A 283,144-nucleotide genomic window follows, 5' to 3' on the forward strand; every position below is an offset into this window, starting at 1 on the left:
TAGTTGGCCTGGCTCACGTCCTTTCCCAGCAACAGCCCGGGCACCTTACCTGCTTCCTCTGTCTTAGGCCATTGCTGGAGAGGGGAAATGGCTGTGTAGCCTGGACTGCGCCCGCCTCACTCCCCGCCTGACAGGGCTGCAGCGGGTGTGTAGCTGCGGCTTCTCTGTGGGTCTTGTGTGAAGCCCAGAGGCAAGGCAGAGCCCTCATCCCTGCCCCCCACCGCTACGTGGCCACAGGGGCAGCGGATTGTTGATGAGGGCTCAGTAACCCGTTACTCCCCGAGCACCACGCCTGGGCTTTGAAAGGAAACAGAAACAAGCAGTAGGAAGGCCGGCAGCCCCCCGCCCCGTCCAGCAACCGGAGAGCAGGGCAGGGAGCTGGAGCACAATGCACCAGGCAGCCTGGCTGAAGCTGGCACAAGAGGCTGTAACGGAAACTCCATGCAGCTCCGAAGGGCCTGTGGGCCTGGTCTTTGGGCAGGGGCTGGCTCGTCCTCAGCAGTGCTGTGCTGAGAGGGTCGGCGCTTGGGCAGGCTCTTCCGGCCTCACCTCAATACCTGCACTCTGTGCAAAGGGCTGGGCCAGCCATGGAGCACCCATAAAGCCCCAGACTCACTTGCCCTGATCATGTCTCCCTGGGGAGGCTGGTTCTCAGACGGGCCCAGGCAAGAGGCCTGCTGTCTCTGGGGCCAATGTCTGCCTGGGCTGGCTCCAGGGTCATTTCCTCAGGCTCTTTCCTCCTCCTCCTCCAGTGAGTGGAGAGCCAGCTGCACAGCTGTCATGGCACCGGCTGGGAGGGCTTCACCTTTCTCTGGGCGCTGGGCCACACTGCGGCTGGGGCTGAGCCGCCCAGCTAGGCCCAGACAGCCGTACACACCACCAGGCTCCAGGTCTCACCCCAACGCAACAGTGCAGGTGTAAGTGCAGTGGTGGGGGCCTGGGTGAGCCACGGGCTGTCAGAGCCGCCCAGTGCCTGGGTCCCAGCGCAAGTGGCTAGTCTGAGCCTCAGTCGCTGCCTGTCCTGCCCCCCAAGCCACCCACCCTCCCACAAGACCTGCCACCTGGTGTCCTGCCCACAAGCCAACCACCTAGTGTCCCTGCCTCCATGTTCCCCAGCCAGGGCACGACACCTCATCACAGGCTTTATATTCCTATACTCCCCACAGCTGCCCGAGCTGCTCTCCTTAAGCCAGGGAGAGTCGAGGGGGAGCGACTCAGAGGTGCAGCCCTGCCATGGTAAGAGCTGACCCTTCACCTGTCCTGTCTAGCTCCACAAGTCACACACCCCCCTGGCCAGACCCCTGTGGCGCCCATCCATAGAGAGGTGCAGCAGACCTGCCACATGCCTGCAGTGTATGGGGGGGGGCAGGCTGAGAGAAGCCCTTGACCGTATCTCTGCCCCCCACCCCAGCCTCCCTGCCTAGCTGAGGCCCCGTGGAAGGGCTGCAGCTCCGGCGAGCTCCCCACAGCCGCCTGTGCTGGTATCCCTGACCCAGCTCCTGTGTGGCGGGAGGTACCCAGGAGCCCCTGTCTCGCCGCCGGTGTGGAGCCCTACAAGGATACGAATGCCAGCGGCAGATATCCGTCTCCATCTCTGCAGCTGCGGATACTCATGGGTATAAAACAAACGTCCATGGATTGGCAGGGCTCTACATATCCTCAGCCCCACACATGGAGACCCACAGCGAATGCTTGTGGGTCAGAGGCACATAGTTTTGTAGCTGCATGGGGCTCTTCCCACAAGGACTGTCTGTGCCATGAACTCACAGGGCCTCAGCCCCAGCCACATGAACTACTGCCGCACCTTGGGCTAGCAGGGCCACCCAGCTGCGTCTCAGCCTGATGATGCCTGGGCGTTGAGGCAATGGATGTCAGTCAGCGAAGGTTCCCCAGAGCTGACACATGGGTCACACAAATGCAGGCTCCCCACCCTAGTAATGGAAGGGTAGGAAACCAGGCTCCTAACCCCAGGTAATCAGCCTTTCCTTGGCAGCTGCTCACGGCTGGAGGCGAGAGGGCTGTGCGAGGAGGAAGGAAGTGGTGAGGGCCATCTAGGAACAAGAGTCCAAACAGGTTTTTTTTCCACCAGGTGCTCAGTGTCAAAACGCAGCGAGAGGAGGAAACGACGAGGCAGAACAAAGCGAGTGCAGCAGGAGCCCTGCATGCCTGGAACTCGTAAGAGGCGACATGCTGTAAACTTGGCCCTGGTGATAAACGTGCTGGAGCAGCAGCGGCAGGATGTGCTGGAAGCCTTGGCGCCATTGGCTTGGCTTTGCTGACATGTTTATTGACAACGAAGAGTGTTTTTCTGCCTGGGGTTCTGAAAGACCTTGCCCCCTTCCGCCCCCCCAGGCCTGTGGACCTGCATTGCCAGGCATGTGCCAGACCCCAGTGCTGACGAGGTGGGAGGCAGCATGAAGCAGAACAGAGGTGGTGCATTTTGACACCCCGTAGGATGGTTCTCAACTGGAGTAAGGAGACTTGGCCGTTTCCTAGTGTCGTTCGTCCAAGGACCTCAGGGCCCTTTACATTCATAAGCACCAGATCAAACCTCATGTCTCTCCTGTGAAATAATCCGAAGCTCCAGGTAGGCACCAGCAGCACTAACCAACCATGCAGAAGCAAAGGAGCCCTCAGGGAGATTTAGTAATTAGGCTCAGATCATACAGCGAGTTAATAGCAAAGCCAGGATTGGAACCTGCCCCCCCTCCTTCCCCCTTCCCCCCAGCACTGGTTGCTAGGCCACACGATCGCCTTAGACAGGCACTGCACACTCAGGGACTATGCTATGTCTAAAGCTCTGCTACTTGAAGTTTGCATACTAACTAAACAGCAAAAAAAGACCCAAGGCCAAAGATAAAGTGATCCTACAATCCAATATAAATTGCCTGGGCAAAGCCTTCCGGTTGTGGGTGGGAACCGCCAGGGAATGCAGCTGTAGGCAGGCAGGAGTTGAACGCTTACCCTTTTCCACTGACTAATGCCCAGGGGAGGGCACAAAGAGGGCACTGACCTCAACCGAGTGCCAGTAATAAATTCCAGGCTCCCTTGCCAGACGGGACACAGCTCTGTGTTTATGTAACTAGCAGATGCTGCAGAAGTAAGTGCTTTGCCTTTTTCCCTTTTTTGAGAATGGGGCGTTTAATTCCCACCAAACAATGTTCTTGTCCAACAGGCTTAAAATAAGCTTTTTTGGCTGTGGCTTCTCACGGACGCTAGCCTGTCAAGCAGCAGTTTGTGCAAATATGGACTTAAGCAAAGAGCCCCAAGGCTACGCAGGCTAGTGCCAGCTACTACCTGCTGGGGGAGGATGCTCATTCAACGCGTGGGACAGCTGAAAAGCCTCTGAATGCCCCAGGTCTTCCTCCTCCCCATCTGGCTGCACCTTTCACGGTGTGGGATTTGCCCTGGTGAATGCTGTTGTTATATTAAACATATGTGGGTTTGATGGATGGCAGATGTTGTTCATGGACCAGATGCGGGGGGCTCTCAGCTCCCACCATGCAAACTCCTCAGCTTCAACTGGTATACGTCAGAGCAGGGCTGGGCACCCAATCTGTTAGCTCTCCCCATGTCTCTTCTTGGGCACTGCGAGGTTTGAACTTTCTGCAATGTTAGGTCTTCAACTTGCAATTATAAGTTCAAAGCCCAGAGGGGACTGCCTGAAACTTGTTTGCCAGACCAGCAACGGCAGTTGCAGTTTAGTTTCTGAGGGGCTCAACAGACCCAGACTGCAAACTCTTGTCTCCTTGCTGTAGGCATGAAAGATCCCAGCACACATCTCCCAAGAGTTGGGCAGGTGGTGTGCCCTGATTGCCTGACTACCACTGGTGCACTGGCTGAGCCCTTCATCCCCAAAGAATGTGTGTTTCTGAGCACTGGGTGCCCAGCACTTTGAGCTCCTTTGGCATGAATGGCCGTTCTGACTGGGAGGTGGCTGGATTCAGGTCATCTCTCTCCAACTGCCCCCCTTCAAACAACTACCCCACAAGTCTTTCCACCAGCTGTTCTCTGCATTCCAGTTCTTCTGAGACTTCCTCCCTGCAGGTCCCACACTTTTCTCAGGAATACCCTGGCTAGTTCCTTCCCAATCAGCCTCCACAATGGTGACTTGCCTGCCGACTCCCATTTACTGAGACTTAGCGCCAGAGGCTGAGAAGGGCCTGTGTAACTATGGGATGCAGAGGCAGAGCTACATTCATTCCCATGGGTGCTTGGTTGGTGCACGTGTACACACAGCTCTCATGACCATAACACCAGGTGCAAATGCACCCAAGTGTTTTTGCCCAGGCAGTTCTGAACATCTGGGCATTCCTCTCTAATACCAGTCGTCATGCTGCCTGGCGAGCACTGGCTGGCCCCATCAACATCATCTGTCTCCTCCTGGGTTTGCCAGGTACTCCTTCACCCCATTGCACTGGGTACAGCCCCATAAAAGTACCTCTGGTTTGCAGTGGTGTCAGCACTTTCTCCTCTGCGTGAGCTGTCCCCTTGCCCCGGCTAAGACACAGAGTACCTACAGGCCAGGACATGACGCCAAAGCCACCCATTGTTCGATGGAGTCATTAGAGGTAGACAAGTAGCAGAGGGGGGTAGCCATGTCAGTCTGTAGCCGCAAAAACAACGAGAAGTCCTGTGGCACCTTATAGACTAACAGATATTTTGGAGCATAAGCTTTTGCAGGCAAAGACCCTCTTTGTCAGATGCAATGACATCTATTAGTCTATTAGAAGGTGCCACAGGACTTCTCATTTATTACAGGTAGAAGTTCCCTTTCTCAGCAGGGCCAACACTTCTGCTACTTGTGATGCTCATCCGAGGAGGTTGGGTCCAACTCACGGGAGAGATTTGGTCTTGTATGTCCCCGGCTTTATGGGATGTTCAGACCTGGGAGCCTGAGTTGGGCCCATCCCAAGCCTTGAGGGAAGGTGACTTTTACCGTTGCATTGTCACATGTCCTCTCAGGCTATCCACCTCAGCAGAGTTGCCCACAGTGTGGTCCACGACCCAGTACCAGTCCTTGGAAAAAAAAATACAACTAGTCGTTAGAAAATATACAAATTATCGCACAGGATCCTATTAATTTGGTACATTTCTTATTTTCCTGTGTAATTAAGGTAATAACAATAAGTTAGGCACTTAAGTATTTTATATCAATATTTATATTATGTACTATTATTACTGTAAATAAATAATAAACAGTGAAAATTTATTCATTTTTCATTTTTTTATATGTGTTTATATTTTTGGGCTGCAAAAAAAGGTACTGAAAAAAAACCAAAACCCAAGTTCAAACTATATAAAGTTTGGGAACCCTGCTCCTCAGAACTCACTAGCTAAGTAAAAGGAGGAGGAAGAGCCATGCTATTTTGTGCAAGAGCTGAAATGGAAACCTCCAAGTCCTAATTCCAGCTACCACACTGGCATCACATCTCCCTCATACCCTCAGCTGCACTTTCAAGTTGTTCCTCATTTCACCTAACAATGTCCATTACTGATGGAACATGGCAAGTGATTCCTGTAGACACGATTTGTGAAATGCTTTGGGATCCTGGGGGAGAAAAAGTACAATGGCTGTACGCAAAGTTATTACTTTGTCAATGACAGAACGGAAACCGATGCTTTGCCCAGACCAAGAACCCATCTCGGCATATCAGCATGGACTAGATGGAGCAACAAATAGCAGGGGGAATATAAAAATGGGGGTCTCTGATGGGAGCCACACATTTGACTGTCTTCACCTCTTCTTTCTTCATTACAAGTCTTGAGTTGGGTGCTTTGTTTTTAGAAGGTCATTTCACCTGGGCTATGTCTACACGTGCACGCTACATCGAAATAGTCTATTTCGATGAATAACGTCTACACGTCCTCCAGGGCTGGCAACGTCGACGTTCAACTTCGACATTGGGCAGCACCACATCGAAATAGGCGCTGCGAGGGAACGTCTACACGTCAAAATAGCACACATCGAAATAAGGGTGCCAGGAACAGCTGCAGACAGGGTCACAGGGCCGACTCAACAGCAAGCCACACCCTTAGAGGGCCCCCTCCCAGACACAGTTGCACTAAACAACACAAGATCCACAGAGCCGACAACTGGTTGCAGACCCTGTGCATGCAGCATGGATCCCCAGCTGCGGCAGCAGCAGCCAGAAGCCCTGGGCTAAGGGCTGCTGCACATGATGACCATAGAGCCCCGCAGGGTCTGAAGAGAGAACGTCTCTCAACCCCTCAGCTGATGGCCGCCATGGAGGACCCGGCAATTTCGATGGTGCAGGACGCAGATCGTCTACACATGCCCTACTTCGACGTTCAACTTCGAAGTAGGGCGCTATTCCCATCCCCTCATGGGGTTAGCGACTTCGACGTCTCGCCACCTAACGTCGATTTCAACTTCGAAATAGCGCCCAGCACGTGCAGCCGTGACGGGCACTATTTCAAAGTTGGCGCCGCTACTTCGAAGTAGCGTGCACGTGTAGACACGGCCCTGAGGTCCCAGGAACCCCCAAAGACCACAATAGGTTTTCCGCAGGGTGGGGTAGCACCCGGAAAGTCAATAAGAAACAGGTGGAAATGAGGAAACCACAGCAGTGGGTGATGAGGAGGACCATTTTATATAAACAAAACAAACAAGGGCTTTGTCTGGCTCTCACGGCCCCAGCTTTGGGGTGCACACTGAGCTTTAGTTACTGGGTAGAGGGCAACTTTTCACAGGGGCATGTTATCTGATAACTGCTCCCTCTAGGTTTGTTTCTCAGAAGAACCTGGTGCCAGGTGTTCTTGGAGCCAGGATGGTGGGCTAGATGGACCTCGGATCTGATCCAGTCCGGCAGTTCCTAGCAAGACAGAAAGTGATGGAGCTTGTGGCAGGACCAGGGCGGCTGAGCACAGCCAGTCTGGTGGCCAAGCCAGAATTCTGAGCGGGTACTGTCAGGTCTTAGCAGAATTGTTGACAAGCTTTATTCTCCCATCACATGCCCTCTTGGTCCAGGTCGTAGGGCTGGCAGAAGTGGCCTTCCCCTGGAAAGCAGTGATGGAGCAGACCTGGGAGCCCACCCGCCCAGCTCTGCTACACCCTCACCCATGCAAGGTCCCACGCAGTTTTAAACACCACCCTGGGGTTTCCACCCCTTGTCCCTGCAGACAGTGACACCACCCAAGTCTCATTTGCTTACTGAAGGCCCATTCCTCAACACTGCCACTCTCACTCCCTCGGGACTGAGAGCAGCAGCAGCCAGCCCTGCCCAGTCTAGCAGCACCAAAGACAACATCCTGGCAGGAAAGCAGCCTGCATAACCTCCCTCACCTGCAGAGCCAGGCTTTGGCTATGGCCCCTTTTCTTCTGAAAAGCAAGTGGGGAAGACTACCAGCCCAGCTTATCAAATTTGGCCATGTCCGAAAAGCCCTCATTTCCTTCTCACCAAAAAAGATCAAAACTGGGTAATTGGCTCCCAGCGCAGATGCCTCTGAGCCTCTCTCATGTGTAAACAGCATTTCCAAGTGTTGATACAATCCAGACCACTGCCGCTGCAAAAGCATCTCAAGTATTCCCAAGGCCCAGATGACCGCAGAGCGGCTGCAGGCTCGGCGTTGCTATAGGAACGTGCCCTGGGCAGTGGCTTGTGCCCCGATGTGATTCCAAGGCACCAGCGGCAGGACTGGCTTGGACACTGGTAGGGCCCGTTCCAACACCTCCTTCTAGAGCGGTCGGGGACAGGGGCAGTGGCAGGAGGTGGGGCTGAGATGCTGGAGCCTCTAGGGCTAGCCCCACAACCAGCTGGATGTTGGAAACAGGGTGCACTTGGAGCCATATCCCTGAGCATGCGGCAGCCCTGGGGAGCATTTCTTCCATGCTGTTCCTGCAGCATCCCTATTGGTAGCTTCCTATAGCTAACACCTGGAACCTGCCCACCAGCTCGTCAAGGGCTTGGGTTCAGGTGCCAGGCCCAGCCCATTAGAGGCAGAGAGGCCCACTGCTTTGAATGCAGACTGCAGTGTTTGATATGGGGTCCAGGACAGCACTAACAGGCCCCACTGCACTCTTGCATCTGCAGTAAGAGGGGGCTGTGCCCCAAGGCCCTGGCTGCTGCTGTGGTAGGAGAGACGCTCGAGCACCTGCCCCCAGTGCCGCGCATGGCTGGGCTGAAAAGAAAAAGAACAGCGCATGCTGCATCAGTACAGATCTCCTGACTCCCTGGGGCTGGCCAGGCAAGTCCCCCGTAGCCCAAAGGCTGCAGCCTGTGTTCGGGGACCAGGCCATCCAGCCCTGCCGTGGTGACATGGCTTGGAGCAGTGCGGGGCAGCAGGAAGTGATGGGGGCCCTGCTCTTTGCAGGGAGGCTGGGAACGCGCCGGGGTGAAGGGTGCTTGGTGCACATCAGCTCTTTCCTAGCATTAGAGGTGAAGGCGAGAGGGGCGGGTGGGAGGTAGCAGGGAAGCTGCCCAATTCCTCTCTCCAGCACCCAGGCCGGGCTGGTGATGAGCGCCAGCCGGGGCCAAACCACTGGCTTTAGGATAGCACCATCTTGTGGCAAAAGCCAGACACAACAAATCGGCTGAGAACCAGATCCCAGAGAACCTGACCACGGGCACAGAGTCAGGCCCTTGCTCCTGCCCTGGCCTGGCCTGGCCGGAGCAGCGGTGGAAGGGACTCCTGGCCAGGCTGCAGCACAGGGCATAGCGCAGAGACTGGTACAATTGTCATGAGCACACAGCCAGGCCAGTTCCTCCTGAAAGGGCAGTGAGGCTTCTCCCCGAGTCAGGTCACGCAGCCGAGGGGCGGCTCCCTCTGGCCAGCCTCAGATGTCTCTCTCTCACCAGCCAGCTCCGGGACGTACTCACCTCCCCACTTCTGCGTCGCTTGTTCCCAGCCAACAGACTGACACACCGAGCCTGCTGGGCCTTATACGCCGTAACCGTGTGGTTCGTGTGTTGCCACAGCCCAGACGGGCCAGCACACAGGGCTTCCTGCCAGCTCCAGAGCTGTGCCAGCCTCTGCTGTGAGCCGCACAGGCGGCTGCTGCTGTGCCCTGCAAACACCGGCATTTCCTTCGTCTACATTGTCTGCAAAGCCCTGGGGGAGGCTCCGGAGAAGCCACTGACAGGGGTGGTGGAAATGAGCAATAAGGCCACCTTCCTGCTTCTCTGCCTCAGCTGCTGGCTGAGCTGGCAAGGCTGAAAGGCCTGAGGCCACCTCTGTGCCTCTCCTCGGCCAGTGCAGGGGCACCACACCACGAGGCAGGAACACTGGGGCTGCTCTGGCCCAGCCATGACATGCACCGCAAGCCATCTCGCCAGGTCTGTCCCCTTACGACACCTATCGTGCCATTAGCCCTACAGCCTCCCAGGCACCAGAGACTGGCCTGTGACACTCCCCCTCACCCAGTATCTCACAGCGGCCACCATATTGCTCCCAGGAAAAAGCACCAACTACTCCTGAGCTGAATAGCCTGGAAAGGAGCCTTCTATCTGGGAAAGGGTCATGACTGCACTGAGCAGAGCCAGGATTAGAACGCAGGGCACCTGCTCCCAGTCCTGTGTTCTAGCCTGCACCCTGTCTGCAGCTCAGCTGCATGGCGCAATCTCCCCTTGCCAAAGCAAGCCCAGGGAAGTTAAGCAAACACGGCCCGTCACAAAGGCACAAGCAGGCCATGGGGAGCCCAGGTTCTGCCTGTGGCACCAGACACCTCCAGCCATTGTCCCTTCTGCTGGCACCTAGGGGATGCCCATTGTGCTGCCAGACCAGCTCCCAGGCACTGAAGAGATTAGGGGCTGGTACTTTCCTTTTTAAATCGCCTGGCTCATCCTGTCCTGTCACACTGCAGCTAGGAGTCTCCGAGTTGCCCTCAGCCATGGACTGGGCTCCATCCCTAGTAGGTGCCTTTCTCTCAACCTGGCGCTTTAGTTACACTCTGTTTATTAAGGGCTGGCTGGGTTTGTTTGCTTTGGAAACAGGCACTCTGCCTGGATGAGTTATTGCTCCCCAAGCCTGACGCAGCTGGGACAAAACAGCCACAGCACCTGCAGAGAGTCCAGTGCAAAGGGGCCAGCTCCACTGCTCCTGCCCAGAGAAAAATCTCGCTTTGTGAACTGCTTTCAGCCCCAAGGATCCCTCACACCCTGCAAGCTGAGGCATATAGAATCATGTCACCCGGTGATGAAAAGCAGCCACCTCTGGGGTGGAACATGGCAGCTGTTTAACAGGGCACAACGCATGGCAGGGAATGAAGATGACTCTTGTGTCCAATTGCAAGAGGGAACTATATATAGAACAGGGACTTTGCTGTTGGGAAGCTTGCCCTGCCCTTTATGGATGGGGTGGGCTCCTGAAGGGAGAAGTGGGAAAGCCCTTCACCGTGCCTGGACTGGAGCCAGGCAGGGAGGGAGCAGGGGGGCAAATGGGAAAGGGCAAAGCAGTGGAGAGAGAAATCTGGTTATGGACTGTGCCAGGAGAATGGCACAGGGCAGAGCAGGTAGTGTCAGTAGCGTCCTGACACTGCAAGGCAGAGTGCCGGGGAGATGGACACACAAGCGGTTACAGGGAAGGAAATTCAGGGGGTTGGCTGATGATTACACTGTTTGCTATTTCTGCTCCCATGCACCTTTCAGCCCAGTCTGCAGGCTCTATGCCTATGCAATGCAGCCCTCTCTGGGGTGGAGTGCAGACACAGCGCACCCAACAAAGCATAACACAATAAGCTAGGGAGGAGGAGGGCATTTAACTAAAGGGGAGAATGGAGCTGCTGCGAGTGTGGCTATAAGCCCTGTAAACAGCAAAGAGGGGCTGTGCTGAGGGCCTGGCACTGCTGACACGCAAAGCTGTGCACAGCTTCTTTTCTCTACCCCTGAGCACCAAGGGCTCACCCAGCCTCAGCGGGGGCTGGGGCGCTGCTGTGCCTGTCAGGCTGTGCATTAGTGACTCCCGCAGGTGGGAGCATCCCAGGTGAAGCCTCTCTTTGAGCACTCCAGCAGCACAGCTCCCGTTGCAGCGACAACACCCAGAACCCCTCAGCCTCATGCTTGCAAGGGGCCCGTGCAAGACGTCATGGGGGTGCGGGGTGCAGATGTGCAATGCACCAGCCTGTGTCAGCGCCGGCCTTAGGCACCGCTGTGCATTCAGCACTGACCATCCATGGAGGGGACACACTTCTGCAATTCACCCAGGGGAGCAGACTGGCCTCTGCTGCTCTACAGCCCTTTCCTCCCCAGGGCTCTGCCACGCCAGCCCTGCAGACAGTGGCTGAAGAAAGGCACAGAACAAAACGCTCTGGCTGTAGGGGAACACTGTGAGAAGCCCTTTCTGCCCCTTTAATAAGCCAACTCAACACAGGGGGCAGCGGGGCAGCTCATTAACCGCCCCCCCCCCCCCGCCGGGCTCTCCCTGCATCTTTTCAAGGCCCAGGGCACTTGCAACATGCTGCTATTCAGCCAGCCAAGCTCAGGTCCTGCCAGATGCGGCTCTCCCGCTGAGCAAGCCAGAAATACTGCCAGCTGCTGGTCTCTAGGAGCTAGGCTGGAGCCAGTCAGCTGCCCCATGTATCCAGCTGGCATAGCAGGTACTTCGGGTTGCCACCATGCAGGATGCGCCTACAGGAAATGCCATGCAGTCACAGGCAATCTCTTCCCAGACACAAGCAGCGTGGGACCCCCTACCCCTGCCTGGCTGAAAGCCTGGTGCAGAGCAGAGCCCCACTTCACTGACACACACAGGCTGAGTGTCTCACTCATCATCACCTGCCCAGCCCAGGGCATCCAAAGTGGAACATGGAGTCCTGCTGCCTCGGCCTGTTTTTCCCACTAGCTCCCCTACGGCCGCCCCGCAGGGACGTCCCGTCCTGGAAGGGGCGTTGATAGCACATTGCCCCGTTTCAGCATAACCTCCCCGGCTTGGGGGAGGAAACGCTGGAGAGTCACACCCTGTCCTGGCTTCCTTCTCAGCTGCCCTTCTGCGCACTCTCCACCTCCTTTGTGCGGACTGCAGCTACCACCCAATCTGAGAGCCAAAGCAAGGGAGAGAAAGGAGAGAGGAAAGGACCAGCCAGAGCTGAGACCCAGGTGCCAGAGGCACAGGCAGGTGGCCCTGAGCTTCTGCTCCAGGAGCACCCCAGGGGCTCAGCCGCAGGCAGCCCCTACAACCTGCCAGAAGATTATGAGCAGAGCATCCAGGAGCTGGTGAGTCAGCTGCAGAACAGCTCCGAGCCAGCCAAGCGCCAGGTCAACTTGAGACTCCGGAGGTCCAATCAGAGGAGCCTCTCTCCATGGGCCTACAGGTGAGACTGCAGGGCAAAGCTCCTGGGGACTGGCTCTCACCCGTGCCCCTGGGAACATGGCAGGGCTCCGCTGGCAGGGGGCCCCCACTCACTCACGTATGAACCCCAATGGACACTGCCCTGTGGATGCTGTTCCAAGGGGTGAGTTGCACACCCGAGCCTGCAGGTGTCTACTGCCCCATTGCCCTATAAGAGCCCATTAACCCCGAATGGGCTCCCCCACACCCAGGCAGAGCCTGGCGCAAGCTCAGTGCCCCAGGTGTGTTTTTGTGGCAGGGGCCGGCCCCTTTCCCTCTGCACAGGCAGTATGTCCCCAGCAGGCATTGCCACCAAGGCGCGGCCGCATGCGAGCGGCTGAGTCCCTGCTGGCTCCAGCAGCCTTGCACCCTCCCCCTTTCTCGAGGATAAACCACAACGTGACACGGATCCCAGCAGACATCCCAGAGGTGTGGTGCCTCTGCACAGGCTGCATCAACCCCTGCATGAGGGAGGAGGACCGCAGCATTGTCAGCATCCCCATCTGTGGCAAGCTGCCTGGCCGCCGGCTCCTGTTGCAGCCCTGCCACAAGAACAGAGGCCACCAGGAGGACAAGATGGTCCTGGAGACCATCGCTGTGGGCTGCACCTGCATCTTCTGAGGACAAAAGGAACCTCTCGCCTGTGCTCCCCGGGGGCAGCACCAAACCTCCAGCCTCTGTGCATGGACATCTGCTCCCATCTAACCAGCTGCGCCCCACCCCCCCAGCTGCAGCCCCTTGGCAAGGGCCCCAACCAGTGCCCACCAAGCCTCTCTCGCAAGGCGGGATGGGCAAGGGATGAGCACTGGGTGGGTGGTGCTGGGGGAGATCAGCAACAAGGAGGAGGCAGCTGCTCAGACTGGAGCTGGTTTGTCTCTTCATGGCCCCAAGCAGCGGTGGCAGAGCTCTGCTTTTTGGGATGTGCCAGCGGCCAGGCCAGCTCAGGGCCCTCCCACCCCAAGCTAGCTCCTCGGGTAGAAGAGGGAGGCGGCTGCTCTCCGGGGCCCCATTTCAGCAAGGCCTGGGAGCCCCAGCCAGCTTCTCCTGCTCCCACTCCCCAAACTCCTCCAGCCAGTGCTTCAGCCCCATTGGCTGCTGCTCACCAGCAGCCATCCTTGCTCAGCAGCCACTTGCTTAGGGGCTCCCATCTGTGCACATGCAGCGTCACACAACCGTTCAGCCCAGCAGCTCCCGAGTCCCAGGGGCCACCCACCTCACGGGCAGGCAGCGTGGCCAGAAGGGAGGCACCACTCATACACAGGTCCCAAACCACCTCAGGCAAAAGAGGCATGAGAGGACGGAAGCTGCGCCTAGTCTGATGTCCCTCTGTTACTAGGATGGGACCACCCACAAGCCACCAGCAGGGCTGGAACCGGAGAGCCACGGTGGGGCTAGGCTAGCCTTGCAGCAGGAGGGCTGTAGCTGATGGCACATGCAATGCACGCTGGCCCCAGCTCGCTCCAGCCAATTCTATGAATCTCTGGCCTCATCCCAAGCTGCTGGGGCTGCCGTGGGCCACTGCGAGCAGCTGATCCCTGGCGATGGGGCACAGCTAAGTCCACAGCAGCTGCCATTGCCTGTGAAACGCCGGCTGTGAGGAACATGCCTTATTTCAGTGCCACACTGGCAGGGCCTGGCCCCAAGTGTAACCCGCTAGCAGGGTCTGGGTTGGAGGGGGAAGCCTGGCTGGCTGCCAAGGGTCAGAGGGCTTCTGCTGCCTTTCAAGGGCAGCCGGTGGGTCCAGCCCAGAAATCAGCAATGGGGAAGGGGCAGAGCCTGAGCCCCCTGGAGAAGGCTGCCCTGTCCTCCCCTGCTGGAGGGTAGCAGCCCTCAGGAGCCGAGCAGCAGACGCCTTGGGTGCTCGAGGCACAGTGGTGGCCTCACACCGAAGTGAGCGAGGCAGCATGGGCAAGGGGCTGGTTCCTGGCTGCTCTCCGGGCACTAGACCAGGACTGGCCCTTGGCACCCTGGGACTGTCAGTCCCTCCTGGGGGCTTGATCAGAGCTACTTACCTTTACCAGCTTCTCCCAAGCCCATTGCTGCATCCCTCCCCTCCCCACCCAAAGCACCAGCCCCAGCTCCAGCTCCTGCCTTCCCCTCCCACGGCGCAGGGTCTCCTGCAGCTACCCCCGTGGCTCAGGGCGTGGACAAAACCAGGCTGGGGCCAGCTCAGAGGCTGAGTGATACTGCTTCACCTGCACCAGCCAGCTCTGGTTCTCAGTCAGTGCATGGGGACACTGACGCACAGAGGGACAAGGAGGCTTGGTCAGAGCCTCGGGCCATGCAGCCCTGGTGCAGAGTGCCGGCCCCATTTGTGAGGTAAGACTTTCTTCCCAAAGGGAGGAGTAATAGACATCACCTCACCTCAGTCATTGTACCCCCAAGGCAGCCCGGCCCAGCTGGGTACAGCCAGGATACCACCAACCCAAACAGCTTGGGAGCTTCCATGGGGAAAGTCAGAAGTGAGGCACTGCCCCTAGGGCCTTCGCCCTATGGGACTGGTGGTTGGTGAGGGGACAGGTTATTTGCTCTGCTCTGAAGTTCGGAGACTGCCCAGGCGGCTGGGCACACGGTGCATTCCTTACCCCAAGCTGCAGGCACCGCTCCTCGGCCAAACCACCACAGCTCCTCGGCATCTACTTCGCTAGTGTATCAACTCCAGGGTGTTAGACACCCCTGCAATCAACACTGCCCACCCTGGGCTCAGCGCCCATTCCTGGCTGGTGTCTCCCTATTTCCTTCCATCTTTCCCTGTCCAGGGCAGAGGAGCTGAGTTTCTGCAGACCAGCTCTGCACCAACGTACTATATCACCTACCCACTCTCTGTGGGGTCTGCCCCTCCCATTCCAACCGTCCATTAAGCTGAGTACCAGGGTCTGCCTTCTCATTTGTTGCTCATTCTGCAGATATGCCCCAACAGCTGTGACTTGCGTTGTATAATCTTCTGCAGCAGGTTCTCGTTCGGCTGTATAGTCCTATATAATTCCTCATTGGCCACCTCCTGCATCCAGCCACTGGCCGCTCCTCACGGAGCCAGAAGCGGAAGCCAACGTTTTTCTCGTCTCCCTGCCACCCACCAACTATCCCTTAGCTCTCCCCAAGGGGGGAGGCTGCTAACCAGCGCATCTCTGTTACTGCAGGGCCTGTCCAGCCGCTAACAGAGCCACAGGGCTGGCAGCTGAGGTGATGGAGGCCATGTTGCTCTAGGCCAGGGAAGCTTTCACTCATCTCCCAAGCAGCTCTGAGCCGGTGGGGGCCTCTTAAACTTTCTAGACAGCACAGCCAGGCTGCCCCCCGCCTGGCCCAGGGACACAATGCCAGTCTTGCCCAGGGGCACCTGAGCCGCACGTCAGGGCATGTTGTGACAGGGCCCACCGGGTTGCCAAAGCTGACACAGACATGCTGCTCCGAAGGCTGGGTGCATAGGAAAGTATGTGCTCTTCAAAGCTGATCTAGCCTCTGCCCAGCCACACAGCAGGACCCAGGGCTGACTTATTTCCAGCAGAATCCCCTTTATTGGAATCAATGTATTAATGGCCCCAATTCCCTCTAGGTTACATTGGACAATCCCAGACAGGGGGGCTGGCTCCATGTTACTGGCACTCTATGGGTCATAGGGCACAATTCGAGGAAGGTTGAAAGCCACCTTAGACTGAGTAGCCATCCCTCTGCTGACAGCTGCTACAGCTCCACCTGACCATGCTTTGTCCCCAAGGCCTGGGCTTGGAGGGGCTAGCAGGGCCGAGAGGGGTCACGCATGCACAGAAGGGGAGGGGAGCAGGCCTTGCAGCTGCTGCAGCACCACCCCTTCTACTTGGCAGCTCCCCCCATCCCTTCCCTGCCTGATGGAGATTGGAGGGGAACCCATGGACTTGGTTAACAAGGGAGCCACCAGCCCTATAGACACCCAGCACAGCCACGGTCACAGCCAGACAACCACACCCCAGCAGAGAACCGATTCCACTGAGCAATGGCCTTGCAAGGACTGAGGATAACCCCAGCAGCTAGTGCAGGGTATTCAACCGCACTGTCACCCTCTGGAGTGCTACACAGGAAATGCTGGGGCCAGGCAGCTTCCTAGACTCAGTGCTGCTCCATAGGATAGCTAGGTCTTTCCAGGTGGGACGTACTAAAGAACCACCTTCCACCTCTGGATCCGGGCCCAGGGTAGGTGGTCATGTATTTTTGGCCCCATCTCTGCTCTGACCTCACCAGCTCTTAGCTCCTGAAAGTTGCATGGGATCCCATGCTCAAGTCCCAACAGGTAAGTGGGTTTGCACACTCCCCCTTCAGCACTGGGTGTAAGGATGCACAGCCCTGCCAGGACCTAGGCTCTGAAATGGGGCCTGGCTGGTAATTCCCTGGTAGTGAGCTTAGGGTTCCTCCTCACCACCCCAGCAGGGTAGAGAAGCAGTCTGGGTATTGGTGTCTGTAACAGGCAATCACTCCCAGACATTCTGCAGTGTGGTGCAGGGATGGCATTACTGACAGCAACAACCTCTAAGGAGCTCATTGATCTGACCCTCCTCTCCTTGTGGCCAGAAATCCAGTGGTCTCTCCCCCCATGACAAACTCTCAGCAGGCTAGTAAATGAAGAGGCGCCTGGAAAACTCCCCAGCAGCCCCCTCAAGTGTCACAATTCAGTCTTCACCTTATGGATCAAGTCCTTCTGGTCGATTTTCTCCGAGTCCTGGTACCACCGGTTGTAGGCCAAGAGTGCCACATTCTTAGCTGCCACTGCAGCCATTTCCATGGAGCTGGCCACCCACTCCACGCCATTGAGATAGAAGAGGTTGTCATGGAGGATGATGGGCGGGAGGTTCTTGGTGGCGTCGTAGTGGGGGTAAGCCTGCCATTCCCTCACCTGGACTGAGTAGTAGGAGCGGAAGAGGGTCTTCAGCTGTTGCTTGTCCAGGGGCTGCTGTGAAAGGACCCGCCAAACAGCAGCCTCCTGGGGTTGCTTCCGCCGGAAGACGCCAGAGATGTTGACGGGGCAGATGTTTTCCATGGCATTGAAGAAGAGGTCAGGGGAGTCGGTGGTGAGGACACTTGCAAAGGGAAAGAGCTTGGGGTCAGGGAAGCCAAAGTAGGAGGAGTTGAGGTAGCCATGGACAATGGACGTGATGGTGGAGTGGAAGGAACCTGGGAAGTCAGTGATGGGCGGGTCAAAGTTCTCAAAGGTGACGTTGCTCCTGCCAGAATGCAGCGGCGTGGCAATGACCACCATGTCGTAGAACGCTGAGCCTTGGTCCTCATCATCCTCATAGTGCACTTGGTATAGGGCTTTGCCATCTGCAAAAGGGACAGCTCAAGATTCACAATACTATCAGCCTGGGACCCAGAGCACAGTTTGCCACCACTGGATTCAGTGATCAGACAAGGAGAGCACTGAGAAAACAAGCCTTGGCCAAGCAACGCCTGGAACGTTCCCTGCCTTCAACCAGACCTGTTCCCCCTCACACCTCAGTCCTGCCAATGTACCTCAGTGGTGACCTGTAGCCTTCCTGGACTCCCACCAGATCTCATACAAGACATTCCAGTTCTGGGGAGTCACCTAGCAGACCACAAAGCAGCTGGGCAACACTGGGTCACTGGAGTGTGAGGTCTGCACTGCAGCCCCCCAATTTCACCTCTCTGCCTTGCCACAGACCCACCCAGCCACAGGCGGCTTCATCTAGTTCAACAGAGAAAGCCGCTGACTAGTGATGTAGGAGGCAGTGCCAAAACTGTGCAGGAGACAGAAAAGAGTCACCAACAGACCAGGCCAGGTGGATTGTGACACAAGCAGAGCAGTCAACCTAAGTACGGCCCATAACACCTTAACAAGAGGCATTACAATGGTACCTTGACAATTCACTTGTATGTGAACTTCAGAAGAGATGGACTAAACCAGAAATCACCAACCCATTCATTTGTGGTAACAGAAGTCCAGGGTAGACACTAACTGTGTTTGTCTGAGTAACTGAGCCCTGTCAGAAGTTCAACTATGTAACCAAATTACCTTGCAGATGCCAATTCTCTTTTATATCTTAATTGCCTTGTGTGTGCAACCATGTTCAGCTAACCTTGAGATCAAAGATGTGAAACTAATAACATGATTTATGCTTTCTTCAGCTTATCTGTTTCTCTTGTAACGAATGACTGGCTTGTAACTGGATAACCTGTGTGCGCATAGATGACTAACTTCAAAGCAGTGGTCCATGAAATACCTGCATTGCCTATCCTTACACAGAGAAAAAGCCCTGCTGTGATAATTTCTGTGAGGAGACCTGTAGGCTTCCTAGAGAGCTAAAGAGAGAAACCTTGGACTGATCCTTTCATCACTTGTCTGTGGAACTCTGAACAGAGAAAATTCAAGGGGTGGGACACAGAGCTGCCAAACAGTCATTTGGAAAACCCTGAGAACGCATGGAAAGACAATTGGATTCTAACCCTCTGGGATAATTCTAGAGAGACTTTTGCAAGCCAGCAGGTAACGCATCTCTGTTATTATCCTGGTCCATGAACATTGAAAATCACTTCTATGTACAAGATACCCATTCAATCGTGCTCCTTTCTTTTGTGAATAAATCTTCAGTTGGTTTACCAAGGCTTGGCTGACAGTATAATATTTCAATCAGATCTGAGAAACACGCTGGCCTGAGGGTAAGTGTCTGAGCCTTCGGAATTGGTAAAATCTCACATATGGGGAACTGGTTATGTCAGAGGTGGTTGTCCGGCGGGGAGGGAACGCCCACGGGTGAATGTCTGTCTGCTGGTTAATCAGTGGGGTACAGCAGAGGTCCTTGTGTTACTGGTGTGGCGTAGCTAATTGCAGAATCATCCACTAGAGTTCTGAGGACTCTCTGCCAGGTTCCTTGCAGTCTGCCCTGGTTGTGGCAGTCTCAGAGTGGCCTGCCCCAGGCACCCGGTCCCACTGATCTTTTACGATACCAGGACAGCACAGGGGGAAGGCATCCACTTGAACAAACAGGAGCAAATGGGCAGAGCAGGGGGAACTGGCAAGGGCAGAAGGCAGGAAGAGAAGAAGGGAATCTAAGGCCACTTGGCCCTCTCCATCCTGCCACCAGACCTGCTATTTTCTGAGCACTTCTGTTCTCTGCTCCCGCCACTGCTCTGCTCATGCTCCTCAAACCAGAGGCAAGCGGGTCCCGCACTAAACCTAGAGACGCCCCTGCCCCACTCAGGCCCCCAGCCCTACAGCCTCAGGCTGACGGGTGGATGGCGGACATACAATCCCCAATGTCACGGTCCACCCCCAGGAGGCCCGGCTGGCTCACCTGAGCTGCGCAGAGTGACGCCTGTCACCCGGGCCTGGATCACGTTGGCTTTTGTAAGCTTCAGCAAACCAGAACACACCAGCTTGTTGCCACCTTCCACAGCCCAGGTATTGCCTTGAGCCCCTGCCAGAGACATGGCCCCTAGGGAATGGAACAGGAACCATTAGACTCATTCATGGAAGGGACAAGGTATTCCCCCAGGGGCCTGCTCCCAAGACATTTTTGGCTTCAGGTGCCCCAAAACATCTCCGGGTCCACTGAACAGCCCCAACTCTGGCTCCATGGAGCCTGAAGGCAGCACAGGCACAGCCATCCAGGCTTCACCTGCAAAGGCTGGCATGAGCACCGACTGGCCGTAGCTGGAGCGCAGGACGGCTGCGATGACGTCGTCAATGAAGCGCTGGGTGACGCCCACCTCCAGCAGGGACTCAGCCACCGAGCGCTGCGTCATGTTGATGAAGGTCTCACCACCCAGCGAGCGCAGAAGCTCCTCCAGACTGGAGAAGGCATAGCCATGTGCCTGGTACTTGTAGATCCTGCAGGACGCAAGGGGAAGGGGTCAGGAGCAACGTGCACCCCCATCCTGGCCTTGTCTGAGCCTAGACACGGAGAAGCCCTCTCTCAGCTTGGCCACCTGGTGACAGTCCCCTGGAGATCAGGCATAGCCTGCAGCCAAGGGCAGAGGGAAGGACGGCCACACCCACGCTCTCTCCTTCCCCCCTAGAAGGGCTGATGCTGCCAAGCTGCTCCATACCTCATGAACTTCTCCATCACCTCCTCCACCCACATCTGCAGGCGCAGGAAGCTGATCCCGTAGTGCCACCAGAGCCGGAAGAGGTTCAGCAGGTACCAGTCCGTCTCCTCCAGGACAAACTGCTCGCCACCGAAAATGGCGCTCTTCCCCGCCACCTCTCGGCGGTGCCTCAGGCCTGCAGAGGGCGAGAGCGAGACGCTATTGCGCCCACATCTCTGGGGTAAGCAATGCGGGGGTGGCAGGGGCAGCATCAGGACAACAAGCCTTCACCGGACGCACAGATACCACTGAGGGGCCTCCGCGCTGGCAAGGCCACAGCTGACCATCCCTATGCATGGGGCAGGAGTGACGTGCAGCTCCAGAGCTGGATTTCGTCACGGGCTCTTCTCTGCATCATGAGCCAAACCAAACCCCAGGTCCGCACCTCTCCAAACTCCAAGAACTGGAGACCTGGATGGGTCACAACTCTAATTACACGTAGGGGGAAATTCTGGGGGATCTTCAGGACGAAGGCACCTTGGACAGACACGGTGTGTGACAGAGACGTCACGAATTTGGGGCACACGCTGATTCTGGGTTGGCTGAACAGGAACAAGGTCACGACTCTGGATGCAAAATAAGTGGGGTTAACATGTCTGGGACTGAGGAGCAGGAGAATCTGTCTCTGAGGTTCAGATTATGGCTTCTCCAGTGCACCTTGATCCTGCTCACAGCCCTTTCTCCACACCCAAAGCCCACAAGGCCCCCATTGTGCTCCATGTGCCTGACCTGTGGCCCCTCTGCTATCCTAGTCCTGCAATGTCCCTCATGGTGAGGGAGTGATAGGTCTGGAGTGTAGCAAACACCGCCCACCCTCTGACCCTGGAATGCCCTGGCCCTCTAGCTCAGAAGGGACACAGCTCAGGCCAGGGCCCGCCTTGGGCTCATGGCACTGGGATGGAGCATCAGTCTGGTGGATATGGTGAGGGTGAGCTCCTATCCCCACCCCACTCGTGACTGGAGGCCAAGCTGTCCAGAGGGGAGGGGGATCTGTGCTGCAACCCCCAGGAGCAGGATCAGCACCAGGAGCTTTCTCTGCCCAAGCTCCAGGGAAGAGGCACGGCCAGAGGGGTCCCGGCTCCCTCTCCAGCGTGCAGGAGGGGGAGGGCAGCACTCACCCAGCAGCTTGACGAAGTCCTGCATGTGCAGGCTGAGCGAGTGGATCGAGGCGCCGCCACACTCATACTGCTGCTTGTTGACGGTGACAGTGGCCAACCGGCCCCCCTCACTGCCCTTCTCATACACGTCCAGCTGCACCTGGGGCCCAAAGTGCTGCTGCAGGAAATAGGCCACTGCTGAACCACCTATCCCGGCACCCACCACGGCTGCCAGGGGGGAGACAAGGGAGACAGACCCATTAGCTAGGACGCTCACACAGCAGCTTTCCCCATGGGCACAGCAGAGCCGCGCAGCAGGTGCAGGAGGCTGTTGTGGCAGGGAGAGGCAGAGCGGATGGACCCCAGCGCCAGGGGCCATCCCCACGCACCACACCACACGGAGAGCACGGTGATCAGAGTGCAGGGCCGGGAGCCTGCATGCCGCGCTCTGTGCTGACAGACCCCTGGTGAATCAGGTTTTCCATCTGTTCGCACAGCAGATTGTCCCTGCTTAGAGGGGAAGGGGGCAAAAGATAACTGGTTTGTAGAGTGATACTGTTTGTTTAATGTAACAAAAACCTCTTCGCACCCCACCTACTCTGTGAGGTCTGATGCTGTGAACGCTTCTGCTGTGCCATGACAGGCCAGACCACTGCAGAGCTGACAGGCAGGGGACCCTGGCAAAGGCCAGAGGAAGCTTGGACCAGGCCTCACAGAGTATCAGTCCACTCTCCCCCAGCCTTAGTCACAGGTGAGAACCTGGGATGGGGTTGAACTGTGGCTAGGTCTTCCCATGCAGCAAAATCAGTCACAGGCCTGGGAAGGGCAAAGGCACTTGAGTGATGGGGGTAGACGCTGGAAACTCCAGACCAGCACAGGACGGTGAGGGGACACAAGGGTGAGAAACGTCCATTACTCCGTTCCCACGGGAGAGCATCTCACACACCAGAGACGCATCAGCACAAACCCTTGGCAGCCAGGGCCTCTCCCACAGAGGCTAACTCCACTAAGCAACCAAATGAACACACGCCGCCAACCTGCCCTGACTCGGGCAGGGAGGGCTGGCTGTGGCCATGGGCAGGGGCAGACCAGCACCAGGCTCAGAGGGCCAGGTCCCATCACCTGCCTGCCGAGGACCAGTCCTGCCCAACGTGGCCCTGGGGAAGGGCTCTGAGCAAACCCGGCTCCAAGGCACGTGGCGCCACGGGCCCGGGATGCTCTGTTATTTCTCCCCACCGCAGCCCAACGCGCAGGGCCGCATGAGACAGCCGCGTGCCCGGAGCCCGGCCCGGCCCAGGCCAGAGCTCCACCAGCGCTGCCCAGTGCTGACAGCCGCAGCCCGGGGTGCGGTTTGGGGTTCGGCAGGGGGAATATCCCCCCCGCCCCCACTGCAAGCCTCGGGCAGGCGCGGAACGCCCCCCGCCCCGCCCGCTCCCCCATCCCCACGTGGGTGTCACCCGGCCCCGCGGGAGGCCCCAGCCTTGCAAGGCGTCTCCCCGCGGCTCAGGCTGCAGCACCAAGGCCCCAGCCCGGCCGCCGATCCGCCCCGGAGCGCTGCCCAGCAGCGGCCGCCGGTCCAGCCCCGGCTTCGGTGTCACGGCCGCTCCCCGCGGGGGCTCGCAGCTCCTACCGATTTTGCCGGGCGGGGCGCCCCCCGCGCCAGCCCCGGGGGGACCGGCCAGGGCCAGCCCCACGGCCATAGCGGAAAGGAGCCGCAGGGCCCGGGGCAGCGGCCGCAGCTCGGCCATGGCGGGCGGGCCGGCGGCAGAAGGCAGGACCCGGCCCGGCCCGGCCCGGCGGTGGGAGCGGAGCGGCCGCTGCAGCGCCCCTCCTTTGTGCTGCGCGGAGCTCAGGCGGCTGCGGCGCCGTCGGCTCCCGAGCACGCGGCGCTGTGTGGGCGTGTCGGGGGGGGTCTTAAAGGGACCGCGCCCCCAGAGCGACCTCCCCGCCCGCTTGTCTCGGCACACCCCCGGGCTCGCTCCTCGCTAGGCTGGGTGTCTCCGGCTGGCTGCGAGCCCCGTAGAACGGCCTGGGCCGGGCCGGGCCGAGCGGGCCCCAGCGGCAGGGAGCGGGCGGCTGGCCGCAGCAGGGCCCCGGGTCTGGCAAAGCGGCCCGGGGGCCCAGAGCCTGCGGAGGTCAGGCCAGAGCCCACCCAGCCGCCTCCAGCTCAGAGATCAGGGGCTGCTCTGGCCCCTTGGGCGCGTGCCCGCTTTCACTGCCCGATCCCCGGGCTGAGCGAGCCGGGCCTTCGACCAGCCTGCCCATCCCTCCATCACCTGGGCAGGGGAGGTGCCCATCCCGCCGTCCATCCCTCTCCCGGGCAGGCGAAGGTACCCATCCCATCCCTCCCTCCGTGCTGCAAACGGGAAAAGGCCATGAAGGAAATGCAGCATCAGTCCCGTTGTTCAATTGCCCCGGTGCCAAAGTTACCCCATCGAAGCCACAGCGCACCCACCCCGTCGCCCTCTGCTGGTGCTTACCGCCTTCCTCTCTCCAACTGCTTGGTTAGCCAGGGGTCCGGCGTGACCCGGACCCCGTGGAACGCCTCCGGGTGGGGTGTTCAGGCAGGACATGGGCCTGACTCTGCCATAAACACAATGCAGAGAAATGTGTTGAGTGCCCAGAGCATGGTGGGGTGCTCTGGAAACAGGCGCACTGGGAGCCGCCCTGCCAGCACCCTCCTAGGAGATGCTCATGAATTCACACACACATCCAGCTGCTTCCTGCTTGCATCGAATCCTGAGGTCCCTTCCAGCCCCAGGAGGTCATCTAGTCGCCCTCTGTCTAAAGCAGTGTCAACGCCAACTAAGCCATCTCAGCCAGGACTTGGGCAAGCTGGGACTTGAAAACCTCTAGGGCTGGAGATTCCACCACCTCTCTAGGTAACACCTCCTGGTGAAACAGTTTTTCCTAATATCCAACCTACACCTCTCTCTGTATCTTCAGACCATTGCTCCCTGCTCTGCCATCCATCACTACTGAGAACAGTCTCTTTCCATCCTCCTTAGAGCCCACCCTTCAGGAAGTTGAAGGCTGCTATCAAATTACCCCTCAGTCTTCTCTTCTGCAAACTAAATAAGACCAAATCCCTCAGTCTCTCTTCATAGATCATGTGCTCCAGCTCCCAAATCATTTTAGTTGCCCTCAGCTGAACCCATTCCAATACATCCGCATCCTTTCTATAGTGGAGGACCCAGAACTGGACGAGATACTCCGGATGAGGCCTCACCAGTGCTGAATAGCAGGGAACAACAACTTCTCTAGATCTGCTGGAAATGCTTCTCCTAATGCACCCAATATGCTATTAGCCTTCTTGGCTGCAAGGGCACACTGTTGACTCATATCCAGCCTCTCATCCAGTGTAATCCCTAGGCCCATTTCTGCGGCACAGCTACTTAGCCAGTGGCTCCCCAGCCTGTAACCATGCTTGAGATTCTTCTGGCCCAAGTGCAGGACTCTGCACTTGTCCTTGGTGAACCTCATCAGATTTCTTTTGGCCCAATCCTCCAATTTCTTTAGGTCATTCTGGACCCTATCCCTACCCTCCAACATTATCCACCTGTCCCCCTACCTTAGTGTCATCCTCAACTTTACTGAGGGTGTTACCCACACAAAGTTCTTGTTCCCTTCCACACTTTAGGGACACACACACACACACACACACACACACACACACACACACACACACACACACACACACACACACACACACACACACACACACACACACACACACACACACACACACACACACACACACACACACACACACACGTTACCCAATCCATAGGGCTCAAGGCATGGACCTGTTAATTTAAACTCCCACCCTCACCCAGTTCCTAAGGTTCAGGGCGTAATTCCCTGCAAGTCTGCAGGATCTGTGCCACTGAAAAAAGCCTTACACAGTAATATTCTTACTCTGTATTAATTCACAATTACCAAGAAAGCAGAATACATGCTAAACACAGAGTACTATGCTCACCAATCCTGACAAGGCAGGCAGACTTCTCCAGTTGGGACAGACAAAGTCACTCTCTGGATGCTGGCTGCCGCACCTCAGGGTCTGGCAGTGCTGTTATTGGGGGATGAGTCCTCCCAGGTTTTTTCCTTAAGGTATTCCTTCTTCCATCCTTCTTCCCTTCCTGCTCTTTCCTTCATGGACACCAGTTTAAATAGTAAAACTTGAGTCCTGCTTAGCTGTACCTTGACCAATTATTTTAGCATAATTTTACTAATCAGTCATAAGCTACTGTAACAGAATTACCTAACCAATCATAACCCACCATCTTAACTGATTTACACCTAACAAAATTAATCATACAGCAGACAGGAGCAGTTACAAACCAGACAGATTGTACAGAAAACAGTAGCAAAGTGAAAACAATCATTATAGAATGTATCAGAGTCTGTATCTTCAAAAACAACAAGAAGTCCTGTGGCAACTCATAGACTAACATATTCTGGAGCAAAAGTGGGTCTTTGCCCACAAAAGCTTATGTTCCAAAATATCTGTTAGTCTGTAGGGTGTCACTGGACTTCTCATCACAGAATGGTGATTCCACAACCTGAGCTATTGATAAGTCATTGCTTGGCAGATGAAATGCTGTTATCTAAGTTTTCTATACCCATCTTGAGATCTGCTTTCTTTATCTGGAGACACTGGGTGGCATTAGGATGTGGTCTCCCTCGTAACAGCTTGATGTGACACCACTGCACTGAAATGTAGATGGCATGCGAGGATATGGCCAGCAGTTTCACAGTTACTGGCTGCTGTTCTTTATTGTGGCTGCAGAAGAGCTCTAGGCATCTCAATATGGCTATGGAGAAACCACATTGGTTGTGCCGTTGCAAGGGTACAGTCCATCCTCTCATCCAGATCATTAATAAAGATGTTGAACAATACCAGCCCTAGAACTGATCCTTGGGGCGCTCCACTTCAAACTGATCGCCAACCTGATATTGAACCATCGGTCACTACCTTTTGGGCCCAACTGTCTAACCAGCTTCCATTACGCTCCAATTCACACCACAGCAAACATTTCATCTCTCTGCAGCTTCTGGGAGTGGTCCTGGGAGGTCAGAAGGTAGAGCCAGCATCTGCCTTTCCACAAGAGCAGTGGCAGGACAGCTAGGGAATTCAGCATGGGCAGCAATCCCCAGCATCCATCACATAGGTGGGTTGTGAGCAACATATATCCCTGTAGAGCAAGGCCCCAATACACCCACTGTTCAGGGATGGTAGGCAGTGCAGCATGGACTATTTCCCCACTTTCAGCAGTGAAATGAAGTGGGCAGGGTTGGGGGACATTCCATCCCCTGCCTCTACAGGCAAGTTTTATTTTTTTTCCCCTCCAGTCTGATTAACCATCTCTGCTCCAAGGAGGTGCAGAGTGAAGCTGACAGGGCGAGAGGAACTATGGGAACGACAATTTACTCCTCCTCTGAAGTACTGAGAGGCTCCAGTCTTTGTAATGTGGAGGTAAATTGGAGGTGTACAACTGATTAATTCAGAGCCCTTCCTCTCTGGAAGGAGGGAGAAGGTCTCTGCAGCAAGCCCCACCCTTCCTTGTAGCTGGCTGAAAGCTCCAGCTTACTTACGAGCATTCATGAAGTGCAGGCCGGCCTGCCCAGCCAGGGGAGAACATGTCCGACCAGCACGGGCAGCTGGGACTTTGTCAGGGCAGCAGTCAGGATCTGGCACCCCCTAGGGACATTCATCCTATCTGCTACCATAATACTCCAGAGCATCTTGGGATCTGCTGCCCTCTGCGGAAGGACAGCCTTGATTCACTCCTTGCCAGAGGTCACAGTGGATGACAAACTTGGACCTTGAACGTTGCTTTTCAATTTGCCACGAGTTTCCGCCTGGCACACTTGTGATTGTTTAATTTGGAGACAGCAGCCCACTGACTGCAGACATTCACACTGGTATTATTGATGTGTGTTCTCTCCTATTTACAACATCTCAACAGACACGGCAACACTGGTCAGAGCAGAGCGATGCTCATTCAGGAGTTCTCGTTTCTGGCTATTTGACAGAAGACTGGAGGAGCCATTGGCACGTTTTAAGGACAGCACTTGCTGGACTGGTTCTGTCCTCACATTGAGCCACTCTAGACCTAAGCTGCCACACTCTGCCACTCCTCGCCTCGGAGTATGGGAACAGCAGTGCACAGAATTCCTTGCTGTGGCACCCACAAGCAAGTGGTTTCTGCAAACCAAGTGCAGGTTTTATCTCTGCTGATTGCTCACCAGACTCCTTTGAACAGCAGCTACCTTACACAGTAAAGCCAGGAATTCATCCCATGTTGGCCACTTGGAATTAAACGGCAGAGGCTGCCTCAGGTAAGAAGTGCACAGGCAAGCCCATGATGAAGGGGTGGGGGCAGGAAAGGGGGCAATTTCAAAGAGTCCCAGAGTTCCTGCTGCTGCTACTTTGGCAGCAGCCAGAGCTTCAGGCCCCTTTACAGCGCCGGGAGTGGGGGCCAGTGCCACGGTTTGAGTGACACTGAGGGCTGACTGCCCTTGGCCCTAGCCCTTCCACTCTTGGCCCCTCCCCTGCTGGAGCCCAGAGCCAGCCTCACTCACCCTGGGCCTGGAGCAGCTGTTGGTGCCACCATGCAGAGGTGCTGTATGGGAAAAATCAAAGCTGCAGACAAACTTACGGAAGTGGGAACCTCCCCCCACCACCCACAGGTATCAGTGTCCTACAGTCAAAACCAGAATGGAGGGCAGACCTTGTAATGAATGAAGGCATGGAGGTGGGACAGGGGATGAGACAATAAGACAGGCATTAAGTGGGGCAGGAAGCCTGTCCTCCTCTATCCCAGATACTAGAGTGTATCTTGCAATGACTGGGAGTGCCAGCTGACAGGGGTAACAGTATACTGTACAAGAAAGCTACTGAAGAGAGTCGTGAGGACTAAACCTGCTGAAGTATGTGGTATCCTAAAGGACAAAATGCAACAGACCAAAGCAACAAGAGACCACTGTTGTACAGAGACGGGGCACTAAACATGTCAAATAAGGGCAGTGATCTGCAAAGTGAAGGATTGGGAGATACCGCAAAAGGATCCAATGCTAGTGCAAGGCATTCTTCCATGTAGATGGGCTTAGACCAGGGGTTATATTTACGGACATGGGAAGCAATCCAGGAAGCATGGGATAGTAATAATGCCATCACATCACCAAATGGCTTAGATCCTTCACAACAGACTGTGGGACTGTGAAACAGCCTGCCTGGAGATAAGCAGGTGGGCATTCTGGGAAACCAGATAAAGGGTCACTAAAATACTCTGCTGAATGCAGCTGATTCTGAAGAGCAAGAAACAGAATAGCTACAAATCTGTAACCCTACAGGGCTGCCCCATTTAAACAGCACCAACAAAAGACAATACGTTTCCATAGTCCAAAAAAAAAAAAAAATCCTGAAAAAATCCATATTTATTAGCGTGCACAGTATCCAGACATCTAGACGAAATTCTCACATTGCAACATTAATGTAAATCTCTGTCATTAATCAGCACCGCCACTCCCCATGCTTCTACATGAATTTCCCTTTCATATAGCTAGAACCTTTGGGTAAATAAGAACAGAACAAATGGAAAAAAAAAAAGGAAGGTTTCCTACCAATTAAAAGGATGCCACTTTTTGGAGATCAGCAATTCTTTGTTCATTTGACTTAGCACAAGTGATATCAAAATAGGTTGTGCTTTAAAATAAAAAAAATACTAAAATATAAACACAAACATTTTAAAAATCAGAGTGTTAATAGCAACTGACTTATCACAGCTATTTCAACAGGTCTGTTAACGAAGCATGAAAAATTTGAGGTCCAAATAGCAACATTCACATTTTGCACTGCATAGTCAAACAGGCTGTCAAACTTACACGATTGCGTCACTAGGAGCCTCATGGAAGAATTCAAACGCAAATGTGCCACACTGACAAGATCTAATGAGGTCATAACGTAAGGTGAATACGAACATAAAGAAGGGTTGTAAGAATCCAAGAGCAGAGAGCCATTTCCACTGTCCAACAGCCCATGAGAATGGCCACACTGGGTCAGACTAGTGCATCTAGCCCAGCGTCCTCTCCTCTGACAGAGGCCAATGTCAGATGCTTCAGATGGAGTAAGCAAATTTATCAAGTGATCCATCCATTTGTCTAGTCCCAGCTTAGGGCACTCAGAGGTGTAGGGGCACCCCTGCCTCCTGACCATCTTAACTCGCAGCCATTGATGGATAATCTCCTGGAGGATAGGTCCAATTCTTTTTCAAACCTAAGTCAATTCTTGGTCATAACATTCCCTGGCAACGAGTCCCACAGGTTGATGGTGCAATGTGACACCCTTGTTTGTTTTAAACTTGCTCTCAATTTCCCTGCATGCTCCTGATCAGATGTTTTTGCAAAGAACTATCCATGATGAGTCCTAGATCTCTTCCTAGACTGGTAATAGTCTCAGAGGGGTGGCCATGTCAGTCTGTAGCGTCACAAAAGACCCACTTCATGGAAGCTCATTACCTAATAAAATTGTTAGTCTTCAGGGTGCTACAGGACTGCTTGCTTTTTAAGAATGGGAATAGCCAACTTACACCCAACAATTTTGTATGTCCAGTTAGAATGTCTTCTGTGCGTGTTACTTTACACTTATCATTTAATTTCAGATGACACTTTGTTGCCCAGTCACCAGCTTTGTAAGATCTCTTTGTAACGCTTCATAGTCAGCTTTGGACTCAATCTTGAATAACTGTTTTGTTTGCAAACTTTGCCACTTCTCTGTTTACATTTTTCCAGACCATTTATAAATATGTTGTACAATGCTACTCCCAGTATGGATCCTTGGGGGACCCCACTATTAACCTCTCTACTGTGAAAATTGATTTCTACTCTTTTTGCTATCTTATCGCATGACTCCAGCTGAATGCACATTTGTTATCCAGTCATCTACATTAACTAATCATGTTCCAAGATCCATGCGTATATTAATGTGGAAATGACTAGTGTTTATGCCACATTTTCCCTTCTTGGCCAAGCCTTCCCCTTCTAACACACCTCTGTGTGCAAGTCAGGCCATCATAAAGTGACTGGGAAGAAAAAGCCAAAGGGCCCAATTCCTCCATGGTATTAATTGCCTGAAGTGCAAAAGAGTTAAACCAAAGAGAAATCCAGGCTCCTTTGTTTCGCATGAAAGCTTTATACAAACTGGGGAAGACAGCAAGGGCACTGGAACCTCCATGGAAGCCATTCAACCTACCTCAGACAACCTCTGCAACAGGAGGGAGATGTGTGTATGATCCAGTTGCCTTTCAGACACAAAGTAAGCCTAAGATATCTAACTCCTGCTAGGGAATTTGGTCCATTGAGATTTGCTTAGTAGCAGTTACATTGTGAGATTCAAAGAGAAGCAGAAAACCAGGAACAACAATCGTGATACCTCGCCTCAAACCAGCAACTTTAGTCGAAGTCATTCAGAGCACTTTATATACCTTAAATTAATCCTCACAACCACTCTGTAAGGTATGCAAGTATTGTAGACATTATATAGGCAAAGAAACCTAAATTGAAGCTTGTCAGATTTCAAGAACTTTCCTCAACACCCACCTCAACATCCTAAAGGGGTCTCTCTCTCACACTCACACACAGAGTCCTGTAGCACTTTAAAGATGAACAAAATACACACTAAGTGTTTTGTAATTAAGAATCAGGACTCTGAATCACCCCAAGGGAGTTATGTACAATGTTGTCAGTAAGAGGCAGTTTTGTACTACTCATGTGAGAAGAGTCATGACTGTCTTTGAAAGAAGCTCACTTGGTTGAATATATTCTATGTTTATGCAATCTGCCCAGAACCTCTTAATTCGTAGCTGCTAATGGAGGGAGGGTGTAATCTTGAGATCTGCAAAAGCCTGGGAAAGGAACACTGGGCTGAGCTACAGCTGGTACCTCCAGTAGACAGAGTCCAAACCCCTGACAGACCATAGGCTTGATAGCAAGTGAGAGGGCAAGAATTCCATCTTTAGCAGGAAGCTCCCTGTGAGTACAGCTGTTCTCCCTCCAAGCCTTTCATAGTGCGGCAGATGGCTTGGAGTCTTCTCCCCCACTATTCCTTGCGCTGGTCATTAAATAAGGCTTGGATTCCAATTTAGTTCACAATACACATTAGCTTCTATTTAGTAATGCCGCCAATGAGGCGTTTACCACACCTTTTGTAGTTTAGCTGAAGGCATCATACAAGCAGTGTTTGGCATAGATACACATGCCCCATGATTCTTCACCATCCAGACCAGCTCCTGCTCTCAGCTAGCACTTGAATTCCTGCTTCTCCTCACTTGCTCATAATTGTTGCTGCAACTGATCTAAGGACACTTGGAGCTTTTGCAAAGCTTCTTTCTCCTTCCATCAAAAGAAATGAACTAACACCTAAATGTGGTGGCTCTCCAGAGCCAACCAGAAACAGGTGCTGAACTATGGTTGGGAAAGTCATCGATGTTAACTGTGTATCAATTAGACAGTGGCTTGAAAAAATAAGAGCCGACACTTCCCTTTTCAGGGCCAGTGAAGACTAAACCATTTCTGGTGCGTGGAAATTGCCACACATGATCGAGGGATGGAGATTTCCCTGCTTTTACAGATACTTCTTGTTTGGAAAACAGGCCTACCCTTTTGCTCTGCGTCTGCGGCTTGAGAATAGTTCCTGTCCCACTTCCTGATGTCACCCCCACTGTTAACTGCAGTGATAAGCAAACAGGCCTGAAGTCTTAGCTGAAAAGCAAAAATTGACCAAGTTTCACTTGAACCTCATTCATACTGAAATACAAGACACTTAAGGCTTTGTTAATCCCAAAGTACTTTTTGAAGAGAGGCGAGAAAAATCTGTCTGAAAACAACAGATCTTTCACAGCTCCCTCTGCCTAAGGGAAACAGAAAAGAAGGACCACAACGAGTCTCATAATAACATTTAGCACTTAGATTTCTTCAACTCTAAAGTGCACCTCGAATATTAATCTTCACATTGACCCTGCAAGGTGGTTAGCAAGTATACTTATGCCCCTATTTTACATAGAGGAAAACTGAGGCAGGGTAGCTAAGTGACTTGGCACAGCCACAGGAAGAGTATGTGACAGCTGAGATCAGAAGGCAGAAATTTCTGGCTCTCAGATACTCTCTCCAAGTCCCTCTTCCACAGTGCAAGTTTTAACAGAAACCTGAATCAAACAGAGAAGGGGGCCAGCAGTGTCACATGCATCTGACAAATAGGACTCCCAGAATGACTCCACACACACTCAGAAAAATAACATTAAATAATTGGGCCTCTTGGAAGTAAAGCCCAGATTACTGCACCTTGTGAAGAAGCCAATGCACAATACAAACCTAACTTAATAAATAAAGATATGCAGCTGCTATCGCCACTGTGTGCCAGAGTCCTCAGCTCATTAAGGTCCCAGATCCTAATGGGTGCACCAACATCACTCCTGTGACTCTACTGCCACACCAACATGTGCGTGTCTGATAGTACGGCCGTGGAGTTTATAACCATCCTGAGTCACTAGTGCCACTGTGCCCGGCTGCATTCCCTCAGCTGGCACATGGCAGACTATTTCGTGGTCATATGGATCATATTTGCCACCAATGGGGCTCATCTTCTGAAGGCCATGCTTGGCAAACACACTTTGCAACTTGGCCTCCGTGAGGGACAGGCCTTCACAGATCTTCGTGAGCGCTGGTTTCGGATCACTGGGCTCTGCGTCTCTTTCAGCGCTCTCGGTGGTCTTCTCCAAGATATCTGCTACCTCCACCAGGTCCTTGCAAAAACTCTGGATGCCTGCGGCCACACATACAAATAGGCAAGAGGTTAAGCAATGTCAGCTCAGTGTTAGATAGTGCAAGGTTATCATCAGCCCAAACCATATTCCCACACCATTCTGGAAGGGTCTGATCCCAAGAGATGACAGCCTGCAGGTCAAAGGTAACTGGGGGTCTTCAGCATCTCCTGTGACTTGAGCCTCAGGGCTGTATAAAGAGAGCTTAAGAGTTTGATATAGGCTCCCAGAGACCTTAGTGATGCGAGAATTAGCTACGAAATATATGTTCAATAAATTAGAGCTACGTATCAGAGTCTCATTACTGTTTCATGATGCTCCTCTGACCTAGGAGATTAAAAGGAGAATTTGGGTGAACCTTGGTAACACAGATAACAGTCTAGAATCCAAAGCTTAGGAAACCTGGCTGTGTGTGTATACATTTTGGACACCTGTATATTTCTGGTTGTAGGGAATCTGACATGAAGATTAACAAAATCCCTCCCTCTCTCTGGTGGCAGGGTCAAGCTCATTGACTAACACAGCAGAAAGGGAGCTGAGATAGATGGGAAAGGAAAGAGGAAGCCATCGGCAACAATTAAACACTGCATACTCCTCCACAAATAGGCTCAGACAGTTATGTAGATGACCAATCTGAAGGAGGAAGAGAAAGAAGAAACCATAGCAGACTAGATACTGGTCTACCTGATCTTGCATCTGTGCCTGTTCCACTGCCTTGACTTCCCAGCTGACCAATTTCTAAGCCAGACTCTTTATTATTTCCTCCAAATCTAAAACACGCACTATAAAAGGTCTCAAGAAATTTAACAGCACTGATAATGTAGATGGATCTTGTACGCAACAGCCATTTCAAAGCAGATCACGTAGACACAAAGCAAAGAAAATACAGGTGTTCTAGCATCATATAAGCTCTAGCAGCATTCAGATGAGTGTTAGCTAATGAGACAAAAGGAAACGCGCAGGATTGATATGAGCTCCTGAGCTTGTTCAGGTTTGAATCAAAGTCACATCAGCAGCACCCTAGAATTTCCATCTGATGACTGGCTGGCAGGCCATGTGAGAGGAAGTGGTGGATTCAGCCCCTTTCCAAGCTGACAGGTGCCCACATCCTATAAAACCACCACTAGTATTTTTGATGGCCATGTAAGCAGAGATGCCTGGGACTGGATTCTCCATGGGGACTGAACTGAAAGTACATTGATAGGGCAGAGTGTGGAATGCTTGCTCTGCTGTTTCTCATGTTGCATGTGCTCTGCGAATAATCAAAGATATCAGTCCCCAGCCCATTTCACCAATCCTAAATTTACTAAAAATATTTTATGATGAATACATTAATTGAGAAAGCGATAGCCTCTAGCCCAGCATGTACCATACTGGAGATGAAAGGAAGAGGAGGATATCAGTACGACAAAAGAGAGGACAGCTTGATGACTTGACACAGGCCATAGAATAAACTCTCAATGCCAGTTCTCAGCTGGTGTAAATCATAACTTTAATGAAGTCAACGATGCCATGCTGACTTACACCAGCTCAGCATAAGCATGTCAAAAATGCATGTCCGAAATCCAGAGTGGCATCGTTCATTAGCATAGATGAGGATCAGCAAACTTTCCGAGTTGGAGTGCCGAAATTTGACCTTTTGACCTCTGTGTATGGTCCAAGTGCCACTGATACTTTTTTAAAGTCACGAAGAGTGTGTCTACAGTAGCTCCCTGCTTTGGAGGGAGCATGGTAAGTAGGGTGTTGGGAGATTATTAATGAAGTGCTATGGTGCATATGCAGCACTTCATTAAGCTAACTCTCCCCTGTGGCAGCTTCCAAGTATTAAATTTCAAAGTTGCCTAGGCACTTTGAAGAACAGGCAGGTTAGCCACAGCTACACGCGAGCCGGCACTTTGAAGTTTAACACTTTGAAGTTGCTGCAGGGGAGAATTAGCTTAATGAAGTGCTGCATATGCACCACAGCACTTCACTAATAATCTCCCGACACCCTACTTACCACGCTCCTTTCAAAGCGGGGAGCTAGTGTAGACACAGCCTAATAGTTCTACTCACAACAGCTTCATTAATAAATAAATAAAGATGCAGAGCTTTACCACCTAGGTGGTGGTTGGTAGCATTAGCTGGTCTTTTGTTAATCCACAGGCAGCATGGCTTCAAGCAAGCTGATGGCTGCGTGGAGGAGGAGGGCTGGGGTTTAGCTCCCGCCTCGTGTGCAGATGAAAATTGGCTCATGGCGCACTCTTAGCATCCCTGCTGGGGGTTGCTGATCCCTGGTATAGATCATCCTTATAAAATGGACCTTGGCAAAAAGAAGCCATCCCTAGCACTATCACCAAGCTAAGCCTCCAGAATTTGGTTGAACATTCAGACACAAAAGCTAGCTAGCCCAGCCCGTCACTTCAGGCCAAATACTACAACAGGCTTTAGAAAGAACAAGAGGAGAGGGATGGGGAAGGGAAGCTGCTTGTTTACACTATCTGCAGTGTGCCAGGCCAAGCCACAGGCAGCAAACAGCTCCTGCACAGTGGCAGCAACACTTCACTTACCAAACAGCTTGGCATCTTCCACAAACTTCTGTGTTCTCCTCCGGACATTTTCAGAATCCGCCAAGGCTTTCTGGTATCGTTCCTGCACACACAGCAACAAGCAGACATCAGCCAAGGCAACCCATCACACGGGCACACCTAACGCTGTAGAAGCCTGCATCACTCTACAAAGAGTTTATTTCAACAGCTGCCCCCATGCAAACTGTGATGCTGTATGGAATTTGGGGGACACTTTAGGACATTATGATTATCAAGATTGTAGAATGGCAGAGAAATTACACCAGACATCAGATAAGATATCTGCAAAATGGTTACAATCTTCCAACCCTGCTAATCTCACATATGTGTTTGTATCAACTTTGTATTTTGGGTTACGGATACATATGTACGTCTGCATTACAAACTTGTGCTATGCTCCTGAGGGTATGTCTTCACTATAGGGCAGATCACCCTGCCGCAATCGATGATCCGGAGTTCAATTTAGCATGCCAAGTAGGGACGCATTAAATTGAACTTACCAGGCACCAACACTGGGACTGGTACTCCTGCCCCTCGTTAGGAGTAACAGAAGTCAAATGGGAACAAATGCTCCCCTTGACCTCCCGGAGCGGAGATGGTATGGAAGTCCGAATTAAGGTATGCCGACACCAGCTGCTTCCATGACCTTCCACTGTAGTGTAGTCACTCCAACAGACCATTTGGTAATGCACTGCCTAGCCTGCTTCATGGCCCATCAAAACCATCCCCTATTCAACTGACACACTGAGAAAAGGCAAGGGCTATGCCTTGACTCAGCATGGGATGAAGGGACATGCCTATGGACACAACTCTGAGCCTTTTGGGTTATGTGCTTGACAGCCTGTGTTTGGGACAAAGGAAGTAGAAGCCAGTGGCAGAAGGAATATGAAAGTCAGCTGCATCCTCTCATTTTTGTCTTAATTTCTGCTTCTTATTTCTGGAGTAAGCTTCCTACAGACGAAGGTATGAAAAAAGGACCAAGTGACCAACCCAAGACAGTAAGCTCAGCAGTAGTTCTAGGAACCTGACGGACGTTGTCACTGGTTTGCCTTTTAACATATTTTTTGGCTCTTTTTTTTTTTTTTTTTTATAACAAACATGTGGTTATAGACACTAAAGGATTGGGAGGCAGTGTGGTATGTTGGGTAAGATCCAAACCCTGGCAATGTGGCTGACCCTAAGGGGTCAGAAGAACATTTTACGTAGGAGAGCAGTTTTTAAAAATAACTTCTCACTGTACTGGACATAGGTGCTGAATGGGAACCGGAGACCTGGAGTGCAGTAAAAGGGACTGCGTGATTTCTTGTTTGGCTTCTTGACAACCAATGTGGGAGATCAGAAGCACCTTTTGCAACTGGCTGGGGAGTCTAACTTCCACGTTACCCCCCCGACTGGGCAACTGCTCCCCCTTTGCAGTTTGCTCTGCCCTAGGCATTCCCAGTCACACAAGTTACCAGGTGGGAAGAACATGTTCACCCACAGGCCTTGCTCGTTGCCCGAGTCAGAAAAACGAGGAGCTGATTAACAGCACTCCAGTCACTGACCAGGAGGATTCTGGACAAGGCTGAGCAGACCACACCGCATCTTCTGATCAGTCTGCTGCTTTTGGCTCATTCAAGTTGCAACTCTTGACTAATTCGTTCCTGTAGCAACTGAGTGGGAGGTCTTAGCAATGAATCAGCATCAACTGATACTTTGCTGGTGCAGGGGGGTAAGCTGCTATCAGGATGATAATCACCAGCAAGACCCTGCAGCTCGCCATCTTCTTTAGCCTTTCCTACTCAAGGGCGTAGCTACAATAAGTCTAACCAGTGCAGCTGGACCTGTGTTACCAGAGGTGACAGCCCAAGTGAAGATTAGCTTTTCGGCACCATGTCAATTAACCTTGCTTGGAACAACTGTAATGAAAAAAGTGCTCAGAACAGTTGCTGAAGAGAGCTGCAATAGAGAGCTGCCAACCTTGCGCACACTAAAGTAGCTGAACTGATGTTAGCCAGCGTGGCACATGTGTAAAGATTCTCTAGCACAGACAGCCACAGAAAGCTAACTAACACTCTCCCCAATGGGCAGCAGTGGCACTGTGATAACACAGATCTGGTGACCCAGGACACACATGCACCAGTGTGTCCGTGTCTGTGTTTGGGTGAAGAGTAACATTTCCTCAGAACCTGCCAGGGCAGAGATGGAGCCTTTTGCAACAGACAAGTTCTATTTTCACTTGACACAGTGGTGCGTTTGTTGCCACTCTCTTGTTCTTGTTTGCACGCAGTTTTTGCTGGGAAGATGTAGAGACAATAGAGTTGCTCAATAAAACACATTTGTTTATAGCACCTGTCACAGGGTCAGGATACTCCAGGTGATTTCAAGAGAAGGCTCTCAACTCTGTTGTTTGCCTGCCTCATTAGTCTGTCAGACCAGAGTTGGTTGCCTTTCAGGCACAGCATGTCCATGAAGGAGCACAAAGCCATCTAGGGGAGAAAGTCCATGTAGTTAATACACGGGTGGTGTGCTCCTACTCTGTTTGCTCAGGCTGTTGTAGCTGAATGGATGAGCCCATTATAAATGTAAACAATACAGAACCATAAATGAGAAAAGAGCATCAGCTACTAATGGGGTCTACAAATTAACCCTTGCTGAGAACTCAACTGTAAGGAAGAACTCCATAAAATGGCACAATCTATTATACAGTAAACCCCCAGTTAGCCAATATAACTGGGACCCACAGATGGTCAGACAGCTGAAAATATTAGATAATTAGGAGCGGGGGTTGGGGGGAAGGATGCACAGAGGCTGGCATGGCATAGCATGGCATGCCATGGGGCTAGCAGCCCTAGGTGTGGAGCCCCTGCCAGCCGGGGCTGCTAGGAGCCACTTCCTGGTGGCCAGAGAGTTGAGGGGAGATTTTCCAACCCCTAGTTATGCAACACTGCTGGGGGGGCGGGGGCGGTGTCAGATAATTGGGGTTTTACTGTAATAAAAGTTGATGGCAGAACATGTAAAAGGGAGACAAAGAGTCTGAATTAATCCAAACAAAAAGGCCTACTGATGTAACTCAAGCACTGTGTTAAATCACGCCTGATAAACAAGAAAAGTGCAGGACTGAGAAGCAATGAACCATAGGCGGGATGCTAGAAATTAAGTCCATACCAAGAGGATGGGCTATTCCTCCCATCATTCCCTTTTGGGATCCTTAAAAGGAAAGACTTTTGGAGAAGGAAACAATAACAAGCAGCAGCATCTGTTTGCCAGTAACTGATGAGTCTTACTATCTTGGCTGCCACGCCTGCAATCTTCTGGTATCCCAAAACCTATTGCAACACTGTCAGGCCTTTGTCATCCTGATCCTGAGACATGCCCTGACCAGCCACCTCCACCTACTTTTGCAAAATCCCAACCATGACCAGGGATGTGACAGTCAGATACCCTCATATACCCCATATCTCCTTTTCTCCTCCTGTTAGTTTGTCTCTCTCCTTCCCTTATCCTTTTTCCTTCTGATAAGAGTCTGGCTTAGCTGTCCAAGACTATCTGCAACATGGCTGTAAATCAGAAGCAGATAAAAATGATCCTCTGAACAGCCCCTATGCTGGTACAAGTTTGCCAGATCTCAGAGTGGCTAATAAGATTGTACATGATGCCTCTGATTCTACAATAGTGAGAGTGCAAGTCAATTCTTGAGATGGGAGTTGCATTTTCTGTCTTTGCTGTTCCCACCTCTCTCTTGTCTCTCTCTCATTTTGTCTTCTGGAAAATGAGACAAGATAGTGACAAAGAGCAGCAGCTCCAGTCCATTTCAGTTAAACCCTCTTTTCCCTAAGGAGCAGTTATTAGGATCTTTAATACCATCTGAAAAACTATCAGACAGTGTATTTTCCCCTCTAAACACTATATGGCAAAAAGAAAAGGGAATAAAGCAAGTTGTTAAAATGAAAACTTCACATAATACCTGTTTTCCCTTCTTTTCTGTAAAAAAAGATCATCCACTGGGTGGTTGCCATGATACCAAGCAGGTGGAGAGCTGCAACACACCGGATGATGACAAGGACATATCATCATCTTTGACTCTTTAGGCCCTTTAATTCCACTGAAATTAATACAGCGTGGGAGGTTTACAGAACAGATGCAACTCATTGCTTTGAGGTGGAAGTAGGAAGGCATTCCAGTTAAGATGACACAGCACAACATACGAAACAGATGTCTCTGTCAACTGCGGAGAGTCACAAGGAAAGGACAGGGAGGAGACCAAGTCCAGAAATGCCGAAGGCGTGGGTTAGCCCAGCAGTGACTACAACTTCAGAGATGGGGATGAGTGACTCCGTTCTAAAAACTCAAGAGCGAGCCTCTGATAAGATGAAGGAACTGAAAGTGAAATGGGAGAATAGAGGAAATGGAACATTTCTCTGCTACCTAAAGCAAGAGTAAGTTGTCCACCACACAGTGTACCTAGAATTCAGAGAGCAGGATTTCAGAAAAGAGGCCGGTCTGGAAAACCCTAGAAAGCAATCCACTCAGTTAAAAACAGCAGACATCAAGAGCTAATGATTTGGAGGAGGACAAAGCATTTTGCTAATTGGGCACTGGCTTCTCCTGTTATGCAGTGGGTAGCAGGTTTCCACTCTGTATCCATAGATGGGTACCTTTGTGTGGTGGTGTGGGCACAGTATGGAGTTGATGAAAAGCTTTGTGATTAAAGGCATCTATAATGTACTCAGACAGGTGGCTTAACAGTGAAATGGATGATCCCTCCCACTTTGAAGGGGCTGAATCCTGAGAACATGCAGATACTTTGGATATATCCACACAACACTAGAGATCGATGCTGCTGTAACAGATCCATTGGCTATTGATTTATCACACAATACATCAAACTCCCAGCACCTTCTGGTCAATGCCAGTACGCCACCAAAATGAAAAGAGTCGCTCACGTTGACTGGAGAGCAGCCCCCATTGATCTTACCATGTAGAAGACACCAGGGGGGAAGTATGTTGACTTCAGCTATGCAAATAGCATAGCTAAAGTAGACTGACAGTGTGGGATAGTGTAGACCAGGCCCGAGTCCAAGTTGCTGCTAATGGTAGACTCACAGTTAAGTCACGGACTTGTTCTTCCAGTTTGCTGGCTTTCAGCTGCAGGGTTCGCTCGGAAAGGGGATGCCTTGGCTCATCACAGGGATCCTCTGGACCACACTCATCTCCTGTACTTCTCTGCTGGGCCGCAGTACTGAAGACACACAGGCAATCTCTGAAATACAAAAGTCAAGGGAAAGAAGGAAGAGGAACATAACCCAGAGCTCAGAAGGATGTTGCTTTGCATCACGATACATGTTCAAAGCACATTCTCTTTGAAGACACATAGGTAGGATCTTGTATAAAATAAGCAGCTATGGAAGGCAGACACTACACTTCAGTTCTTAGATAATACAGTGCCTGACATCTTTCGGACACTAAGTTATTTGAGATATGTACACAGAGTTCAAATGCAGAGTGCTGCATAGGCTCTGTAGGAAAAAAAAGCAGATATAGCTCAGGTGGACAACAAACAACTTGGCATATTAATTGAATTGTGTATACTTCAGAATTCTTTCCCTGACTATGTAACATATGGCTGAGGGGAAGATGATACACCCTACTTAATGCATCCAGCCAAGGGATGGGAGAACAGACGTGCACATTCCCGCTGAACAAATCATACGCTAAATGTGGGGATCTTGTCTGTGGGCACGAAATTTTGCGTGCATGTGAAATCCCAACAGAGGCAGGACTAACAGGAACATGGAGATGTTGTACAGGACAAATTTCTTTGAAAGCCTCAGTTCCTTTCGTTTTTAACAGTACATCACAGGTCAATCACATATCACAGAGTACGGCATCCCTCTTCACAGCTATGCTGAATTCACATGCTATGGGCAAGTCAGCTTTTTTTTTTTCTTAAATACATACAAATAACCACTGGTGTCTTCTCTAACAGCCCCCCCGCAGCACCAGTGTGTGAGCTGAGTTTGTGCCTGGGATGGTAAATTCTAAAAGCAGTTTTGCAAGGCAAATCTATCACTGGCCTTTTCAAAGCTATCTTTATGGTGGCTTCAGCGCACTAACATTTCTTAACTGTCCATGTTAGATCTGCAAACTTATAGCAGCTTCTGATAACATCCAGGTACAGCAAGGCCTAACACTGTAGGCATGTGGGTCTTCTAACAGACAACTACACACCAGGACAAATCCAGGCCACCTGATCCTTCCAACTGTAGGTTTCAGCTGCTGGATTCGGCAACCAGAGTGGAAGCGTATATGCACCGTGTCATGTCCCAGAAGAGTTCTGCTGCCTCTGACAGAAGGGCCAATGCACTGACTTGCTGTCTTCTTATCCATGCACATGGCTGCTGTTTAGTCCTATCAGTGCTCTCTGGGGCCACTTTACTGCTCAATGAGCCTGATTTTTTTTTTGTTTTTGCCACAAGGCAGAACAGAGCTTGTTCTCCAAAGCAGTAAATGCCGGATGGTTGCAATTCCATTGTGCAAAGATCTGTTAAGATTCACCTCCACTGGGTAACTGAACACGCAGCCAAGTAGCACGTTAAAGACTAACAAAAATAATTTAGTAGGTGATGAGCTGTTGTGGGACAGATCCACTTCTTCACACCTGGGAATTCCGATGAAAGTAAACTGGCACGATGAAAATATAACAGAGAAAAATGAAATGAAAACTGACAAATCAGCTACATAGGACAGAAGGGGGGAAAAGAGGGGGAAGAAAATTAATTGTGGCAAGTGTCTGTTAAGTGCAGTGCCTTGCCTGAGATCACCGCTGCTTCACTTAGTAGACACCTGCAGTAAGTCATTTTCTCCCTCCTTTTCCCTACCCTTTGCCTCCCCTTCTGCCCTAGGTAGCTGATTTGTCAGTTTTCATTTAAGTTTTTTCTGTTATATTTTCGTCACGCCAGTTTACTTTCATCAGAATTCCCAGACGTGATGAAGTGGGTCTGTCCCATGAAAGCCCATCACCTAATAAATTATTATTTTATTAGTCTTTAAAGTGCTACATGATTGTGGTTTAGTTTCGCGAAGGTACAGACTAACAGCTCTCTCTGCATGACTCAACATACCATGTGTGCATTCTGTATATTAACAGTTTCAGAGCCTTCTACCAAATCCTTCACAGGCCACGAAAGGAGCTGAAACGTATCTCAGCAGAAAGCTGCCCCTTAGCCCTTTTACATTTGTCCTTGTCCAAGCTGATTTTATTCAGAGGGGCAAAAGCCAGAACCTTGAAGGCGCAAACAGAGCAAGAACAGAGCTTTGAGCCCCTGCGTCCCAGTTGCTTCACTCATTGAAAAGTATGTGGACCTAAAAAGCCAACAGACGAAGCTACGGTGATTCACGCTGCAAGAGCCAGGTGATGGATTCTAGCCCAAGCTCGCGGCTACATTGGCTGCTAAAGTTACAAAAACACCAGTCAGTAAACTGGACTATGCTGCATACAAACTACGTATTCCTCAAGTTCACAGGAATTAAGTAAAATTAAAAAAAAAAAAATCAACCAATCAGATCCGAGATGTTTCAGTCAATACTAGAAAAGCAGGCAAAGCAGTCAAAACTTTTAGCGATTACATGTAGTCTGACTTTGGCCAGCACTAAACATAATGTTGCCCTACAAGATAAGTCACTATTTAACATCCCCAGTCTCTAGATGGGACACTGAGGCAGAGAAGCAACGTCTTTCAAGTCACCAAGAGAGTTCATGTCAGAACCAGGCCTGATCAACGCCACAGGTTGAACCGCTCTAATCCAGCGCACTCATTTGGCAACTTTCATAATCCAGCATGATTTTAGTTGGCTGGCCAACCACTTATGGGTGTGGCCACGTTCTCCATGGTCCCATAAAGTTTCCTTACAGCCACTAGTCCTGGCTCTTTGTGTTCTATGCTGTTACTTAGCTGTAATTTACCCCAAATTTCTCCTAAGAGCCCAGTAAGCAGTGGAAGTATTGGTAATGCTGCTAGACAATACTAACCTCCCCCGGCTGTGCCTGCTAGAGCTGTGGTGATTGTGGAGAGATAGTCCTCTCTCCCTGGGGCATCACATGCACAACGGTGCATAACAAAATTCGTTCCACGCAGAAGAGGGAAAAATTAGGGGGAAAACACTGTTCAGGGTATTTTTTAAATGAAAAATATTAACCTTGCGCCAGAAACAATGTACTATTAATGCTACCCTCATGCCTTGCATTCCTTGCAGCTGAAATCTTGTCTGTCAACACATCCTCCACACCGGGACAGAGACTTTACCAGATTAGAAGGTGGAAAGAATTTGGGAGGGTTATGTTTAATGAGTTAATGTGCACTGCTAAGAGTAACAAGAAAGAGCTCAGGGCAGGAGAATTACCCTCTCCATGAACATGGACAAGGACAGAAGAATAATCAGGGAACAAGTGCATAAGATGCAAAAAGAGATGCTGTTGATTATGAAGGAGCAACCAGACATGTTATTTGACAGTACAGCTCAGAAAGTGACTTGGGCAGTGTTAGAGTCATATAGAGTAGACAGCAGACTGATACGGCTGTTGAAGGTTATCAGTGACAATGAGAAGGCAGTGGTGAGAACACGTGGAGAGATGGGAAGTTGGTTTAGAGCGAGTAGAGGTACAAGACAAGGAGATCCGATATTGCTAAGCATCTTCATCATGCATCTAAAGAGGCAGAAGGGATATCTGTGCACAGGATAAGAATGAATAACTTGAGGTTCGTGGATGACATAGTCATCATTGAGGAAGATGAGGAGAAGCTAGTGAAAATGGTTCAGGTGCTGAACGAGGAAGGGAAGTGGTACGAACCGATTATGAACATTGATAAAACAAAAAACGGTATTCGGAGATAAGGAAATAGGAAGAAAGATCAGTGTAGGTGGGACTGAACTACAGAACATGGAGAAGTTCACGTATCTGGGGAGCAACAAAGTATGCTCTAGACTAAAATGGAACAGCAACTAGAATAGCAAAAGCAAGAGTAAGTTTGAAAGTGATGGATAAGATCTGAAAAAGCAAAGCGATTAGCTTAGGAATGAAACTGAGCATCTTGAAATGTGTGTATTCAACATGTTGTACAGACGTGCGACATGGGTGATAACAAAAGATTTGAAGAGAAGAATATTAGTGTTCGTGGGCAGTTGTTATAGAAAGATCCTGAGAATAGGATGGATGCAGAAGGTCACCAACAAGAAATTAGATCGAAAAATACAGCTGAAAGAGAACCTACTGCAGAAGGTTATACAACGCAAGTTACAGCTGTTCGGGCACATTTGCAGAATGAACGATGAACGAAAAACCAAAGACCTTGGTATTTGGCATAATGGACGGTTCTAATAGAGAGGCAGACCTCACAGAGAATGGGTAGATCATATAGTAGACTGATGCAGAGCTAGTCTACAGAACCTAAGCTGCTCCGCACTGGGCAGGGAAAGATGGAAGGAAATAGTGACAGAGGCATCAGACACCAGTGGGCGCTGAGCCCATGGTGGTTGATTATGATGATTATGAATCAGATATGCTGAGCCATCTAGTTGAGGTTCAAGAAAGGCACCTTATGCTAGAGTCCCTCTGAAGCCTATGCTGAACCTGCTGCCATCACCACACACTTCTATATCCTCTCCACCTAAACTTATGAAGAGATTGTGGTGGATCTCAGTCCCTCACAGTCAACATAAGGGAAAGTACAATGACCAGAAGCAGTGTTCCCTGTAAGTTGAGCACTTGGGCGGCCACCTAGAAGAGATTCAGGTGTCACCCAGATGACTAGCAGAGTGCGCACAATGGGCAGCGTGTGTTTCTATTGGTGGTGCACATAAAGTGTTGTCTGTCCAGGGATGGAAAAAAATAGCAGGAATGCTAACTAGAAGGAGCTCATTCCCAACCCTTTGATTGTTATTGCAGTGCATCTGTAAGCAAGGTTTCCTTGTTTCACTCCTCCGTGTTATCCCCCTTTGTCCCAAGTTATCTTACTTCTATTTGCTGTCTCTGCATGCATAAACAAACTGAACAGATTGAGGAGAAAAAGCTGTTCATTCATTCCACACAGGGTGGTTGGTGAGAGCCGAGGTTACAGGGTTGGGATGAGCAGAATCCAATGAAGTGGACAGCTTGGTAAGGAACATTACAGAACACCACATTACTCCGGCTTAATGCTGAAACTGCTTTGCAATGTCTTATGGAGATCCAAAGCCCCTCAAAATGCTCTCATCACCCAGGTATCTAGATGCTAAACTTTGGCCTCAACCCTCCACCCCGACAGAAAACGTTCTCCCTTCGTATCACAGATATTATGGAGGATGCAGCAGGCAGCAATAACAATGGATACATTGGTTTCACTGAGGTCTAAGTTGGTAAGCAGCTTTCCACCACCATTCTGCACTTGTTCAGCCTATACTTGAACTGCTCATTATCACTGTCCAGGCTGCTGGTATACAGCTTCATGACAGGATTAAGGGTGTTTCTCCCAGGGTCACAAATGGCATTTCAACATCAATAGTTATTCTGCAGTCTGGAAAGACCTGTATTCCTAAAGATGTGCGTGTCAAGCCATCCCAAGTTGATGTCAGGGAAACAGCTCACCAGCACTTGAGTACTACTACTACCCCTTTCAGTTTATGTACTCTTTTGTATTGAATGTGTAAAAACTATAGGAAAGGGTAAGCATGTTGGCAATGCTCAAAACAATAGTATATAGCTAAACCCTGGCTTACCAAACTACAAAAAAAGCATGAAAATGTTGTTGGCCATTGATTTCAGGGAGGGAGGCAGATAAGTGCACTATGGGAGGCTAACTGCATTATAAGTACAACAAGAAGTCCTGTGGCACCTTATAGACTAACAGATATTTTGGAGCATAAGCTTTCGTGGGCAAAGACCCGCTTCATCAGAGGCACAAGTGTGGGGCTGGTTTCAGAGGGGTATTTAAAGAGTAGGGTCCCAGTAAAAGGGAGGGCCAGAGCTGACAAGTCTATAAGGTGCCACAGGACTTCTTGTTGTTCTCAAAGCTACAGACTAACACAGCTACCTCTCCAATACTTGCATTATACGTAGCTACTCCACCGTGCACATGGCTGAGTGGAATTTTCGGGTTGGACTTGCAAAGCCTTACGGGCGGTTAGGGGAACATATAGCTCTGCACACATCAACACATGCCTTGCTAGCAATAATGCATTCTGCCAACACAATAAGCACAATGTGGACACTCGAGATCAACTTACTTAAATCGGAGGCTCAATGCTGACTTACATGAAGTCGACTTAACTTTGTTGTGTAGACACAGCCTGACACTCAACAATTCACTGTCTCCAAGTCCCATGCTCGCCCCAAGCCTGCCCAGCATTCTCTCAAGCGCCACACCAGACTTGGGATTCCATTCTTATTTTGGGAAACTGTCCTTCCAAGAAATCTCCATTCAAAAAGCACATTGGCATCTACTGAACAAAAAGCTTTGAAATTCTTGAGTGTGCCTGTTGAGCTCTCCCCCAGCAAAGGTTTTCAATTTTTGTGTTAAAAAGGCTTGTTGACATGGTAACCAAAAGCTTTTCGCCAAGCCATGACCCTCAAGCCTAACTATTCGTTAGCACAGGGGTGGGCCATAATTTTTGATGGGGGAGGGGTAAGTGAGCAAGTGATCACCCGCTTTTCTCTGGAGGGGGTGCGGGATGGAGGTTGGATGCAGAAAGGAGCTTGGGGTAGGAGGCTGGGGTGCCAGAAAGGGTGTTTGAGTGAAGCAGGGGTCTAGGAGGGAGTTGTCACCTGCAGCAGGAAAATGGTTTATGGGAGAGGGTGGCATGCCAAAGGACGGTGCTGGGTAAGAATGCTTCCCTAGGCAGCTCCAAGCTGGCAGGCTTCCTGCCTGCTGCAACCCCAAGCTGCTCAAAGCCACTATCTGCTCCATGCTTTGCATGCTGTCCCCAGCATAATCTAAGCTCACATTGGCTAGTTCACATTGTGCCAGTGACATGGGGCAATCCCCAATGGGAATTAGCCACTGAGAACTGAAAAACTGTGCTGGGGACAGGGGGATGCCCCCAATTACTCAGTCTGCATTGGCTAATTTCTGTCGGAGGCTGCCCCCAACACAATATCCCATTGGCCTGTTCCCACTGGCTGCCTCCACTTCCAGCACAATCTCTCAGCTCCCCTTGGCTGGAGGTGGAGGCAGCACATGAAGTGGCCACCCCATTGCATGCGGTGCTGAGTTACATGGAGCAGCCAGCTGCTTTGAGCAGTTTAGGGCCACTCCCCGCCTGAGAATCCTGGCAGGCTGAGCCAGGGCCAGTTTCAAAGGCCTGGGGCTACTGGAGCCTGCCTGGAGTTAGCAGCTACTAGAGTTACTATGCTCCACTCAGCAGGCCACCTCCTCCTCTTTTGTATTTGAACAGAGGCTGTCCAATGTCCTACAGGACCGACAGAAATCCAGAAACTTCCTAATCCCATTCAAACCACATCTACATATAAATATTTGCTAATTAGGTCCTTAGTGCACCATCTGAATGGCAAACATCCTCTTTTAGCATGCAGCAAACCAGGGTGTGACTCTACAGCACATTAGTTTGCTGTATGAACCCCGGTATCCTGATGCAGCTTTCCTTGCAGTAGGCCAGGAGTGAGCAAACTTTTTTTGTGTGCGCCCCACTTTCCATCCCTGAAATTAGCAGCCCCTGCTAACCGTTCTAATTGTAATCCAAGCCAAATGGAAACCTTGGTTATGTTCATATGGAACCCCACCCAGCCCCCTTATGGCATGAGTAAGCAAACAAATATGTAGAATGTAAAAACTTTGTGAATCGGTGTATAAATGTGAATACACTTACCTAAAAACAGTAACATAGTTCAACATTTTTAATGAGCTGGACAAGCCTGAGAAATTTCATGCCCCACAGAGGGGGCCCACCCCCCGCCCTTTGCAAACCCCTGCACTAGGCAATCCTTACAACCCAGGAGCGGGGAATTTATGGAACAGGCTTGCTTCGATCCAGCCTGCAAGGCTTCTTCTCCCCCTCCGCTCTCCAGTGGCATGAGCTGGTGCCGGTGCTCCAGACATGCAGAACGATGGTGGGAGCCAGGAGCCTTGCAAGCCCAATCAAGGAAAGCCAGACCGCATTTGGCCTACGGGCTCTGCCTGGCACAGGGAAGGAAGTGGCTCTGCATGCTGCAGTGAAATGCTCCAGGTGAGTACCATCCCTGGTAGCTTCCATTGGTCGATCCCCAGCCCCCTCATGCCCCCTTGCTCATGCACAGACCCCATTTTTTTTCCCTCAAAGATATGTTCTAGGAAACAGAAATATTTTGGGAGAAGTTCTGTGAGCTGTGCGACACAGCAGACCAGGCTAGGTGACCATCAGTGCTCCTCTCATTTCTCCCACCCGAGTGGAATGAATTTTGCTATGTGAACCAATTTGGAGGTGATGTGCCTGAACAGACTGGAGCCAAGCAGTTCTGAGTGTGGACAGGTGCTCAGGCTTGGGGCAGAGGGTTGGGATTCAGGAGTGTGAGGGCACAGGCTCTGGGGTGGGGCTGGGGATGAGAGGTTTAGGGTGCAGGTGCTGGGGGGTGGGGAGTACTGGCCCTGAACTGGGAGTGTAGGCTTCAGGGTTAGACTGAGGATGAGGCGTTTAGAGTGCAGGAGATTCATAGCTGGGCAGCAGCACTAAGACAGGCTGCCTGGTGCCTGCTTGTCCCAGGGCACCGACCTGCACCCCAGAAGCAGTTAGCAGGTATTCTGGGGGCGGCTGATGAGATACTGAAGCACGCTGCAAGCACTGTTCTCACACCTGGTGGTCAGAGACAGTTCACGGAGTGGACCTGTTACGCTGGCCACTTCTGTGCCAGCTACGGCAAAAAGGACAGCTGAGGTGGGGCTAGGGACAGCAAGAGGGGGCTTTGAATGGGTAGCTGCATGGCTATGCAGCTTAGCAAGAACTTTGATGACCACATTGGTCCCTCCTGGCCTCTGAAACTGTGAATGAAATTTTGCCTCTCAGTGGAGACTATCCCATTGAGACAGAGATTAAAAAAAAATGCAATTGTCTAGACCGTCATGCCACAAAAATGCAGTTCATTATCACAAGACAGAGAGGAAGAGATTAAAATAACTAAGGTGGTGGGTTTTTAGAACTGAAAGTTGCAGATGGCAAGCAGTTAATGACAAGCTGATCTTGAGAAAGAAGATAACAATTAGGGCTGTCAATTAATGCCCGTTAATGCCCGCCATTAATGAAGGGCAGACTGAAGGCATTAAAAATTAAAGCACTTTAATCACAGACCTTAACATGTGTTAACTGACAGCCCTACTTTACAATTTGCATGTCAGCAGGGCTCCATGTCCCAGCCAGCTCCCCACCATGGGGCTGCCCCACGGCCAGCGGACTCTGGCAGCACCGCAATTAATCACACGCTTAATCACGATTAATTTTTATAATCCCTAGACAGCCCTAATGGCAACATTAGCAGATCAGCAAATGCAAAAACTGTGGGGGAAAATGTTAGCTAGGGTTTCAAAACAGATCACCCAAGTTTGAAAAATGAAGTGTATACATCTCTCGTGTTGCATTCACATTAACTTCAGCAACTGAAGTTAATAAACGTGACAGATGAATCATTCAGTCAAAACAGCCTTGAAATAAATCCAATTGGCAGCCCAAACACCTACAGTTCTAAAATCCACAGATCAAGGCAAATTTTGCTTTAAAATCCTAGATGGATATCTGACTATTCATTCACTTCCAAGAAACGGAAGTTTAATGAGCTGTTTGCATGTGACTCGTGGGTGTGGAGGGGGTGTGTACGCACGCAATAGAGGAATAAATGAGCTAGTGCTTCAGCCAGAGAAACCTGCCTACGTGAAGCAGAGAACTGCCTCCATGGACTCCCTTTCCCAGCCAGTGAAACCAGATCCAAGCCCTAAAACACACCCTTGCGCTCTCGAAAGTCCCAATTTCCACATGTTGTTTGGATTAGCCTGCTTCTTGCTGCAGGCATGGAACAAGAGATCTCTCAGAGCCATGCTTAAAAGAGGTGTACTCAGAACCACTGTATGGAATAGAATATAGTGAAAAAGCTGCACAGTTTGCTACTTCCTAAGAGCTATGAGGCACATGCCAAACACAAAAGTGTTTCAACTGCAGCTAGTGTAATACAATCCCAGCTTCCAGATACAGTTTTAACCTCATTTTTACTAGGGGTAGAGGAGGGTGGACGAAATATTAGCTTTTATTAGAGCTCGTCTTCAGAGAAGTTAATCCATGCAGCTTAAAAGCTTGTCTCTTCCACTCAAAGGAGTAGATCCAAAAAACAAAAACAAAAAAAATCTATCACCTCATCCACCTTGTGTCTCTAATACCCTGTGACTAACATAGCCACATCATCACTGCAACAATGAATAGATAGTAATTACACATGAGGAACTTAGAACAGTAACAGAGAGGAAGCCGTGCTAGTCTATACACTATCAAAACAAAAAGCAGTCAAGTAGCACTTTAAAGACGAGCAAAATGGTTTATTAGGTGAGCTATGGTCTGAAGAAGTGGGTCTGTCACACGAAAGCTCACCTAATAAACCATTTTGCTCGTCTTTAAAGTGCTACTTGACTGATTTTTGTTTTGATGAGGAAGTTAGAAAATTATGACATGACAGTGACAGTGTTGAGGAAATCCCCAAAGGAATGAGCAGATTATTGAGCTGGGGATGAAAGACAAACTCAAACCAATGGCAAAGAAGGGCAGATCAATGTGGGTAGAAGGGGATTTAGGGTTCGAAACCAGACTCTATCCGTATATTTTAAGCCGATTACCCTTAAACCTCAGATGTTAAACGATGAGAAGGGTGGGTCTGTGAGGAGATGCGTAGCACCATTGCTCCTTGCACCATACAGGATGTCCTAGAACACTCTGGCCCACTTCCTGAACACCCAGCTTGTCTCATATTTTTTTCTCTGCTCCCAGTTCAGGTTTCTCTCTGTGTCCCCTTTGGATGTGAGGTAGGCATACCCCAGGTTCACATCTCAAAGACCCAGGAAAGACAATCCAACATGAATGTCACTGTGCAATGTGATCATCTACCTAAGAGTCACTTTATTAGCCGGATGGAGAACACAGCTGTGCGATACATTTTACATCTGTGGAGTGGTTTCACAATCCTGATGGTGCTTGACTGTCAGTCATGAATATCCCACTGAAACCATTGACAGATCAGGGGGCCACACCGATTTCAAGCTGACAGAACATTTTCAAGGATAATTATACCCAATACACAAAAAAGTGCATGAAGGGGAGGATATCCAGACATATTTTACTACAAATGCCAAATCCAGCAGTTCCCAAACCACAAATGGGAACTTTCCATTTTATTCTGTTGACATTTTCTTCTAATTCCCCTTTAGACAGTGACAAATCTAGAATAAACCTGTGAGTCCTTTGTCTTTCCTCTTCTCTGCTACCTGCATTTGCATCAAGGAACTAGTTGTCCTTCAACACAAAGCCTGAAATGGGGCTTATGTAGAACATACACTTCAGATTAAGCATCCGTCTTCCTTGACCACCCAAAACATCAGTCAACTGCCCCAATCAAAGACACAGTACAACTGCATTCAAACTTTGCTAAACTAAGCCCAAGAAACACTTCAAGAATATGAAATATTATGCAACATACCTAATGAGCAAAGCAGCAACACTACACTAATTAACAAATTTAAATATATTCTCAAAGTTCTAATGGAGGCACAGAACTGTATTCATGCTACTTGTCTGCTTTTCTAACACTGAGATATTGCATATACAGTTGGTGGGAGGCAAAGACAGAAATTGGCCTACTGCATTTACCATTCAACCACTTCCTTTCAGAAGCAACCTCAACTATCCCCAGAAAGAACCAGTTTTTGAAAATACATCTTGCTTCCACTTTCTGTACTGCGTTATTTGTGATTATTGTTTGCAGTGCTGTTGTAGCCATGTTGATGGTTGGATATTGGGGATGTGAGGTTGGTCTCTTTTATTGGACCAGCTGAGAGGTACTACGCACCTGCATGAAGGGCTCTGCGTAAGCTTGAAAGCATCCTTTTCCACCAGCAGAAGTTGGTTCAATAAAACGTATTCCTGCTCCACTTTGTCTCTCTTATTTCTAATTAGTCAAGTCCATTAAGATAGTGCTACCTAAACATGGCGTGCTTCACCAATGTTTTCCAAAGGTTCATTGCACCAGTGAGAGCTCCTGTGTAAGGCAGTCTCCTGGGGCCAGACCCACTTTTAAAACATTTTTGTTAACACTTGTGCAAGCACGTGTACTTGGAAGGTTTTATAACAGATTCAGACACAGGGAGTCTTGTCTCCACTAGCCCTCCCCACTGCAACAGTGCAGCATACCAACACACATAATGGGCCCCAGCTTGAGGGCCTGATCCTGCTCCCCCCAGGAAAGACCACGGGAGTGGCAGGTGTGGGGGTCTGAAAGCCAGGCCCCAAGCAGGCACCCAACGTGGAGCAGCTGGGACCAGTGGCCACATTTTAACATGTTGAGCAGGCTGCGGTCCAGTGCCTTTCCCCTCCCCGAGCCACCTCCACAGCAGTGCGGCTTGCAACAGGCAGACCCACCGTCCCGTCCAACTGGGCAGGGCCCCAGAGACCCCGGCAGAGACACCCCGCACCCACGCTAAGCACAGTACCGCAGCTACACCCAAGCCGTACTCCCCCTGCTCGGCCTGGGCAAGGGACCAGGGACCCCGGCCGCACGCATCTTCGTGCACAGCGTACTAGGACTGCACCCAAGCCACAATCCTCCGGCACCCGCTTCAGCCCGGGCTGCACCCCACCGCGCCCCCCAGCCAGGCCAGGTAACCGGGCCAGGTAGACGGGCCGCAGCCCCAGCCCGGGGCCTGCCTTACCGGCCGGGCCGCCGGGCGCCGAGCGACAGCAGCGCGCCGAAGCGTTGCTGCGCCTCCCGCAGGGACCTGCCAGCCATGCTCCCGCCGTCCTCGGACTGAGCCACTAGCACGAGCGCACACCCCCGGCGGCCTCCGCGCCGCGGCATCAGGGACTACAAATCCCGTCAGACCTTGCGTCTTCGGGCCAGGGCCCTGTTACACCCCGCCGGCGGCACGCGGGGAGGGGGGAGGAGACTACAACTCCCATCAGCCACCGCAAAAGAGGCGGTGCCTCTACTCCCGGGAGTGTCTCCCTGGGCTGCAGCGTGGTCCAGGCAGGAGGAATATCTCCGTCTCCCGGGTCCTACTGCCGCCCTCACCAATGCCAGTCGCCTACGCTCCAGGGCGGGGGCGGGAACCTTTTTCTCTTGGGGCCGTTGACCCACAGAACAATCCGTTGTGGGTCACACACCGATGTGGGGTGGGGCGGGGCGGGGCGGGGCGGGGCGGGGGCGGACTCGGGGCTGGGGCAGGTCTGGATGGAGGGGCGGGCTCTGGAATGGGGCTGGGGGCGGGCCTGGTGGGAGGGTGTGGGGCTGGAGGGGGCTGGAAGCAGGCCTGCTTGGAGGGCAGGGGTGCTGGCTGGAGCTCCAGGCCACTCTGAAGTGCTATCAGAGCAGGGTGGCCATCTGGCCCGTTTTCACCAGCACAGTCCCTTATTCAGCTCTCTCATGGACTACATACTTTAAGAAAAGGAGCAAATTGTCCTATTGTGCAGGGCTCCTGTTCCCTGGCATTCAGGGGTCATGGGGCGACACTTTACACTGCCGGGGAGCTCTGCTGCAGGGCAGCTGCACAAGTCCCTGGTGCCTGTGCCTCGGGGTAGCAGTCCCCACTGGCAGGAAACTCCTGTGTGGGGCAAATGCCATTTGCTGGCATGGTTGCTGCATTCCCTGGTCTCCCCTGCAGGGAAGCTGCACAGCCCCCATCCACAGTGCCGCACAGTGGGGCAGCAGCCCCCGTGGCTGAAGAGCCCTGATATGAGACTGCAGATCCCCCATCCCTGGAGGTTGGTGTCCCATATTTGCCATAGGGCAGTGTGATCACCCTACATCAGAGCTCAGCAGCCTCTGGCCTTGGGCTCTGCTGGCTGGAGGTGAGAAGTTTGGAGGGCAGGAGGGCTCTCTGGGGAAGGGGTGCAGGTGCCAAAGCTGGAAGGGAGCTATGCAACAGGAGCAGATGGTGGGGTGGGGGGGTAGGATGGGGCAGTCCAACCTGGGGCAGAGGGGAGAGTAGATATAGGGTTTCAAAGGCAGTTTGGGTGTACGAAGGGGTTAGACCTAGTTCAGTGGGTGGGCTGCAGGTGCATGGTCTGAGAGGTAGTTCTGACCTGGGGTACACGCTCTTGCCAGGCAGCACTCACCTCTGGCAGCTGCCAGTCAATGGCACAGTGGGACTAAGGTAAGCTCCTTGCTTGTCCTGGTTTTGAGATGCTCCCGGAAGCAGCCACCATATCCAGCCCCTAGGTAGATGGGCCAGGTGGCTCCGTAGGGTGTGTCCTCTACCCCAGCAACTCCCATTTGCTAGTTCCTGGCCAGTGGTTGCTGCAGAACCAGTGCTAAGAGCCAGGAGCAGCATGCAGAGCTTCCCTGATCTCCCCTGCACCTCAGGCCTGCAGGGTCATTCCATGGCTTCCAGCACATGGCCCAGCTTTGCTGCGGGCTGGGTGAAATTGTTAAGGTGGCTCTTACCTGCAGGAGCGGTTCCACATTCCTGCAGCCCCAGGGACCCTTAAAGCAATGCTCCATCCTTCTTTACCTGGCTGCGTCCACCCACACCACCTTGTGTGGCATGGGCAGGGCAGCAGAATGTGAAATGGGGGACAGAGGGGTCCTGTCCCAATCTGCCCCATCTGGAGGAGATATGAGGTAGGCATGGCCTGCCTGGCACAGTCGGTTGGTTTTGCCCTCCTGAATTTCTGGTGGTAGGTGGCCTGCACCCATCACACTGAACTAGATCTATACTGAGGTCCATTCCAGTCCTACATTTCTGATATTTATGAGACCTCCATTACTTCAGTCCTCTTTGGGCTTGAAAAAAAAATTAAAGTGGGGAATGTAGGAAAATGAGGAATCTGTGACTCCCTGGCAAATATTGCGGCCACGTTATGTGGGTGTGTAGTATGGCCACTCGGGCTGTAGAGGGAACGGTTTCTTTATTCATGCCCTGGAGTGTCACAATACCTCATTTAAATCCACACTGATACATGGGCTAACCCACCGGAGAGTTTTGAATCATAGAATGTCAACTGAAAAAGAACTGCCATTTTGACCCTAACAGGGAGGTTAGCCTAACTGCCACCCAGGAAAGACAGTAAATATTCATGACAGCTTATGAATATGTATGCATGTTGGTGCCATATATGGAGGGATAGTCAGAAAGTATTGGAAGGTTCTGGAGACCTCAGGGGATGATGCAGGGCCAGGCTATACATTTCAGAAAAGCGTGCCATATGAGGAAGGATCTCCCGGCTCTTTGGACAGGGCAGAACCGGACCAGATGATCTCCTGAATCCTTGGAGGATGATGGACCCCTGCTCGCCTCAGCAGCCTGATCAACTCCTGAAGCTCCTTGCCCTGATCTGAATCTTTGGTCAGGCGGCAAATAGTTAGGAAAGGACTGGTACCATGTATACATATCCAGCTAGCTAGTCAGTAAGGAGAAAAGTAGGAGTTAGTAGTTAATGTTTTATAGTGTAGTATCTAGAGAGGACACGTTTATTATTTTCCTCTCCATGTACATAGTTCCTCAAGTTGTCAGTATTTAGTGTTATATTATCATTGCAACTGCTAGTGCAACAGTTAAATTCATTTTCACAATCACCAGAATTAAATCGTTTAGTTTTTGATTAAACCTATTTGTCCATGGTTTTCACTTCTCTCAGGGTACGCCCGTCTCCGCCTGTGCAAAAGAATTGTGGGGAAGCATTCTGCCATGGCAGAGGCTTCACTGAGAAGGAACACACCTGAATGTTACATTTTAAAAATGTTCAGCTGTGTCAAGGCCCAATGATTAATAGCTGTTGGGAAAGGACTCCTGCAATCTCAAAGACCACTTTACTTGTGAATAGAAGTGTTCACACAGGTGCTTATGGTGCCGTAACTTACGGGCATCAACTTCACAGCTTTGCCTGGCTGGCCTCCGGGATAGGCCATCTTGACAACCTTCCAGGACCGCCATAGTTAGAGAGGTGCTGTGCACAGGAGGTGTATGGATGACGCAGGAAATGCCACAAAATGCACAGGGACGGAGGAGTCAAGATTTCTCCCTCTCTCTTACCTCTTGAGAAGGGGGCAGGAAAGTGACGATACACAGTACTGCCCCCCTCAGCTGTTGCTCCTCACCTCCTTAGGGCGCTCTGTGCAGGGACGGAGTCCCAGCATCTCCTTCAATACAAATTAAGTCGTGGTGAGAGGCAGTGGGAGCCCAGGAGAGTAGGGAGTCCAGCCCTGCAATGGACAGAACCCCAGGCCTATGGAAGCCATGGGCATCAATACAAGTTCACCCAGGGTGTAATTTTCCCTAAGACTGGGCCTGAGCATCACACCATCTGCCTAGGTGAGCCTGGGTACGGCCACAGTGTCAGACCACATTTAGGGTGCCACACCAGGCCCTCATGGGGAGGGGACAGCTCAGGAAACAGACACAGCCTGGCTTCTGTACAGTAGTCTCTTTATTAGGGGAAAAGACACAGCTCCATAAAGTGCAGATGGTGCTTACAGAGGAAGCATGGGACACAGCATGCTGAGCCAGGTGCCTTCCACCCCTCACCCCCAAAGCAGAGCACCCCAAGAGGTTCAGGTAGCACATTCCCACTGGTGCTTCTGTCTCCATGTTCCTGCTAGTTTCCCTACCCCTCTGGCAGTTTCTGCTAAGACAACAGGCCTGAGAAACAGAGTCCAAGCCCACCCCCAGAAATCACAGGGTGGTGGGTAGGCACCGCACTGTGCCAGCCTTTGTTTCTTTATGGGAAGTAGCAGCATGGTGTCCGGGTTAATTAGCAAGTGAGTGCACATGCCTGCCTGAATGAGAAGAGAAAAGCTCAACTGCAGTACAGCACAGCGGTTGGGTTTCATTCTTCAGGCTTGTCACCAACAGCTGGTTTGTGCTCTGTACACCTACTGTATTACAGCGCAGAGCCCAGGGCATGAGGCCTCTGCCCCTGGAGCCTGAGAAGCCATTACAGGCACGTGGGCAGCAGATCAGCACATATAAACAAACTGCTAGCTCTGTCTGGCCTGCAGGAAGGGATGTGGTTTGAGGAAAAAGCAGCAGGATTTTGAGACGTTCAGCTTTCAGGCAGTTCTAGCTGCTGGCCAGAATTAGACTGGAAACCTGTGGGAGCACAGAGGGATGAGGGAGCAGCCCTGGCCCAGCTGGAAAGCCTAAGGGTCTGAGAAATGCCTAGCTTGAGCTAGGGCAGGAGAAGGAATTGTTCTAACAGGCAATGGGCGAGTCTGACCCTTGGCAGCTTGAGTGCAAACTGTACAGTTCCCGCAGGGATGCCTTTGGCCAAAGGTGTTGGACTGCAGCCTACCCCCAGGTAACTTGAATCACCTGGTGGGCATCTATGCCTGAGAACTAACTTCAAGTATCTGCCAGCACAGGTTTGGGACACTTCAGGCCTCATCTCAGCAGCTAGCACTAGACCACTGCCACGCCCTATGGGATGTCTGCCTTCTGTCAGGAAGGCTGCACAGGGAGCAGTTTACAAGTCAGGGACCTGCTGAGAGAAGTTCTGGGAGGGTGACAGTGTTTCAAGGAACATAACTTCTTCTTCCTACACCTTCGGAGCCAAGGCCCAGCCTTCAACCAAACTGGAGCCAACAAACCTGCTCCCCTCCCAGGGGAGTCTGGGGACATGGCAGAGAGGTACCACTAATCCACCTTGGCAACCTCAGCATTCCACAGTGGCTTGGAGACTTCCAAGGGGCCAGGCTAAGGTTCGGACCTGGGGTGGGTCTGGGTGTTTGTGAAGAAGTATAAGGGGTTAGCCACCTGCACCCTCCTCTTCTGGTCACTGAGGCTGACCACATGCGAAGTGGTGCGTACTCTGTTTTGACGGTAAGAGGCCTGAGGATAGCACCAGGGATGCTGAGTCAAGGTTAACTGTGCTACAGCATAACCTACTCGGAACATTACTGAGCCTGACTGGAAACCAGCTTGCGCACTAGTGGAGGGAGCTGCAGGGTGCATTAAAACTGGGCGAAGAAGAGCCACTGATGCTGCTTCCCACCTCCACGTTTCTTTAGTTGTGACAGGAGCTGTGCAGAATGACTCACCCTTAAACAGCTGAGTGCCTGCTGCTGCGGGAAGGAACAGAACAGGGCTTTTACGCCTGGCTTGTCTACCTGCAACTACTATGCTTCTTCTTAATGACGAACTTAGCTTCTGATCATGCACATACGCCCAGGCAATGAGTGCCACGGGTTCCGTGGCACTGAGAGGACTGGCACACTGCTGCAGTTCAGGATCAAAGGGTAAAGAGGCACACGTGGTGCTTTCCCGCTGGCCTCCAGCTGCCCGGCTCTGCTTTCTCTTCTCCTCCCTACAGTAGCTGAAATTGCTTCCTCGCGCCGGCCTTGCCCCCGTCCCCAGCCTGTCTCCATCTCAGTGAAGGAGGCAAGGATTAGACTAAACAGTGGAGCCTGTCTGCCCCGCACCTGCTCAGAGTTGCTGAGCACGCAGGTGCCAGTGCAACCAGGAGAAAGGGGGTGAGCCACAACTCTGAGCATTACCCTCGGGGTGGAACACGAGCCCCAGCACCGAAACATCCAAAAAAAAGAGTCAGTGGCCACTTCAAACTTTTAGCCTCATCGCTCTAGGAACTCCACAGCCTTCCCCTCCCCCCGTTGTGCTGAATTTACCAGACGCATCAAAAACACAAGCGGACGAGTATGACACCGAAGAAACTGTGCACCAGGGCAGAGTGCGCGGACTCAGTCAGAGACACAACAACGGACAGGAAAGCGCCAGGGGGCAGAGGTCTTCTTCCAGAGCCCAGCTGCTGCCGAGGGAGGAGACCAGGCTGCTCCTCCCAACCTCCGCTCTGGTGGGGGATAGTGGACTAATTATGCCAATGCCTGATCCAGTAAGACAGGCTGTAAACGGCACCGGTTCCTGGTAATGCCTAAACGAAAGCCCCCTGGAGGGGAGACCACAGTGACCCGTATCTGACGGCTGGGGAAACAGTAAACAGGAGGTAAAGCCCCACTGAATGTCAGACCACCTGTGGCATGATCAAGCTGAGACCCCAGGAGCTCTGACTCGGAGGTACCCGCCCTAGCCCCAGCTCAAGGCTCCCCCAGGTTTCTGTTGTTTTGTTACCAAGAGCAAAATACAGAGGGAGGGCTGACATTCCAGTCCTGCGGGACGCTCCTCCCCAGAGCTGGGCATGCCAGCTGCATCGGAGCCTTACCCTCGAAACATCCCCCCCTCCCTCATTCCCAAGTAGCCCTCCCCTCTCCCCCACACCCGCCTTGTCTGCTTGCCAAATGGCCCCACCCTTAGAAAGTGGGTGCTTTCCCCATCCCCCCTGCTGGAGACCCACGCTCCCCAGAATCTTCTTCCACTCCGCCAGGGGATAAGGGGCTCACAGCTCTTCAGTGTGTCCCAGGGCCCGAGTCTGTCCACTGCAGGCGAGGCCAGGCTGCCCCAGTTAGGTTTGCTTCATCTCCCATTCCTGCAGTGGAGGGAAAATACAATTAAAAGAGGCTCTGGGCACATTGGGCTGGAGAACAAGTCAGGCCCAACAGCCTGAGCCTAGAGTGGTGCATCTACCCAGCCCCTGAATGCCCGTGGCCAGCCCACAGCAACGGGCTGCAGCTCACGGGGCTCAGGCTGTACAACTGCAGCATGGATGTGACCCCAAACGTCAACGTGGCAGTTCCATAGCACCGCAGTTTGAGCCCCAGGAGGCCATTTCAGAGGACTTGGGCCACCCGTGGGCGTTCCATTGCAGCCCAGATGGTGGTCCAGGGTTTAGCTCGGAGCAGCTTCTGCTTGTGAGAGACCGTGTAGGAATTCGAGATGGTGAAAGCCTGATGAGACCCTCGAGCTCAGCCATTCAGGGGCCAGGCCAGATCCGCACACTATGGCCTGTTACAGAGCTTTGCCCACTCCAGATCCTGCTGCCAGTGACTGAACCACCTCCCCTGCCCACAAGTCAGGATCATGACTTCCCACTTTCATGAGCTCCCCCAGCCAGCCTGGTACCCTGCTCACCCCTGCCCCCCCAAGACTTCCCAACCCTCAGCAGGCAGAGCGTGGGCAGTGGCCAGTGGCCCTGCAGGGCCTGGCACTGCTGCTGATGCATTAGAATGTGGTATTAAGGCAAGGGTGACCAGTTTCCCCAGCCTTGCGACTTAGGGACAGTGCAGCACCCAAAGATCTGGTGGCGAGGCCGAGGAGAGGGCTGTCAGGCTGGGACAGCAGACCTGTACCTTGGCCTTCTGCAGCACATTCCCCTTGTTGGCAGGGATGATGGACGGGCTCCTCTTCCTCATTTCCGCTGCACAGTTCACAGGGACCAAGTGCTCCGTAGGATTCCCATTTGGCTTATTTCCAATCTCCTAGGAGGGAAAGAACAGACCTTTAGCGACCCAGGACAGTCACAGCAAACATGGGAGGCAGCCAGAGGCCCCAGATTAAAGCATGCTCTGAATGTGGCGCAGTATTTGCCATCCGCTGCTGGGGACAGGCTGAAGAGCGAGGGCCCCAACAGAGCTGGTGAGAGCCTAGAACTGGTCTAGCAGAGAGACTGAGGGGGGGGTCACAGCCCAACTGGGGAAAAATCCTAGCACTGGAATGGCCAAATAGCAAGACAGCCTGAGGCTGCAGAGCAGGGCTGCTTCAGGGGGAGTGAGGTGAGCACAGCAGAGAGGAGGCTCGGGGGTCTGAAGACTGAAGTGCATTGGCCCTTCACCTGTCGCCAACAGAAAAAGAGTCCCGGCTGCTCCCCGGCGGGGAAGACCAGGGCAGCAGATGAGAAGAAAGTGGCTTCATACCCCATTTTCAGCTTTGCTGGTCACTGCGAGCCCCAGAGCCGGCCCTCCAGCTAGCGACTGTTTCAGCCGGTCCTTCACCTCTGTCAGCTTGAGCTCCAGGTCCACACGCTGCTCCTCTTTCCCTCTGCACTGCTCCTCCAGGGCTGCCACCTGCTCCTCCAGCTCTTTCAGCTTCCTCCCTGACCCAAAGACACAGGAACGAGGCCGGTCAGGCCCCAGCAGCTCAGCACTGAGCCACGGAGAAGGGCGGGGGTTGGAAAGGCCCAGTTACCCTCCTGCCGTGAGCGTGTGTATGTGGGTGGGCAGTGATGTGCTAGCGGCTGGGAGATCTATCAGCCCTTCTGGCAAGGGCCTGCCTAGTGTGGGACACCGATTCCAACTGCACTGGGCTGCACCTTCTCCTTTGCTAGGGATTCATAGTTCATTAGCACCTCAGAGCTACAAACTGACCAGTGAGTCACACAGTTGGGCAGCCGCAGAGACAAAACCCCAAATACAATAGAGCGGAGTATGAAACGGGAACGACTAACATGACCGAGGGAAAAGCACTCTCAGGTTATTTGTCATCCACACAGTAAAGTCTCAAAGAGGTAATAAGTCAATGAGCCACTGCAAACTTTTGGAAGAGCCACCTCAGGCTTTGCTCTGAGTTGCAAACACGCGCCGTTCCCGAGGTGTTTGTAACACTGAGCTCCTACCGCCGTACCAGTACGTTTCCTGCTCCGGCTTTTCAAGCTCAGAAGCCAAAAGGAAACAAAATCCAATCCAATCACCCGGACCTCTCAAAGAACCGACATTTTAACCGGAAGTACATTTTAGTTACGTTTTCCGGAAGTACAGTGTAGTGCAAGTAAAACAACTGAATCCAGTGTAAGTCTACAGCATACAATACGACAGTTGTAGGTAAATAACGTACTCTGCCTGCATTTGTTTGTTTCTTGATAGTAATCTTGTTTTTCTTCAGTGTTATGCACTGCTAGGTGTGCCTCTGTTATACAGCGTATTTGAATATCCAGCAACCTCCTGGTCCCAGGGCTGCAGGATAGGAGTTTAGGGTACGTGCCCTTTGTACTGGAGAGACACATATTTGGCCACAAGGTGGTGCTGTTGGACACCGTTTGAGGTAGCTGCAGCAGAGCTTCACTGACTCAGCACTACAGCTGGGAACCAATGCTCTGCCCGGCAGAATGGAAAGCAATAGCTAGCTTGGCAGAGAGCTGCAAGAGCAGCCCCAGCCGGCCTGCAAGCGGGTGCCTGGAACAAGGAACAAAGGAGCACAGCGGCGCCAGTGGAGAGCGTCCTTCTGTATTCACGCTGGGGCTGGGCCAGCGGCACCAGGGAAGGAGAGCAGATGGTACCCCCACGTGATGCACCCATGGGGGAGCTGGGTGGGAGCAGGACATTTGCTGCTCAGAAATAGCTGGCGACTGCACTCCTGGCCAGCAAAGGAGGCGAGGTCTGTCTGCACAGTTGCGGGAGGTTGGGGGGGAGCAGGTGGGCGCGGCTCTCAGGTTCAGGATGCTGTACCGTCATGCTCAGAAGCCTGGAAAACTGGACGAGCAGGAGCCTTACCAGTGCACGGCCAGAGCTGGGATCAGAGCTGGAAGGAGGAATCCTGCACCTTTTCCTAGCTTCTAGCTACCCTGATTCACCCCCACTTTGCTGGGCATAAAAATCTACCAGCCACATTTCAGAGGTGGCAACGGTCATCAGACCAGGGACATGACCATACTGGGGGGCTGGGCTCAGATTGGTCAGGGGTATTTCCTCTCCAGCAGGCTCCACACCTGTGCTGCTTTTCATGGCCTCCCGGAGCTCCCTCTTTTCCTTCCGTAGGGTGACCAGCTCATTCCGGATAGAGGCTTTCTCCTTCTCCAGCTTCTCCTTCTCCGTCAGGAACATCCTGGCGTCCTCCTCGGCCCGGTTCTTCCCATACTTGTATTGGTTGGCATCTGCAGAGACAAGGATGTGGATGGTCAAGTGGGAAGCTTGCGGGCTGGCCCCTGCCTCTGTGGTGTGAATGCAGACTCGGTTCCGGACTCGCGGCCACAGTGCCTCAGTTCCCATGTGGGCACCACAGATGGGCCAGGTCAGCTCCCAGGGGCTGCAGTAGGCGGCCATGCAGGGAGAAGGGGCATCATACCAGTAGCCCTGAGAGGCCTGTGGAGACCCACTGAAGGCCATGAAGGATCAGCCTAAAGCTGGCACCTTGTTCCCCCTCCCCTGCGTGGTGTCGCTTTTCTCTAGTGAGTTCAGGGCGGCTGAACAGTGCCTGGGCAGCAGCAGAGCCACCGTGTCCTTAAGTTCACCTTTCCCGCTCCTCACAATGGCCAACCTACCAGAGCCCTGGCTGGGAAGGAGAAGCTCCAGGTCCCTCACAGCAGCCCACCAACTACTTCAGCTCTACGGTCACTACTAGCCCGGGTGGGACTAAGACCCCACCAGCTCACAGCCAGAGGCTAGGAATGGCTCCTGCCATTAGCGACGTGTGGCTCAGCAGGACGAGGTGAGCAGCCATGAGAGGCCCCAGTCCTTGAGCCAGTGCGCACATGACCCCCGCCCACCCCCCGAGGGGGAGATTTGTGCTACGGGGCCATCTGTGGAACCTACTTGATGCGTGTCTCTTCACTTTGACTTGGGGGTCCACACGGCGCGACGACTCGCTGCAGGACGAAGCGTGGCGCTTCACCTGGGCCCCCGACGGCCGCGGCGGCTCCTCTGCCTGCACAGATGGCCACCATGAAGACGGATTCCCAGCAGAGAGGCTGCGCAGCCTCCGTGCTAGGCCAGAGCAGAAATCCGCACCCAGGGTGGGGGTGGGGGGTAGCTGCCCAAGAAACCATGGGCCCCATGTGCTGCTGAGGGGAAGGGGCACCCTTCTCCCCAGCATTCAGTTACTTGGGGTTGCAAGAGGTTGGGTGGGAGCAGGACCATGGCCTTTCCAGGGGTGCACAGTAGGAAACAAGCCATCCTTGTACCTGCACCTTCTCGTAGGGGACGTCGTCGTACACCACCCGGGTGGAGTCAGCCTGGCTCTCATGGGAGGTGCTGGCCCACCTACGGAGGAAGGGACAGGGAGATGCTGTGCCTCTGCAAAATGCATCCCTTCCTGCAGAACATGCTGCCCTTCCCTAGCTCCTCCCACCCAAAAGGTCTCAAAGCACTTTGCAAACTGACGCCTTAGACCTGCCCGCCCACCCCCAGGCAGCCCCAGACTGCAGAGAGCACAGCTCTGCCACAAGACAACAACACCAGGCAGGCCCTGCCCCTACCCAGCCACCTGCCATGTGCTGGTAAAAGCCTCCCCAGCTGCATTGTTGGTGTACTTCAGCTCCCTGCCCCAAGTCTGCCTTTTGGGCACCCTCCTTTGGGGCCATACACTTTTGGGAACACAGTAGCAAAGACTGTTCCATTGCAGGGGCAGATGAGGCACAGGGAGATGCAGTGACGTGACCAGGTCCATGTGGCACACCCAGAGCTCCCTGGACTGCTGTTAGAAGACACATACAGCTCAGGGCTCCACAAACCATAACCCCCCTGCTGCTTGCCCTGTCACATGTCCCCAGCGCCTGCCTTCTCCCCGCCTCACTGCTATGGCTTGGGGGGTTTTGCTATCACCAGGATCTGGAGGCACATGGTGTAGGTGCTGCTGGCTGACATGGCCTCGCAGGGAGCTTTGCTCCAGAGATGGGGTGGACATCAGGGAGCCTCGTGCCAGAGCTGGATCTCCCACACACAGCATGGCCCTGTTGCCTTAATAAATGCTCTGGAGCCGGGAGGAGAGCCCTTACAGGTAGGAGTGTCGCACAGCCGTGACTATGCTGGCTATTGTCTCCACATCCACGTAGTCATAGTGCAAGGCCTCTGGGGTTTTCTGGGAGCCGGTCTCAACCAGCAGGAGGCCAAGCCAGCGGCCCAGATCTTCAGAGCAGTTTGCCTAGGGGATGAGAAAGCATCATCATGGAGCACCTCGCCCTGGAGATGCATCTCCTGTGCACCTCTCTCCAGGAAGATCCATATCCCTCAGAGCACTGGCAGGGAAACAGAGCAGTATTTCCTTGCACCCCCAAAACCTCATTGTGGGGAAGGCCAAAGCAACCCCACACAAGAACACCCAGGCCTCTGCTCATACGCAACACATGCGGAGAGGTGTAGTAGATCGTCAGCTCTGGGCGGGAGCGGGTGGGTGGAGTTTCCGGAAGAAGGAGTTACCCTCCCTGCCAAAAGAGGCTGCTCTGGCCAAATGGCACCAACCCACATTCCACCAGCCCGACCACCTGCCCAGCACTGCTCCTGTGTACAGCAGCCATTGGCTTGAAGCTCAGAGTCAAAGGAGTTCGTTCTAACCCTGCCACTGTTCAGCAGATTCTCTGGGCTGATACTGTAAGCACCAGGGCAGCTGCTACACAGTCATTCAGACCAAGGTGAAATTAGTATGTTTCAATCACTTGCATGAAGCCAATTAACAGAGCACCTCACTTATGCATGCTTTAGTCAACCAGGGAATAGGATCTTTGCATAGCCTAAGGGATCTGCCAAGATGAAGATTAGCTTTAAAAGTGCCCACGTCCCTTGCTTGTGTAAGTAGGTTCACAACAGCAGCTTAACAGAGCGCTCAGCTGCTCAGCATGGTTTGCAGGGTCACCTGCATTTGGCTGGGTTCCACAGTGAAACGGGACTTTGCTTTTCAGTTCTAACCGACGGCCAACCTCACAAGGCGAGACATAAGTTGGAACCCACAAGGAAGAAGGGAAAGAGTGCACCCAAGAAACACCTGGCCCTGAGACCAGAGGGCAGACACTGCAAAGATGGGATACACCTGCACAGAAGCGGAAAACAATCACTCAGGCCAGGGGATGTTGGTGAAGCATCATTACTGGTCTAAGACCCAAGTTGTAGGGACAGAAGAGGCTTACTACTACTACTGTCACAGACCAGCCCGCCTGGCCAAGTCTGAGGTCTCAGGGAAGAGGAAGGGGAAATTCAAATGTCCAGCTGGATTTCTGTTTGGAAGCTATTCTGCATCACTGGGGGTTCTGTTCGCCCCTTAAGGAAATAATGGCTTGTCTGTGTGTTGCAAGGCGAGGCAGGAGGAACGGAAGCGGCCTGCATGCCTCGCCTGGAACAGCTGACAATGGAACACTCACCTCCAAGGCGGAGACCTCCTGCCCATTGCGAAGGATGCGGAAAGCAAGTGGGTGTTTAGGGCCCAGGCCTGGCACCACCTCACAGCCACGCAGGACGATGGCATTCACATGCGTCCGCAGGTCAGAGCGGTCCTTGTGGAAATAGAGCGTGTTGCCCTTCAAGCGACACCAGCGCTCCTTCCAGCACTGGTTAACCAGGACGTTCAGGTAACCTGCAGGGAGAACCAGTTCCCAAAAGGGAAGTCTTAGCACACAGACAGGCCTAAAGAGCCAACATGCAAGATGCTGAGGGGGAAGGTGGAACGTGAGAGTCAACTGGGACCATGGTCATGACTTGCTATACTTCTGTCAGTGGGTCTGTCCATGCGGCTGTTGGACGCTCGCAGCTGGCCCGTCCCAGCTGACACAGGCTTGTAGGGCCTGGACTATGGGGTGGCCGAGATGCAGTGAAGATGTTTGGGTTCACATTGCAGCTTGAGCTCTCGGACCTCCCATCTCACAGGCTCTTGAGCTCAGACTCCAGCCCAAGCCCAGGCCAGCCATGGGTGTCTAAGTGCAGTGTAGACAGACCCAGAATCTGGAACGCTGCTCTGCCTATCATCTCCCTACCTCTGGGTAGTTCTTGGTCTCCCACTTCATGCTGGTGGTGGAAACACCCTTCCCCTCCCCCAAAGGGCTGCCCAGCTCAGGGCCCTCTCTCTGGGCACCTGCAGATCTGCCACTTAGAACCACGGACTCAAAAATCAAAGGCCTAAGTCCGGTTTGGTCTTTAGTCAGCGCATAGTCCGCAAAAATCTCTGCTGAAGTCAACAGCATGTCGACCCCAGTAAGGACATTCGGGACACAGAAGTCCTATAAGGTCACTGTGCTCATCTCCTCCACTGAGGGGCAGGAGTCGTGCGGTAAATGGCCCAGTGGCGATAGGGCACTGGCCGGGAACTCAGCAGACTGGCAGTCCATTTCCAGCAACACCACAGCCAGCCTGTGTGACTGATCACTTGGTCTTTGTGCTTTGCTTCCCAGGGGGACAGCAGCACTTTCCCATCTCCTGTGGGTAGCTACGTCCGAAGTTGTGATGCACCTGGTATTACGGGAGCGGGGGGGGGTGAGGGGAGGGCAGTAGGACTAACGCAGGTGTGTGTGGAGCTTCATGAATTCTCTGTAGCAGCATCACATCTCAGGGTGCTTTGAGCACAGCCCCGACATACAGGCAGGGTCTATTAAATCTCCATCATCCCCAACAGGCGCCTCCAACCTATGCTTGAAAGCTTCCAACAACAGGGATTCCCCAGCCTCCCTGGAAAGCCTATTCCAGGCTTTCTTGCTCCAGTCTCCCAGAGCCCTAGGTACGAACCACAGCAGGGGATATCTTCCTCCGTGGAGGATGTCTGGGTGTCCTCAGGCGATGGCTTCTTTTTGGAGAAGCTGATGATCCTGGTGATTTTCCTCCCAGCTGCCCGGCTCACCGAGCCCTTCAGCTCAGCCAAGCCACTCTTCTTGCCTTTCCCTGGCACAGGGAGAAGAACTCAGGTCAGGTGCAAACTGACTCTTTGCTCCCAAGGCTGGCCAAAGTGGCAAGGTCACTGTGGTGCAACCTCACTCGGGCTGGACGTGCCATGACAGAAGCCGGGGGTGCAGGGGGCTGGTGTCAGACACTGGCAAGGAGGGCAGGGGCAGAGAGACGGACTGACAGGGAAGGAGCAGAACATCTGCAGCCTCCAGCTGCTGCTGCACTTCAGATGACTGGAGCATGGGGCAGACTCAAAAGGGCTGCAAACATTCCTCTGTGGCTGGGGGGCCCGACAGACTTGCTGGGCCCCTGAGCAAAGGGGAGAGGCCTCAGGCAAAAGGGGAGGGGAGGGGGGCAGCTAACCCTCAACTCTGCCATGCCAGCCCCATCCCCCCTGCCTCCCGCCCCTGCTCCATTGCATCCCTAAGACACACTCAGAGTGGGCCATGTGAGTCTGGGGCATTGACTGAGGAGCAGTGGCTGGGAGCCCTGGATGCCCTTTTGAATGGCTGGGTCCCAGGGCAAGTCCCATCCCACTCCCCTCAGCGAGCCTATCTGTGGAAGGGGCCTCAGCTCCTCTGCCACATGCAGCAGGGCCAGTCACTAGCAGGGAAGCCCCCTTCCCTCCTCCCTGCAGCAGGCTGCTCCCAGATACCATTGGGCGAGCACAGGGCCGGGGTTCTCACCATGCTCCCGGGCTTCCCTGCGGCTCATGGGGGTGCAGTTCTCTCCCGCTGCCACGCTGTCCGAGTCGGACGTCTGTTTGTCTTGCGATAACCTCTGTGGGGAGGGGACCAGCGTCCATTTCAGTGCAGTGCCCCTCCCCTCCCCTCCCCGCCCCTGCCCCCACGGCTTTTAACTGCTTCAGTGCTGCATCAAGTTTTGAGTCCAGCAAAGACAATGGCCAACGTAGCTCCTGACAGCCCCACCCCAGGCAGGGGACAAGAAAGGGCACACACCCCACCCTCTTCAAGGAACCTCCACCTCCATTCCTGGGCTGCCTGGGGAGGCTTCTGGCTCTTGTCACCCATCTTAGGGGCCATGCAAACATAGGGGGCGAGGCTGGTCTTATAGCCCCCCCAGGACCCAGCCTTCAGCTGCCTCATTCCCAGAAGCTCAATCACTAACGCCCAGCCAACCCCACTGGCACCATCATTGTGGAGAGCAGGGGGAAAAAGAGAGAGAGACAGAACAGGACACCTTGTCAAGGTCCATCTTGCAATGCAGCACAGGGGATGTAGGAGCTTCAGTCCCACCTGCTCCTCCTCCATTGGCACTGCTGGCTTCCTTTATCACCTGTGGAGACAGGCCACCTAGTACCGGCATCACAGGGCTCACCGGGAGCAACTGAGCCCCTGTCGTCACCTGAGTAACAGGAGCTCTGACCAGGCAGCTTCACCCGATCACAGCAAACAGCATTTTGCCTTCGCTGTTTGTGAACTAGCCCTTCCCACCGGGATTGATCCACCTCCCTGCAGCTGCCAGGGGACAACACAGCATGTTCTTCCCTGAAAAGCTCCCTTTGAAACAGGGCCTTCTTAAAAGGCCTCCAGGTGGGGTGCATTGACAGGAGCGTGGAGAGCAAGGAACAAGAAGTCATTCTGCTCTACTCAGCGCTCCTTAGGCCTCAGTTGGGAGTATTGTGGTGCCCAGAACTGGATACATTTAAAAGGAAGATGTGAGACAGACATCTCAGGGGGGATGGTCTAGATGGTGCTTGGTCCTGCCACGAGGGCAGGGAACTGGATTCGATGACCTCTCGAGCTTCCTTCCAGTTCCAGTGTTCTATGAGTATGAAAACTCCCTCCACAAAATCCCCTTAGAGATAATAAATGGTTTGGCAGTTACAATGCTTTAATGGCTTGGAGGTACCTATACAACCCTGTCACCACAGACAGCATCTGTGACCTCACAGTCTTCCGTGGGCGTCAGTACAGAAAGGCTATAGCAGAACAGGGAACTGAGCCTCATCTTAGGGCTCTGTCCGGTCTTTCTGTGAGGCTGTGGTGACCCTGGACTCCCTGGGGAAATGCCCAGCAGGATGAGCATAGACTGAAAACAGTCCACCCTGCACTTCTCTGGCTTCCGGTGTCCGATCCCTGCCAGCAAGCGAGAAGAGATGGGTAATGAAAAGCTGTTAGAATGTGGGCAATGAGGTGACCAGCCATTCTCCCATCTTATCCTAACCCTCTTCCCCCCCCACAGTCCCCTGGACCTTCACCAAGGCACCTGTGGAAGCAGGCTGGGTGGGCTAGTTTTGACAGCATTAAGAGCCCTGGAGTGCAGTGAAATGGGGCAGGGCTGGTAGGACAGTCTTTCCACAGAGAAACACCCCACAGCGACAGGTTTGGGGTGGACAGGGGCTCACGCCCCCCAGGAGCAAGGGTGTGCTATTTAAACCTGCTCCTGTTTCAGGCCTTTACGTGCCACCAGCTGAGAGGCAGAGCCAGTGACCTCACCAAACAGCTTCCAAGCTGCACAGCCTCCCACTGGCAGAACAAAGGCAGGAAAAAGGAGGCGGGAGGATACACAAACAGCCCCTCCTCCCTTAGCCTGTGGGACTCAGGGCTATCGCACAGGGAGCGGAAAGGAGCCGGGGTTCCCTGGGCCTGCACACCAGCTGAACGACTCATGCCACAGCTGGCATCCCGGCCTGGCAGGAGCGATAAAAGATAGGAGGAAGGTCCCCTTCCCCCCAGAGATAAGGCAGCATGGGAAGCCAGGCCTTTCCCGTGAAGGCAGCTACCCCCTTATTTCAGGCAGAGCTCACAGGAGCTGGGCCATGAAGGGAGGCCCAGGAGGACAGACAAGGGGGATGGGGGAAGGAAGCCGCCCAGCCAGCGACATGGGCGAGGGAACACGGCGTAGGCCGGCCCTGAGCAAGCGGTACCTTCAGCCACTCCTCAGCCTGCTCTTTGCTCTGCACTGCCAGCACCAGGGTCTCGGCCCCCGGTGGAGCGAAGCGCAGCTCATGCTTCTTGCGGCGCCCATCCTTGGGCACGTAGGTGACAGTGCAGGTGCTCAGGGGTACCTCCAAGTGGGGCTGCCGGTCCTTGGAGCTCTTATAGCACTGAAAGAAGCAGAGACAAGCGTTTTCCAAGGGGCTGAGCCCTGCTTGTGTCTCCTGCCATGCTAGACAAACAGGGAATATCCCAGCAGCAGCTCTGTGGGCCCCTTACACAGAGCTTAGTCCAGTGACCTCGTAGCCTGCCAGCCCTGTGAATCGCTATCGTCAGCCTCACTTCACAGAGGAGGAAGCTACAGGGAAGTGGTTCAGCCAAAGTCACAGAGGGCAGCAGGACCAGAATCCAGACGTCCCTGCTCTCACCATTGGGCAACGCTCCCTTCCCAGAGCCAGGGACAGACCTGCGCAATACTGTTCCCTGCTCTCAGGGCCACGCCGACTCCCAGAGAACGGACCAGCAGGGCGACTTGACCCAGGACGCTTTGCGTTTGTTTCTCTGGTGAGAAATATACAGGGTGAACCCTGATGGTTTCTGGTGGAGACCCGGACCGTGGGCCTTGCGATATAGCTCCTCCCGGGCTGCTGGCACTCTGCATTGCGGGTGTGGATTAGGTACATGACACTGCCACAGGCGGCCAGTCGCAGCCCCACTCACACCCCCATGGAAGACCCAACCTCTCACGGACTCCAGCAATTCACCCAACAGGGATGGTTAGTCCGCCCAAAAGCAGCTGCAGCAGCTTTGCCAGTCCCTGCACGTCCTTCGGCGAGCGGGAGAGATCTCCCGGCTCACCCGCCCCCAATACACAGGATGTTCCCCGTTCTGCAGCCCAGATCTCTCAGACCCTAGTGCCCCAGGAAGATATCCTGTGCCCTAGTCCCCCTCGACTCGGCAAGCTGCAGTCTCACCAGGAGTTTGTTGTCCTTGATGACCGTCAGCTGCTTGGCCCACTGCCCGAAGCGCTTCTTACGCAACAGGAAGGCGCAGATCCTGCAGTCCTTTACCAGCTTCATAGAAGCTTCCTCTGATGGCCATTGGTGTGTCAGCCGCTGGCCCTTCCCATCCTCCTCCTCCTCATCGTAGGACTCATAGGAGCTGCTCATCACATCAGAGTCATTGTCTGGAAGAAAGCAGAGACCCTCCCAGTCACCCCAGGATGTGGCTGACATGCCGCGGGATTTCAGCCAGGAGAAGCCTCTTCTCCTAGCAGCATCTGGGGAGAGAGAGCCTTGGTGCAGGGGAAACTGAGGGCCAAACTCTCAGCAGTTCAACTCAATTTCCATTTTCCTGCAGCACTTCTCCAGGTTGCACTGGCACTTCCCTTTATTAATCACGCAAAGCCGGGAGGGCTCTAAGCAACCTCTTGCACGTGACAAACCTTCTGCTTTAGATGCAGAGAAGCTCCTGGAGAAGTCAGTGGATGGGACATGCAAAAGAGCTGTTTGCAGAGCAGCCCCTTGTCAGACTAGGGTATGTGTCTGAATCACTCAGGGACTGCTGACCTCCGAGGGACGCGCCGGGATGCAGCTCTTTGCCCCGGCACCTGAAGAAGCTGGATGAGGAGAGGGTCACCTCTTGGCCTGTGCTAGAGCTTTCCTGCTGTTGTTGCTAGCTTGGTTTTCATCGCATTGTTATTTTAATGAAAGTCAAGGCCTCCCAGAGCAGCAGGCGAGCGGTTATATGCTGCCAGAAGCAAACAGAACCTGGCTGGCTCTCTCACAAAACCAACAGTGATTCTGGCCTTGAAGGCCACTGAGTTACCACTGATTGTTACCACGGAGATTCCTAGGTACTCTTCAGTTCTGCGTAGGATTCCCCACCCTATCCCCATCCATCAAGCCAATGGGTTGTCCCCTTCGGCTCTCCCTCTGGTGAGATACCCGTCCTTGCCCTGGTACTTACAGGAGTTTTTCTGCTCCCCATTCATCCTGGTAACAGGGTAATTGCTGTCTGCATCCTCATAGTAGCCATCCTCAATTGAGTTGGGGGGACTGGAGCTATCTACAGAGAGAGCAGAGGGGGTGAAATCTGTGCTGAGGGAGATCCCTGCACAGAGGCTGGGATATTAATCAGGGCACATCACAAGACTGCCCTGAAGCAAGTTATACCACAGCTTGGAGCGCTCACCAGCTGCCTACACCAGCCAGGCCAGGTCTGAAGGATTAGACACAGGTGCAGTTATTGGGGGAAGCACACAGGGGTGGGAGAAGGGGAGGGACTTTGCCCACAGGAGGCAGATGACTGGCTGCCAAGTGACACGGTTTGGGAGAAAGCAGCTGGCTCCTTTCCTGTCACTTCTCCACAGTGACAACCACCCTGGAAGGCTCAGCACAGAAAGCCTGGGAGCGCTCGGTCCTCCACCCCTCAGGCTGCCCTTCACACAGGCAGAGCTCGGCAGCCAGCAGAGGCAGGAGCATCTAAGGGGCTGAATCCTACACCTGAGAAGATGTAAAGCAAATCCTGCCACCTTGGGGAAAACTCTTGGCCTCTTCCTTCCCTTGGAGGCAGGGTGGGGGGAGCACATAGGAGCTGCCACCCAGGGCGCGCTCAGGGCCTGATATGCCTGGAGCACAATCTCCAGGGAAGCCAAGTAACAATCTCTCGCAAAGGGGCTGAAAGGTGCTGCTGCTGGATGCCAGCCACCCCAGTGACCGACCCCCTCGACTCTCTTGGCAAACTTCAGGGGCCAGGGCTAGGCCTTGGCTCATTCCAAAGGTGCCAGAGACCAGGCTTTGACGCAGCTCAAAGCCAGCTCCCGCTCAGCCCTGTGTCCCTTACCCAGCCTCTCCCCGCTCTCAGCCGCTAGGCCAGCTGTGGGACAGGCTGTCGGCATCAGGCTCTCGACCCTGGTCTCTCAGCCCTGGGAACCATTGGCCCAGGGGGATAGGAAGGCAGCAGGGACGGGAATCCCCCTGACCCCAGCCCAGGTTGCTGCTCCAAGACAAGCTGGGGAGGGTCGGCTCCTGTGGGACTCATGGACACAGCAAGGAGCTGCAGCGCCTCAGACACACCAGGGGCCAGCCCAGTGGGACTTCTCTAGTCCCCCTCCCCCAGGTGCCCCAGTTCACCAGGATCGGACTCACTGCGGGAGGTGATGTACTCAGGCGCCTTGCCGGGGCCCAGAGGCAGGGCCTCCTCATAGTAGTCTTCAGGCGGGGGGGTTGTGGGAAGCGGTGGAGGAGGGTCCCTGGGAGCCTGCAAAGGAGAGACGAGTTTGTGTTAGACAGAGGGAACGAGGGGGTAGGGCTGAGTTACAGGGCGTCTCAGGGGCCATCATTGCTCAAAAAAGTCGGCCCATCCTCTTCCAGCCTGCCAGGTCTGTGTGCGCCCCCTCATCCAAGTGGCTATTGGCCCCAGAGCCCAGACCCTCCCGCCTGCCGCCTGCCTCCACCTCCCCAGAGCAGACAGGGCCTGTGGCTTGAGCAGCCCAGCCCAGCTCCCTGGGGGCCCAAATGGCTCAGGTAACTGCCCTAGTCTCCTTCCAATCCAGCTGCTCCAGTCTGCCAGTTCACAGTCATGTGACTGACAGGACTTAGGCTCTGGGTAGGACCTGGGGGGAGGGAGATCTGGGGGCTGCTGGACTCACATTTGTGCACGGATGGCTCCTTGTGAGCTCCAAGCCAACGCCGTCGCTGGCGTCCCCATCGTCCTCCTGCATGGCCTGGAGATCCCGCAGGTCACAGTCTGGAGGGGGTTACAGAAGGGATCCTCAGCAAAGCAGGAAGCCAGGGACAGGGCCCCCCCAGACTGACCTTCAGGGAAGGCCTCTCTCTCCCTCCACCCTCTCTCTCACACACCCCCCCCCCCCCCCCCCGCCAGAACTGGCCTGTTGTCGTAAGAATGCCATTTATATTCCACACTACACCAACTTTCCCTGAGTGAACAAGCTTTGGGGTTTCTCTAGATCGTGTCGTATCTGGTACCCCAAAGGGAGGGAGGTGCAGGAGATGAAGGAACTGCATAGGCCTGTGACAGCAATGGGTCACCCCTCACTTTGGGCAGAGGGGCTGGTTTCATTGGCGCAGTGAATGTTTCCGCTACACACAGGTTACAGCCTGCTTTTCCAATAGCCAGCCTGGGAGCTAACTGTCACCTGGGCAGCCAGCAAGGAGGGCTGTGCCCTTGGAGTAACAGCTCATCCAGAGGACAGGGCTTCACTACCAGTGCTGAGGGAGCAGACGCTCTGCCTGTGGTTGTGGGCCTTCATCTCTCAGCCTCCCAGGCCAATCACAGCAACTCAGCTGCACAGCCAGGGAGGGGTCTCCAGACTGGTGGTTAGCTCTACATACCAAACTCCTCAAAGAGGGACTCCACGAAGCTGGTGCCATTGTGCAGGGTCCCTGTGTTCACGTACATGTAGTCCAGATCCTTCCCTGGGAGGGAAGAAGGACATTATCACAGCTGGGGAGGAACAAAGTCTGTCTGCAGGGGCAGGGCAGCACGACCAGCACACAGATCTCTCGTCGTTGAGTCTCTCATACTAGATGAGCCCAAGAGGCCACTGAAGCCATCAGGGCAGGCAGCAAAGCTAGTCAGACCACACACACACTCATCTGCAGCTCTGCTCCCAACAGCACCTGTTGCCTCAGGGAGGAGGCCAGGAAGCGCCCAGAAGGACACAGAGCAAGTAAGGAAGAGAGGGGAAATCTCCAGAGAAGGGGTTATTTCAGAGGGTCCAATGGGGACATGTCCATGCTTCAGGGGGACACAGGCAGGCGGTGGCCCTCCAGGTGTGAAGCCTGATCTCTCTTCCCTGGAAATCCCCTCTCAGCAGAAATGGCCAGCAGGAAGGCTGGGGGAAGGAGTGTTTCCCACAGGAAATGCAGAGCAACTCCAGCCCAGTTGCAGCCATTCCCTTCCCTGGGCTGGGCCTGTTTGCACAGGATCGCGCCCATCAGCCTGACGTGCGCAGGCTGTGCAGCTCTGATGTCCGCCAGCTGGAGAGAGGGGAAGAGAGGTCTCGCGGGGGTCCTGCTGTGGCGGGGAGCAGCCAGGGTTCGCCACGGAGCACTGCCAAAGGACACCATGCACCAGCCCTTCAGCCGAGGATATGGAAACAGGCAGCAGGGAAAGTTTCCATCCCAGAGGGCCTGCAGCTCCCATCCCTGGCGGGGGCAACAGGGCTAAGTACAAAGAGTTTGACGGCATCCCAGGGGCTTGAGTCAAAAGGGTAGAGCAGCGGGTTCTTGCCAGCTGTTGGTTCATGCTCCTCTCACCACTACTCAAGGTCAACTGGCGGACTTGTTCTTTGCATGAAAGAGCCACCAGAGGGAGCGAGGTGCCTCCTCAATAAAGGGGCCTGGCACGCAGCCAAGCAATAGGTTATTCTGGAGGGAGAGATGGGAGGGCTGGGCGCACGCCTTCATGGCTGGAGGGCTCATCCCCAGGCTCATCAGGCAGAGCCGTGGGAGGTCATGGACACCTCAGCCCTGTCTCCTGGGCCCCCATTTCATAGTCCCAGCACTGAAGGAAGGAAGAGGCGGTCTCGACAGCTGGACGCTGCCATGATAAATGGTCTCGGGGGACAGCTGCCTTAGTCTGCATCTTCGCAAAACAAAAGCAAGTTGTCCTGTAGCACCTTAAAGGCTAACCGGTTTGTTTATTAGGCCATGAGCTTTCCTGGGTAAGACCCTGTCTCATGGCCTAAGAAACAAACTGGTTAGCCTTTAAGGTGCTGCAGGACGGCTTGCTGCCAGGGCACTTACTCCAAAATCCCTGCTTGCTGTAGAAGAGTTGAAGTGACTGGACAATGCCTGTTAGCCACTGACACTCCTTGGCTGAGAGGCCCTGACAAGCTCTTCTCCCTTCTCGCCCACAGACAGGCCAGTGGAACCCCAGAAGAGGGGCTGGGAGCTGCCCAGAGGCTGGCTTTACCCCAGAGCGCCGCAAGGATCTCGGGCATCCATCCTAGGTTAGAATCAGGCGGCTCCATCCTGCAGAACAAGACCACCACGCAGGCTGCACAGACTGGAGGTACAACGCTGCCAGGGCCAGGGCACAGGCCTCCTGCGTGAAGTCAGTCAGGCCGCAGGGCCATTCTGGAGAGACAACGCTGAGCAAGGGGGTGTAGCAACGCGGCACAGAGAGTTTACTGACCTGCTGGGGGCTGCAGCTTCTGCAGGATAGTGGAGACGGCCAGTTTCTTCTCCAGGGTGGTGGCACTCAAGTACTCGTGATCCAGCAGCTTGAGCAGCACAATGAGCTCTGGGAGGAGCTGGTCCAGCACTGGGGAAAGCAGCAGAGAAAACAGGAGTCAGGGACCCAGACTGGGAAGAGCTGGGGCAGGAGAGAATGAAGCCATCAGGGTTGCTCAAGAGTTTGGGTTACTGCAAAGTCTGGCAGCACACTCAGAAAACAGAGTGTGGGGCAGAGGCTGTGCCTATGTTCATACTCGTACAGCCCCTTGCACAAGGGAACCCCGATCATGGGCCAGGCTGCAAGGTGCTGTGGTAATACAAATAGCAAAACCACCTGCCGAGCACTTGGAGGGAAACCCATCAGAACCCAGGAGGGGGCTGGAGAGACAAGAACTCCGTTTACATTTCCTGCAGAGAAGCACCCCTTCCCCCACCGTCAGACCACCCGGCTCACTGCTTTTGGATGCCCTCTGTAAAAAAGAAATCCCTCTCGCAGGTCTCATTCACATCCTGGTTTGCAGCCAGGGTCTGTTTTTCAGGCCCTTGGAGGTTAGGCACCAAAAGGGACATTAGATAAATAGCATGAGATGAACTAAACAGACTCAGCCCAGAACAAAACCACCCTGTTCGGGCACATAAAAGCAGAGGCAACTGCAGGCAGCGAGCGGAGGGGCAGAGAGGTGAGCAGTGACGCCAAGCCTCTGGGCTGAGCAGGTCTCCCCCTGACTCCCAGCTGCTACTAAGGAGGGGGTCCAGGATGTTATTTCCCCTATTCCTTGGCCTGCGCCTCAGTTCCTCATGGTGTTTGAAATAACCCCCCGCCCTGTAAGGCTGGGAGCTACAGGCCTCAGTTCTTCTCCCCTCTGTTGGGCAGGGGCCTGGCACTGCTGTTGCCGGGTAGCTGCTGGCAGCCAGTTTTAGGGGAAGAGCCCGAGCAAGCGCACGTGGGAAGGAGGAGAGAGGCCCCCGGACCTTACAGGCCTGGCTTTCTGTGCCTGCCTGCTTTGCGCAGAGGGGAGCCGCTTCCACGGGTTACGTGTGGTTGGGGTCATTTCAAACCAGTACAAGAGCCCCTCTTGCTTCACTACTTCACCAGCCAAAGGCCAGACATCTGCCCCCCCCCACCCCCCCGCACCTGCCTGCGGGCTCCTGCAGCTTTTTGCACCCGTGTGGAACACAGCGAAGGCGGCTGGTACTGACAGAGGTGCTTTAAAAAAATCAGGCGGCTGCTACAGAGCAGGGAGGGGGCGAGATAAGAGGGGCCGAAGAGTGGGACTGACATTGTGCAGAGCCTGGTCTGTCCGGACACCTCTCAGATAGCCTTGCCGTGCAATGCGCGCACACGCGCAGGAGACCCTGCCTCACAGGCAGCTGGCCACCTGCTGAGCCCACTGGCCTATCAGATCAGATTCAAAGGCTCGGCAGGACATTCCTCAACTGCTGAGCAGCCTAGAATACACCGCCCTGGTCAATCATTTATCACCCCAATTACCGTAGAGCCTAATGGGTCCAGCCAGGCCGGCCCGTTGTGCGGACAGATGGCCCCTGCCTCAAAGGGCTCAGGGTTATTGAATAGCCACAGGAGGCCACCAGGACAATCCAGCAAGGGCACAGGTGGCAGCAGCCTGCAGGAGCAGTGCCCAGCTCCACAGCCCCTTGGCGCCAGCTGGAAGCTGCACCATGGCCCGCAAAATTTTCCTCCATGCCTGACCCACGTCAGCAGCTGGGCGAAGAGCTGGCTAACGCGGAGCCTAGGCAACGCTGGGGCAGTACTAGCAAACAAGAACACCAGGAACAGCTCCAGAGGATTTGCTTCCACTCTAGTACCACGGTCAGTTTATGCTGGCCCCTGGCCTTTAGGTGTCTGGGTACGTTTGCACAGAAAGGGAAGGTGGGGCTAGTGCGGGGAAAAAACTACAGCACAGCACAGGCTCAGTGGGGACTCTGGGTAAATCCCGAGGGTCCACAATGGACTTGCAACCTGTGCCACCGCATCAACACAACTAGCGTTGGTTGTAGTGCAGGTAGGTGGCAGCTGGAACAATTGCCCCTTCACTTGTGGCACTGACGTGCCTGTCGAGTCGCTGGCAGGGCGCTGACCTTACATCCTACTCCCAGCAACCCTAGACTTGCCCTTCTGTTGAGGCTCTGCCCTCAGACTGATAAGCCACTCGCTACACAGGCAGGAGTCTTTGAGGAGTTCTCAGTGCTACCGGAGGCCCAAATACCTTGTGGGAGAAACGCGCCCACTTCTGTCTGCGTCCAAAGACAAGAGGGCACCCCTGCCATGAGGCACAGGCCTCGCTACCTAGATCTATGGCAGGCATTCATAGCATCCCAGCTTGATTATTGCAACTCACACCAGGAACAAAGCAAAAAGCCCTGTAACAAAACATGACCGCCTGCTTACATTGGTGTGCTTTGGATTGACATAACCAGACCCAGCACTGGCTCCCCACTGGCTACGGAGCCCAGTTCCAGGAGTCTGTTCTCTTATCCAAAGCTCTCCATTGAATTGGCCCAACTACCTGAGAGCTCACCCCTCTGCCCGTGACCTCCGCCACCACTGCTAGTTGTGGTCTGCTGGAACAATGCGGGTCATCGGGTTCAGATTAGCCCAGCAGGCAGAGCTGGAGGGTGACTGTGTGGCCCTGAGCTCCAAAGCACATGCACAGCTGAACGCAAGACTCATTTCCCCAGCCTAGCTTTCCTATTCCCTCTCCCCCCAGCCAGCTGGGAAAGAGACATCGCTGTCATTATTTCTGGTCGGAGGGACTTGGGGGGTGCTCAGCTCAGGTGTGGAAGTACGTGGGGGTGTAGTGGGGGAAGGGGATACTTAGCACTACAGGACTGCTTGTTATTCGTGAACCTTCAGACCAGCACAGCTACCCCCGAGGCCAATATGCAGGTGGGTGCCACAAAGCTATTAACTTCATCAATTCCTTATTCAAGCTCTCACCTCCATACACCCCAAGGCAGCAGACCCTAACAGCCCTATAAACGACAGCGTTCACGGCAAATGCCCTGCAGCTTTCACAGCACCCCTCTAGCCTCGCTGGGCTGCGCTGCTCTCCGAGTGACCCTCAGGCAGAGCCAACTGGCTGCTCCCACACCAGCCAGAGCTGCTGGCAACGGGCTTTTGGCAGGCTTAGGCTTGGATGGTTGCGGATGCAAGAGCTGGAGCGAGTAAGACCCAGACAGGGCCCAAACATCAAGGCCAGCCTGAACTGAGCTGCGGAGAGTTAGTTTTCCCTTCTGCTTCGTTCTAGTGTTTTTCCATTTTCACATTGGTCCAGGTCCCGGCAGGACCAAGTGCAGAAGTGCTGTGGGAGTGGGCCATCCTTGCGGCACTTCCGGCCCAAAGAAAAGTAGCACCTCCACCATCTCCAGCCCAACTCTACAGACTCGGGGGCTCTTGAAGTTCTCTGGAGATGCATCTGAACTTCTTGGGCTAGCTTGGATCTCAATGGAGCTTTGCCCATGGCTAGTGATGGCAGAGCAGAGGCTTCGACACTTTCAAGAAAAGGCAGATCTCCGAGCAGCAGGCAACTCAGATGCAGAGAACATCAGGACAGGAAAAACCTGCTGTTGGAGAACAGCAAAGCAAACAAACATCAGAAGCCAGAGCCAGTCTTTCCTTAGGCACTTCTCCACAACCACCTGTTGCCAGCAAATCTGCGAGGATGGGAAAGCACTGGCTGAGGATGGGAAAGGCTGAGGATGCAGCAGGTGGAACTGCGGTTGAGGCACCCACGCATTCTGGGTAGACATCAGGGTAAGTCATAGGACCTCCTTGCACCAGGTACCCAGAGGGTAAAGAGCAGAGCAGGCACTGAAAAGAAAAACAACCAGGCCCAGCATGAGCTGAAAATCCCCAGCCTGCAGAAAGCACATAGGAGGAAGGGAAAGGATGTGCACTACCCCGTCCCTACAGCTTGCTCTCAGGTGGAGAGCTGCAGTCCCAGGTCCATCCCAGGAGAAGGCCCACAAGAGCTGCCTACTCATTCCATACAGCTCCATAAACCTCCAGCTGGGACCCTGCCCCACTGTGGGAACCTCCTCTCCCTGGGGGAAGGGCTGGGCTGAAGGTTGTGAGGAAGGAGAAGGGAATCAGTAGGTCATTCACGCAGGGGGCTTTTTCCTGTGCTAATCTGCTAGTGGTGGGAGGAGCTTCTCACTCTTCCCTGACACCCCCTAGTTCTGGTCTTGCTTATTGGAAATCAGGAGACGGAATAGGACAAGAATAAACAACACCCAAACCCGAAGCTCTCCTCTGATTTCATCAGGTGCCCCGGGGAAAGCAGAGCTTTGTGAACCCCAGCTCAGGGGGAATAACCAGTGAACCCCGTTGCTTCAGAGGTTGCCAAATAAATGATGCATCGGTACAAACACCAGCCAGCTCCTGTTCTGAGACATGCATGTACTGTGAGTCAGCAAGATCTGAGCAGGGCAGGGTGCACAGCCGGCTCCAGGTCTCCGCAGCCAGAGCAGTGGGAGGAGAGTTCCTGGGGCTGTCCACAGAGGGATGCTGGTGCGCTGAAGAAGGGAGACAGGCAGCAGGTTGAGACATATGGCACACGGGTCCACAAACCTCCTCAGAACAAACTCTCAGTTCTCGTCAGAGTGGAGCACATGGGAGATGAGCAATCTGGCACCCAAGGGGGTATGGGCCACCCGCCAGATAGAGTCTGCTGAGCAGCATCCCAAAGCCACACAGGCCTCTCCTTGCCATTTGTAATGGAAGCCTGGGGAGCCACCCAGCTCAGGGATTTGGGGTTGTTTTCAAAGTGGCTGCCACGCAGCCAGGCATCACCCCATCTGCCTCGAGGTGGTGCTGAGAAGAGCAGGCAGCTCCAAGCAGAGCTCAGGGGGTTTCTCCACTGGAGGTGCTGCACTGCTGGTGTCGGAAAAGAAAGGACCTGATCACTAAAGACGCTGTGGGAACCTTGTAATAGCTGGGGGGGAGGAGAGCGTGGAAGGGGCAAGCCAGGTCCTGTCCAATTGAGAGAAATTCCCACATTCTCCCAAGTCCACAGAAGATGGCTTTACAGCAGCTTCAAGACAAGATTCTCCTTCGTTTTGTGCACTGTTGCTTCATGGCTGATGGCACCTGCCACTTCTCATCCCTGAGGAACTACATTTTAACAGAGCTAAAAGGGAAGCTGGCGCAGAAGTGCTCATGGACAGAGACTAAGCTGGCTTCTCAGGAGTTCAGCCTATGCGAGGCAGGGCGGAGGCGGCTGTAGGTCGCCCTAATCAGCTGGAGCTCCAGGCTCACCTGAGAGCCTGTGTGGCCTCCAAGGCTACCGTGAGAGTAGCCCTATCCAGCCGGCTCCAGCCATTGCCAGGGCTGGAGAGATGGTACAGGCAGCTCTGCATGTGGCTGGAGGAAATTCCCACAGGCCTTTTGTACCCCAGGCGGTGCAGACTGGTCTGTTCAGCTGCTGGGTGAAGCTGTCTCCAGCTCATGCTCTGGCAGGTTGTCTCCCCTCTGGAGGGGCGATAAGAAATAAACATTGGGCGGTGCTGGGCCAGCTCATGTGGGAGGGAGAATATCCTGCTGCCACTCTCCCACAAGACATGGCGAGACACACTGGCTCCCTCCAGGGTTATTTCCAAAGATGCTCTGGTCTTGTGTCAGATGGTTTCACCAGTCAGGGCACACAATGGCCTTGACCAATGGGCAGGCAGGCAGAAGCCATCTAGTTCCATGGTCAGATGTGGGGCCTTTGCAGGAGCAGGTAGTCTCAGGCAGCCGCCTCCTGCTGCCCCACATTAGGGCTGGCACTGAGCTAGGTCCGTCCTTGGCTGTGGGGAGCAGCAGCACTAAGCCAGCAGCCCAGGCCAAGCCAGAGAGAACATACAAGTGAGGTCCAGCATTGTCAACTCTTACAATAGGATCTCTGTGCCTGGGGGCTCTCAGAGCCCCAGCTCTTGGTGCCAGAGGACTGTGCGAGAACTTGGGCTCTCTTTTTAAAGTGAGCATGCATGGCCTCAGGACTGCAGGGAACCACTGGAAAACATGAGCGCTAGCGGCAATGAACCAAGGACAAGGATCCAACCTTTCCAAGGTTCGTTTTAGGGGCCCAACCTGTGATCAGTGCAGGCCTGGAGCTGATTTGATTGATGCTGGTAGAGATGGGCCCAGCCGCACCCAGGTCCCCCTATTCTCCTCTGGCAGGACCTGAAACCCCACCAGCTCTGGTTTCTGGGGACAGGTTTCCAGCCCAGGTCATTGCCTGTCCAGGATGTAGGCAGGATATGGCCCTCACAAGCCTCTTCCTGCCTTCTCAGCTGATGCACCTCTATCTCCGCAAGCCTTCTGTTTCCTCCTCCCTCACCAGAGCCAAGCTAAACATTAACCCCTTAGCACCCTGGGAGAGATGGCTTGGTCAGCGCCGCTCTGCGAGCCCCCCGCACGTAGGCTGGTGGAGAGAGACCACCCCACCCAGAGCACGGTCTGAGATCAGACCTCCATTCCTCTGCGGAAAACTTCAGCGAGGCCTCACCCAGGCGGTCTGTGATGGGAGAAGGAGGGGTGAGCACCAGGCCTCCTATGTGCTATCCAACTGGGAAGAAGAGACAGACCCAGGGCCAGCCCGTGTCTGGAGAACCCCGCCACTAGCGGCTCCAGAGCGTATGGCCCAGCGGGTTTTGGCTGGACGTATTCCTAGCACCGGTCACATGACGTTCGTCTTTAACTCCAGGAGCCCTGACAACCCCACCCGGGCCCCAAACGTCAGAGCACGTGGCATTCCTTCCACCGCACAGCCGCAGCCCCGGTGGTGCGGGACGGGGGTGGTCAGAAAGTGCGAGGGGCCGGGAGAGTGCTCAGCTCCCACCGCCCTGTCATTGTCCCTGCTCCAGGAACTGCGGACGATGTGGAGGTGTGGGAGGGTCGTGCCTCCCTGCCTGGCAGAGCCCACTGGAACATCCCCTCAGGGGACACACACACACACACACACACACACACACACACACGGCCCGGGGGGCGTAAGTGCACCCCCCACGCCCGTGGGTGAGGCAGTCCTCTACAGCTCAGGAACGGGGACGGCAGGTGAGGCCCAAGGACTGAATGGAGTCTCTGGGCTCCCCTGTCCAGCCTGCCTATGTCAGGCTCTGGAGGCAGCCATGTGCCAGAAGACCAATCAACAAGGCCCCCAGGTCAGCGAGGGAGCAGCAGGGGACATCCAGTCCAGCCAGCATAGGGGCGGGTCATCCACCCCACTTCCCCCAGAGGGGATGTTTGCTGTCAAGAGCCCAGCGGCCTGACAGCCCCGGCTGCTGTCTTCTGCCGTCCACTTCCACCCTTCCCCAGCTACTAACCCTTCGCCTCCCGCTGTGAGCTAACACAGCCACGGAGAGGGGTGGTCAGGTCCAGGCACAGCTGCAAAATGCCTCTGTGCTCAACCTCCTTCCCCTGTTAGCAGCTCACTCAGCTGAAGAAAGTTAAGATCACCTAGAGACATGAAATTCATTGCTCACCCGAATGGGTCCCTGGCACCCCCTGTCCCACCACCAGCTGGGGGCAAATCAGACTTAGGGAGCCAGAGGAACAATGAAGTCCAGGGGCATCAAGCCCTCTGAGCTCCCCCCTGCAGAGCAGCTGGTCCATCCCGACAGCCATATTTCTAAAGCTGCCCTTGGGGGGTTAAGAGAAAACCAACACCCACAAGCACTGCAGACAGTGCTCCTGTGCAGAGAGGCCCCTGCAATGGGGCCTTGCCTCTCCTCACCCCCAGTGCCCAGCCTGGCCACACATGCCAGGTACTGGCCTCAGTCTGGGACACCGGTTAGGCCCTGTCCTCTTGGCAGGCTGAGTCACAGCCACCAGCTCCTGCCAGAGGGTCTCACCAGACTGGCCAAGGGCAAAGGGGCAAGTAGCTCATCTATTAATAGTCACAAAGCTGGCGCGATGTGGTGCTAGAGGGGGACGGGGAGGGGGTCAAGGGACCCAGGCGCATGCACCAGCTACTCTGCAGAAGAGACGAAAGCCCAGATAAGCGAGGCTTGTAACGCAGCATTGCAAGCCAGTGAGCTCATCCAGAGCCGCCTGGACAGACTTGGGGTGCAGGAAGCAAATGATCCAGCCAGGCACTGAGGGCTCCTTTGTTTTCCCCTCGCCAAGCCAGCCCCTCCTGTCTCCCTTGTTAAACACACACCAACATACAAATTGAAGGGGAAGAAAAAAAAAAAAAACAAAAAAAAAAAAAACACTCCCATCAAAGAGGCCTGTGATGCAAACTGGGGGCACAACTCGCTCAGCTGAGCCTGCTCTGGGGAGCAGAGGAGGGGAAGGAATTAATTTCCGACCTCATTATGCTCCCAGCCCAGATAAGGTTAATGTAGTGGCCGCAGGAAATGAGCCAGGAGATTGTCTGAGCCTTGGCATCTCAGGACGATTCCCACCCCACACTTCCCTGCAACCCCATTTTGTCAGATGCCGTTGCTTGAGTTTGGGGTACAATGCAAGTAGCCAGGCTCCATCAATAGTGGGAGTCCCAGCTTCACTCCACCTTTCCAGGGCACATGGCAGCAGGGAAATCCCAGGCCGTATCTTTAGCCTGGACAGTTCTGCTCCTTACGAGGGCAAAGCCATGGGATGGGGAAGGAAGTGGGTGGGATATGGCACACGCCTAAAGGGAAGGCGCATCAAGGGTGGCCCCAGTTAAGACAAGGAAAGTGCAGATGCTTGCGGAGCAGGGGGAAGTGTCTCACATCTCCCCTGCCAGCAGTGTAGGATTGCTCCCCGCGTGGCTGGTCAATCCGAAATGGCTCAAGAGAAGCAGCTTCTCCCACATGCCCTGGCTGAGCCTTCCAGCAAGCACTCAGATGCTTTCCTTGCTGCTGCTGGAAGTCACCAGCCCAGTCCCACACCGTTCCTATCAATGCTAAGGAAACCCAGGCAACCAGTTTTTTTAAGGGACCTCAGGAGGCCATCAAGTCCAGGCCCCTGACCTCTTGGCAGGACCAAGCACCATCTATTTGCGCCTGATCCCTAAATGGCCCCCTCAAGGGCTGAACTCACAACCCTGGGTTTATTCAGCCCACATACCTGCAGGCCCTGTTCCCTCCAAAGGGTTCCCAGCTGCTCCTTGTTGCTCAGAAGTTTTTAGCTGATCATAGCATAAATCCCAGCTGAGGACCCCACCCCCCAACAGAACTACCGGGGGGGGGGGCACTCTCTCTGTACCTGTGCTCTGTGCACCCCACAGACAAGCGCTCTTCAGCCCACACCACCTCCAGCGCTGCAAGGAGGAGAGGGAAGACGAAAGGACTGTGCATTAGCACAGATGAGTCCTACCTCTCAGCATTGGTCACCTGGAGGCAAAATTACTCAATGGCAGATTCCAGTCAAATACTATCACTTTGCAATAGTTTCCTCTTCTCTTGCACCATCCATCAGAGAAGTCAAAGCTCTGTCCACACGTTAATCAACCCTTTTACAACTCTATCAAAGTAGGCAAGTATTTTTACACCTATTTCGCAGATGGGGAAACTGAGGTACAGAGCCCTTACAAGTTGCTCAGTCACACCCAGGACAAGTGACAGATCAGGAAAGAGGATCCAGGAATTTTTCCGATGAGTAGCTCAGTCAGAAGTGGTCCTAGCGGTTTTGCCAGCAGGGCAGCCAACATGGTGACCCTCTTCCCCCACTGCCCCCAATTAAGCAGTAGAGCAAGTCAGAAGACGTGGACAATCAAGAATAGAACAAAAGAAAAGGTGAGCAGGTCAGTGCCCTGGAAGTCGATGCCCCCAGGCCTGATTCATTCTCTCTTGGCTATTAGAGCAGTGACCTAAGCAAACCCTCTTCTTTCAGATGTCTCATTGCCTAAGAAATTGAGGACGCTGACCAGAGCCGCCCTGGCACCAGAGCACAGAGGAAGGGGCTGTGCTGTGGTTGGCCCAGTGTTAATGGGGTTAATGTTCCCACTAGCTGCATGTCTCGAGCTCCCTGTCAAAAGCATTTGTGTCAAACAATTCCAGCCCCAGGGGCTCAATGAGCCTCAGACGTGAAACCACCGAGCCTGAGAATTGAAACAACTCCTGAGACAAAGGGCCTCCCTGCTCCCCACAGGAGACACCGAACTCCACATCAAAGCTGGCCAGCAGTCCAAGCTGGTGAAGGCAGCCAGCCGTAGACCCCACACCCGCACCACTGAGCAGTAGCTTAGCTGATGAGGCAGCTACCGAGGGTCTTCCCCATCCCCCTTTACTGGCCTTCAATGGATGGCTCTCACCTGTTCATACAGGGCCTCCGCTGGATTGCAACTGCTTATGTTTAACCCCAGACATATTGTTACCTTGTGCTCTGCTGGGCTGAGAGGTCCCTGGGACCAGGTGGGTATAGGATAGAATAGCAATAGAGGCCCTTCTAGTGCGTGAACACCCCAGTCCCTCCCACGTAGCTGCTTCCCAGCCACTGCTTTTGAGGTTCAGAAAGGATTTTGCATTTGGAGGAGAGGAGAAACATCTGGTTCAGTGCTGGCTCCAACTGCAAGAGCCAAACAAGGCTCAGCTGAGTTGCTGTGGGAAGTCCCAGCCTGGAGCAGCAAGTTAGGACTGTGCTCCATTGGCAGAGCCAGCGAGGAGCGACAGCACAGCTCTGCCCTGGCCTGTGCTAGCAGCACCTCGCTTTCTGGAATGCTGAAGCTCCCCGCTAGAAGGCCTGCATTGGCCTCCCTGCTGATGGTGCAGCCAGCCCAATCCCCGCTGTGGGTGGGGGCTGCGGGGGCACCAGCCTCCTGTGCAGAAGGGAAAGATCTGACCATTGCTCTAGTTTCTGGAGCACTGCCATCTCCTCTGGGGCCCATTCCCACCGCTGGGTCACTGAGGCCTTGTTTGGTAGTGCTTGGAGGCTGCTGGGCCTCCTTTGTCCAGCAGGATGTCACAGGAGCAAGGTGCAGCCGCTAAGCGGGTGCCCATCGCACCTGCAGCGAGCAGGACACGGCAGAGCAGCAGCTTCCTACCAGCCAGGGGAGGTATGTTTCACTTGGAAGGGGCAGCGGCCAAACTGGAGGATTCAGAAACTTGGGCAGGCAAAACTACTATGTGGTAAGGCCCAGCCACTTAAAGGACAGGTGCAAGCTGGGGACAAGGAGGCCCGGTGGGTTAATGGAACCAAGGTGAGAGCTCAGTCTAGTTCTCCGGCTATAGGCCACAAGCAGCAGAGAGGGCTTCTCTCTACTTACCAGGAGAGCCGATGCTCCCAAGGATTCGATTTAGCAGGTCTGGGAGGGCTCCCCGTCGATCCTGGCTTGCTTCAAATTCACCAGGAGTAAGGGAAGTCAACAAGAGACATTCCCCCCCACAAATCAACCTCCCGCTGTGGGCACAGCACAGAACAATGATGTAGGGCGTGTTGACTCCAGCCACGCCCTTCTGGATCATTGGCTCCCCTGGCCCAGACCTGGCCAGGGAGACCCTCACCTGCCCCCTCCCAAGGGTGACTGGGCAACACCAGAACCACCACACTGCTGAGGCCCGGATGCCCTGTCCCTTCCTTCCTCTGGCTGGACGTGGAGAAGCATTTCCTTCCGATCCCAGGTGAAGGCTGGCAGTGGGGTAAGGGGGAGTGCCAAGGAGGAAGATGACGACCATTGTTTGTAGCTAAAATAAAACACTTCCTGTTCCTGTAGGCAGTGGTCCAAGGGAATGCGATTACTGCTGATTTGTTCGCAGCTCTAAACAGCCAACAGAAATATTTATAGGGCTGCTGACCCCTGGAAAGCTGTAACTAGGCCAGGAGTCCGGGGACAGCCATGGAAGGGGGTGAAGGTCGGGGGAAGCCCATGGGAAAGGGAATTAGCCTTCTACATTTCACGGCTGCAACAATGATAGATCTACCCAAGAGTTTCATGCGCTGGAATTGCAACCCAACCCTCCTCCTCGGCTGCCTGGTACAGTCATGCACAGGGAGCAGCTCAGACAGCAGGAAAGATGAGCTTCTCATTTATCCTGGGAAATGGGGCCAACTTCGTCAGATAAATTATTCACAAAGAACAATCCCATTCACTCTGCAGCGAAGCAAGGGCTGAGCAGAGTGCTGGAGAGCCCGCAAGGGACTCTTCCCACTCCTAGGGCTCCATCTGCCACACTGGCCCTGGGTTTGGCTCTGGAGGCCACCCCAACTGCAGCTCACGCCAGGCCTGGAGCACTACAGCCAGGCCAGGACACCAGGGCACTTCCCAAACCAGTAGGGAAGAGCCATCAGGTCTTTAACGTGCACCTGGACAGCTCCTCAGAGAAGAGTCATGCTTGGGACTGTGAAAGCTCCTGCAACATGCCCCCAGCTGCACTCCCTGCAACACCTATGGAAACTAGGGGTATGTCTACACTACAGAGTTATTCCGGAACAGTTATTCCAGAGTGATTACTCCAAAATAAGCTATTCCAGAATAACACACATCTACACTACAGGGAAGCCCCCCAAAAAAGCAAAAAACTTATTCTGAAACAGCAAGCAGAAGTCCTGGGGCACCTCACAGACACAGGTATTTGGGAGCAGCATGGTCACACGCAGTAGAGCCTATTTCGAATTAGAGCCCGTGTCTACACGGCCAAGTTATTTCTGAATAAGCTAGTCCGGAATTTCGAGATCGCCATATTCCCCATCGACGCAGCCCCGATTCCGAACTAGGTTTTGGAATGGGCGCTGCTCCTCGTGGAATGAGCTTTACCAAATTCAAAAAAAGCCGTCCACTATCTTGAAATTACTTCAAAACAACTAACTCTGTTGTGTAGACGTATCCTGGCAGTGCTGCCACCTCCCTCCCAGTATTCTCCTTTATTCACCACTAAAGGCGGCAGATCGGTCAGGCCCCCTGCTCCTTTCCCCGGCCTCTCGGCAGCTGCTCTCGTCAGCAGGGAAGGAGGTGGAAGGGGTGGAAAGCACAGGCCCACCAGGCGAGGACGTTTCCAAGCATGGGGAAGCTCAGTTTTCACACCATTGTTCCTTTGTGTGGGTTGTATTATTATGTGCTTCCAGGATTGTTACACAGCTGGGAAATGGCCATGTTGGCTCCACCCAGACCTTCCCACCACCTCCAGGGAGGTCCACTGGCAAGTGCTGTAGGGGGAATGGGTGTCCGAGGAGGGCTAGGTACATGCAGCTGGGGGCAGGGGTGCAAGAAACAAAGTAGCAAAAAGGCTGAGAAACATAGCAGGGAGGAACTTCAGAAGCCCCCCACTCTGCCCCCAAGCCTGCATGAGGGAGAGCAGCAGGGCTCCCTACAAGGCAGTGACTGTTTGCCCCACCCTGACGTGGCCATGTTTCAGTGGAGATGTGTGCATGATCCTGGGATTCTTGCAGGCCAGCTTCTCTGGAGGGCGTCAGCCATTAACAAGTCATGCGGGATGTTTCCAGAACAGAAGGCTGCAGGGATTCATGCAAGCCTAGTACTCCTACACAGACTGGAGTGACCCCTCCCACCGAACAATCCCTGCCTCAGAGGCAGTTTGCCCTGGCCGGCGGAGAGGCTCCTGGTGTAGCTTCTGACCCAGACACAGTCACGTTCTAACCCTCAACTGCTGAGCCGGAGCCGTCCTAGTGAAACCACCTCCACTCACGTGGGTGTGGGTTTTGAGCCTTCCAACCACCTCGGCAGAGAATCTACCCACCTCGCACAACCACCCACCCGCTCTGCAGCCTCCCCACGAAGGGGCAGCTGCAGGATCAGCGACGAGCCAGGTTTGTCTCACAGAACAGGCTAAGAATTTCCACCCTAAGCCAGCACTGTGTGAGTCAAGAGAGGGATGGGGCTCTCCCTGTCCCATGGGTGGGCGGGGGGGTGGGGTGGAGAAAAGTCAGCCTTGAGAGATTAACACAAGTCCCTGCAGTGTACACATCCATCGAGACTGGTGTAGCCACACCAATCCCAGCAAAGTCACTCCTGACTTCTCCCAGATACATGGAAAGGACAATCAATCAGATGCCTACACAGTCCTCAGAACAGGGGTGTTCCACCTGGCTCTCCAGCTCACAGTGTTGGGGGTTCTCTGCCTAGCATTTAAATACGGCTTTGCCTGCACAAGTAGTGCAGGAGTAAGGATGGTTCAGAGACCCACTATGTCTCCCGTTCCCTGTGGCCTAGAGAGCGAGCTGGGGAACGCCCTGCAGCACGCAGGCGTGTCAGGACACCGCTGTACTGGCACCTCACTGCTCGCCTGGCTGGCATCACTCAGTGCAAGATTTGCAGGTGTGCAAGAAGCACAAAAAGGATCTGGTGTCATCCTTCAGCCAATCATCTTCAGCACCAAATAGCCGGAGGCAGCCTCACAGAGCTCAGATCCCCAGCTAGGGACTTCGGAATAACCCTACACTCACTCAGGCCAGGGCTGGATAAGGGGCAGCCAATCCTCCCACAGACTGAACTCTGTCAACTCTTTGCACTCCCAGAGGTGCATCTTCAGCTTTGAGGCCCAGCTTGTGTTTACCATCCCTTACCCCACCTACAAGCACCTGCAGCTCAGCAGTCAGACTCATTCGTGGCACTATAGCTCCAATGAAGCCCATGGAGTTGCACCAGAGATGCACCTGGCCGAAGGGGCCAAGTTTCGACCGGCTTTCAATATGCCAGCTACTGCGACCGTTTGCAGAGAAATGGCTCTCCAGAGCTACAGCACGTGGGCGAGCAGAAAAGCCTAACCCATCAATGCTCAAACCCAGGGGATTCAGAGAAACCCACTGGCATTCTGACTGCCTCTGAACCTGCTGGAAGAGAAACGTCTTCCACGAGGCAACGTCCTTGGGGTTGTCTGCATCCTATAGTCAGCACTTACCTCATGGAAATGCAGGTGTGGGGGTAGGTTACGGTCTCGGCCAACACCATTTGCATGGCCACATCCCATCAGTGGAGTTGCACCATTTGTACACGTAATTACACGGCTCTATCAAGATGAAAGGAGACACTTTGCGCGGCCGTACTAAGAAACCCCAGGGAGTCACCAGGAAGCTCCTTCACAAGCACAAAACCTGATTTTTTTAAAAAAAATAAATGTAAAACCAAAATGTTGTCAAGCTAGACTCCAACAGGGGTGGCCAGGCCTGGAACACAGTCCCCAAGTGCTTGTGGCTTTTACTCTCGCTAAGCTTCAGGAAGCCAGACACAAGTCTCCAGCATTGTTTTTGCATGGGCATACCTCCCCCGTGATTCATCATAGTCATGGATGACTGCCTTTAAAGGGTTAAGCCCTGAGGGAGTGCGCTGTCTGTAGGTAAGCAGCCAGGAGAGGTGGTGGGAAGAGAGAGAGAGGGGGATTTTGGAACTGAAGCAGTCTGCTGAGAGGGTCTTTTGTTTTGCGTGGCCAGATGGGAAAGAGAGAGAGAGACAGATGTTTTATCCTGAGCAGGCTTAATGAACCCAGTAAATAGCCAGGCCCCAAAACGATCTGGGCATACAGCTATGTAAGTAGAAAGGAAGTGTTTAATCAAATAAAAAATAAACCTGCTCACGTCTGGTGTGGGACTTTAGGCTGGCCGATTTACCTTTTAAACTGAACCAAAGGGAATAATTCTCTGCACTTTAATCTACCTTTTTTGTTACTCTAACACCTAGCAACCAAGTATGCTTCATCACGTAGCTCTTCTTTTGTTTATAAATCACCCTTTTCAGTTTAAGGCAATGATCTGATTCCCATGTCGCAGAGAGAGGTCTGTGGATACAAATGCCTAAGACTGAAAGGTGAGCTATCAGATGACAGGGAGAGAGGAAGAAATTAAGATAACGGAGAGCTAAAAGTGTGGGGTTACTCCACCAAGGAGCGTGTCTTCCTGGGCTTTAAAGGGAGGGTCCCTCATGTGGGTGGTGCAGCTACCTCCCAAGACCAGGGAATCTGTGACCTGGGGAAGCTTTTAAGCAGAAGCCTAGAGAGGCAAGGGATTTTGAAGGTCTCTTGGGGGCCCCTACCTTCTGCACTTGGAGCAGGGAAGGGCCGTGACAGTTACGCTGAAGTCAATGGAATGGATCCTATGCCTAGAGGCTACCTGCATAAGTAAGGGCCTGACCTTGCAGCACTTGAATGGGGCTGGCTGCAGAGTCAATCTCCATCCTATTGAGAAGTGAATTTGCAGCAAGAACCTGGGTTTTGACTCTTAAGACATTTTAGTGACAAATCATTTTTCAACAAAATGGAACTCCAGACTAGCACATGGGGCAGGGGCCTGGGAGCTAGTGCTGAATCTACCAATTCTGACTTCTGCCATTGGCTCAGTGAGAACTCTTGGGTCAGTCCCTCCCTCCCTCCCTCCCTCCCGCTCAGGGCCTCAGTTTCACCATTTCCTTTAAGAAAAAGAGATGATGCTTCACAGCTCACGAGGCTGTTTCGAAGCTCAGTGCTCTCAAAATGCTTGGTCAGGTGGAGTTGAAAGATCCAGGAGAAGGGCTAATTGTGCCTTTTCTAGACCTCTCAAATGAGGCTGCTTTCACTGGCAGGAGCATTGTGCGCATGTGGACGGTAGGGATGCTCATGCACACACTTTCTTTAAAGTGTCTACACGTGTATGACTTAATGGACGATAACAAGAATATCCAATAGAAACATACATAGGGAGGGAGTGGTCATGTCCATCCAGGGTGAATGGGAGAAGATCTTTTCCTTGAACAATTTCTGTTGGTGAGAGACACACAGAGCTCTCTGTAAACTGGAAAGCTTCTTGCTTCAGGTCTAGCAAAGGTGCTTGGCGTCAGATAAGTACGGGATAAGCCACACTCTTTAGCACAGGTAATTAACATATATATCAAGGGGTCACTGGAGATGAAGCAGCCTGTTGACACCCCTACAGTAATAGGGGGAAACAAGGGGGAATGCAGCTGGGTGGCACTGGTGGGAGATTACAGATTGCTGTAAAGAGGCATAGAGCCACAGTCTCTAGGCAATCCTTCCTTTTTAGTGTCTAGCTAATATTATTAGCTTCAACTTCCGAACTCATCTGTTGAAGGGGCTGGGTTGGTTCTGTTGAGGATAAGGACTGGATCATCAAGCCACCTCTGACCTCTTTGTGGAAAGCTTTCACCCAGACGCGACGGGGAGTTTCTTTTCCACGCTATAGTGAGCTGCGATACTCGAAGGCTTTGCGTACAGTATGGACCTTGCAGTAGCACTGCTGTGCCTCTGGAAGATCTCCTGTGCATTCATTATGGGTCGATGGGATAGAGGTGTCAGGTGACATAAAGAAGTCATCCCCGAGGACAACAGGGATGACAGTGGGCAAGCACCAACCACCACCACAGTGCTAGCCACACTGGCACTTTAGTTGGTCTAACTTACGTTGCTCAGAGGGGTATTTGTCACACCCGAGTGTGACGTTATACTGACAAAAATGCCAGTGTACAGGGCAGATTCATTTATTAAAAATCCATGACTTAAATCACCAAAAAACCAAAGACGCCACAACAAAAAAGCCCACACTGATTTAAATTAAGTTACCAAATACCTAAGGCTGCTTAGAATGCACTTAAGTTTGCAGTAACCCCCATTGAACTCACCGGCAATTCTGTTTTGTGGAGACAAGTACAGAACAGGGTTCCCTCAGGAAAGCTGAGTTATGCTGAAGTGAAATAGGGAATGGACTTACCACATTACCAAACATAAAAGGTTCCAAAATAAGGGGCATGTATTATGTAACAGAACATAAAAAAATGACACTCAGTGGCAACCCCAGATTTCTCTCACTGCAGCTTTCAGTTTTGGATACTTGAATGATAGACTCTAAACCTAGTTAGCTAATTAAACAAGCCATAGGATTAACTCAGCTAAACCTTTTCCCCTTAGCACCACCACACACAGCAAACAGCTGGGGAATTTACTTGTCCAATCACACTTCTACGAAAAGGCATAGAGTCTTGAAGAAGGATGCATTGCAAATGAATTTTTTAAGTTAGTAACCAGCTGGTCCACTCAGCCATCTCCACACCCGCTCTCCTTAGGATGTTCCATTCTTGCAGCTAACTCCTAAGTCATCTTCTTGCAGTGCTTACACCAGGCATGTTTTTCCTTTTTTATCCGGGCAACAAATTTCTTCAAAATATTCCCAGATAGGGCCCCTCTCAGGCCCAGAAGCCACGACAGTTTCCCCTGCTGTGGCGGAAGTGTGGGGGACTATAGGAATCTGCGTGTGCAATGAATAAAGGCCTTCCCTTTTTCTTTCTAGTCCACACCACTGTTGCTTTGCCCTATATAGTTTGTCTTCAGACAATGTCTTAACTAACTCCTCTGCTGGGCTTGGCCCAGGTCCACCACCATATAAGTACAGAACAAAAACTATCCTATCCAGTTTGTGCCTTTCTTTGCACTTTAGTCTTTAATCTTCTACAAAACAGAAACTGAAAGCCCAGAACATGCATCTGACAAAGCAGATCTTTGTCCACGAAAGCTTATGCTCCAAAAAAAGTATGTTCATCTATAAAGCTGCCACAGGACTTCTCACTGTTTTTGCAGATACAGACTAACACACCTACCCCTCCGGTACCAGAGCATTGAAGAAACAAGAACTAGCAGTTAGGCTAGGCAGAATTTTGACAAGACTGTAAGCAGAGGTGTAGCATGTTCATTATGAGATTTAACTGCAAATAATTTTAGTAGAAATTTAGTATTTTATGATTAAAATCAGATGTAATATATTTTTAAAAAATCCTAATTTTTTATCCACCCTCTAATGTAGCCACAGCCTCACCCACCTGATGTCTCCGATAGATATACAGCTGCCTGACTACTGACTCATAGAACTGGAAAAGCCCTGTGATGTTACCTAATCCACGCCCCCGCCATCAGAGGAGTGTTCTCAGAATATTCTCCAATGTGGAATAGACACTCATAATCGAATAGCTGCACAAATCCAAAACACGAGGCACCTAGATAATTATTAACATTCTTTTCAACTCCCACAAAAACACCCCCAGTCACTAAACTGGATCTAAAGAAATAAATTCACACAGCTACATACACCAAGGGGTGGCAGTTGCTGCTAAGGGGTTGGTGGTTGCTTTAATGATATCAACTAAACATCCTAGGCCTCCTACCCAGCTCCTGCATCCCCCATCTCTTAACCCCTGCACCCTCTTCCCACCCCATGCCTTCTGCTCTGAGCCCCTCCATTAGTACACAAGCAATGCCAGGTAATGTGCTGGTGCTATATATTAGCCACCTGAAGTCTCATACCAGGCTGGTGTCAGAGAAAGAAGATTCTTAGTGTCTTCAAAGAATCAGACATTTTCGTGTTTTGTTACAGCTAACTGAACTCTCTGGAAACGGACAAGTGGCAGCTGTGGATACTCTGGTTGGACAGGGGCCTTTGCTTCAGATGTTCTTTGGCTGGGTAAAACAAAGCAAATACAACATGATGGCCACATGCCTCATGCCACCCCGACTGACCCCTGTGCACTGGAGACCAGAGCCGGTGAGCAGAGCAGGGAGAGCCTTGCAGCTCCAAGCTATGGCGTGGCAAGTGACTTCAGCAGTGACCTGTTCAGCTTTGAGTGGTTCCTATGCCAGCCTTTGCCCTGCTTAGCTCATCTGCTCCACAGCTGGAGCTACAAGGACCCTGCATGCAACTTCATCGATTCCCAACCTGTTCAGAAGCCTGGTTCCAATCTGGACTGTGACCAACACTCTTCATTCTGTGGGTACCAGAGACAGATTTATGCCCAGGTAAGAATTACGCATTTGCACCATTGAATTAGAGCAAGGGTACAAGTTAGACCCTCCCACACAGTGTAACCCAGGTGTTGCCCCACTGACACACACCACTGTGACCCTGGGGAAACAGATCAGCATATTTACAGCCCCTCACTCAGGAGCACTTCAGATGTCTTAAACAATGACTGAGGAGAGCAGCTGAAATGCCCTTTTAAAGAAATAGCCCACCAGGGTTCAGACCTGCTGAGTAATGTATAAAAACAAACCTCAGCCCAGAGGGGAGAGTGTTGGGATTACTCGCGCCCCAGAACAAATGCTCCGTTCCAAGCCACACCCCGCCAGCTCTTTTCAAAACAAACCCCGTGGAGTGCAGAAGGGAGCAGGTTTGCCTGGCCTCCGCGCACTGCCCTCCCCTGAGATACGGGACCAGGGCTAAGGGCCTCTGGGACCTCAGGCTGGAGCAGGAGAGCTTAGTGGGCAGTTCTGGGTGGGAAGTCAATGCAGAGAGCCAGACAACTGGTGGGAGGGAAACCCCTGCCCCCAGGCCATCTCAAGGCCCCAGTGAAAGCAGCTCCCCTGCCTGTGCCCCTGGGGTGGGGTGCATTTCCTGCGCTGGGGGGTTCTTTCCCAGATTGGTGGTGTTCTGGGAAACGAAAGGATGAAAATAGCCCGTGAGCAAATCCCACAGACAAGGAGACTTCAAAGAGCCTCCGGGAAGCTGCAGCCAAACAGACCCGGAGAGAGGTTTCCCTCACCTCCTTGGGAGACAGGACAAACGCCTGAGCCGGAAGGGCCCTGCAGCATGGCGCAACAGCTATTTATGCCTTCAAAGCACTCGGTCTGCAGCTGGCTCCCTTGTGAGCGCTCTCCAGCCTGGGAAGGAAAGGTGGGTCGGGCTGCTGAGCTCCTGCTTGAAGGTGGGGAACTGAGACAGCCAGCGGTGCTGCTGGTCTGTATGCAGCACGCTGGGCAGCGACCATAGTGGAAACATTCTGCGCCCATCAGAAGGGTTCACAGTGGAGTTAACTAAAGGGCTTCACTCCACCGCTTGGGCAGCAGGGCCACAGGAGCCAGTGGAAGGCTGCGGAGGACAAAACGCCACCTCTACAGGCACTACAGGAGATCATGGATGCAACCTCAGGAAATCCTCCCAGGCCAGAGCTTCCTCCCTGTCAGAGCCATTAGCTCACAATGCTGGGCAAGGATCCAAACACTGGGCTGGTCTTTGCTTACCCGCCTCTCCCTCGGAAACCCTTCAACTCCATCCCGTCCTCCCCCAGCAACCTCAAGGTCCAGGACTGCTCAGATCATCGTTAGTTGTAGTCACTGGTGGAAATGCTGCACACGCAGAACTCCAGGGCTCCCTCTCTCCTGCCAGCCCCTGGCACGACTCACTGCTCAGCACTGCGAGACAAGGGCACAGCCCCCCATGGGAACAAGCTGCCAGGGTGGGTCGCTGTCCAGTAGATCTCTAGAGACCCTGACTATCCTCTGGCAGGGACTGGCGATCTTCTGCTGCTATTAAAGCTAATGGGAGCTGAAAGCTTTCACAAACCCGCAGGATTAGGTGCATATAGAGGTCATACAATATCCCAGAATGCTTAGGGGTAAATCATTCGGCTTCAGGAGACAACGGTTGAAGAAAGGGGCAGAGAAGCCACATGGAGAAGGGAGGCTTTGGATTTTAGAGGCAGCAGAACACACGAGGGACATGAGGAGGCTGGTCCATTTGCAGGAACGGAAAAGCAGATGGCTCTTCTGCCAGCCATGGCGGAACACGGTGCGGGGGGAGTCAGACAGGATGAAGCTGTGGCTGGAGTAGCGAGGGAGACCCAGGCCCTGGAGAGGTTTAAAAACCACCTCCCTGGACAGACCCTGAGTGGGCAGCCGAAGGGCGCGTGTACAATACACATGGCACTTGTGTTAATGATGCTCCTGAGTGGTGTCTGCTGGTGGCTCAGTCACCCACTAGCCCAGATTGGAAGCTCTGTTTCCCCAACTCCTTGCCTTGGGGGAACCAGAGGCTATTGGCAGAGAGGAGTGCACGCGACTGAACATGAGGAGAACTCGGGGTGTAGAGTTACACAAAAACATCTCCCTGAATTCCAGGGCCATGCACGGCCACTGCACCTGACTAAACCACGTTAGCAAGCGACCAGGGGTGCTCTTAGTTTCCTTGACTCCAGCACAGCCACCGTGATGCCTGCACCTTGATCCAAGTGGCTACAGAAGAGTCATTGGCCAGTGCCCACTCCCCCTGCACATCACTGGCGTTTTGGAAGCTGACACGTTAGGGGGCCGCAGAGCAAAGGAGCGCCGTAGAAGAATCGTACAGCGATGGTGCACATGGAAGGGATCCCTTAGCCTGTGCTTGTGCTCCCATTAGTTTCCCTCCAGCCCAGCTGAGGGCAGGATAAGCATATTTTCTCAGCTGAGACCAGCCCTTCCCTTTCCGCCCATTGCCGAACGCCTTCGGGAGAATCAGGTGCAGCAGCAAGGTCACGGATGTGAGGTCATGGATTTGTGCAGAGCGTTTCCTATCAGCTTCCCTCTTCCTGCCCGGGAGAGGACAAAAGCAGAAGCCAGCTTATCACATTCACCAGGAGAAAGACCCTCACAAACCCGAGGTACCTTACAGCCTGGGATACATGTGGAGATTTCCGATTGGCTCTCAGGGATGTCAGGCAGGTTTATATAAATGCCCAGACTCATCATCAACCACCACCATGGGCTCAGCACCCATTGGAAGGAAATAGTAAGAGAGGCTTCAGACACCATCTTCCCCTGGCCAGTGTGGGGGGGCTGAGTTTCTGCAGACTCCACATCAATCTACCCATTCTCTGTGGGGTCTGCTGCTTCTGTTCGAACCGTCCATTATGCCAAAATGCCCAGATTGTCTGCATTTCATTTCAGCATGCAGTGGCCTGCTTGAGGGACAGGGACAGGGACTGGGGCCGGGACCAAAGGTGTGGCGCAGGGAGGGTGAAAGCCTAGCATAGCTTTTATTCCTGACTGTACCAAGTCCTACGCAGGTTTCTTTCCTCTGCCATGCCTCAGTTTCTCCCACCTGTTAAATTACCCTAGGTCTGTCTGAAGTACCAGCAATGAAATTCAGGCCCCTCGAAATGAGATATTTTGGAAAAACTAAGTGAAATAAACCAAACTGTGACCAAAGCCTTGAAAAATTCCATGATTTTAAAAGTTCAATGATCCAAAACCACCCCAAGCACACACGCAGTCAAACCTTCCCTGCTAAGGAATTACCACAACGCCTCCCTGCTGTACACAGACTGAGGATTAGCAAACCACCGTTGGTGTCACTCAGCACTAGGCTCCACTGCAGCTCTGCTTTCAGGCCCCAGCATGTGAAACCAAGTTTGCTGGTGGAAGGAGGCCAGGGCATTTTTAAAATTTCTAAATTGCAAAACTCACTGGGGCAGAGATTGATTTTCACATCAAACTCCTTGAAGCATCAATAGTCTCACCCCCTTTGGAGACAAAGGTCACGAAAAGTAAAGCATGGGGGCCACAGAATGACTCAGAACATCCCAACTGAAGTGCTGGGCAGAGAGCCCCATGACCCAAGTCAACACTGTTCCTCTTTCCACAGGCGAATCCCTTGTGAAGCTTGTTTGACCTTAGGGAGCATTTAAACTAGCACACGACGTGTCAGAAAGTGCTTGTTCTTCCTCGACGCGGGCCTGAGCCAGAACCCCAGATCTACCCCCACACCTGCAGTGCCAGCATCCTCTTCTCCAGCAGATGCAAAGTAAGGAGCACACCATGGCTTGGAGATCTGGAGCCAGAAGGGCTTGAACTCAGCACTGAGGCAGAAGTGGAGCAGCAGGACGCAACTAATTGCTGTCGGCCAGTGCTGCGGTGGCGTATGCAGTCTCCTATGGAGACGGCGGGAGGGATCAAGGACTCATGAGCATGAGGAAACCTGGCTGAGGACTGGAAGGCGGACTCACTCCATGCAGGCGCATAGCTAGCATGGAGCAGGACCTGCTTTGTGGATGAATGATGCAGCTAACAGCCCAGGATGCTGGTCAGGGGCAGCCCTGGACAAGAACGCTGTTCCTCAAACTGGAGGGCCTGACCCAAAAGGGCTCATAAGGCTACTGGGGTGGGGGTGTGAGAGCAGCAGCTGCTAGCCAGGCTCCCCGGTCCAAAGGCTGCCCTGCCACCAGCACAGAAGTAAGGGTATCTTGGCATCTTACAACAGCAGGTCACAAGTTCAACCACAGGGCCATTTTCCAGCCCTGGCAGGAAGGCATCCACGGCTTGAGCTGTGGAAGTTATAGGAGATCCCAAAGTCAAGTGGCACGTGGCTACCGTACTGACCCCAGCTCTACTCCTGGTGCCTGTATGGTCCCCTGGGATTGCCATGCTCCACGTAGAGCAACGAGGGAAAGGAGCACTTGCAGCAGTGGAAACCCACCCTGAAGGGCGGGTTTCTGCTGCTCCTCTTCCCTTTGCACGGAGCTATAAAAAGCTGCTGCCTTTTTTTCCCTCCCTCTGGAAGCTAAGCCAGCGCAATCCCAGCAGGAATGGCTGCAATGTGGAGGAGAGCTCACCACTTGCCTCGGAAACCAACAGCTGGGCTGCTAGGCTATTTCTCACCCCCTCACCCTTTCCACACGCCCTCCTGCTGGGCTGCATTTTAGTAGAGGCAGAGATTCCTGCCACAGAATTTTAGGCAGGAGATCAAGTATGATCCGGGGTCCCTCCCTCCAAGCCCAGTGCCTCCTCGTCCTGGGGACAGATGAAGTCAACTTTTGCCCTGGTGCGTCGCCATTGGAGTCAGCGGATTTACACCCCAGATGAATTTGGCCTGGGAACAGGAATTTGTAGAGACGCCAGAGGGTCAGGAAGAGCAAGTAATGGCAAGAATCAATGGGTCCACGCAGGCTGCATCTGTAGCTATTTACCACAATGCTCAGATTAACAAGAGACAGGCCAGCACATGCAACTAGATGGTCCCCTCCCCACGCCATTCATGACTTGTTGATGAAGGGTCAGACTCATCATCTTGCTGTCAGGAAGGGAAATGAGTGCAAACACAGGCACATGCATGCACAAGCTGTTGTGTTGGGTGTAATACTCTGCAAATTCCACTGCTTGGGAGCTTGCAGGAGGGGGAAGGAAAACTGGACTCTTCCCTGGGGACAAGAGTCTTCTGCACAACCTCACTTGCAAAGCATTTGGCTCACCTGGAGGATGAAATGCAGTAGGGAGAGATCTCAATGGCAGGCTGAGGGCCAGAGAAGCACTACGGGGGATAAGCGGCAGAGCACGCATGGCACGGAAGTGGTCCTGGATGTGGCGAAAAGCACAGCTGAACAATGCCAAAGGGACAGGACTTTCCTAGCCAGTGTGAAGGACCCAGCCCTGCAGCTAGGAAAGCAGAGCCCAGGACACATCTGAAGTTTCTCTCCACTCAGCAGAACCCCCACAGAGCCTGGAGGGCTCCCACAGCCTGCAGATGATCAACACAAGGCTAGTGGGACATTTATATTAGCACAGAGCAGCCCAGCTGCCAATGGCAACTTGCTGTAAACATGGAGAGTGTGCAAGTGCTGCTGTTACCATAGAAGGCACCCAGGAGAGAGCAGCAGCCAGGCTCAGCACAGCCTCACCACAGCCCTTACTTGGAGTCACAGCTGGTCTGCACCACAGAGGCACATGGACTGGGAGACACAGCTAGGCCAAACAGGCCCTTAGCCCAAGCCCCAGGAGTCTGAGTCAGCTGGCGCTGCTGTCTAACTGCAGCACAGGCGTACCCTCAGAGCACCCAGCTGGGAACTGCCCGGGAGGCTGGCACGTCAGACATCGGCAGCCCCCTTTTAAAGTGCTCCTTCCGGGCAGTCTCAGGTTGCATGCCATGAAGTGCTCTGGCCTCTCGGAGGCTTTGTGCATCAGCCCATTAGTCTGTTAACCTGCTGGCCACAGGAGTGCACATGTTCCCACCCAGGGCAGGGGACACAGGACTCTGCTACCATCCTCTGAAGCGAGGATGGCAAAATAATTTTGTTTTTTCCTAATTCTAGCTGTGGTTTCACAAGCCCGAATTTAGTTGCTATCTACAGTGTTACAAGCAGTCCTGTGTCAGCGACATACACCTGAGCCCCTTCCTCTCCTAGGAGGTTAAGATTAATCCCATTGCACAGGTGGAGAAACTGAGGCACAGATCAGCAACATGATTCTTCCTCCAAACCCCAGAGGAAGTTAGGTTACAGAACTCGTACATCCACCTCTGCCATGGACTCTCAGTCCCCTGATCTAACCACCTAGACAGATACCTGGTCCCACAGCCAAGGGGTGACCCCTGAGACCAGACTCAGTACTGTCCTCATCACCACACACCTGGCAAGGCACCCTCCTGTGACAGAAGCCCTGCCAGGCTGTGAGGGGGCCCAGCCCCTTTGTCAGGTGGGGCAGGTCCCTGTGCCAGTGGGCTACATGGCAGAAAGGATGATCTGTGGTAATGCAGGAGAGGGCTGTCACCTCCCCTCAAGCCCAACCCATCACAGGGGAGAGAACTTGAAACAAACTGAGCAATGTCACAATGAAAAGCCACCCATAAATCCCCACACAAGTTTCCACCGAGGAAGCACCACCCCTTATTTTCCACAACAGAAAGGGAAACACTCGATCCTCGGAGGATTTGCCTGGTGAGAACACAGGGCCGACGCTCCAGCTGCTTTCAGCAACTTGAAGAGCTCAGAGCGTTCCTGCCTCTGGCAGTGGCAGCGACCCCTTGGCCCCACTGGCCCTATGGCACTACGCTACCAGTGCTTACGTTGCCTCCTCGCCCCGCTCCGGTCCAGGGATGCTCCTGGAAAGTTGTGATTTTCATCGCCGGGGGGGTCAAGCAGGTTCATGCAGAACGGCAAATCAAAGGCCAGTGGCTAAGTGAGATTGGCTGCACGGCCAGATGCTGGAAAAGGTGTACACAGAGCTCTGCATTTCACCTCCAGACAGGAGCGACACTGAGTGCAACTCGCCCGCTGCTCTGTTCTGGCTTAGGAAGCACCTTACACAAAGGGTCTGGTAGCCGACTGCTCTCCTGGGCTGAGGCAATGGCCCAGCCGACCCTCCAGGACATTGTAACGCCAGCCCCCTCCTCCCTGCTCTCATTCGGCCTCCCATTCTGCACTCGCCCAGGGTAGTTTGGGCTGGTTTTAAACCAGGCTCTTTCCCACCACCCCTTCTCCCCCCTGCAGCCGGCTCGAGGCAGGCAGCTCTCTGCCTGCAGCACGAGAAGGCTCCTGGGGCAGCTGTGCTGGACAGCGAGGGGGGAGTTAGTGGTTAAAGGCGCTGGCTCCCGAACGCATAAAGCGTGTCAAGGGAAGCTCCCGAGCGATGCGGGTGTTCAGGCAACTACAGAGCCCGGGCCCACCCCGGGCGCGGCAGGGAAGCGCTGTCCGAGCAACACCTGGTAGGGAGCACCGGGGTCGGGGGAAACATCCGGCCCCAGGAGCCCCGAAAGTGGCTGAAGGGCAGTCAGCGACCCCCGCCGGGGCTGGCTCCCAGCCCACGTGCATGGAGACCGCAGGGCCCAAGCCTCCACGCCCCGGATCCCCAGCGGCGCCTCCGAGCCCGGGCCCCACCTGCCGGGCAGCGCCGGGCCGAGCCGCCCCGGCTGCGCCAGGGCCAGGGCTCCAGCGAGGCAGCACGTGGCTCGCAGCACGCCAGCATCCAGCGCCGCCTGGCGCAGGGGCAGTGCCCTGGCCCCCCAGCCCCACTCCGCCGTGGGAGACAAAGCCCCTCCCAGCCCCGCACCCCGCCGAGGCGCTCCGGGCGGGGGGCTCTCCCCAGCCGCGCCCAGCCCCGCGGAAGGGGATCGGGCCCGCTTCTGGGTCATTCCCCCGGGCCAGCCCCCCGCGGTCCTGCTGAGCCGGTGCAGGCACCTTCCAGCCCCGGGCCCCCGGCGCTCGTGGCCGGCACCTATCCCTAGCGGCGAGCCGAGCGCAGCGTCCCCGTGCAGCCGCGCTTACCGCTCAGCCTGTCCATGGTCCCGGCGGGTGGGGGGCGCAGGGGCCCGGCCTGGAGCGCCCGGGGTCCGGCCAGAGGATGCGCCTGGCTCGGAGACGTCAACCTTTAAACCGGCTGCCCCGCCCGGCCTGCGCGTCCCCGGCTGGGTGCGGGGTCTTAACGCCCGCCCGGCCCCGTGGAGCGAGGCTAAGCTGGGAGGACACCTCTGCCGCCTCTCGTCCCACCTCCCCAGCCAGCTGCCCCCCGCCCCTCGCTCCTGCACCGCATCTCCCCGGAGAGACCCCGCCCCCGACCGGCTCCGAGCCCTGCCCACGTCTCTTTCCCCCTTCTGCTCCCAGGGGCCATCCCCCAGCCACGCCTTCCGCCCACATGCCTCCGTGCCCCACCCAGGCCTCACCCAGCCAGCCGGCTCTCCTGCGGCTGGGCCAGTAGCACTGCGCACCCGGAGATCTCTGCACTGTCCCCCCAGGGCCTGTGCACCTGCCAGTGCTCAAGTGTGGGACACTGGGCAAGCCAAGAGCACAGAGCAACAACTGCAAACCACTCCTGTGCCCTCTGGTGTCCCAGCCAGCCCTCCTGCTGTACCTAGCTAGCCTGGAGATCCAGACCTGAGCCGGGCCCTGTCGGAGGGAGGAGAGCTGAGTCCAACACGAGGGACATTGATAGGCATTTTCTCTCGCTAGCCCCCGAATACACCCCCTTCCCCATTCCCGTAAGGACAGGAGCAAGGCTGGCCTAGCCTGGGGAATAGATCTGCTTTCCTTTCTCCCAGGTCACTCCCTTTCCCCTCTGCTGTGCTCTGCAGCTCCCACGCTGCTTTGCCTGTCAGGGTCCCAAGGTGTTTCCTTGTGTTTCTCGGTCTTGCATCACAGCTGGGGTGACGGGGACACCTGGCATGGCAGGCAGCAAGAATTCCCAGCAGTACGCAACACAGGAATGTCTGTGTGGGTGTGAAGCAGAAGGCTTCATCCTGGTGTGGGCTGGGATTTCCTTACCTGCTTCTCCTGTGCTGATCTCTGCAGGCAAGACCAGAGCAGGTGCCTTGGTGACAATCAGTCCTAATGCTTGGGACCCAACAGATACACCTGACAGCGCTCCCCAATGCTTTTGTGAGGTTCAGTGGTGTAAGGGGTAGAGGTCAGCCCCAGGCCAGCAACATGGACCTGTGCAAAGTAGCTGGCCTGTTCTGAGCCCACCGCACCCAGGAAGGATGGATTTGTACTGTCATCTACGCAGGCTAGATGCAACATGGACAGTGTCAGTGGAAACGTCCCCTGCCCCAGCTCTGCCTCCCCCATGCCTCAAAGTTCTTCTGGAAATACTACTTCTATCCAGAGACCTGGGGACCAGCTTGTGTCTCTCTTGGCTGCTGTTTTCCTGAGGTGCACCTTTGCAGAGAATGCCCAGACTCATGTCACACTTGGGCCCTCTCACATCCTTGTGAGTTTTCGGCATGACCACTCTTGGACCAGAGCTCAATGAGTGAGACAGGCAAACAGCTGCATAGCCCCTTGGAAACCTCAAGAGCCAGTTAGGCTGCCAGAGGACCCAGCTTGCTTCCCAGACACCCCCGTCAGAAACCCAGCTTCCTTTTTTCTCTCAGAGCGGGTTTGCTGCAACTACCGGGCAAATCCATCTTTTCCTCCGACTCCAATTCTGGTTAGAGGAGGGCACACTCAGGCCACAGTCTTCAAAGCAACTACAGAAATGGCCATCTGGGCCCAGACAGGCTCAGGGTTGTGGCCACAAAGCACTTAAATTAGCCCATTAGAACCCCCCAGAACAATGGAAAGGTTTTAATACCCCCACCTCAGCCCTCTCCTGCGGGAGCAGAGCATAAGGCAAACACTGCTTGCTGCACGGCCAGGCTCCTAGCATTCAGCCGCCTGCCTAGCTGGACAAAAGATCTGGTGGCATGGGGATATAGCCGCTGCCTATGTATTAATGCAGACAATAGAGACACCAGACACAAAGGTGACAAGAGACAGCTCTGTCTGCTGCCCCCTTGAGGTATATTGAGGAACAGCACCTCTGCTAATAGCATATTCCTTCACTACCAGCCAATGAAACTGCACCCTGGTGTGTGGGAAATCATCTCAGACCCTAAGCGGCCATGCCAGACCCTTTGCACCTTTCTTGGTTTTTTGAGACCAGCTGCCTCCATTTATCCTTTGTACTTTCACGTTTTCCTACCCAGGGTCCTTTTCTGTACAGCTCTTGTGGGGCCAACAGTTTGGTTGATTTCAGTGGGAGCTGGTCTGCCCCCCACATCTGTCCATATCTTGCTGCTAAGTGAGCCTAAGTAGGTGGAGCGAGGTACGTGAAGGAAGCTGCTTTGATCCATCATCTTGGGTGCTTTGGCATGAAGGCTAAAATCTGCATCTTCCCCTGCTGAGGCTTCTATTCCCAAGTGACCAAGGCCTGCGTGGGTGAAGAGGACCCTTTCCTCTCCTAGGGATGTTAGCATTTAACTGGTTCACCAGTAAGCCTCACCCTAACTGGATGAAGCTTACCACTTATGGTTAAGTGGTGGGGGCTGGAGCAGCCCCTTGCCCACTGCAAGCAGGGAGTTGCTCCAGCCCTGTGGTTCCTGCTGCACCCATGGGGCATTCCAGCTCTGCTTAAGCAGCCCTCTTCAGCAGCAGGCCTGGCCTGAAAGCAGAATGGGCAGGGGGCCTTCAGCCCAGCCAGAGCAGCCTTTGTCTGCAGTCTCCCAGGTGCCCCTCATTTAATTGGTTAAATTGTTTAACTTAATAAGTTAACTGGTTAAACTTACTATTTAACCAGTCTAATTAAACAGGATTTTACATCCCTATTGTCTCCAGTGCTGTGTACCGGGGAACAGGAACACCAAGGGCAGAGGGCTCATGCAGCATGCACTGCAATGACAACACACAAGAACAGACTTTCCTTCTGCCCGTCCTTCAAAGAAGTCACACAGGGGACTCCCAGGGCAGCTGCCCCAGAGCACACCTCAGAGGGACCATGTCAATAAGTAACACCCAACAGGTGGCAGCCCTGCATCTTTCCTAAAAGATCCTGCACTGCAACCGAGTCTGAAATGAAACAAACCCATTACAGCCGCAAACTTCTCCCGCTGCTGCAAGTTCATGGGGAGAATGTTTCCTGGCAGGTTTCCTCTGGAAGATGAAAAGGTTGGAGGAAAAGCCGGCCTCCGCCTATAAAGGGTTATTCCTGTGCCTCCAAAACAAATACAAAAGCCAGCTGCCAGGAGCAGGGATCGGAAGTATTCTGCCATTGTGAACTAGTGGGCTAATCACAGCCTGGGAGCCTGGCATTTTTAAACCTGGCTCTGCCTAACACACTGCATGACCTTGGGTAAGTCACTGAACCGCTCTGTGCCTCAGTTTCTCCACCTGGACATAAGGGATAAACACACCTTCCCCTACCCACCCCCCAGGGTGTGTATGTGAAGAATATTTAATTAATACTTCTATGGTGTTTTGAGAACGACAAATGGACTATGAGTGCAAAGCATCATCATGTCTATCTAAAGCTCTGAATCCTCCAGGGATTTCACAAGAGCTTGGGCTGGAGATAGAGGTTGCTCATTGCCCCAAATGGCTGAGCTTGATTTAGGGAGAAGTGGTTTTACTAAGGTGAAATCATTATCAATTCAAATGGCTGCACTTATCGCTGTGCTAAAATAGACAGAAGCAATTCCCAACACAATATCAGACTCTTCTCTTCATTCCCCAGCCCGTTCCAGGCTGAGGCAAATGTTTACAGACCCGTTGCTGCTTGCCGAAGAAGGATTTTCTTCCTGCTGCTCCAGTCTCCCGGTGTCAGCCGGGAGAGAGCAACAGTGTCATGTACCAGCACAGCAGGCCAGAAGGGCAATCATAGAATCCTAGAGCTGGAAGGGACCTCAGGAGGTCATTGAGTCCAGAGCCCTGGTTCAAGTAGGATCAATTTCAACTAAGTCATCCCAGCCAGGACTCTGTCAAGCCAGGACTTAAAACCCCTATGGATGGAGATTCCACCATCTCTCTAGGCAACGCATTCCAGTGCTTCACCACCCGCCTGGTGAAGTAGTTTTTCCTAATGTCCATCCTACTCCTCTCCCTCTGTAACTTTGGACCATTGCTCCTTGGTCTGCCACCTGTCACCGCTGCAAACAGTTTCTCTCCATCTGCTTTAAAGCTCCTCTTCAGGAAGTTGAGGGCTGCTATTAAATCACCCCCTCAGTCTTCTCTTCTGCAAACTAAAATAAGCCCAGATCCCGCAGCCTCTGCTCGTAGGTCATGTTCTCCAGCCCCCTAATCGTTTTCATCGCCTTCTGCTGAATCTGCTCCAACACATCCACATCCTTTCTATGCTGGGGAGGGGTCCCAAAACTGGACACAATATTTCAGATGTGGCCTCACCAGTGCCAAATAGAGGGGAACAACAACTTCTCTAGATCTGCTCAAAATGCTCCTCTCCTAATGTACTCCAATATTCCATTAGCCTTCGTTGCTGCAAGGGCACACTGTTTACTCATATGGGCCAGATGGGTAATCCCCCTGTCACACACTGCGAACCATATGCCACTTCTTGGTGTAATGAGTTTGGGGGCCCGAGCCTAAAACATCACAATGACACATAATGGCAGCAAGAGGCTGGTTCCCTGGGGAGCGTTCAGCACTCACCTGAGGATGGCCCCCATGGCACTGCTCTTGTTGAGGGGGTGAAATGCAGCTGATGATAGAAACCAGCGTGAAAAATTCCCAATGCAGAATTCCAGGATGGTGGTTGGAACAGGCCCGTTAGGTAGTGGAGTCCTGCCCTTTGCAAGAGCAGAACATTGACCCCCCCTCTCCCATAAGAGGAAGGTAACAACTTACGCGACACTGGCGAGTGAGCAGGTGTAGCTGGGCATGGTCTGGAGCGCGCCCGGTAGCCACTCCCCAGCCTACCCGAACACTCATTTAGGAGAGCAAACAGGACATCAGAGGACCATACACGACAACAGGCAAATGCATTTGGGTTGAAATAGCATATTAGTAAAAAAAGCCAAACAAGCAACAAAACTCTACGGTCTCCCCCACCCTCCACACATTGCAAATGTCTTTATCCCCTGCCCCCTCACAGCCTGTGCTAATAATTAGATCAGGACACTGGGTGTTCCTAATGAATGAGAACCAGGAAAACGCCAGCAAACACAAGGAAGGGGGAGATGCAGCTGATTCAGTTTCTAAGGACAGTCTAACATGCCCCTTCCTCCCCCCTTAGTTCTCGTAATCAGCCTCTTCTATTTCAGGACCTTTCCTAGCCAAATCGATAAGGTCCATGGTGCAGAGTTCCACGTGAGAGCAGCATCCCAACCGATGTTCCCTGCGACCTGTTTCCTTCATGTGTTCAATACATTTTGTTGTGTGTACCAAGGCATGTGTGGATGTGCAACAGTAGTTGAAACCCTTGCTGCTTGGTTGTGGGGCTCTACTAACCATGTGGACAGCATTTGAATCATTCCTGGGTCAACTTATAGGCAACACTGACCAACTCCTTCAAAGTCTGGGCCTGGTTGGAGCTGGGATTTTGATTCAGGCTAATTTTGAATCACCACAAAGATACTGCTAGGGACAGAGCCACCCCAGATCCTGGGCTTTAGTAAATGCATTACACTTTGCACAGGGCTCGGATCTGTTGTTTTGGTGTAAAATTACGACTAAGGGCTTTGGACATGGGAAGAAGGGGCCTGCTGAGGACAAACCACCATTCTGTTACTTGCAGGAGGGGAAACTGTTTTATTGACATTTCCAGGCATAGGTGGAAAGGAGCAGGAAGCTGCTGGGACACTGGTTTGGAAATCCAAAGGTCGGGAAACCTATTTCGTAGCATAGTCCTGACAGGATGACTGACTCCTTTGATCAGTGTCAGATCTCTGCCACGGCCTGTTATTAAAGAACCAGTCCCAGCACCACGGAAACTTGTGAGAAATACTCCTCCCAGAGCCAGTGCTGCTTCCACGGCTTGCCTTTCCTCCCCCGGGACTTTAATTCTTGGGCACTGTTTCTGGACTGTTGGGAACATGTCCCTTGGAAGCCTCTGTTACTGCTTAAACAATGAGAAGTCCTGTGGCACCTCATAGACTTACAGATTTATTGGGGCATAAGCTTCCATGGACAAAGACCCACTTTGGCAGATGCTGCTGCTCACTTATTACTCTTCCCTCCGAAGCTATAATCATCTCCCTGTGAGGCTGCAGAGACTTCGTGAGAGCGATGGGGCGTCACAAGCAGATGAATGCTTTTGTGGAAGGGAAAGGAATAACCAGCAGAGGAATGTAAGACCCTGATGGGACGAGATCCTGTTTGCATGCAAATGTCCCCAGTCATTAAGCAAAGACCAGGTGAAGGGAGCTACAGGGCACACAGGGGCTCTTAGCAGGACTGTCCCCCTGCAGAAGGCTTTGCAAAGTCTGTCATGTCAAGTCAGTGGCCCTTAAAATAGGGCTGGGGGGACGGTAGGGATCTCAGCGAGTGAGTGAGAGATGGGCACATTCCAGTCTCTCAGCTCTGGGCCCTGGAAGCATTGCACATGACACAGATCTGACACCTCTTGTAGTGATCCCCTATGGTCTGAACTAGTAATGGCCCATGGGGCTCTGCAGGGCCTGAGCTCTGACGCGGGCACATTCTCCCCTGGCAGCTGGCAAGGGAAAGCAGGGCAGGGAGAGAACAAAATCAGGGCGTTGCCAAATTTGGGCCACGTCATTTCCATCAGATCCCAGCACAGGCTGGACCTGGAGGGAGGGAGCCTCTGTCAGCATGGGTGGGCCATACCGGCACCATTCATCTTCCTCTTAGTACAAACCCAGGGGGTAGGACTGACGATAGCGCAGCCCCTTCCCCCGAACGCTGAGAACAGCAACAGTTCAAGTGTGCCAGGAACACTCCTACTGAATCTGACAGCAGGGCCCTCCCTGTGGGGAGTCGCAGGAACCCTGGTGGGAGGGAAGGAACCTCTTCCCCTGGCTCCTGCAGGCACTTGGCCTGGCTGTGCAGTGAGTGGGAAGGAAGGGAACGGGGCCAACCTTTCACTGCACCTGTGCTGCGGATACTCCCTTCTCCAGACAGCGGCGCTGCGGCAGATGATGGTGGGGGGTCTGACATGGCCTGAAACTCCAGAAGGCTCAATACACAGCTCCCAGCCCCACCCCCATCACACTGGAGTTAAAAAAAGAAACATAAAGGAAACAAAGGGCATAAAAATATCCGAGACTTCAATTCACTCTGCGGGTTCCAAAGAGAGCGGCTGCGTCTCCTATTGTACAATAGAGAGAGCTAGACAGAGCTTCAATATAGAGATCTTTCTATATATATATTTATAGGTATTTATAGGTATGTATATATGTATAGTGTGCTGCGTTTAAAAGAGCCGCGCCTGCTTCTTCAGCTCGTTCCTCTTCCACAGGGCGAGGCGGTCGAACTCCGCTATGGTCATGCCGAAGATCTGGTAGAACTCATCCTGCGACAGGTGGCGCTGCGGGGGAAGCAGAGAGGGGCATGAGCCTGGGTCTGCGGGCCTGGGCCTGGGCCAGGGAGTGCGGCTGCCGCTGCTCAGAGCGCCTGTGCGGGTGTCACTGCAGCAGCATCGGTGTGGGCAAGCGGCTGCCGTGCGTGCGGGTGGGCGCAGGCCCCAGGTGATTCTGGCTCTCCAAGTGTCGCTGGGTGTGTCTGGGGTTGTGCAATCGTGAAGGGCTGTGAGTGTGCGTGTGTAGCTCTGTGTGTGAGCACAGCGTGTCTGAGTGGGACTGTGTGGGCGTGTAACCAGCAGGGTCTGTGACTGTGGCTGGGTGCAAGTGTGCACCTGAGTCCCTTCCTGGGCCTGCAGGGGAGGGGGGCACAGACTCCCATGGCCGGTGCTGAACCTCAGCCACCGCGCTGGTGACCGTCACTCTCGCCCAGCGCTGGGGATCTTGTGGGCTTCAGGGAGGCCCCCCACATGCACGCACACAACGGGCTCAGCCACCTTCGAGCTCAAGCTTCTCAAAGGGGGGTGGCTCGGGAAGCCCCCGGCAGGGGGATCCCCTCTGAGCTGTCCCAGGTCTCTCAGGAGCGGGGAGAGTGAGTGTGTTGGTGTAATGCAGTGCCCCAAAGGCAGCTCAGGCCTCTGCGCTGGGTGATGATGCGTAACTGGCAGCCGGGCAGACCCCCCTTGCTCCATTCGTACCTCCTGGCCCAGCCCACGCTGCACTGGGGGAGGTGGGAACCAGGGCCACAAGCGAGCATCTGCGGGATACCCTCCCCAGCTTTGGGGGTGGCTTTGCTCACCTCTAACCGAGTCCTGTCCACGTCCTTGGGCAGCTGGTTCCTCCCCCTGGTTGTCACCACGAGCAGCTCATAGGGATATATCTGCAGAGAGGCGGAGAACGGCGTTGGGGTGGGCAGGCTCACCAACCCAAGAGCAAGGGAGCAGTGGGCACAGCCGGGGGCCCCACAGTAAAAACACAGCCGCTAGGCCATGGGCCAGTTCTCTTTGGCGCAGGGCTGGTGCTTCCCGGGGGCCCCGGGAACAGACCCGGCTCCCACAGCAGAGCATGCACTCCCATGGATGCAAGGCAGGGGTGCTGCTCCGATGGAGCGGCTGACACCTGCCCATCTCCAGGCCGCCCGGCTTGTCACAGAGCCGGCCAATGGCTCCCAAGTTTTTTCTGCATGTGACCCACCAGCTACATTTCGTGTTTTATTTGCAACCCACCGTTACGTACCTGCACCCTGTGCCCTGGCACCTGACCCCTAACCTGGCCCAGGGTAGAGCAGAGGCCTGGGGGCAGGAATCAGCCGGCCCTGCATTCACCCTGCAGCTGTGGCTCCTGTCCTGTGAGGCTGGGACTGGCGGGCTCCCTGCTCTGGGCGTTGTGACCTGGCAGACGGGGCAGTAGCAGTGCTTGGGGTCGGCTCAGCTGGGGCTGCAGCAGCCTTGTGCACCAGCCTGCAACAGCCAGAGTGGGGAGCCAGGCCCAACCCTGCAGGACAGGAACCAGCACTATGGGGCGAAGGCGGAATAGGCTCACACTTTCCCTCTCCAGCCGGCGGGGAGAAACGCACTCTGCCTGGGCCAGCAGCACCCGGAGATGCATTAACCTGGTTCTGGACATAGCGACCCAGTTAGAACCTCCCTGGGAGGTCAGGGATGGGTTTGAGAACCACTGGCAATGATCTAGCACCCTACGCCGCAGCCCCTCTCCCCATCAGCACTGAGTGCGAGCTGCTGCTGCAAAGCCCAGCACAACAGCCATGGTCACCTGCCGCCTTAGTTTTCCCCCAGCAGGAGACTCGCTGCTGGGCAAAGCACCCCGAGGCCCTCACAGTGTACCCCAGGCTCCACTGCAGCCCCGTTCTGTTGGAGCTGAGATCAGCAGGAGGGCCAGGCTGCTGGCGTTCAGGAAGGGGAAGCCGGGGTGTGTCTGGGGAAGGAAGAGCTGGTGTCTGAAAAGGCCTGAGTTCAAACAAGTGCTCTGGAGACCAGCCCAGCACACAGGGGAGGGAAGGACCATCCCTGGCCAGGACCCCGCCTGGGTGGCATTCGGACATTAGATGGCAGTGCTGGCTGGATGGCAGCTGTTCCCCACTCCAAGGAGAGGCCCCAGCTCCTGCGCAGAGTCTCACCTTGTATTCTGTAGGGAGAGGAAGGGAGGGAAAGACACAAGTCAGTCAGTAACCTCTGGGCCATCCCCTGCCCCCAGGAGAGAGCCCCGTCTGCACCCGAGGCGCTGCCCCAGGCGTGTTCTCCCCGTCTGTCCTGCCTCTGGTAGCTACTCCCAGGGGCCGGCCCAAGGAGGGGGTCACAGTGCACAGGTTGCTCTCGCTGCAAGCTGCGGCCCTCCGCTCCGCCCCCAGCATCTCACGCAGCTCTGAAGAACCTGAGGCACCAGCCACACTGCGACAGCTCAGCACAGCTCCACTGAGAGAGCTGGTGAAGCCGGGGCCTGATCCTGCCAGGAGCTCAGGGCCCTTTGCCAGACCTGACCCCACAGGAGTGGAGGTTGCACAGCTGCCTGCACAGGTGGCCTCGGAGAGACACTGGCAAGTGCTTTAGGCCCAAAAGGTATTTGTTGCTTTTCAGAGGTTTTTAAATGTTTTTCGCAATGGGAGCCTGGTTCATCCCTGGCTGTGGCTGAGCTCAGCACTGGGCGAGGGTAACGGAGGCGAAGGTGGGTCTCCAGCTAACCTGCCTGTGCTGCTAGCAGCACTGGGGAGGCAGCAGTAGCCAGGGCTCAGTTCTGTTCAATGAAGAGATAGGAAATGCCCCTCCCAGGCTCCATGTGCTGGGTGCTCCAGGCTGGCTCCCTGCAGCCAGAGGGAAACACTCTCTCCCTAGAATTCCCTGGGTACTGGATTCACCATCCTTGTGCCCTCTGGACGCAGAGGTGACCTGGGTCCAGTATCCACAGGGCAGTTCCATTATTTTTGTTTCAAAGAAAGCAGCGCTATGGTTCAGTGTCACCCTTCCCCAGCTGTGTCTGCAACCCCACCGCTGCAGGAATTTGCTTGGGTCAGAGAGCTGGAAGGCGAAATTAACCGGACAGTGACAAAGCAAGAAGCGGATTAACCTCTTTTCATGCCCCAAGCTGGCAGCTGTAGCAGGACTGGTGACAAAAACACCCACTGTTTTTGCAGTTTTACAGGTGCCACCAGTAACAGAGCTTTGAAACACGCTGCTACCGGCGTGAGACTGGCCCTTTGCTGCTGCCTGCCGCATGGCCAGCCCAGTGCTCTAGGGAAGGGCACAGACCAGTGCCTCTGTGCAGGCCCTGTTGTATTCAGAGCTTGATGCTGGCTGCTGGGCTGGATCTGGAGGAGAATATCTAGCTACTTCTTACTCCTGTAAGAGGGGTTATGCTGGGGGTTCCCCTTTGAAGCACACTGCCACAGGCTGTAGCACATGCTGTATGGCTGCTAAGGCGTCCCAGACACTGTTTCCTGCTTACCTCGCATCCCCCAGTTGACGGCATTTGTACTGTCGTAGTGGAAGAGTTCGGCACTGGGAGGCTGCAGGAGAAATGAGAACCCAGAAGGGTAAGGTGTGGGGAGCCTAGGTAAATACTCAGCCCTTCTAAGAGGTCTTCCTCCTGGGGACTGCAATGTGTTTTACTGATGCTATAATTAACCAGCCCCAAAGTAAGTGTCACCCCCGTCACAGGTAGGGAAACTGAGGTACGAGGGGATGAACCATGTTGCTCAGAGTTACATGGGCTACATCTACACCAGGGGAAAACTGCGAAATGGCTATGCTAATGGCCAAACCAGAGAATACTAATGAAGTGCTGAAATGAATATGCAGCACCTCATTAGCTTGTTGCTGGCCGCAGCACTTTGAAAGTGCCACATTTCGCTCGCACACGGCTCGTCTACACAGGGGTCCTTTTCGAAAGGACCCTACAAACATCAAAATCCCCTTATTCCTATCCCCGTGCAGACGAGCCGTGCACGAGCGAAACGCGGCACTTGGCCGGCAGCATCTCATGAGGTCCTGAATATTCATTTCAGCGCCTCATTAGTATTCTCCGATTTGGCCATTAGCACGGCCTTTTGAAGTTTTCCCCTAGTGTAGATGGAGCCATAGTGTGTTAGTGGCAGAGTCAGGAAACGTCCCCAGTTGCCTGACTCCTTGCCTGGGCATCAGTCTTGAGGCCAGTCCTAAAGTCCTTGCTGCCCAGACAAAGACACCCTGTGGAAAACACCCAGCGTGCTACACGCTGAAGCACAGTTTCTGTTCCCCATCCTGGGAACACCAGGAATCTGGAAGAGATTCTACAGTCTGGGAGGGACACTTGCCACTCTTGGGTTCCCAGGACAGGGTGAGGCTCTTCTGATCTCCAGTTCCAATTTGGATTGCACACAGACTATGCCTGGGTATCTCTGGATGTGCCTTAGCACAGGGTGCCGCGCCTGGAGGCCAGCGTGGGTCTGTTTCATGTAGCTCCAGGAAGAGCACCCCCAAGCATGAGGGTCCAGAACCAGGCATGGAGAGGTTTCACTAGCCGGCCCCAGAACTGCTCCTCATTCCACAGCTGGTGTGTGCACCTCACCCCATGCAGCCACGCCCCGGATGGCAGAGCGAGGGTAGCCAGTGGCACTCACCCTGTGCAGTCCGTTCCTTCTGTAGGCCGGGAGGGAGGCAGATTTCGAAATGAGGGGATCTGAAAAGAAAAACACAGATGACATACTACCAAAAGCAGGGACTGGCTTCTAAGGCCTGGGAGCCCTCAGTTACTGAGCCAAGGTCAAGGCGTTCGGCCCCCACAGCCCAACTATGAAGGGGCAGGAACTCCCTATTATATCCCTCGCTTCTTTATAACAATTGGCTTATGAATATGCATAACTCAAAGAAGCTTTATGCAAAGTGTACCATGTAACACATCCATTTTAAAGTTACAATCTGCTCAATATGTATACTCTGTTTTTGGGTCTAGCAGCAAAGGTGTGCCAAGCCAACACTGCTGCGTGGAAGGGGAAACGGAGGCACACTGCCTCATGGCATAGGTAGCTCAAGTCCAAGATACCGATACCTGAAAAGACCTGGATACCTGCATTCTGAGGGTACTGCTATGCTCCAATGTGTTGTCAGGAGATCAGGGGACAGGAACCCCGAAATGTGGGAAAATTCCCGTGAATGGCAAGACATGGTTTGGTGACACTGGGTGGTTGTGTAACCAAAGCCAGACTGAATTTCTGAACACACTGCATTCGCACTGGACACTGCCCAACCTGCTAGCAGCAATCTCAGGGGAGTAGGGGGCAGTGGGAGGTGTTACAGTCTCCCCCATGCTTTATGCAAATTAGCTTATAAATCAAAGATGCATTATGCAAAATGTCTCATGTCATTTTTAAAGTTTCAATCTGCTGAATCTGCACATCCTATTTCTGTGCATGCATCATTCTTGTACGTGAAGTTAGACATATGAAGTATGAATCTGATTTTAATTCTAAATATGCTAATGAGAGCTATCAGGGATACTTTAGGAACATAATGGCTCAGGACTCAAACCAGTGACCTGCGTGTGAATGGTTTTGTTCTTCCTGTAAGCCCATATTGTGGTTGGTCCTAGAAAGACAAGTGAGCCTGCCACCTGATGCTAGAATTCCATCTTGAATCTGGTATGTTTCCACAGGGATGGCGAGTGCTAAACAAAGGGTTCCTATGCTGGGGGAAAGTCTCTTTAAGGAATGGAAAGCAATCAGGTCTTAGTCATCAGCTGGCCTCTGAAACTGCCTTGCCTACCCCCTAAAAGGATACACATGAAGAAACCTGGCAACAAAGAACTCTGAAAAAAGCTGTAGACCCATATCAGAGTGAAGATCAACTCTGACTTGAAGTCTTCTACCTGAGATAAGAACATTGTTTAAGGTAAACATTTGTATGTAACAAGTTTCTTAGTATATTAGAATTAGGTGGCATCTTTATTTTATTTGAGTAATTTACTTTGATCTGTCTGTTTTCACTTGCAGCTGCTTAAATTCTACTTTTCACACAAGTTGAACTTCTCATCCAGAACTCTCACATCCAGCAGCATCCGTAATCTGGAATGATTTTAATAAGCTGGATAACTGCTTATCATGGGTGTGGCCAAGTTTCCCGTGGTCCCATTAAATTTGTTTCAGCCATGAGTCCTGGCTCTTAGAGTTCTGTGCTGTTATTTAGCTCTAATTTACCCCTAAATATTTTCTAAGAGCCCAGCAAGGAGTGGAAGTGTTGCTAACATGCTAGACAATATTGGCATCCCATCATGCAGCAAGTTCTCTCATCCAGCACTGGTCAGGTCCTGAGGGTGCTGGATTAGAGAAGTTCAACCTGTACTTAATGAAACACTTATTTATTATCATGCCCAGTGTAAATAATTGTTATCGGGTGTGGTGGGGAACCCCTGTCCACAGCTCTCTTTCACTGATAAAGGGGCCTGAACTTATGAGCTTTCTCTGTGTAAACCTTACACAGGGTAAGACAGATTTATATGAGGTATTGGTCCATTTAGGGGTTGGTTTTCTGAGTGCTGAGCCAGCTATCTGAGCCCTCCTGGTGCTGAACTGGTTCAGTGTCTGTGTTGCTCTGCAGGGGGCTGGTTACTCCAACTCAGTTTCTTGTCTGGGGGAAGACCAGAGCTTCTGACCCAGCAGGACAGGCTGGTGGGAAGCCCCAGAGGGCAGGAAGGTGGCCATCAGTGGCTTGGTCAGTACACCAGGGGACAACCCCAAGGGGATTCCTGTGATCTCACCCATCATGCTCCCTGTCCCCGTCACCTGCCCCCCAGCTGAGCCAGTGGCTAGCAGGCGTGTAGAGCCTAGTGCCCACGAGTGGCTGAGGGAGCTGTCTTCCTGGGGAGCAAGAGACCAGGAGGGGGGCTCAGAACACAGAGTGCTGAGTCACATCGGGCCAGAAGGGGCCTCTCAGGGCATGAAAGACATTGCAATACACAATCCGCCCCTGCACCTGAGGGGGCAGACAGGAATGAAAGAGGCCTCCTGTCCCCATTAGGAGCCAAGTACCCAGGCATATCACCATGTTCCACGAGGGACTATGTTATAGTCTTAACTCGACCTCCGTCCAGTTGCCGCAGAGCCACCACAGTGATTGCTTCAGTGGTTGATGCCCACATTACCCTCCTTCCGTTGGTGGTGTGCACCCCCGGGAATGCTGCCACCCCCTGAGGAAGGGAGGCGAAGTGGGTAGGGAGCCAGAGCTCTCAGCTCCTTTCGGCTCCCTGCCGGAGCTCAGCTGCCCAGTTTCTCACCTTCCAGCTCCCAACTGGGAGCAGTGGGGAAACCACGAGGGTTTTCTTGCCTCTGGCAGGGAGATCCACATCCACCGTTCAGTCAGCTGAATGCTCCTTGCGGGGAGCGGGAATCTGGGACCCGATGAGCACCAGGGCTCCTGGCAGGTCCCCTCACTCTCCGCCCGCTACACCTGCCCTCTGCAGCTGGTGGAAGCGCTCCTGGGGCGTACACGTTCCACCGAAAGCAGCGTGGGGAGGAGACCCGGCCACCCCCCGGGGCCAGTTTCTTGTCAATGTCACTGCTCCCTTCACGCTGTGAAACTGACAAGACAACCAAAAGCCCAGGTGAGGAACACAGCGTCTGTGCAGGCCCAGTGTCACCCTAACTACGCTGACGTAAGGCCTAGGCCTCTCGCGGAGGTGGAGGGATGATACAGAGGCAGCAGGGCACTTTTATCAGCTCCCTCAGGTTGAACTAACTCCCTGGGCAGCGGGTAGTGGAGGCTCGGGGAAGCAGAGCCTCCCCAAACAGCCACCTGTGGCCCTATCATCATGCCACTGCTTTGGCTGTGGCGCTGGGCTCCTGGGGCTGGAGCCATGCCGCCCTCCTTCCTAGGGCTGGGGCAGCAGCAACAGTACGGCAGCAACCTCCCCCTCCTCATTCTCCGGGGCTAGGGAGGGGAGAGCTACGCCGGTGACCCAGCACGATCCCCCACCTCCCAGCATTGCAGGGCTGGGGTGGTGGGCAGGCTGCAGACAGCACCATCCTGTGCTCTCCCTCCTGGTGCTCCAGGGCTGTGGGTGGCAAAGGGCTCACTGCCCCTAGCCAGAAGGTCGCGAGCGAAGCCAGGCCTAGCTCTGTAGCATAGGCCAAACCTGAGAGAGAAGGGACTTACCCAAGGCTACAGCAAATCACCTGCAAAAGAGAGACTGGAACCCTGCAGCCCTGACTCGATGAGCAGACCACACTCCCGCGGAAAGGAAAAGCCAGCCTGGCCTCTGCCCTGCCCCCCCGCACAAGGCCTGCTGCTGGAGAGGCACCAAGTGGAAGGGAAAGGGGAGACATACGTACCACTGTCAGCCAGGTAATGTGTCCGGGGAGCTGCAAGGAGAGACAAGGCAGGAAGTCAGCACACGGGAGGCAGAGAGGCATTTACTGAGACAAAGTCCCTACCAGGAAAGAGGCCCTGGCGTCCCCACCTTGTGCCTGTGCCAAGGCCATCCACACTGCCCAGCATCCTCTGTTTCTCCCCCCGCCCCCGCCCCTAACTGCATTCCCTTCACAGGAGCTTCCAGGTCAGCATCTCCAAGTGCTTTCTGCATACAGGCGAGCTGAGCCTTCCAGCCGGCAGCGGCAACTGGGCCTGCAGACATACCCTCACTGTGAGCTCGGCTGTAACAGTAAGTGGAAGTTTACCAAAGCTCACAGTGACCTGTAACAATACATCCTGCTGGGAACAGGTATGCCAGGGAGACAGGAAGACCGAACTAGTCCGAACACAAAGGCGCACTGGTCTAAGCCAGGGGCTGGGTTTAACTCATGCTTACCAAGAAAAGCGTGGAACCAGAAACCAGTGAGCCAAAATTGGCGGGTCAGAAGGAGCCCTAACTGGTGGACACAGTAATGAAAGGATGGGCAATTCCCCCCATCAGGCCTTACCTTCTGCTGGGGTCCTTAATAAAAGAGCCATGCAGGAAAAATTGGAGCGAGCTTCACCATCCTGGCTGCCAACCCCACAACCCCTGGGGAACCTGCACCTTCTTTGTCCCAGTCTCCCTGACCAGACTGGGCCAGAGAGAGGGACCCAGATGAGACTGTAGGTTCAATCAGGTCCAGCTAAATCCCAGATACCACTGGAACTCAGGTCCCACAACTGGAGGATGAGCTGAGAAGTTTTCAGCAGTGCCGTCTAGTGATCAGCTTGTGCAATTGCAGGTGTTATTCCTTTATAGGCCTGAATTTTGTCCACAGAAAACGTGGGACCACATGGCCGCCTGTCAATATTGCACAGAGCCATGGAGTACTAGAGCTGGAAGAAACCACGAGTGGCCACACAGGACCAAGCACCACCTATGCCATCCCCGACAGGAGTTCGCCTAACCTGCTCTTACAAATCTCCAACGACGGAGACCCCACAGCCTCGCTGACCGATTTATTCCAGTGCTTAACCACCCTGACAGTTAGGGATGTCCAACCTAAACCTTCCTTGCTGCAATCTGAGCCCTTTCTTTGCTGAAAGACTATTTCAGGCTTGCGCTGTTAGGGGGCCCAGTTGTGGTGTAGCCTGTGTGTGTTTGTGCGAGGCCCGGGTGTACACACAGGAATGTAACTCTAAAACACAACGGGTGACCCCAAAGAAACTCAGACAACTCCAGCAACCTTGGGAGATGTACTTGTCTTTGTATTTGCCACAGGGCATTTCTTTGCTCCATGGGCATAGTTGTGGGTCATAATCATGTGAGCTCTGCTCTCCATGAGGCTTCTTCACCATGGAGACCCACACACATTCTAACAGAAGATCTGAGGCGATTCTGGCTCCCGGAGGTATTCAGAAAAACAAGCAAAAGTACCAAATGCGAGAAGCAGAGACCCAGACATTAGGCCCTGCCCACCACCTAGGGGCATGTGTAAAGGACAGCAGCCATTGGGGGAAAGAACTGTCCAAGACAAATTTTTGGGGGCAAACTATGTCCCTTACAAACATCCAGCCTCCCCAGCTGGGTTGAAAGGCCCTGGTCCAGGTGTCCTCACTTCCCCGCCAGGCCTGCACTTCACACCAGGTGCGTCCTGATGATAGAAGTAGATGTGGGAACATGGTCTGAGGTGGGAAGAAGAGATGGCCAAGCCAATGGCTGAGGGTTGTGGTGCAGCCACACTGCCTGAGACCTACCATCTCATTTCCCCATGAGGCCACAGAACAGCCCCTTGTGGAGAGAAATTACTGGCCACCCCCACAGATCCCATCATGCTCACATGGCTGGATCCATGGATCACATGGCCCAGTCTGTGCAGATCCGGTCACTGGGGCTGTTTGTCTCATTCACAATCCCAAATATCAGCCAGATCCCAGCCAATGAGAAACCACAAGCTCTTTGTCTGGTGTGAGCTGTGCTGAGAAGGCTGCCCCTGGCTGGCATAGTGCTTGTGGCATTCCTTACAGCCATTCAGGGAGCTCTCATAGCCGGCTGTGTGCAGGGCCTCTCTGCTGCCAGCTGAGCTGCGGGGTGGTGTCCAGGGGTCAGCGTAGGAATTGGATCGTGCCTTCATCTCTTCCTTCAGGATCAGCCTGCCGATGCCGCTCTGGATCTAGGCACCCGGAGGGCAGATGGAAAGGATTATGCTTCAGACATGAGTGGGGAGTTCTCTCCTGGCCAGCACCAGCAGCTCAGTCACTGACATTTCCATGGTGAAACCACCATGCCCACGACACAGCACTGGACTCTCCTGCTCCGGCACTCAGAGCAGGTAAGGTCTGCCTGCCCTCTGGGTCTCACATCCAACCCAACACCCAGCCAGCAAAGAGGGCTTGGGTGCCCCTGGGTGACCACAATGGCTCCCCACCCTCCAAGCAACACCTGCCCCAGAAGGCAGATCCTCCTTCCCCCTGGGGCCACTTCATAGGAGAGGGTCCTCGGCCAAAGTCATTAGGGCTGCAGGTGACTGTGCAAGGGGGGAAGTCCGTGAAGGGAAAGAAGGTGGTGAGAGCCCCTGGGCCAGAGTGGGCTAGTACATCAGCTTGCTCTGGGAAGGGCTGAGCCTGAATTGGAGGGGCCCAGGGTCTGGATGGCACAAGACCCAGTCACGGGGGAAAAGCACCTGGGAAGAGCAGATGCCACCAATTCATCCCAGCTGAGATCTCTGAACAAGAAGACTGGGCCAAGGCTGTCTTTCCTGTCTCTGCCATGATCCCTGCCAGGGCGTACGGCCTCCAGCGCTGCTGCCAGCTTTCCCCTCGTCTCCTCTGTGGCATTTCTCTTTTGAGGTGGAGTTGAGGAGATGATAGTGGGTAAGTGTGGAAGGGCTGGAGGCTGCCACTCACCCTGTGCATGCCCCGGTCAAATCCGTCCTCTTCTCCCCCTGATGAGAATCTGCGGGCTCGTGGTGCTGCAAGGAGACAGGGGCAGGACCGATCAGATGCACAATATAGACACCGAGAAACAGCAGGCAGACCTCAGATGGAACTGCTAGCAACAGGCCCCAGGATGGACGAGCCTGGCAAAGAGCCCAAAGGCTAAGGGTACTTCAGGTCCAGGATTCTAGCTGCATCATTATCCTCCCTTATGGCCTGACTTTTATTTAAGGTACATGCCCTCAGCACTGGCCTGGCCTGGGAAGTAAGGGCTCAAACGACGCATGCGGAGGTCATGGTCAAGCTTCCTGTAGCCTTGGCTGTACCCAGGGCAGGTCTGGGCCCCCTGAGTTACCTTTGGGCGACCCCTGGAAAGTCCAGTACTCGGACTCTGAGTGGTAGTAGGGGTCCGGGGAATAGGCCGGGCTGTATTTGGAGGCCTGTGCAATGTCTTCGCTGGTTTTGCTTTTTGTAGCTGCAGGTGGATTGTCTGCAAAAGCAACAGAGAGTGAGATTTAGGAAGCAGGGAGACATGCGGGAAGAGATGCTGTCAGAATCACCATGGCCACCCCACACCCACAGCCAAGTGCCTCCCAGTTCCAGTAAGATAACACTTATGGGGGGCATGTCTCCCCAAAGCCTGAGGGCCTGTGGTATGTCCCTCAGTGGGTTGCCAGCTCTCTCCCAGGCAAGCAGCACCCTTAGGGGATCAGTCGCTTGGCCCCTGTTCTATAGGTGGCAAAGCGGGGGCACAGAGAGGGAAAGTGAAGGTCACACAGCAGGGCAGTGGTGGAGTTGGGAACAGAGCCCTGCAGCCCCTAGTAATCCAGGCCCCTGCTCAGATGAACACAGTTGCTCCATACAGAATGGGTCGGAATAGGCCTCCAAGCACTCAAATTGTCAGGCTCCGTCCCTGCTGCTCCATGCCAGCCTTGCATCTTGCTCAGAGCCCATAGCACCAAAGTGCAAATGCCATGGCATCCTGATGCAGGGTCTTTGGCTTCCCGGCTGAGTCACAAGGGTTACAGCCAGAATGGTGCTGATCAGGAGCCCATGGGAGGCTGATTGGGAGCCCATTAGCCAGGCTGGCAGCTGCTAATTTCTTGCTCTTCCTCTTTAACTTACTCTTTTCCTGTTGCACCAATCAATAAGCAGGAAAACACCAGAGCTACTGAGACCAGCTGCTCCTCCTTGCCTAGATAACCTGGCATCAGAAATGCAATGTCGTCACCAGAAAAGGGCAGTAACAGCGCCCCAGGGGCTTGGGAGTCTGAGCAGAGATGCAGAGGCAAGGGGCCTGGCTGCAGATGGGGCAGAAGGAAGGAGTGAGCGTCCCAGAAGGTGAGTTTGAAGGGATGGGGGAGTGACTTTGGTGAGTCCCAGGCTGTGAGGAGGGGACGCAGTGGGCTGTGTGTGCAGGAGGGGAGCCCTGTGTATGATGTTGTTGGCTCCTGGTAAAGCCATGAATATAGACCCAGGGCTCCTGTGCCCTGACAGCTACACCCTGCAGCAGCAGTGAGATGAGGTAACGACCCTGCTCACAAATACTCTAAGTTGGCTTCAGGCTGCACGGCCAAACCTCAGAGGCTGGGGTTTGCTCACCCTCCCGGACTGGCTGGGAGCCTACTGGAATCACCAGCGAGCTCCTGGTGACTAGCGAAAGCAGCCCAGAGGTTTGAATAGGTACATGACAATTAATGACATTAAGTTGTGTTGTGGAAACAAAAGCCTCCCGGCAACCCTCTGAGGCTCCTGCTCCAGAGTTAAGAAAACCAACAAAACGGCCGCCTCTTCAGAGCTAAACATTGCCAGCAGAAAGGCGCCATCTTGGCTTATGCTGAGCCCAGGGACGGTGCCAAACCCTGCTTCAAGGCCCGGCAGCTAAGAGTGCTCAGAGCCCTCAGTAACGTGCCTGCGGTCAGGCCAGGGAACATGGCAAAGGCAGCTACTTACGGCGCAGAGGGGTGCAGCCAGCCCGCGGGGGCGTTAGGGGTGTCAGGCAGACAGGACAGAGGAGACACACAGAGAGAGAAAGGAGACACAGAGGGAAAGCTATTACATGCCTACAAATGGAAGCAAGTGGGTGAGCACACAACAACCCCCCTCAGCAGGGGCCTGGACCCACCTGCACCTCCCCAGACATCCCCAGCCCCGCGGCGCCTGCCCCAGCGCTTGCTAGATCACTCTCTGCCAAGCTGGAATGTGCGCCTGGGAGGGCCGGAGATTTCCGGGAAGGCGGGGTTCCCCTTTTAGGGTTTTTCCAGCTAATGAATGACATTTTTAGCATAAAACAGCCCATCTGCTCAGTCCTTCTTTCACAGCACTGCCGGCGCACCCCGCCTCTGACCTGCAGCACCCCAGCTATGCCAGCCCTGTGCTCTCATGTTAATGCCTTCCGGCTCCTGACCTGCAGCGCCTTCTCATCCCCTGCAATCCCAGTCTTGTGCTGCCCACCCATGCCCCAGTGCCCTCCCCCAGCCCTGACCTCCAGCACTTGCCGAGCACCAGAGACGCATCCAGCCTGGTGTGACATTTGAGCAGGGGACTGAATCCCCAAGTGACATGTGAGCTGATAACTCTCCTGTGCTGTTCCACAGCTCACTTCCACCTCCTGGGCTCTCTGCTGAAGGCCACAGGGAATGCCACAGCTTTATGCCTGCATTAACTGCCACGAGTGATGAAATGCAGCCCTAACCATCGCCAGCACCTCCGGCCTTTCTTGCCACACTGCCTCCTGCTCAGACAACCCCACAATTGGACTCTCTGCTTAAAGATGCTGTTCCATGTGTCCCAGATGAATCTTAAATCGGTCTCACACTGGTGTAAATCTGAAGTAACCCTTTCCCAGTCCAAGGCGTTATTCAGCAGTGTAGCTAGCTGGTCCCTAACCTTTGCCTGGCCCTTCCAGTCCCAGGACTATTAAGTCGCTGGCAATCACGCCAAAGCAACACTCAGACTATACCGTGTCGTTTATAGATGGGCAGCTTCCGGTAGATGTTACTCTCTGCGGCAGCTGGAGGGAAAAGAAGAAAAGAAAAGAAAAGAAAAGAAAAAAGAAAGAGAAAGGACATGGAAGTCAGTGCGTGTTTGCTGAAAACAGTGGCTATGGAGAGGAGATGAAAATCCCCAGTCACTCATCTGTTATGTTCAACTTTTTTTTACCTCCACAGATCTTTAGGCAAAAAAATTGCAACCTAGTTCCAGGGCATTTCCTCAGAGATGGATCAGGGTCGGGTCTAGCTTACAATACAGGGGAGAAAGGAGGTTAAACCTGTTTTGGAAGCTAAGCACCCGGATACTATGGTAATGGGTGCTACAGAAAACCTGAGGACAGAGAGGTAGCGTGTGTGCTAGAGGACATGCAGTGAGCATGCTCAGTGTTAACACCATGCACTGACAGTAGAGCAGACGCTTCTCCTTCCTGTTGCCACTGCTGGCTCTCATCAGACACTGGTGTCTTGGAGGAGAGGGGACCCATGGAGACCCAGGATCTGGGGTACCTCTCTTCCAGCCAGCCCACAGCCCTCCGTTCTGGATGGATTTTCAGGAGTATTTCTTGGGGATACAAGCAGTTAGAAAAGCTATCCATGATCCACCTGCGAGCCAACCAATGTCAGCCAAAGCCTCTTTCAGTAAGGCAGAAACTGAGCTAGCTGGGAAAAGGAAGCTGTTCGGACCGTGTCTATAGCTACCCTACTAATGCTAGGGCCTACCAGCTGAGCTGGCGGAGCAGGGATGGGGCCATCCATAAAAGACATCAGCAAGAGGACAGGGAGCTCTAGTCAGCACACATAGCATAGCTGTGGTGGTGGGGTGGAACAGGCAGAAGGTGGAGACAGGCCGTTGTGGAAAGCATGGGACCCTGCAGGTGTACATAGATATGGTCCCCATGGTGGTGGCTGTGGCTATGGATTGGTTACATGGGTGATGGGGGCTACATATGAAGAGAAACCTGAGAGATTGCAGCTCCACTCCAGGCCTTGGTGTCCACCTTGAGAGATGCTAGCTCTTTACTAGATCTTTGGTCTCAGTTCACTAGCTTGGCCTGCTCCAGAGACAAGGGTGAACTGCAACACAGGGAATATGGCTCCCAGTCTGCACTCCACCACCAAGTGTGGTGGTTTGGTTCAGGGCCATCTTGAGGGTGGAGAGCGAGTTAAACAGCTTTGGAAGGAGGGGCAGGTCACGTGTCCCTTGAACTTGTTACTGTGGGTTTGCTTTACATGGACTGAGTGGCGAGCTTTGGATTTGGTGAGTCATCCAGTCAGTCTCTGACTGCAGCTGGGACAGGGAGAGAGGGTCTTCTTGCTGTCCTACTGTGTATCCTGAAGGTCTGCTTGTTTCCCTCCCAACCCCTCTGACTGTGGATGGATTGAGGGGGCAGTGGGCCTTACCTGGTGACCCCCTGGAGTCCCTGCTGGAGGGGAGCAGCCATCTGGCAAGCCCAGAAGACTCTGGGGGAAGGGTGCACCGGGCCCTATGGGGAGTAGGAGGAGTATAAAATAAATCAGCTGTAAAGAAGGGGTGTAGAAAAGCTTCTAATCAGAAAAGCTTTGCCTTGTGATCCTCTAGGGAAGGGAGGGTGGGGTCCCTACAGGGAATGTCACTCAGTGGGGGTAGGAGGCAGTGGGAAATGGCAAGGGAGTGTAAAGCAGACTCTGGACAATGGGAAGTTTAGGTGGGGTTAAAGTTGCAGGTCTTCTTTATGGATGGCCTCTACCGCGTGATGCCTCCTGCTGCTGCTAGCTGACTCTAGGCAGGTGGTGGTGCTGCTCATGCGATACACACATCCAGCACATGCACGCATGCAACAGGCACAGCGCTCCCCAAGGCCGGAGGTCTCCAGAGCCTACCTGGAATGTGGAAATGCTTCGGTGCTTGGTATGAGGTTGGAGTAGAAGACCTCACATCTAACTGGCTATAGTAGGGGGAGCTGTGCCCACTCTCTGTGCCTGGAAAGCCCGGAGCAGAGGGAGTGAGAGTGAATGAGAGAGAACAAGAGGCAGAAGAAAACTGGTGTTAATTGCAGCCATGTTAGAAGAGCAGCTGGAGGGAGGGGGGTGGGGTTTCTGACATACCGTCATGAGGGAAGAACTTGGAGTTCACACGAAGGGATAAACAACAAGAAGTCCTGTGGCACCTTATAGACTAACAGATATTTTGGAGCATGAGCTTTCATGGGCAAAGACCCGCTTCGTCAGATGCAACGGGGATAGACAAGGACCAGAGGGAGAGCCACAGGTGCCATTCAGGGACCTCGCTCAGCACCCATTGCAGGGCTCTGAACTCCTGTCCTGAATTTCCCTGTCCTTCTCACTGGCATGGCAAACGCTGCGGTGGCGATTGTACTAAGGGCTTTATCTACAGGGGTTGGAGCTTCAGTGAACGGCATGGGGAGAACCCAGCAAAGGACAAGTCTGACAGAAACTAACTTTCTGGCATTTCCTGCCCATTGCCCCGACCACCTGATTTCAAAGTTCGGCTGTGCTCTTCTTCCTCACCCAAAGATGTGCTGGCCTGTGTGTGCACCAGGGGTTCGCCCCCAGGGCTGATGGGGTGAGGCTTCCCTCGCTTCCCAGGATGCGCAAGTTGAGCCACACCTGTGCCTCTAGCACAAGTGCCGGCCTGGAGCCACCATCGCAGATTTTCTGAACCAATGGGGTGATGCTGTGACTGAGTCGGTTATGAGACAGGAGGGCAGCCCTGGGGAGTGCCAGTCGCTGAATGGGGCTCCGCATGAGGCAGCCAAAGCAAGTTCATCCCATCTTGCAGGCCCTGCTGAGTTCAGCTCCTCCGTGTTTGGAGATGGAATTCCCCAATGTGACCTGTGCTGCCGCCAAAGGGACGGCCAAGGCTTCAGGGAGAGGCAGGTGTGTCCTGCTGCTGTCCTCTGGCTGTGTGAACCTGGGCCAGACCTGGCGGGATGGCCGGTGTCCTTACCTGAGCGGTAGTAATGGTGCGGGGAGCGTGGCATGGTGGGAGACATGCCCTGGCGGCTGTAGGCCGGGGAGTCGATGTAGCCTGGGCTGGAGGCCCGTCTCTGCCGGAGGTCAATACTGTCATAGATGTCCTGGAGGGGCAAAAGAGAATGTGAGTAAAGGGTCTGGGTGAGAGCCGGCGCCTGCATGGGGTGTGAGAAGGCTGAAACGAGGCCCCCTCAGAAAGGAACCAGAGCGGAGCAAGGAGGCGTTTGCATTGACAGAAAGAGCCTATTTCAGGGTCATTTCTAATTTCAGGGAAAAGCACCCCACCCCCACCCCAGCGTGGCAGCCAGGGGCACTGACTCCTCCCAGCTGGGACAGCACAAAGCCATTGTGATGCAGAGTGGCAGTGGCTGTGCTGAACTGGCTCGTACACAGGCGCGTGTGGCTGTGGAATTACTGCACAAAGCAGCCGTCTAGCACTCAGAGACGACAAACCGCGCCTCTCCCTCGCGAGCGCTGCCCTCTCAGCACGCGTTGGGCTTAGCAGCAATTACTGGTTGGTCATGTGCCCCCTGCAATGGAGCTTTGCAAGCACAGCCTCTGAGAGGCACCATCCTCCCATTCCCTAGGGATTTGCCTGTCTCGGTGCCGGAAGAATCCCATTTGCTCCCCTGACAATGGCCCCAAAAGAGGGATTTCCTCTCCCCCTACAGCTTTGGCCAAGGAGGGCTGGATACATCTCTCTCCAGAACCTGTCAACCTTTGCCCTAGACGTAACTGACAGGGTCGCTTATGGGTAACAAAGATCTCCCCTCCCACCAGGGCTGAGCGCACTGACCCAGGTCCCGTCTGCGGGAATTCTCTCTGGCCAGATACCCAGTGACTGCAAGCATGGCAGGACGGTGGGGCTGGTGGCCAGCCCTAACTTGAAGGAAACAACTTCCATTGTAATGACTGCTTTAGCATCACCCGTCAGACCCACTTCCTGTGTAATTCCACTGACTTTGATGGAGTTACACTAAGAAGGGATTCCGCCCGACAGCTGTGACCATTTATACCTCCTACCGTCAGGCACGGGACCCTCACTCCAGCCAAATCCTCCAGCTACAGCTCCACGCTAGTCCCACCCACCGCCAGCCTGGCAGTGCCAGCGGAGCACCGCGCCCTCACCTGAGAATAGGGAGACAGCATTCCGAGGGACTGGAGGGGGAGACGGCCCAGAGACAGTGCAGGAGCGGGAGAAGAGAGGGGGATATGGTTAGCAGGTAGCATGACCAACCCACACAACACTTCACCTGCCCCAAACTACAGCCCTCCCACTGAAAAGTGTCAGGCACCGAGGGACACCTGTGGGAGAGATGTGTCCAAGGAGGGACAATAAACAGCAGCCTGTCCCTTCACCTCCACTCTGAGCCCAGGCTGGAGGGCAGAGAGGCTGCCTGGTTCCCAGCCAGCCAGCGCTCCGGGAGAAATGCCTGGTGGAGGGACTCCTGGGAGCCATTCATTTCCGCCCCGTCTCCTGGGGAAGGGAAGGGCAGCTTCGGGGGCAACTCTTCAGCTTCTCTCCACCGGTGCGGAATACCCCTCATGGCCATCAGTGGAGCTGGCAGGCAGCACTGGGGGCAGAGACATGGTGATGGCCAGCACATGGCAGGGAGCAAAGCTGTCCCGGCTTGGCTTTAAGACAGCACTTGGAGCCCTGAAATCAACTCCTCCCCTGCTCGGGTCTCTGCAGTCTGCTCTCTTCCCAGGGCACTCCGTTCTGCATGCTTGTAGCAAGACTCCAGACACAACGTGTTAAGTCCACCAGGGTCCTGCTCTTGCTAACCAAGAGCCCTCTGGTTCCCAGAGGATTTCTCCTCTCTCCTGTCTTCCTGAGTTTTATCCCTAGCTTCCTATGCAAGTTGAGCTGCACAGAGGGGGTGGGGAGGCAACATCCCCCAGAGAATCAGAAGGGACAGGCAGAACCTGGGAAGCTCCAGGAAGATGCAACTGTGTGGCTGTTTGCGAGGAGCTGTCACCTTCCCTTAGTGCTGGTGAAACAGCAGCAACTATCTCAGTGGGGAGGACAAAGAGATGGGGGCTAAGTGAGGTCAGACGTATTTGCAGGAGACACTAACCCACTATAAAACACGGCCTTGCGCCCTAGCATGCACACACGGAGCTCAGATGGTGCCATCAAGAGCAGCACAGGCTGTCTGTGCTACAGCCTGAAATTGCACCAACTCAAGGAGTTGATGCCAGAGGGCAGGGAAAGCAGTGAGATGCACTCAGAGCCAAAGGCTCCAAACGCCAGCCCCTCGCCCAGCGAGCCCTGGGAGCCATCTGACACGCAGCAGTTTCTCATGCTGCTTTCCTGTTGCATGCTCAGCAGCACTGTCCACTGGCATTGGAGGTCTGTGCCCCAGGCCATCCATGTCACTGGCCACAAGAGGCTGGACATGGCAACCTGCATTCTCTGCTTCATCCACAGGTCCTTTGCAGCTCACAAGGACCAAAGGATGCAGAGTCCTCAGCACACTGTGCTGCAGGGCACCTCAAGGGGATGTAGCCTTAGCTGGCTCACAAGCCAGCCCCTTTAAACCTCGGGCAAGGAGCCCACTGTGAAAAGGCAGAGGTGCAAGGAGGCCAGAAACCAGCAGGGGCATTTTCATAGCATCCTCCTCCACATGGTCCTTTGAAGCATCCAAGGCCGGATTCTCCTCTTGCCTACCCCAGGTTTGCACCATGTAATGTCTGCAAACCCCATGGACTAAATCTCGATTTACACAGGGGTAAAGGAGGGAAGAATCAGGCCCTCAGTGCTCTGAAACCAGCAGGAAACTTAGCACGACACGGTGAGCCTCTGTACAGCACTGTGCTTGACAGGCAGGTGAGAGCTCATACCGCTCCCACACCCTGCACACAAAGTACAGCCTTTCTGCTCCTTGTTGGCACTCAGGGCACAGACAGCTGGGCGCTCTGGATGGCTGGCTCACGGTGAACCTGCCACTTGCTTCACACTGGAGATTGCAGAGACACTAATGCTGGTCATTACAAAGGCTTCTTCTGTGACCATCTTAAAGAGCCCACGTCTGCCTTCAGTTTCTGTGGTCCGCTGTGGGAGCTGAATTGGGCAGGGTCTGGCTTGCTCCAGCTCACACACATCCGCTATCCTCCCACTTAAGTATGTGTTCAAGAAAGATGTGGAGAAATTAGAGGGGGTGCAGAAAAGAGTGACAAGAATGATTAAAGGTCTAGAGAATGTGACCTATGAAGAAAGGCTGAAAGAATTGGGCTTGTTTAGTTTGGAAAAGAGAAGATTGAGTGGTGACATGATAGCAGTTTTCAGGTATCTAAAAGGGTGTCACGAGGAGGAGGGGGAAAACTTGTTCTTTTTGGCCTCTGATGATAGAACAAGAAGCAATGGACTTAAACTGCAGCAAGGGAGGTTTAGGTTGGACATTAGGAAAAAGTTCCTAACTGTCAGAGTGGCCAATCAGTGGAATAAATTACCAAGGGAGGTTGTGGAATCTCCATCGCTGGAGATATTTAAGAACAGGTTAGATAGATGTCTATCAGGGATGGTTTAGACAGTACTTGGTCCTGCCATTGGGGCAGTGGGCTGGATTCGATGGCCTCTTGAGGTCCCTTCCAGTCCTAGTATTCTATGATTCTACGCCATTGTCCAGCAGCCCCAGCCTGCCCTCAGGAGTAGGGCAGGCGAAGGCCCATGCTGAGGGCTGCATTGGTTTCTTTCCACACCACTCTTTCTAATAGCCCAGTGGACACAGGCAGTGCCATTCAACACCCCCCACCACCGCCATCACCTGTGGGGTCACTGTTAGATCAGGGCTGTCCTGCACAGTCCCTTGCTCTGCAGACACTGGTGAGGCTTCCCTGCAGCCAGCCATGTGGTGACCGTGCCCTGAAGCCCATGTGAGCAAGGAGGAAGCTCTTTGGAAGAGGGACTGCAGGGCCAAGAGCTGCAGTTAAGGACTGGGTTTTCAACAACACCCTCTGGGGAGCGAGCAGTTCAGGTGCATGTAGTGCCGCCCTTGGAGACTTGTCCTTAAAGTTTAGGGCTGAGGGCACTGCTGGCCTCTCATTCATTTCATGGGCTCAGGCACTGGGGTATATGCCCCAGAGGAGCCCTACCTTGAGGAGACCTTTCTTCCCCAAACACTCCCTTCAGACAATGTGGTCTGACCCTTGCCAGTGGCCTCCATCCACACGGGCAGAGTCACAGATTGTAGCTAACTGATGCTCCAGCAGTTTTCTGCCTCTCGTGCTTATGGCCCGCAGTGGAGGAGGCTGGGGTTGTGGTTCTCCTGTCCGGACCCATCCTGGCTTTTCAGATGACAGAATGAATCCTCCCTGGAGATGTTCTAGGACAGATTCTGTTCTTGGTCTCCCAACTGTAAACTTCACACAACCCCTCTAATGCCGATGGACTGACTCCAGGTTCACATCCACGGAGCTGTGATGAGAATCTGTGCCCCCCGATAACCCCCTGAGCTTCTGACATCCCTGTTTGTAAATGCCAAGACTCAGTACCTCCCCATAGCTATATCTTTCCAGCGTCTCATCTGACGTGTATCTGTGATAGGGCTCGTAGGAAATGAGGTCGGGACGCTGCACTTCGTAGATGGCTTTAATCTTGGGAAGAGCTGCCAGATCTTTGTAATTAAGGATCTCATTATCCACTTTAGCCTAGGAGAGGGAGAGAGAGAGGCAGAGAGACGGAGACAGAGTGAAAGATGAGGGGAAAGGGAAGGGGAGGCTGGAACATGCAGTGTGATGCTCCCATCAGGGCAAACAGAACCAATGTGTCATCACAGGAAAGGGAAAAAGGTAAGGAGATGTCCTCCTGAGAGGCACAACATTCTCCTAGGAGAGAAGAGGCAGCAGAGGGGAAAGGGCTGGGTGGACTGTGGTATTGAGCTGCCTGCAAAACCCTTCCCAGTTCCTTTGTCCAATGCTCATCACAGAGGGTCTGCTGAGGTCAACGCAGGCAGACACTTGGGGAGGAGGGACTTACCAAGACCCCTTCCCCATCTCTAGGCTGGTCTGGTCCTGTGTGTGCACATCCCTCGTATTGCAGATTGGAACTGGGAACCAGTTGCTCCCAATCCTGATCAGGAACCTGCTCTGTGCAGGGAGATCTCCTCCTCCTGTAAGGAGCACCTTCCCCCATCACATCAGAGAGACACAGCCCATGTACCCTCACCAGCAGCAGAGCTGTACTTACACAGATGACTCGGTTAGGGGAACCAATACTGGAACCAGGCGGCGAGATGGAGGTTTCTGATGTTCTTCTGTGCTGTGTACAGAGAAGAATCACAAACTGGATCAAAGCTGTTTGAAACATGGAGATATACATATCTCATAGAAAACAAAACAGCAGTAATGCAGCACTTTAGAGCTGGAAGAGGTCAGAAAGTCCAGTCCCCTGCACTCAAAGCAGGACCTATCACCAACCCTGATACAATTTTTTTTTTAAATCTAACCTATCTCAGAACCTTGAAAGGCCCCCCTCAAGGATTGAGCACACAACCCTGGGTTTATAAGGCTACTGAACTAATCATTTATCTACCCCCACCATCTGACATGCATGTGCACCTGTTAAAGGTATCTAATGCTAACTGGTGCTACGTGACTGCTTGTTATTTGTGAAGCTGCAGAGTAACACAGCCACCCCTCTGTGAAAAGAGCCACAGTGAGCAAGTGCAATACGGGCTAGAGAACATGGGAGGGGGCCTGGGGCAAGGCTTGGAAGGGAGAAGACACTGGAGGAAGGACGATTACAATTTGTGGGTTTACTTCCATACAGATTGTTTCTAGCAAAAATTCAGTCCTTCGGCCCACCCATGAGAATGGCCTGTCACTCAAAAGGCAGGCATGGTTTATTCCGGCATTTCTCTGGCACCTTGCATGACAGCCGACAGTGCATGTTCAGTCTGCACTTGAGGGACTGTGAACATGGACAGCAGCCTCACCAGGGCCATGGCACCTGGACAAAGGAGTCCCTAGGTTTACGGCATCTTCTGAACAGCATAGCAAGGAAGGGGGTGGAGCTGGCTGAGTCATCAGACTTTCCAGCAGGATGGCAAGATGCTTTACAGCTGTTTGCATCCAGCAGTGTAGCTGTCAAGCTGTCACTGAGACAGCAAGAAAGCGAGGAGCTGATCTGGTTTATCCTGATGTTATGAAGGGTGCAGGGGCAGACGGCTTTGATGGGCCATGTGGTGAGAATGCTTTCCCGGCCTGGCGCGTTCCTGGGTTTGTATCTACCTGCAATTTAACAACAGGAACAGACACCCACCCACCAAAGCACATAGAGTCTGGCTAGTGTTCAACTCTGGGCTGGAAGCAGCCGGGTGCAGGGAGGTGGAGTATGGGGCACAGTGCCGCCATGCACTGCTCAACAGTGCCACGCACAGATATTTACAAAGCCGCGGCTGCTCTCTAAGTGAAGTTCTGCCTGTCGTGCCCCATGGCTAGAAGAACAATGGCTGCAGGTCAACACTTGTGGGGTAGGAAGGGGACTCTCAGAGTCCTGGGTTGTAGAGGGCCCTTGGGAAAGCTAGAGGCTGAGAACATGCTGACCCTTGGACCAGGGTCTTGCAGGGGTTTGGGGCAGCAGGCCCTCCTCAGTTTGGACATCCCCACCAGGATTCCTTTCCAGCCAGGAAGCAGAGGTGCACTTTCAGAGAGCTCTGCTTGCCTGTGAGGCACACTGGAATCGCCTCCTGGCCCAGCCATCTGTCACAGAAATTCCACCATGGACCTCAGATGCTCCAACTTACCTTCAGTTTCTTCTCTGCTCTCGCAGCCTGTTTGCAGATGGGGTGCCACACTTCAGAACCTGAAAGCCAGAGCAGCAGAGCCTTTTAAAGCTCCACTGGAGAGACTGAATTTCCACTCAGGCAGAACCAGCTCCACCCTGGCTGGCAGTGCACCCAGTTAGCGTAGTCTTGGACTTGCAGGCACCTCTGCTGACATAGCTCAGTCCTGCAATACCATTGCTCCCACTGTGCTAGGCCTGGAACCTTATAGCGTGGCTGAGAATTATCAGTGTTGGTTTGGGAAGAGTGGAGCTGGGGCCAGAGTATGCTGGATCTGGGTACATGGAGCAGCAGGAGGGACCCCAGACACCCAGCAGAGGACACCTTCACTGGCCAAGAGGCATTGCAGATCAGACTGAGGAGAAGCTGACACCGGGGAGAAGGGTCTTGCCACCCAAAGGAAGTGTCTGACCTGCAGCATCCCTGCACTACAGCCACAGCCTGAGAAGCAGGCCTTTGGCCCTACAAGGAACAGACTGAGACCTGTCCTGATATTCCAGAGGCACTGTTTGTGCGGTCTCCAGCCCACACAGTGGAGTACTAGGTTTTCATTACTTTTCCATTTCACTTTTTTTCTTTTTTTTTAAAATGGTTGTTTAGTAAATTGTATTTGCTGTGAATTGCACGTAATCATCAGTGGGCCAGGAAGCATTCAATGTGAAGGGAGAACGCTTGAGCGGGAACACCCAAGTCCCTGTCCTAGGTGACCACAACAAGGTTGGAGGTTGAGACCATGGAATCCTAGGCCCAGCCTTGCTGGGGTTACACAGACTCTGTCACACAGGAGAGGGGAAGGGGAGCCCTCAGGGTCAGGGAGGCCTCTGGGTAAAAGAAGTGGGAGCGGGCATTCAGATCCTTTCACCAGCCCAATTCACTGGCATAGTGCAGAAGCCAGGAAAGATCCCCTCAACAGAGGGACCATTTCCCCACTTACACAAGCAGTTTTTAAGTGAGGTGAAACTTAAGGTAAGCAAGACAAACCAGGCTCATGAGAGAGGTACATTGTAGCCTCGCTAGCTCCCAAAGACTATAATGACTGGCTGGTAAAGGTCAATATAAATCTCACAGACCCTGTTCTCTTGGCTCATAAGCCATTCAGTGTTTAATCTGATAGTCCTTTATCTACCTACCCACACAAGACACCACCAGCCCAATGCCAGAAGCCAATGGCTGTATGATATTATTTAAAAATAAACTTTCAAACAGAAAAGAGGAAACTTGCAGGTAGAAAACTGACCCTTGACTGGAAAGTACATTCCCCTTTTTACCTATCTACGGGCTTGTCTACACTCCCACCTTCCTTCAAAGGAAGGATGGTAATTAGGGTGTTGGGAGTTTACCAATGAAGTGCTGTCGTGCATACGCAGCACTTCATCAAGCAAATTCCCCCCCGCGGCAACTTCTAAGTTTTAAACTTCGAAGTACCGGCATGTGTCTAGCTGCGGCTCACCCTCCAGTGCTTCGAGTGCCGGGGCAACTTTTGAGGAGTAAAGGGACTTTGAAGTTGCCCCGGAACTGTGAAGTACCGGCAGGTGAGCTGCAGCTAGACACGAGCTGGTACTTCAAAGTTTAAAACTTCGAAGTTGCCGCAGGGGGAATTTGCTTAATGAAGTGCTGCCTATGCACAGCAGCACTTCATTAGTAAACTCCCACCCCCCTAATTACCATCCTTCCTTCGAAGGAAGGCGATAGTGTAGACAAGCCCTACCAGGACCAGAGCTCAGGATTTTGTGCTTTTCATGGAAACAGCAAAGCACTGTCCTGCTCCATCCCTGCTTTAGGCAGCCTGGCAAGGTTCCAATCAGCTGTTCCTGGGGTAACAAAGGATCCTTAACTCCAGTCCTGGCAGACAGGATTTGTAGTTCGCCTGTAAGATCAGGAAACAACCTCCAAAGGAATTCCAGGTCAGAGTAAACGTGAGAATATGGCTGTAGCAGGCACCCAGCACAATCCATCCGATCGTCTGGTTCATAAACCATCAATGGCAGAAAACCAACCCACTTCTCTCCCTCCACCCCTTCTTAGGTGTCATGGTTTGGGCCTCTGTATGCCATGACAGCACTGACTGGTCACAGGCCCTGCAATGGGGACACAGCTTGGTGCTGAGCTTGCATAAAACACCCCTCCCACTCTGCCAAACAAGGGGGCTCTTCTGACAGCGCACTGGCTGACAACTGCAGCGTGACACAAAAAGCACGACCCTCCCCAGTGTTTACAATTAGCATCACACCGAGAAGTCGATCAGCCCCCAGCAGAGGGCTCCTGCCACAAATCACACTGCGAGAGGGTGGGAGGGACCCGCCCTGCAATTACCCCACAAACCTATAGCGCTTATTAATGACTCAGGGCGACAGGCAGCTGCAGATTACCAAGGAGAAACACACCCTCCCTCAAAGCTGCAAATAGCCCCAAAGGCAGCTTTATACGAGGGATGAACATCTCCAGGGACCAGATTATTTATTTCCTTCTCACTGAAACCAGCCTACCCAGCCACCTGTGCTGCATGGCCTAACTCCTTCAGTGCTGCAGTCAGCAGAACCTGGAAACAGAGGCGGGCTGGCTATGTGCTTACGGCTCTGGAGTGGGACCTGAGAGACCTGCGTGCAGTTTCCAGGCTTGCTGTGAGATACTGAACAAAATCAAAAGTGGCCGATGATTTTGTGTGTCCATCTCTCAAGCTGGGCACCCAAAACCCCTGGCATGTTCTGAAAATGCGGGTCCTGTTCCCTCGGTGCCTTAGCCTCCCCTGATGCGAAATGGAACAAGGGGGCAGCTACTTCCCTCGCGGGGGACAGCGAGGGCTCACCTCCCAGCAGCGTGATGTGCTCTATCCGCTACGGTGCTGCAGGTGACAAAGGTCCCGAGCTGAGCAGTTCTTTAGCCCGGGCTAGAAACCCCCCACCTGGCCCAATGTCTTTTGTGTTGCAAGAGGTGCTGGCCAATGGCACTCCCAGCCCTTCTGCTGAAGTCAATACGTTGTGCGCACTTGAGTTACTGCAGATGACCCTGGGGACAAGCTCTCCAGGGCTACGTCTACACGTGCACGCTATATCGAAATAGCTTATTTCAATGTAGCGACATCGAAATAGTCTATTTCGATGAATAACATCTACACATCCCCCAGGGCTGGCAACGTCGACGTTCAATTTCGATGTTGGGCAGCACCACATTGAAATAGGCGCTGCGAGGGAACGTCTACACGCCAAAGTAGCACACATCGAAATGAGGGTGCCAGGAACAGCTGCAGACAGGGTCACAGGGCGGACTCAACAGCAAGCCGCTCCCTTAAAGGGCCCCTCCCAGACACAGTTGCACTAAACAACACAAGATCCACAGAGCCGACAACTGGTTGCAGACCCTGTGCATGCAGCATGGATCCCCAGCTGCCGCAGCAGCAGCCAGAAGCCCTGGGCTAAGGGCTGCTGCACACAGTGACCATAGAGCCCCGCAGGGGTTGGAGAGAGAGCGTCTCTCAACCCCTCAGCTGATGGCCACCATGGCGGACCCCGCTATTTCAATGTTGCAGGACGTGGATCGGCTACACGTGCCCTACTTCGACGTTCAACTTCGAAGTAGGGCGCTATTCCCATCCCCTCATGGGGTTAGCGACTTCGACGTCTCACCGCCTAACGTCGATTTCAACTTCGAAATAGCGCCCAACACATGTAGCCGTGACGGGTGCTATTTCGAAGTTGGCGCCACTACTTCGAAGTAGCGTGCACGTGTATACGCGGCCCAGGAGGGACAACTTCTCCCCCAGGAAAATGCCCCAGGCCCCTGAGAATTCCCTTCTGCACACTTAGAGATATGCAGACTCGGAATTATTCTGGGGAAGTTCTGTGGCCTGTGTTACACAGGTCAGACGACGGCAGTCTGTCCCGGCCTTGAATACATTGCTCTTCCTGACTCACAAAGTGGGAATGTGGAGGCAGGAGAGAGTGGGGTGATGGCAAGGCTGAGGGCTCTGGTAGGGTATGATTGGTCCCTCCCTTCCCCGCACCTGAAAGGGTGGGATAGTTCACAGAGCCAGCATGACTGTTGTGCTCCCCAGCAGCTGTGCGGAAGAGAGTTGTGCTGGGAAGCAGTTGTGCTGGGAGAGAGCTGCATCTCTGTGCAGCTCACAATGAGGAGACAGGAGCATGGGGCTGTTGGGAAAGTAGGTCTAGTCCCCAAAGGAGTTCAGTGGGAGATTCTTGGACTGTTCTGTTCCATCAGAACATGATGAACCAAAACCTGTGTTAACCACAAGGTAGCAACAGCTGTGGGGATCTGGCTGCATGGGCCAGCCAGGCCCGGGCCAAATGTGGTAGCCACTCCAGAGACCCCTGCTGGGGCTAGTCACCATTTGTCTGTCAGCTCCCAGCTGCCTGCTGCACCGAGGATAACCTAACTCCCAGTTCAGTTGCTGGCTCAGAAAGTGACTCTAGGGGCTGTCAGCTCACGGAGGTTTCCACAAGACCACTCTCCTGACATTGCTGGGATCAACCAGCTCCCTTACAAGTGGAGTTCAGCAACAGTGGATCTGGGGGGCCTGGAAGGAGTGTTAATCTGCCCATCACACAGCCTGAGCTCCCCATCCACAATTCAGCAAGGGTGTCCATACCTGTGAGGTACATCTCCTCCCCTTCTGTGAACATCTGGTGGCAGCGGACACATCTGGCACAGGTTGGATGGTAGTGCTTCCCTCCTGCCTACAAAACAAGTACAGAAAGTGGACTCTACATAAGCAGAAAAAGCATCCACTTTTGCCTCCATTCCTCTGTGCATGAGCTGCCCAATCCTTTTGCTTGCAGCGCAAAACACAAAGCCACATGGAAGAACCTAGCAAAGGACAGCTGGGCCTCAACAAGGAACCACCGACGACAGATCAGCCCCAAATGCATTAGAAGACTACCACTATCTTTGGGATGAGGCGGGAAGAGAACCCCTGTCCCAACTCCATGTCCAGACTTTAATCACTACCATTTCTTGCAAGCAAACTGCACAAGGTGGATATGCAATGCTACCAGCTCAGGACAGCAGCCTTTCGCTCTCACCTGGCAGGGAGTAATGACTATCCAAAGTGCAGGGGAGCAGAAAATGAGGCCCAGGTAGCCCCAAACCAACAAGCCAAGGACCAAATCCTATGAATTTTGGCTCCCACAAGTATGTCTCAAAGTCAACAATAGTGTTTATGTGAGCAAGGACTTACTGGATCCATTTTTCCATTTGCTGTTTGAAGGATTCGGTAGACGGAGCTCAGAAATGTCCTATTATTTGCCTACGGAGCCAATTTCTTTGCCTGTTCCCACCCCCAAGCAACTCCCCGGATGCCTGCTTTGACCCAGGGGAGTTCCAGCTGTGAAATATCATTGTGGTGGCACAGGCCTCTGCCTGGTGGACTGTCCCTGGACTTTTTACCATTTTGGAAGAGGGAGGGAGACAGACCCATGACTATACCAGGGCACACAAGGTTTCGTTTTGCAGCTCATTCCACCGGAGCGAAAGCAAAACTGATTCCTGCTTTTATTTATTTATTTTTTTCCTTCTTCAGCCCTGATTTCTTGAGACTCTGGAAACTTTTTTTTACTGTCTTCAGTACAAATGATGGCCAAACTTTAGAAATAACAACCAGCTATTTTCCCAGTTGTGATACAGTTGGTCTGTTCTCTCTGCACTTTGACAAAGATAATAGACTTAATTGGTAGCTTGCTTCCACTGAAAATGTCTGCAAGAATTTCAATTATAGACTCATTTGCTGGGCTTCCAAGTTCAGAGGCAGCACTTGGCTCAGGGCTGTACTGAAATCTGGTCTGAGCTGTGTAGAACATATCCCCCAAGGGACATTTAAGCGTTAACAACAACAGAAGTGGGGAGGACTATTTAAGGCCGGTAAGGGAATAAAAAGAATGAGGAAGGGCTGTTGTGACAACAGTATTTAACAACTGTTTCTCTTGTGTCAGGAAACAATGAGGAGAGTAGGCTAATTCACTGACTCCACCACCAGGAAGGTTCTCAAGATTATCTATGGGGCACTGATAATTGTAACTCCAGCAGGAAGGAAGATCACTGTTGCTGGTATTGAACTAGAAAATGTAGAGAAGTTCACATATCTGGGGAGCAACATGACATATGATCTAGACTGTAAGAAGGAAATAGTGACTAGAATAGCGAAAGGAAGAGCGAGTTTGAAGGCGATGGAGAAGATCTGGAAAAGCAAAGCTCTTAGCTTAGGAATAAAGCTGAGTGTCTTGAAAATGTGTGTATCCAGCAGCATGCTGTACGGATGGGAGACATGGGTGATAACAAAAGATTCGAAGAGAAGAATATTGGTGTTCGAAAGGAGTTGTTATAGAAAGATTCTGAGAATAGGATGGATGCAGAAGGTCACCAGTGAGGAATGATATAGAAAGATAGAGCCAACAGAGAACCTGCTGCAGAAGGTTATAAAACAGAAGCTACAACTATTTGGGCATATCGGCAGAATGAACAATGAACGAAATATCAAGACGCTGGTATTTGGCATAATGGATGGTTCGAATGGGAGAGGCAGCCCCCACAGAGAATGGGTAGATGATATAGTAGATTGGTGCAGAGCTAGTCTACAGAAACTAAGCCACTCCGCACTGGACAGGGCAAGATGGAAGGAAATAGTGAGAGAGGCACCAGACACCAACGGGCGCTGACCCCACGGTTATTGATGATGATGATGATGATGACTGATAATTGTGTCTCATATCTCATCCCCACAGTCTCGGTTTCAGTTTGACCCAGGTTAGCTGCCCGCCCTTGCACACTGTTGTAGATTGAAATGCCCAGTGGCTGTTTGGAAGCTTGTGCCTGATGAGAGTAGATGGATCTCAGCAGCAGGTGTGAACATCACTGAATGCTCCCGCTCAACCAGCATTAACTGGCTGCTTCTGGACGGCAGCTTCATTAGAGTGACCCAGGAGCCAATGGGCCACAGAGATGCAACTCCCTGCACCAGACACATTGAGAGGTTCGGTGTGTGAGGGAAGCTCACTCTCCTGCCACCCACTCAGTCCATGCTTTGCACACCGGCGGAAGAGCTCAGGGGGTTGGCTTGCTTCCCGCTTCACTAGTGCTAAATTCACTTCCAAAAGAAAGGACAAAAGTCAGAAAAGCCACATGTGGTGCTGGCTATGGAGGAGGATCTGGCACTAGCGTACAGGCAGAAGTTCTAAGGCCTGATCTAGTTTATACTGAAGACCAAAGGACTTTACATTGATGGATCAGCCTCTAAATAAACAAGGACAAGTAAGGAGGAGGACTGGAGCAATCTCCGCTGAGCAGAATACGTTGGGACCACATCTTTCCTTTGAAAATGTTGCATAGTTCAAATAATCTGTTCCAACGTTTCTAGATTAGCCCAAACCTGCCCTGCCAGTAAAAATCTGAAACAATCCTGTCCTAGATTTGTGGGGAGTCCGTGACTGGAATAACGAGGGTTACTGCTGGGTAGGTCAACACTTAGCAGTATTGGAGGAGCTGCACGGAGCCCTTCTGGGTCAGCGCGGAGATGCACTAGCAGGGCTGTGCCGGGAGGAGTACACTGCAATTCAGGCCCTTTAATCGCCAGCTCTAAACATGCATCCACAATTTAAAGCACAATGACAGCTCCTCTGCAAGGAGAAGTGATTACACTTCCAAAGCAGAATGTAACAATCTTGTGTATTTTATATTGATTAAAATTACAGCCATTGTAAAAGCCTGATGGAGGCTGTGAGTGAAGAGACCTGCTCATTATTACGTGGGGTCCTTAAAGATTCATTAATCATTCAAGGCTGACTGCACAACTCACAGTCATTCGGAAAACCCAGAGGGTCACGGGATAGCACAAGAAAGCTCATTAAGGCCTAAAATTATTTAAAGAAGCCTCTTCCATTTTAAGCTATGCCAGACAAGACAAGGAAAGCATATTGCTTTAAGGAAAATAATTCAGCCTGAACTTCTCAGCATCCCCTCCTAGCCTAGCGACTGGTTTGTGATTGTATTGGCTGGCCAGAGAGCAGGAAGGAGCCTTCTTCAGGGCTCTGCAGGAACATGGGAGAAAGATGAGGGGCACTCACATTCCAGGGCATGATTGAGCAGGGGCTGTGCTGCAACACTGCATTAGCTTACTGGAATGATAGGTCAAGTAATGCCCAAGGAGCACTCTGTGTCTCCATCCCTCTGTGGCCTTCACAGCACTTCCACTCCCCATGCCCCCTCCATATCTACTAATATAATATATCCCATCATGTGCCAGCAATGCCCCACTGCAATTTACATTGGCCAAACTGGACAGTCTCTACATGAGAGACTAAATGGACATAAATCAGACATCAGGAACGGTAACATACGAAAACCTGTAGGAGAACACTTCAATCTCCCTGGACACTCAGTAACAGATTTAAAAGTAGCAGCCCTACAACAAAAACATTTCAAAAATCAAATGGAGAGAGAAATCTGTGAGCTGCAATTCATTTGCAAATTTGATTCCATCAACCAAGGATTGAACAGAGACTGGGAGTGGTTGGCCCATTACAAAAGCAGTTTCTCTGCTCTTGACGTTCAGACCTCCACATTAGCTACTGACAATGGGCCACATCCCCGTGACTGAACTGACTTGTTTTCTCCTCTGTTGACGTTCACTACTCCACATTAACTACAGATAATGGGCCATTTCCACCCTGACTGAAAAGGCCTTGTCAGCTCTGGCCCTCCCCTTTACTGAGACCCCCTCTTTAAATCCTCCTCTGAACCCCCACCCCCATTTATGCATCTGATGAAGTGGGTCTTTGTCCACGAAAGCTCATGCTCCAAAATATCTGTTAGTCTGTAAGGTACCACAGGACTTCTTCTTGTTTTTGAAGACACAGACTAGCACAGCTACCTCTCTGATACTTGGCCCCACGCCCTGTTTCCCTCAGCTCCATTCCACCACCTAGCTATCTGAAAGGCACTAACAAACTCCAGAGTCCAAAGGATTTATTTCTAGCCAATTTGGTCACTACTACACAAGAAGTTGCCTTGCCTGGGCTCATCTGTCTGTCACAGCAGAGATGCCAACTGACAGGGTGTGGCTGATGATGTTCAGAGTGCTGCACAGATATGGACTGATGTGGCATACAGTAGAGACCAAGGAGGCAGAAGAGAAGGGCGGCTGCATGAAGAACACCCCCCCAGATGGGGTAAGAAGGTTGAAAACAAGGCAGTTCCTCCTACTCTGTATTGCCCCAGGTAATCGCTCTCCTGGTACAGCTCTGCCCCTTTGCCCCCCACAGCACATAAAGATTTCACTGAGCATCCCCGTTTATTCACCTATTAGTGGACCCAAAGAGGTGAAGTGATTTGGGTGAGGTCACACAGACAGCCAGTGTCAGAACCAGGATTAGTGCTCAAGAGAGCAAAACATCTAGTCCTCAGCTTCACCCACTAGGCAGCCACAGTCCTCTGAAGGGGTGGGGAGGGGCTGGGTGGCCCAGCTGGCCGAGTACAGGGATGTACAGACTATCACTTCCAGGACACTGTTTTGAAGCCAGCCCAGATCACGAGGGACCACAGGCAGCTCCCTTCTGTGCTCTTTGGTGGCCCCAAGAGAATGAGAGGCCTCAGCCCAGCTACCCCAACAGCTGCCAGCTGGCTCAGCCAGGAAGCCATGGAGACTGCACCCTGAGGCACACTCCCCTGCAGCTGCCCACAAGGCACCTGTCATGGGCCACACAGGACCCCACTCTCTAGGACACTAAATGCACTTGAAAAAATTCCCCCAAAACCCAGCGAAGTTGAGGAAGAGCAGAGGCCAGCAGGGTCCCTCTGCTGACACCTCTACATTTCAGCCCCGCCCCCATGTCCTGAGGGTTGCAGAGTTAGAACAGCCCCCCATACCTCCTGTCTAGGGCTAACTCGACTTGAGAAACCGAGGAGCTCAGGCTAAAAGAACAAGACAGTGTGCTTGGGCTCACCAATACCATTCACATAACCCCTGCTCCTTCTCTCCACTGGTCTGTCTCTCTGGGGTGCCTGCACCTCCCAGCTGGCTCCTTCTGCTAGCCTAAAGGAGAGGGCTGGTGGGCTTGGCTCAGGCGGGCTCCTTCCCTTAGCAGCCAGCTCTGCACCTCTGCCCCGCCTTTTCCCTGTGGGTACCCAGCTATGTGACTAGCCTTGGTGTTGGGATGTGTTGCCATGGCAACTCAGAGGAGGCCTGGAGTCTGGCAACCAGCAGACTCCTAGGTAACCGCACTGAGAGAAGCATCTGAAAAATGTGCCATTGTCACCAGAGGAGCAGGCGCAGTAACTGATGGACATCACAGGGCTCAGCCCTGCCCAGGCAGTACCTGGGAGATCAGGCGTGTGCCAGCAAAGTCCCTGGCCTCTGGTGACTGGGGAAAGTAGCTACGAGTGGGGAAGGGAGGGCTCCTTGGAAGAGCTCTGGTGCTGGGGCACAGCACTCTGTGGACTAATACCAGCGTCTCTGCCCATCCACCCAGCTATCCCAGGTATTACAGTGTCGGGCAGGGCGCCATATTAAAACCCACGCCGTCGTGTGGGAAAACACCAGCTAGGCCTCTTGCTGCTTGCTTGTTTGCTGCCTTCATCCTCCCTCGAGCAAGCAGCAGCTCTTGCCTACCCACACTTACCTGGGCCACACCAGCTTGGCCACTTCTATTATCACAGTCACCTGGAACACGTTGCTACTGCCTGTGCCTGCGGCTAGAATGCCAGTTCCAGAGGACAGTGCTAGTGTGTCCCACTCCACCCCACAGGAGACGGGTATTTCTGCACTTGGGACACAGAGGTCCATACTGCCACTTACAGGAGGAGGAAACTGCATCCCAGTGGTGACAAAAACCTCACCCCAAAATCACGGGGCATCAGTGGCAGAACCAGGAACAGAAGCACAGTGCCCTGCTCTAGCCCATAGATCACACTGCGTTTCAGTCCTTTGCATCACTGGAGTGTGCCTGGAAGGGCTGTAGGTTGCAGAGTGTGATCTCAGGACTAGTGAGTTAAAGTGGCTCTGTGCTTAGGTCACTGACAAAACCATTCATAGGGAGCCTCTCTGCAAAGGGCCGGCTAGATAGCTCCTCTGCCCCCTGGGTGGGATTCACTCACCCTAGCTCTCTGCTGCTGGAAGGAAGCTGGCAGTGCCCTGCCAGCCCCTGCTTACCTCCAGAACCCTGCCACTGATGTACCGGTCGCAGGTCTCACACTTAATGCCGAACTGGGCATGGTAGTCAGATTCGCAGTACGGAACGCCATCCCTTTGGGGAAGAAGAGATAGGAAATGAGAAGAAGGGAATGGCCCGGAGCAACTGGGAGACTCCTCCACCCTGGAGAGACCATATTTCCCTCTGATGAACATGGGACACTGGGTAAAGTTACTCATATTTAAGTGAGTTTGATGGTAATCAATCCTACACGCATTCAAATTAACCTCATGTTGACGGATCCCCTGTGAAAAAGAAACACTGCAGAGCTGGATCCTCTTTATTACCTCTTGCCTCTAAGCCTAAGGGTGCAAACAAGGAGGGGTGACATGCAAACACTCCCATACCCCTCTCTCACATGGGGAGAAACCGACCAACTCCACCCCCCCACCCCCGCCCGGGGCACTTTGCCTTCCAAGCCTGGCTGGAGGGATGCCAGATTCACAGAAGGGTGACGCAGGACATGCCCCAGCTGGCAGCCTCAGCTGCAGGAATCCTGGCCGAGGGCAGAGTGGTCCCTGGCAGCCCGGTGGCGGGGAGCCGCCTGGGGCGCCAAGCCCTGCTGGCAGCCCCTGATGGGGTGGGGAATTTCCCTGACAAGGCCCATGTGCCCCATTTACACAAAAATGTTCAGCAGGGCATATTTTTACATAAATGCGAGACATGGGACTTGTCAGGGAAATTCGGACCAGTCCCACACATTGCAGGATGTCTGGCAATCTTACCTGGATGGGCCCACTTCTCCTGCTACACAGTCTTTCTGGGGCAATGTGTGTGGTCGGGGGGGGCACACAGGTCACTTCACCCCAGATCTCCCTACAGTAGGACGACTGTATCTCCCTGTCCCAAATACGGGACAAAGAGATGTTGGGGTGAGGGGGGCAGCTCCTCCAAGCCCTGGGGAGCCAGGAAGGAGGCAGCATTTGCCAGCACTCCCTGGGAGCCCTGGGGAAGCCACAGCTGCTGGCGATCCCTGCAGACGTGGAGCAGTGGCAGACACCAGCGCTCCCCGAGCCCTGGGGAAGTGGCAGCTGCCCACGCTTCCCAGAGTCTGGAGGGGGACGGCCCAACATGGGACAACTCATCTCCTTTAAAAAATAAGTTGGGATGCCTTTTTAGCATCCCAGATATGGGACCGTCCTGCCCAGCACGGGACGGATACTCACCCCAGCTTATGGATTTTACACCAGAATGCGGCCAGCAGCTGTCTTTTGGCACGCTCCAAAGGCAAGGGAGAAGGACGGCTTCCAGAAGCCGAGGAGGAAGAAGGGGAGAAGAGATGATCTGGCAGAGCTCATCTTTCCCCCTGCCATCACTCCCATGGGGCTGGAAGCAGCTTGTCCATTCCAGCCCACACAGTGTCAAAAGGCAGCTCACACCTCCAGGCTGCTGCTGGCCATCAAAATAACCCAGCTCCCTCTGATCCCCCCTAGCAATAGCATGGGCAAGAAGGGGGCAAGCCCTAAGGATACACTAAGCACCGGGGTCCTGGGAACCTGACAGCAGGGACTTCAGGGAATCAGCCAGAGAGATGGCTCTGCAGGAGAGGGTTCCTCCTGGAGGAGGCAGCCCCACATTCCCCAGGACAGAGCCCAGTGTCTGGGGATATCTGAAGAGGGTGCTAAGTCCCTGCCCCGGGGCTGCTGTGGACCCTTCAGGCTTGGGGTGTGAACCAGCTGGCAATCACTCCCTCCTCACCCGCCCCCTACTCCAGAGTTTAGCTGAGGGGTAGGTGGGTGTCCTCTGTGCAGGGCTGCGGAAGACTCAAGGCTCAGCTCTTCCTTGGGCCAGACAGACTGGGGCTTTCCTAGGGCACGGACCCAGCCAGAGGCAGCCAGGGAAGGAAGGAGCCCGCTGGTTCTGCTGTTGGGGAGCTCAGTGCTCTGAGCAGGGGCTGGTTTTCCCCGCGGCACTGGGAGTCAGAAGTGCCCCGTGGGGGGTGGGGGTGGAGGGGCAGCAGGCTTGGGGTGGGGGTCGAAGGGGCAAAGTATGGAGAGGCCACTGCGAGGGGAAGCATGTAAAGAACAGGCACGTGGGCAGCAGATGACACATAACCAGCTGTCGCTTGGCATCTGCCCACAGTCACCATCACGGCAGCTGGTACCAGGCAGAAACAGAGCAGTGGGCAGGGCCCTGCTGGCCAAGCACCAGCACCTAACGGGGGCTGCACTGGTAGAGCAGCAGGGGGAGCAGCCATCTCTGTGCATTGCATCTTCACTCCGCCACATCTGGCACTAGTGTCTGGCCACCTCCCCGCTCACAGCTGGTGGGCAGGTGGCCGGCAAGCAGGAACCCAGCCAGCACTGCCGGGCAGAGCTCTGGAAATCCGCGGGTATCGGCTTTGCAGCCGCGGAGGTGGAGGCGGACATCTGCCACTCATTTTTGCAGATATGGACGTGGATTTTGTTCACCTCCAGGACTCTGCTGATGCGGGGAGACAGAAACCTGGACCAATTTGCCCGGTTTTAAGAGAAAGTTGGGCTCTCTGGAGGAGGGCTTAAATATGGGACCGTCCCTTTCAAAATGGGCCATCTGGGTACCCTACATCCCACCACGCACCCATTGCTGCATGGCTCTCGGTGCATCAGATTCAGATGGTTCAGGCAAGACATGGCTCTTTCGAACAACTTTCCCAGAGGGGCAGTTGCCAGCGGCGCATCTGCTGTCAAGGGAGCAAGCTAGCTCTCACGGCAGGCGGGTTGGGAACCAAGCGGGCAGCTTCTTCGGTCACCCCCCTCCCCCTCACAGGTGTCCTCCCTCACTCCAGTCCCGCCCCTTCTCCCCGCTGCCCCCACAGGTTCTCCCTTCCAACCCCAGCCCCTCCGCACCCTGTGCCCCTGCCCTGCTTCTTCTCCCAGCTCCAGCCCTGCCTCTCGCCCACCCTCTCCGCTCTCAGCCTGCTCCCCACCCCGGCGCAGGGTGAGGATTTTATTACAGGCTTCTTCTTCACACCTGGCTGCTTCTCCCAGAGCGCAGTTCCACCGGCAAGGAAAGTCTTCCTGCCCTCCAGGGCCCTGACCCGCCCCCCACCTCAGCCAGGCCAGGCTCATGCAGCCCCTCTGCCCTGGCAGGGGGTCAGGGGTCCCCAGCTGCCTGTAGGAGGCTCCCTGGTGTTCCAGACCCACCCTAGCTGCACAGAGCAAGCCAGTGTGTGGAGCTGCTGGCCCTTGACCAGCACCAGAGAAGAGGGTGGAGGCGGGTGCTGGGGCAGCCAAGCTGTGCTCTGGAGTCGGAGGAGGAGGAGAGCCATGATGCGAGTACAGTAGAGTTGCTCTTGCCTGCTAATGTGACCACCTGTGCCTGCAGCCTCCTAGTGGCCATCCAGGCCGGCCTGTCAACGCCTGGGGGGACCCAAGCTTCCTGAGCCGAGGCTGCGCCAGAAGCCCTGCAGCCAGCCAGCACGCACAGCCAGACCCTCTCCCTGCCGCCGGCTCTCAACCTGCGACAGTCGCACTCACGCAGACTCTCAGCCCCGAGGCTGCTGCTGTCTCCAACACCACAGCGCCCAGGGCTGAGGGGGAGCGGCAGCACACCCGGGCCAGAAGCACAGGCCAGCCGAGCTAATGGCGAGTGCCTGGGGAAGCAGGTCCCAGGCCTGGTAGCTGCCCTTGGGCAGGTGTGTTGTTCCATTCAGAAGGTGGCCCATGTGCCACTCCCTCCCCAGCCAGCCCGTTCCCTGCACAGTGGCACGTCCCGGAGGGATTCCCGTCCCCTTCCCCAGCATAGTGGGCCCCTTCCCTACGTCTGCTCACGGGATGTCCAGCACTTCCAGGCGCAGCTTCCCAGCCGCGGAGGGTGTTTGTGGAGAAGGGCCCCCCGCTGGGTCTCCACCCAGCACCCACTTCTGTGGCGAGTGCTTCTGCAGCCCCTCCATTTCAAGGGCTGAGGGGAACTGTGAGCCTGCCCCAACCCCAGCAGCGCATGCTGGCCCTCAACCTTCGGGTGCCCTCCCCAGCGAGGGGCTGCCAGGCAGAGAAGGGTGAGCAGCCAGAGGAGGGGACACTCACTTGCTGATGTACTCGCCCGTCAGGATGATCCCACAGGTTTGGCACTTGAAGCAGCTGACGTGCCACTGCTTCTCCAGGGCCAGGAGCGACTGGCCGTGCTTGATCTCTTCCTGGCAGCCTGCGCAGTCTGGGAAGACAAGGGACAGGACAGCTCATGGAACCACCACAGCGTCCGGCCGCTGCAGCCTGGTGCAGGCACAGCTGGGAAACTCCCGCATGGGGAGATCGCAGGAGTGAGCTACTTTGCGAGGTGCTTCCCTGGAAGCCCTGCCCTCTGCTCACTCTCAGCTAGAGCAGGGAGCTGTAACTGGCACATTTCAAACTCTGCCCAGCCTAGAGGAGCATTTGGAAACTGCTTGTTCACTTGGAACATCATTCCCTAGAGTCCTGAGAGCTGGGGCAGGATCCTGTGCACACAGGAAGACTCAAACACACAACCCCATACTTACAGGAATGCACACAGATCCCCTCCGTGTGTCTGTCTGTCTGTCTGTCATTCAGGGAGGTAACCGCAGGTCAGGAGCAGCTAAAATAGCAGTGAAAACACAGGGCATGGACCCTGGCACTGGGTCGCACAAGCTTGCCCAGAATCCTGAGTACATACCTGTGTTGCTAGTCCACACCCGGGCCCATGGCACTTTATCTTTGCTGCTATGTTGGCCAGGATTATTAGAGTCAAGCTTGCAGTGTAAACATACCCAGAGGTACGCACAAATTCCTGCACACAGAATCCAACAGAGACGTGCACACTCCCATACACCCACACAGAATCAGACAACTTCCTGTTCTCTCTCAGAATCGGACGGCTTTTCACCCCCCGATACAGGGGCTGGGAGCGGCCTCCAACTGGAGCTAGCCCAGCACACGCTACATTTTCCGCTTGTGCGTCTTCAGCACGTGCCCGAATGAGTGCCAGCACTTTGCAAGCCGTGTTGCAAGCTTCCACAGCCAGTGCGAAGAAAGAGCTGAGCTCCTGAAAGGAAAACTGGGCGTGTGGGTCGGGAGCACAGAAGGTGCAGACAGGACATGGGCAAAATGCACTGGGAACATGGCCCCAAGCTCACCCAGAGCAGATGGCGTCACTTGGCGGGCATCAAGGTGCGGCCAACCTGCTTGCTTCTGGCTGCTTTTCTGAGATCCCTAGAGTGCACCGAGCAGGAAGTCATGTTTGGAGGGAAATAAAATGCCACTGACGGCCACGTCCCAGTTTAGGTGGACGGGAGGTGGTGGTGGGGTGCAGCAGTCTGGTGTATCCATGGTCTCTTCACCAAAGATTTTCCAGGGTTACTAACAGCTGTTAGCTCCATCAGCAGGTGCCCTGGTGCAGGGCGTATCCACCACAGGCCACGAGCTGTGTTAATGGGCACTGACTTCCGCTCTAGCAAGGGGTTACTCGCTGCCCCAGGCCCCACCCCTTCCTCCAGCCCCCCACCTGCCCCTTTCCCCAAACGCCTGCCCTGTCACACCCCTTCCCCCAGCTGTGCTGCAGCAGTGGGAGGTGCTGGGAGGGAGGGGGAAGACCAATGGGGTCACTGGCCGGCGAGGGGCCCTGGGGGAGTAAGTGCAGAGAGAGGGAGCTGGGCTGCCAGGGACCGCTGGGCCCTGCTAATGCCCCCCGATGGAGGCTCCAGCCCCAGAGTACCATAGGAGAGGGAACCTATGTCTGGCTGCCCCCTGGAATCCCACCTGTACGTGTGCTCCCAGCCTGACTCCCCCCACGTGCAGCACTGGGGGAAGTGCCTAGCAGCAAGCCGAGTGAGCGCAGGAAGGGCTGTTGGCCAAGCTGTGTCTCCATCAGCCCGCTGCAGTATGTGTACCAGCCTTCCTTCCTTTCCCGCTTCCCCTGGCTCCTGGCAAGGCTGGAAGCAGGAAGCATATGGGCCTCAGAGCCCCAGCTTTGACTCTGCTCTGCCTCTCTCTCTCACCTCAGGGACTCCCGAGGGTTTCTGTGTGATGCACAGACAAGGTGTTTTATTGTAACCCCTTTCCTGCTGGTCTCCGGGGAGATTTCAGTCCCCTGTGTTACACAAATGCAACGCATTGCAAGCCCGTTGGGGTAATCTCGGCAGCCCCACAGGTGTGTTACCCGTATGCCCCTTTTCACCCCATGCACCTCATCAGACAGCACTGGAACGTAGAGCAGCAATTTAAGTCACCCCTCCTAGCAGCGAATCATTCTCTGGCCCCTGCCCCACACAGCCCTACTCCGTAGGGTTTGCTGCTCACCAGCCTTTCACTGGCCTCCTGCAGGGCAGCCTGCAGCCCTTCCTTGGGACGTCCTCCCGAGAGCTTACCCTTGCGTTAGCTACCAGACCACAGTGAGATTTCCCTCGCCTCCCCGGGGCTCTGAGGCACTGAAGCCCACAGCTTGTTGCAGAGCCACAGAGGCGATAAGGTGCGGGTCAGGAGCAGCAAGAGAAGTGGTCATGGCTCATGCACATCCTGGATGCTGCCTGCAGCTCGTTATGAATAATCCAGGCTGCCCTCGAGTAACCTCAGCTCCGCAGCCTAGCAGAGCGGATTTCAGAGCCTGTGGTCTCCAGGGCACCTGACCGGGAGAGGACATGGAAGTGGGTGGGGGGGAACAGATAACACACCCGGCTCCCCTTCCCTTCCTCTCTGCCAAGAGCCTCTTAATGGACACCAGGGGAAGGGGGCGGCAGGCAAAGCAACCCTGTGCTGAGTCAGCACGAGTCTGCGCTGGCTCCGATAGCCCTGGCCTCACTGCTTTCACCACCACCATCTGGAGCCTTCCCGGCTGGCTGCCAGGCATGTCCCCCTCGGGGCAGGGGCTCACTGGCCACTCATGCTGGGTTCTCCTGTAACTCTGTCCCATGGCCAACCCAGAGCTAGGTTCCTGCCAGCTCAGTCCAACTGCCTGTCTCTGCCCGTGGCCAGTACCCAATGCCTCACAGGAAGCCTTGTCATGCCCAGCAATGGGACAGAGGGGGCGTTTCTCCCAGAGCCCAGCGGCTGGCTCATGCTCTGACGCAGGAGGGGTTATAGCCCAGCTTTGTTTTGAAATCCTGCCCAGTGTAATGGTGGCCTCAGTGCAGCTGTGGGGGAGAGGGGAGGGGGTCTAGGAATGGCGTGGACGTATGCAGGAGAAGTAAGTGACTCCCAAGTTCAGAGGGGACCTGACCCCTTAAGCCTAATTGAAATTAAAATGAACTAGATTTAAATAATAAGTTGAGGTATTTCCCGCGCCCTCCTGTTTTCCCCCACACCGGAACCCCGGAGTGCCACAGCTGGGACATCAATCAAGCCCATGGCAGGAAATGCCACAGTTGGGCCTTGGTGGGAAAGCCAGAAGCGCCCCTCCCCTGCCCAGTGAGGTGAGGGTGGATCAGCAGTGCTGTGGGGTCTGTCTGGGGTCACTCGCTCAGTGCTCGGGCTTTCACAGACTTCTGAGGTAAAACCCCACTGAAAACAAAGGGAGGGAGGGAGAAGCCTTCCACGTCAGTTTCTAACAATGGGCATTGTTCTCCTGAGAGGCTGAACCCGTTTCCCCTGGAGCTGTCACCTGCTGCCCTCTGCAGCAAACACACCTCCAAACTTCCCCACCAACACAGGGCTGGCACTGCCCCACGCCCTGCCTGCTACCCACCAGCCAGCACCTGCGGTGCTCTCTTGAGCACCTGCTGCGCAGGGCAACGTGCAGAGGGCTCCCATCCGACAGGAGTGACTCCAGCTGGGCTCAGTAGCGTCCCTTACTGGTGCTGCTGTGCGGGCCGGTGGCCTTACCAACCCACACCGTGGTCCAGCTGACATGTCACAGCTCCCCGTTATCTCTGCTTTCCGCCGTCCGCACAGGAATTATGCTGATGCAATTTCCCCCGTGACTTGGACAGCAGCTTACACTATACATATGGGTACCAGCAAAGGAGGGACCAGTTATCAACTCATTGCAATCGCCTTCCTTGGACAGCCTGCTCCCTCTGTGACAGTCTCCTCAAGGTCAATGCCCCGAGCCATCCACTGGGCAGTCAGTAACCTTTGGCTGAGGGTACAGGCAGGTGTCCCTAGCCAGGCTGCAGAGCAGCCAGGAAAATCTTTGCAGTCCCACAAGCCGCTCAGCTGAGGAGGGAGGGAGGGAGAAGGTCAGAGGTGAGAACTCTGAGAGCTGAAGTTCCTGGCAAGAACCAGGGCAGACAGAAAGAACGAGAAAGAGAGAGAGAGGAACAAAGATAAACCCCAGGAGACTCCCTAGCCAGAGCAAAAGTCCAGCAGAGTCAACAGAAACCTTTCCACTGCCCGTAATGGGCTGTGTACCAGGCCCTGCGTGGGAGGTGGCTGTTCATTCCCACCGTCGGAGCAGGGAAGTGAGTAAATAAAACCAAGTGAAAACCAGCATCTCCTTCCCCTTCGCAGTGCTGCTCACGTACAGCTCAGCTCTGCTCTTAGGAAGAAACAAGCGAGCAGGAGCAGCTGCTGGCAGCCCCAGGCACTAGCCTGCCATCAGCAGGTAACTGAGCAGTATGGGTGCTGGGCAGCAGGGCCTGGCTTGCACCTCCTTACAGCCAGGCAGGGAGAGCGACTTGTCTTCCTACTCCTTGCCAATGCCTTCCCTTACAGGCAAGCCCACCTTGGGCCTAACTCAGGGGAGGTGAAGCACAGCATCCTGATGGGGATCCCAGCCTCTTGCCCCACCTCCTCATGCTGCAGAATCTTGGTTTGGGTATTGTCCCAACAGACTAGCACCGTCCCACCACAGATTGCCCCCGGGGTGACCAGCGACAGCCCTTCCTGTTCACTCCAGTGCCAGCACTGGGGAGAAATCCAGCACTGGGCGTGTGCCCTGGAAGGCTCCTCTGCCCTGGCTGGGCATCCACCTTCTAATAGCATCGCTGACTGCTCTTGGGGATGGAAAGCCGCCTGTGGGGCTGTACGTGTGGTGGGAAATACCAGGGAGCAAACAGATCACATTGCTGGCACCACAAATACGCCCAGCTGCTTCTCTTCCTGGTGTCTGCCGCTGCTGGAGCTCTTAATGGCACAGACTTCCACGGCCAGAAAAACAGCCTGGAGCAATGCCTCCAAGATGACCAGTCTTGGTCAGATCACATAATAGCGCCAGGGATTAGAATCCACACTATCACCAGTCATTCGCCTTTTGCAGATACTACACACGAGAAAGTGAGTTCAAATCTATCCAACTTACGGCTCGGCCCGTGAACCTTGACAGGCTTGGTGCTGATCAACGAATGGGAGCAGGCTTGGCAGACACAGTCTTTCCCGCTGAATGTCACTTTGTCTCCAATGGGGAACGGTTTCCTGCAGCCACAGAGAAGGCAGGAAAACATGAGAAACACACCTCCCCCTGCTTAGGGCTCCCGTTCAGCTTCACCAAAGCTCCCTGGGTTAATCTTGTCCTCTGACCGCATCTGTTGGCCTCTGCTTGTCCCCTTCTGGGGCAGCTATTCAGGTAGCGGCACCAGCTGGGGCGGTGTTGGTCCCACTCAGGACAGACTGCAAAGAGCTGAGCTGCCCCGTCTCTTCCCTGCTTTCTCCCCTGGTGAGAGCGGGTTGTCCAAAGGAAGGAAGGAGCAAGGCGAGGAAGCTTTGGGGAGTAGAAGGGTGTAAGGGGCAGAGCAAGCAGGGTTTATGGAGCAGTGGGGGTGGGATGGGGGCAAGGGAAAAGGTTGCTTTCATCCCCTGATGAAAAATGGTGAGACAGAAACCACACATGGACCTAAGTGAAAGGACACCCCCACAATTCACCACTCCAAGAAGGGCATAAACTTACCCCCGCCATAGTCCTATGCAGAGAGCTACCTCTCCCTGGAGAACGCACACACCCTCACTCACACACCACCGCACACCAAGACATCCGCCCTCCTGCAGAGTTACGGGTGCAAGACCTCCAGAGAGACGTACGCCAGCATGCGCAGATTCCAAGGGCACATGCGACCTCAGTGATCATCTAGTCTGACTTGTATAACAAGGGCCAGAGACCTCCTCCAAATAATTCCTAGAGCAGGCTGTCTAGAACAACATCCAATCAGCAGAACCCTTGGGGAATTGTTCCCATAGCTAGTTACCCTCACAGTGAAAAATTTACAACCTATTTGTCTAGCTTCAACGTCCAGCCATTGGACGGCACTACGTCTCTTCCTGTTTGGCTGAAAAGCCCACTATCATTTGTTCCCAGGTGGGTATATAAATAGACTGTAATAAAGCAACATCTTAACCTTCTGTTTGGTTAGCTCAGTAGGTTGAGTTCCTTGCAGCTATCACTGAAAACATGTGTTTCATTTTCCTCCCCGAACCCGCACCAATTTATCAGCATCCTTATTGAATTGTCAACACCAGAACCAGACACAGCTTTGCAGCCATGGTTCCACCAGTGCCAAATACAGAAGAATGCACCAAAACCATGTAGGAATACAGCCACAAAAAAGCACAGATGTCCAGGGAGGCAAAGGACATGTGGAAGCATGTAGGCACACAGAGTCAGAGGTGGCAGTCTCTGCACAGCTCTGCTCCGGTGGCAGGGCAGACAGAGGCAGGTGCTGGTGGTGGGGAACATGAGTTGCAGTGCTTGGGTGCCACAGAACATCACCTCTCTAAGCAGGGTGAGCCATGAAGCCAGCTGAGCACCTTACCCATAGAGTTTCAGTCCCACTATCTTATGTCCAATGGGCACCTCCTTTCAATGTACCAAAGGGTCAAATGTGGAAGTGCAGGCACCAAGAATGGGCACTGTGGAGACAGCCCCTCATGCGAAGGGCTTCTCCACCATCCATTGAATCTCCTCCTCCCAGCTGCACAGGTAATCTGGGCTTTCTCCCACTCAGGTCCCTATGTCCCAGCCCTGACCTGTGGGCCCACTTAGGTCAATAGGCCTAGTGTGTGCTAGTCACACTTCCGAGGGCTCAGAACAGCTGATTGCCTGCTGGTAGGAACAGCACCACAGCGGTTAGCAGGACAGGGTCTATGTAGCAGCAGGCACAGCTGTAGCCTTGAGCAGCGGCCCTTTTTGTGCCGTATAAATGGGTGTTGCAAACCCAGGGATGGGGTATGCAGGACCCAAGGGGAGATGTGCTGCCTCTGAGCTCTTCTGCAACATAAAATGAGCCCTTGACGGTTGTCAAAACTCGTGAGGCGGGCGGGCAGGTGGGCTTCAGTCTGACTCCTTTAGAGGGAAGTCTGTAGTGGAAATCACATCCCTGGCTTAAGACACTAGCAAAGGAGGCAGCAATGGCTGACTGTCTCATAGGCTCATCAGAACTGGTTTGCTCTTCTCCTCAGGTGCAGGGTAGCTTAAGGGTTCACACCCCCTTCTCTATGGTCCAGCAAGCCTCGTATCCCCAGACTGGAAGAGCAGGGTGACCTATGGGTCAGCACGGGGGCGCTGCGGGGGAGCTGGGATGGAAGGCCTAGGACTGGAGTAGCTGGGTGATGAGAGTCAGGAATGAGGTGTCCTGAGAGGCCTGTTTGAGGGAACACTGCCCAGTGCCTGCTTCCAATCCACTCCCTTTTGTGATCCCTTGAGACACGCACAAAGTAATAGACCTCACTCCCTCCTGCGCTGGTCAGAGCTGCTCGAGAACAGACAACAGCGTGTCTAGCCCTCTCCAGACAAAGTTACCACTCCCCATGGACATTAATATCTCCCTGTGACACAGAGGCCCACTGCTCCCTGTCAGCAACTCTTCTCAGGCCTGACAGACTCACTACACTGTTGTTCTAAAAGGTGGTATGTGTTTAGTCATCCCGCTTCATAGATACACGCTGGAAATATCAAAACAAAACAAAAAGCAGTCAAGTAGCACTTTAAAGACTAGCAAAATGGTTTATTAGGTTGGGGAACACTTGGCACTGGAGGGTGTTGGTGTCACTCTGCACAAGCAATGGGCAACTAGAGCTAGTGAGTGGGCTGCATGAGTGGCCCCCTTTGTCTCAGTGGGCTGCAAGATTGTAAGCCTCTCTCACTGGTGCAGCCAACACATCTCAGCCCTGCTCCTCCGGTCCTGCACCCACAGCTGTCACTGCACCCAGCCCTGCCCTGAGCGCCCTGCACCTCCGGTCCTGCACCCCCAGTTCTGTCACTGCACCCAGCCCTGCCCTGAGCGCCCTGCTCCTCCGGTCCTGCACCCACAGCTGTCACTGCACCCAGCCCTGCCCTGAGCGCCCTGCTCCTCCCGTCCTGCACCCACAGCTGTCACTGCACCCAGCCCTGCCCTGAGCGCCCTGCTCCTCCCATCCTGCACCCACAGGTGTCACTGCACCCAGCCCTGCCCTGAGCGCCCTGCACCTCCCGTCCTGCACCCACAGCTGTCACTGCACCCAGCCCTGCCCTGAGCGCCCTGCTCCTCCCATCCTGCACCCACAGGTGTCACTGCACCCAGCCCTGCCCTGAGCGCCCTGCACCTCCGGTCCTGCACCCACAGCTGTCACTGCACCCAGCCCTGCCCTGAGTGCCCTGCACCTCCGGTCCTGCACCCCCAGTTCTGTCACTGCACCCAGCCCTGCCCTGAGCACCCTGCACCTCCGGTCCTGCACCCCCAGTTCTGTCACTGCACCCAGCCCTGCCCTGAGCGCCCTGCTCCTCCGGTCCTGCACCCACAGCTGTCACTGCACCCAGCCCTGCCCTGAGTGCCCTGCACCTCCGGTCCTGCACCCCCAGATCTGTCACTGCACCCAGCCCTGCCCTGAGCGCCCTGCTCCTCCGGTCCTGCACCCACAGCTGTCACTGCACCCAGCCCTGCCCTGAGCGCCCTGCTCCTCCCGTCCTGCACCCACAGCTGTCACTGCACTCAGCCCTGCCCTGAGCACCCTGCACCTCCGGTCCTGCACCCCCAGTTCTGTCACTGCACCCAGCCCTGCCCTGAGCGCCCTGCTCCTCCGGTCCTGCACCCACAGCTGTCACTGCACCCAGCCCTGCCCTGAGTGCCCTGCTCCTCCCGTCCTGCACCCACAGCTGTCACTGCACCCAGCCCTGCCCTGAGCGCCCTGCTCCTCCCATCCTGCACCCACAGGTGTCACTGCACCCAGCCCTGCCCTGAGCGCCCTGCACCTCCGGTCCTGCACCCACAGCTGTCACTGCACCCAGCCCTGCCCTGAGTGCCCTGCACCTCCGGTCCTGCACCCCCAGTTCTGTCACTGCACCCAGCCCTGCCCTGAGCGCCCTGCTCCTCCGGTCCTGCACCCACAGCTGTCACTGCACCCAGCCCTGCCCTGAGCGCCCTGCTCCTCCCATCCTGCACCCACAGGTGTCACTGCACCCAGCCCTGCCCTGAGTGCCCTGCACCTCCGGTCCTGCACCCCCAGTTCTGTCACTGCACCCAGCCCTGCCCTGAGCGCCCTGCTCCTCCCGTCCTGCACCCACAGGTGTCACTGTACCCAGCCCTGCCCTGAGCGCCCTGCACCTCCGGTCCTGCACCCCCAGTTCTGTCACTGCACCCAGCCCTGCCCTGAGCGCCCTGCTCCTCCCGTCCTGCACCCCCAGTTCTGTCACTGCACTCAGCCCTGCCCTGAGCACCCTGCTCCTCCCGTCCTGCACCCACAGCTGTCACTGCACCCAGCCCTGCCCTGAGCGCCCTGCTCCTCCCGTCCTGCACCCACAGCTGTCACTGCACCCAGCCCTGCCCTGAGCGCCCTGCTCCTCCCATCCTGCACCCACAGGTGTCACTGCACCCAGCCCTGCCCTGAGCGCCCTGCACCTCCGGTCCTGCACCCACAGCTGTCACTGCACCCAGCCCTGCCCTGAGTGCCCTGCACCTCCGGTCCTGCACCCCCAGTTCTGTCACTGCACCCAGCCCTGCCCTGAGCGCCCTGCTCCTCCGGTCCTGCACCCACAGCTGTCACTGCACCCAGCCCTGCCCTGAGCGCCCTGCTCCTCCCATCCTGCACCCACAGGTGTCACTGCACCCAGCCCTGCCCTGAGCGCCCTGCACCTCCGGTCCTGCACCCCCAGTTCTGTCACTGCACCCAGCCCTGCCCTGAGCGCCCTGCTCCTCCCGTCCTGCACCCACAGCTGTCACTGCACCCAGCCCTGCCCTGAGTGCCCTGCTCCTCCCGTCCTGCACCCCCAGCTCTGCCACTGCACCCAGCCCTGCCCTGAGCGCCCTGCACCTCCGGTCCTGCACCCCCAGTTCTGTCACTGCACCCAGCCCTGCCCTGAGCGCCCTGCTCCTCCCGTCCTGCACCCACAGCTGTCACTGCACCCAGCCCTGCCCTGAGCGCCCTGCTCCTCCCATCCTGCACCCACAGGTGTCACTGCACCCAGCCCTGCCCTGAGCGCCCTGCTCCTCCCGTCCTGCACCCCCAGTTCTGTCACTGCACTCAGCCCTGCCCTGAGCACCCTGCTCCTCCCGTCCTGCACCCACAGGTGTCACTGTACCCAGCCCTGCCCCTCCGGTCCTGCACCCCCAGCTGTCACTGCACCCAGCCCTGCCCCTCCGGTCCTGTACCCAGCCCTGCCGTGAGCTCCCTGCTCCTCCGGTCCTGCACTCCCAGCTCTGTCACTGCGCCCAGCCCTGCCCTGAGCGCCCTGCTCCTCCGGTCCTGCACCCCCAGCTCTGTCACTGCACCCAGCCCTGCCCTGAGTGCCCTGCTCCTCCCGTCCTGCACCCACAGCTGTCACTGCACCCAGCCCTGCCCTGAGCTCCCTGCTCCTCCGGTCCTGCACCCCCAGCTCTGTCACTGCACCCAGCCCTGCCCTGAGTGCCCTGCTCCTCCCGTCCTGTGTGATGAACAGATTATCTCAATTTGGCAAAGATGGGGATTGTGCAAAGCCAGAGGTTCTGGGTGGGAGTTTACCAGAGTCACTTTTACTAATAAGCTAAGGCTGGAACCCAGCTCTCCAGGAGTGAAAGATGAGTACTTGCTTGGCTGCTTACCAGGGCTTCCAGCAAGCCAGAGGAAGGAAGACTTGTCCACTGGAGTGTCAGACACTGGGAGGAAAGAGGTCAGGAGGGAGGTCCAAGGAATAAATGCATGTCCCCCTCTCTCACTGCAGCATCGCTGGTGAGAATAGCACGTTCACTGTGTCTGAGGGAACCCGTCGCTCCAAGCTACAGAACGTGCTGTGGGCCTTGCGGAGGTGGGTCCCTTGGCCCCAGGGCTGATCTGAAGACAAGCCGTGCCTGCCCTGCTCATGGGGTGGGGTGCGGTACCCACAGCTGCATGCCCGACTCACCTGCACATGCTGCAGACAAAGCACTTGGGGTGGTATGTCCTGCCCAGGGCAGAGATGACCTCTCCCGTGATGAAGTCCCGGCAGCTGTCGCAGCGGGTCCCATAGAGCTGCTGGTAGTCATGGGTGCAGATGTACTCCCCATTCTTAAAGAAGAAGCCTGACTGGGCCAGGTCACAGCCGCACACTAGAAAGGGAAAAAACAGTCCCAAGGGGAGAAGAATCAGCCCAGCGAGCACCTCCACAGGTTGGGCACGTTTCCTCCAAGAGCCTTCGAGAGCAGCCACCAGGGGGACTGTCCTGAGCCAAGGTGAAATTTCTGGGGGGGTCAGCCCGGGTCCTGGCATCTGAGCAAAGCTTGAGGAACACGGGGGTGCATTCTGCGTTACAGTCCCATAATGACGACACCTGGGGGCACACAAGGACCAGGGCCACGTGCTCCTTCCATCGCTTTCCCGACGGTGGCCCCTGGGGGTCCCAGTGTCTTGGCTCCTGGTTTGCACAGTCCTCCCTGCCCCACCCCCACCGCCAACCCTTCCAAAAAGCGTTGTCGCTTGGCCTACCCCCAGGGGAGCTTTGCATTCATCTCCAGGGAATAAGCATTCAGGTGCAGCACAACCCGCTCCGCCCATCCCATGCTGCCAGGCTGGGCTTCCCTCTAGAACTCCTCGGTCACGTCCCTACGCACCACATGGGGCTCTGGGAAAACCTGAATCCTTCAGCCACTGTCTCTCTAATGGGCTTGTTGCACAGACTTGGGCGGGATCCTTTGGGCAGGGATGTGACATCTCAGCGGGCTCCTTCCTTTCCCCAGCCAGCTGGCCCTGAACAGCTGACAGGGTGCTGGATGCCTCCTTCAGCCCCTCCTAGGGGGACCATCCGTCCTGGTCTCAGCCGGACCACTCGGTATTGCAGGAAGTCCGGTTCATTTTTTTTTTAAACAAAAAGGCGAATGGTGCTGTAGATTCACTCCCCTGCCAAGCGGCCCTTTCCCCAAGTCAGCACAGCTGCTGGTAAACTCAGTCAGGAGCTGGTTGGACAGCACGTACTGCCTGGCCAGTACAGGCAGCAGCAGGAGAGGGAGCCAGGGCCCTGCCGTACAGGTAAGTGGGTAGGGTAGTGTGTTTTGTCCCCCACTCATACAGTCCTAGGGCTGGAAGGGACCTCAGGAGGTCATCAAGTGCAGCCCCCTGCCTAAACCAGGATCAACCCCCACTAAATCATCCCAGCCAGCACCTTGTCTAAGATTTTAAGGGGGACTGGGTGCCCCAGCAGTGCTGGGCAGCCCCTCCATGGGACAGCTGCCCCTGCAGCCGGGGATACCACTGCGGGGAGGTAGCCCACTCCCCACTGCAGGACAGCCTCCCGTGTAGCCGCTCCCATACCCACAGGGCAGCTGCCTCCACAGCTAGGGAGCCCCTGCAGGCGGGGAGCCGTCCCGCCGCCCCAGGTGTCCTGTATTGGGCACAGGGAAATACAGTCACCCGAGCCCCACCAGATGTCACTGTTGGGCTGTGGGTCCCAGCCAGGCCCACGCCTCCTGGGTGTGGAAGGGATGCGCCCTGCGGTGAGGAAGCTGGAGGCCACACCCAAAGGTCAAAGGAACGGGCCAGCGGGAGGATTCCAGTGCAGAGGAGCCTGGCACAGTGGGAAGTGGCCAAGGCGTGAGCTGCGCTGTTCCCTCCCACTGCACCCCAGGGGCAGGCAGGTCCCCTGCCCTCCGCATTTGCCTTTGCACGCGAGAGGGGCTTTTAAACAAGCGGCTTCCTGTTTGTGGCAGCGATTGCCAGGTAGAATCAGCTAGTGCCCGGCCTGCTGGCGCCAGGTGCCGGCACGCTGCCCTCACACAGAACCACCCTAGCAATCTGGCAAGCTCCTCCCAGGCTTTGCTCAGAGAGGGGCCCTGTAGCTGCAGGAGCCGTCCGATGACTCTCACTCATAAGCTGAGCCCCCGGGTCACCGGTGCTGGTGTGCCAGGTTTGGAAAGGTACCTGCCACCTCCTCCATCATCTGCTGCGGCACCAAACGGCAGCGGCACCAGCAGGAGGCAAGTTGTGTGACTTGTACTTGTCTCTGTGCAAGTCCTGAAGCTGTGCCGCCCCCCCGACCTGGGGGACCCTGTGCGGGGTCAGTCTCCAAAGCACACCCAGCTCGCGGCCAGGCAACTGCAGTGCTGGTTGGCGAGGGACAGGCAGGGACCCCCAAAACTTGGGTCCCAGCCCTTCGCTGGTGATGCCGCAGGGCCAGACCACACAGGGGCCTGTCACCAGGAGCTTTTAAACCACCCCAGAAAGGCCCCAGGAGTGACAGACTTCTGCTCAGTTTGGACCTCCTAAAGGAAATCAAGAGCCGGGATTTGGCTGCTGCCCCATTGCCTGGTCATAGCAAAGGAACCCCCCACCCCGACCCCCCGAGATGTAGCAGGAGGAGCAGGAGCACAGGCCTGCTGATGCTGGTGACAGAAGCAGGACTGATCTCAGCCCATTAGCTCCAGCAGGAGAAGGAGGCTGCCCTCAGAACCGCCAGGAGGGGGCACAGCTGACTGATGCATCAATATGCCTGTCAGGGGCTGGCCAAGGCATGCTACATGCTTGATGAGCAGGCAAAGACCTAATGCTGCTGTGCAAATGGATGGGCCCCACCGCCCTGGCTGGGTGTGGGTATGATTTGCATCCACCAGCTGGGGAGCACAGACTCCAGCTGTGGGCTCTCCTCCAGGCCCTCGCTTTGCCCACACGCAGCAGAGGGCTCTGGGCAGCCAGGAATGAGGCAGCAGAAAGGGCCACGGATATCTTAAGGTGCTCTGTTGGCATTAATGCCCCCCAGTCCCTCTGCGCTGCAGGGCAGGATCATCGTCCCTGTTTTACACATGGGGAAACCGAGTCACAGGGCAGAGCAGTGACTCGGCGCTCCAAGGTCACACAGGATGTCTGTGGCAACTGCCACAACGCCGGGAAGAATCTCGCCCTTAATTTCCCGCTCTAAGCCCTGCCCATAGCATGCAGCTGTACAACAGACCAGCTAAGCCGTGCAGGGAGTCCCGTTTACCTTCCAGGGGCTGGGACTGTGCACTTGGAAGGGGGACCGGACCTGCATGGTGCTGGGAGAGACTTGAACACACAGTGGAAGCCCAGCAGCCCCGGGGTAGTGCCAAGCTGAGCAGCTAAACAAGCCTCCTGCCAGCCACGTTCTGGGGATGGAAGATCCCCCGCGTGCTTGCCCGAAGCATGGCAGCTCCCGGGAGCCTGCGTCCTGCCAGGAACACTTCCCATGGCGTCCCTACTCAACCTGCAAGGGGAGTGCCTCACAGTAACCCATCCCCTGCCTCCAGCCACCCACTTCCCCTCGGTCCTCAGTGCCAGTCCGCACCTCCGCTCAGCTGGGATGAGACACAACCCTCCCCTCTCTGTACGTCTCCCCCCTTCGCACAACGCCTCCCAGCTGGGGATGCAGCCACCCGCCAGGTCACGCTCAGCTCCCAGGGGCTGCGCTGCTGCTTCCCACGGCTGCAGCCATGGGGCGGAAGACGAGTGGGTGCCTCCTCCTTCCCCCTGCCAGTGCAGCCATGAGGCTGGATGGACCAGCTCTGCCAGAGGCAGCGCGGACCCAGAGACAAGCATTGCAAAGGCAGGTTTTGGCCCCAGCTGTCCCAGGCAGGAAGCAGGTTGGCACTAACCATTGGGCAATGGCTGCTGGGGCCTGGGGAGAGCATGGGAAGCCTGGCAGGGAAGCAAGGCTGACAGCCAGGAGGCCAGAGAGGGGCTGGGGGAAGGTGAGGCTGGGAAGAGGGGGAGCCGGGAGGGGCAGGTGCGGAAGGAAGGTTTCCGCTCATTATTTATTCCCTTTCACTTTGAAATCAGACGCAGCCACTGCCAAGCTCTCCCTGGGGGCTCCACGGCCCCTTTGAAGCTGGAGCCAGTCTGAGCTCTGCATCTGGCTGAAGCGTTTGCTGTTTCGCACCGATAACGTGGGGGGCCGGATCTCTGGGGCTGAGCTCTGTACACCTGCAGGCCAGAGCCCCACCCAGCCTGGGCTCTGCCCCTGGGACTCATAGGCTGGCTGTATCCTGGGGAGGTTCCTGTGTGCCGGCAGAGCTGTGTGCGTAGCCAAGGCAGAGAGACGTAGACCTACAAAGCAGGTACCTGGGACTGACTGTGGGGGAGACAAACTGCTCTGGAGAAACTGGAGAGAGACACCCTCCCCCCCATGCAGGAAGTCCCTCTTACTGGGACCCTCTTACTGGGACCCCACTCTTTAAATACCCCTCTGAAACCACCCCCACACTCGTGCCTCTGACGAAGCAGGTGTTTGCCCACGACAGCTTCTGCTCCAAAATAGCTGTTAGCCTCTAAGGTGCCACTGGACTTTTTCTTGTTGTTCTCGAAGCTACAGACTAACGTGGCTCCCTCTCTGAGGCTTCTCTCCACACAGGGACTCAGGAGCCCTTCAGCATCTGTTCAGGACACTAGCTCTAAAAGCTGCTCAGCTCTGCTCCGAAGCCCAGCCTGAGGCCCAGGGCAGGAGCCCAGCCGGTCCGCGCTGCTCTCGGTGATGACTGCAAGTGGCCCAGGAGCACAGGGCGTAGGCGTGCTTGGGCAATGCACAACGGTGGGCGTGGAGCTTTGTGCCCTGGGGAGGCAGCTGCAACACAAACTCGGGGCACGGTGCCAGGAAGGCGTTGCCAGCTGCTGGGGATGTGAGGGCCCGGCTGTGAAGTGAGCTGGGGGATCTAAGTGCAGCTCCCATTGGACGGGTGCCCACAAAGCACCATCGCGACCCCCCTCCATCGCCAGCTGGCTCACTCCCAGAAGGGGGCGAGTGCCAGGAGCCAGCGGACATTAGACAGCATGGAGACCAAACGTCTTCTGCATGGGCTGTGGCCTTGACACACAAACCAGCTGCTGGGGGGCGGAGGGCAAAGGGGGCAGTTGCCCCAGGTCCTGGACTTTGAAAGAGGCCCGAGGCTCCGACCAGCATGGCTGCGACTTTGGCAGCAGCGAGAGCACGAGCTGCAGGTCCCTGTGAAATGCCGCGGCAGCGCCACTCCCCTGCTCCCCGTGGTGCTGAAGGCCTGGGGAGGGGCTATCCAGTGTCGCAAAGGGCTGGCTGCCTTTGGCCCTGCCCCCTCTGCCTTGGCCCCACGCCTTTTGGGGCTCCCAGGGATTGCCAACCCTTCCGGCTGCTGTTAACCATTCGTTAACCCAGTGCAGTGACTGTCGGTGGGGCTGTGCAGAGACAGATGGGATCAGGTGCATTTCCCCTCCCAGCTCCCCCAGGAGACGCACTGGGGCCAGGCTTAACAACCCTACTTGGATCCAGGTGTAACATCCCTACTCCACCCACCTGCCTCATGCAACGAGCGGCCGAGCCCCGCAGCACCACGTGGTCAGTGGCGAGGCTGGTTTCTCCTTTGACTGACATGCGTGAAAGCCCCTCTGCAGCCCAGGCGCTGTCCCCCGGCATCACCGGAGGGAGCTGCAGCACCTGCCATGCTGGAGCACGTCGGTTTCAGCCTCATTGCACATCCATTGGCTTCCAGTACTGGCCAACGGCCCTGCTGGGCCAGTTCTCCATTTCTGCCCCTTTTCTCTGGGTTTTAGCTCAGTGGGGGCTGACTGGCTGGCAGGCAAGCCTGGGGCAGCAGCATAGCTCAGAACACCGACACCCAGCTCCCGGGGGCGGGAGGACTACTAGGAGAGTGGCTGAGGCCGACTGCGGGGCCATGCACACAGGTAAGGATCCTGGTGCGCAAGCAGAGCAGTGCACAGGTCCAGGACTGGTAAAGGCAGGGGAGGGCAGGAAGACGAATGTGCATCAGAAGACCCATGTGGGATGCCAGGAGAAGATGAGCAGAGAGGTTTGCAGACATGGAATTGAGGGGCACACACAGAGCTACCGGAGTGGGAAAGAAGGAGGGTATCTGCACAGCTCCCCCTCTCCTGGCTCCAGCCAAACCCCTCTCTCCCTTGCACAAGCCCTAAACCCCACCCCATCCCACCACCACGCCTAGAATCAGAACTCCTGTGAGAACCACGGGGGTTGCCCCAGGACTCCCATCAGTGGGGCTGACACACACAGGCCTTTCCGCTACTGGCACAGACACCAGGCAGGTGAGGCAGGCACAACTAGAAACACTTTAAGCACTCGCCTCCTACCTTGGCAGGTGAAGCATCTGATGTGGAAGTGATTACTCTGGACACGCACCACCTCTCCCTTACACGTGTCTCCGCAGCGGTAGCACTGGATGAGGGTGGAGCTGCCCCTGGAGCTGTACGGGTTCTGTTGGTAGGGAACTGCTGGTGGAAAGAAGAGAGAGAGAGACAGGGTGTGTTAGCCCAGGGAAGTGGGATGCCCCAGCCCAGCATTACCTAGCTGGCTGTACAGCACAGTTCCAACTCCAGCTGGCTGCTTACACCGCCAGCTCTGTCCTTTTGTTGTGTGTTTGTGCAGTGCCTCGCATGATGGGGCTGCCCCAGTACTGGGCTGCTAGGTGCTACAGCAATACAAGCACTGGAGAACTACCACCAACTTCCATAGGCAGGAGCATGCAACTGCAAGTCGTCACACCTCACTTGGAGATCATGCCTGGGTGCCTGTGTTTGAGAGACACTTACCCCACCGTAGCATGGCAAGGCCTGAGATAATTAACTGCTGATCGTCAATGTTTGCACAATGCTCAGAAGGCCACAGGTGACGGGTGCAGCAGAAATGGAAAGTATTCCTCACCCAGCATCAGTACCGTGCATTGGGATGTGGCGTGGCTGATGCGTGCGATGCAGGCATGCAGGTACAGAAGAGCTGAGTGTGACGCAGATGCGCATGCACGGGTATGGTGTGGGGGTGCTGCTGTGCGGCTGTGTGCTTAGATGCATTGTAGATGTGCAACGTGAGTGTGTGGGACCATGTCGGTATGTGGCTGTGCAATGGATGTATTAGTTTATGAGGTGCTTGGCTTGGAAGGGAATGACTGTCCACAAACACATATTACAGGTTGAAGCTCTGTATTCTGGCACCCTGGGGACTTGACTGGTGCCAGTTGAGAGTATTTGCCAGAGGTCAATTTTGTCTCGCAGCATTACCAGCACTTCTGCTTCTTACTGGGCTCTTAGGAAACATTTAGGGTAAATTGCAGTTAAATATCAGCACAGAACACCCAGAGCAAGGACTGGAGGCTGGAAACAAACTTTATTGGACATCAGGAAACTTGGCCACGCCCATGATAAAGTGGACATCCGGCTAAGTAAACTCATGTTGGACTAGGGATGTTGCCAGACCAAAGAGTGCCGGGATAGAGAAGTCCACCGTGTATTATGAAGGAGTCACACGAAGTCTCTGTAACTCATCTACAGGATGGATTCTTAGGTTAACCATCCCCACACAGGTCAGCACCCCTTGGGCACTTGTTCTGTTCCCTTCCTGCCTGGGAAGGAGCTAGTGAATGCTTAATCACCCTAAGCAGATGCACCTTTCCTGCAGTAATTGGCCCATAAATCATCCTCTCCGAAAACCCCACATGGTAGCAGTTGCCAAGTGCAAGGAGTAATAAGTAGCACAGCAGGCTTGGCAAGAGAGTGGTTCCCAGGTGTGGCATGGTGGGATGAGGGAGGACTGAGGGGCAGTTGCTCTGGAAGAGCAGGGAGCACCCGACCCCAACAGCGATGCAATGGAGAAATGAACACCAAACTGCAAAAGGTACCGCGGCCCCAATCCAGCAAGTGCCTAGACACATCCTCAGCATTAGGCTGGTGAGCTGTTCCACTGAGAACATCTTGGACTACAGCACATGCTTCAGTGCTTTGCTGGATCAAGGCCTACAAAAGGAAAAAAGGAGCCGTGGGAAAAGCCCACGGCTGAGGCATGGGCTATTGTCATTAGAGGCTTGGCCTGGCAATCCTGGGATGTGGCATGGGAAGGAAAATAGCGGAGCCTGCTGTTCTTAATCCTTGCACTGCTCTGAAATGGGCTGCCCTGGCCCTTCCCTGCTTACCAGCTACTCTGCATAGGGGGTAGTGTCTGTGTGCCCTGCCAGGCATTGCTGGAGATGCTGCTGCCAGGAAGGAACTGGATTAGCCATTGAACCTCAAAGTGGGTCTGAGCAAGAGGCACTCGATCCATCCATCCATGGCTGCCCCAGGCACACTGTCACTGGTGTATTTATTTGTTAGCTGTAATTAACTGCAGCCCTCCTGGTGGCAGGCTGGGGCAAACTGGGCATGAGGTGCCCACCAGGGGACTGCCAACTGCCGACAAACCCAGACCAAAAGGCACCACAACCCTGCCCCTTCCTTTGCACATGGAGAAGAACAACTGAGCAACCCGCCTGGGTGTGGTGCCTGGGAAGGTCCCCCGGAGCCTAAGAACATCCCGACATACCACACCCTGTGGCCGCTGCAGGTCACTGCTCAGTTCCCCAGGGTGCTGCAGTGTGGGATGTCATAGAGCCAGGGTATGGAACTGGACCAAAGGAGCTGCCAGACATGGGCACGCATCAAAAACACGCTGCTGACGGCAGCAGATGTGCTTCTGTACTGAAGGATTAGCCATGAGCCTTGGCCTGTACTGCCTGTGGCTGAGGAAGAGGAAGCGAGAATAACCCAGCTTACACACAGACAGAGAACCAGCCATCACTGTCTCCTGAGGATGCTAGCACCTGCCCGCTGCCTCGCTCGCAGGCTTGAGGGACACAAGCTGGTGGACACAGGGAGGCCCAGGGATGTCCCTCAGTGAGTGGCCAGGAAGCAGATTTTGCCTGAAGTTCTTTTCTGGGAGGAGCCTGGCGCAAATTGACAGATGGTCAGCCACAGAAGGGAGCCAAGTAGATGTCGGTGCCAGAGGGCGACCTCTGCTCTGATGACTGGAGGGGAAACCCGTCTTAGTGCCCCAAGGAGTGTGGGGAGATGAAATGGTGAGGAGAAGGGGACCTAGCCCCCCCACAGAGGGTGTGTATGGAGAGGGTGGGCTGGCTGGGTGCTGAGAGGCTTATCCTGCCAAGAACACCACGGTGGGATCTTTCAGTGAAGAGCAGGGCTGGCTGTAATGGCCCTCCCTAAACTCAGATGTAAACAGCAGCTAAAGTCCTGAGCCTCATTCCGCCTGGGACAAGCCTCACAGTCTGTGTACAAACAGCCACTTTCCAATGAGGTAACTGCTGGAAGATTACAGGGCAGCCAGCTCATGGGCACAGGTAGCCTAGGGAACTCCCAACTATCTGTCTGGCTCTGTGGCTGTAGCGTCCCAGACCTCAGAGCTATTTGCTCAACCTGGCATAAATTTACTCCAGCAAAGAAAAGAGCAGGGGCAGCAAATGTGTCTGGCCACTGTTAATTCCCCCTCTCAGACTACTGAGAGGCCGGAGGAATTCACGCCTGCCTCTCATCTCGCGGTCAAGACAGCAGCTCAGGGAACGGGGAAATACCCCAGGATGTTGACCCTTCCCCAGAGGCTCTTATCATCTAGCAAGTAGAAGCAGGGATTAGAGATGTGGAATCAACTGTTTACAGCTGCAGACTGTAGCTCCAGACTCCTGGAGTCTGTTCCAGCTCAACCACAGGCTTCTTGTGCCTTGGTTTCCCCAGCTGTAAAATGGGTATAGTGATTTCCTTCCTCCTGCACATCGCGGCATTATGTGGACAGAACCCTGCTGTGGTAGAGACATGGAACTGTCTGGATACATAGGGGGATAAGAGAAAAAACTACAGCAGTTTTACTGCAAGACAGGGCTGCACTACCTGGGGAACTGCATATCATATCCATTCATCCTGTGAGACCAGTCCACCAGAGACCTATCTCAGCGTGGTCCCCTGTCCTCCCCCTCCCTCTCTCTGATCCAGTCCTACCAGTTCCCAGTAATGCAAGCGCTTTCCTTTCCGACCCAAAAAGCCAGTCCTTTCCGTGTTGACTAAAAGAAGAGGATGATCTTGTTACCCATATGGATCGCAGCTGCAGAGCATGTGGGCAAGTGCCTCATGCTACTAATAGCATCGGAGCACCCGGCTCTAGCCTGTCACTGCTCTATTATCATGGCTTTTTCTGGCCTCCCTTTGTTTGTGTCTTATTTCAGATTACTAATCTTCCCTTTTCATGGAATTGCCAATTCTGCCACCAACAAAGGGGTAACTTGATGCTTGGGTGCATAAAGATTAGACTTTGGATCCTGGTCTGGCGGGGGTCCATGTAGGATCTTGATGTCCTGTCGCTATCTTTAGAAAAGCGCTGACTAGGAGACAGTCAGTATGAGCATGCGAAAGAACGCTGACCGCAGCTTTCACCCTTCTCCCTAGCAGGTGAGAAGGAGAATGTAGAGGGAGCGCACCGCCTGATGGAGACAAAGCTCACACATCAGTAAGGACGTCCCACCAAAGAAGGCTCGAGCAGATAAACAACATGCGAGAGAATCTTCCTGCCACCCTAATGCAGCCCACAGCTTTACGGCCAAGGTCTTCAGCCTTGGCAATGGTTTTGTACACCCTGCTTCATGCACCTTGGTCCAGATTTTCAACAGCACTGGTCATTCCCAGCTCCAGCTGAAGTCAACAAGACCTGAGGGCACTTGGTTCCTCTGACAATTAGGCCAAAGGCATTTCAGATCAGACACCCACAAACTGGAACACCTTTCATGCTGCCCCCGCCCCCAGCACAATACAGCAGCTCTCGTTGGTGAGTTTCCAGCACTAGCCTAGGCACAAGGGCAAGGACTAACTCAGAGTCACGATGAGACACTAACTGCAACCCACAACAGCCTGGCCTGAAGCACAGGCTGCATCTAGTGGGGTAGAAATGGCAGGAGTGCCTGATGGACGCTCAGGACTGGTGGCTACAGCCCAGCTCCGAGATGCATAGGAATTGCTCCAGGATCCCAAATACAAGAGACACAGGAGCAGGAGCTGTTGCTGGGTAGGAAGCCCCTCAGGCTTGGAGAGGATGCTGCCCTGATCCCCACTTCGCCCTGCTCTCCTCTCCCCTCTCACTCCTTTTCCCCACACACACGTCCCCTGGCCTTATTGCTGCCCTGCCATCAGAGCAGCTACTTACCACCACAGTGGGTCACATGCAAATATCTGTCATTAAAACGTACCAAGGTAACAAAGCTGAGGGCCAGCGTGACCTAACGATGCTCTGTAGTGAGAGAAGATGCCCAAAGAACTGCATCTACCATGGACCACTGGGTTGGGTATTGAGTCTGGGTCTTTGGCACTTGGTGGAAATCTACCCTGCTGGCAGGACACAGCTTGGCACCAGTGGGTTCCGGTACCTGGCTCTTGCCAGCCAGCTCTACTGAATATAAGGAAATCCTGTTTTTCCATCAAAACGTTCTTTGGGGACACGCAAGGTTTGGACTGAAGGGAGAATTTTCACAGACCAAGTTCATATGGGACAAATTTTTCCTCATTGAAGCCCCAGGATTTTTTCAATTGATGTGTTCAGGTTTCATTAAAAAGATTCAGATTTTGAGGGGCATGGAAAGCAAAAGGTTTTACCTAAACCCAAGATGTTTAAAGAAACCATAGTTTTTAAAAACCAAGACATTTCTTTCAGGTTATGAGCACGCACAGCAAGCGCTGCAGAGTTTGATTTCACGTGAAGGATGGTGGGGTTTCAGATCAGCTCTGACATAATGTCCTGAATGGTTTGGAACCTGGCTACCTGGAGGCCTTCACAGTTTTGCTAGGAAGAGGCCAATCTTGCAGCATAAGAGACAAGGTCCTGGACTCTGCTGTCAACCCCACCTGCAACTAGGGTAAGCTTCCAAGCAGTCTGTTCACCTTCCCCTTTCCTCTGCACTCTTACAGGAGGGTGGCTTGCAGGCGGCTGTCATTAATATTTTACTATTCCCACTGAGCCTGGCAGGGCCATTGGTTTGCATTTTTCATTTTATTCCAACAGGTGTGTGTTTTGTAATGAACGGCACTGAGCCCTGAGCCAGGCACAGGCGCTTCTAACAAATCCCAGATACAAAGGATGAAAACAGCAAAGGGGCTGCAGGCCAGGAACGAGGTGCACAGGCAGGGCCAGGGCAGGGCTTCAGTTCAGGAATTTATTAAGACTGTTTAGGGGCCCAGCCCTTGGACTGTGGCACTTCCAGCCTCTCAGTGAGTGCTGGAGTTTGCTAGTACCGTGTGTCAGTCAGGCAGGATTACAAACCTTAGGCAAAACCGTGTTGGCTCCTTTTCTCACCTTTTACATCAGAGCTAAGCTGCAGTTTACAACTAAGGATCTAAACGGTGCTACTGCTCCTAATCTGGCCTCAGGCTCCCTTAATTAGCTCACAACCAATTATTGCCTCCCCCTGCCTTGCACTGTCACCTTCTATAGCCATCACCAGCAAGCTGTGCCACCTTCCGCAGCGTGACAAGGGAAATGAACAAGATGGGAGTGCTCAGGAGGAGAGCCAGGAGCAAAGCCGAAGTGGCAGATGCCAACTCTGACGACACTGCAGGCCAGGCCTCCAAAAGGCAGCCAGACACACCGCTCTCTGCCGGGAGTGGCATTCACTGAGCTTTGTGTTTATCTGGCATTTTAGAGGGAGGAATTTCATGCAATTAAATGTTGATGAATGTACAGAATAATGCTAGCCAGACCAGCTGTGGCAGAATGCAGTGTAACCCTCTGTTGCATTGCTCCATCAACAATGCACAGTTCTGACTGGTGGCAACCCTACCATCCCAATCCTTGCACCTCATACTGCTCTGCTATCACACTCCTAGCTCACAGCACCCATTGCTGTTCCAGGCTGGACATCCCTCACAAAGCTCTGCCACCGACCAGAGCCCTGACTGCCAGCACCCACCACTCTTCCAAGACCGGATCTCTTGACTACTACTTGGGTGGCTCTGCTCAGCTCTTTGTGAGCGGAGGGAGGACACAGAAAGGGTGCAAAGGGTGAAAGAATAGGCTCTGGGAGAAGAGGCTTACATTTATTAAAGGCAGGGAAATGTCAGAGTCAAACGCACTAGTTTTTGAAGTAACAGCTACTGCTGCTGATGTAGGAAGATGTGTTAGCAATTCCAGAGCTCCACGCTACCAGCAAGGACTTGCCAATGGCATGTGGTGAAGGATGCTTGGGCAGGAGCCGGACAAGCTGTAGGGAAACACTTCTGGGGCTCCAGAAAGGAAGCCACAAATTAAAAAGAAAAAGAACAGAAAGCAAAATAGGCATAAAGAGGAGAAAAAAAGAGAGAGGAAAATTGGATGCAGGGAATAAGAAACTCCCTGAAAGCATGGTTAGTTTCTGGCTGGGTTTATGGAAATTATACTCCTAACAAGTATTGCAGGAAACTGGTGATTGTCAGTGTGCGGTATAACCCAGCTACCCTGCAATGCAGCCAGTGGCTGTAATAGCCTGTTTGCTGCTTGCAGGATGTTTACTTCCTGAGGACCTGGTAGGATGTACGGAACCATAATCTACAGGAGGAAAACCAAAGACCTGCAGGGTATGTCTGCACTGCAGTAGACAGTGAGGATTCCAGCCTGGGTAGCGGGGCTCGAGCTAGCATGCTAAAAATAGCAACATGGACGCTGTGGCTCAGGCTGCAGGTCTGACTCTGAAGCCTGCGGGTGTTGGCTGACCCTGAGAGCCTAAGCCCCAACGTCCACAGAGCTGTTGAACACACTAGCTGACTCCCACCTGGCATGAGTCTGTCTACGTAAGCTGGGAGCCTTGTTCCCAGCTGCAGTGTAAATGTAACCTAAGGGAACTTGCTCACCCCTCAAGACTGTGCCACACCACACCACTAAGCCTGCCATCTTTCTCCCCAGCTGCCCTACAAGTTCCAAGCAGCCTACTCCCTGGGTAGGGCTTCTTGTTCCACCACACCCCTCCAGCTTCCTTCCATACGACAGCAGAGTCTGTATGGTTTTCACCCCCATTGAAGTGGTTTTACAGGACATGAGGTGCAATGGTGTCAACTCTCAAGATCTTTAGTGGCTTTCCTGACACTTCTCCAGCTGCAGGAGTCGTGTTGATACATGAGAATATCAGCTTTTGCTTTATTTAAAAAAAAAAAAAAAGAACTTTTCCAGCTCTGGTGGCCCTGCAGAAAAGCTTGAAAATCTGACCTCTAAGTGCTTCAATAGCAGAAAGCAAATGAAAATAGCCCAAGATTTCATGCTTTGATTTCAGAAGCCTTGGAGCTGGCAATACAGGAATTGATGTTTCCCAGTTGCGATTCCCCTGCAAAATTCAGGCTGTGGAACAACACAACCATCCATCAGAAGGTTAACATGCTCCATTGTAGTTGCTAAGTAACCCTGCCTGGCCCTCAAGGAACACTGAGCAGCCAATGAATGTGTGTGTGCAGATGGTCTAATGCTCCTCTTTGTGTTTCACTGGCTGAGTGTGCTGCCACTCCAGAGATGGAATCCCACTGGAGGAAATCTGTGGCTGGGGTTTCTGGAGAAATCAGTGAAGTGCATCTGGTGATGGGTCGGTTTCATTCTCTGCTGTTATCTGACCCCTTCATTTTGGACTTTTGGTGCAAAGGGCCAGAACCCTGCAGAAGTGGGTCCCACAAAGGAGTCTTCCAGAGAGTGGGGACTTATTGTAATTTCTCTGCTCCATGCGCCTACACATATGGAGATATTCAGCTCAGAGAGCTGGAAGAGACCTCAGTAGGTCATCGAGTCTAGTCCCCTGCCCCTTGGCAGGACCAAGCACCGCCCCCCCAGCCTTTTTTCTAAAATCTATTTGCCCCAGGTCCTCAAATGGCATCCTCAAAGAGTGAGCTCACAACCCTGGGTTTAGCAGGCCAGTGCTCAAACCACTGAACCATCCCTCCTCCATCACTGAGTCCCAGGGCAGGGTACGCCAGAAACATGCTGGAGGAGTGTGCTCTTGGCAGAAGTACTGGATAATTGGCAGTAGAATGGCCTTGCAGTGCAGAAAGTGGGGTTCTGTCCCCAGGGCCCTGCATGCGTGTGCGGGTGACCTTAGCTCTGAATCAAATGGAACTAACACATTGCGAGGGCCTTCTGCAGGGTGACCGCTGTACTAGTGAGAGTCGAGCCCCAGCCAGGACCAAGACAGGCATGGGATGCTCTTGCTACCCGAGCAGCTCACAAGGCCATACCACTCTCTCAGTGCCCAGGAGAAGGGGGTGTGCTAGCCAAATTCTCAGCTCCTCTGTAGAAACATGCCAGGCTGCTGTGGTTGGGGGTTTTCTTGGAGACCCCCGCGGAGTCTGACTGTATTCCAGGGGCTCCCCCAGACTGATTCCACTCCAGCAGTTTCCCTGAGGTTTCCCCGCCCCAGAGCAGTGGGAGAACATGGAGCCCTGCTGCTAAATGGACAGGAACCATTGCGCAGCCTTGCAGCGTCTCAGCTTGGAGCCGCCGGCTGTGAGGCAGGGGATTAACCAGACCGCAGTGCTCAGAGGGGATGGAATGGGTGGGATGGCTGGAAGTAGCTTCAGCAGCATCAAACAAGCCTGAAAATCCTCCCAGTCCTTTCCAATAAAGCAGCCCTTTTAATGCACAGAGCCGCCGCGCTGGTCTCCCTGCTGGGGGCAGGGTGAGCCCTTCATGGGCAGAGTCTGGCTCACGCAGCTGCCACAGGAGGGAGGCTCCCAGTGCTGGGGAAAGCAGCCTGGGCAGCAGTCTGGTTCAGCCACCGCTCAACTAAAACTCGCCCAGGGCCTGTGCAGCCCCCAGCAAATCTGCTTAATCCCCAGGCTCTATGGAGACAAGCCAGCGTGCAGCACCGCATTAGTGCCCTTCTGGCACACGGGAGCCAGCCACATGTTTGTACATGGGGGGGCCGAGGTGGGGGGCTGACAAGAAGGGGGAAGCTCCAACGAGCTTGCTGGAGCGCAGGCCAGGGCAGACAGGTCTGTAGGTGTCTCTGTGTTCCACTTGGGGCGGCGGCCCCAGTGTTCCGACCCCGCCCCTACACAGCGTTGCCCCTTGCCTGAGCTCCCCACGGGGAAGGACTTCCCCTGGGAGTTCCAAGCCCTGCCTGCAGAGCAGCTCAATCAGTGTTTCTCTACCTTTTTATAAAGTACCCCTGGGCTTCTCTCACCTGCCCCCAAGGGCACCGTACCTCCAGTTGAAAAACACGGTCCTAAGGTAATCTGAGGTCATGAACCACGTGCCATTCAACCTGTCCAGATGTCTGTGCCTTTTTCAGGAGTCAGATTTGTTTTGCACAGCATCCCGCTCCACCTCACCTAAAAACGACTGACTTGCAAGAACGTGCAAAAATATCACAGAAGTTGACTACTGAAAACGGGCTGACGCTCTACCATCTTCTTGCCGGAAAAATGAATTGGAATAGAAATGTGGTGCTGACATTTCAGCGAAAGTAACATGAAGCAGTAGAAACAAGTCTGTCTGAGTGAACTTTCAGACTGTGCTGACTTTACCAGTGTCTACGTGTAGCCTGTTGTAAAACGAGGCAAAGATCTAGGTGAGGTGATGTACCCCCAGAAGACCTCAGTGCACCCACAAGGGTACATGTACCCCTAAATTGAGAAACACTGTTCTAGACTCAGGGTTCCTTTCCACAGCTTCCTCTCAGCTCTCCCCTTTCTCTAGCAGGGTGGGTGTGTCTCTATAGCTCCACCGATCGTTTTCCTAGCTCCGGGGCTCTGCAAACACAACCTGCAGCCCAGGGATGGGGGTGGTACTACAGGGGGTTCCTCCCATGTCTCATGGCAACACCAGAGCAAAGAGCTCACTGTCCTTCATGTAACCCCACAGACAGCAGCCAGGCTGTGTGGAGGGACATGTCATGAGGGCAGGTTTTGGCCCAGCCTTTGGAAGCTAGGCAGCAGCTCCCTCACCTCCAGCCATGCTTGGTCTGTAAAGATCCAAGATATTAGGGAGCCTGTAGTGCCCTGGGCAGTGATTCTGATTTGTGCAGCAAGTAGCCTGGCAAGGTGTGAAGGGGCCATTTTCCACAGTCGCTTGCCAGGACCAAGCCATGCTTTAAAGGTCGATCTAATAGCCTGGCAGTCACTCACCAAAACAGCTAAACAAATGAAGAAACAAATGGCCTAACAAGCATGATGGTGGCATGGGGCTTCCTGGCACCTGGCAGGCTCTACAGTTCCTGACCAGCTTCTAGGCAGAAGCTTCTCTCAAGAGACACTGTTAATATCTGCAGCTTCCGGGAGGAGGGCTTTGCCGGGAACAGAGAGGGAGTGTGTGTGTGTGTGTGTGTGGAAGGGCAGGAGGCGCACACAGCATGGACTGCACAGAGATGAGAGGGGAAAGTGCAGCAGGGTTTGTGCTAGAAGGTGGATGCATGTGTCAGTGTTACAGTACATGCTACACCTGGCACATGCTGTAGCATGCTAACAACATATTGCAGTGGCACTCACACAAACAGACACAAGAACACACATACAACAACAGGCTGGCTGTGTTAGAAGGCAGGTTTTAGTGCAGGCATGTGTACAGCCCAACGTGTAACCCTCCCCTGAACAGATTTCTCGACCGCTGACAGATACCGGAGGGATTTGTCTTTAGAGCACAATGAAACACGCACAACCCCCCGCCCGGGTCGCACTGGCAAGACAAGCTGTAGAGAAACTGCTTCTGTGTGTTCATGAGCATGAGCCTGTCTTTACTAGCACTGTATGTGTGGTAGGTATTTGTTAATGTGAGTCTCCCAAGCAAAGTGAAGCGGCAGTAAGCAGCTGCCTGCCTCCTGCACTGATGAGTGTGCTGGTGGTGGCCTGCAGTGGTCGGGAGAGGACAATAGCCTCAACAGCTGGTTGAAATTTCTCCAGGAAACTACTGTTTCTCCCTCCAAGCCAGGCCCAAGCTGTCTCTGGAGCTGGACACTAGCTGGGTGGGGTTTGGCTTTAAGCTAAAGATCAACAACCAACTCTGGAAAGTTTCTGGCATCCGCAAGCTGAGCTCATTCACTTGTCCTTGAGGAGGGCCATCTCTAGCCAGGTCAGCCATCCTACCTTAGGCCAGCCTCCTAGGTACTGCAATTAAATGCCTGGGGCTGGCCCAGGTCAGCTGCCTCCTGCTTGCTGGATTCAGGCTGCTGGGTTGTAAAAGTGGGGTGCAGACCTCTGGGCTTGTACTGGAGCCCGAGCTCTGGCCTCTGCAAGGTCTATACAGCAGTTTTACTGCCCTGAAGCCTGAGCCCGGCCAGCCCAAGTTAACTGACAAGAGCCAGCCACAGTGTGGCCGCACCTCAGAGGTTTCCTGACCTTAGGGTGACCACATTGCCATAGGGCAAATACGACACACCAGCCTCCAGGGATGGTGGGCTGCTGTCCCATGTCAGGGCACCTCAGAAATGGGGGCTACTGCCCTCACAGGGAGGCAGGAGGGGGGCTTCACATTTTCCTGACAAGGGGGACTGGAGCATGGGGGTTCTGCAACCTCCCAGTGGTGGGTGGGGAATACAGCAGCTGCTCTGAAGAGGAGCTCCTTGGCCGTGGCAGTGAGGAGGGGGCTGCCACTCAGACACCGGGTGCCAGGGAACGGAAATCCCTCAAAATTTGCCCATTTCTTAAAACAGCTGTGGGACAGCTTCAATAAGGGAGCGTCCTGGTAAAAATGGGTTGGCAGTCACCCTACCTGAGCTGGCTCTACTCAGCCCCCTCACTGGGGCTGGACTAGGGGTGCTGCGTGTGCTTCCACATTTCCTGGCTTGATGTAGTAACAACCACCCACACCCACGGGCTCGGCACCCACAGTAGAAAAGCTGTTCCGGCACCAGTGCCTGCAAAACACAGGCGAAAACACCACCTATCTCAGGGAGACAAAAAATAACCAGACAGGCTGTTGTAACACAGGCCACACGTCTGAGCAGCAGGATAGATGCCTCCCTTTCTTAGCTAGCACAAGGTAGCTTGGGACTCTGCTGCCCTTGCTGCTGGTCAAAAGGAAGCCAGTGTAAAGCACCGAACACTGCAAGCAAGAATCCCCACACCACCTTCTGATCCTGAGGTGGCTGTTCACTGCCATGAAACAGGGAGGGCCAACTTCCCTTCAGGGTCTGCCTGGCTCCCCAAGGAAACGAATGGAGCAACTCCGCAGGAAACTACTGTGTAACTCTGACTTTCCTACCAGCATCAGTGAGGAGAAGTTCATGGGATGTTGCTGCTTTCATAAAAGTTAATCGGCTTGAACACAGTACAGGCGCATACATGGGGAAGGCCTGCTAGATCTCCCAGCCGGTGCGGGACAGTTTCCCTCCGCGCACAGCCTCATGTGCATTTGTTCATTGAGTCTGCACCTGTGTATTTCCACGTAGGCTGAATGTATCACACAGCCGTGCATCACACATGGGTCAGGGTGATGCCTGTGAACCACACATAGGTGTGTAGGTTAAACTGGCCCATATAGAGGCACCTACACCACTTAAAGAATAAGAGTCTCTACAGCCTAAGCCAAGAGCCAGCTGGCCTTGAGGTTAAGCTGTAGTGGTACCTATTCTAAGCTCCAGCGGTCCCACGTTCAAGTCTGCCTATGGGCAGTTATACCTATCTGCTCTCCATGTTACATGTACCTGGTCTGCTGCATAAACCACTGCACCCATGGAGCTCAACGTGAGCCAACTGACAGGTCTCCCTACACTGTATTGCATACATTAACTTATTTTTACACTCTGACAGCAGCTCTCAGTCTGTAAGGACTGGAAAAATGCCCCTAATGTACAGAGATCCAATTGCACAGGAATGGTTTAACTCCAGCCCCTATTCCAGCAGAGGAGGTTTCAGCAGCACCCCGTGCCTCTGGGACCAGGACAGAAAGGACTGTCCAAAATATCTGGCTTCCTGGGGGTGGGGAGGGGCAGTGAGCAAGGGGCAGGGAGAAGCATTTAAACATCAAGGGGATGGTTCAGTGGAGCCTCTCTCCCCCAGGCATTTACAATGCTCTAACACCGGCCTCCAAGTGAGCTCAGAGTGAACCTGTGAGAACAGCTGGGCCCTCATCAATGTCTGCTGGAAGGGAGGGTGGTGAGCAACCCCTAGAGTCAGAGTAGAGCTCCCAGGGCTCCTTTCATCTCCAATGTGCTGTGTGGGTATTAGTGAGTCAACGGCCCGAACCCACGCCCCGTACTGACAGGGCGTCTGACTGGCAGATGAATCCCAAAATAGCTCCACGTCCGAGGAAGCCACCCTGTGCCTGAAGCCAGGGTGCAGCTGACATCTGAAAAGTGGCAAAGGGCCCAGCAACAGCTGCTATGTCGAGAGACAGCGACAGCTTCGGAGCAATAAAGCAGGCTAGCCGAGCCACCAGCCGCCACGTCCCGCCCCGCCACATCCCGCCCCAAATGTGGTGTCCAGTTTTGGAAGAGACTGGGCAGCACTTGGCTATGGGAAGTGCTCAGCGGAGCTGCGCAGATCTAAGAGTCCCCGGTAACTGGAGATGCTCTGCTCTCCTTTGGAGACAGCCCCCTCAGGCTGTTTGGGGCTGGAGCATTGTAAGAGTCCCAGGAGTGAAGGTAGGAAACACCTGAGCAGCGCAGACTGGAGAGAAACTTCTGTAGACGCCACTGAACTCCAGGTCCCCCGCAAGTGACAGGGCTCTCAGCCAAGGAGACGGCAGTGTCGAAGCACTACATTCCCTGGCATTATTAAGCTGCCTCCTTTTCCAACACAACCATTTCATGGGTGTGTCCCATACACAGCATCACCTGCTCACATAGCCACAGAGCAAGTGCTCCCCTGCCTCCCCATCACAGCCAGGGGGACCAAGAGCCGGGACATGCACTAGAATCACAGCCTCAGTGATGGGGTTGTGGAGTAGCGAGGCTGAGGATATAACAATCCCGATCGTTCTGCAGGTAGCTTCAACTTCCTCGTGGCTCCGAGGATGCTTGATCCTAAGAGTGCTGGCCTTCTGCACCTTAGCCAGCTCTGGCCAGGGTCCTGTGAAAGGCCCTGACTAGTTCTGCTCTCTGCCATTATCAGCTGCAGCTGTAAACCCACCTGGAAATACACAGGACAGAGAAGGAGAAAGAGGAGGAAAGGCAGCTGAGCTGCTCTGTGGACTTGAACACACAGCTCCGATGGCTGAGGGGGTGGAGAAGTTGTATCCTGGAGAGATTCCCAGCTCCATATTCTGGGTGGGAGAATGGAACCACCACAGTAGATTGTCCACAGCTGTGTGAGCCTCTGTCCTGGCTGGCTGAGCTTTGCAGAGTTGGGTGGGAATCAGCCCAAGGCATCAGAGACCTCTCAGCTTCAAACCAGGGCACCAAGATTTCTCCTTGAACCTGAATTCCTAAACAGGTCAGTAGCCTTGAGGATGGATCCAGGAGGCAGCAGGGTCTGCCCACTCCCTGACACACACTGCAGGGAGGTAGAGAAGCTTCCAGTGGAGATGGAGAAGGAGTGATCAGCCTGGTAAGAGAGCAGAGTGGCAGGAGCCCAGAGGGGAGAGAAAGCAAACAGCAGTATCAGAGAGAGCCAGTGGAGAGAAACATGGAGCTGGGCAGTGCTGCAGGTCTCTGGAACAGGAGAATATCTGGGCACTGAGCATCACTTCACATAGGCCTTGAGGCCAACACAGAGCTGAGAAGTTCGACTGACAGCTTCAAATTCTGCAGCCAACAGTCTGAGCCAACACCTCCTCCAGACAGAAAGTAGACCTAACTGCAGGGACCACCCCACTCCTGCTTCTTAACACGGCCTCAGCATGACTGAGCGGTGCAGAGAGGCTGACCTCACTTTCTGCTGCCTTCTGCACACCATCCACAGGAAGGACCCCAAATGTCATCACCTGGCATTGCTGTACCGCCTTCCTCTTGTCAAATCATCCCTTGGAGACTGGCAACTGCAATCAGTCTTCGGAAAGAAGTTTCTTTCTTCTAGGGTCATTCAAATAGAAACTGCCCTTCATTGCAGCCCGTTCCAGGCCCTTTGTAGTCGCTGCTCATGAGCCGTCACGTGATCACAGTTTTGCTCCTATGAATGGTGTGCGTGGCGGTTCCCTGGCCCATTGACTGGGAGCCTCTAAGTGAGAAACATCCATCCTGGGACGATGAACGGGCTCGATTGGCAAAGTCAGGGCGAGACTTCCGGGAAGATTAACTCACGTGCTGATCGAGGGAACCTTATTCTGAAGCAACTCATGCACGTCCCTGACAAAGACGGGACGCTGACTGAAAGGTAGCCAGGGTGCGATCCCCTCCAGCAAGTCTATACTCTTAATTTATCAGCTAATTAATTCAGTGGAGAGCAGAGCTAACCTACTCCCTGAGGTGCGCTGCTGCTGCTGCTGCTGCATCCCCTTATCACATCTTCTAGGGTTGGGTCATTGTGCACGCATCCACCAGCTCCATCTCTGCAAGGTGGCACCTAGGTCCACTTGCGTGCTAGCATCTTTGCTGCACTCCACCCATTGTTTCCTCAGCCTCTCTTTCCTTTCCTCCTCTCCTGCCAGCTTACCTTCCGCACACCCCCTTCGGCCCACGTCCACGTCAGCAATGTCACCATTTCCTGGATTTCAACTTTGACTTCCACGCGAGTGCTTTTCTTTCACAAATTGTCCATCCAGGTGACTCCTCTCTGGTACTTATCTCATCTCAAACATCAGCCAGCGTTGCGCCTGCCCCCCCTTACCATTCACACCTGTGCACCACAAATCATGGCAGGGCGGGCCGCTCTTCTACCTGGCTGGTGTGGTAGTCTCAGTGTCCTACACCGGTCACACCCAACCCCAGAGATATTATTCGCCGCTCTCCCAGCCTGCCCCAGTCCGGACTGTCTCTCAGGTCAAGCTTGCCATCTTCTGGGGCACCATCACCAAGGCCCTGGAACTGGTCAGTCTGGTTTAGTTTCGCTTCATTCATCTCTAGGCCCAAATCTCCCTGTGGTAGTGCTGCTGTCTCACACAGCCTCAGTCTTAGTCACACTTATTTTTATCCCATACTAGTTTAGCTGGTCTTACTGTTCCCTTATTGCCCCGTCATCCGTGCACGGCAGCTTCTAGCCTGTTCCCATTGGGATCCAGCATGCGACTGTCTGAGGACTGGCACTTTGGCAATAGCTGTCCTGTTGTTGCAAGCACACCCCGATGCGTACTGCTTTGCTGTTGCGGAGTTCCCCAAGTGCTTGCCAGACCCTGGCAGGTTATTGTAGGCTGGTTCCTGCATGTAAAGATGTACCTGTTTGTATGTTATTGTAGGGTTGCACATGGGCACTGAGGCGTGTCCACTGGTGTAGGGCTAGAGAGCCACGTGTGGGGGCAGGGTTCATACATGGCTTTGCCATCCTAGGCACCGCTCCCAAATGCTGAACTGCTGGTATTGATTTTCTTTTCTTTCTGGAAGATGGAAGAGAAAAACCTTTTTTGTAGGGGGAGGGGACAGGGAGGAACACCAGGAGAAAATGACATGGACAATATGTAGTACCCAGAGGCCCTGAGACCTCATCTGGAGTGAGTGAAGTCTCTGCCCTACAGCCTCGGCTGAAAGCCAGCTGGCCTTTAGCTCATGTGGTAGAGTGCAGGACTTTAGACCCTCTGCTTGCAGGTTCTATCCCTAGGGCCAGCAACCTGGGTGTGTTGGCATTACATATACCACACCACTGCCAGGAGATCACATTCCAGGCCTTCCTCTCCAAGGACTGTCTCCCTTTCCCTGTGAGTGTGTCCTGGAAGGAGGGATTTGTCTCTTTGCTTTCATACAAGACAACAGAGGTATTTCCCTTCTCGGTGGCGAGCACGTGCTCAGACACGCTGCTCTGCTTGTGCGCCTATACAGGCGGCCCCTTCCCAATCCTGGCGGCTGCAAATGACAGATAACTGAATGCTGGATTAGGGCCCTGTGAGCCAGGGCAGGGTGAGCTTTGGGGATTACAGCACACGTCCGAAAGGTCACGCAAGGGTTAGTAGGTCTAACTGAGCCAAAAATGACTGAGGGAGACATGTGGTCTCCTCTTAGACACCCCACTCTGAGAGACAGGCCTACCCTACTGCCGTGTTGTGTCCTGTGCAGCTCTATTTACCTCTGATGCTGGAGAATTTGAGTCACCCCCTCAAGATCCAGAAAAATCTCAATTCTTCCTAAGCGATCACCTCAGCGAGGCCATGGCATTCATGAAACCCCTGCATCTCAGCTGGGTGACCTACCAGCAACAAACCTCACGTGCTGGGCTTTTAGCCATCGCACCATCTGCCTGCCCCAGAAGAGCACGGCAGGAAGCAGGAAAGCTATGGCCTGCACATCCTGGAACCCACCCAGAGCTTCAAGGGTCTCTGTGCCACAATGGTCTCACTCAGAAGCAGCACCTTCTGAGGCTACAGCCCAGCTGCCTATGTGCCTGGGGAGTCAGTGGCCCCAGTGGTTGGGACTGCAACACGCTTCTGGTTGTTTCTACTCCCGGTTGGCTCTAGATTCCATTCAGTGTCACCAAAGCAAGCCAAATGAAAAGGAGGAGACTGCACAGGCAACAGTGAAGGAGGTCTATGTCCTGCAGAGCCTTTATTACAGTCGTGGTCTTTGTGAAGGAAAGAAACCAGCTTGACTCACGGAGCTGAGGGCAAGTTGGCACAACTGACATTTAGAGCGACTGTTTGACTCAGAAAGAAACGAAAGTTGAGCTGAAAATAACAGAGCACTCAGAGACATTGCTGCCTGCCCACCCCAAACGCTGTCATATCAGTCACTCTTCAGAGCAGCCCTGCCCAGTCAGAATTCCTTGGCCTTTGTGCATGGCACCAGGATCATACTTCTGCCTGTCCCACCAGTTTCTTGATCCAGTTCCTGACACTTCCTCCTTCCTCCCTGCCCCAGCACACACGCAACATGTTCTGAGATCAGCATTTTAAGAGGTAAAAGCCTTCATTTGGGGAGAATCCCTGCCGAGAAGCTGAAGACGCAATTTCACAGTTACATCTGTTTTGACTTAAATATCTTGCCCAGGCTTTTAGAGATACAAATGAATTGTGGATGACACGAATGGGGTGAAAGGGAGTGGAGGATTGCATCCTTTGTTTCCCTTCTCTGCAGTGTTTTGAACTTTTGATGGTTCATAGGCCATGGGGACAGGAGCTGGAGATACTCCAGGAAAGAGTTCTATGTTAAAAACAAACAAAGGAAGAGTTCAGAGGGAGACAGGTCTTCAATTTGTTGCTGCTTTCTGACCCCAAGCCCCAGTGGTAATGGCCCTCAACCTTTGCCTTTAATGGATACGATGCCCTGCATGACTCAGCCTGAATAATGTCATTAGATTCTTCTACCCGCTGCTTATCCTAATATTTTGGAAAGGGGAAATGGAAGCAGACTGAGATGAAATGAAAGCCCACGCCTGTAAGGTGCCAGCCACTCTCAACTCCCATTGATCTCAGTGTAGACAGGCCATTCAGCCCTTGGAAGAGGATGGATTCAGGACCTCACAGGATCAACTCCTTAGATCATCAGCTACAGCTCTCAAGCTGGGGTCTGCATAGGTGTGCACCTTCATTCCCACCAAGACAAACGTGTAAAAACATGTGCCAAGTCAATACAGGGGCATTTCCCTGCTTACAAAGCTTTGCATTACCAAGCCAGGTCCAATGGGAACGTCACAAGGCAGATACTCCCCAACTGGCCCTAACGGGCAGCTTTTCCCTTCTTCAACAGGTGTGGGGGCGCTGCCTCATTCCCACCCCACCCTCGCACTGTCTGGGTAGTTTAGTTCTCTAATAAATCAAAAAATACCATTCCTGTCAGGGTAACCAAAGTCCTCAGACAAACAACACTAACCACATAAGCCCCAAGCCAAACCCTTGGGTGCAGGGCTCACAAGCACTCCTATAGCAAACCAAAACCAGTTACTTCTCCCCAGGACCCCACTGTGCCCTGCCCTTTCGCGAGCTGCCTCTCTAACACCAGCTCAGCTATGATGGAGACAGGAATAAAGTACTTATAATCTTATCCCCTTTCCCAGCATGCCTCAGTGCCAGGTGTCCAGCATCCTTGATCCACAGGAACTACAATTCCCAGAATGGTTCTTTCCCAGGCGGAAGTCAACTGCAAGACAAAGCTGGACTACGAATGACCGCTTGTTAAAGGGTCAGCTCACCCCATGGCAGCTGAATTCCCCAAGAATTGCCTCAAGGTATTCATGAGACAACTTAGTGGCAACTCTCTAGAGATTGTCCCTCAGGAAACCAGGTGAGTCAATGAATGCCAAAATGAAAGGAGTCCCATTCTTGACTGCGTGGCACAGAAGGAGAGGGTGGTGGGAAGGTGGAAAGGACCCTGAGTTGGGCTGACACAGGATTTCCATACCTGGTTTGAGTCAGGCTGTGAGAAGCAGCAGCTTGGAGATGGGATGTGAACTGATGAGTGCGTAAGTTGGCCCAGCAGAGAGAGGCAGTCCTAAGCACGAGTCCTCCTCCAGCTTTTATTCATGAGTTATTTGAAGTAGGTTGTGTCGGTTGATGATAAAATACAGTAGGCAAACTGGCTTCACAGAACCACAAAACTAAGGGGAAACCCCAGTCTGGACTTCTGCCCAGTGCGGTTCCAGTTGGGGGTGGAGTTCCTTCTTCTCAGGGGACACACCCCAAGTCCCCACCACAGGGCTGCCCCCATATTTCTTATGTAGAGTCTGGTTGGGACTCCCTGCTCCATCCCTTACCTCTACAACTGCAAGGGGTCTAGACAGGCAGCAAATTCTGATCCTGTGTCCTCATTTCTCTCTCTCCAGCCAATGTTGATGGCTCATTACCCAAAATTGGTTGCCTGCAGAAATCCTGCTCAGAATGGCAGCCGCACACTATCTGGGCCCAGTCAGTGGGGCAACATTAGGCTGAGGATTGTGTGTACAAGTGCAGAGTCTACACCCTGGGCTCAGTTTGATGGCCTGGCCTCTGCCCCTTGCAAGTGAGTTCTGGGGATGCTGCAGCCCCTTACTGGGGCAGAAACTTCATCCAGTGCTGAATGAGAAAGGCAAAGGTGAATGGGGTGTTATTTACATGCACACACAGGCACTTGCTGGGCCCAGGAGGAGGCTGTGGAGATGGTGCCATGCACAGCAGCTGACACACGGGAACCATGAACACCCCAGAAACATCCAGGACAGAGAACAAGTGTATTTCTGCCTCTCTGCTGCTGCGTTTCATATTTGCAATTTCCTGTAGGGAAATGCTCAGTTGTCCAGCCCTCCCATCTCCACCCACAAACCTCATGGATTTGTTACATTTGCTGAAACGTACGGTATGTACGTCAAAGGAGAAAAGAAGCTGCTCTATTTAAAATATTACCAAGCTGTCTGAGAGCCAGGGTGCTTAAACTAGGACACGGCCGGGGTTGTGGGAGAAATATGGGGATTTAGAGCTTGCTGTTCTGGATCGGAAAAATGGTCCACCGAGACTAAACTGATAGATGCCACGTGGTGTCCTGCCTCCTGCCACACTACATCAGATCAGTCGGATGGCCATCTAGGCTGGTATCCCACTTCCAGCCACGCTGGAGGAGCTGATCAGTCCATTTAGTCTGGTAAATTAGTACAGATACAGATACGCAGCAATTAAACAGCCACCCAGCAACCCAGAGCAGCTGGTGTGGGCTTGTCGGGCTCAGGTCATGGAACTGTAAAGCTGCTGGATAGACGTTGCCTCTTGGCCAAGAGCCCAAGCCCTACTCGTGGCTCCAACCCAAGCCTGAACCCATTTATGCAGCAATTTCTAGCCCCACAGCCCAAGCCCTGCAAGGCTGAATCAGTTGACCAATGCTGGCGTTGGCTGTGCCATGGGTCTTTTATTCCAGTCCTCCTTGGCCAGCGTGCCATTCCCTGCATCACGCTGGTCAGCATCCTGCCTCCTCATTGGTCTACATTTGCTGCTTCACACGGTGGTCAAACCCTTCAGAGGCTCAGAGTCCATTGCTTCCTGATCCCTGTTGTGATCATCAGTTGACCCCCTAAGGCACGAGACTGTTATAGCACACCTGTTAAATAGTCACACTGTGAATGCACGTTTAACACATCTAATTGAACAAACAAGATCAATGCAGGTAAGAGAAAAGCGAGTCTCTTAAAAGCACAGCTCAGCAGACTGACGATTCCTTTACTGCCTGTACCTCAACATCTTTCGGAGTGGGATGGCTTGTGCCATATCCCCAAGCAAACATAGAGCATTCATTGCTGTAATTTTAAATCTCCTTTGCCCCAGCACAGAGACTTCAATCTGCAAAGCTGCAGAATAACCAAGAGCAGAGGAGCTCAATATTCGCTAATTTTAACTTTTTCTGCTCCAAGGGGAACTGAAATGAAATCTCTGTCCAGAGACACTGTATCTCCCTCAACGCCATGAAATGGGAATTCACACTGGGACATGACAGCTGGCACACAGAGCTCTGGCATCTTACAGGGGGCACCTCTCTCAGAAATAGAGCACAACAGGGGTGTACATTACAGGCCCAACATAGAATGCCTTTGCTCGGTTGGGAGGCAGACGGTCCAGAACCAGTAGACAACAACCAGCCAATCAGATTTCAGTGGTTTAGTTACTGGTTGCAAAACAAAGCAGTTTTGTAGCACTTCAAAGACTAACAAAATGATTTATTTGGTGAGGAGTTTTCATGGGACAGACCCCTAGAGCTGAAGAAGGGGGTCTGTCCCACAAAGGCGCATCACCTAATAAATCGTTTTATCAGTCTTTAAAGTGCTACAGCTTCTTTTTGTGAAGATACAGACTAACATGGTTCCTCTCTGCGACTAATGGCTGCACTTAAAATCTAAAAGGGTGTAGGAGCTTTCCTGAGTGGATTCCAAGTTCTATTGTTCATTGCCATGGTTTGGATACAGGAGACCAAAATCTGAGATGAAATTAGTTGTGCCTGTATATATTTCAGAGGTATATTGTCTGCACTTGTGTATCTTAAGTGCCCATTCCTGCAACTGATAGTGTGTGGTTAGATTGGCTTCCATGGGGCTTCACGTGGATGCAGGAACGGGCTTCCCCTGGAGAGCCGCCATGTGCTTACAGGCTACCAGCTAATGAATAATAATACAAATGAATGTGGACTCATGCTGCTGAAACTGCCCGTGCAACTGCAATGAGGTGGGTCTAAACAGAGGGCAGAACAAGACCTTATTTTTTCCCCACATCTCAAAGCACTTTTCAAAGGGATTAATGTTGCACATGGGAAGCAGAAGCACAGCATAAACTGGCACATGTCAGAGTCACAAGTCACCAGCTTCTCATCAGCGGGAGAGTCTGGACCTGGTCACGTGTCTCCTGGTGCCTGTGCGTTGGAGCCACAGCTTTGGGTGGAGGCCTTGCTAGAAGGCTCAGAGGTTGTGTTTCAGCCTCAGCCGTTCACTCATTTTAGGTAGCTGCCATGCAAGCGTGTGGCTATTGATGATTAAAACCCAGCCTCCCAGTTCCCGGCACAGGCTGTTGCTATGGAAACACTAGTGCCTGCTCACCTATGCACAGGCAGGTAAGGCCTCTCCCAGCCCTTAGCTTCCTTTGCCTGGACTTACAGGACTTCCCAGCAGCGTGGGGAAATGCTCCAGTCTAGCCAAAGCTGTTGCCATTCATTTTCCATTGCACACCAGTTTTGCTTGGCCAGAAGACAAGGGGGTTGCTATCAAAACGACAGCAGTTTTTGTTCTTCTTGCCATCTGTGTGTTTGTGTATTTCCTTGCCCAAAGAAATTAGCAGGCTGGGCCCCAGCCAGGCGCAGCTCCGAGCAGACATCTTCACATCCGTTTGGACAGCTTTGCCATTTCATTGCGGCTGCACATGCCCGTGCCCTGGTACTGCTACAGACAAAGGAGGGCAGCATGGTTCTGAGCCCCCTTTTCCAAACAGCCACCCCAGGCGCAGAAACATGAAGGGTGCAGGTGCACCAGCAGATCTCTGCAGGGCTTGTGACAGCTACAGTCTGGCCAGGTAGAGGGAACCAGAGCGCAGATGACCACTTGCTCTGTAGCATGAGGGACAATGAAGCAGGGAGGGACACGCTGGCCCCCCTGAAGCCAATGGGAGTTTTGCCAATGACTTCAGCAGGGCAAGGGTTTCACACAGTGACAGGTGGTTCTTTCTAGAGCCCCACTCTGCCTGCATGGGCCTGAGCATGTCTCCAGTATGCCCACACCAAGGGGGAATCATGCCATCCATGCCTGGGGAGTGTCCTAATTCTCTCCTTTCTGACCAGATGGGTGCTTTGACACTCAGCGGACACTGCACCATCTCTCCGTTCAGGACATCTGCCATAATATTCCCCCACCTAGTTCTGTGTTTTAAAAACATACCACTTGCAATCAACTAAGCCCCACCTCACGCTCGAGTCCTCCTCCAGCGTCAGTGAACTCTGGTAAACATGCCCGGCTAACACAGGGCCACACAGCATTCTCTGCATGGGGTGCGCCCGCCCCCCCGTCTCCGACCCTGATCCGCACAGCTGCTTTTGGGCTCAGCAGCTACATCAGGTTAGTAGAACAGGCGTGGGAGACTAGCTGAAGCCCAATCAGATCTTGGGGCAAAAAGCAATTTGTGTCAAGGTCTCACGGACACATCAAATTGCATACAGAAGGGGCACTGTCTTGTGGTCAGAACACAGCCCTGGGAGTCAGGAATTGTATCCCCAGCTCTGTCTCCCACCCAGCTGCATTATCTTGAGCAAAGCCACCCTGGGGTTAGACACACAACTGCCATTGCATTTGATGGGATTTGGGCATGCAGCTCACAAAAATGCATTCCGAACCCCCAGCCTTGGCATCTTTGCTCCTGTTTCATGGTCTGTAAAATGGGGATAATGGCACCCAGATGACAAGGGGAGGAGTCTGGGAGTCAGGAGGGTGAGCTCCTTTGATGCACTCAGCTGAGGGGGAAGAGAAATCTGCAGCGTTGCTGTGCTCTCCAAGGGGATGATTTCCATTATTAGCAATACTCTGCCTTGGCAAACTGCAGCCTGGTTTAGGGTTGTCTGGTAAACAGACTTGAGTTAGCACATACACAGACATCTGCCTAAAGCAAACAGCAGCATGGAAAAGTACCAGAGAACTTGGCAGTACTTTACGAAAAATAAATGCATGTTTAATTGGGCTTTATTAGCTTTTTTGCAATAGCAATTGATTATCAAAACCAAATCATTTTGGGGGGTTTAGAAACTATGCAGGAGATTAAGGTCACTTCCAGATTTAATCCTCTGCAAATACCTTTTTTTCCTAGTAATCAGCTATTAACATGTCACCCTAATTATCTCATTAAAGGGACACTGCCCCTCTGACAGCTGTTTAAAAATACATTATTGTCCTTACAACTTCACTAAACAATCATGAGCTCCTAGTACATAAGTGGCCCAGATCCTCCACTCGCATAAATGTCACCCCCCTGGCTTAACAGCACAATTTACATTACCTTAGGATCTGGGCCACTGACTTCAACGTAAGCAGGGGTGTGTGTATCCAGTCACAGAGGACACTCCTGCTGCACATGCTAGTGGATGGCTGCTGATCAATTAAGCTTGTTTCATTTGTGCCCTGCCTGAATTCATTCACTGGTGTCCCATTCAGAGACTGGATCAAATGGTAAAGTTTGGCTCTGGCTCCTGATATGAACTTTCCCAAAGATTCAAGGCTGTTTGGCCCCTGGATTTTGCTTAGGCCTAATGCAGAGTTTGTAACATCACAGCCCCGTGTGCTGGCGATGGATTGCTTCATCATCAGTGGCAGCCGATGAGCGTGTCTGGTTAGATTGGAGAGATTCTAATGGAGCATCCTTGATGAGTCAATAAGCTTAGTGGGGCGGGAGAGGAAAGACGGGAGAACTCAGTGAGAGGGTTTCAACAAGGTGTTATATGGCTTTAAATTAGCGTCTGCCAGCACGTGGCTGCAGCCCATAAATCTGTGGCCAGCCTGGCTACTGTAAGTTACTTTATGTTACTCAAATACCATTTGCTCATTAAACACACATTTGCAGCAGATTAACAACCACAACAGGGAGAGGTTAGCAAAGCCTGTCTGGGAAATTAAACTTGTGGGGCAGGTTGCAGCTCCTTCTCAGTCCCACTGCATCAAGGAGTTGCCACAACACCCCACTGGGCTGGGGGGAAGCCATCAAGCCCAGGCTAGACCCCCTCCTTTCACAGAAGGGCTATTGTTGAGCAGGCTGTGAAGGGAGGAGCCCCAGCCACCCTGGATACTAGGAGCTCTCACAGGCACAGGGCACCCGGGAAGCAGAGAGGAACAACGCTGGAGTTTTATGGATCAGGCTTCACTTGACACCCTCCACAGCTGTCTCACATGCCCCTGCAGTGGAACATCCCAGGGATGCCTCCTGAAACAAACACTGCAGAGATGCCGCGGAATCACCATGGCAACCCCTAGATACAGCTGGGGTGAACAAAGCTGACAGGAAAATAAAGGGAAACAGCTCGTCGCCCGCAACCAAAGACCTGGTGTTAAAGTCAAGGGCTGGCCCAGGAAGCCAGGCTGACATGGGACCTCACGTAACACCTGCCTCTCCCTTGTCTCCAAAGCCTTCCGGACAACCCCAGCTCCTTCTCTGATCCTCACCTTCAGAGAGGTGACCTGGCTGTGATCATCTCATGGGGACGCCATGGCTTCAATTAGTTTTAATTTACTCTTTAAATCATTTCGTCTATCAAATCTTTGCTTCAAGGACTGTCTTGTTCCATTTGTACAGCACCCAGCACAGGGCTCCTGGTTCGGGATGGGTTCCTAGTGGCAAACCATGATATAACTAATTAACCTCCAAGGCTGCTGTAGAAGATGACAGTAATACCTTAGACCAGGTCTTGGACTTGGAGCCTGAAAAAGTGCTGGGAGCTCCTCCAAGAAGCTGCCTTTGCATTACCATGAGGCTGTTCCTGGATATCTGTGAGTCTCTGGTGGGAGGATAGTCTGCCCAGGTTTCTAGGGCCCTTGAGTTCTTTTTACAGAGACCTACAAAGAGGAGGTTGAGGCTATGCTCTAGGACAGGTGCCACTGATTAGTTTTCAGCTTCTCTCTATTACAAGAAAGAGGATTGAATCAAACCTTCATCCATACCACTCCCACAAGGTCGGATCTGGACTGGTTCAGCACTCCCCTTCCCCAGTAATGGGGTGAACCAAAATCTCCGCTCCATACGCCCCTGAACTTTGGCTAAACATCAATGCAGCAGCTTTGCATTTGATGCCATGTGAGCAGGGTCCTACTGCGTGAGCTGTCCCCAGCCCAGTGCAGGGCTGACAGCATGCCCGACTGCAGGTCCAGGCTGACCTACACACTGACAAGCTGTGTGCAATGCTCACAGGGAAAGCCCCAAGCCCAGCAAAGCATGAGCATTTTAGGGATAGTGACAAAAGCAGTTTTCAAGCCAGGCTTGCTGCGTGGTGCAGTGGAGATCACAGCCCTTTGATCCAATATTGGGACCATCTAATCTTGCTTGCAAAGCACACGATCCCATACATGGGCTGGCTGGCCTTGGGATCTGGCAAGGTTTCACTGTGTGCCTTGGTGTTGTATGACGCAAAAAGCTGAAGTCCTGGTGAGTTCCAGGGATGCTCTCTGCAGGGACATAGGGAGGGACAGCTCAGTGGTTTCAGCAGCACCCTGCTAAACCAGGGGTTGTGAGCTCAAGCCTTGAGGCAGCCATTTAGGGAGTGGGGCAAATAGATGCCAGGGATGGTGCTTGGTCCTGCCAAGAGGGCAGGGAACTAGACTAGATGACCTCCCAAGGCCCCTTCCAGCTCTAGGAGATGTGTATCTCCAATTATCTTATCTACCAAGGAAAATGTTGGTACCAGCCCCTGGGAAGCAAAAGCAGCAGAGCTTTCCTCTTCCCCTTCCTCCCTGTTGGAGATGATAAATGGAGTGAAAGGCAACAAGAATCAAAGACAGCAGTTAGAGATAGGCTGAAAACAGGTGGTCCAACCTCTCTTTGCTGGAATGGAAAGCAATAGCCCACTTGGCTGTTTATTCCAATAAAATAAGCCCCAAAGGGGAAGTTTCCCTCATGCTGTGTTGCCCTTGCAGTAGCTGAATGTTAAACAGCAAGCGCCCAGCTAGCGAAGCCTCCAGCCCTGCTGCAGACCTGCATCTGAGGGATCGCACTTCAGAAGGCAGAGCATGGTCATCGCCTGGTAACTGGGAGAAAGCCCCCGAGAGCCCCAGGGCAGTGGAGCCTCAGCACTGCAGAACTGCGTGGGAAAAAGCTGCCAAGTGAAATATCCCAGCTGTTGTAATGAACAGAAATGGGTGGGCGAGAGAAACAGCAAGAGCAATTAGAGCGTGTGCCAAATTACCAGCCTGGGCATGGCCAGCAGGGGTGGGGGGACAGAGCACACAGAGGGAGTCTTGCAAGGGAACCAGGCGCATTATTTTTCTCTCCTGTAACTCACCAGGGGCCAGGTTGCAACAAGGAGTTGATGCATTTGGCATCTCCTGCTGCAGACCTGGGTTCAAAGTTTGCATTGCTCAGGCAGTGTTGTTTAGGGAGTTAGCACAGAACACTGGGTGCTCCATTCCCGACCCTGCCATTGATGCTTGGGGAAATCCACCCCTCTGGTTACTTATATGGCCCTCAGCACTGTAGTATTGGAGCATCTATAATCATATGACTGACCCAAGGGCACCCAGGCCACCTGAGGCCCAGCTCACCATATAAACACACAGAACCCTCCTCCTTTACGTCCTTCTCTGCCTCCAGTCTCACGGACAGACTGACACCTGCCCTCTTCGCATTGCATCGGAAGACCTACAGCTAAGAAGTGCGTGTCAGAAAAGGGTTGACAGAGCAAGGTGGAGACATCGTGGCTGGATGGGCAATGCAGCATATCAGAATTCCAGGGCATTGACAAAGTGGGAGCGGGCCGGGGGAGCGGGGATCTCACATTTGCAATGACTAGGAGGGCAGGTGGGTGGCCGTACACTGGCAGAGCAGGGTGGTGAGGGATGGACGCTCACTGGCACGGGGAAGGACATGCAGAAGGAGAGCACGCGCTGGCAGAGCGAGATAGGGCATCCAAGGGGATGGGGTGCACTGGCAGAGCAAAGCGGGGAGGGCAGTGGGATGGATGTGCATGGGCATATGGGGTGGTGAAGGCAGCAGAATTGTGTACGCTGGCAGAGCAGGGTAGGGTGTGTAGTGGGATGGGCACACGCTAGCAGACACAAAGACCTGCAGAGAGATGGATATGCACTGGCAGACATGCAGCAGGATGGACACGTGCTGGAAGAGCAGGTGGTAAGGGCAGTGGGTGGGCATGCGCTGGCAGAGCATGATAGTGCATGTCCTGGGATGAACATACACTGGCAGAGCACAGTAAGGCACCAGAGGGATGGATGCACCCTGGCAGAGCGGAGCAGTGAGGGCAGTGGATAGGGTGCACTGTCAGAGTGGGCCGGACGTGCGCTGGCCCAGCTGCCTAAGGGAATCTAACACAGCACTTGCCCTCTTTATTCACCACAACATAAAATCAAACAGTTAGCACCTTTCAATCAGGGCAGAAAGAAAAGGAGAAGGAAAAGCATATGGATCCCATCAATGCTGCGACACGACCTGGGAGAAGCTAACAGCAGAGCCTGCCTAAATCTGCGAACTCCCCCAGAATTCACGCAGAGTTCTCAGGCAAAGACGTAATTCTCTCCCCCCTTCCTTCCCACACTTGCTCTCTCTCCAGCTTCAGTCGGCACACGCCTAGAAGCCCAACTTCAAAAGAGGGGGGTAGTCAGTGTGGGAAGCAGCAAGCAGACAGACAGCTCTGTCTCTCTTCAATGCCCTCCATGCCTTTCAGCAGCAGCAGCAGCAGCAGCAGGGGGAAAAATGAACAGGTTGGGCCCTTCAGTAGCATGCCAAGTGCTGGGGCCAAGTTCCACTGTCACACAGCAGCAGCAGCCTCATGCTCCTGACCGTGTGGATCAGTGACGGAGAGCTACGTGAGTGACAAGGTTTTATCCACCTTCTCCCCTGTACAGAGCGAGTCCCCCATCTCTCCAGAATACATGCATAATAAATCCATCTGTGTACAGTAAGCACAGAGATCCTCTTAGCACTCCATACTCTCTGCACTGGAGTGGGAATTAAGCCCAGGCTCAGAGTACAGTAGGTACGAGAATAGAGGCCGTCTCCAATAACAAATCCATTCATGTGGCTAAACCAGTCTGCTCTGAGGTCAGTGCTCTCTCCCCCTCCCACCAGACACAGTCCACTGAGGAGCTCTCTTTTCCCCTTGTTACATTCCATTCCCTCATTAGCAACAATTAACGTGTGGTCAGTGGGCCTGGCCAAGTCAGCATTTTCCACACAACTCCCCTTTCAGGGAACAGAAGGGGAAAAATATACACCCATGGCTTGTTGCTGGTTTTGGATTAAATTGGACTCACAGGATAGCAAATGATTTAATTAATAGACTCCTTTGTGCCACCGACCTAACCTCAGGGCAGGGTGGGAGAGTCCAGTGCAGAATTCTGGGTAAATGGGGCCTTGGCCAAAGTTAGTGAACCATTTCTTGGGATAGTTTTTCAAGTGCAGAGTCCATTTTTGTGATGTATGGGGGGAGGGCAGGGGAGAAATCACTGCTTGGAGATTGCTTTTACTTTATCCTTGAGGAAGCATCATCATCGAGAGGGTCATCATGTCCAGTCCCCTGCCGTCATGGCAGGACAAAGTATCATCTAGACCATCATAGACAATAGGTGTCTGTCTAACCTGCTCTGAAATATCTCCAGTGATGCAGATTCCACAACTTCCCTAGGCAATTTATTCCAGTGTTTGACCACCCTGACAGTTAGGAACTTTTTCCTAATGTCCAACCTAAACCTCCCTTGCTGCAGTTTAAGCCCATTGCTCCTGGTCCTATCCTCAGAGGCCAAGGAGAACAGTTTTTCTCCCTCCTCCTCTTTTACATACATTCACACCCCCTCTTGAGTCTTCTCTCTTCTAAACTAAACAAGCCCAATTCTTTCAATCTTGCCTCATAGCTCATGTTCTCTAGACCATTAATCACTCTTGTTGCTCTTCTCAGGACCTTCTCCAATTTCTCCACATCTTTCTTGAAATGTGGTGCCCAGAACTGGACACAATACTCCAACTGAGACCTAATGAGTGCAGAACAGAGCAGAAGAATGACTTCTTGTGTCTTGCTCACAACACCCCTGTTAATGCATCCCAGAATCATGTTTGCTTTTTTTGCAACAGCATCACACTGTTGACTCATATGTAGCTTGTGGTCCACTATGACCCCCAAAATTCCTTTCCGCAGTATCTATTAGACAGTTGCTTCCCATTCTATATGTATGAAACTGATTGTTCCTTCCTAAGAGGAGTACTTTGCATTTGTCCTTATTAAACTTCATCCTATTTACCTCAGACCATTTCTCCAGATAATTTTGAATTATGACCATTGCAACCCCTCCCAGCTTGGTATCACCTGCAAATTTACTAAGTGCACTTTCTATGCCAATATCTAAATCGTTGATGAAGATATTGAACAGAACCAGTCCCAAAGCAGACTCTGCAGACCCCCCACTTGGTATGCCCTTCCAGCATGATTGTGAACCATTAATAACTACCCTCTGAGAATGGCTATCCTGCCAATTATGATCACATCTTACAGTAGCCCCATCTAAGTTGTATTTGCCCAGGTTATTCATAAGACTATCACCACGGGACCATATCAGATGCTTTACTAAAGTCTAGGTACAGTAGTCCCTCAAATTACGCAAAGGTTGTGTTCCCATGCACCTTCACATAACTCAAATTGCATATAAGTCGGGGGCAGTTTTTGCCTGGTGGAATGCACGTTCTGCAGCCAAGGAAGCAGCAGGAGTACCTAGAGCTCCTTTTGAAAGGTAAATTCTGGGGTTGGGCGAGGGATGCAGTTGGGGAGGGTTAAGTCTGCTGGTGGGTTGGAGCTTTGGGAGGAGGGCAGGGGGGCTAAACCTGGGGTGGGTTTGGGCTTCAGGGTGGTTTGGAGTTGAGCCGGGACTGCATGGCCCTATGGGCAGAGATGAGAAGGAGCCACATGAGGAGGGCGGGGTGGGGTTGAGCAAGGGCTGAGGGGAGCAGGATTTTGAGTTGCACTTAACTTGTGTTAACACAAGTTAAGCGCAACTCGAAAACACGCATTTCGAGGAATTACTGTACACCACATCCACCGCTTCTCCCTTATCCACCAGGCTTGTTATCCTATCGAAGAAAGTTATCAGACTGGTCTGGGAAGATTTGTTCTGCACAAATCCATCCTGGCTGTTACCTTTCACCTGATTTTCTTCCAGATGAGCCCTTAATTACTTGTCCCATTACCTTTCCCAGCACAGAAGTTAAACTGACTGATCTGTAGTTTCCTGGGTTGCTCTCATTACCCTTTTTATAGCTGGGCACCATATTTGCCCTTTTCCAGTCTTCTGGAATCTCCCTGGACTTCTATGACTTTTCAAAGATGACAGGTAAGGGCTCACATAACTCCTCTACCTGTCAGCTCCTTAAGTATTCTAGAATGCATTTCATCAGGCCTTGGTGACTTGCAGACTTAACTTTTTAAAGTAAGTTTAACTTGTTCTTTTTTATTTTATCTTCTAAACCTACCCCTTTACCGCTGGCATTCACTATGTTAGGCATTCCTTCATTGGACTTCTTGGTGAAGACCGAAACATACGAGTCAGTAAGCACCTCTGCCATTTCCAAGTTTTCCAATATTGTTTCTCCCTCCTCACTGAGGGTAAGGAAGAGAAACTCTGGCTCGACATATTGCAGGGAGTATGGTCAGAGCTCTCCCTTCCCCTTGTTGCCTTAGCAGAGCAATGCCATCTCTCTGCCCAGTGGCATGGTTTCCTACCCTTCAACAAGGTGAACTACCCAAATGAAGACAGATGCAAGAGAGGTGCTGTCATGAGTAAGAGACGAGAAGAAATGTGTGAACCAGAGAAATGAGGGAAGAAAGAGAGGAAGGTTTGTGTTACAACCCTGAAATACGCCCAGTGCAACTTATCCTTAATAATGGATATTGGTTCGATGCACTTCTAGTTTTATTAATGACCTGGAGCAAAGGCTGGAGCTGTGAACTCAATTCCTCCCTCCAAACTGCAGCCCCAAGAAGGCCACAACCCTCCAAGGCAACAGCTCTCTTAACTGCAACTGAAAAGCTAATCAGATTTGCTAGAAACTAGACCATTTAGCAGCCTTGCAGAAAGGCTAGAGGTAGGTAGCGGTCACCTTATTCCCTATAGCAGGGTCTGGAGGGTAAGAGAAAGGGAGCATGCTCTCTGGCAAAGAGCTCAGCAGAAAAGAGCTTATGCTCTGAGCTAGCTCTGGTTGGATTGCAGACCTCGGCCCAAGTTGCCAGAGCATTGTGGGAAATGCCATGCGGATGAGCACCATCCTCCAATAAGAGAAGCTAATGCACGTATTATTCCCAACCCATTGGCCTTTTTCCAATTCACCCTCAAAGCCCTCCAATTATTAGGGTAACTGCTGGGGGGAAAAAAAAAAAAGCAGCTAAGGACAGTGAGGGAACAATGACCTATATTGGACGGAAGGGCAAGTCAGACAGAGGAATCTTCTCAGGTCACTGCTGTTCCCAGAACTGGAAGGAGGATAAAGTGCTTCCCAACAACCACAGACTGTACAGCAACCTTGCCAAAGTCTTCCCAGCTAGGAGCCGCCCAGATTTTTACGAGAGCAAATGAAACACCTTCCTGTTTTCCATTGTCAACCCTGGCACAGAGCTGGCAAGTGGATTTTGTGCAAAGGCTGGTCAGTTCCCATGGGAATTTTGCAGGTCAGCTGTTGTGTATGCGTTTCTTGTAATGGGTCATAAAATATACAGTAGCCAGCATCAAGATCACCTGATAGGGCGGTGCCATCCGTTTGTGCGAACAGTCATTATCTCTCGCACCTGCTGCAATGCAGGCTGACACAGAGTTCTTGGCAGAAAATTGCCCAAGATCCCTGTTCCTCCTCCCCAGAAATTCACATGTAATTCACACACGTCCCTGCTGCACAGCATGGAAGTGTAAAATAGCACACCGATTTTAAAAAAAAACACTTGACAAGTGTTCCAATGGTGACCTCATCATATTTCAAATAGAGGGAGGGATGTCTGTAGCTTGAAATAGATTGTGCCACACCTGGCATGATAAAATACTACAGATGCTGCCATGCCCTGTCAGCCACCACATTCAAATCTGGATTCCAGCTTACACAGCGTCTGGGGGCTACAAATGGGGAGGTTTGCTTTGGGCCCAGGTTTTAGACACTTGTCAATTTCGAAAGAGGAGGAGGATTAAACAAAACAAAGGAAAATACAGAATGCTGGCTTAGGCTTTCCTAGCTGCCAACAGGAGCTGAAGATTTTCCAAATCACCTGAGCGATTTGAATACCCAGTTCCCAAAAAAAAATCACAGCTTATTTCAGCTCTAGCAGCTGTTTGGAGTTAGATCACTTTGTAGTCTTTCACCAGCGAGGCTGGGCTTGCCAAAACCACAGAGCATTGGGGCAAGTTGGCAAAACTGGTCTGGAAACCTCTCTCTTGGGTACGAGCAAGGAGTCATCTATTAAAAATACACAAGAGAAAAATGGATGTTGCCAGGCAGACTGATGGGGAACCCACCCCGATGGGCTGTATGATGGTGCTGCTCTGCTTTGTTCCTCTTAAAAAAGTGAAGTCCTGGGGGCACCTTATAGACTAGCAGGTTTAGACCCACTTTTGACTTGGCCTATAAAAGCTTATGCTCCAATAAACCTGTTAGTCTATAACGTGCCGCAGGACCTCTCATTGTTTCTGCAGATGTAGACTAACACAGCTACCCCTTTGATACATATTCTGCTAGTTGCTTTGAGATCCCCATAAGGTTGTTACAGGGAGAAGCTCATGAAGCAGTCGACAGAACCTCCAGAACAGCTGAGTCCTGCAGCTCTGTCAGTACAAACTGGCAGAAACCCAACAACCTGCAACCGGCAAAGAATTACTACAAAAGACTCAGAGTCTGTATGGGCCATTAGTGAAGGTTTTTGCTTTTGGCACCTATTCCTCCAGTAAAAGCAGCTGCGTTCTACGTGAATGGGACAGGCTGTCTCTGTGGAAGGGCGTACAGCTCTGTCCTGAGAACTTGCCTCTTCAGCCAGGGAGTGGACTAGGTGGTGAGAAATGAGAACTATTTATCTGATCCTTGCCTAATGGTTTTCCATGCAGCTCAGGGGGCGACTGTCACAAAGGGCATTGGGGGACGTGAGCCGAAGCAAGGTTCAGATGGACGGTTGTTAAATGACAGCTTGTCTTTCAGGAGCTGTAAGAGTGCTTTGAACAGAAGCTGTCTGGGCTAGCGGTGGCTGGGTGCCTCTCCTGAGTGCTGTCAGCTAGCACATATCAGAGCCAGATCCTCGATAGGCTCCCAGCCACCCAGGGGCACGCTGCCGGGCAGCACTGCATGACAGCATTCCTCTCGGGTGATCACTCACATACCTTTCCCTGAAGTCTTTCCATTACCCCCAGCCCACTTTCCTCTTCTGGCCTTATTAGGGATCCACCAACCCACCCACCCTGTCTCTTGCCACTGCTGGGTGTGCTAAAAACGCCATACAGCTCCTCAGGGGTGTCAGAGGTTGTCTTTATATCCCTGTACAACCAGGCCTCGCTGTACCTAATCCTAGAGGCAGGTGACCTGCCCGTTAGCAAATCCATTGACAGGGAGAAGTGGGGACTCAGCGTTCCCAGACAAACAGTGTGGTTAACATGCAAGCCATTCCCTTAATCCACTCCAGCAAAGATGCTGATATACATCGTACCTAGTTCCTACAGGGATTCACCGCAGCTGCATCTCTGGGGCCAGAGGCTTTCACACACTCTCATGCCAAAGTGAAGAGCTGACCAGTCCCAAGTCACAATCTCCCTCTCATCGAGTCTTCCCAGGATTCACGGAGGGTCTTGGAAACATACGTAAGTCATGCGTGGCAGGCTACGGTGTGATGTTTGGGGGCTGCGTCCCCAGAAACAGGCTATTTGAGGAGACCACTGGAAACACACCATAAATCTTGTACTACTAACCTACACAGCCAAGGCAGGATGGAACAAAGGATGCTGGACACACTTAGCTTTGGGTCTAATTTCCACAGGATGCATTCCGGGCCTAAACGAAGGAAGCAGCTCTGTCTGTCATGGTCCTAGTAAACTCTTTACTTAGCCCTGTGCTGGTCTTTGGGGTGCATGTGTGCTGCAGACACATTCCAGCAGGCCTCAGTGAGATGGGTTGTATATGCTATAACTAACATCCATAACTTAGGCAATGATCTGATCTGCCAAAGGCCACAACTTAAGGGATGGACAAGATGATTGTCGGAGTACATTGAACAAATTCCTGCCTCCTCTAGGAACAGAGCAAAGCCTGCTAGAAGCTCCTGCCAGTACAATGGAGATGCTCTGGGTTTTTTTTTTTTTTTTTTTTTTAATTGGATCACTAGTCTGGGGACACCATCTGCGGGAGAAGCAGAACTTCAGGAAGGCTGGAGTTCAGGGATTCTTGGGGCTGTCTAAGACAGAGGAGAAAGCAAGAGAGTCAGATCTCTGGGGATGAAGCATGGAGTCTGAATGTCCTTGAGAGGGAGGAGTTGTCTGAACAGCCTATTGCTAATGCTGACCAAAATAAACTGGAGATAGGGAGCGCCTGATCATGAAGGCATCTCACCAGCTTCAGAAAAAAATTTCCCCGCTCTATTTCTCAGTCTGTTATTCCAAAGAGAACTGGCCATGTTCCCAATAATAAAGCTACTCGGTGACTGCCATGAACACGGTCTGACAGGACAACTGAGGTGCATGACAAAGCAATGGGCCCCTCCCTACGATAGCCTTCTAGGCTGTTGATTGGTTAAAGCTTGTGGAATGTTGATAAATCTTTGTTATGGTGACAGAAGGCTCCCTGTTGCAATCCATCTGTCTCCCTTGGCCAGCTACATACTTGCAAGCTGACCTAACCATGGGAAGGCTGCCTCAGCTGTTCCGGGTGGGGATTACACCATGCATAACCTGGTGGGCATTCTCCAGCATGCTAATGTGATGACACTGAGTGTCTCTGTCAGGACGCACAGGAGTTCTTTCAAGCCTATCAAAAGTTGGGTGTGTCCAGCTAACGATTCTAGAAGTGCCTCAACCAGTTCACGTCACTTTCAGAGAACACATTGGTGACCTGAATATTTATAGCACACAAGAGGCTACAAGGAACTCTTCTCCCCATGCCCCACCTTCTTTGTTCTCTGGGGACACTGAGGCTGGTAGCTAGTAATGAAATATGAAGAGACAACCCTATCCTCCGAAAGCACGGAGATCCCAGAAAGAGAGAAAGTGGAGCAATCCAGAAATCAATGGGTGCTGTCATATGGGCAGACACACCACACTGAAACCTTGGGAGACACTAACCTCTTTCCCACTCTCAGGGCTACTTGTCTGCTTCATATGTCTCGTTCTCTCTCGCGCGCTCTCTCTTGCTCTCAGCAACAAACAAATACCCTAAGAGGAGGGACAGATTACACCAGTGGTTTTCAACCAGTGTGCCCTGGAACATTGATGAAATTTCACGGCACACCAACTTCCCCTCAGAAGAAATACTGACGTCTTGGGAGGCAGCTGAAATGTGGCAAGCAGGGAAGGAGGGCAGGTGCCTGTTGAAGCTGAGATGCAGTTTAAATATGGAGTCCTGGCACCAATGGGCTGGCAGAAGGGGGACCCTGCTTTCTGGACCTGCCTCCCCATTCCAGGAGTAATTGAACATTTCAGCGGTTACTCGATTACTCAACAGCCCTTTTGATCTTCATTTGGCTTGTTGCCTGCACTACGTTTCAAACCTCTCCAAGACCATAACCAAAGTAAATCTTTCTGAGCAATTGATTCAGCTGAAAAAAGTGGGTGTACCATGGAATTGTTTGTGTCATTGAAGTGCCCATGTTACTGAAAAGGTCAGGAACCCCTGGTTTACACTGGTACCCAGAGCATTGCCTCATCGGGAGCTCATGAGGCAGAAGCCGCGTTGAGAGCAGTGGAGTCTGTTCGTTTTTTAAAAATGAACAGGAAGGGTGATTAGCTGTTAGAACAAACTAGATGGAGCAGTGAAGGATTCCCATCTCTTGAGGTCTTCAGCTCAAGTCTGGATGCCCTTTGGCAACAAGGATGGTTACCCCTGCATCACTAAGTTCTGTGGCCTCAGTTATGGAGGAAGTTAGACAAAATGACCAAATGGTCCCTGCTGTCTTTCAACTCTATAAATCTATGAGCTCAGTGATTTCCCAGGAAAGAACTGCAGCGTAAGGGCCAGACAGGCAGCCTGCTCCCCAGCTCAGTTACACAGCAAGTCTGGCCCACTGGACGTGTGCTGAGCACAGTAGGGTCTGGGATGAAAAATGCTTCCTGGCCTGTATACGAGGCAGCTGCTAGGTCTTCCAGCCATCTTCTCACTGCACCATGCAGCGAGATCCAAGCAGCAGGGAGCAGGTGAAGGACTTCGAGCCACTCTTCTGCTTTTGGGGAAAGAGAGGGTTGGCTGGTTAGATACTCACCGAGGTACAGGGTGGGAAACAGAACGAGAGCATTCCACGGCCATTCTCTCAGCTCACCCAGGAGCTCAACGCTGCTGGAGAGCAGCTTAGTCTGCCAGCAGAAGCCTTCCTCAGGATCTGACCCAATCACAGTGCTGGGGTGGGGGATTGGGGGGAAGAACAGTGTGATCAGGGCCTCCCATCAAACAGACTTCATCCAGGGGCACCAAGTGATGGCTTCTGAGGGTCTGGTAAGAATAGATATGGGCATCCAGATATTCTTTTGGGCAAAGAATATATTCCCCAAACAAGGCGTTTCGATGAGTTACAGCTGAACCCTCTGTCCCAACACAAAAATCTCCAAAGAAGCCAAGGGACCAGTCAACCTGAAATGATTTTGCCTCCAGGAAAGGCGGACTCCTTTTGCTGTTCCAGTGCACAGGCTTGGTTCAATCCGACATTCCAACCAACCAACCATTTCCCCACCCCCACTTTTTTTTTTTTGTTTTGTCAAGAAAGGGCAACTTTGTTCTTTCAGCCAATGTTTCTGTGGGTGGTGGGAGTGGGGCAAAGCGTTCCAGCACTCAGCTGAAGGGGAGCATCCAAGCTCCACCAGTGAAACAGGATGAATGCCAGGGCCTGTTGAATTCATGGGGCCCTATGCAGTGCTATCCAACTGCAGCCTGGGGCCGGGGGATGATGAGTTTTTAAGAGATGCATTTTTATGATCTTCAGCAACACACCAACGAAAATTTTAAAGCAAAATTTTAAACTAAGGTCCTGTTGACTATCATAGTCCGTTCAGAAACTCTGTTTATACCAAGGGTTGACACATGCCTGTTAAATGGCTTCATTACCACCTGAATGGCTCTTTCAGAGGTTCAGGGTGCTGCCAATAGCGCAGGCTGGGTTTTGCACTTTTAACTTAACTAGCTCCTCTCCAAAGGAAGCAGAGCCACAGACCAGGGATAGGAAGAGGCAGGTGGGTGGACATTAAGACCCACTGGTGCCTCAGATTTTCAGGGGTTCTACCCTGCTGCATTTTCAGCACACAGGTAAGGGCGGCCTTGCTGTTGGTGACTGTGTGCGACTCGCTATTTAACCTCTCTCTGGCTGAGAGCCCAGCAGCTATTCACCTAGCTGGAGTGCGCCTTTCAATCCATTTTCCACACCATCTCAGGCAGGGCTGCTGGAGCCAGCCTGCATCCCATCCCAGTTCTCCAGTCTCACCCCCTCCTCATCCATTATTCAGAGTTTAACCAGGGGAAGGCTGATGACAAAGCTGCTGATTACGGCTCCACTGCAGAGACAAGGAAAAACAACTTACATGTCAGAAAACCTCCATCGTTAGCTGGAGCGATGGCTACTTAGCCTGGGGATTACTATGGCGGGGAAGTACATTCTGTAGTCCAGAATGGTGCATAATAGGCTGGGGTGCAGAGAACAGATGGGTGGATCATGATCCACCCACCTGTTCAGAAGACAGAGTTCCAGTCATGGGGGAAGGGACAAATGAAATTGCTTCATTAGCAAGCTTGCCCTCCCCAGTGCCAGCCTACTCTTTGCAATACAGGTTGTATCATACATGTAGACCACTGTTCCTCTTGCAATCACAGTTGGACAAGAGCTTCCAAACTGACAGGGGACTGGTGGAAGACAAGTGTTGTGGTCCCCTTCCCACCCTCCTCTTGCTCTGCTGGTGAAAAAGTTTCAGTATAGGAAAGTCCTTGTCCAGGACTTGAAACTCAATCCCTCTCAGCCCTCTCCCCATCCCTCTTCTCAGAATTTGTACTTCACTGGGAACAGCTGCATCCAGGAGGTTCCAGCAATGAACTTTGACAGGTGACAACAAGTGCCCCTGAATAAAGAGAAGAAGTCACCAACTCAAGTTTATTCCTAAACCTCTTTAAAACCTCTTTCTGGCTCCCGGGAGCCTGCTGGGCAGGAAATCTGTCCTGAGACCCCAATCAACATAGCCAAAAGGCTTCCTGTCCCTACATCAAGATGTATCCCAAGTGACGAAGGAGGATGTCGACCTGCAAACACCACAGTGAGAGCTGTGCCCAGGACACTGCTAATGTCCCCTCCCAATCAGGGATTGTCAGTGTATTGAAAACGCTTTGTTCATTGGTACCCAGTCCAGAGGACCATATTCTTTGGTAAAGCTTGTCCAGGGTCTTTTGTCTGGTGTAAGCTCTTCATGGCAGGGTGTGTGTAAGTTAGTTCAAGGCTCTTCTGCAGTGATAATGGACCAAAGTAAGGCTCATTTTCAGGCAAGTCTCCCACTGGCCAGGGTAAGAAAAACAGGACATAGCCTGGTATTAAGAATGGCCCAGAAGGACAGAGCCCAAGTGGCAGCACTGGATTTCTTATAGAGCCCCATTTCTTGTCCTGGACTGAGAAATTAGCAGGGAATCCACAGAGCTCTATAGGGGGATTCAAAACCCTTCAAAGAATCTAATTCCCCATTGCATTCAATAGCTTCTTAGAGTCATTACTGCAGAATCCTATTGACTTAATCCCCATTACCTCTGGTGGGTCTGCTCTATTAGGGCCTGCATTAATTTCTGTAGGTCTTTTCTATAAAGACCCATATTCATTTCTACCATGGGACTTTTCCACATGAGCCCATGGGATGCCCTGTTTAGTCCCTGTCAACCAAAAGAAAGTCTGGTGAAGTGTGGGCGGGGTGCGGAGGTAAATAGAGATAACAGAAAAAGGAGGGCAGTTTAAGGGCTCAGAGAGAAGCCAGGGTGGGTGGAGGAGAAGGAAAAGATACATCAGACAAAGCAACAGCTACAGTTAGTCCTTATTCATGTCCAATCACATGCCCCTGCCTCTTCATGTCACTTTCCAACCCATGACAAATGGCAGCATGGTTGATATGGATGAAGCTTTTAAGTGACCGAGACCAGACAGAGAAAACATGCGTATGAACTATGACCTGTCGAACACCTGAAAACACCAGCAAGTGTAATGGCCCCAGTGCTGTGCTCACAGAGAAATTTGATTAGTTCAATACTGTTATTCTTCAGACAACCCTTCTCTGGAGAGCAATGTGCAGGCAGTGGGGCTGTGTATCAGTGTTTACAAGCTTTCCAAAACTTCCCAAGATTTATGATGCAACTGTCAATACAAAAGACAGAGAGGGTGGAAGCAGACAGGCTGGCTTGGCTGGTTTTTGTTCACCCTGTTATCATGGCTGTTGAAGCAAAAATTGCCTCCCTTGCTGTGGAGTCCTCCGCCCCGTCAATGCGTTCTCTTGGCCTGGGAGAAGCTCGCCCATGGTCTTGGTGGTAATGGATTAGCAGCAGCCAGAATTCCAGCAGGACACTGCCTCCAGCAGGGCTGGCAAAGCCACACTCTTCAACCACCCCCTTCTGCCTTACCCCTGCATCTGTCTTGCCCTGTTTGCTGCCCTGCCAGCAGCACTCTCCCACTCTTGCATGGGGTGCTGCCGTGTGCTCAGTAAAGAGGGGCTGATTTGGTCAGTCTAAAAATATCTAATTAGATGTTCCAGGCACTTCATTGGGGTCCACCATGACTGGTCTGCAGGCCCTAATGGGAACTCAGTGGGCTTGTTTCCACTCCCTCTCTGGATGGCAAACATCATGCTGCCCACTCATTGATAAGAGGACAGTCTATTATTAACCCAGCCTGCTGGCATCACAAATACAATTATCTGCCTAAACTGATCTCAGTTCTATCGTTAGCAAACTCACTGCCTATTTCATGAGAGCATGTTGGGCACTCAGAATAATTCAATTGCTGCAATTGCCTTTACTGCCTGCTTTTCCCAGGCCTTCCTTCAAGGATACCTTATGTTTTCCTTGCCCTCAGAGACGCATCCCACCATGCAAGATGGCTTGGAAGGAAGCCTGAGAAGATCAATGAAACCTTATGGAATGGAAATGTGCATGGGACCATCAGGGTGAACAACAGCTGACTGGGATCAAAATCTCCCAGGCTGGCAACATGTGCAAAACAATTCATAACCACATCTCTCGTGGAAGGCACACGACCAGGAACTAGAGGGCTACTGGTTGCCGGTGAGATTGTGACAAAGGAGTCTGGGATGCATATTGACAAAGAGGAGGTGGCCATGGGTGGAGAACAGGACACTACAAGCTAGAGCTCCTCTTCTCAGCTTGCATAGATATACCTGCACCAGCTCTGCTCAAACCAATGCGGCCAGGTAACAGACATCTGCCCAGTCTCCCCTGGCTTCCCTCCAGGATACACTGGGCAGTCTAAGCTACCACCTTGCGCTGCCGCATCTACCTTGCCATTTGTAGGTGCTGGCTGGAGTGGCGCTAGTGCAGGTACATCCATGAGAGCTGGGAACCACCCTTCCCAGCTCCAGCTTAGATGGCCTATAGATTCACTACCTCTGCTCCATGGCTGGAACATTCTCTGTACGCGTCTGGATGCTACACACCAGATGTGTCAATTTAAAGTCTTATATAATCACACACCTGTTCCTTCCTAGATCTCTGCTCTCCTTTCCCATTACTGGTGCCACCTCTCACTGACTGCAATCCACCCAACCTGCTCTCCACCGCTTTCCCAGTGGCACCCCACCTTATTGGGACGTCCTCTCTCCTGGTGCATCCCATCATCTGCCTCACATCTCTCCTTAAAGCTGTCCTCTTCTGCCATGAAGATTTTCCCTATTAAAGGGAGAAGTGCCTCACTGTGAGGTGACCCCCCAGCCTCACCCTGTCACCAACTTGTCTGCTATACAATGTGCCTGAAGTGGGTCTCCATCTCCTTCCTCGCAGACCTTGAGCACTTCACTGGACAGGGACTGACCAGCTTGCTGCCAGCATCCAAGAGACGCGTGACAGATCCTGCACTCCAAACCTGGAGGCCGCATCCCCGTCACCTCAGGCAGGGTCTGAGCTCACTGGGTGCGCCCCTCCTGGAAGCGTCTCTCTCCTAGACAGCCCATGCACATTGCAGAGTTAGAAGCTAAAAAAGTCTCCTTGAACGTGCCCCCGACAACACATGCAGATGTCGCAGGGGGCATGCGGACACTGCACAGCATGCACTGAAGCGGCAGAGCCTGCCTGCACGGTTGAGGGCAGCAGGGGAACTGGGCGCATCATGAGCCAGATGAGCATCTGCGGAGGTGGAGCCACTTCAAGGAGCAGAGACCCAAAGACTCAGCACCCCAAGGGTGACTCCAGTCTGATTCCATGTGCCTCTTGTAAGGTACATGAGACCCTGGAGCAGTACCACAGCGCTCAGTTGTCCTCCCCACGCCATAAGGGTACAACAGAGTGACAGCGACTATTGCCACCTGTCCACTCTCCAGGGCAGTGCTGTAAGTCACAAGGGCACATATCACCAAGCGCTGCCTCTTGAATTACACAGGGACTTAACAGAGTCTGCAGGTAAACACCCTGTACCGGTCTGTCCCTGTAGATTCCTGGGGACCATACTTGATGGATGAGGATTTAACTGGAATTCTGAGCCGGGGACAAAATATAACTGTGCAGTTCCTCTGTTTCTGTGAGGCATTTCCCACATGGCTTCCCTGCCACCGCATGGCACTTACCAGATCTGGCACTCCCCTCCATCTCCTCCCCACATTTTCTGAGGCAGCTCAGCCAGCTGTGGGATGGGAGGGGATACTCAACAGGAGGCAGATGGCACAACAGTAGGTGTGGGGGGAACTTTTTCCATTCCCAGTTCAATGGGCTTGGAAAGACCTTCTCTTTCCATATGGTGCCCAGGGTTTCCAGAGGCGCTGCTTTGTCTGATAGCTTTAAGTCCTGCTGGGTCTGGTGAAGAAGGGGGCAGCAATTTAGTTTCCTCTGAATTAGCTTGGCTCAGAGACACAGCCAATGAGATCCCTGACTCCGAGCTGCTGTCTGCGTGGCTGGCTGAGGCAAGAGCAGGGTGAAGGATTTGCTCAAGGTCAGGCTGAGAGTCAGTGGCTCAGCCTGCCTCAGACCCTCAGAGATCTCTGCTCTGACCCCTACACCAGCATGGTGCTGTACTGGATACGATCCAGGTTGAGAGCAGCACAAGCCCAGTTCAATCCGCACTCATGGACATTGGCTGGGGTTTAATCTCCTCTAGGAGGATTTTCACTTGTTCAAAACAGGGACAGCCCCCAAGGACGCTGTCGCATGAACTAACAACTCCAGTCAGAGCTGCCATCAGCAGAACATGCGTGCTCAGAAGCTGTGGCATGAAATGTTTTCCTCTCCATGTGAGATCATGCTTTGCTATCTCACCACACATTGCTGCCACCTCACTGGGCTGAAATACATCTGAAGCGCAGGAACCAGGGTACAGGGGTCGTTGGGGGCTGGGCTGCAGGCACTTTCACCTCTGCTTAGTTAGAAACCCCCAAAAAAATTGAAAATGTAATTCCCGTTGGTGCTACAGCATTAAACTGCCTGGGACAAACCCTGGTTCCACTAAAGTTGGCAACAGAGGCCCGAGCAATCTCCTTGGGAGCCAGATCTGGTCTCTTGGCCCCAGAAAGCTGACTCAAAAAACAAGCTGTAAGAATGTCAGCTCAAGGGTATTCTGCCCGGAACAGCCATGGTGCTACTGGCTTTGGAAATGAAGCCCACAGCACACACCTGAGGCACTGAAAGTCATGTGAGACTGTCAAAGCAACCAAAGGGATTTAGACACACAACTGTCTAATTTCAATGGGAAATGTGTCCAAATCCCCTGGGCAGTTGGGTCTCGTCAGTCCTTGGGCCTTCAGTGAGCAGAAGGATGAGGCTCTTTCAACAAGGCTACGCGCGGGAAGGGGATGGTGGCCTCCTGCTGGCTCCCCTCCGCACAAACAGCCCCGGGAGTGAGCAGAGCCTGTCTGTACACGAGAAACCTGTCGAGATTTCAGAAGCTGCACAGAGCAAGTCCTTTTTGGCACCAGTTAGCATCAAGCAAGCCAACTTCAACAGAAGCGCTCAGGGGCATTGATGTACCTATTTATAACCCACAGAATCCATTTGTAACCAATTAGCAGAGCAAGCTAGAGTAAGAATATAAATAGCTGAACAAATGTAAATATTAACACTGAAGTCTTTGGTCCGACACTCTGAACTTTCACTGTGTGTCCTGTTAACCCTTTCCGCCTAGGAAAGAACAAAGCCCCTTTGCCCGCAGTGCAGTGGTCTCTGACCCCAAACTCTGGCGTCTCTCTCTGCTCTCCAGAGTCAGGACATACATTTTTAATTGAACTGTGGGTTCCTCTTCTCCAGGCACCTTTCCTACTGTGGGCTAGTTCCCCTCAGAGCTGTGGTGTCCAACGCGGTAGCTACTAGCCACATGTGGCTGTTTGGCTGGGTGAGTGTGGCTGGTTGGCTGGGTGAGTGTGGCTGGTTGGCTTCAACAACAAATATATTTTCAGGATCATGTGGCTAGTTCACTACAGAACTGGTTGGACACCACAGCCTTAAAGGGTGGGAAGGAGGAGGCACGTACAGTGCCTCTCAAATCAGGTTCTGTTTGAAGGCGAAACTCCTCTGACCCTACCCAGTCACTGACAAGATGGCTGTGCACCATTCCATGCATTTAGTGTGGAAACCCACCTGTGTGACTGAGGTCAGATGTATGGCCAGAGCACAGAACATCCTGTGCTGAATGACCTCTCCGGTGGTCATGCACGACTGGATCAGATCACACGGCTCTGAACTTCCTGTCTTTTGTTGGTTTCAGGCACATGATTAGAACACACCGTTTAGAAATGAAGCGGGGGAAGGAGACTTGTAGGAAATCATGGGCCACTTCCTAAGTGGGCGTAAATTGCCATAGTTTCACTGAGTCAGCAGAGCTATGCTGATTTACACCAGAGAGGTTCCACTCCCAGGTGTCTGGGCTGCAGGAGTGATTTCTTATTTGTGTTATCTGTAGCACCCTGGTGCCCGGCAGAGGCCAGGAGCTCAGTGCTAGATGCTGTAAAAACAGAGGAAAATCAGTTCTACTCAAACAGCTTCCAATCTAAGTAAAAGAAACAGATACAAGGAAACTGCGAGATAACCCTGGGCAGCATGGTACATGCTGGTCTCCCCATGCCAGCAGCTGGACCTTTGTCAAGCTTTTCCCTGGCAAAGGATAGTTAAGAGGACACCAAGTTAGATATTGCAGTGCCCTGCCTCATTGGAGGGGCCCCATTTGGCTTCTGACCCTGCTGTGGCTCAAGCTAGGAGAGCATTGCCCTGCTCTGCAATCCTGGCTCTTCACTTCCGGCCAAGAGGGAGCAGAAATACTTGGGTGTGTGCGTGTGAGTGTGTGCACGCGTGCGTGCGCACGTAATAACCATATTGCATGTGTGTGTAATAACTATATTGCATACCCATTCTCCCAACTGGTGCAGCTGCTCAGAACAGGGTGCCATGACATGTCTGAACCCAGCACGGGCAAAGCATGCACACTGTTGAGCATACTGGTGCTGGGAAATGAACGTAGAAAGCTGGAGCATGCCAGGAGGCAGTGTGCTCACTTCTCTTTCCAGCTTACCAGCAGCACTGGGATCGCTACAAATGGACAGTCTCTCCTGGAGGGAGTCCCTTCCAGTGTTCTTGGCCAGAAGAACTGTGGGTCACCAGAAGACAGCAGCATCTGAAGGACTGAGCTGAGAAGGGATGGAAGAGACCAGGGCAAGATTTCCATTTCTCCCAGGCAGAGTTATGGACATCAAGGAATTTTCAGGCCCTGGTCAGTCACCACAGGGCTGGGTTATGCAGTAGCCAAAGAGTGGCACTGTTTGCTGTTTTACTCCCCTCGCCAGGCATGCAGTGTTCCGCATCCCCAGGGCTCAGACAGGGAAGCATTTGCCAAGGGGACTCTTCCTTTTTCCTCGCCCTCACCTCATACTTGCTAAAGGAATAGATTTAATAGACATCTTCCACCTACATCCCTGTCCCTTCCAGCCTCACACACACCAAGGTAACAGAGCTGTGTGTACACCGTTCTTCCAGGCCATCAGCTAGCTGGGAGGTTTGTAACTGACTGCCAGCTTTTTGGGGAAGAGACTGTTCCTTCCTCCATGTTGTGCAGCACCTGGCACAGCATGACAGTGGACTGACCCCCAGAGAGGCCTCTCAGTGCTGCCATGATCAGCAGTGGCCCCAGGGCAATGGATCCACTAAGTAGAGAGGCAAGTGCAATTCATGGTAGTGCCCAGTTCAGGGGGCTCAGAATCCTTTGGTGAGAAAAGCAACGAGTAACATTCCCAAACTTGCAGTAACCATAACAATTATATCGCATGAGCAGCCGTATCATAACGCCAGCACATTGCCCCCTTTCATCCAATGATCACAAAGCACCTTAAAAAAGCATCATTATCCCAGCTTCATTCTGCAAGTGGAGAAATGGAGGCTTGACGGGGTGACACGCCCAAGGTCATACAGCAGGTCGGAGGCAGACACAGGAGTACACCCTGGGGCTCCTGACTCGCTGCTTTAGTCACTTGAGCATGCTGCTTCTCCTAAGGCACATTTCTCCCACCAGTTGCCAAGGGGCTAATTTTGCTAGTTGGGTTTGCCTCAGCCCCCTGTGTCGTGGTGCAATTGGATCAGGAAGCAATACTGGTTCCACCTGCTGCGATTATCTCACCCACACTGGTGGCTAAAAGCTGGAAGCAAATAACCGGGAGGAATCATTATGCTTTTGTCAGCACTCTCTTCAGGGTTAAAATCCCTTCCCAGCCTCTCCCGCCTGAATCTAGTCCCTTTGTGCTCTCATCTGATCTGCCTAATCCCTGAAATCCAGCATACAAAAGTAGTACAATCCTCATCTCTCCAGGTCATTTATTCACCAGCCTTGGAGTCTATCACCTAGCATGACACAGAGGGTGGGCGCCTTTTGTTATCCTGCATCCCCCCCTGTGGCTGAGGCAGGATTTGATCCCTATTGTCTATGTGTGCATCTCCCCCTGCATCCACCCAACAACATGTAGGCCGCCCCTGTGCCAGGTGTGGCTCCTGTGGAGAGCACCTGCAAAGTTTACTTGGCTATGCTACAGTCCAACAAATCTGGGATCACCTGTTCTCTCAGCTGGAGGTTGCCAGGGAATTTTTCCTTGCACTCTGCCTGGGAGCTACTCCACGCCCTGATATTGAGAAACCCAGGGCTCATAGACACAGGAGTCTTTGGGCTGCCACTGTCAGTGGGAGCTCCCCATGCACATGACATTTAGCACTAAAAGTCAACCAGAGGGGGGATTAGCAGTAGCCTGGTTACCGGAGCAGACAAACCCTCCGAAGATGTTTTGCATTGATTGATTTTGGCCCTGCCTGACTCGGGTGCATTTTTAAGGGTAGGGACCGAAGTTCTGCTAACAAGCTAGACAATAAGAATGGTAAAAGAGAAGAGAAATAGATAACTTGCAAACACCAATTAATCCCTCCAGCCTCTGAAATCTAAGTTGAAAAACAGGGGGCCCTCCAGCCCGGCAGTATGTGCCTGTACTGATCTCATGCAGCGCATTAGCTAGCTCTGCTCATTTAGCAAATCATGCATAGCTAGCATGTGCCTGTGTGTGTGTGTCTGTCTCTCTCTCTCTCTCTCACACACACACACACACACACACACACCCGGAGAAGAGAAGGGACATGCACCTGGACCTTTCTTCCTTCTGATCAAGCTGCCCACCCACCAGCTATAATAGATCTGCATCTCTTTAGCCATCGGCGGTGGCCCAAGGCAGTCTACGGCACATCAGTGTGCGCGAGTGTGACTGCACTGATCTGTCAGACCATGTTGTATGTAGAACAATACGTTCCCTGCACTGCTGCTCCCCCAAAGTCTGGGAAGAAGGTGGGGATAGGGCTCGAGCACATTCCTCACCTGACAAAAAGACTCAGAAGATGATTTCTTGTCATGGGGGGGGAGATCCATCCCACTGGGACTGTCCACCTGAGGTGGCATTTTCCTTCCCATCCCACTCAGCCAGACCCCATGCACACCAAGCTTTCTCCCACAGCCAAGGCAAGGAAGAGGTACTTACTGCTAGTGCTCATGCTGCTGATCCGGCTCCGTCCTTCTCATTCAGAGATGGCAGAGCTGCTTTCAAGCCTCCTTCTTTTAGCCAGGGAGTGGGGGGTTCCCACCTTCTTCCTAGGGAAAATATTCCCAGCTGATTCCCATCTAATCTATGCCAAGGAGTCTCCCGTCTCCCCAGCTACCACCTCCCCAGGCTCCTGTCTTTGCTCTTAGTTTCTAAAGCAGGCAGATAATAAAGTGGTGGGGGAAGAAGCAGGGAGCCTGGGAATACACCCGGGCAGGGCGTTCCTCTGTCTGTCTCTCCTCCCAGCAACCGATCCACCCCGGGAAGCGGCCCACGGAGGCAGAGATGACTATGACTGGCTCTTTCTCAGGAGGGTGCTGGCATGCAATGCAGACCCGTTCCAGCCCAAGCTCTCCTGGGGGAGTGGACCACAGAAAGGGGAGGGGGCCCTGCACGGCGCTCGCCTCTCAGAAGAAGTCCCCCCCCCCACCCCGGCACTTAGTCTATAGCGATTGACTGTATCCGACGAGGACCCCGCCCAGTGCTCACCTCCTCTCCCAGGTGCAGCTGGCGGAGTCCCATCCAGGCAGGGCTGGGCTGGAGACTGCAAATTGTGATGGAAGGGGAGAGGGAGGAAATTGGCTACACGGGGCTGGGTTTGCTGGGCTGGAGCCTGCCGGGGTCTGCTCTGGCTGCCCTCTGCTGGCTGAAATGCGCCGCTGCTTGTTGCGTGCGATGCATGGGGTTTGCAAAGGCAAGGGAGCAGCTAGCAAGCAGGTGAATCCATTTGCAAGTCAAATCCCTCCCGAGCTCACTCACCCGGCGGGTTCTCCAGCTCACCTTTCCCTGTCCTCACTGTCCTCCTATTCGCTGGCAGGGAGGGCTGACTGGGAGACCCTCAAAGTTCCTTCTTCATTGAGCTTGGCAGAGGAAGGTTTCTATTATTTTTGTGTGTTTGTTTTTCAATTGCCATAGAGAGGAGCGGTGCTTGATTTCAGCTATGGCTGTCATACCAAGTGAGGCACTTGGGGCATTTGAAAATTTTGATTGATTTAATTTTTCGCAGTTGTGGGAAGGTGGGGGGGGGCAGACATGGCTTATTTTATAACAGGAGACAGGTGCAAAAAGTTAAAACACAAATTGTCAACAGTACATGTCAAGCCATATATGTCAGTGTCCTTCGACTCAGACCCTAAGTTCTCAAGTAGCACCTTTCTCACTTGCTAAGCTGTCAACTTCAGTCATGATTGCTGGAATTATTGTTCCTGGGCTGTGTGTGTACAGTGAAACTGGTGCTTCAGGACATCTACCTATGAATTCAAGCCTCATCCTAAGTAGTCTAAGTAGACACAATTGGCCCTCTCCATCAATATATAAGCATCCTACCTCTAGCTCCAGTACCTGGCATCTGTCACTCCTTGGGAAGGGGTTTGCTCCATTTTGTCCCCTATGAATATACCTGGTATTATAAATGCTGTTCAGGGAACTGAGGCTACAGAAAACACTATTTTGTGCTCGAGGAAAGGCTCTCCTCTTGTGTTGAGTCTCACTCAGTGTTTTCATGTGTCCTGGTCCCTCTGGCTTCTGTGGAAGGTTTGGTGGATTACGAACCTCAGGATCTGATATTTGGCTGATCTTTTGCCCATGCTGTGTCCCCCATTTGGAAATCAAGAGCTTTGCTGACATCAGTATGTCAGGGAATGATTTGGAAGAGGGTTGTAGTGGAAGTGAATGAATGCATATATCAGACCTGACTATGCAGAGGGAAAGAATCCCCTTCCCTCGGGATCAGCCAGCCAGAAGCTGTCCTTTCACACAACAGATCAGGGTTCCGTGAAGGACTTCAAAGAGCCATTCACTCTTTATTTGGCTAGTAACTCTGTTCCTACCAAATTAAGGCATCACCCACCAGAGCTGCTCATGGAGTTCAGTCAGCTACAGTTTGTGAATTGAGATTGCTCTGTGACAGCCCCAGCTGAGGAGGCACTGAGTAGCTCAGACAAGGTTCAGAAAGCAAGCCATCGTCTAATGTCTAAGGAAAGGGGTTCTTTAGGCAGCATGACAAGCTTTGCCTCTCTTCCAGCTGGGCCTTTTTTTCTGATTTGAGGAAGCAGATGTTTCTGGTGCTGATTGTGTGAATTTCGTGTGCACCTTTGGTTGTATAGCTAACCACCTAGGTAAATCCTTCATGTGTCTATTTCATCTGCGTATCAGAGCAGCAATTTGCTCACTTCCACAGAGGGAATCCACTGCAGGACACTGGACCTGAGGTTGGAAATTGACATAGGGCAGAGAGGGGATTAATTTAGAACACGAAAACAATGTAGTTAGTAAGCCAGGAGTCTATCACCATTCTGATCACTCTAACTATTGGCATTGCTACATGTTCAGAGACTGACAAAAGGCAGGGGATGGGGATACAACATACAGTTAATGTTTCCATTGTAAGAGACTGTTTTCAGGTGGTTAGAGCTTTGCCAAACAAGGACAACAATTTCAATGCCAGGTGTCCGGTTTGGGCTGATTTTTTGAGGCAGGTGAGGAAGGGGAGTTTCAGCAAAACTGTCTTGCCTGTTTATGAGAAATAGGTTAGGGAACAATATATGGCTTGAAACATGGCAAGGGAGCCATTCTTGGGCCAGAGAAGTGTGTTTTGCTGTCCTTATGAAAATCCACCTGTTTTGTCTGAGTGGTGCACCTCCAAAATCACAATTTGGCCGTACGTATTCTGATTCAGAGGTTTGTTAGAGGCTGGCAACTAAATTCTCCAAATGGTCTATCTGTACTGAGCATGCTTCACCCAGAGCTGCAGGGATGAGTAGGACTTTTGCTGTGATTCCTCCCACCAGCTGGAGGCTGTTGTGTCAAAGAAGAGAGACTGTCTATTTTATGCTCTCAATGGAACCAGGATAAAGAGGCTGTAATTGAATATATTGTGGTGTTATAGGTTTAGCCCAGTATATGTAATATATCTTGAAATTGCAGCAGCTGTTCCTAACAGTGCAATGATCATGAGCATACCTGCTGTGTCCCTCTGGGAAGGTAGCTCTACATCCAGTCCCTAACGAGTTCAGAAGCCTGCCCTGCTGCTGCAGCCCTGCACAAGGTGTATGTGACAGAGGAAACTGACATTCTGGGAGGAGGGGCAAAGGGTGGGTGGAACAGGAGCAGTCTGGGTAGAACTGGAGCATGATAATTACATGATCAAACCCAATTTTTTTCCCAAAAGACTCCTACTGTGCTTAGTGCAGAGCATGGCTGGTGCTAAGGGATGAATCAGGGTCGTGCAGTAAATGAAGCTGGTGGCTGTTCTGGCTTTGTTTGGTGCAGAGGTTGGAAAGTGTGTAGTGAAATGAGGCAGGGGACTGCAGGAAAGGACAAGGTAGTTTTTTGATTTCAGCTGCTGAATGCATGCTAATGGTGTGAATTCTACCCCAGCCTCAGCCACAGAGTTCTGGCATGATCCTGGGCAAGCCTTTTAAACCAGACGTCTCTCAAATGGCCACTGCTTGTGTTCCTCATTTTCTTTGTGCTAGACTTGGGACCCTGCAGTGAGACTTAAGCTGCATTTACACTGTGAGATAAATTTGAATGTAGGGCAGTTAGCTCGATGTTACCACGACTGTCTTCACTTTAAATGCCACTAGCTCAATAGAGGGAGCACTAATATCAATATCATAATATCATTGGTACCTGATGGGTGTAGCATCAAGCTCAAATTCAAAAGTTCGATTAAAGGCCAGTGTGGAAGTACCATGTCTTAAAATCAAATTTATTAGCCTCCAGAGCTGTCCCGTACGGAACCCACAATGCCCCTCAGTGCTCTGCTCTGGCTGCTGCTCTCCAGGTGTGCAGGAATTAGATAACAGGAAGACCATGAATCTCAAATCAGGCCCAGGAAACCTGTGGCGGTGGGGTCATTTCTGTATGAGAGCCTGAGCACATCTACCCATTACAAATAGCCCCTGCACAGAGTTTGTGGTTCTGTCTCTATACTTGGTATTTTTTTCTACACTGCCTGGTACCACGTGGCAACAAGGCTCTTGTGGGGGTCGTGCTTGTAAAAGAGGACAAGAAACTTCTTCTCAGTGGTTTACATTTGTGTGCGCTCCTCCTCCTCCCCCGCTCCTCGCCACGCAGTCAGAGTCTTTCCCACGCTCAGCCACATCATGTCATTCCCTGACCCACCAAAAGGACATGCCTGCCATTCGGTGATGGCCACACTGCCAGGCAACACCACCTCCTGGCTTGTGTGCGGTTAGGACTCCAAGGGTGGGAAAGAATTTGGGGGGCTTGCTATGACCGGGGGAAGTTTCTCCCAGCAGCTAAGATATTCAGGGGGATGACTTCAGCTGGCCCCCCACCAAAAATATTTTGGGGGACTTTCTGCCATCAGAGGCGAACATGTTCGGGGGTTGATGCCGCCACAGAGGAATCTCCCCCGGCAGCCAAGATATTCAGGGATGGTGGAACATTTCAACCAGCTCTGCAACCGCAAACCACAGCCTCCACTCCCCACCCCCACGCCAAAAATATTTTCAGGGGCCCACTGTCCATTGCAGACACCTGCTGCTTTTTGCAAAATGTTGCTATTTCAATTACAAAATCTTTTTTCTAACCTTTTCTATCCTGTCTCTTCATGCTTTGACCCCCCGAGAAACACAGGGAAGAGTGCATGGAGGGCCAGCTGAGGTTTCTGTTTCCATTATAAGTTCAGTGTGTGAGATTTCACTGCCATCCCTCATGTTAGCAATGTCTGTGTAGTGAAGAGAGAAGACAAACATCTTTTTTCCCAGCCTTTGCTAACCTCTTTCTTCTAACTTTGCACCCCTACATGCAGCGAAGAATGGGTGGAGGGCCAGTTGAGAACACAGACTGTCCCTGTGTTATTATCAGGGATTGGATGCAATCAAGGGAGGGGGGACAGTCTATGGATGGGCCAGTTGAGAACACAGACTGTGCACAGAAGCTGTATAATGAACAGGGAAGCCAAATACCCTCCCCTCAGCAACTGTCTTTTTTCAAAAACTTTACTGTCAACTCTTTCTTCAAGCTTTTCAGGGTCCCTGTGTTATCTTCAGGGATCGGATGCAATCCCGGGAGGGGGGACAGTCAGCTCTTGGCCAGTTGAAAAGACACACACTTGCTGATTTTTATGAAATCCTTGATAATTCAGTTACAGAAGAAAGAGACTTCTGTCAACTTTGCCATCTCTGTGCATGCCCTACTTTTCCTTCCTTCCAATGGGAAAAATGGCCATTTGCTTAACATGGGAGGGGAATGAGGAAAATGCAATGTGGGAAGATGATGTCAAAGACCAGAGAGCATACCCAGAATGCTATGAGAATGGGGGAACTGTGGCAACGGTTGATGTTTGCCAATCGAGTGTGGCAACAATAAGTTGACATTGTGATGAGCACGTGGGGAGATGAGCATAATCAAAATCGAATTTATAAATGCGAGGGTTACAAGAGTGATATTAATAAATTCAATTTTGTCGCATAGTGTAGAGGCAGCTGTAAGTGATGCAAAAGTGAGCTGAGCTGTGAACACACAGTGATCTATGAAAATACTAAGTACTCTGAAATATATGGCTCTAGATGTCTCAGGCTGGACGCCCAAAACTACTTGACAATTCTGGCTTTAATTTTTCTGTGCCTCAGTTCCATAGCTGCGAAATGGGTATAATAGCACCCCCTCTTCTGACAGGCTGCTGTGCAGATAAATCCCTTTATGTTTGGAGAGCACTCAGATCCTACAGTACCAAGTGCTATAGGAAAGCCCTGAAGGAAAATAATACTCCAGGACTCAGTGCAGGATTTGATGGTGTGCAGTGAATATAGCACTGCATCACACAATGAATGATGGGGATAAAAATAAATACTGAATAGCTACCCACTCAGGCTATGTCTACCCAGCAGCATTATTTCAGAATAAGATATTCTGGAAGAGATTTTCTGGAATAGCTAATTTCAAAATAGTGCGTCTACACACGAAATGAGTATCAAAATTGTGCTCAGCTATTTTGAAATACAGCATCCACACACAATAGAGCCTATTTCAGATCAGAGCCTGTGGAGGTACTATATCTTATTTCAAATTAGCCCCTATTCCCTGTCTCTGCAGCCCCTATCCTAAAACACCTATTTCAGAATAGGCGCAATTCCTTGCAGAATGAGGTTTGCAGAATTTGAAATTAGCCATCCGCTATTTCAAAATGATTTCAAATTAGCGGTTTTGCTGTGTAGATGCTAGCCAAATTATTTCAGACTAGCGCCCATTATTCTGAAATAACAGCTGTGTAGACACATCCTCAGTGAACATCATCCATCCCATGCACTGAATGAGACAAGGGTCCCAGGAACAAACTGTAAGGGATCATCTAATTAAAGACAGCAGCATAAGGGGTACGCACAAAAGGGCTGAATTAAGGCTGCATGGATAGATTTAATTCTGGCATTTCCTAATGTCGAATACGAGACTTGGCAACCTTAACATCTCTTTTCACCTAGCTGGTCTGAAGAAGTGGGTCCGTCCCACGAAAGCTCACCTAATAAACTATTTTGCTAGTATTTAAAGTGCTACTTGACTGCTTTTTGTTTTGACTTTGTTTGGTGTGTGGCTGTGGTGAGAGAAAGGGGCCAATGCCAGAGAGTTCTCCATGCTTTGGAGCTCTCTCTCTCATTTCTTGGTGCATACTAGACCTAATGTATTTCCCGTCAGAGAACACTATGAAAAGGGCATATCTGGGGTCCACAGAGGCATGGGAGTGAAAAGGCTTTTGGTGGGAGATCTTACATACACGTTGTACTGCTGCATTGGCCTAGTTTGTTGGGAAAGGACAAGGGTGCCAGGAGTTGTCAGGGATATGAACTCCACAGTGGAAGTATGTGTAAGTTTCTAAACACCATGGCTACGTTTACACTAGCACACTACAGCCGTGTCTACACGTGCACGCTACTTCGAAGTAGCGGCACTAACTTCGAAATAGCGCCCGTCATGGCTACACGTGTTGGGCGCTATTTCGATGTTAACATCGACGTTAGGCGGCGAGACGTCGAAGCCGCTAACCCCATGAGGGGATGGGAATAGCTCCCTACTTCGAAGTTGAACATCGAAGTAGGGCACGTGTAGACGATCCACATCCCACAATATTGAAATAGCAGGGTCCTCCATGGTGGCCATCAGCTGAGGGGTTGAGAGACGCTCTCTCTCCAGCCCCTGCGGGGCTCTATGGTCACCGTGGGCAGCAGCCCTTAGCCCAGGGCTTCTGGCTGCTGCTGCTGCAGCTGGGGATCCATGCTGCATGCACAGGGTCTGCAACCAGTTGTCGGCTCTGTGGATCTTGTGTTGTTTAGTGCAACTGTGTCTGGGAGGGGCCCTTTAAGGGAGCGGCTTGCTGTTGCGTCCGCCCTGTGACCCTGTCTGCAGCTGTGCCTGGCACCCTTATTTCGATGTGTGCTACTTTGGCGTGTAGACATTCCCTTGCAGCGCCTATTTCGATGTGGTGCTGCGCAACGTCGATGTTGAACGTCGACGTTGCCAGCCCTGGAGGACGTGTAGACGATATTCATCGAAATAGCCTATTTCGATGTCGATACATCGAAATAAGCTACTTCGATGTAGGCTTCACATGTAGACATAGCTTACATTGAAGTAGCCTATTTTGACGTAAGAATATCAAAATAGCCTACTTCGATGTGTATCATCTACACATCCTCCAGGGCTGGTGCCATCAACGTTCAACGTTGAAATAGCGATGGAGAACGTCGAAAGGAGCTGCCCCGGAAGGAAATGCAGAGTGTCCACACACACAAGCACTCCCCGTTGAAATAAGGTGCCAGCAAAGCCCCAAGCCACTCCCTTAAAGGGTCCCTCCCAGACACACTCAGCCTGCACAGCACAAGATCCACAGAGCCAACAACTGGTTGCAGACCCTGTGCATGTAGCATGGACCCCCAGCTGCAGCAGCAGCAGCAGCAGCAGCCAGAAGCCCTGGGCTAAGGGCTGCTGCACATGGCGACCATAGAGCCCTGCAGCGGCTGGACAGAGCATCTCTCAACCCCTCAGCTGATGGCCACCATGGAGGACCCCACTATTTTGACATAGCAGGAGGCGGACCATCTACACACTCCCTACTTCGACTTTGAACGTCGAAATAGGGAGCTATTCCCATCTTTGGATAGGAATAGCGATTTTGACGTCTCGTCGCCTAACGTCAATTTCAACATCGAAATAGCTCACGGCACATGTAGACGCGACACGTACTATTTTGACGTTGTGCCAGCTACTTCAAAGTAGCCGGCTAGTGTAGACACACCCCATGACTCTGAGTTTCCAGTGACATCTGTGCACTCATAACCACCAACATGAAGGCTTGAAGCTGGGACCGCAGGAGCCCTACAGTTTGAGTTAAAAGCCAGTTCTATGTCAGCACAGGCTGGAGAGGAGACTCATTCTTTCTCCCTGTAAGTGGTCTAGGTGCCACTACATGGGTCAGTGAACCACCCCTAGGCGTGTGGGTGACACAGCCCCATTACTTTCAGTGCAGGAGTGAATTAAATTGCTCAGGAATAACATCCTGACCTATGAGAAGCTGGCGGAATTTCTTGGCTCAACTCTGGTTGTCAGTCAGTTGGAAAATGAGTGATGTCCAGATGTTGCTCCCTGCTGTAAGTCTGGAGTTATTGGCTTTGAAGTCAATGGAGTACTCAAGATGTAACTGAGTAGCAGCTGGCTCCTGGAGTCCATAGACAAGCTGCAGTCAGGACGAGGGCGAGTAAATGCCTGAGATGCTCTGGCATTTCACAGAGGAGCCAAGAATATGGGCAGCTAGGGTAAAAATAGAGCAAAACAAGCATAAATCCCTACTCCCATTTTCCTAGCGCAGCACCCACAAGTGGTGTGACAGTGGTTCGGCTCTGCTCCAATTTCCACAGCTGCAGGAGCTTTTCCCAGCATCCCTACTGTCGAGAGGAGGAGACCCAGAGAGACGAGGGGCAGATGTTCCCCGGCTGCGTGCATTATAGTGATAATAAATTATAGGTTATTTTCTAGCAAACTCACATTTTCAGACATTAATTTTAGAGCTGTGCAAATGTTAGGAGCAAAGAAAACCTACTCCAACTGTCTGGAATGGTTGTGGGATGGCCCTGCTCCGAGCACTGCTGGAGCGCAACTCTGAGTGACTTTGTTAGATCAGTGGCTTTGCTCAGCTATTTATGAGCATCTTGCAACACAAAGGATACATACGTGACGAAAGTGACAGCACCTCTAAATGAGTTTGGCCTCCATACACGGAATTCAAATCACAGAAGGAGCCGGAGAGTTTCTGAAATTGCCTTACCACCTGCCCCCGTCTTGTTCCCCAGTCGCCTGCTCCAGCCCAGAACCTTCACCCAGCACCCAGATTTCCTCCCTCTGCTTTCAAGAGTCCTGCTATGAGTCGGGCTATTAAGGTCACAGCAGGTGGCTTTGTTTTCTATTGTTCTTTTCAACTACCCCCACCGCAACGAGGAGTGATTGAAGAACAAGCACCCTCCTACCACTCATGAAGTCAGGACCCCAATACGTAGCCCAGGGACGGTCCTGCCAAACACGAGTTTCTTGTAAAACATCCTCAGAACTTGCTCACTACAAGGAGGCTCCTCGGCTCTCCTCCCAACCCCCTCAGAGCTGCGGCGTCCAATACATTCGCCCCTCGTGGCGAATGGGACACTGCAGGGTGGCAGTTCCAGCTCTGGAGCCATATGCGGCTCTTGGAGCCTTTAAATGAGGCGCCTCCTAAAGCCACACGTGAGTACCACCTGCCCACTCACACACGTGACCCAGCCCAGTAGGAGAAGTGCATGGCGGCCCTGGCAGCTCCAGCCCTGGCGGTGGTTCCACTGGCTCTGGCCCCAGCCACCCCAGACACTCTGATGGCTCCAGCCCTGGTGGTCCTGGCCACTTCTCTGGTGCTGGCGGCCCCGGTGGCAGTGGCTCTGGTTAGCCGCCAGCATTAATTTGGAACAGGGGGCTGGAGGTGCCTGCTTCTGGGGGGTGAAGGGCAGCAGGTGAGGGGCTGTGGTGAATATAGAAGGATGACAATCTCAAGTATGGTGATCTTTCAGTTCCTGTTGGACTCCACCGCCTCAGAGAATAACACAGTGAGAGCAGTTTAGCCTGGGCAAACATTTCTTCTGTCCTATTCCTGGAATGGCTTTATCACTGCTCCATGGTTTTCCTTCTGTTCCTCACATTGTTTCACTGGGAAACAAACTCAGGTTTGGCGGTGAAATTCTGTTCTGAATGTGAGCAACAAGCAGCACTAGACATATAGAGGGCTGGCAGGCACTGTACAAGCTTTCCTCCCCTCCCCACGCTCTGCCAACCTCAGCAGTGGTCTGCCTGTCTTCTCTGCCATTCTAGTCCTCCTTTTTTCTCTTCACCTCTTATGCATAGAGCCAGTGCACCTCAGTCCTGATCTGCAGTCTCCACGCATTCTGGTAATCTAGTTCATGCTCCAGTAGTAACAAGCATCAAATATTAGATTGGATTTCTGTGTCCATCAGCACCAGAATGTGATGGTAAGAGTTATTTGCAGTCAACCAGGGAGCACAAACGATACCACATGACTTATACAACCAATCACAACGAAGAGACACAGCTCAGATTTCAAATTTAGAGTAAGGAATGATCAGGCAAAGAACGTTTATTAAAATCATTGAATGATTTGGACTCACCAGTAATTCTGACAAAATCGCCGTATTTGTGGGCATTCCTCTGGCAGAAAAAGAAGTAAATGGTACCTGAATTAAGTATTATTTGTATGTGAATTGCTCAAATCCAGTTACTAGAATTCTAAGAGGAAATTGTTTTTTATTGACTACATAATTCTGTTCCACCACTGAAATGTAATGACCTTAAGTCTTCTGTGCTGGCTACTCAGCCCTTGGAGGCCTGAGTCCAACTCCTGTTTTGAGGCAGAAGAATAAACAAGTCCCGCTGCCTACATATGTCCACATTCAAGAACCATCAGACAGTGTCACAGGTGGTGCCTAACCAGGGAATTGTTCCCTGACCAGTAGGGGCAGAGAATGAATCGCGGGTGGTGTCAGATAAAATGGAATGTCAGATAACTAGGGGTTGGCTAATAGGGGTTGTACTATAAAGAATAATTAAACATTTTGAAAATGAACATTTTATAAAGATTTTAATGAAAAAGTTATATAAAATTGCTTCTGTTCGAAACATACATGAGGAAAATGGCTTGGACATTTCTAGCAATTTTTCTTTGTTTTCTGACAAAATTTGAACCCATCTTTACAGAAGAACTTGGTGCAGTGTTTGCCTAGCACGGGGGTCTGAAACCTACAGCTCCAGAGCCCCATGCAGCTCTTTAAAGACTTCTTAACAGCAAAGTTAAAAAACACAACAACACAAAACAAAACCCTAATTATTTTCAATAAATGGTGAACGTCTAAAAGCCCAGTAATGAACAACTCATATCTAAACAGCAAACAATATGTGGTCGCGAAACATTGGCTAACTCCCGCTTTAATATGTGCAGTGCATTGTGGGATATGAAACTACATCTGTGATTGATCGTGTTGCTAATAAAGACTTGATTTTGATAAGGAAAAGGAAGCTTGTGGCATTCCTGCTGTGAACGGCAACAGGCATTTTAAGAAAGAAAACTGAAATTAAACAAAGTAAAATTGGCATAGTTACAGTAGGGTCAGGAGTGAAAGTCAGGAAGACAGTGGCGCAAACACACACGTAAAGTGTGAGGAAGAATATGTAATGTTTGTGAACGGCCTGCAGTAAACATGTATCACAGCCCAAATAATTGTGTGCACTGTTCTTAAAACAGGGGTTACAAAAAGTATGGTGACTTTATTAACAACCATCTTGCATTCACAAGCATTGCAGCTCTTGAATTACTGAGCTTTTTTACTGAATTCCAGAAAAATGGGCTCATCTTGCCATTTTGGCTGCTGACCCCCGGCCTACCAACCTACAGTGCCTTTAAGACAGAGACATAAAAACACAAGGTCCTGGGGAGAGGAGTTGGACTTTCACTTGTCTCTTGACACAGGAAATGATTTTGGGGACTTCAGGCAAAGGCTTCCTAACATGTGTTTGCAGCAGCCGTGGCTTAGTTGAAGGGCATCCACAAAGGACAAAAGTCCTCTAGGGGGTAATCTGAGCCCAAGATAATTGTACTTGTGAGGCTCAGGCAGCGAGTGATAAGAACCGGTTAGTGCCCCGGCACCAGGAATATTCCTGGCCCTGGGCTGGGCTTCATCAAAGCCTGCGGCCACCTGTGCTCCCTGGCCCTGGCATTCCCAAGCGGTGCTGCTCACTCCCCCGAGCATCCTTTGGCCCTGCCTGCCATCCCCAGGTGACTTAAAATGCCTGGGGGAGGCCCTGCCACCACAACGGGGAGTGCAATAGGGCTAGAGTCCCTTCCTACTGCTTGCTCCTCACAGCTGCCAGCATTGGCCTCTCTGCAGCCTGGGGGGCGGGGGGCAGTGTCTCCATGCCATGCACTGCTCCAGCTGCTGGGAACAGTGCACAGAGACCCCCACCCCCAGCCACAGGGACACATTAGCCCCACTACACTACAGGTGGTGACAGCGGGAGCCCCCTGGGGCACTTTAAGTCACCTAAGGGTGACAGGCAGGGCTGGGAGACACACATGGAGGAGAGCGCATGGGAATGGCATGCAGGCAGCAGTGCCCAGAGATTCCTGCCACCACAGGAGCCACTGCCAGAAGGGGGGGGCGGTGCCCTAGATAAGTCTGGCACCCCCTACCCGCTCCCCCAACCCCTCCTTGTGCACTCCACTCCCTCCAGAGCCTGCACTCTCCCCCAGTCCTGCCTTCAATCTCCCTTCCTCCTCCAGCCCCCAAACTCCCTCCTAGAGCCTGCACCCAGGACCCCAACTCCTGCCCCAGGCCAGAGCCACAGCCAGCAGCCAGACTCCATCCCAGAGCCTACACCCTGCACCGGTCCCCAGACTCCATCCCAGAGCCTGCACCTAAGATCTGCACACAACTCCCGATCCACACCCCTCACCCTCCTGTACCCAAACTACATCTCAGGGCCTGTCCCCCCGTTGTCCCCCAATCACCGGCTCCAGCCCAGAGCCTGCACCCCTCCTCCACCCAAACTCCCTCCCAGAGCCTGAGTGGCAGGAGGGGTGCGGGCTCCTGGCATTCTGGGCCCCACCAAAATTTCCGCGAGCCTGCACCCCCTGCAGCAGGCACCCTGAGCTGAACGCTCAAAACACCATCTCCCAGGTCACAAGACTTTCCCTGATTGTCCTCCTTTTTTGACTCCCTCGCTTCATTTTTACTGACAGCTGCAAGGATCGGGGAGGATGGTGGCTGGCTGATGGTGCACTGCAGTTAGTGTGTTATTACCACTCTGCTTTGGGCAGCTTGGACTGATCCCTGGGAGCGAGCAGGGCTTCCTAACCAAAGCAAAGGACGCCTGCCCTCTGCCCCCGCTCGCCATGCTCTGGGGAAGCTTCTTGTCTCTTCACTGCTTTGTCTCTCCCCCGGACTGGGCTGAACCCCGGCACATGGCGCAGGAGGAGGGCGATAGAGAAGGGCAAAGGTTTCCATTGCTAGCTGGAGTCTCCCAAGCAGCAGCACCTGGGGACCCCTCTCCCTCCTCGAAGCCCCGGTCTCTCCCTGTGGCTAGCGGGTGTCTCCGCCGTTGCCGCATGCTGGCAGCTCATAGGCAGAGCCCTGGCTCAGCCTCGACGCAGTCCTTGTCCTGTCATGCGCTGCAGTCTGCTTTCCCTCTTGTGGGCCAGCCCCACCCCAACGTGCTCATTGCTATGGTCTCTGAGGCCCTGCAGCACAGGAGGCTTCTGTGTGACTCCAGCTCGGGCTCAGCTGGGACCAGGGCTTTTCTGGCATGGTAGCTGCTGCCACCTACTGGCTGTAGCTGTTAGTGCCTCACAGAACAGAGCAGCCTCTGCACTTGGCATTTTTTGGCCGCTGAGCAGCCTTACGAGTGTGGCAAATGAACCTCCACGAACCCTGCCCAGGCTGGGGCCTATCGGCCTCTTGGTTTTGCAGATGAGGAAATGGAAGAAGGGTGCAAAAGTGAGTGGCCTGAGGCCACAGTGGAAGTCAGGGGCTCCTGGTGCGCAGCCCAGTGTTCAGACCAGTCAGTCGCCCAGAAGGCTCCTGGCCTAGCTGGTGCTGCTTTCCAAACCCGGGTCAGCATGAGTGAAATCACATCTAACAGCTGACTGGGCAGCTAGCAGGAATCCTCAATATCTCTTGCACCGGTCCCGGCCTCTAAGGGCTGGTTGATAGACTTTGGATGTGTGGCTCACGCAGGCTCCCAGTCTGGTTTATAGGGAACAAACAGCCACCTCGGTGAATCCTTCCCTGCCGTTGGCCCTGTGCTGGCAGCCTCAGCAGAGCAGGGCGGGTGGGACAACTCCCCTCTCGGCGGTCAGCCCAGGTCAGAGGTCAGCCTTCCCAGCAGCGGGCAGCACAACCCGTCCCTGCCCAAGCTAACCCTTCCCTAGGGCTCCAAGGACTTTGGTTGTTAGCCCGTCCGTCTGGTGATGGCAGGCAGTACTACGCTCACCAGGGCCATTTGAGGGGAAATGTAAAGGCTCTCCAGTAAAGACCCTTTGCTCAGTTACCCGAATGCCAGGAGGGGCTGTGTTCCAAAACTCATTAATGGCTTGTTTTGTGCCAAGCAGAACTAGGAACTGCAATCAAAGGTGCTTTATTAGTTTGGCAGATAACAGGAGCCAATTGCCGGCTGCGGGTCCGTGATATTGCAGAGTACAGGCTCCTTTGACATTCCAGAGAAGGAAGGGGAACTGGCGCTTTTTTTTTTGTCTCAGACTGTGTAACAATGGTGCTTTTGATTGCCTGCCAGTGGCTCTGGGCAGTGAGGCTGAGCTGAAGGTTTAGCAGACTAGTTTAATGAGGTTTGTCCATGTCCTTTATCAGAGTTCCTGTCAAGGTTTCTGCTGCCGGCAGCAAGAAGATTCCAGCTACCCTCCAGCTTGGTTTGCTGTAATCAGCTGGCCAGCCCCTCCCCTTCCTCCATGTAGCACAGCAGTTTCCACATTTTTCAGTATCACTCCCCACTTTTGATTTCTGAGAAACCTTCACACCCCCGCCTTCTTTACCGTCATCCAACCCCCCTTAACAAAAAATTCAATTTGTAATTTAAAACAAACACAAAAATTAAAAATGGGTACAAATAGTTTTTCTTGGCCCTTTGTGGGTGCCTGGTGCAGCCCCAGCTGGCCAGCTGCCTGAGCCCTGTGCCAGCCGCCAGAGCTGCCCATAGCCAGCTGCCACCCACATGAGGCCTGCACAGCCACAGCTGCCCACCCAGCCACCTGCCAGCTGCTGCAGCCAGCCGCCCAGCCGCCCACCCATAAGCCGCCAGGGCCCGGCACTGCTGGGGCCAGTCACCCACCCACCAGCTGCCCAAGCCCCATGCTGCCAGGGCCAGGCAACCATCTACTGTCCTGAACCGCCCAAGCCCCATGTTGCCAGGGCCTGCTGCTCAAGCCACACAGTGCTGGGGCCAGCTGCCTGCCTGCCTGCCAGTCTGCGCCACCCGAGCCCCATGATGCCAGGGCCAGCCACCCAAACCCCACGAGCCACACAAACCAGCCCCCCCAGCCCCGCTGCCTGAGCCCCTTCCATTGCCTCCCCCAAAGACGGGCACCACCAGCCCCCCACTCTTACCCCTTCCTCCTCCCCCACCCCACACTTACATGCCTTTTCAGGAGCCAGCTAGCTCCATGTGGGCCTTCACCGGCTGCCTGCTTTTTATCACAGCTGCGCCAGGTCGCCCATGTAAAATGGCAGGGGCTGAGAGCCGGAAGTAAAGGCCGGCTCTTTCTTTGGGTGGGGCAAAAGACGGGTGGGGGCTGGGTTGCCTCATGACCCCCTGGAATTTCTTCATGGCCCCCAGGCGGGCACGCCCCTGGGTTTGGGAAACCATGATGTATCAGGAGCTACTCTTCATGCTTGGCTCTTCTGGTCTATGATATTCTCTTACCTCTTTACTGGGGGGCACAGCTGCGCTTTCAGGCAGTGATCCAGAGGGTCCACAGAAGCCTTTGGCCAGGATTGGAGAGCAAGGAAACAAAACCCATAGGGGCCCATAACATCTGGAACGCCTGGAATCCCCCCGTGCTCAGAAATCTGGAGGAGGAACCAATTTTCAGATGTTTTGTTTTCTCAGGGCAATGTGTGTGCGATGTTCTTTCACGGAGCCAGGAACTGAGTCGCCCCCTGCCCCCTTGTCGCCCGTTCTTTCACAAGAGCCACCCTTAAGGGAAACCACACAAAGACCTGTTCTTGTTTCTCACTTCAGTGGCGCTCTCAAATGTTGTCTTTAGGCAGGACCGTGTCCTCGTTCAGACGGTGCCTCCGAGACCACATACCCTGACACTCAGCGTTATTGGGCTTCACCTCCTTTCCTGTTGTGACCACAGGGACCTCTGCCATTCCAGCTTCCTCAGCCCCCACCTCCCAGCTGTGACCCGTCGCTCCAGCCATTCAGACCCCATCTCTACTCTCTCATCATTGCTGAGCAACCCTGTGGTTACCACAGCAGTTACTCACAGGATGAAAAAGTACCTGGGTATTTTAGCTGCCTTTAAAGTGAGGAGCGTTTGGTCATTTTGGACAAAAAGTGTCACTGAACCTCTTGGTTCCCTTTTGTTCTTCCTTCCAACCCCCCTCCCCCCCCCGGTCCATCTTTTCTCTTTAAACAAGGGGAACCAGCAGTTGTCCCCAGACCACTGAGCCTAGTTTGGGGATTTGTGTCCCTCAGGGGACTGGCTTGGAGTCTCCACTTGCTTACGTCTGTATTCCAACTGCCTCCCAAGCAGTGGCTTTTTGAGCCTTTACCTTGGGTGGCTTCCTGTTTCTATTCATACAGGGAATATCAAGCTCAGGTCCTGGGTCTGTATCACCAGGAGTGGTCCACCACTCTGCAGAGAACCACAGCCAAAGGGCACCCTGCACCTTGGTCTTCATAGCTCATCTTTAAGGGGCAGAAGGCAGATCATCCATTCACTTTTTGACACAGTGGGGAGGAAACGCTTTTACTAGTGGGGGTGTTGGAAGCCAACCCTCTTACCCCTCTTCTCGCCTTTCCAGCTGGAAGCAGGCATGGAGCCCTGCAGCCAGCAGCCAGGACCTTAGAGCAGGCAGCAACGGGGAGCAGGGCACTAGGTCAGGCAGCCGTTGGAATACGGAGAGTGGCGGTGGCGTGGCATGCAGGGCGGGCAGCTGGGACCCTGGGCGCAGGTCTGGCAGCGGAACCCTGGCTAAAACCTGTGGGTAGGGTTCCTCCACCCCCTCTTAGTTCCTGCACCTATGACATGACCTTTTTGCACTGATTGAGAGACTTGTGGTGATGGGTTTTGTGAGAAGAATACTGCCTCTTCACAGGGACTAGACTAAGTCTGCCAGCTCCTTTCACATCCTCTGAAGTGGACTGGTCACAATCAATGCAGGCACTGGGGAGACTCTGAACCTCTCAGTAGTCTGTCCTTGCAAAGTGCAAGGCTGTCACATGAGGAGGCATTTCTGCTCCATTGCAGAAGAGCCAGAGGCAGCCAGCACCATGTCAGAGACTGAGCTCCCCAGGGCTCCCAAAGCTGGTTAGAAATCTCTGCAGGACACAGTTCACACTTGCAGGCTCTCACCCAGTTCCTGCATGTCACTCTGTGTCCTCTGGAGAGCCTGGGCTGGGTTCCCATGCAAAACCAGAGCGAAGTCTTGGAAGTTTCACTCTGTCTGCCACAGATGTGCTTGCAGCCCTGTCAAGCTCTTGAAATAGCAGTGTCTGAGGCTGCTCAGGGGAGAAACATGCAGTGAGGCAGAAGGGAGCAGTGTTGCATGGAAGAAGGTGACCACAGAACATTGTGAGTCAGATTCATGGCTCTGGTGAGCTCTGGCTGGTACAGGACCTAGGATTGATGGAAACAAGATGCTTTTACATTGCCTTTTAGCTCCCCTAAACCTGTAGCTGGCATCTGCTCTCCTCTGCACTAGCACTAGTAATGTCTCCTCCTAGGGACCGTTCCATAACTTGCAAACTGCTGCAGTGTAAGATGTTCCTGCAACCAGCAAAGGTAGGGGAAGGCAAAGCTGGCCTAGAATGGGCTACACCTGTTTTAAGCCACCTGGCGATTCCTCTACATCAGCTTTCCTGAGCAAAGCCCAGCCACAAGAATGGGGGCTGAGAATCTGTCCCCCATATACCCAGGAGCCCTATGCATCTGAGAGAAGGCACAAGATAAGAGATGGTGTCTTAGAGCATAGGGATAATGTGTATGTTATTTCCCCTCCAGGGTTACACATGAAATTATGGGCTTGATTCTGAACTGAGCTATCATGGCATTTAAAAAGCCCAGGGACTACTGGTGCTCAGGTACCACAGGGATCCTTCTCTCAGAAGGACCCTGGATAGCCAGCTAACCATTGTGAAAATACGCTTCTATTTCCCTGACTTCACTCCTCTTCCCTCCTTGCTGCGCTCCTTCACCCCTCTTTTGTGCCCCCCTGTAAGCTCTTGGAGCAGGGACTCTTGTGCTGTGGCTCTGCACAAAGTCCAGAACAATGGAGCCCTCACAGCCGGGAGCCTCTGGGCTCTACCACAGTCCAAAGGGTATTGGCACATTTGCTTAGAGACAATAGGACTGAATTTAAAAAGCAGAACCTCTGCCCTGGAAAGCTCTAGGTAGCATGTGGAACTCATCCCCACAACCAAGTTATAGCTGTACAGTGGGACTCGCTCGCACTTCCTCCTTCCCACTGCTTATCTGTGGCCTTCACTTTTGTCCCTGATTAAACCGGAAACCCTTCTTGGCAGTGTCTGTCTCTTTGTGTTTGAAGCACAAGGGACACTCCATGTTAAATACAAGTGACCACAAGAATATGAATTAGTTAATAACCAAATACACTTTCACAGAGAGCAACAGAGATCAAAGCAGCAGTCTAAGCTGAAAATGTTCTCAGCCACTATCCTGCATAGCTTTGTCTCTAGACCAGTCAATTTAAACACTGCTGTCCCTGCACCATTGTTGCACCAGTGTACCTTTTTATGTGTTCTAAGCAGTTTCTGGCCAATAGAAACACAGCACTGACAGCAGAGCCATGTGACCTAGTTCTCAAAGGTGCTGAGTATCTCCAGCTCCTAGTGAAAACAATGAGAGCTGCATGGGGAAGGCAAGTTTCAGCACGTGGGAATTTAGACCCATGAAGCGTGGCTTAGTCCGGTGGCACAACCCTCTAGTTGCTGGACTAATTGAGTAGCACTGTAGGACAGACAGCTTCAGCTGAGGGCAGTTCCTGCCAATTACAGGAGGTTAAGAAGCATGCACGGGGAAGAAGCAGGCCAGGAGAGGGTTCTTGAGGCTGAGTTACATGTGTGGGGTGGGAATGAAAAGAGGAGTCTGTACAGAATGGGCTGGCTAGCTCTGTTTCTAGGCGCTGGCCTGGCAGCGATGCTGCTCTAGCACCAGAATGTAGTACATCGATGAACGGGAGTTTCCTTCGGTGTGGGGAATCCACCTGCCCGAGTGGCAGTAACTACACTGACGGAAGAATTCTTTTGCCAACCCAGCCACCGCTGCACTGGGGTTTGGTCAGCTTAAATGCATCTCTCCACAGTGTGAATGTTTCAAACCCCGCCCCCCCTCCCCAGGCAACCGCGTTAGGTCAGCTAAACATTATGTGCAGACCCTGGCTCAATGCACATAGAGCATTGCTGTCTGCTGAAGCCCTTCCATTCTGCACAACCCAACACATGCCCCAGCAAGTGGGCTTCCCCTCCCTCCATGCTGTCCATTGCTTAGGCAAGGAACAGCCCCGGGCTATGTTCTCCCTATCCCAAGGCCTTCCTCTTTGTCCCTTATTTTCTAGGTGCACCTAGGAATGAGACCCAATCGCTCACCTCCTTAATCCCCGTGCAATCAAAACGCAGGTCTCCCAGCCCTCAAACCACCTGATGTGCCAGAGCTTGTTTGCAGCTTGCAGTGCATCAGAAGTTAAGTGATGGAGGTGAGCTCTGGGCAGATGGTCTCTTTTCTTGCCTCTGGCACTGTGTCAAAATGATTTGGAATGCAAGGCCATAAGGAAATGGTTGGATCAGACCACATGGACTTCTGTGCTATAAAAGTAGAAACATCCTTCCATAGGTAGAGTTTAGTGCCCTGCTAACACTGACAGCCTCTCCTTGCCCCCGTTTTACAGAGAAGAAAGCTGAGGGCAGTGAGGTAAAGTGTTTGCAAAGAGTTGCACAGCACTAGGGCGACCACCCCTGGGGGATGGAAATAAGGGGCAATGGGTTTTCATAAAGGGATACTTTAGAGAAACTCCATTCTGTTTTGCATAGCGTGTAATCGTCTCTCCTGTACCTTTCTACTGCACACAAGTACGTGATGTAATTATCACGAGCTTCACTTCAATATTTGAGACGGTCAAGGGATAATCCTTAGGGGACAAGTGGTCCCCTAAGGGACAAATCGATGGAGTACGGGATGGATGGTTACCCTGCGCTGAAAGTCAATGGCAGAACTCAGACCTGCACCCAAATCGCCCGACCATATTGTGTGCATAAGACCTCCAAACTATAAGAGCCTCCTGCTGTCCTGCCCCAGCATGAGTCCTCTCCTGTCCTCATGGCAGCTCTCAGACTTGGGGCTGAGTCTCTCATCAGTCCCAGCCAGCTCACCTGGATTCTGTTCCCCGCCGCCAGCCTTGTCACCTGCTCTGAGGCGGGATGACAGAGCAGAGCTTTCCCACTCTGAATTGATATTTAACCAACATTAAAATTTCTCAACCTCAAGGGCACAGAGGGGAGTCAGAGGCATAGGGAGGCGGGAGAGCAGGGCAACTAGCCAGGCCGGAATAACTAGTTTAGTCAAAACAACAGCTCAAGAAAAAGACAGACGGCTGCTGGCCCCGCTTGGACCGATGCTAATTTGGCTCAAAGCAACTGCTACCTGCTTTCCCAGCCCCTTGTGGACTTACTTGCTGGAAACTCAGCTCTGAGGTAGCCTTGGTGCTTCCCTCCTGTGAGCCAGGAATCTGCAGGCACTGGGCTGTTTACAGAACAGCTCCTGGGTAACTCATTGACCTCAGCATTCAGCCGCACTGCTGGGAAACAGAGGTCCCCTGGATGATAAGCTGCTCGCACAAGAAATTCTTTTCCTTGTGCGAGGGAGTGGCTGTGTTGTGCCTGCCTGCCTGGCTCCTAAACACAAACACGCGCTCTCCCTGACCTGCAGAAGCCGGCTGTGCTGCTACCCGCGTGGTCCACACCGTCCCTCTGGGGTGCTACCTCCCGGGTTGGCCCAGCAGAGCCATCTAGGGAGGATGCCGAGGAGCAGAGTGAACGTGTGCCGATGAAGAATCAGGTCAGTGCAGCCGCTCGCTCTGCTTGGCAGTTACGTTCGCCTTCTGTGGCGGCCTGCCTGTCCTGCTGCAGCGCTTGTTACCCATCTGGGAGATTTCTCAGCGGAGTAAACATAGCTGGGAGGCAGGGTTTGCTGGCACTTCCAGCAGCCCTGTGAGGGGTACACATCCACGCAGCTGGTGGAGACGCTGAGGGATTTTCTGTCCCCACTGAGTTAGGCACTCAGTAACTGTGGTGATGGGCATGGCGTGCCAGCTTTGAGCAGAATACTCTGGTTTTCTTGGGGACGCAGAGGTCTCACGAGCAGGGAAGCACAGAACAGCGCTGGCAGCCGTTCAGGTTTTACTGAAAAAAGAAATCTGATCTGAAGAAGTGGGTCTTACCCACCAAAGCTCCTTACCTAAAATCGATACTCTGTAAGGTGCTGCAGGACTGCTTGTTTTTGTGAAGCTACAGACTAACAGGGCCACCCCTCAGAGGTTTTACCGAGTGAATATAATGTTCTGGCTGGCAGCCCTGAGGAACCAAAGCCTGCTGTGTTGTTATTATAGTACAGGCAAAGCACGGGCAATGCGCAAACACTGGGGCAGGCTCCCCACCTAGTGTGCCCCACTGACGCTGACCCGGAGGCTGTAGCCCTAAGGGAGGGCTGGGGAGGACTCTCTGGGGTTCACTCGAAAACTGACTTCTTTCAGAGTCTGATGAGCAGCAGCCAGCTGGTGCCAGCTGTGCTGGAGGGTGTCTGATAGGGATCCCTGTCGTGCTTTTCACAGGGCTGGCCATTCACCTAACCCAGGCGAGGCTCCTCAAACTAGCAGCGCCCAAAGCCAGGGACTGTGCCTGCGTGTGAAACTGTTCACCTAGTCCCTCGGATGAGGCTTTTCAAAGGAGCTGGGCCAGATTTCTGAATGTTAAGCCAGAGCTCACGAGAGGTGGAAGATGGGGGAAGAGCTCAGCAGGGTGGCGAGGGCTTTGGAAGATTTGTTCCCAGCACAGCAGCGCTTGGCTGCTGCAAATGTGTGTGGACAGCCCCTCTGAGATCTCCCCCCATCCCATCTCCTGCTTTTGCAGGGACAGCTGAAATCCAGCACACCTGGGTTTGAACTTCACCACTGCCCCCTGGATTTTTACACTGGGCAGCCAAATACCCGCTAACCGGGGCTTCCAGTGTGCCTGATGTTACAGCCAGGAGCGTGCTCCTTTGCTCTGGCAGCACCAGTGGGGCAAGATTAGGGAATGCAGCATAGCTGCTTTCCCGCCTACTTTCTGCCCACTCTCTTCCAATGCGCAGCTTTGCAGCGAGACTAGGGAAGGGGGCTTGTTTGTCCTGTACAAAGCAGGCCAGGAAGAGGAAGTAGCAGCAAGTCTGGAGTGCTGTGAGGTAGGTGAGTCATAACGAGAAGCTGGTAAAAGTGTGGGGCTGGGGCTGGGGCCAGGGAGGACTCTGCCCGAAGGAGGCTGGGTCCAGGCACTGGTGGAGGATAGGAGTGAACTGGGCGGAGAGGGAGAGAGAGAATGGAATGCTGCAGACAGTTTTATAGTTCAGAGCAGATAGAACAGAAACAGAAACAGAAACAGAAACAAAACACTGAAATTCTCCCCAAAAGAGCCTGGACCTGGGCTCTCCTCTCAGGGCCACAGACCTCAGAAGCCTGTGGGTCCCTGGCCCTGAGTAGATGTCCTTGTTGGCCAGCCCTGATTCCATGGGCCATGCTGTGTCTGAGTGTCAGGCCAATTGCCAGGCTGGCAGGAGGTCTCTGAAAGCCTGGTGTCTACAGCTGCCTTCCAGGTGGGCTGCCATGGAGCTGGGCGGGTGAGCTGGTAGGGGGCTTGGTGGCCCATCTGAACTTCATCAATATCAAACCACCTCCACAAATACAATTAGGTTTTGCCAAATCAGCAAATTCCAATGATGACAATATTTTGCTGGGATTTGCTGGACCAGCTCTGGTTAGGAGTGCTGTTCACTGGGAGATAACTGGGCTAAACGGCTTGATACCCACAGCAGCAGGACCAACTCGGCCAGGGAGCAATTCCTTCTAGGTTACAGAAACTCCTGTGTGTACTTAAATGGACCAGATGGAGCCACACTGCCACCTTTTGTCCCAGTCATTAGTGTTATTTATATCATTGTAGTCCCTGAGAGGCCAGGTCATGGTCTGAGAGAAGAACACTGTGCTAGGTGCGGTCCCTCACTCAATCCTGCAGCTACTTCTTGGGGCCCGTTTTAGTTGTGTTCTATGTTGAGGAAACTCTTTCTAAGTAAGCACTTGTCCCTTTAATTCTCTCTTTGGCCCATTGTTCCCCTTGGTCGCACCCTGCTCCAACCGAGCAGGAGAGGTGTGATGAACACAGTTACTTTGGGGAACCACAGCACTGCTACTTTAAGACAGTTATGTCCTCAGCTGATGATGCTCTAGATGAAAACCAAAGCAAGTTATCCTGTGTAGGTTTATAACCATTCAGTTACTGCCTTAATTCACCTACCCCAACCAGAGCTCTGTTCACGCCGTCTCTCCATCCCCACATCACTTTTGGAACTTAGCTGATTGATTGAGACTAAACTGTGCTCTTGTTATAGAAATTATGCTGGCATCTGCCACCACTAATGCATCTGCCTGTTGGGGACAATGCCGTGGAGCTTGCAGTGACGTCTGGCACTGAGTCTGGGGATGGGAAAGGAACTTTCAGGCCAATGTACTGCTCCTCTTGAGCCAAAACCTCTCCCTGTGCAATCAGGTTTGATTTGCAATTATAGTGCATCACAAAGATAGTTTTGTACCAAGAATTAAACACTGGACAATAAAGCTGCGTCTACCCGTGCACGCTACTTCAAAGTAGCGGCACCAACTTCAAAATAGCGCCCGTCGCGTCTACACGCGTCGGGTGCTATTTCGAAGTTAACTTCGACGTTAGGCGGCGAGACGTCGAAGTCGCTAACCTCATGAGGAGATAGGAATAGCGCCCTACTTAGACGTTCAATGTCGAAGTAGGGACCGTGTAGACGATCCGCATCCCGCAACGTCGAAATTGCTGGGTCCTCCATGGCAGCCATCAGCTGGGGGGTTGAGAGATGCTCTCTCTCCAGCCCCTGCGGGGCTCTATGGTCACCGTGGGCAGCAGCCCTTAGCCCAGGGCTTCTGGCTGCTTCTGCGGCAGCTGGGGATCTATGCTGCAGGCACAGGGTCTGCAACCAGTTGTCAGCTCTGTGGATCTTGTGTTGTTTAGTGCAACTGTGTCTGGGAGGGGCCCTTTAAGGGAGCGGCTTGCTGTTGAGTCCGCCCTGTGACCCTGTCTGCAGCTGTGCCTAGCATCCCTATTTCGATGTGTGCTACTTTGACGTGTAGACGTTCCCTCGCTGCGCCTATTTCGATGTTGGGCTGAGCAACGTCGAAGTTGAACATCGACGTTGCCGGCCCTGGAGGACGTGTAGACGTTATTCATCGAAATAAACTATTTCGATGTCGCAACATCGAAATAAGCGATTTCGATGTTGGCTGCACGTGTAGACGTAGCCTAAGGGTTTAGTGCCATAAACTTTGTGTCCTTAGGCAAGTAATGTCTCCCCTTGGGCCTCAGTTTCCCCATCTGTGGAATGGGGAGAATAATACTGTCCTAAACTATGTGACAGTTATGCAGCTTAGCTTGTCAAGGGTTGGAAAGTAATCCCTTGTTGTCTGGGATGCTAGAGAAGCCACAACATTACTCTTACTATAAGAGTGCTCATGAAAGAATCAGAGGCAAGGTTGGCTTTTGGAGGCAGGGATGGCGGGGGGATTCAGTTTCAGTGCAGAGACGGTATGTGTCTGAGCTGAGGCAGGACAGGAGAAGAGGGGAGTTCAGCTGGTTTGCAGGAGAACCCCAATCTAAGCTGACATGTGGATTTCTGCCACCACTCGCTGAAGCTTGGAATTCGAGGAATGTACTGCATGGCGTTTGAGATACGCTCTGTAACAGCAGAGAGAGAAAGGAACCGCCAGAATCACAGAGCTGACACTGGGCAGCCGCTGCCCCACCGGCCTGGGAGACAGGCCCAGCCCCACCCCCCGCCTCGCAGATGCACAGCAGCTGTCAAAAGATGCATTGTGCATTGAGAGTCTGAGTCTCCATGCCAGTGGGGACAGAGCGCCATTGCAGGGCTGGGTAGCACTGGATTCACCCCGCGGCTGTGAGAAGGGACGACCTGCCAGCCTTGGGCCTGGCTGAGATGGTGAACACATGGGCTGCTGCTTTGGTGCCCCTTGGCAAAGGGAGCTTTCATTATGGTACACAGGTATGTTGTCTAGAGGGGTATCAGCCCCCTGCATTGTCCAGCTCCTTGTACAGTACTGAGCTGTGGCAGTTTATCTCCCAGCTCCCAGCTCTGCCAGGCTGGCTGGAAAAGGCTCCAGTGTTTGGATTGCTCCCCCATGCACAGGGCCAGCTGCTGTTAGCTCTTTCCCTCCCTTTCCTTACCACCGGCTTGCCAGTGCGTCCTGCCTTTGACAGCAGTGAGTTATTCTACAGAAACCCGCTGTGTCATCAGGGAGGGGAAGGAAGGAGTCATTCAGTCAGCTTCTGTCTCCTCCACATCCCCTTGGGAAATCTTCAGCACTCCTCTACCTCCACTTCTGCTTCCTGCCCAACAGCTCCTGGGGGCAATAGGGGAAGGCCTTGCAGTCAGCATCAGGTGATGGTGTTCACCTTTTTAGGTCTGAATGCTTATGGCAGGCCCCTTTGCCTGGTGATGTCAGGCCAGGTGACCTGATCAGAATGCGAAAGAATGGACTAGCAGGATGAATCCTGAGCTGGCATGAGGACTGGCTGGCTGATCTAGCAGGGATGGCTTTCCCCCAGACTTTCTGGGCCCACTCTTCCTGGAAAGAGAGGAGGGCCAGGTCCTGCTGTTAGCTACTCTGACATAAATCCGGAATGAGTCCACTGCTGCTGATCCCCAGGTATTTGCACTGCAGTAACTGAGTGACAAACCTGGCTCCTTGGTCCCTTCCACCGGTTGCTGGAAGAGGTGGTTGGCCCAGGTGGAGTTCATGCAGGAGACCTGCTGTTAGAAGTGACAAAACATCATCTCAGCAGAGGGAGGTGAATGAGTCACTGCTGGGAACTGCCCTGAAGCCTGACAACCAGTTTCAGTTCACACCAAAGTGCTTCTAGTTCCCTTTCCCAGGCAGCAGGAACAAAACCAAAGACAGAACAAATGAGGGCTGTTCCCCAACTCATCCTTGCTGTGCTGCTGAGTCTGCCTGAGACAAACATCCCCAGTGATGTCCCTCCAGGACTGTTTGGCAAACCCAGGGCAGATACAGAGTGAGTAGATGTGACACTCTGGAAACACTGTCCTTCATTTTTGCTGCTGTTGTTTTTGTTACTGAGTTACTCCAGGTCCCATGGCCAAGAATACCTTCCTCTGTGTCTGATTTGTGTCTGCTGGCATCATGTTCCTCAGGTGAAGAGCCGGATTCCTGTTCTCCCACCCCAGCTGGGCTTCTGGCCTCTTGGTCCAGTCTGCAGGAGTACACAGCTGGGCCTCCAGAAAAATGTTTCGCAGCAGAGATCATGACCTCAGGTACCTGAACACTGGAAGAGGGGAACCTCTTACTGGATCAGTCAGTTGGACACTGTAATGTTGATGCCACTCAGCCTTCTGCAGAGAGGAAATGAAAAAAATGATGGGGGGGGGCTTGTTAAATGAATACTAATCAAGCCCAGATAGGATGTTACATAGGAGTTCAGTAGCAGCTGCAGAGACAAAGTCTATTTCAGGTTCTGCCACTGACTTACTTCCTGGCATCAGGCAACTCACTGCACCCAGGCCTCAGTTTCCCCATATATGAAATGAAGATATTACTCCTTACATTCTGTTGTGAAATGTGTTGAGTGTCTCATGCAAAACGAAATACACATATTTAGATAGGGGCTTCTGAGTGTCAGCAGAGCTCACTAAATGAGCAGCCTGGGGCTGTCTTTTCCACTGCTAGCTGTAAAGATGGTTTATAATTCCATATGCACGTGGCAGGGTTTGTTTTATAAACTGTCAAAGCTGGCTAAACAGAACAAACATTAAGGAACAGTTATGGTCAGAAAAGTGACTTACAAAAACAGCTGCACTGTTACAATCTTCTGTCTCTTGGTGTACGTCCATCGTACGAGTCATAGCTGCTTACTGACAAAAACTGGGTTTTAAGCCGCTTGTTCCTGCAGACCCAATACAGCTGTGGAAGCACACGCTTGATTTTAATGCACTTCTAGCATCATGAATGTAACTGCCCACTAAAGTTCTGATTCCAGAAGCTTTATGGCCATGGCTACGATGTGGGAAACAGAAAGACTGCAGCCTGATTTTCAGACTCCGGCCTGGGCCAGCAGTTAGGAAAATCTCATTTTGACTAGCAAGATGATTAGTAAGGAGTTATGTAAATTACTGAGCCTCCTGCGCTGTAGAAGAACTACTACAGGATCCTCCAATGTTACCGGGTCATTTTACTGCCCAGAGCAGCATGCTCAGGCCTGACTCAAAAGCAAGAAGAGAAATACACCACAGTTCAGTGCTACTCCTGTCCTGGGCAAAACCAGGCACTTATTAAGGGGTATTCAGTGCTGGGGGGTCATTAGAAAGCAATAACCCTACTAATCAACCTCTCCTTCATTCGTGAGTCAGGGTGATATAATGTGCGCCCCCTACATTTGTTTTAAGAGCAGGTGGTATGGTAGGATAGACGGTATCTTCTCTGTCAAAACTGGCTGCCATCTTTCTGTCTCTGTGATGTTTTGTTAGGTAACTCCAGGCAGCTGGGGGCCGGAGATCAGCATGCGCAGTTAGCAGAGGGCCCCCTGGAGACCAAATCTGTGTCACTGGCTGTAGGGGAGGGATTTCAAACTGGTAAGATATTGTCTTGTCCATGATCAGTGTTTCTAGTTATAGTGTGTAACAAAGACTGACTCACTGACCCACCCCTAAATAGATCTTCCCAGCCCACCAGGTTTCTCCTCTTTAATATTAGCATGCAGAGAACCTACTTGGGGCGAGCACCGGTCCGACCTTGTTATTTTAGCAATGGAGCAAACTGAGGGTCGGAGGCATGGATGCAGCAAGGGGGTGCAAGCTCTGTGCCAGGCGGCTCGAAGCAGAGCACAGTAAGGCTGGTCAGATGTCCCCATGACCCGTGTCATAACACCCCCCTCCTTCTTTACAGGGGCTAATTGTAAAAGTGACAGACTGAGAGCAGCAGATGGAGTTGAGCCAGTGCAGGCAGGTGTTATGCAAGCTTCTCCCACACAGCTCCACCAGTGAGCCTCAGTGTGGGGTTTGCAGCTCTGCGATTGCCCCGTGTGCTGTTTCACACAGCTAGGCCAATGCATCTCAGTCCTGACCTGCAGGGCCCTGATGTTGTAGTCCTGAAGCCTGTCCTCTGCAGAGCCAGCCTGTCAGGCACAGCTATGTGGTGGGTCTGCAAGTGGGCGACTGCCCTAAGGATGAGCCTGTCAAACTCAGCTGACTTGTGATCTTGGCCAACCCCACTAGACTGGTGTTTGGGCTAAAGATGAGGTCCATAGACAACATGGCCGGGGGGAAGATTGAGACTTGGGGTATTTTCTTCTATTTTTTACATGTAACAGTTGCTCTCCTTTAATCAGCCATGTTTCCTTTTCAAGAGATTGTGCTCATGTTCTCGATTGAGAGTCGCGCGTCTCAGTGTGTCAACTCTCAGCTGCAGGAGACAGCAAGGAGAAAGCTGTGGGCCCTGGAAAATGATGACAAGGACGTCTGCAATCTTTTCAAGGTGAGAGTCCCAGCTGCGGGCACATGGAGTGAAAGAGGGTGGAAGGGAAACTACCCACATGCACCATGATCGGCTGAGAACCAGGTGGTGAGAAGAGAGTGGTGGACAACAGAAGAAGCCAAAGAACTGTGAGATTTTTCAAAGGTGCCTGGGGGAATGGGGGGCCACTGAAAGTTAGTCTACCTAGACCGACGGACTGATACCCACTTTGGAGATAGCGCAATTCCCATTCATTTTGTGTCAGATGAGGTTCACAGGCTATATCAGGATGTTGTAAGACTAATTATGAAAAGATGCTATGTAATAATAATGTTCATTGGCCAGATCTAGCTTTCTGTCTCCGTTTTTCGAGTCCCATGGTAGTACCACCATACTGTCTGCTGGTAGCTCTGTAATGGTCCCAGCTGCTGGAGGCCTGGAAGAAGATCTGTGTTACAACTACTCATGACAAGGAAAAGTCTCTTTATCTCAAGAGGCAGATCTACTGCTCTCAGAATCATATGGCCCCTTGGGTCAAATCACAAGAGGGAAGGATTTCTAAGTCCCCTTAAATCCAGCCACATGTTGGTTTGGGAGGTGCCTCTGTCTTGACTGACCACTGCCTCTCCACCCCATTGAACAATCCAGATATCTGCATTTCATAAGCTGAAGTGCACTGGTATGTGCAATACAACTAGGAATGGATTTTGTGGGGCATTAGTTAACTCCCTCCCACTCATTCTTCTTCATCAAAAAGCACCAGTGATAATATGGAGGGAAAAGCTGAGAAGATTCAGTCCTTCCTTTTGGACAGACCCAATTGGCACAGCCACCACTAAGCAGCAAAGCCCTGCCTGGAACCTTGGCCATGAACTCAGAGCCCCAGAGCTCCAGGTTGGACCACATCAGCATACTCGTTCCAGATCCCAGTTGTTGGTCCTTCCATTATTAACGAACATGAAACGTAGCACCACCAGCACTTTTGTCCTCCCTACTATCATGGCTGTCATGGCAGGAGTTTCAGTTGAACATGAGGGCCTTCTCATATTCTTGTGCTATCTTTTCTCTGTAGGAGCTGTCAGCCAGGCTGGTCTGTATCCAGGCCCAACAGGATCGGGTCCTCCTCACCTTCAAGACCATAGACGAAGTCTGGAAGTTTTCCACATATTTGGCATTAGGTAGAACACTCCTCACACCAAGCAGGAAAAAGGGGTGGTCAGTAAGTGGGGACCATGCCACAAGCTGTCTGTGTGGAGACATTAAGCCATGCCACACATGCAATTGGCTAACAGAGTGGAAAGCTTGTGAATGAGGTTTGATGCAGGAGAGATAAGCAGCATGGTACCCATCTGCAGATTTATGAAGCCACTGTCCAGCTCAGGCAAGAGGCTTATCTGTATCAGCTAACCATCCCTTGCAAGCAATGGACCTGGGAATCGCTAATTAGGATAGCCAAGATAGTCACCCAGGAGGCTGTTGCCACACTGGTTGCAAATAGCTGCTCTAATGGATAGCAGAAACAGGTCTTTGTCCTTTTACAGGTTGGGAGTACATGGAAAAGTAATGTGCTTAGCCTGCGTTCTCGCTTTGGTTTATAAGGTTACGTGGCTTGCTGTTTGGAGCATCTGCTCTTTGACTATGGATACTGGCTGAACTGTTCTCTGGTGGAGGACACTGAGATCCGAGTTACTGTAGACGAAGCTCACTTGGCCACCATGTACCTGGGTCTGCTACTCCAGGAAGGTGAGAAGTGCTCAGCAGGATGGTGGTTTAGAGGGCACAGACCCATTCTTGGTTCCTGAGTGTGTGGGGATGTAAGGAACAACTGCTAATTGCTTCCCTGCTTCTGTTTACAGGTAACTTCTTTTGCAGAGCGGTGCTCAATGTGCTTCAACCCACGGAGGAGGGAGAGGAAAACTTAAGGCTCCACGAGAATGAACTAATCCATGTGAAGTACACTGGGGAAGAATCAAAATGGGAAGGGACGTCCTTATGGACAGGTCAGCGAGGCCTGGTGGCCGTAGCAGCCGTAGAGCCACTTCCCCGCCCATTTTACCAGTAAGTACACTGACCCCCATGCTCTACACAAAGGACTGTGCTGCCCACCCAATGTTTCTTCCTGTTCATGGCACATTCAGTACCATAGCAGCACCAAATCCAGCCTACGAGAATACCCTTATCACTGAGCTAAGGGGCAACCCTTTGTACCTGAACACTGCTGGTCTGGACTGTCAGCACATTTGTAAAATCAAAGGCCTAATTCTGCTCCCACTCTGGTTTTACACTGATGTTGGTCCCCTTGATTGCAGTAAACTTACTCTTGATTTATGCTGGTGTTACTGGGAGGAAAAGCACAGCCCAAAGTTAACATCAAGTTAGCTGAAGATGAAGGCTGCCCCAGCGGTTGGCTGTTAAGGAATTAATATTAATAGCATGATCCCTCCTGACAGATACCTGGCTAAGTCGCTGTGACATGGCCATCACTCATAGCAACCAATGAAACTCCCTTCCACACCCTGTGAAATTCATCATGCTTTTAAGTGGGTGTCAATTGATGTGCTACCCAAGGGACACTCGGACGAGTGTACCTGCAATATTTACCTACTGCCTCCCTGGCAAGTCGCCATGCCTGCGGTTAGTGGATTGGCAGCGCTGGGCATGTGCCACGTGAGCTCCTGCTGTTTAAGGGTCCCTGAGCACTTTTGATAACTTTCTGCACTTCCTCCTGAAAATGCGATTGGTGGCCTGAGAACACCAAGTCTTTACCCAGCGAACAATTCTCAGCGAGAACTGGCGTGTTCACCCAGGGTTTCTCTTCGTTAGGTGGTTTCTGAAGAACAATCCAATGAGCTGTGGGATCTCCAAGGAGATCACCGGGCCAACCTCTCAGCCAGCTGGTGGGTACATCTTTGTAACATTTCCATCATGAGGCCGCATGGCTCTTACAAAGCTGGGTTCAGCTGGGAAAGAGCCTGCCCGGCAGATGCACAAGGCTCATCTCTCTTGCCCCTGGGGTCACACCTGAGTTACAATAAGCGCAGGAGGAAAGAAAAGCCACAGCTTCAGATTCTCCAGCATTCTGCCTGGGGCCTTGAGACAGCAGCATGTGCTCTGAAAGGCTGTACTCACCAGCCTACAGCAGAAAGAGCTGCCAAACCTCAGCAGGATCCTCTTATATCCTTCCCCTCCTTTTCCACCATACTTTTATTCTCTCCTTTCTCTAATGCCTCTGTCTCGTTGGGTCCTGTGGTGCTGGAATGTTAAACAATTTGACCCAGAGACGTACCCATGCCAGAGCACATTGAACTTTTGCCTGCAGTCCCTGCAGGGCCATGCTGTAACTGAGTGAGTGCATTTGCACACAGTCGGTTCTGGGCATTTGCCTCCTCTTGGGTATGGTAACTGTGTGTAAAAATTAGGCACATAATTGGGTGCAGGTGCATGTCTACTGAAACATTCACAGACATCTCTGACGAACTCTGACTGATGTTCTATCCAGCCTCAGAGGGGAACTATTACTCTGTAGCTTCACAAGCAGTCCAATGGCACCTTGGAGACTACCAAACTTATTAGGTCATGAGCTTTTGTGGGTAAAACCCTCTTCCCTATGAAAGCTCATGACCCAATACGTTTGTTAGTCCCCAAGGTGCCACAGAACTGCTTGTTCAATCCAGAGTAACTTCTATTGTGAGTCTTCTGCAGAGAACGATGCAGTTAATTTTCCCCACCCATCTTTATTATCAGGGTTATTTGCAGAGCTCTTGGTCTCTATCCATCAGGTGTCTGATCTGCTTTTGCTTCTTATTCCACTCTCCTAAGGACAATACAAGAATCTTCACAGAAACCACAAAGAGGAGCAGATCAATCAGGGGCAATGGCATCCGATTTTCATCTGCTGCATAAGCAGGCTCCTTTATTGACCACCCCACGTGCAGCTAGGGAAGGTCTAAAAATCCTCAGCATTTGGGCAAGCCACTGACATCAGGTTGTTTTCCTTTGTTTCTCAGGCCGGGGGAGGTGCACAGCCACAGAGGATCACAGAGGGAAAGGATGGGATGAACTGAGTTTCTCCAAGGGAGACAGTATAGAGATTGTTGGTTTTCTTATACCAGGACTGCAGTGGTTTGTGGGGAAATCTACAAGCAACGGGACTGTTGGTTTTGTCCAGACCAAACATATAGTAGCAGAGACTTGTGAACCTCTGTAAGTACCTTGCTACATTCCAGACAAACTCCTGGGGAGGGAGAGAGGAAAGGGCTGACTTCCAGGTATGTGCAGAAATCGCAGTTTCCTGGCAAGGGCTCTGTCTAGATTCCATCCCAGGTGTGCTCAGAAACCAGATGCTCCCTCCAAACAATAAACAGACTGAAGGAGTCTCTACTTAGAACAGACTTAACTCAGATCTCCTCACCAGTGTGGGTTACACGTTGATCCCCAAGCTCTGACCCCAGTTGAAGTGAATGTTGCTCACACTCAGGACTGCCCTAGGTGGGGCAGTGAAAAGGACCATACAGCTCTGTTTGAGAGGGTCCCAAACTGAGTGGGATTGGGTCTCCGGACTGTCCAGCTCCCCTCCACCTGCAGAGAGGCAGACAGACCAAACCTGAGGGGCGCTGCATCCCACTTTGGCCACTTGAAATGTAGCCAGGTACATTAGCTGTCACTTTCCCCTTGTCTCAGGGAGTTCTCAGCCTAGGTGTTCATTCCTGCTAAGAACAGTGCTGTTCTAGGTGATGGCTTGTGGTAGAGTTGCACTTGTGTGCTGCTGCTTCTCAAAATGCGTGTCACACAATAATTGGCTCCTCTCCACTCTTTTAGTACCAGTTGGCCACACAGCTTTGTCGAGGAGGGTGCAGGTTTCCTTTTAAGGAGAGGTACAATGAGCCCTGAAGGAGGCAGAAGAGATTGCTCGAGAGAGTACTTTCCTCCAGCCTTCTTCTTGGCCCAGCCTTCAGGACGATGCAGCTACTTTGACCCAACTCCATAATGAATGACATTAAAACCCACTTCTATGCCATCACAAGGCATAGGCAAGAGCCACCAGATGAGGCAACTCCCTCCCCCCGTACAGCCCTCAATAGTGGCCTCTGTTGGCTAATGGCGGACACAGGGCCTAACTAGAGAGAACTCCACTGGGTCTGCAGGTTCATTGAATTAGTATTTGAGACTGTTTTTCATAGGCTTTCCAATGCCTCAGGCAGCCATTTCTGGGGCTAGAATAACTCAGGATCTTGTCTCCCTGGGGCTTTCATTGCTTAGTTTGTGGAAGTTCTGTACTGTGAGGAAGCCAGATCATTTTTCTACTCTGGAAGTGGCTCCCAGAGGCAAATAATAACAACAACAACAATAATAATAATAAAGCCTATTATTAAAAGCAGACACAAAAGTGTTACAAGGTGTGCTTCGTTTCAGGAGTGTAGCTTGGGGAGAGGATGAAGAAGGTCCTTCTTTCCCCTCCCCTCCCCACCCACGCCTTGAACAGGTATGGAATTTGTCCTTCACATGTGGCTCCATTGGCCTGACTGCATCTACCTCACCTAATATAGAAGTCAAAATAGGCCTGTGCCTCATGCCCCTAGACTGTGGTGCCCCATGCATGAGAAAAGTAAAATGCACAGACAAAGCCTTGGCCTTCTGCAGGTGTGTTCAGCATGCGGCAGGGCGGGGGGGTCATTGTGGTACATGCGTAGGCAGCAAACCCTTGCCGCCGCAGCTCTACTGCTATTTCTACCACGTTGGCTGTGTCACGGCTCATGCAGGTAGATCTGCCTGAACCAGAAGTTATTCCGCTACCTCCAGTGCACGAATACCTTCTGGGCCAGCTAATGGTGTCTGTTCTGCGGAGGCTTTCATCTTGCTCGGGCAGATTTTCCTTCCCCTGCAGAGGGCCACACTCCTATTAAAAATCAGATCCTTCCCTGGGCTCCTGCTCTCACACACAGCGGGTGAGAGCTGGACACATTCTTACAAAGTGCCTCTTTTTTGCTTGAAGGCTTTTAGCACCTGACCCCCAGGTCTGTGTTGGGGGTGGGGGTGGAGCCTGCCAATGCACCCCCAGCACAGCTTTCTTGGGGGTGGGCAGTGGAAAGGGAGCCTATTTCCTTCTGGGGCCCAGTCCCGCTGCATAGCCAGACTGGGAGTCCCCATCTCCACTCCAGCTGCTCTTGCAGAGCCTGGCCTTCACCCTGGGTGCATGAAGGTGGGATTCTCAAGAATTGGGCCTGCTCCCCAGGATGCTCAGGGCCAAGGCTCCCCATGGTGGAGCACTGATGGAGATGGGCGGTCTCAGCTCCACGACAGAGCTCCACAGGCAGGGTTTTCCTAGGGACGCCCAGTGACAGTGGGGGTGTGGGAAGCCAGCCAGGCTGAGAGCCCTGTTGCCTTTCTGATGGGGGAAGGGAGCTGGGTCCCTGTATCCAGCCATGCCAGAGCTGGTGCGGGAGGGAGGTGAGAGCCCCATCTGGGCCCCATGGCAGAGCTGTGGTGGGAGAGGGGGAGATGGGCCATGGGTGCATGGGAGAGCCACGTCAGCTGATTCCCCCTGGTTTGTGCCCCAAACACAGGGGAAAGTGTTCCGTGTTTCTAAGTGAAGATGAGAAATCCTCCCTTCTCCTCCTTCCATGCAACGGCAGCGAGCAGCACTGCACCAGACTCCTGGAGGACCTGGTCCGCACAGACATCAGCTCTGTGTACAAGCTTGGTGAGTGCCAGGCTCCTCACATGCACAGCACCTGGCCCTGCAGCCCTGGCTCTCCTCACAGTCTCTGGCAAGCTCCTGGCCTTACCCACATTCACGCATTCAAAGGGGGAATGAGCTGCTGAGAGCAGGGAGGCAGGGCCATGTCGGTGATAGGTCTTAGGGCTGTAGGGAGCTCTTCATAGAGACCCACCTGCCCACAGAGCACTGGGCCTCGCTGCCACAACCTGCAGCTGAGAGAATGCTTCGCTCCACCTGAATCCAGACTGGTTCCAGCGAGGTCGTTCTGGTGCTAAGCTGTAATTCACCGGTAGAGGTGGCTGCACTAACTGGTCCCAGTCTTGGGTAATCTGCCTGTAGGTGCTAATTCTGCACCCAGTCCCCAGCCTGTAGTAAATGGCCTTCTCGTGGTCTGAGGCAGCCCCCTGGGCTCTTGGCAGAGGCAGCTCCTTCAAGAGATGGGAGTGGATGAATTAGTGAATCTCTTTCAAAAGGACTAGATGCCGAGAGGCGAAAAGAATGCAGAGGGTTTTCCTGTCAAGTGGGAAGCATGATGCCCCCTAACCCAGCATTTCTGGCCTGGTGCTGGGCTTCTGGGATTCTCGGATGGCTAAACGGTTAAAGTGAAAGGGAGTGATGTTTGTGGAATCCACCTGCCTACTATGTGTGGGTCAGTGTCCCATACAGTGTCACCTTGAGCACTTACAAAGAGAACGGAGAGGAAACTCATTCTGCCTTGGTTGGGGAGCAACTGGCCATTAGCTCCAACTGTAGCGATTGCTTCACTAAGCTCCAGAGGTCGCAGATTTGAGTCTGCTTGTTGGCAGTTGTATTTGCTTACTAGGTGTGGGAGGATCCAGAGTTCCCAAGTTCTCTTCCCAGTGCTTGTTAGGTGATCTCTTGACAGAACACCTGACTTCACAGCCTCAGTTCTCCCATCTGAAAAATGGGGATAAGAATATTTAGCTACCTCTACTGCAGGTTGTGGGACTTAAACCATTAATGTCTGCAATGCACTTCAGATGGGAGGCAAGAGAGCTGCAGCATTATAAATTCTCTTGCCTTCTAACTTTGTGCTTTAAAGGACACTTTCTGCATACACTAGGCAATTGCCCTTAAATGAAGGACCTGCCAGATCCAGAGTAGGTGAAAAGGAGTGTGAGAGGCAGCGCGTATGTTCTCTCCTAGTAAGCCTCTAGGAGCGAGGGGGTTTCATGTTTACTGAGAGTGATGACAGGGTTGACCCCCAGAAAATTAACCCCTTCCCTCCCCACTAGCAATTAGCTCCCTGGAGTGCCTCATTGTCAGTGAGAAATGGTATTGATAAACTCTTACACTACAGAAGAAGACTTGTGTTAGAGACGTTACCAATACCCAGTGAAATTCTGTTGCTGTTCAGCCCTTGGAAACTATTTATCTATGTCCTTGCCTTGATCCCAGCCCTTGAAGCTGGGAGCAGGGAATGGAAATTCTAGCTGAATATTGAGTTTGGAGCTAGAAATAAATCCACTCCATTATGTCAGAACATCATAGTTTCACCAGATTCAGCATCCTGGGGGAGGGCACCAGAACTCTTCCGGGATATGTTTTGCAGTTACAGCTCTTGCCTCAGGCTGCTAGCACTGACTATGTTTTATTTCTGTTGGTCACGTAGCTGGTTGCAAACCTCCAGCCATGCTGCCAGGAGGGCCATCGGGTGAGTAGGTGTGAATAAGGAGATGTGTTCTATGCCTCTGGATTTGGAAAAGGAATCTCAAGGTGAGGGAAACATTTCTGTGTGGTTTACCTGTCCCTTTCAGAGGCTGTTCTCCAGGGGTGTAAGGATGCCCAGCTGCTCAAGATATGGGGGGAAGCTGCTGCAAATGGCCTGTCCACGCCCAGTGACTCAGAGCAGTCTAGCCCAGAGGGTGAAGCACCCTCCGCTGCCCTGGAAGAATTTCTCCAGCAAGAGCCAGATGACCTCGATGATCCCAAGTTCTTTATTGACTTGAATGCTGGGAGCATGGAAGACTTTGGAGTCTTTAATCCCATACTGACCTTCCTTAACCAAGGGTGCTACATGGCCCATTTCCAAAGCCTCTATGACCTCTCCTTTTCCTTCCTCCATTCCACTTCTTATGGCTTCCCTGATGAGGACAAACTGGTCTTGTACCTCGAGGCCTCCAGAAACTGGGCCAAGAGGACTCACCTCAGCTGGGCTCACATCAGACTCTGTTTCCTGCTGGGCAGGCTGTGCATCAAAAGGGTCAAGTTCTCCCAGGCCCGCGTCTATTTTGAAGAAGCCATGAGCATCATGGACAAAGGCTTTGATGACCTGCCACTCCTGGCTGCGCTGTATGTGAACCTTGCTGCCATCTATCTGAAGCAGAAGATGAGGCACAAATTCTCCTCCATGCTGGGGAAAGCTGTGGCTCTGCTGACTGGCTTGCCTGGACACTGCTTCAGCTCTGAGAATGAGTTGGAGCTTGTGATGTACCTCCTGAGGGAAGCCATTGCTGTGGGCAATGCTCCCCTGGAAGCCCGGGCCTGCTTTCTTGTTGTCAAGCTCTTCCTGCAGTTGAGAAAGTATGATGAGGTCCTGCCCTTTGTGGAGCACCTTCAGTTCCTTTCTACCTGCATCTCCAGCCAGGACTCCAGTGCCTCACCTTTGGACACCACCCCTATCCTGAGCTATCTCTATGACAAGAAGTACTTACCACACATGGCGTTGGCTTCCACCAGGATGTTTATTCCCAGGGGCATTAAGGGGGCACTGACGCCCATATGGAGAGCTGGCTTTGTCCTCCAAAATACCTCCAAACTCCTGGAAAGCCAGCTGGGTAGGAGCAGCATCCCAGCTATCGCTTGCCCCTATCTCAAGCATGCATTGGCCTTTGCCCACGAGAGCGGAGCAGTGGCAACTCAGAGGACATTGTGCACTGTGTTGTCCAAAATGTACCTCCAGCATGGCATGGTAGATGGAGCACTTGATTACTCAGCCAGAGCCGTAGCCCTTGGCAGGCTGATGAGTGAGGAGGAGGCCTTCGAATCTTCCCTCTCCCTGGCTTGGACATATGTCCTGGCCTGCCAGCCTGCGAAGGCTCAGGATATCTTGCTGCAACTCCTGCATTCTTTGCAGGAGACAGACAGCGTCACTCAGAATGGGGCAGTTCACAACCTCCTGGCCATGGCCCTCAAAGAAGAGGGACAGGTGAAGAAAGCAGCAGAGAATTACCTCTGGGCCCTAAACAAAGCCAAGGAGACTGGCAACAGGCGGAACCAAGCAATTGCCCTGGCCAACTTTGGTCACCTGGCGCTCTCGTGCAGAGCAACTCAGCTGGCGGAGAGCTACTTCCTCCAGTCAGTTCAACTCTACGCTGAACTCCAGGGGATTGAAGACTCAGAAATAGAGCTGGCGCAGGTCCTGCTGTGGCTGGCGCAGACCATGGTGAGGAGGCAAAGGACAGAAGACGGCAAACTCTGCTATGAGCTGGCCCTGGTGGTTGCCATGAAATCACACAGTGTGAAGAGTGAGTATATTAGTTAGGGGTTGTTGGGGGAGGAGGGTATGAAGGGATGGTACTTATCTCTCTGCTGTATCTTCTTTGAGCGCTAATACATCCTGTTTAATCATACGCCCTTCCCCATATCATACAGGTCAGCTTCATATCACTGAGTCCCTCTGCCATTTCTACAGCAAAGTGTCCTCCAACCCTGAGGCCTGCATTACCTACCATGAGCACTGGGTATCTCTGGCACAGCAGCTCCGGGACAGAGAGATGGAAGGGAAAGTTCTGCAGATCCTCAGCCAGCTCTACCAGACGCTAAACAAACCTCAGTAAGTCGTTCCCATGGCCATACTCATTGCAGAGGCTGCTGTTTGGGAGTTTGAGCTTAAGACCAAAGTTTCCTTTCAGATGTACAGGCACTGATCTCCAGTGGTCCATGAAGAAGGAGAGATTATGTGTGTGTGATGGCACTTTGCGTATCTCACATTTGCTCAGCAGAAGTCACTGAAAAGACAACATCTCTCAGATGTTACTACTCCATTTCTGCCCGTATGTGATGCTGTAACTATTGATACAAGCATAGGATTACTTGGCAAATGTTGCAATTTTAATGGTGGCCACTGTGTGAAAGAATTTAAAACAAGTCGCGCGGTTCCTGGTGTTTGAGCTACATGGGATTTCTCACAGTGTCCGAGTGCCTTATCTCTTGCATACCACCTGAGGCTGTACGAGCTGGCAGCCTTGTGGTGACCTGGTACACAGGATACAGAGAGAAAATGTACCAAGCTTTACTTGTTGCATAAGATGCTCCTATCACAACCTCTTGACAAAATACTTGTTAAAAACAGGTGACTAATAACCACCTGCATCATCATTGGGTCAGATCCTTCCTTCTGTAACTCTTCTGACTCCAGTGCAGTCATACTAGGGAGCAGTTTGGCTCAGTGTCAACCCAAATGGGGCCCCTAACCGGGGACTGAATTGTGCTGGACACTCTGAAATGCTGTTCGGCACTGGTGTTTTTTTCCTTTGAGGACCCAGCTCTTTTGAAGCCTCCCATGGCAGTAGTGGGAGTATGTTTCTGCGCTTCTTTTTTTAGGACTTGGTTGCTGTCCCTAAAACTCAGCCTCCAACTCTCTGCACAGAGATCAATAGGCTCAGAGCTCTATCAGATCAACGGAGGGTAAAAATTCTAGGCAGAAGCACCTGCCTGGCTGTCGATGCCCCTCTGTGCAAAGATTAATAGATTCCAAGGCCCCTCGTGATCTGACCTCCTATATAACACAGTCCAGGGAACCCTCCTCTACTCCCCCATCATTCCTGATGAACAGAACCATACAGTAAACTCATTCATATCCAGCATTGTGTCATCTGGAACGCCCCAATACCCAGCATTTTAGCCATAAGTGAATTTTAGTTACGTTTTCCATAAGTACAGTGTAGTGAAAGTAAATACAAATAAATACAGTATAAGTTTACAGTGTACAATACTACTGCTGTTGGTAAATTAAGTATTCTGCATGCATTTTTTTTGTTTCTTAATATCTAATCTAGTTTTTCTTTAGTGTTAGGCATTGCTAGGTATAGTGCTGTATTATCCAGAATATTTGAATATCCGGCAACCTCCCAGTCCCAAGCCTGCCAGATATGAAAAAGTTTACTGTATTTCTTAGGAGAAACATCCAATTTTAATTTTAAAAATTGCTACTGATGGAGAACCCACCACAACCCCTGCTAAGTTCTTACCCCTGGACTTCACCTATTACTTGGCGTTGGTTAAAACAGAGTTCCCAGAAAGATGGAGACTCCCAGCCTGCAGCCAGGCCTGAGCCACTTTGACTGTCTCTCCTGAGTCAATGAAGACATCAGGAGATGGAGAATCCACCACTTCCCTGAGTAGTTTGTTCCAACAGTGAATCATCCTCACTGTACAAAATGGGCACTTTATTTCTAATTTGAATTTGTTCGATCTCAGCTTCCAGACATTGGTTCTTGTTTAATCCACTCTGTTTATAAAGCCCTCTAACAGCCGCTGTTTTCTCCCCACAAAGGTACTTACTTATCTCTGTGATCAGGCCAGCTCTTAACTTTCTTTTTGAACAGACACAGGTAACAGATTTGATTAGGTCAGAGAGAACAGAGAGTTTCACAGGGTTTGACAGGAAACTGCGGTATTTAGTTTTATAAAGGTATTAAGTATCCAGGCAGTAATTTGAGGTGAAGTGAGACCTGAAAGCAGGCACTGAAAATGCAGGATACATCCGGTCAGAACTGGAAAAGTCCACCCAGGACAGGGGACGGTGGTGAATGATTGTCCGTGGCCTATACTCCACGATGCGGGAGTGGGGGATAGCTCAGTGCTTTGCGTGTTGGCCTGCTAAACCCAGGGTTGTGAGCTCAATTGTTGAGGAAGCCATTTAGGGTTTGAGGGCTAATGGATGTCGGGGATAGTACTTGGTCCTGCCGAAAGGGCAGGGAACTGGACTAGATGATCTGCCGAGGTCCCTTCCAGTCCTAGGAGGTATGTGTAGGAGTGCAAGAGGCTGACTGCACCAGCCCAAGAGAGGCCACAGTGAGCTCAGAGGGAAGATAGGGGCGAGGCACACACCTGCTCTGTGACCTGTTGCCTCCCAGAGGTAAAAAGACAGCTGGAATCTGGGAGCCCCAAGGTGAACAAACAGGCAGAGCCACCATACTGTGCTGGTACATCTGTAGGGAGAATGAATGAAACACAACACACTCCAGTCCCTGACAGCGTACTTGCGAGTGGCCTGGAAAGAGGAGCTGGGCCATGATTCACCTGCTAGTGGAAGTTCCTCGTTAGCTGGAGTGAATGAGAGAGAGGTGTTTGGGGAACCAAATGTTACTGACTGCAGGGCTGATGTGAGAACTTGTTCAGCTGGCCCATGCCACTGCCCACAGCAGCGATGTGCTGCACAGGAGCAACCTTTGGGCTGGTGCAAGGGAGCCAAAAGGAAGGCGGCCCACCCGGGGCCATGCCAAAGGGGCAAGGAGCACAGGGTGCTTTGCTGAGCTGCATCTTTACAATTTCTCTGTAGCTGCATCTCACTTCTTAACTCCACAGCTCCCTGAGACAGTCCCTGGACTGCACCAAACAGAGCCTGAGGATCTTTATTGACTTCGGGGAGACGGCCAAAGCAGCACAGGCCTGGCTGCAGGCTGGGAGGCTGTATTACCTCATGCAAGAAGATGAACTGGTGGAAATGTACTTCCAGGTAGGGGGAGGTGATCACTACTGATCATCCAGCAACTTGTTTCCCAGGAGTGTCTTTGGAAAGATCACAACTGTGCAGAGAGTCCCCTCACTGTTAACTGGCAAGCCATCAAGGGAGAGAGAAGTGACCCCACTGGACTGTGTGGAACAGCAGGTGTTACACACACAGGCAGTCCCTCCACTCACTGGGGTTTAGCGACAACCTGCACGACAGGCATTGAATTCACCATGGGATGCAGGAACTGGGATTTTCAGAGGGGTTGTCAGGGGTTAGGTACCAGAGCCTCTTGAAAGTGACATAGTCTAAAGAGCAACATCTGATGTGATGTGGTGGGAGCCCCATTGCTGAGGACTAAGAACAGGCAGGGCAAATCATTAAACCACACAGAATAGGGAATAACCTGATTTTGCCAGCTGAGAGGACTGTGCGATCTAGTAGGTTTTGTCCATCTCTAATTTCTATGATTCTGGTATTTGAACAATAAAGGGAAAAGCCAGACCTTAATCTCTGGGGGAAACATTCACTACAGGAATCAGGGTGCTTTTCCCACCAGCCCCAGATTAATTGGCACAGAAAGTTAGTCTGGGTTGCTAATGGTGCCATCTGCAGTTAGGGTATGTAGTTAAGCAAGGACCTACATGCAGATTGAATAGCTGTTCTGTCCCTAATTTTACAGCATCAAAACCCTTTAAACTGGCGGGACTAGCTTGGCCGGGGACTTAGTGCTAGTTGCAGAGGCAAGAAACATTCACTTTTTCATTCATTGGCATGAATCTACACCTAGACAGTAGTGGCTGGAAGTTGTCAGTATCATGACCTATGTGCAATGAATGGGTGGCCTCTGCCTGCTTCCTGATGGTCAAGTGTTCACAGCAGGCAAATTGATGGCACCATCATCAAGGGAAATAACTAACACCCTGGCTGGCAGGTTCAGCTGGCAGGCCATGGATTTAATGAGCAGTGGAAGGTGACCTCCCATGAGGAAAGGGGAAGCACAGGCTGAATATCAGGCAGCAATCTCCTACTGTGCAGGTCTACCAGTAGGAGGGAAGATTATTTATGATATTAAACATAAAATAAGGAACAATCTTGCACTGGCTGGGAGATGGCCAAATTCATCATTGAGACAATTGAGGATTGCCCACTGATGTCATTGTAGCTACACGCCCTCTGTCCACCAATAAAGTTGGCTCAGCTGGTCTTTCCCCTCTGTAGATTTTGAGGAGGTCCCACCAAGTCATGACTGACGCTTGGTGACAGGGCTGGGGTGTGTGGGTAGGGGAAACTTACACATTTCTGCTTCCTACAAATACTATTCAGATGTCTTTGGTTTCTCCCAATGTCAGCCTGGCACATCACACCTGCACGAAATCCATGTTCTGGTCTGAATGTCAAAACTGAGGGCATGTAACTTACAAATGTAATTACCACAGCTGTGCATGCGTAGCAGTAACTGTGCATCCACATGCAAAGGACCAATCTGTTGGTTTCCTAATTGCTCATTTGCAGGCAAAGCTACTGCAACTGAGAATGCAAATGAGGCATGCACTCAGCTTAGAAGGCTTGCACTTACACCTCTTGTTACAGTACAAATCACCCATTGTGTCCAGGGCTTCCTCTTTCAGGCGCTCATCCTGTGTTCTTCTCCTTCTAGGCAGCCATACAGACTGCACTGAAACCAGGGGAGCTCTCCTTGGCCATGGACCTGTACGAAGAGGTGGGAGATATCTTTTTCAATGGCAAACGAAACAGGCACCAAGCGGTGGAATATTACAGGGTACCTATCTGGCAAAGCATTGGCAAATGACCCAAGCAAGAGCTCCGGTGGAGCAGCATGCTTTGGGAAGTCATTCAGAAAAGGCAATAGAGGTGCAGGAATATGTCTGAGCATGAGAGAGCCAGGAGGAGCATGGCACTCCATGGGGCATGGCTAAGGTAACCTGGCTCTGAAGTGCAAACCCGTCCACTAATAGTTGTGCCCCAGTGAGAACTCAGCTGCGAGAGGGGACAAGGTTCCCCAGGGGTTGCAAGAGAGCCCAAAGATGGTGTAAGCAAGAGAGCTGAGTTCTGAGGCTGGCAGTGTATGGGCTGCTGGAAAGCACTGAGGCTGTAGGGATGGTTCATGGCGGGGCAGACAGCACCAGGAGACTGTGCCAAGCGTAGTGGGCTGACAGCAGAAGCTATCTATGGCACTTACCCAGCTCCTGGTATTAGCATCTACAAGAGTTTTCTTTGGAGAGATGGAGCAGGATTATTAACTGTTCATAAGGGCTGGGGCCCAGAGAGATGAAGTTACTTGCCCAGGTCACACAGGGACTCTATGGCAGAGCAGGAAAGTGAACCTGGCTTTCTATAGTCCCAGGCATAAGCCCAGGCCCCTGCACCGTTCTTCCCCTGTAGTTGGCACCTCAGGGCTATTCTGTGCAGTGCAGGGTTTCAGATGGACCTCTCTGAGATGGCTATGGGCTACTGTTTCCTCTGTTCCCAGGGAGGTGCCGTGCCTTTGGCCAGGAAATTGAAGGACACCTTGTCAGAACTGCGACTGTTCAATAAACTGGCAGAGCTGCACATTGGGCTGCGATGCTACGAGAAGGCCTTGGAATTTGCCACACTGGCAGCTAGGCTCAGCAGCAGCGTAGGTGAGTGGTTCCGTCCCCAGGCATCAGGCATAGCCTGTCCCCATGTGCAAGTGAGTAGGTGGGAGCGGCTGTATCAGTCTGAGAGGTAAGTTGTTCCTGGTTTAATGAAAGTTATAGGTTGTCTTTCACTGTCTCAGGGTAAAGTCTGCTTTAAGCACATGGGTGTGGCCCCAGCTGATGGTCTCATGGGAATGCCCGACTCTCCTGTGAAGGAGATCTGAGTCTGATGGGAAGTTTGTTGGCTTGCTAGAGCCTGAGAAAGTCTGGGTGGGTGTAATGTGGTGACTGCCCACAATCGTGGTTCTTCTTTCCCCAGTGTAACTCCTCCCCACCCCACCGAGAAGTAGTTTAACTGGGCAAGAATTATGCATGCCAATGTACACTTCTGAGCTGTAGCCTCTTTTGAAACATCCCCTGCAAGCCTGGCATACCCAAGAATTATATAATGAATTACATGCACACAGGCATTCATCCCCTGTTAACCTGCACGCCAGGTGACTATGATCCCTATTGATGGCCATGTCCCTACTGAGCTATCTTCATGTCCATTCTCAACCAGTCTCTTCTTCCCAAATGCCCACGCTTACTCTAACTGAAGCACACCCATTCTGGAATTCCTCAGGATTCCTGGGCCCCACTCTCAGTTGAGCAGGAATGGGAATGGTTTATAGACAGCTGCAGTTATCATTATATCTTTTTCCAGGAGATCAGCTGCAAGAGGTGGTTGCATTTCATCGCCTGGCTACAGTGTACTACTCCCTGCAGATGTACGAGATGGCTGAGGACTGCTATCTGAAGACACTTGCCCTGTGCTCTCCTATGCTGCAGTGTGCAGAAGAGGCTTTGTACTATTCCAAGGTTTATTGCCGCCTTGGCAATATGACCCAGCACAAACTGAAGGTGAGAAGTCTTAGGGGAGTCACCATGTTAGTCTGTAACTTCAGAAAAAACCACAAAGTCCTGTGGCACCTTAGAGCAATGATTGCCAACCTTGTCAGTAACATGGTACACTTCGGTGAGAAAAACAATTCCTTGGCACCCATTTTTGTCAGCTGAATCGATTACTCATAAACGTCACGTTGACTTACATTTACTACGGTTACAGTCTCACTAAAGAGGTTTGCAGCATACCAGTGCATACAACAAGCTAAATAAGGCTCAAAAGAGTTAATGTTTCACATCCACCATAGAATGCACCGCCTTGGACAGTGAGCACAGCAGATTTTCAAAATTTGCTAACCGTCATGCTAGGGATGTTGAGTAAATGAGTAACTACTGAAAGCACCTCCCCTCCCCACTAGCTCACTGGTGGCAGGACTTGGTATTTAAACTGTGTCCCAGCTCCAACAGGCTCCTGACCTCCCTCCCTTCCCCTTGCCATAGCAGGGTGTGGGGGCAGGCTCCCCGCCAGCTCATTCGGGCTGGGAAGCAGCATTGCGGCTGCTTACAGGCATGAATGGGCTGCTGTGGGGTCGGCATTTCCCCTTGAAGCAGCTCTGCAGAGCCACAGTCAGGGGAAAATTATGAAATCTCATACCTACACTAGCCTGGACAGTTGATCTACTCAGGGTTGATCTTCCGGGGTTCAGTGTCATGCGTCTTCTCAGGGGTCGCAGTCAAACCCTGTACTCCTTGTGAGATGTGAGGAGTAAGGGAACGTCAATGGGAGAAACTCTCCCATAGACCTTCTTCAGTAAAGATGGCCAAGTAAGCAGAGTGCAGGTACATCAAATCTAACTACCCAATTGCCACAGCTAGAATTGTGTATCTGCAGTTGACATACTTTGTCTAGGCTTGCCTTGGGCTTACATAAAGATTAATCGGCTAATGCATTACACGGTCAAGTTTCCCACCATTGATAGTCGCACTTCTACATCACATGCAATGAATGAGACACATCCTGCTTAACTTGCTTCATCAATTAGTCGTACTTATGACAGGTTCTGTATACCCTGGATTCTGTGAGTTCCACTCCGTCCCATCTGATGAAGTGGGTTTTATGCACAAAAGCACATGACCTAATATATTTGTTAGTGTCTAAGGTGCCACAGGTCTGCTTGTTGATTTTGAAGGCGAGAAGCATCTTACTGTGGTGTGGTGTGCTGAACATAATGATCTCGCTGGAGTATTAAGCTCTCTGCCTGTCCTGGAATTCAGCTGCTAGAACAGGAAGGTCAGAATTCCAGGAGCTGGGATTGGTTCAGTTCCAGCTCTGTCCTCTGGGCACTTCATCTCAACTCAGTCACTCGTGTTTTCCCTTGTCCTTTATGGTTAGGATGAACAAGATGCCGCTGCCTACTTCCTGTTGGCCCTGGCTGCTGCCACAGAGGTGGGAGACCAGAAGCTACAAGGTGCCATTCATGCCAAGCTGGCTGTCATATACAATGCACCCCTATGGCACAAGGGCCCGGACTGGTGTACTGCATATCGGGCCAGGTGGCTGAGTGAAGGAGGACATGTCATCTGAGAAGCCAACTGATGGGACCCACACACTCCAACACAGGAAATAACTGAACCGAGTTATCTTCCTACCTTGTTGCTGAAGGGAGGCCATGGTCCATCAGAGCAACAGCCAACAGTTAATGGAGAGCCCTGTGTGACGGCCTCCTCCTGAGCTGGGTTATCCTCATGTGTCAGAAAGACCAGCTGTTTGGGACAAGCCACCTACCCCTGGAAACAAGATGAACTCAACATCCCAGCCTGGTCAGTTAGAATCAATGGCAAAGCACAAAAGCAGGAGACCCCCACCGGCGCCCAGACCTTGCTTCCAAACCAGCTTGCTGCGTGTGCTCTACCTGGTGCAGGAGGCTCAGGGGCACCTCAGTTGTGAGCCTGAGTTAGGATGCAACCCAAGTTCCGCTGTGATGGAGGTCACAGAAGCGGCCACTAGATGGCACACCAAGAACGCCGCTGATCTGAGGGGCTGGCACTGAAACTGACTGTAGGAAAGGGTTGGGCATGGTCATCCCTCTGATGCTTCTCTCAGAGAATAGGCCCTTCCCACCTGCCGCTCTACAGACTTGGGCTGAGCAAATGGGCCTTCGTGGCCATCAGTGAGAGCTTGGGCTCTAATTCCAAGGGTATTTTAACTCATCCAATAGCAACTGTGTTATTTATTTCTGTATTTTCTTCTTTGGGCCGTCTCCTGTGAGGAGGGCAGATGAGCTGTCGGGATGCCTGAAGCCCGCAGGTCAGTCATAAAATGTCCCTCACACCAAGCCCCCGTAGCTCCTCCGACTGAGAGAAAGGTGAGATGTTTGCTCCATGGGTGACTGCAGCACCTCTGTGGGTACGGTGTACAGGTGGCAGTTTCCCACGTGGGAGGGAGGAGCTGTCTTCTCTCAAGCCACAAGCAAAGGGTAGGGCAGGGTTCTGGCTTTGCGGCATGAATGCCCAGGAGCCCATGTGGAGGCACCACCCTGAGGCTTTCTGCTGCACAGGTGAGGCGATTGCTAAGCAGCCTTTAATGTCGCTTTGTCCAAAGCTGCAACAGCTTTCACCCCTGGTCACACCTGCAGGTGCGCAGGGAGGATGCACCTGAGCCACCCCCTCAGCCACACTGGCCTGGCCCCCTCAGGGCTGTGCTGCACTGGCATGTCAGGCGGCAACCCAGACGCGCTCTTAAAGGGCTGCGCTCGGATTGTCTTCGCTCAGGTGCCTGCTGGGACGAGGGAGTGGACGTGTGTCTTGTCTACCCATTCCCCCCTCTCCTCAGCCCTTCTGCATAGGGACAGGGAGATTTTGGCCTGGACGTTGCAGCGCAGTAATGAACGTCGCGTGGCACAAGGGGCAGAGGTAGCACTGGAGGTGCGGTCTCTGCTCGGGCCGTGATCTGCAGCCCAGCCTTCTGCTGCTGCTTTGTAAATACCAGCACCTGGTCCGCCTGGGAGATCGCAAAGGAAAATTGCAGAAACCTCTCTGCTTCTTAACCTTTAGCAACTCATCCACTTCCTCTTACCAGGGCTGGTAAGGGCTGACAAAGGGGCTGCAGGGAGAGATTCAAGAACCAGTCAGTTCTTGTCATCCCCCTGTGCCTGTGTTATATACGGATGGGGGAGGCCAGGAAAGTGAGCACGTTTCTAGTGCCCATGGTGCAAGGGAGTAGGGGAAAAGAATACAGGGAGGGGCATGTAACCCACTTGCTGTCTCCAGAATGCTACAGTTCCCCCCCCGTTTCCATAGCCCCTGGGCTCCCAGGACTCCCATCAGGGCTCCTTTCACAAGCTGCACGGAGGCAGCCGGCTGTGTCTGGGGAGCAGGAGAGCTATTGAGTGTGCATTATTGTGTGTTGGGGGGAGCATGGCAGCCACTGTTCTGCCCCCACTGATGCTGCCCAGCAGGGAGGGGAAGCGACTGTCTCCTGGCAAATCCCAGGTCTGACCTGTAGAAAGGAGTGGCTAACAGCCGTCCTGTGCAGGCCCTGCCCACTGCAGAAGAGGCGGAAGCTGGGGAAGGCAGGAGGGTGTGCTGTGAGGTGGCAGGGTGCATGCAGAGCCTCTCACACCAGCCTGCATTGTGCTGAGCACCCAGTCCCTTGGGCGAGGTCCCAGGATGGTAGCTGAGGGAGATGGAGTATTTCTGTGGGGACCTCTGGCTGCCCGCAGTAACGGTCCCTCCGTATGGTGTTAGGTCAGTAGAACAGGGCTCTGACCTGCCCTGGGTGCTGGAGAAGTAGAAAGACAGCCATGGGACAAGCAGGCAGGCAAGCGCCAAGCGCATGCCAGGCAACCGACACATAAGGTCTGGCAATGGATGACTTGGCTGTTGTCTGTACCATGTTGCACCATTGGAGGGCAATAAAACACAGTGCTTCCTGCTTTAACACTTCTGAGTCATGTTTCAAAACAAAGATTTTCATTTCTAACTGGGACAGAGCTGGGAACTGCTCCGGGAGGAGAGTGAAACTGAAGCCCTGTGCTTCAGGAACACCTGCAGAGCGCTCCATGTTTTGGGCAACTAGAGGCCTGTATATCCAGCCCTCTCTTCATCAGGGACATGGCTGAGAGTGTTTTTATTACTTCATAAATCTTAAAGGACGTTTATTTCTCTAGTGCTCTTTGCAGACACTAGCTTCATTCCCCACAGCTGGGTTGCATCTGGTGATGTGGCAGTGGGTTATTTGTTTCTTGTTTCTCTGAGTTTGAGCAGTCAACAAGGTCACTGGCCTGTCAGGCCCACCCTCAGGATCGCTGGGGGTGGAAGGGCGTGAATTCTAATTCCACCCAAAGGACTGCAGGCTTTCAGAGACGCCTTTAGCGGACAGCGCTCTTCCTCTCACTACTTTTTAGTCTCTAGCAGAGACATTTATGCACAAGCTAAGTAAGCTACAGGTCAGGGTCTCAGTTTATGAGGGTCCTCTAAAACAAAATAGACTAAATTTCAAGTTTTACAGAATTGATTAAAAGTAAAGGAGACAGGGAAAAAAAGACTCTGTCATTCTCATATGTCCTCTCTGTTAGAATAACGCATACAGTTTTGGTAATGCTATGGAGCCTCTTAAACGCGACATAGTTTAGTGCCTCAGCACGTCTTAATCTGGCTCTGGTTCCAGTCTCAGGTTGCGTCTAGACTTACCTTGAAGGTCAACAGCTGCTACGTGATTTTTGGTACTCCAGTTGAGTAGGAAAAATTGACTTGGCAGCCATTGACTTCTGCGCCTGTCTTCACAGCCAAAGGTCAATGGGAACGCTCCTCCAGTTGACCTTTCTTACTACCATGAGGTTCATTTCACACATGCACAAAACAGCACCCTGGAAGATCCACCCAGAATGGTTGATCTTCTCCAATAAGTGTAGACGGAGTCTCAGATTTCAGTGGAGCTTGTCTAGCCTGGCCCAGCAACCTCGTGGGGTACTTGAGGTTGTGTTCCATCCTCTTTTGCTATGTGAAATATAGGTATTACGAAGCTTGTTTTTTCTTTCCTGGTCTCAGACTGACTGAGTGGGACATGGGCTTTGCCTCGATTTGTTGGCCTGAGGGACTAAGAGGATGGATATGGTAAGGGAAGGGTGTGTCCTGGGATGTCAAGCCAGGCACTAGTATTACTTCAGTCAGGCAATACCAAAAAAATACCTTAGGTGCATTGCAAAGGCACATGAGGCTGGTGAGGAGGGAAACTATTTTGTTTTTCCAGGTGTCTGTTCATAGCAAGGAAATTCTAACATGGTTTGGGCAACAGAGGATGATCCAGAGCTTTCCCATCCCATTACACAGAAAATGTAGGGCTTGAGGAGGTGTACAATGGTTGCTGGATTTTAGCTTTGGTTCTTCATCAGATTCTTCTTAGATCTTCTAACTGAAAGGTGTGTGAAATGCAGAACTCCCTGGCTGAGAGCTCAAGATGAGCCAGTATCCCAGCCTTGGGGCTGGCCAGAGGTTAGAGCACCCTGGAGAAAGCAATTAAAAAGCCTGACTTTCATTTTTACACTGACAGCAACCCTTGCAGTGTAAGTGTAATGTAACGTGCATGCACTTTAAGCCTGGCTGTATTAGCAACTGGTTGGGGTTGGGGGAGAGTTAAGCTGCTCATGTATTTCTAGAGATTTGTAAAGAGGCCCTTGTCTTCCAGGATGCTCTTTGTCATGCTTCTCAGTCCTTCTAGGTCCAAAGCAAGGGACACAGAAAAATCCAATATGCAGAAATGTCAAATGCTGTCCCCATTCATAGAATCTTACAATCCTAGGGCTGAAAGGGACCTCAGGAGGTCATCAAGTCCAACCCCCTGGCTAAAGCAGGACCAACCTCAACTAAATCATCCCAGCCAGGACTTTGTTAAGATGGGGCTATTCCTTTCTTTAGAGACAATCCCTCATCCCACAGCTTCAGCATCAGGGTTTTGCACTTTTGGTATTAACCATGTTCAACAATGGATGTGAGAGAAGCTCAGCTATGGGTGAAATGGTGGGGCTAAGACAAGTGACCTGAGAGAGTTTTCCCCTTATTTTATTCTTGGCTAGATTTGCATATTTTATTATTGATCAGTATTGTTCTGTGGTAGTGCCCAAACCTATCGCTAAACTCTGTCAGAGACACAGGCAGATGTTCTAGCCCAGAGATTTCAGCTTCACTCTCAAAGTTTGCATTTATTCTTGTGGAAACTAAATAAATCTCATACTTGGTGCAAAGTAAATTCCCCTGGAAAAAATCCTTTGGGTGTTAATTATCTTAGGTCTAATCTCAAATACAGGTGAGAAAATTGGCCAGGTCAGCAGCAGCTGTGAATCAATGTAGCACCACTGAAGTCAACGAAGAGATGCCAGTTTGCTCCACCTGACTGTCTGGCCCATTATTTGCAACCTGACATGGCCCCTTTAAATCACAGCAAATGATTCTGTTCTGCCTGGGAAAAATAAATAAGTGAAAGACTCTCTTGGGAATGGCTCCTGTAGCCACAGCTCCCTTCCCCACTCTCCTGCCAAATCTCGGCAGCTTTCCTAGCAGGATGTGAGGTCATGATAGCCAGGGATAATAATGCTTGGAAATAAAATAAAAGTTGGAGAGTTCAGTCATTCCCTGGAGACAATGTGCCTGCCTGCTACCATACCAGTGGTAGCCTCTGTGCCGGAGGCAGTGTGTGGACAGGGCGTTCCTCCAGCCATTATCACCCTATCATGGGCAAAGAGTAAGCAAACCGATGCTTTGTGGCTTTGCGGCACTGGAAGGTGCAACTGGTCCATATACCAGCTCAGAGGGACTCTATTCCGTCCGTCAAAGAGGCAGATACTGGGAGAAAGTGGACAGGAAATCCCAGCAGAATAGGGTGAGTGAGATACTCAATGCTGCACACAGAGTTAGGGGAGGAATCAGGAACAGAATCCAGATCTATTGTCTTAGAATCCTCCTCAGGAGGTCATCAAGTCCAGCCTCATGCCCAGAGCAGCACCAACCCTCTGAGGACACTGCACAGTTTTTGGTCCCCAGGGCAGTTGCTTGGGAATAATCCTCCTTCGAAAGGTGCATTGCCTGGCTCCCATGCTGTGGTATCTGTGGTTGTAACTCTCACTGTCCGTGGGGGAGGGGGAAAACCAAGGCACGGACAAGAAAAACTTGCCACAGACCAAGATTCAGGTGCATTGGCAGAATCGGAGTGGGTGCACACAGACCCGATATAGCAGAAGCATCTGGAGTGCAGGAGTGTGGTACATAGGCAGAGCTGTGACAAGGAAGCCGAGCCTGTAGGCTGGACTATGGGGGATAAAACCTACCTTGGCAAGAGGACAGACCAAGGGATCTGATAGGTCTTTCTCCATCATTACTCCCTATGATTGAAAGCATCTGTGCCCCCTGCACCTGGTGTCAGCCACTGTTCTCCATCCCTCTTTCTCATGAACACTAACATTAACCCAAAGGGCTAAAGAAGTAGAAGGAAGTTTGGATGGAGTCTCTTCTCACAATAGGTAACCATCAAATCAGGCTGCTCCAATCTGTGATCCTTGCCCTGGGCAGCACGCGACTGTCTGATTCTATATGCTGGATCCCACTGGGACTTGGTCATTGCTGAGGAGAGTATTCAATTCACATTTCAGCAATGATGCGTAAGTCTTGCCTCTGACATCTGAAAACAACAGCTCCAGTCCCCGTGCCTACCAAAGAGTGTGGTAGAAATCTCCCAACTACGGGAATTACTAGGGATGAGCACGGGCTCCAGCTCATGCAGTTCTAGTGGCTGAGGCTGAGTCTGCTCTCACTTGTTCAGGCTTTGTAATGGTTTCCACCCCACTGACTTTAGCAGTCACTCCCAATTTACGCCCGCGTGAGGGCACAAGCAGGCACCCTGTGTTCAGATTCTGTTCATGCCTCAGGAGCCATTTATGAGTCTGAAAGAAAGGGAGGTGGGATTTCAGGTCTTGGATGTGGACATCATGAGACCAGGTCTTGTGTTTCTGAGCCCCATAAATGGCATCCCAAGGAATAAAGAAACCAAAACAAGAAAAACCCTCTGAAGTCTTATTTAGCGATACGGAAAGAAATATTTCAGAGGTAGCTGTGTTAGTCTGTAGCTTCGAGAACAACATGAAGTCTTGTGGCACCTTATAGACTAACAGATATTTTGGAGCATAAGCTTTCATGGGCAAATAAAGCAGGTCTTTGCCCATGAAAGCTTATGCTCCAAAATATCTGTGTTGTTCCAGATAGAAATGATGAGTGAGATGGCTTCCCAAGAACAGTAACAATGAAAAGCACACACCCGTTCTGTGTGCTGTCATCAGCACAACGCCACAGTGTGGTGGACATCAGGAGAGCTGAATTCTGGGCCCCCAATTGACCATTTACCGTGGACAAGGCATTGCACCACTGCATGATGAGGGTCAGCCTTCAAGATGCTTTTTGGTCCTTGGGAATCCTTGCTGAAAGTTGGGTTCACTGCAGCTTTCCACAAGCCAGACATTTAGTGTCTAGAAAACAGACAGGCCCAAGTGCATCTAGAAATGAATCCGGATTTCACACACACCTGGGGCGTTCAGATAGAAGGTTTTGCTCATAGAAAAAGAGCCCCTGAGGTGCAGCTGTGTGCAGTGGCTTTGTAATTGGCACCATCTCTCTCAGAAAGCAGTCACACTGCGTGGACATGGACTGGAGAGCAGTAGTTTACAAACCTGAGACATCTGAGCCCCTGTGAAGGGTCTGGCTTAGTGCTCTCCCATCTATTTCATCAAGAGTTGAGTCAAGCCGGCAGTGAGCAAGGAATATTGGTCAGAACAACCATGCTATTCTTAAACTCCTCTTGAAGTGCATGCTTTCCAGCAGGACAGCTCCTTGGAGATAGGCAGAAGGGAGCTACAGCTTTCATGAAGGATGATGTCTCCAACACGGCACAGATACTAGCAACTGTCCTGCAGCATCAGTACTTGTGTTCGTTCCCTGTGAAGTACTGGCCCATGGACAGATGTGGATTTGTACTACATGGTTTTGAAAATGAAGTTGTGCTGTCTAATGAGTCCATTCGGCATGGAGGTCAGGAACATGGAAACCTGGAAGAGGGAAGGGCCTGGGTGAGTCTGGGTGCTGGACCTGTTAATCTCTCACTAGAGCATCACAGCCTGAAGCCTGGTTCCTGGAACAAAATGATGCACACAGTACAGTCAGAGGCTCTTCCCATTCGCACAGCCTCACTCCTGGGAGATAACTGTAGACTCTACCCTCCACCACTGAGAAACACCCTCCCAATATCAAAGACACCCCAAATCTTTAAGAGGAGGTGTGACTAGATAAAAATATGGGGTGTCTGGAAACACAGAGGATTTTGAGACTGTAAAAAAGCTTCATAGAATGGGAATAAACAGGGAAAGTGCACACTGGGATTTATGTCTGTGGACAAGGATTTTCTAATACAACTGATAACTTTGAGCTGTACAGTAGAATCTCAGAGTTATGAGCACCAGTATTATGGACTGGTGGACCACACACCTCATTTGGAACTGGAAGTGCACAATCAAGCAGCAGAAGGGTCAAAAACAAACAAGCAGACAGACTCCAAATCCACTACAGCACTGTGCTAAATGCAAACGACTGAAGGGGAAAAAAAGGAAAGCTGAAAAAAGGGTTTGTCAAGGAAATTGTTTCTGTGGTTGTTTCACTTAAATTGAGATTGTTAAAAAGCAGCATTTTTCTTCTGCACAGGAAAATCTCAAAGCTGTATTAAGCCAAAGTGCAGTTGTAAACATTCAAAAGAGCCCCCGTAACTATTTATTCAGAACTAGGAACAGCCTCCATTCCCAAGGTGTTCATAACTCTGAGGTTCTGCTGGAGCATTACACCCCACCCAAAGGGTCTCAGACACGCATGTTTCACAGCTAGAGACAGTTTTCCATTTCTCATAAACCTTGTGCTTGGGTTTCTTTCCTGGTTGGCTGTGCTGTTGGGTAGACCAGAAGGGCGGACTGGCTCTGGGTAAGAAGCTCAACAAGCATTATCAAGGCTTTGTCTACGCTACTGTGGGTTGTCGATCTAAGATACACAACTTCAGTTGCATAAATGACATATCTGGAGTTGGCGTACTTAGGCCTGCTTACAACAGTGTCTTCACAAATGCTCTGCTGTCAGTTCTGCTTATTTTTCTTGTTTTAGTGGAGTATCTGAGTTGACAGTTGAGTGCTCAGTGGTCGATTTATTGCATCTATACTTGAGGAGATAAATCGATCCCCACTAGATCAGTCGCAGCCCGTTGATCCAGCCCATAGCAAAGATATGCCCTCAGAAGCACAGGATAGCCTTTGATCAGCATTTCCCGTAGATGGGATGGGAAAGTAATGAAGAGCCTGGTAAACACCAGCTGTTCAGTCACACAGACGTGTGTGAAGTATATAAAGTGGGTAATTTAAATTAAAATTAACTTATTTTCCCAGCAACATGGGTTTTGTTTCAACTATAATTGAAATCATAAATATGCACAGTCAGCAGCCCATAAGAGATGGATGGTAGAAGCTCTAGCAAGAGCCAAGAGGCACTAAACTTAACATTTTTAAATTAAACCCTCCCTTCCCACACCCCCCTTGAGATATGCAATCTCTTTACTACAACCTGTTAGTGTGCATGAAAGCAGTGGGAGGAGAAATGCCTGAATGACTCAACCCTTCAAGGGTGCAGTACCAAGCTCTGGATGGGAGGGCTCTGACATTTAGCACAGCAGAGCGACTGAAGAGCAATAACTGTGACCCCAACAAACCTGGGCAGCCAGCACGAGGGATTAAACCTACACCCATAGGGGACTAAAACCCTGTGCTCTACCATGTGAGCTAAAGGCCAGCCGCCTTCCAGCCAAGGCTGTAGAGCAGAGACTTCACTCACCCTATTATGTGGTCTTAGTGACTCTGAGGATTACATGTGCTAGCCCTTACAGCAAGGAATTTGGGGCTTCGGTTTGTTCGCGGCTGTGCATATGTGAAATTAAAAAGACAGCCACTTCCCCAAAGAGTTTGCAATGCAAGCAGACAATGAGACAGCAGGTGGAAAAAAGGCAGTTTGGTGCTATGATGGATGGGGAGCAGCGAAGTCACAGAGATGGTCTATAACTCTACTGGTGCACCTGACTGCAGTTTTAAAAAGGGACATGAAGGAAGAAAAGGCAGGGGCTTTATGGAATTTTATAAGAACCACCTTGCATGTGCAAAAGAGGAGGTGGGAGAAATCATCATTCCCTCAAACACCTTTACACTAATGGGCACTGAAAGCTGGCACTGCTGGCAGAGCAGAGAAGAAGGCCAGCAGCTCGATAACATGTAAAAGCAGAGAGGGAAGCAAAGAACTGTAAAGGGATAAGATAACTAGCCAGCAGTGGGACATGATGCTGAGAGCATTGGTTTGATTTGATTAGTTGAATGAGATGTAATGTTGGGGTCAAAAAAAAAGGTTGCGGGACACTCTGGAACTCTGCCATCTTAGATGCCAGAATTCAATACCACTCAGAATAGACTGTCCGAGTCTTCGCGATACAGTTTTTCCTTCTATGCTTTGATCCTTAATGAATCACAGAATCATAGAATACTAGGACTGGAAGGGACCTCAAGAGGTCATCAAGTCCAGCCCCCTGCCCTCCAGGCAGGACCAACTACTGTCTAGAGTCTAGACCATCCCTGATAAACATTTATCTAACCTGTTCTTAAATATCTGCAGAGATGGAGATTCCACAACCTCCCTAGGCAATTTATTCCAGTGTTTGACCACCCTGACAGTTGGGAACTCTTTCGTAATGTCTAACCTAAACCTCCCTTGCTGCAGTTTAAGCCCATTGCCTCTTGTTCTTTTCTCAGAGGCCAAGAAGAACAAGTTTTCTCCCTCTTCCCTTATAAAACCCTTTTAGGTACCTGAAAACCGCTATCGTGTTCCCCCCTCAATCTTCCCTTTTCCAAACTAAACAAGGTAAAATAGGTAACAATGTTGATATTTAAATCATCCTTGCAAAGCCTCTGAGTTTACACCTCACTGAGATGGACAGGACAAGTCACACTTCTCTTCCCTTTTGTTCCAGACTGTGCACTCAAGCAGAGGTTGCTACATCATTTACCCTCGATTCCATGTTTCAAAAGGTTTCTATGCAACAATAAAGGATAAACAAAATCAGGATGAAAGCTGAGATTCTGGAGCAGAAGATGGCGGTTTGGTTACACTGTATTGCAAAATACTTCCAAGCTGAAGACCTGGTTGATAGTAAGCACGTTACCCGAGGTGTAGGCACCTCTTCTAATTGAACTGCAAAGCCACTTTGCACAGCTGTATCATAACATAATGGGCTTGCCATTTACCCTCCAGTGTGGCCACCCACAACTAACCACATCACCCAGGCTAAAAGGTTAGGTTTCAGGCATACTATTTATGTCTAGGTTACCTTTCATGTGTTACACCCACAAGGGAGGCCTAGGGCATGGACTGCCCTGCCCGCATTTAGAAGGGAGACAGGCAAACAATCGGGGAAGACAAATAGACCTTCTTTTTCTGAAACCTGTTTGGACAAGAAGAGGAGAGCGTGGGAACCAGGGTAAGTATTTCACTTAAAATACAGTCCCCTCCAAATAGAGAGGATTGGTGGGCAGCATGTGCTTCTCTTGAGATGGAAACCTACAGGGGGGTGGCAGCAACACTGTGGCACCAAATGATGACTGGATGAGGAGTATTTTAATAGCAGGCTGCGTTTTGCTAAATGCCTTCTATCCTGCTACCCTGGTACATTCCTCCAGTCCTCATCTCGCCTCAGATCCAAGGAGAACCATGGGAAGGGGCCAGAGGTAGATGATATTGATGAAGTCCTGAGCAATCTGCGTCTCTTCCTGCTTAACTCTCACTGCTCATGCATGACACTCTGAGGCTCGGCGGGCTCCTGTGTGTCACGGAGAGGGAAGCATGCACCGGAAACCTGGCAGCAGCAGTGTCACCTGGCGTGAGTGCCTGTGATTAGCACAGGAAACAGACCAAGGGCTGATGATTCCTGCTGCACAGTGCTAAATGATGTTAAACAGGAAAAAAGAAAAGGCCCAAGGCTCAAACGCCATGAGTGTTGTGTGACACAATCCAGGCACCAGAATGAAAACAAAGAGCCTGGCCCCCCCCAGCACCAGAGAGCCTTGGAAAGAGGAAGAACAAATTCCTACATAACAAGAGCACCAAGTGCCGTCCCACTCAGCCACCAGCTATAGCTCATTTTACACCCAGCTGTAGTTCTCTCTCTCAGTAAACACTAGGCAGGTGCTCTGATACCATGGTGATGGGCCTGTAGCAGAGCATATTTGCACAATAGGTGTCCCCTCGTTGTGTTCTTCCTAACCCTACCCAAACCAAAATACAGCTGGGGCAACTAGAATGCCTCAGACAGGCTTTCACAGCAGCACAGCCCTCTGCACCCCTAAGCAGGGCAGGCTGAAGCTTCCAGGCCCTGTCTTGCCCAAATGTCAGCACCATGACTGTACGAGGGAAAAAAGGAGTCTATCACTAAAAGTGGGACTGTCTAAAGCTCCCCGCTAACTTCAAAGGGCAAAGAGTTACGGACCCCTGAGCAGTTCTGACTTGCTCACCCACATGGGGAACGTCTACACCACAAATAAAAGCGGGTTCTTAACTCTGGTTATTTAACTGCAGTTTAAACAGCAATGAAGACCCAGTTCAGCTTTTAACTCAGGATAACTCAGCTTGAGTTCATCCTTACTTTTTGTATGGGCTTCAATTCAGCTGAAAACCTGATCTGGGCTGATTTAGTGCATTTTCACTGCTATTTTAAGCCATTAACTAGCCCAAACGCACAACACATTTTTTGCTGTGAAGACGCACTTTGAATGCCTTGGTTCCTTATTACACGAGTGGAGTTTTGGACTGGTTTTTTTTTTTCGTAGTTAGGAGGTTTTGATGGATGATTCTGGATATTTGCATAATGTAAATAGCTTTTGTTATGATCTACTATATATTTGAGAGAGTTTGTGTGTCTCGCTGTTCATCCATCTGTGAATTCAAGAACTCCTCCTCAACAGTAAGAGCTCGCACCACCACATTTGTTATGCAGCTTCCTCTTATTGTAACGTAAAGCGAGGTAGGGCTTGGTTGTGCCAGGAAAACAGGGTGTGTCTGATATGTGACCGTTTCTCATAAAATGTTAAGGGAGAGGTCTGCAAGCAGCCAGTTATGCAAAGGGGTGGGTGTATATAAGACAGTGTCTGGCTGGGGAAGGGGCTCTGGATGTTGCCATCCACCAGCTTCAGACAAGGTTCCCGTGCTGGTGCTGGGTATGGTTACCCACGCCTCCCCTGCTGGCCACCATGCCCCAAGCTGGAGCCCAAACTGCTCACCCTGTCCCCAGCCCTGGGCCCCAGCACTGGACACGGGGTGGGGGGGGGCAGGTGAGACCCGAGCAGACAGTCCAACCCCTGCTGCCACCCAACCTCTGCCAGCCGGACAGCTCACAGCTCAGCTCCCATCACCCCACCCACCCCAGGTAAGCTGCTGCTAACTGGATAGCAAGGCCCCTCCCACCACCCCAGGCAGCCAGGCACTGGGCACCCACTGCCATTCTTGGAGCTGGGGAGCCATCGCCAGCTGGGCACCATGGCCCCTTCCACTGCCAACGACCCCAGGGAGGCTCCCATACCTCCAGTCCCCGTCCTACTCCTTCACTCTGTTGGTGTGGGATGTTAGCGAGCCAGAGCATCCTTTGGAAATTACTGAGCTGATACTAATGCTTCACTGTTGTATAGCGTTTCTCAGCTAGGGATCTCAAAGCACCTTCCCACGTGGGGTACACTCCGTTTTACAGAAGAACAAACCGAGTGTCTCAAATCATATCATGCCATAAGTCAGGGGCAGAGGATAGAACAGAGCTCAACATTGGTCCTTTTATTTCCACTCCTTTTTCATTTAGTTCACACACATGGAGGCACCGAGCAGCACAACTTACATTGCAACGTTTCAAAATTATGTTTTCACTTTCATCATAAAAACACAAGTTAGTTGGTACCAACGTTTGTTCAATATCATAGCTGAGACAAAAGAGCCAAGACCGTGCAACACGCAGGTTTTAGTCTTTTCTCTACTGTGGCTGCCATCTTTGAGAGACAAAGAAGTGGGACATCCAGGAGGATCCATAAATCTGAACCTCTGACAGTATGTACTAGCACCTTTACAGATCTCCCAGCGCAGCTGTTCAAAAGGACAATCCTGGGAACATCTGGACACGTGGCATGCCTATGCTTTCCTATCCTCCCCATGCACTTGCTTATCACTTGCTTCTGGAAAGTGGAGGTCTCCACATTCCCAGACGTACATAAGGCTAATATCACACTATCCCTTCCTGGAAGCTATCTTCATAACGTGCCTTTTGTCATGTTTATCTGAGATAGCAATAGTAAATATGACTAACATGACCTACTTCCCTATTTAACATTCTGTTTTACTCCCTTACATTTATATGGATGATAGTACAGACTTTAATATCACTTTTTAACTCAAACGGATTCTAACTTTACAAACATAGATATTACTTCAATTTGGGTATATTTTTGCTCTGTTGTTGATAGCAACTTTGTTACAAAAGCTATTAGCTGTGCTTTGTCATTGAATCAAGACTGAAAGGGACCTCAAGACATTATATAGTGCAATCCCATGGTGGAATTAAATATTAATGAGACCAGGGTTTCTCAAACTCTGGGTTGGGACCCCAAAGTGGGTTACAATCCCACTTTAATGGACTTGCCAAGTTTTGTGTGGACCCAAGACCTACTGCCCCAGGATAATATTATAGGCCTCCTGTCCAGGGCAAAACCCGTGGGCTTCAGGTCTGGCTCCTCCCCAACCAGGGGCAGCAGGGCTCAGTCGGCAGTCCCCCGTCCTGGGGTCATGTAGCAATTTCAGCTATCAGAAGAGGGTAACAACACAACGAAGTCTAAGAACCACTGACTAGAGCATCCCTGACAGGTATTTTTTTCAACCTGTCCTTAATCTCCAGTGATGGAGGTTCCACAACCTTCCTAGGCAATTTATTCCAGTGTTTTTCCGAATGTCCCACCTAAGCCTCTCTGGCTGCAGTTGGAGTCCATTGCTTCTTCTCCTATCTCCAGAGGTGAAGACCAACCTTTTCCATATTTTGAAGCTGTAATGTCCCTTCTCCATCTTCTCTTTTCCAAACTAAACAAACCCCATGCTTTACTCATACTTCACAGCTCATGCTTTTCTAGACTTTTAATCATTTTTGTTGATCATCTCTGGACTGTTTTTTGCCCAGTGCTTGCAAATATAAAGATCTGGATGCATGGCTGATGAAATCGGGCAGAGTGGACAGGGCTGATAGACCAGCTGCCCACCGCTACACCAATGTCCGCAGAGGACACGTGGCACAGGGAACCCAAGCGGGTTTGGGGGAGGCCTGAATTCTAAGGCAATGCTTTGCATTCTGGCAAGAAACACACACCAGCTAAGGCACTGTGGGATAGGTACCCACAATGCACTGCTCATGCTGTTGAGCTTGCATAGGGCAATGGGGATGCAGAAACTCAACACAGAAAAGCAGTGGGTTGAATTTCAAGGTATGCGGACACTAAACTTCGAATTCCTAAGAACGAGGTTAAAAATCGAATTTATTAAAAATCGAATTTGTCTCGTAGGGTAGACGCCGTCTTAGGTGGAGGCCGTCTGCTCACCACTGTCCCCATTCCCCACAGGCCTTTTCGGTCAGACAAATGGAAAGGTGCCATTCCGATGTCCCAGTTCCTGACAGCAGTCCCCACCCCCACCCGCACAGAACATGCGTGAGAATCTCAGTGATTAGCAGCTGCTGAAACACCAACTAGAGTCTGTTGGCCACATGAGCACAGCAGATACAGACACAGCTCTCGCAAGCGTCCTGAAGCTCTCCTTATGCCAAACCACAGTAGGCGTTTCTGTGTGACTGGGGAAACAAGCCCTTTCCTTCCCCCGCCTTCAGCAGTGGTGAGAGGCCATGGCTGGTAGGAAAATAAATGTGAACTATGGCCAGGACAAAGGCACATCCCAGAGCCAGATGCTATTGTAAACAGGGTTTTTCCTTCTCCTCCTTCACCCCAGGCCCTGTGAACATTCCTGGTGGTTCGCCTCTTGCTCTTGGCAGCATAGCCACAGTCTCACAATTTGACTGATCATAAAGACTTGGTTAATTTTTTGTGCATGTTTGTAGAGAAACATGCTGGGACCAGAGATGTGCAAACACTTGCTAATTGCTAGGCATGCACCTCAGAGGAAGTGAGAGCAGCAGGGGCTGGGGAGGAGCGCAGGGGAAAGAACACCAAGGGGTAAGGTGGAGGAACTAGTTACTTGTTTCACTCCTATGTTCTGGTGATTCAGACCAAGGATAATAGTGCTGGATTTAATTCAGTTGCTGCCATTCCAAATCAGCCGAGAATAGGGTGACAAGACCCTCCAGGCCCAATATGGCACAGGGATGAGCTAGTATCCAGGCCAAAACGGGACAGATGGTCACGCTACCAGTCAAGCGGTGGCTGCCCTGTGGAGGCTGCCGCACTGCTGGGGAGAGGTGCTCCTTGGCTGTGAGGGGCAGCAGCAGCTCCCAGTCTCCCTGGGCTGTGGGAAGCCAGGAGTCAGGTGACAGCTGTGCCACTCGGGCTCCATTTCCCCTGAGCAGCAGGGAGCCAGCTGGCAGCCATGCTGGTCTGGCTATGGCTTCCCCGAGTCACAGGGAGCAGGATCTGAGCCAGCCGTGAGAGTGATCCTCCTGGCTCTTCCCAGGTGCAGGGAGCTGGGAACCTGGCAGAAGCTGTGCTGGTTGGGCTCCAGCTCCCCAGGGCACAGGCAGCCAGGACCCAGCAAATATGAGGCAATTAGTCCCTTTTTAGAAATAAATCAGGACACCTTCCTGGTGCCCAAAATATGGGTCTGTCCCAGCCAATACAGGACGGATGGTCACCTTCCCCAAGAAAGAAAACGAATCCCAGCTCCTGCCCTTCCTTGGAAAGTCAGTATGTGTTTGTGTGTGCGTCCTCCCAGATGGACATGACTGTCCCTGGAGACAGAACAGAGGGGTTCTTGTTAGTCTGCAATGGAAAGGGAGCAGAGCTCCTGCTCTCTCTCCTCCTGCTTCCATCACGTTTTAAGCAGCAGGGTGCTTCGGGCAGGAGGAAATAGCCTTTAATGAACAAGGGAGGTGCTGATGTGAAAATCAAGGAAAGGTTTGTTAACCTGGTGTCGTTGCGTTCAGGGCATGAGGGTGTAGAATTAGGGATTAAAATAATGTCCTTCAGTTCCACAAACTGACCCAAGAGTGCAAGGACGACACCTTCAGTTGGCAGTAGTTGCTATTCTTTTATCATTTTTGCCACTGGACTAACCCCCTCACCAGCCATCCATTACACAACAATTACTGAGCAGCCAGCTGGCCATACAGAAGTCTGGGCACTCAAAACTTGGAAAACAGACTAGTATCACTACTGATGTTAGATTAAGCACTGTGGCTGTTTTCTCCACTTTGGGCTAACTCTATCCTGGGCAACATTCACACTTCAGAGGAGGGTGTCAGCTCAATAGCCA

The 283,144-nt window shown here is 52.7% G+C and overlaps 6 protein-coding genes across 24 annotated transcripts; 2 read left to right on the forward strand and 4 right to left on the reverse strand.

Annotated features, from left to right (window-relative positions):
- Positions 1-9,272: 9,272 nt before the first annotated feature.
- IL17B (interleukin 17B) lies at positions 9,273-12,906 on the forward strand. Its single transcript, XM_075010081.1, is given in 5 exon segments — positions 9,273-9,296; positions 9,768-9,804; positions 9,807-9,871; positions 11,937-12,268; positions 12,672-12,906. Coding segments are annotated over 5 exon segments (693 nt in total).
- Positions 12,907-15,777: 2,871 nt separating this feature from the next.
- Positions 15,778-23,321, reverse strand: PCYOX1L (prenylcysteine oxidase 1 like). The gene is made up of 6 exons (XM_075009877.1): positions 23,086-23,321; positions 21,477-21,683; positions 20,320-20,494; positions 19,890-20,101; positions 19,566-19,706; positions 15,778-17,577 (listed from the first exon to the last, which is right to left on the reverse strand). The coding sequence occupies exons 1-6, from the start codon at positions 23,201-23,203 to the stop codon at positions 16,919-16,921; spliced, it is 1,512 nt and encodes a 503-aa protein (XP_074865978.1). The 5' UTR covers positions 23,204-23,321; the 3' UTR covers positions 15,778-16,918.
- A 5,551-nt stretch (positions 23,322-28,872) lies between these two features.
- GRPEL2 (GrpE like 2, mitochondrial) lies at positions 28,873-53,867 on the reverse strand. The gene is made up of 4 exons (XM_075009921.1): positions 53,748-53,867; positions 40,930-41,086; positions 35,827-35,908; positions 28,873-33,279 (listed from the first exon to the last, which is right to left on the reverse strand). The coding sequence occupies exons 1-4, from the start codon at positions 53,822-53,824 to the stop codon at positions 32,924-32,926; spliced, it is 672 nt and encodes a 223-aa protein (XP_074866022.1). The 5' UTR covers positions 53,825-53,867; the 3' UTR covers positions 28,873-32,923.
- A 6,390-nt stretch (positions 53,868-60,257) lies between these two features.
- On the reverse strand, positions 60,258-105,390 carry AFAP1L1 (actin filament associated protein 1 like 1). 3 transcript variants are annotated; one of them, XM_075009785.1, is made up of 20 exons: positions 105,188-105,390; positions 97,120-97,168; positions 77,512-77,640; positions 75,705-75,788; positions 75,002-75,099; positions 74,499-74,610; positions 73,318-73,416; positions 72,324-72,535; positions 71,340-71,519; positions 69,650-69,745; positions 69,136-69,229; positions 68,294-68,446; positions 66,940-67,151; positions 65,584-65,729; positions 64,771-64,849; positions 64,403-64,514; positions 63,580-63,744; positions 61,793-61,971; positions 61,229-61,357; positions 60,258-60,468 (listed from the first exon to the last, which is right to left on the reverse strand). In XM_075009785.1, exons 4-20 carry the CDS (start codon positions 75,769-75,771, stop codon positions 60,445-60,447), a joined length of 2,157 nt encoding a protein of 718 aa, XP_074865886.1. In that variant the 5' UTR covers positions 75,772-75,788; positions 77,512-77,640; positions 97,120-97,168; positions 105,188-105,390; the 3' UTR covers positions 60,258-60,444. The 3 variants fall into 3 exon arrangements, with proteins under 3 accessions (XP_074865886.1, XP_074865885.1, XP_074865884.1); XM_075009784.1 differs by lacking the exon at positions 97,120-97,168 and having other exon boundaries at positions 72,420-72,535; XM_075009783.1 differs by lacking the exon at positions 97,120-97,168.
- Positions 105,391-112,533: 7,143 nt separating this feature from the next.
- ABLIM3 (actin binding LIM protein family member 3) lies at positions 112,534-219,123 on the reverse strand. Of its 12 annotated transcripts, none has more exons than XM_075009975.1 (22): positions 218,969-219,123; positions 218,420-218,529; positions 169,223-169,360; positions 163,071-163,254; positions 157,089-157,201; positions 151,928-152,054; positions 147,881-147,974; positions 141,332-141,419; positions 136,690-136,748; positions 135,132-135,203; positions 134,438-134,593; positions 131,072-131,101; positions 129,918-130,047; positions 128,831-128,929; positions 126,940-126,990; positions 124,333-124,467; positions 123,948-124,012; positions 123,067-123,214; positions 120,980-121,009; positions 117,278-117,336; positions 113,465-116,185; positions 112,534-112,673 (listed from the first exon to the last, which is right to left on the reverse strand). In XM_075009975.1, exons 2-21 carry the CDS (start codon positions 218,430-218,432, stop codon positions 116,093-116,095), a joined length of 1,884 nt encoding a protein of 627 aa, XP_074866076.1. In that variant the 5' UTR covers positions 218,433-218,529; positions 218,969-219,123; the 3' UTR covers positions 112,534-112,673; positions 113,465-116,092. The 12 variants fall into 12 exon arrangements, with proteins under 12 accessions (XP_074866076.1, XP_074866078.1, XP_074866074.1 ...); XM_075009977.1 differs by having other exon boundaries at positions 124,333-124,452; positions 169,223-169,363; XM_075009973.1 differs by having other exon boundaries at positions 169,223-169,363.
- Positions 219,124-239,661: 20,538 nt separating this feature from the next.
- SH3TC2 (SH3 domain and tetratricopeptide repeats 2) lies at positions 239,662-271,282 on the forward strand. 6 transcript variants are annotated; one of them, XM_075009411.1, is made up of 18 exons: positions 239,662-239,837; positions 245,280-245,399; positions 246,609-246,713; positions 247,469-247,614; positions 248,666-248,771; positions 249,193-249,336; positions 249,450-249,651; positions 250,417-250,490; positions 251,601-251,796; positions 254,157-254,293; positions 255,945-255,986; positions 256,090-257,799; positions 257,927-258,107; positions 260,864-261,014; positions 262,669-262,791; positions 263,503-263,653; positions 264,357-264,553; positions 265,929-271,282. In XM_075009411.1, exons 2-18 carry the CDS (start codon positions 245,390-245,392, stop codon positions 266,118-266,120), a joined length of 3,867 nt encoding a protein of 1,288 aa, XP_074865512.1. In that variant the 5' UTR covers positions 239,662-239,837; positions 245,280-245,389; the 3' UTR covers positions 266,121-271,282. The 6 variants fall into 6 exon arrangements, with proteins under 6 accessions (XP_074865512.1, XP_074865514.1, XP_074865511.1 ...); XM_075009413.1 differs by lacking the exon at positions 239,662-239,837 and adding an exon at positions 243,239-244,109; XM_075009408.1 differs by lacking the exon at positions 239,662-239,837 and adding an exon at positions 244,195-245,140.
- The last annotated feature ends 11,862 nt before the right edge of the window (positions 271,283-283,144 follow it).

Source organism: Carettochelys insculpta, chromosome 15, assembly GCF_033958435.1.
Source record: "Carettochelys insculpta isolate YL-2023 chromosome 15, ASM3395843v1, whole genome shotgun sequence".
In the NCBI taxonomy this organism is placed as follows: Eukaryota; Metazoa; Chordata; order Testudines; family Carettochelyidae; genus Carettochelys; species Carettochelys insculpta.

What these genes read in the sequence shown, in the direction of transcription:
- SH3TC2 (XM_075009413.1), top strand. Translation starts at nt 244,055, where the DNA reads ATGGGCTGCTGCTTTGGTGCCCCTTGGCAAAGGGAGCTTTCATTATGG. An exon ending in GCTTTCATTATGGTACACAG is followed by an intron (nt 244,110 to 245,279) that starts GTATGTTGTCTA and finishes CATGTTCCTCAG; the next exon opens with GTGAAGAGCCGGATTCCTGT. An exon ending in CAGACGCTAAACAAACCTCA is followed by an intron (nt 258,108 to 260,863) that starts GTAAGTCGTTCC and finishes TTAACTCCACAG; the next exon opens with CTCCCTGAGACAGTCCCTGG.
- PCYOX1L (XM_075009877.1), bottom strand. Translation starts at nt 23,203, where the DNA reads ATGGCCGAGCTGCGGCCGCTGCCCCGGGCCCTGCGGCTCCTTTCCGCT. An exon ending in CGCCCCGCCCGGCAAAATCG is followed by an intron (nt 21,684 to 23,085) that starts GTAGGAGCTGCG and finishes CCCCCCTGGCAG; the next exon opens with CCGTGGTGGGTGCCGGGATA. An exon ending in GGACTTCGTCAAGCTGCTGG is followed by an intron (nt 20,495 to 21,476) that starts GTGAGTGCTGCC and finishes CGCCCTCTGCAG; the next exon opens with GCCTGAGGCACCGCCGAGAG.
- ABLIM3 (XM_075009973.1), bottom strand. An exon ending in GCACCATTACTACCGCTCAG is followed by an intron (nt 128,930 to 129,917) that starts GTAAGGACACCG and finishes CGGGCTTTCCAG; the next exon opens with GCACAGAGAGTGGGCACAGC. An exon ending in TGAGAGCTCCCTGAATGGCT is followed by an intron (nt 121,010 to 123,066) that starts GTAAGGAATGCC and finishes CTCTCCTTGCAG; the next exon opens with CTCCCCGGACACATTACCTG.
- GRPEL2 (XM_075009921.1), bottom strand. Translation starts at nt 53,824, where the DNA reads ATGGCTGGCAGGTCCCTGCGGGAGGCGCAGCAACGCTTCGGCGCGCTG. An exon ending in AACAAGTCCGTGACTTAACT is followed by an intron (nt 35,909 to 40,929) that starts GTGAGTCTACCA and finishes CTGTGTGTGCAG; the next exon opens with GAACGATACCAGAAAGCCTT. An exon ending in GGAAGATGCCAAGCTGTTTG is followed by an intron (nt 33,280 to 35,826) that starts GTAAGTGAAGTG and finishes GTGTGGCCGCAG; the next exon opens with GCATCCAGAGTTTTTGCAAG.
- AFAP1L1 (XM_075009783.1), bottom strand. An exon ending in GAAGCTGCAGCCCCCAGCAG is followed by an intron (nt 75,789 to 77,511) that starts GTCAGTAAACTC and finishes CTTCCCTCCCAG; the next exon opens with GGAAGGATCTGGACTACATG. An exon ending in TGGGGAGCAGAAAAACTCCT is followed by an intron (nt 72,536 to 73,317) that starts GTAAGTACCAGG and finishes GCTTTCTTCCAG; the next exon opens with ACAATGACTCTGATGTGATG.